At 42.5% G+C, this 286,417-nt stretch overlaps 14 protein-coding genes, 1 long non-coding RNA gene and 1 pseudogene across 25 annotated transcripts; 8 read left to right on the forward strand and 8 right to left on the reverse strand.

Annotated features, from left to right (window-relative positions):
* Positions 1–16,405: 16,405 nt before the first annotated feature.
* LOC309713860 lies at positions 16,406–16,804 on the forward strand. The gene is made up of 2 exons (XR_014278717.1): positions 16,406–16,437; positions 16,535–16,804. It is a non-coding gene; the product is annotated as an uncharacterized lncRNA (long non-coding RNA).
* A 32,026-nt stretch (positions 16,805–48,830) lies between these two features.
* On the reverse strand, positions 48,831–88,161 carry LOC309714513 (receptor activity-modifying protein 3). 2 transcript variants are annotated; one of them, XM_082547029.1, is made up of 5 exons: positions 88,001–88,161; positions 63,224–63,388; positions 61,919–61,948; positions 61,485–61,644; positions 48,831–50,638 (listed from the first exon to the last, which is right to left on the reverse strand). In XM_082547029.1, exons 3-5 carry the CDS (start codon positions 61,935–61,937, stop codon positions 50,383–50,385), a joined length of 435 nt encoding a protein of 144 aa, XP_082403155.1. In that variant the 5' UTR covers positions 61,938–61,948; positions 63,224–63,388; positions 88,001–88,161; the 3' UTR covers positions 48,831–50,382. The 2 variants fall into 2 exon arrangements, with proteins under 2 accessions (XP_082403155.1, XP_082403154.1); XM_082547028.1 differs by lacking the exons at positions 63,224–63,388; positions 88,001–88,161 and adding an exon at positions 84,233–84,874 and having other exon boundaries at positions 48,832–50,638.
* LOC309714512 (uncharacterized protein) lies at positions 87,969–102,489 on the forward strand. Its single transcript, XM_082547027.1, has 6 exons — positions 87,969–88,036; positions 88,158–88,271; positions 92,812–92,930; positions 93,049–93,178; positions 95,788–95,833; positions 96,568–102,489. Exons 2-6 carry the CDS (start codon positions 88,159–88,161, stop codon positions 101,701–101,703), a joined length of 5,544 nt encoding a protein of 1,847 aa, XP_082403153.1. The 5' UTR covers positions 87,969–88,036; position 88,158; the 3' UTR covers positions 101,704–102,489.
* An 848-nt stretch (positions 102,490–103,337) lies between these two features.
* LOC309714592 (myosin-6-like) lies at positions 103,338–115,522 on the reverse strand (annotated as a pseudogene). The gene is made up of 37 exons (XR_014280686.1): positions 114,903–115,522; positions 114,642–114,785; positions 114,385–114,541; positions 114,266–114,293; positions 114,059–114,164; positions 113,888–113,980; positions 113,614–113,677; positions 113,317–113,415; positions 112,781–113,116; positions 112,575–112,693; positions 112,325–112,474; positions 112,058–112,228; positions 111,671–111,980; positions 111,506–111,582; positions 111,216–111,421; positions 110,747–110,870; positions 110,520–110,656; positions 110,178–110,433; positions 109,849–110,091; positions 109,308–109,484; positions 109,076–109,221; positions 108,894–108,984; positions 108,413–108,802; positions 107,646–107,772; positions 107,423–107,541; positions 107,144–107,340; positions 106,864–107,047; positions 106,614–106,779; positions 106,400–106,524; positions 105,980–106,288; positions 105,678–105,881; positions 105,307–105,603; positions 105,111–105,215; positions 104,925–105,020; positions 104,705–104,839; positions 103,390–103,449; positions 103,338–103,346 (listed from the first exon to the last, which is right to left on the reverse strand). The product of XR_014280686.1 is annotated as a myosin-6-like (transcript).
* Positions 115,523–124,449: 8,927 nt separating this feature from the next.
* slc22a17 (solute carrier family 22 member 17) lies at positions 124,450–142,897 on the reverse strand. Of its 2 annotated transcripts, none has more exons than XM_082546418.1 (10): positions 142,339–142,897; positions 140,298–140,858; positions 135,714–135,817; positions 133,801–133,955; positions 133,262–133,427; positions 132,691–132,815; positions 129,000–129,105; positions 128,554–128,777; positions 127,774–127,885; positions 124,450–126,272 (listed from the first exon to the last, which is right to left on the reverse strand). In XM_082546418.1, exons 2-10 carry the CDS (start codon positions 140,769–140,771, stop codon positions 125,996–125,998), a joined length of 1,743 nt encoding a protein of 580 aa, XP_082402544.1. In that variant the 5' UTR covers positions 140,772–140,858; positions 142,339–142,897; the 3' UTR covers positions 124,450–125,995. The 2 variants fall into 2 exon arrangements, with proteins under 2 accessions (XP_082402544.1, XP_082402545.1); XM_082546419.1 differs by lacking the exon at positions 142,339–142,897 and adding an exon at positions 141,894–142,056.
* Positions 142,898–145,430: 2,533 nt separating this feature from the next.
* Positions 145,431–148,783, reverse strand: cebp1 (CCAAT/enhancer binding protein (C/EBP) 1). The gene is made up of 3 exons (XM_082547476.1): positions 148,656–148,783; positions 147,626–147,925; positions 145,431–147,522 (listed from the first exon to the last, which is right to left on the reverse strand). The coding sequence occupies exons 1-3, from the start codon at positions 148,656–148,658 to the stop codon at positions 147,217–147,219; spliced, it is 609 nt and encodes a 202-aa protein (XP_082403602.1). The 5' UTR covers positions 148,659–148,783; the 3' UTR covers positions 145,431–147,216.
* Positions 148,784–151,446: 2,663 nt separating this feature from the next.
* Positions 151,447–155,093, forward strand: ngdn (neuroguidin, EIF4E binding protein). Its single transcript, XM_082547033.1, has 11 exons — positions 151,447–151,611; positions 151,875–151,934; positions 152,042–152,113; positions 152,350–152,487; positions 152,578–152,662; positions 152,811–152,863; positions 152,995–153,109; positions 153,291–153,465; positions 154,075–154,228; positions 154,808–154,871; positions 154,978–155,093. Exons 1-11 carry the CDS (start codon positions 151,591–151,593, stop codon positions 154,995–154,997), a joined length of 957 nt encoding a protein of 318 aa, XP_082403159.1. The 5' UTR covers positions 151,447–151,590; the 3' UTR covers positions 154,998–155,093.
* Positions 155,094–156,243: 1,150 nt separating this feature from the next.
* On the reverse strand, positions 156,244–171,468 carry pabpn1 (poly(A) binding protein, nuclear 1). 3 transcript variants are annotated; one of them, XM_082547034.1, is made up of 7 exons: positions 170,985–171,468; positions 167,347–167,455; positions 165,539–165,606; positions 163,461–163,567; positions 163,077–163,164; positions 162,298–162,449; positions 156,244–156,989 (listed from the first exon to the last, which is right to left on the reverse strand). In XM_082547034.1, exons 1-7 carry the CDS (start codon positions 171,117–171,119, stop codon positions 156,794–156,796), a joined length of 855 nt encoding a protein of 284 aa, XP_082403160.1. In that variant the 5' UTR covers positions 171,120–171,468; the 3' UTR covers positions 156,244–156,793. The 3 variants fall into 3 exon arrangements, with proteins under 3 accessions (XP_082403160.1, XP_082403162.1, XP_082403161.1); XM_082547036.1 differs by lacking the exon at positions 170,985–171,468 and adding an exon at positions 170,547–170,708; XM_082547035.1 differs by lacking the exon at positions 156,244–156,989 and adding an exon at positions 157,569–158,195 and having other exon boundaries at positions 170,985–171,467.
* Positions 171,469–171,855: 387 nt separating this feature from the next.
* Positions 171,856–185,861, reverse strand: zfhx2 (zinc finger homeobox 2). Of its 3 annotated transcripts, none has more exons than XM_082547031.1 (5): positions 185,451–185,859; positions 183,146–183,304; positions 180,565–180,622; positions 176,059–180,236; positions 171,856–175,467 (listed from the first exon to the last, which is right to left on the reverse strand). In XM_082547031.1, exons 1-5 carry the CDS (start codon positions 185,454–185,456, stop codon positions 175,063–175,065), a joined length of 4,806 nt encoding a protein of 1,601 aa, XP_082403157.1. In that variant the 5' UTR covers positions 185,457–185,859; the 3' UTR covers positions 171,856–175,062. The 3 variants fall into 3 exon arrangements, with proteins under 3 accessions (XP_082403157.1, XP_082403156.1, XP_082403158.1); XM_082547030.1 differs by lacking the exon at positions 185,451–185,859 and adding an exon at positions 184,867–185,073; XM_082547032.1 differs by lacking the exon at positions 183,146–183,304 and having other exon boundaries at positions 185,451–185,861.
* Positions 185,862–186,084: 223 nt separating this feature from the next.
* On the forward strand, positions 186,085–190,672 carry thtpa (thiamine triphosphatase). Of its 3 annotated transcripts, XR_014278846.1 has the most exons (5): positions 186,085–186,341; positions 188,022–188,091; positions 188,360–188,839; positions 188,940–189,100; positions 190,647–190,672. XR_014278846.1 is itself a non-coding variant. In XM_082546422.1 (4 exons), exons 2-4 carry the CDS (start codon positions 188,022–188,024, stop codon positions 189,038–189,040), a joined length of 648 nt encoding a protein of 215 aa, XP_082402548.1. In that variant the 5' UTR covers positions 186,085–186,341; the 3' UTR covers positions 189,041–189,138. The 3 variants fall into 3 exon arrangements, 2 of the variants coding, with proteins under 2 accessions (XP_082402548.1, XP_082402547.1); XM_082546422.1 differs by lacking the exon at positions 190,647–190,672 and having other exon boundaries at positions 188,363–188,839; positions 188,940–189,138; XM_082546421.1 differs by lacking the exon at positions 190,647–190,672 and having other exon boundaries at positions 186,086–186,341; positions 188,940–189,138.
* A 2,236-nt stretch (positions 190,673–192,908) lies between these two features.
* On the forward strand, positions 192,909–206,629 carry dcaf11 (ddb1 and cul4 associated factor 11). The gene is made up of 15 exons (XM_082546420.1): positions 192,909–193,162; positions 193,449–193,650; positions 194,728–194,855; positions 195,437–195,555; positions 195,673–195,737; positions 195,932–196,032; positions 196,619–196,765; positions 200,966–201,020; positions 201,400–201,468; positions 201,672–201,729; positions 202,874–203,059; positions 203,237–203,390; positions 204,034–204,186; positions 204,346–204,452; positions 205,452–206,629. The coding sequence occupies exons 2-15, from the start codon at positions 193,463–193,465 to the stop codon at positions 205,560–205,562; spliced, it is 1,641 nt and encodes a 546-aa protein (XP_082402546.1). The 5' UTR covers positions 192,909–193,162; positions 193,449–193,462; the 3' UTR covers positions 205,563–206,629.
* Positions 206,630–207,715: 1,086 nt separating this feature from the next.
* fitm1 (fat storage inducing transmembrane protein 1) lies at positions 207,716–210,000 on the forward strand. The gene is given in 3 exon segments (XM_082547499.1): positions 207,716–208,120; positions 209,269–209,380; positions 209,384–210,000. Coding segments are annotated over 3 exon segments (954 nt in total). The 5' UTR covers positions 207,716–207,833; the 3' UTR covers positions 209,939–210,000.
* Positions 210,001–210,128: 128 nt separating this feature from the next.
* psme1 (proteasome activator subunit 1) lies at positions 210,129–213,959 on the reverse strand. The gene is made up of 11 exons (XM_082547500.1): positions 213,705–213,959; positions 213,444–213,476; positions 213,293–213,355; positions 213,116–213,214; positions 212,358–212,415; positions 211,948–212,045; positions 211,756–211,824; positions 211,605–211,672; positions 211,124–211,178; positions 210,839–210,925; positions 210,129–210,364 (listed from the first exon to the last, which is right to left on the reverse strand). Exons 1-11 carry the CDS (start codon positions 213,741–213,743, stop codon positions 210,284–210,286), a joined length of 750 nt encoding a protein of 249 aa, XP_082403626.1. The 5' UTR covers positions 213,744–213,959; the 3' UTR covers positions 210,129–210,283.
* A 10,717-nt stretch (positions 213,960–224,676) lies between these two features.
* pck2 (phosphoenolpyruvate carboxykinase 2 (mitochondrial)) lies at positions 224,677–236,556 on the forward strand. The gene is made up of 11 exons (XM_082547330.1): positions 224,677–225,148; positions 230,610–230,822; positions 230,924–231,108; positions 231,649–231,719; positions 231,912–232,047; positions 232,157–232,344; positions 232,505–232,667; positions 232,745–232,960; positions 234,041–234,178; positions 234,833–234,928; positions 235,051–236,556. The coding sequence occupies exons 1-11, from the start codon at positions 225,117–225,119 to the stop codon at positions 235,518–235,520; spliced, it is 1,908 nt and encodes a 635-aa protein (XP_082403456.1). The 5' UTR covers positions 224,677–225,116; the 3' UTR covers positions 235,521–236,556.
* Positions 236,557–236,696: 140 nt separating this feature from the next.
* LOC309714705 (myelin-associated glycoprotein-like) lies at positions 236,697–240,396 on the reverse strand. 2 transcript variants are annotated; one of them, XM_082547342.1, is made up of 8 exons: positions 240,334–240,396; positions 240,003–240,078; positions 239,441–239,824; positions 238,790–239,095; positions 238,470–238,721; positions 238,281–238,371; positions 238,036–238,075; positions 236,697–237,892 (listed from the first exon to the last, which is right to left on the reverse strand). In XM_082547342.1, exons 2-8 carry the CDS (start codon positions 240,073–240,075, stop codon positions 237,653–237,655), a joined length of 1,386 nt encoding a protein of 461 aa, XP_082403468.1. In that variant the 5' UTR covers positions 240,076–240,078; positions 240,334–240,396; the 3' UTR covers positions 236,697–237,652. The 2 variants fall into 2 exon arrangements, with proteins under 2 accessions (XP_082403468.1, XP_082403467.1); XM_082547341.1 differs by having other exon boundaries at positions 240,229–240,364.
* A 4,275-nt stretch (positions 240,397–244,671) lies between these two features.
* Positions 244,672–246,729, forward strand: LOC309714593 (uncharacterized protein; the record flags this gene model as incomplete). The annotated part of the gene is made up of 2 exons (XM_082547142.1): positions 244,672–244,828; positions 244,998–246,729. The coding sequence occupies exon 2, from the start codon at positions 245,743–245,745 to the stop codon at positions 246,727–246,729; it is 987 nt and encodes a 328-aa protein (XP_082403268.1). The 5' UTR covers positions 244,672–244,828; positions 244,998–245,742.
* Between the last annotated feature and the right edge of the window lie 39,688 nt (positions 246,730–286,417).

A 286,417-nucleotide genomic window follows, 5' to 3' on the forward strand; every position in this document is an offset into this window, starting at 1 on the left:
TTACACTTTTGACACTCACCTGTTTCCAGGACGTCTCCCAACCCGGGGTCAGTTCATCTAGAGCAGCATCTGGAGGAATTCGATGATGGAGTGTGATGAGCCATGAGAGCGACCTTGAAGTTAGCGGTAGGTTTATTAACTCAAATTTTAATAACCTTTTGGATCCAAATCAAAATCCAAATGAAAGAAATTTCATATTTCATAGAGTTGGAATCTGCAACCACTGCTGGAACTGATTAGATCATTGATTAGTTATTGATATGAGCAACTAAAGCAAGGTTTTGCTGTTTGTCATCTGCATGCATAACCACTTTCTGAGAGGGTAAACCTTTTTTTAATCTTTCATTTTTTCCACTTACAAGTACTAACTAGCTCGTATGAGGTTAGCCTGTCTTTTTGTCCATGTCTGTTGAATGAAACATCATCTCTTTCAGTACTTTCATCATCTTTTCTAAAAATCTGTGCTCCTTGTCAGACAAACAGATAAAATACAGGTTAAAAATGAAAAGAAAGACAAAAAAGATGAGATCACTGATTTTTAGCTTTTAGACTCATCAGTCTTATCGGGCGCAGCTCTAACTGTATATGTAAGATCCCTTTTAATATACTAGAGCTTGAAGCATCAAAGGCAGCTAATCTGTGTTAGCTCATTAGACACAACACAGAAGGCACACAAAGTGACGTTCATATGAAACAAAGTTTGCGATAAACCTTTCTCTCCCTCTCTCTTTTGTGCTCTGAGGTAAAAAGTAAAGATGTGTTTGTGAAGGGCATGAATCACAACTTCTACCAAATTTACCCAACATTACCAAGAAGCAGCAGCCTGCTCCACTAATAACAACTCCATAAAGTCCTTATGCAAGTTATCCACACTGAAATAATTTGCAAGCTGATGGAAACCTGTGCAGATTATGGTAATGTTCACCATAAACTGCCCATCTAGATGACAGTACCATATTAATGTGGCCTCCACTCTACAACCATGCAGGCAGAAAGCTTTGATAATTTATGATCAGTTCCTGGTGTGTACAGGGTGTGATATATGAGGCATTTTGGTGCAGTGTTCTGTATGAAACACATTTTTGGACAATTTTTAAATAGCCAATCTCAGTGTACTGTACTGTAGACATCATTGTGCCAAAAAGATTACTAGAAAATCAGTATTATATAGCAATCTATGTATTGCTGAGGCATCTAATGCTTGCAGAAACCTTTTAGTTTATCTTCTAAACTCTTCTTTCCTGGGGCCTCCGTGCATCATTTTTATGGGTAGATTTTCTGGGCGTAGCCAAAGACCACAGGGATCAATGATCTAAGGATATCATCCTGCTTTTTCAAGATGATTTGATTCTGCTGGCCTCATCAAGCGATGACCTACAGGGCAGTTTGTAGCCAAATGTGAAACAGCTGGAATGAGAATGAACATGTCCGAGCCTGAGGCCATGGTTCTCAGCCCAGCTGGGAATGACTTCAAGTTCAAGTATCTCAGGGTGTCGTTCATGAGTAAGGGGAGAAGGGAGAAGATAGGATTGGTGTGACATCTGCAGTGATGCAGATGTTGAACTGTTCTGTTCTATTCACACAGCGGTCTACAAGTAGATTTGCATTCCCACACTAACCCATAGATGCAGACCACTTCTGCTTAGATCTGCAATCTAAGAATGGATGGATGTGGTGGGAGCTGGGAGATTACAAGGTCACATTAAAACTGATATAGGAAAGTCTATATTATATTCCTTTAGTTTTCTCCTCAGGCCAATTTCTTTCATATTCTTTCTCATTGCAGGCCCAGGATGGGGTATACCTAGAATTATAAGCAATGTAATAATGATGAATATCTAGAATCCCTATTCCTCCTTTTCTTTGTAGCTTTATTACATTTGTAACCAATCCTGCGTTTTTTTAATCTCTCTACAGAAAGGCAGAAAAAAATGTATTTATTTCCTTAAACCACAAGGATGTAAACTTAAGGGGTATCAGTGACATAATAAAGGATAACCTGGTAACATATTAATGATTTCAGCTGGTGTGTAAATGGGTAAATGTTAGGCTGTACACCGTTTGCTGTCTTCCCCTATAGGCTTATTTTGTTTCACATATATTTCTTACCTCTGGCTTTCACTTAAAAGGGGCAGTGAAAAGTGAAAGGTGAGGTGATTAAGTTGAATAGGTTTAATGATACATTTTCTCCTGTGCAAACAGCTATACTTCAAGTGTGCTGAAGCACTCAGACCAGAAGTTCATCTATCTCATCAATCGAAGTGTTGCTCTTAGAACTCACTGTTCCTCTGGAAGTTTAAAGAAGCCCACAAATGAAAGACAGCAAAATATCAAGAGCTGGTTGAGGTCTGCATTCAACACATTCAGGTGCACTGCAGATGACTCAGTGGGGCAGTCTGTGCACCACACACATGGGCTTCTTGGCACCAGAGAAAAGGAAAACCATCAAAACATCACAGAGGTTGCAGAGAGACAGCTGCAGGTCAAGAGAGGGGAACCATGGTGTAGCATGGTGCTTGGTCACAAGCTGGGGTCTGATCACCCCTGGCTGAGTCAACCAGGTGAGGGGTCTGACAATCAAATACCCAGAACACCCGATGACCCTGCGTTCTCACTTTTCACTAATGATGTGTCCAAGCTGCCTGTCCGAGCTGATGGTGTTTCTTAAACTTAAACAACACAGAGTTTTATGGGTGTATACCAGCCTCAGTTATTAGGATAAACCATCGTCTCTGTCACATTCCCATATAGTCCCAAATCCTTAATCTTCCAAGTGGCAGTTCTCATTTATCTTTCACGGTTTAAACTTACAACATACTGTTGACCTTTTATGCATCTTTGCTTCTTTATAAGAGCCATAAGTCAGCAAGCAGAGCAGCACAGACAACAAATGGATGATAAATGTTACATGCTAATGGTAGGGAATCATGAATACAGCCAATGCTGCTCATAGATCAGCTTCCCTGTCAGGACGGCATGTGATTAACAGATAACTTGAACAAATATTTGCGTACCAGAAAGAGAATTTTAGTAAAGGGTGAGAAGTGCAGAAGACTCAAACTGAGAGAGGACAATTTCCGTCTCTGCATTCAGACTCAACTCTTACTCCTGTTAAATCACATTTTACCAAGGTGAGTTATTGACGTCGTTCTTGGATCCAGTCCTGAACTGGGCTAATGAATTAATCCAGTATCTCATATCTTTTCCCGTAACATCAAAACCAGTACAGGAGCGCCCCCTTTTTGCAGGTCAGACTCCTTTTCCGGTCATGGGGGCGAAGACTTTAGAACATTCAAATGTCACTAATCAGTTATCGGAAACGATAAAAACCCCATCACATACACAACCTCCTATGTTTAATGTGGTGAACCCCATAAACCTTTAGTGTAAACAGAGATGCCGTGATCATGTTTGCCTAATTAGTTCCAGTCTATCACCTTGCTCAGATAGTATTTGAGCAAGTCCTCTCATCCAATTCAACAGACCCACTAAACTGGCAAAATGGGAACGTGAATACAAGTAGGACACCCTACAGGAGGCAGCCAATCAGAAGCTTGCTACCACACATTCCTGACCCCCTTGTTGCATGTGTAAATGAAATGCTCTTATGTTTGTTTCTAATTTCTCCTGTTGTGGGACAAAAAAGGACACATGTTCCAGTGCAATTGTTCCCATCATCATCGGGGAATCAGTGACAGAAAGGCCTTGTCACAAACCTAACGAATGCTCCTGCCTCGCCATCTTGAATGACGTTTCAGTTAAATGGCATAGATGCATCCTTGTATACAGCTGTCTGATTTATAAATGTGCCACTTAATAGTCAGAGTGCTTACTTTGCTGTGTATTTGGTTAATGAGAGGACATAACACGGTTAAGTGGATGCATTGTAATGCCGCACCACCTTGTGCATGACAAATCAAAAATTAAATGATTATACAACAATAGCAGAGTGTTGTGTGTTACACAAAGCCATAGCTTGTAACTCATTTATGTCCGACGCAGCAATGTGTCGGCACTGATGCATGTGAATAAATAAGAACTCGTGAAAAACACGAACAAACATGGATCTGAAAATTCTTCCTGGTGATTTTTCTTTGTACCTTTACCTCTCTATGCCTGTGTAGCTTCTGTCTGGGTATCTCCTTCCTTCCACATCCAGAGACATGCACAGTAAGTTAATTGGTGATTCGAAATTGGCCGGAGGTGTGGATGTGAGACAGGTAAAGTGGCTTAACTGCATATAATTAAGCACTCTGTGACTGTATCCCTGAATCCCTGAATGTGGCTTGAGTGATCAGCTGACCTAGAAAAGTGCTACATAAATGCCAGTGCATTTCCATAATGAAAAGCACCCAGAGCTTCTACTTCTGCCACCGCTCTCTCTCCTTTTTCCTCCTCCTGTCTTTTGTCTTCCCATCTTGCATCAGTTTGATTGCAGAAGCGGAGGCAGGTGTGTGGGAGGTCATCCACCAGGTGCTCATCATCTCATCTGTTCTTCCACAAATACCCAGTTCCAACCCTGGCGCCTCGCCCCATCCTCGACTCTATCTCGCAGTCAACTGTGTCCCAGCTAATTTTGTATTTTTAGCCTTTTTGCTTCACTGCCTAGTTACTACTCACCATTTCCTTTTGCTCACAGACTCCCCTCAGGCTGAGTCCTTCCTCTGTCTCATCCTGCTGTTCTCGTATCTCTGGAATCTCACTCAGCAACTTGTCCCTCCCACGCACCCAGTGAAACCCCGGCGAAGCTCCATCGAAGCCCCAGCTAGTGTGGCTCCGCTTCCTGTTTCACACCTTCACTCTGGTATTTATCACAAAGATTTACTGTATTTGTAATCAAAGATTCCCTGGCAACAACACTGAACACAAACACTTAAAGTGCATAATAAACGAGCTCTGCTACTGTATGTGACACATTATTTAGCATCATGTTAGTATTTGGACAGTCAAGTCTCGAATGTGTTTTCAAAGCGTGACTTGGAAACATTAGGTCGAATAATGATTTCATTTTCAGTGAATTTCTCTGAAGAGCCAAACAGAAGATGTTTCATAAACGCGTAAGCTCTTGTCTAGCCCACATTACTGGAGTGAGATGATATCACATAATATTTTCAGGCTACACTGCCTGCATTTGATCGTTTGGTTAATTACATCCACAGTGCTGGCAAATGTTTGTAGATAGTAGTTCACTGATGGCCCGCAGCTAAGGGTCAACAGCTTTTGTTATGGGCACAACATGAAGTGTGCAACAGTGAATTAGAATTGAAATGTTGATGTTTCCCATTCATCTCTCTCAGTAGTTCTGAGTAGTCTCCCACTCTCTGGAACAAAGGTGTTTCTTGTGTGTGAAGCTTTAATTAAGCATGTTGCTATGATGGGTCATGAGCGCAGAACCTCGCTCCCTTTGTCTTCCCGGGGTTACGCCGCAGTCAGTTTGAATAGCTTTGAGGCTTTAATGCGGTAGCACTCTTCAAGCGAGAAGCTGCTATGGTGGAGATTTCCTCAAAACATTGCTTAACAGGTTTGTTGGCAGAGGGTGGGATCAATGAGGAGCAGATTTATAGATTAAATTCTGTATCCAACAGTGACTTCTTCACATTGTGCTGGATATGATTTGTGTATGTTCATATATATGGACACACTGCTGCCCAGGGTACGATCGGAGTTGTGTTTCTGGTGAGCTAATTTGAGAAACTATAGGGTCAGCTTGGTTTTACTGGAGCACATGGACTAAATATGTTGCATATTTTGGTGTTATTTTAATGTTTGACTGAGCTGTAAAGAAGTTTGCACTTTTTATAATTAATTTTGTATTATGGGTCTTTTTTTCCTCCTGTTGAAAATGGTTATTTTTTTACTTGACATGTGTGCATATTTTTTTTTACATCTCTGGCTTTGCTGGTTGTAGTGGTGACATAACATAAAGGTGAGATGAAACCTTTATTATATTAGCTCCATCTACAAATAGTACTTCATTTAAATTCACTTTATATGTCTATGTCTATAGCGGGCAGTGTTTTGCATCTGATGGGGTTTAGTGTGTGATAAATGAATAAACAGCTGAAGAAGGGACTAAAAGAACTATTTAGTGGGTCAGAGATCACGAGTGCATGCACTGGGATGCATTTTTTTCTCTTTGCATTTAAGCTGCAGAGTCCGCTGTATTCTTTGGAGCAGCAACACAAGTGCTAGTTTGTGAAGAAAGGGTCCTCAAATTTGAACAAAAAGTTGAACAAAGGAAAGCAGCGTGTTTTTTTGTTTGTTTTGTTTTTTACTTACAGCTGATAGAGTATTATTGTGGACACTAAAGTTTGTGAATGTGATAACTCAAGAACGAAGTGACGTAGGAGTTTCAAATGCCACAGGTGCATAATCTCGGATGACTCTGACAACTGATGGTCTCAGTGACCCGGAGATGGTCTGAGGTCGGGTTTTCTGAAAATCTTGTGAATGCAATTATTTGAGAACGAGGTGGCTTAGGATTTTCCAACTGATACCATACCACTCGGAACCACCAGTATTTTTAGTTATTGTAAGATAGTCCCAAGGCCCCTGCAAGAGGAAGGATGGATGACATGAACATACTGCAAGATAACTCATGAGAACAAACTTTTCTTACTTTTGAATTTCTTCTGTATCTTTAGCTCCTGTTAAGATCCCGAAAACTCCCGAATAAAGCCTGATAAATTTCATTAATAATCAAATAACCTCTATGGAACCCAGTATATAAAATAGATGTTCTGGTCCACCGTGTCTCTTTGGACACGTATGCAGGAGTTGCCAGCAATCTCGGAGTTGTGTATATAGAATTGGTAATGTTAGAATTTTGTAAACTCACCTGAGAGTGAATAATGGTTTAGTCCATAATGGGTGAGACTATTTAAGGCTGCCATTTGTCATTAGACAAGAGAGTGATTGCTGTTGCTGTCAGAAGGCTTGTGCTCCCATTAATTGTCGTGGCGTTAGATATATGTGGGCAAATAAACCCTTCTTGCTTTCACCATACTTTGTCTCAATCTGTATCGTCTCTGTAAATCCAACCACAAAAGGCCGTCTTGTCACAGGGAGATAATATATTTGAAGCCACAAAGTCGGTAGTGAGCAAAAAAACATGCGAAGTACATCCCAGGGTTGCTGAAAACGATTAAACTAGCTGGCTAGTATTTATATATGTGTAAATGTGTTAATAATGTCTGTTTAAACACTTTCCCGTGATTATTTTCATGTTGGCTTAAAATAAAATATCAGTGTTGCCTCTTTAACAGTAGCACCAATGTATGTAGTTAGTATCACTGTAATAACTAAAAAGCACGAACACCTTCAGTTAAGCTTTCATCAGGTTTCATATAGCAGTTAATATTCAAACAATTATTTTTTCACAGACAGAGATTTATCAGAGGGCATTCAGCATACTATGACATGCTTTTGCTGTTGTTTGCACACTTCCCCTACAGTCAGCTGACTTCAGTTCATAAACATCTGTAAAGACAACATGCTAACACAAAGCTGGCAGCAAAGTGGCCTGGACTCAGAATGATGTTCAAGCCTTATGTCCTCAGCCCGTCTGTCACATCATGATGAAAAAGCAGTGATGAGTCTGGCTGGCAGCATTGTAACATTGTGTCCTTCACTCCTACTCATACATATTTCTACAGTGGAAACATTTTCCTATTTTACCAACAAGCTGTTACTCTGAAAAACTAAAAGCCTTACCTCTTTGTTGTGATTTGTGTCAGTCTGTGGCCATGTAGGTTCTTTTTTTAATGTCAACTGTAATTCTGTGAAAGTGTATCTCGGGTCATGCTGATGAGTAACACTAAAGTGATGTAACAAGCGCTGCTTCAGTGAGCAGATGAGTGATGTCATGCATAAAGCTTTAATAAAAGAAATAAAGTGTCATACAGAAAGTTTTCGGGTAATGACAAAACACTGCTGACACAAAACAATCTGGATCTGCTCCCCCTTAACTTCAGGGCGAGGATGATTGTTGCGCTTACACTGTTTCTTTCTTCAAGTTCAGTCTCTGATCCAAGCTGAGGACATATCAACAGCACGTTGTGCTCTCAGCTAACCACAGAAACCACAGCAAACAAACCATGCCCAGGGCATTTAATGGCTTGTTTTCAGTCACTGCCAACACATCATTTCATTTATTTACCACATAAGTCTGAAACAAAAGTTGGCCAAAAACAAAAAACTGATTTTATTCCAAGCACTCGAGCTCAGCCTGTACTAGCAACCGATCAGAAACAGAGAAGCGTCTGTTTGTACCACCAGCTAACTTTCTAATTACTGACCAATTTGGCTCTGGCTAACAAACATGATGTGAAAAACAGTGAGAGAACAGTTTAATTTTGCTTACTTTCCTCAGTTGCTTGTGGAAAGTAAACATCACATCTACAGTGATGCAGAATCTAGACATGGGTAGAAAATCCTGCCTGAGGAAGCAGCTACGTTAGTGGCACCACTGCTGCCACATGTCCCTGAAAAGTTTAACGTCTGTGAAGAATTGAATAAAATTTCTCCACATCTTGTTACATTGACCTCAAAGGTTAGAGACTGTAATCACAATTTCAGTGATCTTTGTTCCGTTTCCAAAAATGTGTACCCTAAGTCTCCCGTCCATTCGTCCTTCTGGATCATTTTTGTATTCAAAGTGTTTGTTCTATAAAAGGTAAGATCTCCCGATTAGCCTTTAAGTTGAATCTACACTGATACTTCATTCAGACACACAGTCCTTACAGTCTCTGTGCGCACAAGGAGCTGGAGAAAAAGTTTAATATTTGTGCAAGCTTTGTTTTCCAATTAAAAGATAACATTTTTTCCTTTTGTTCTCCTTAATTCAGAGCGGTGTATGAAATTTCTTATCGTCTGCTTTCAGTCCCTCTCAGTCTCTTCCAGTTATTTCCTTCTGAGCGCGAGGAAAATCCTGACCATGAATCAAACCCAGTGGGACGCCGGGTTCTTTCAACAATACATCTGGCTCATATCCCAATGTCGACTGACTGTATCACAATGACAACATGATGCATTATTGATATTGGAAGGTGCAAAACCTCCAGAAAATCTCCATTATATTGTAAATAATGTGAGGGAAATGCCTCAAGAGTTTGAAGATCCGAGCTGCGCTCCACTCGCGTTCCACTGATAAAAGCGATTTGAATCCATGATCTAATATGCTGCCTGCGGGACAGATTGAATGTATGCATAAACAAAGTACAATAAACTAAACTGAGTGAGCTTCTCATCGTTTTAAATCATCTCAGTTTGCTTTTCGGTTTTCCTTTTTGTGGCAACAGGACAAAACTTTCTGAAAGCTAAACAAAGTCTCCTATAATTGGTCCTCCATCTGCCTGTCCTAATTTAATCAACCTAGGTTAATAAACACACACACAGGGAACAGAATATGGCTGTTTAATATTGACCAGCCATGTGGGAATCTGTGCTACATGATTATTATTTGTCACACAGCTCCCAGTAGCTGTGCGTGTGAGCATGGGCTGAACATCTCAGTTTAATACCAGTATGCATGAGCTCTTTGATTGAAATTATATTTTCAATGCTGAAATATGATTGTTGTTGTTATCCATTAATTTTCATATTTACAGTTTTAAAAAAACAAGAATAAAATGCAATAAAACACACAATTATTCTTGGATTAAGAAGCCGAATGTAATTACATTTATCAGCCAAAAGAAATGAATAAATTAGTTGAAGTGTTTAAATGTCATGCTGGGTTAATTGCTCACTCAGAGAAGTCTCCGTCCCAAATTTGAGTAAAAAAAAACGTATAATTTGTTTATCTTTAAAAAAGCTTTTGACAGATTTCTGGAATATTTGGACGTTTTCGTGACTGGTGGTCCTATAAACTTGTTGTTACGCTGTACACTGTTTTAGCTTTTGGAATTTTGCATTTAAAGCCCGGCAGCATCCACTTGGACACCCTTGGACACCTGTCATACAGCTGTTATGCAAATATTTGTTTGGAAAATCTTATATAAAATGCTTTATAGGCTGCATGTCACGGCGAGTGAGATGAGCCGTGTGGAAATAATAAAGGAGGATCCAATTGCAGGCAGTAGTGAAGGTGTGAAGGTGGTTTATTGAACACAAAATAAAAATAGACAAACGGCAAATGGAGAATGAACTAAAATATACTGGGAACAACGAACTACTGAACACGAACCTGAACATGAAGGAAGATAGACGATGGTATATGATGGTGACAGCAGGGAGAACACACGAATGGCACATGGTAGATATGCAGACAGACCAGCGACTACTACAGAAGAAGACACGACTTAAATACACTCAGAGAAACACAGGGAGATTACACACAGGTGGGAGTAATTAACGAGACGAGACAAGGGAGGTAAAGTGAACACACCCACATGAGACGCAGACCTTCACAATAAAACAGGAACAAGACATCACCACACAAAGACGCAGACCAGACACAGAACTAAACCCACACAAAACATTAGAACACAAACCCTGTGAACAAAACCCTAAACCAGAACCACAGTAATATAATCTATCGTAAATAATCAAAACACCAGAGAACCCCAAAACACTCCACAATGCAAAAATAAACCCAAAACATAATAAACTTAAAATGCTGGGTCAAACCGACCCAGAACCGTGACACTGCAGGAATCTGGGTTTTTGTTTTTTGTTTTTTTAAAAAGAAAATAAAAAACCAAAATAAATACATAAATAAAAATCGTGAGCACAGCTGTGTCTGTCTACACAGCCTACTGATTTTGATAAAGAGAGTTAAATGAAAATAAAGAGCTAATCTCCTCATGAATGACCAGAATGTAATATACTGGACATCAGTGCGTTTCTGTGAGCTTTGAGATTGGCGCATGTCTCATTATCACACCAGCTCAATCTCTCCTTCAAAGAGCCGTATTCATTTTGATTGCTTTGTATCGCTGGCTGTTGCTGCTCGTGCTGGAACAACATGCAGACTGCATGTTCATCTGCATTTATAGAGCAGTCAGTAGGTATGTCTTCTCTCCGCAAAGACCTGCAGTTTCCTGTCATTTTCTAAAGCCAGAAAACAGAGCCAAGAAGACGTGTGGAAGCCTGGTTTCCTCTCAGACTGCTGTAAGAATAATTTGCTGAAAGATTATTTTGGACATTTTGCCCACTGATGCTAAAACTACATCACTAATGGAGAATCTTTGTAATGAACAAACAGCAAAATAAATGCAGATTTTTTGACGTATGGGGACACATTAGCATAAAAACTGTTTGGCTGAACTGGCCCAGACATTTTATAAAGTGACAGTGTGTAAAATCTCCAGTAGCGTTCTCACAGAACCTCAGTGCTGTTAGCAAAATGCTAAACTGTGCTGAGGGTGATGGCAGACTTCTGTTGTCACAAAGCAGCATCAGACAGATTGCTCTGCTCTCCAGCCATCTAATCTAACCTCCACACAGCTGATAGCATGAGTGTGTTTCTGGGGTTATCTGGTGGTCCCCATCACTAATGCTCACTTGACATGTCAAAAACACTTGACAGTTATCTTATCGAATGAGACTCTGCTCTCTTTGCCAAATATGTGAAGCTCACCACAGATAGAGGCTGAGCGGATAGCTTACATGAGAACCGGGGGTTCGAGCTCCTGCTGAGTGTTGACCAGAATCTAAATCCTGTATTTGTGAAACAGCAGATGTTTCATCTCCACGGCAGACGAAATGTCTCATTTGTAAAATTAACTTCATGAGTGTCTGCGACCTCCTAATGTGTACAGATAGTAACAAATGCTAAAATGGCTACATGTTACAAACGACCTTAAACTAAAGCATTAATCCTTATTTGATACAGGAGTTTTTGAGACCTCTCCATCATCAGCGTCATTTTAATATTTCCAAAAAACCTGATGCATGCAGTCAGGCACACGCAGTGCTACTGTGAGCAATAAATTGCGCAAAAATGCTGGACATGGAAAAATTGATGCAAATTAAAACTTATATATGCACATTTATACTCAATTTCTTAGTTTTTAAAGTCCGCTTTCAAAAAAATGTGAATTTTCCAGCACTTATTTCATGGTTCAGCCTTTTACAGTGTTAAAGCTAAAGGAGCGTGAGCTATGTTAGGATTTTCAGACAGTGTCCCAGGAGAAAACGCTCTGAGAATGTTCGATTTTTTTAAGTATCTCGAATAGCCAACAAATGTAGTGGGTTTAGTGTATAAAGCTCCCGAACCTGAGCAGCTATTAAACTTCAGCTTAACCCTCCTGCCATCCTTTAAAAAACTCACACCCATCACCCTAGGGACCATTCTCAGCCACGCCATAAAAAGACCATATATCCATATTTTATTCCACTTTAAATTAGCCAACCTTGTAAAACTACTTCTCCCTGAAATATTCATGTAAAGTTTTAATTATATTTTCGTTGTTTTAACCCTTCAAATCCCAGTGTTATTACATGAGCGCCCTGTGTTATAAGCCCCAAAAACCAAAAAACGAAACTAAATATTTCCACAAAAAACCAGTTGAAGTAATATGTGATTGTCATTATAAGTAGGCCTTTAGATGGACCAAAGATTGGCACCAACATACATTTTGACCTGCCATTATTTTTTTTGCATTTTTTTTGCAATTTAAAAATTAAAACTTCAAGGCCCTGAGTCTTCATTGACATCCAAGAAAAGAAGAAAAAATAAAATCATATGATGATAATTTGGGGTTGAAAAATAGTGTTTATAATGGAAGTCAATGGGCAGAAAATGGTCCCCAGGGTGATGGGTGTGGGGATTTTAGGCTGATTTAAGGAATTCACACTGGAATATTAACATTGACAGGTAAAAACTATCCTGTGGCAAGTTTGGTTATATTCCACTGAACACAGTGGAAATGGCAGCCATTTAACACATAGCAGTGGCACAAAAAGGTCCCAAGAAGGCAGGAGGGTTAAACTCTGATAGAACAGCAAAGCACCTAAAGACAACGCCTCGTGCCAAGACCGAGCACGACTGATCATCCTCCACATTGTGCCTAATGTTCTGGCCTATAAAATGCTCAAGTTTGTGTTTTTGCCTTTGAATAATCCTGTTGTTTTATCCCTCTTGTTTTTTATTGTTGAAAGGTACGTGTGAACTCTTCCATCTCTCTCTATAGTTCTATCTTCCACAAACATTGGTGCTAAAAAACACCCTCAACTTACACATTTGTCTGTTGTTTAACCTTAACACGAGACATTTTCAGCAAAAAATGTGTTTAGTCTATTGACTTAACCCCTTAAAGCCTGAAATATGATTTTTTATTTTTAATGGAAAGTTTGTTGAACCTTCTGACAAATGTGTTTAAAAAAATTGTTTCATTTTAATTTACATATATGAGTTTTAACTTGTATCGTATATGCTACATCTCTTTTTTTAACTGCCCAAAAATGTATTGTTCAATTTATTTGCAGGGAGAAAAAAATTGTAGAAGTTTATAAAAACTTGTAAAAACCTGCATGTGTCAAATATGATACACAGGGGTTAAAGGGTTCAACTCTGTGGGGGGATTTCACTGTAACATTAAAAATGATACAGTATAAATTATAATTATACTGCTATGGTATTGTGATGAGTTGAATACCACTGTTGTTGATGTTTCAGTAAAATGACTTGAATTTGTTGCGCTGTTTTTCTTGCTCTTATTTTTAAAACACTTGTTTTTTTGGTGTGTCTTGCTGCTGGGAAGCCAACTAAACCATCACCCTCTGTTCTCCTTGTATATTCAGCATCGCTCTAATAGGCCTGCTACTCGCTGTGTTCACACGCCTGCAACAATCAATGGCTGGCAGAGTGATTTGATCAATCAAATGCATCACCGATTATGGCTAATTTTAGTCCCGTATCTCCCAAGTCTCTGTGTCCCATTAACGTGATTATGGTGCTTATTAACAGAGTTAATAAGCTCATAAAAATCTCTACAGTACATTTGTAGCTACACTGAGGCATCCTACTATTACTGATAAGACCACTTCACTGTAGCACGCGTTAGTGCCAGGACTGTTGGCAGCGACAGCTCGAAAATAGCACAACACAAACACAAACACACACAATCCCTCTCACCCACTGCATGCTGGGATTGTGTCCAGCTTCCTCTGACCCTGAGCAGGATACGCAGATGTAGAAAATGTAAGTTTAGATGAAGAGAATGTACACACAGCACCTGCTCTGACATAGCGCAGTGCGGTTTTAGTGCACAATCACAAATGTCTTACATTTATTCCTCCAGCTGCTGAAATGACAGTCTTTCTGCATTCATTTGATCCTTTCTGTGCACATTTCATGTCCTGTGGGTGTCTTCAGTTCTTTATCTTCCTCCACACAAGTGCTTCATATGTGCCAACATTTCTAAGGAAGCTTTTTTAAATGTTTTGGGAATTGTGCAAGCTTAGATTAAAGATAATTAACTGCAATGATTGAAGAAGTATATACATATAAAAATATGTGCACTGAAATGAATGCATTTATTTTCCTTTTGCACTTGGCCTCCCATGTTATGAATTTCAACGCAGTGGGAAGCTGAGGGGATTCAATAATAATTCTCACCCACAAAAGAAGAGCTAGTCCCTTGATATGTTCCTTCTTGTGTATCCAGATGGAGGTTATTCTTAATAGATGCTATGAGTGCCATTGCACAGCATATTGTAATTGTGTGGTGCTTACATTATTATGTGTATCCACCATAAAGTTTAGCATGCTTTAATCTAAAGTAAACACAAGCAGGGGTTAAAGGGGGCAGAACGATTTGTAACAGGTTTCTGGCACCTTCATGTCATAAGTGCTTAAATCTGATTGGCTGGTTAGTGCATGTTACTGTTGACAGAGTTCATTTTTTGTGTGCTGCTGTCTGGCATTGCTGCCAGTATTGACATGGAGATATTTCACATCCTCAGGTCTGTTTACACCTTCAGTACATGCCTTTTTTCTTCTTATCCCCGTGATGGGTTCATGTTGTAGATGCAAAAAAGGTTGTGGCCTCCATCCTCAGTGTGTAGCGAGCCCTACAGAAGAGAAGTGAGCATAAATGGAACAAACATTATAGAGTGAAGCATGTTCTTACATCTTGTTTAATTCAGCTGGCTAAAGCAAAGCACAGTGAATATCACAGTGGCAGCAAAGGGCAGCTGATCACAGTTTGTACACAAATAAAAATCTACTGGAACTCGGATTATTCTGACTTATTTCTAATTAGAAAGTAAGTGATTGTTTTGCAGCACAGCTGTAATCCATAGTAGTTTTGCTCTTATAATAATCCCGTGCCTCCTGTGTTTCCTTTGTATCCTTGTTCTGCACACAGGTGACTGCTTTATGTTGAACATTAGATCCTCATGTGGTTTTATGTCCCTTGCTGCCCTCATGGTTGTCTTGACTGAGTTGCCTTGTACGTTATTATCCCACTCTGTGGTTTGTTTTTTATGTGCTCTTTTTCACTCTTTGTTTCTTTGTTGGTTTCTCCGGATTTCTCTCTGGGGGTTTTTTTGTTTTTGTTTTTGTTTTTTGCAGTAACCTGTCAAACTTATAAACTTTATTGCCAGCATGACAAATTCTGCAAAAGCTTTTCTTACATTGCCTTGGTTACCATGGTTATGTATCCTTGGTTACCACAGTTAGCTGTGGTCATATTCCTTCTTTTCTGAAAACTTTAGAGACTCCTGTTGAACTCCATTAGACAATAAAAATGTGCTAACAGGTTACCCAGTGTGTTATAGTGTGATGCCTGACAAAACATCAGTACAGCGAACATCAAACATACTGCAGCATGCGAGAACACGAATGTCGGACACAGTCTGAGCAGATACAACCCGGCAGTTTTTAACCTACCTGTTTCCTTGTACAAAAATCTGTGTGATGTGATTTTACCCGAGCAGAACTTAAATCAAATGCATCTCCTGAAGTGAGAATGCATCTGAATCAGACTGTCACCTGTGGTGTACCTCGTTGGAGAAAGGGCAACTTCTGACAATCTCCCTACTTAATTCAGCTGACATTTCTCCGAGTTCATGTGGCAAAGCAGATTACGTGATGACGTGGAAGAGAACAGGCTGTGAAATACTGAGTAAAGGACACTGGAAGCAGGAGGCCAAGAGGCCACTCACTCCCCTTCTTTGAGCCCCTGTTCCACAATTGCAGTGAGATATCTTTATCTTGGACATATGTAGCCGGGTGGAAGTTCGATATTATGGGACATGCCACTGGATGGCACTGTTTTTCTTTTGGGGTACCTCTGAGAGCGGAAGGGATCATGGGGATCTATGGAGACATGCACGAGTGCTAGCTTGCATTGGTGTTATGTGGGTGTGCAATGCCTTTTTTCGCTGCGTGATCTGTTTTGAACGCAAAGTGTGCAACAGTTAAGGCACCAGGAGTAGCTGCCACCAACTTCGGGATCCATATTCCGTTTTCTGCTGGATTAATGCACTGTATGTATTTGAGTTCACACTTGTATTATACTATCTCTGTGGGTAAGAGGGAAATGTACCGTGTTAACTGTTTAATCTTGGCTCTGTATCTATGCAGGAGAAGCCACTACAGTTATTTTTGCACTGCTAAGTTTTGTTTTATTTATGTTTGGGTTTATATCAGACACGAAATGACGCTAGATGTCCTTGAGTTCCAGATGCTGATAAAGTTGGGGAAATAACCTGCAGTAGCAGTGGGTTACCAGAGCACAAAGCTGTTACTGGATAGGAGCTGTCTGTAACAATTTTATTTCTTTATTTTTACAACCTTGTTATTTTCTTCTGAGCACTTACTTTATCATTCAGATTAAAAGAACCCCAAAGATAATCTGTGTTCTGGGCTGGTTAATTTAGCCAGGCTACACATAGAATGTATTTTCCAAGTTAAATACGACCTTATATCTCATTGGCTTTTTACTGAAATATCGCCAATCATAAGATGGTTTTGTAGTTTCTGTGATAAAAATAATTTGACAAATAAATAATCTTCACCCAAATCACTGTTTCCAAAAGCCTAAGAACTTTAAACTCAAGTGATACCCAAATTGTTCGGACTGGGCATTGCCACACCATACAACAGGAAGACTAACCTGCACCTTTGAAAATAGCATGCTCTACATCTCTCAGGCTCTCAGGCTCTTTCTCCGTCTGTCAGTATTTCTCATCCTGGAGACATTATAAAAGATCGCCTGCAGAACTTTTCAGTGAGCCCGAGAAACTTTTAGCTTGAAAAACTACAACTCCCACCACTTTTCTATTCAGGGGAGAATACATGCCCCGTGCAGACTAAGGAGAGCGTTAAACCAAACACTCCCAAATAATCTTTCGGCCCTGCTTCCCAGTATGAGCTCCCCTTTGAAGTGACTTTGAGTATACCTTGTTGCTTTGAGAAGTTCCCATTAGCAATTGAGAACAAAACCAATTTCCAACTGGTAATCACCTCTGAGGTTTTCACTCTGGTAGCACTCGCCTGCACACACACACACCCAGGTCTCATTACTCACACACAACACATAACACACCCCTGAGTTCTCATTCAGACCAACAGAATTAAAGGCTTCATAGATCACTGCCACCTGGATAATGAAGGGTAAAGACAAAGCATTTGAAAATCACAGCAATAAGAAACCAAATATTGGAGGAGGAAGGCAGTAGACATGGTGAAACTCACAAAAGTTTGCAAGATTCTGTAGCAAAGCCAGAGCTGCTCAGCTCGCTCAAGCCACAAAATTCACTTCCTTAGATAGATGAGAAGAAGATAGCATACATACAAATTATGTATTATGTTTTTATTTTAATAGAAGTAAATGTATAATTGTGTTTTCTGCTCTGAGAATCAATCAAAAAGATTCTTCCTCATTTAAAGGTCCATTGATGCTCCTCGTGGCTTCGTTCAGTCACTGACTCGTTTTTAAAGACGTCACTGGAACATTTAGCAAAAGTAAAACTGCAAAGCAAAGTGAACGAGGTACAACTCAATATACATGAAAGCTGTGTGCCTCCTTCAGCTACAGGTGTGTGTCTTTTGTGCTCTTTGGTGTTTATTGACCAGTGCTGGGGCTGAAATACAAGAGTCTGGTGTCCAGTCTAGTGTGCAGGAAAAGGTCAGTTTAAAATAAGGCTTCATATTATTTGGTGTGACAGAGACTGAAGCAAGTGTCTCACACAAAAAGCCTGTGGAGTTAGTAAGCCACTTTTTTCCATCATGACATTTTCAGAAACAATCTTTTACTGAGCTGAGCAACTCACGACGATACAGATCAGGTCTTATGTAATGTTTTATGTCCATTAGTGCAGTGGTCCCCAACCTTTTTTGCGCCACGGACCAGTTTATGCCCGACAATATTTTCATGGACCGGCATTTAAGGTGTCGCGGATAAATACAACAAAATAAAACTAGTACTGAAAAAAATAAAATTTATTCATAACACACGTGAAAAGACCCAGTAAAACCGAGTAAACGCTAAAAATAATAATAAAATAACGCTGAAAACCGATAAAAACCCTGAAAACTATACATTTCACACCTGAGCCTCAACTCTCGCGGCCCGGTACCAAACAACTCACGGACCGGTACCGGTCCGAGGCCCGGGGGTTGGGGACCGCTGCATTAGTCCATGAACTCATGTGTATATGCTCCTAGGTCTCTATAAGAAAATAGTTGTGACTGTAACAGATGTACGACACTCATTCAGTGCTCAGGTCGCGTCACATTAACCAAAAGGATTTCATGTGTGAGAGGCGCTTTTTTTATTACTGTATAAGTGCTTTTACATTTTCTGTGTTCAGGATATTCTTTCAGAAACATAGGTTGCCTTTGCTGAACCAAAAGCTTATTGCCTTACAAGTCACAATGTATATTACGTCTGATAAATGATTTAAAACTGTGGATTAATCCACGTTGCCTGGTGGGTGCAATGGACGGCTCAGTCATGACGTTTTGGAAAAATGAGTGCCAAGAATTGACCTTTGGAGGCTTCCTCTGGTCTAAAATATGTTGCGTGTTTAGTTATTTCCATGCACTCTGTGCTTCCATCTCTGTGTGAACAACATGAAGTGAAGGCTCAAGGGGCCGGAGCATTAAGCCAAGGGAAGTCTGCTGCTAACGTGTGTCCACGCTGATCGCTTGCTGTCATTTCAGTAACTACTCATTTTCCTTTTCTTTGTCCTCTTCCTACACCACCTCATCAGTCTGCCAGCAGCACATTTAGAAGTGACACTCATTAGAAATCACAGTCAGAGAAGTGGCATTGCTTCAAATGTTTTGAAAGAATAAAGATGCCTTAGTAGAAAAGAGCAATTTGGATGTACAGTTACTGTCACGAACTGCCGGGGCAGACCATGTGTAGTGAGGAGAGGACCCAAGAGCAGACAGAGGCAGGGAGACAAAACTGGACCTAACAAAAGGCGAGCCTGTATTTAGGGCTGAAAACTCACGGGAAAAAAACAAGTAACTGAGGGAAAACTATGACTTATTAGGACTTGACTGGGAAACCGTGACAAGGGGTAGGGGAGATAACAAAGACAACACAACACTGAACACAGCAAGACTGAGGACTAAATACACACATGAGGTGATCAGGGAAAGTGGAGACACATGAGGACACGGCTGACTAGAATGAAACATAATGACGTCTTGATGCATTCTCAATCATCCAGGAAAGTAAATCTCCAAAAGTTGATTCTGTTCATCTGGACGTAGCTTTTTGTGGGAGAAATGTTTCTGTAAATGTACTGTTTATAAGATTTGGGAAACCTGCAGTCAGCTGAGACTGAAGAAGTCACTCGGATGAGTGACGAAACGTTTCTCCCACAAAATGCTTCGTCCAGATGAACAGAATCAACCTTTGGAGAAACATAATGACAACATAGGGGAGAGTAAAACTAAATTGGGGCAACCGTGGCTCAGGGGGTTGGGAATTGCATCTGTAACCGGAAGGTCGCCGGTTCGATCCCTGGGCTCTCTGTCCTAGTCGTTGTGTCCTTGGGCAAGACACTTTACCCTACTGGTGTTGGCCAGAGGGGCCGATGGCGCGATATGGCAGCCTCGCTTCTGTCAGTCTGCCCCAGGTAGCTTGCTTCCACCAGTGTATGAATGTGAGAGTGAATGAATAGTGGTATTGTAAAGCGCTTTGGGTGCCTTGAAAAGCGCTATATAAATCCAATCCATTATTATTATTAAATGCAGTGAACAAAGAACACCAGACTCTTTCAAAATAAAACAGGAAACACAGAGACATATACATGAAACGAACTTGACAACAAGAGCCACACAGACATGACACATGACAGGTAGGCGCACGAACCAGGGAGACTGAGTACAGGGGGAGATGACAAAAGGAATTTAAGAAACAAAGGACTAAACAGCAACCTGGAAATTAACTAGATGAGCCAAACTGAAACTAGAGCACCAATGAATACAAAATGATCCATTAAAAACCCACATACTGGGTCACACGACCCAGTACCATGACAGTTTTAGCACATTTGAAGGCTTAAAGATTGTAAAAGGATTTTTTAAATGAAAATACTACAAAAAAATCTAAAACAATGAAATGCACATGCATAAACCCATTAAAAGAGTTAAAGGTCAGGGAATGACGGGGGAGGGGAGATGATTTGGGAGCTCTGAGGACGATCGATGGCAGTGCATTGTTTTCCTCTGTTTCAGTCAGCGTCAGGCAGGATGCAGGCGAGTGGTCAACCCAAACAGCATTATCTGTGTGTATACACAACAAATCTGTGCAGGACCTTTAGCCCAAACACTAGATAAATCCAAACATCCTTCCCAAGAACTTCAATGCAGTTGAAAGAGCGAGAGGAGGGGAGTATAGTGTAAGTGCTACTGCAGACTAATTTTTTTATCAGGACATTTGAAATGTGGCTGTGCACACAGCAGTTAATCACAGGCATAAGGTAAGGGTGTGCAATTGCACTGAAGAGGTGGACTTGGAGAAGATGGAAATTAAAGACCAGTGAGGTCACTTGAGATTTCACACATCTGAAGTAAAGAAGGCAAGATGTCCTAGCCTCCTATAAGCACCCTTCATTTCAGTCTGCAGGAGCAGAGAATGAGTATCCAAGCAGAAGATATTTTACAGAAATATACAGTTATATGTAATATTCATTGGTCTCAGTGTTTTCGAACGTATACAGATGAGTTTTCATCCATTATCCTCCTCATATCCCAGCTCCCATAAGGCGAAGGGCGCCAAGTCACCAATCTATCGCAGAGCAAAGTGTGAGACACACAATCACTTATGCAAACATTCATACTTTTGCATTTTAGAACACCAATTAACCTAACCCCATTTTCATTATTCCGGACCGTAAAAGGAAGCTAGAGCACCCAGAGAGACTCAAGGAGAACAGGCAAACACCACACACACTGGGTTTGAACCCAGGACCTTCTGTGGGGCGACAGTGGGACCAACTGACCACTGTACCACCACACAGATGATAGGCTTGGCTTCTGTCTTGTTTTTGAAGCTCCTCCAGCAGTATGCACTCCAACTACTCAGACAACCGCTTCCTGGCAATCGTGTTGTATTTTATTGAGCGTTAAGACTACAAGCTGAAAAAGGCTGATTCATAAAATCATGTGGAAATAGAAAAGCATCTCTTCTGTTCTGCTCATCTGTACGTTAAGCACATTCACATTCCAAAAAACGCACAAAAAATGGCCAAGAGTACAACACTGACCATGCTACTTTAAGATGCATTTAAGGCCTTTATCTTTAAGTAGAATCACGCATTATTTGAAAGAGCAAACATGTTTCCCTTAGAACAAAATAACCCAGACACCACATTCAAAGATGCTCTCCATGTCATTTCTAAAAGTGACTTATCCAGCTACATGGTTTAGCAGACGTCCAAGACATCAGCAGCTCTTTCATTTATCTCTCCGCACACACGAATGTAATGAAGCAGTCATAACACTCTTGCAGGCTTTTTGAATTTAAGAGTCGATATTCTCTTAAACTTTTAATGTGGTTTGTGAGACTCAGAGAAAAGCATCAACGGTAAACCATCACTGTTAGCAAGATTTAAGCAACTGACAGTAGCTTTTTATGGATTTAAATGATGTATGCTGTAGACCAGCGGTCCCCAATCCCCGGGCCACAGACCAGTGCCGGTCCATGATTCGTTTGGTACCGGGCCACGAGAGTTGAGGCTCGAGTCTGAAATTTATGGTTTTTATCATCAACTCGGTTTCCCTGGGTCTTTTCCCATGTGTTATAAATAATACTTCTTTTTGGTGCTACCGGTGCTGGTTTTATTTTGTTGGACATAAACCAGTCCGTGGCGCTAAAAAGGTTGGGGACCGCTGCTGTAGACAGTTATAAGCAGAAGAGGTTAAAAATAGAGAGGTATTTTAACTGATAGGCACTATTCTCCAACAAGTTAATTATAGTTAGGATTTCATCAACAACCCTGTTGGTTAAGATGAGATAAGATAAGATACCTTTATTAGTCCCACAAGGGGAAATTTCATGGATAGCTACTCTCTAATAGAGCTTCTAAAAGTGAAAAGGAAGACACATTTGTTTTAGATAAATGACTTACAAAGCAACAGGCTGGGTAGCAGAAAAAGACAGCTTTGCATCAAATGCCAAAGTTTCAAGTAAAGCATTTTATGAACCAGAATATTTCCAGGTTCAACTCAGAGGAAAGGACATTTAAAGATGGCGCCAGCACGAGTGAGAAGACGGTCCAAGCTTGTTGAGCGTTAAAATTTAAAAAGAACATTAAAATGAAGATAAAAGATAAACACGTGTGTCGCCAGCATGAGGTCGTCGACATTCGACCCTGAGACTGGAGAATCTGCGTCATGCCTCCAGACACCATCGCTCGTTTGGCAGGAGAGCAACACTCAGCCTCACAAACAGAAACTTGTTTATCTTGTCGTTTACTGTTGGCCATCAGCTGTATGTTTCCACTCCTGCTTCCTGTTCCCAACAACTAGATAAAAGGGATTTAAGGCTGAACCGTGTCCCAAAACAGCCTGCAGCTACTGAAATCTTTTATGATGTGAAGGCAACACCAGGGCAAGAAATATCTCTCCATCTGTTTTCATGATGCTTTGTCAGAGCTGTGAGTTGAAACTGTGGTGACTTTTTTTAAAATGAACGTTTTAGCATAGTGCAGCTGCTTTTGTTAGCTCACATAAACCAATCTGACTTAGTAAAAGCACATTTTTGATCATGCTGGGTGACGGGTTTGCACTCACCTAAATGTTGAAGTTTCAGTGTGTGTGGTCTCGTGAAGGCTCGCGGGCTGTGTTTCACTGTGTATTGTTTATCTTCACATTAAAATCTGAAGAGCTTTGAGAAGAGCTAAAAACTGCTGCACAACAGGAAACCAGACTCTTCTGAAGGCCTAATAAATCGTTCAGTTGGCATCGGAAAGTGGATTCTCCAAAGCGTGCAGTTCCTAAATCCCAGGACTGTCAGAATTGCAGCTGTTTAGAAGCAGCAGGATGATGAAGCCATAAAAATGCGCTAACAAAATCACAGCGACGCTGCAGAAAAAATCTACCTTATTATAAGACAAGAGGATGGCGTTATATGCTTTTGTGACACATCTGTATTTGTCGCAGCCACAAAAAATGCATCAGATGCTGAGACTGCTAAACTGTTACCAGCAGAAATATACAGAAATCCATAATGTATAAAACTTACTTCTTATCCCATTGTTTACAGAAAAGTAACTCAAAATCAGCATAAACTGATTTGATTCCTTTAGCCTGACTTTGATGCCTGTGATCGAAGTCGATTAAAAGAACATTTCTGTTTATGAGCCATGAAAAACAAAAGCTGAAAATATAAGCCCCAATGTGGAAGTTCTCTCACCCCGATAAAATGAAAACAAGTGTTATCACTGAAACATTAGACAACTTTTTCTCACTGAAACCAACTTTTTGTCCGCTTAAAATAAAAAAGATAAGATGAGCTGGTAACACCAGAACTCTCTCAGTTTGAAACCTTTGAGTCTGCATCAGGTCTCTGTGTTAAAAAGAGCTGCAAGAGGAACTGACTTCACAAAGCTGGAAAAGGATGCAGGAACACTGGTGACCATCTAAATATAGGCTGAACATAGGAGGTATAGAGTGAGCCAACAATCAGGTGTAGCAGTGTCTGTCCTTCAGTGCACAAACTAGCTGTGAAAACAGGCAGACAGGAGCTCGGCACAAGAGTTAAGACGATAATGAAGGACATCCATGGATGGCGTCCAAGCAGATAACCTTTGACACTACGTGGTTCAGTTTTCCTAAAGAAAACAAAAAGAAGGCTGCAAACGATGGTGGAGGAAACTTTTTTTTCCACCAGAGGAGATCAGGATACATTCGTGTGCTTCGTGTTGCTGTGGACCAGAGAATGATCCATCTGGAACAAAGGCTCTATGTACTCCAACAGACCAAGATATTATTGACTAAATTAAACATTTGTTGTTTAATTTGAATTTTTTTCTTTATTTATTAAATGTGACTCTTGAATCACCACCATCGTAATCCTCACATACTTACACATCTTTTTTTTTTTTTTTTTTTTTTTTTTTTTGGCCTGTCCCGTTTGGCTCTTTTGCCATCAGAATTGTTGTCTAAAGGCAAAGAAAGATGCCCAACGGATTTACTTTACCAAACTGACCATCCCAGCCTTGCCGTAATGGTCCATTTGATTCACCTTTTATTGTTTATTTTATTTTCACTTACTGAATACGGGACAGACTTGACTGGGGGAAAGAAGGGGAGAAAGAAAGAGGGAAAGAGAAACAGCTGAGAAGAGGGACGGGGGAGAAGGGCAAAAACCAAAAACCAACAGAACGGGCAGAGAAAAAAAATACATATATCAATCACCTGGATCACCTGCTGAGAAAGAAAAAAGAAAGCAAGCAGAAGAGAACAAGAGTAATAGAATAAACAGCATCACAATGATATATGGGAATATGACAGTAAATACTAAATGTTAAACATTATTGTGCAGCACATAAGATCAACAGAACACAGTGTGCTTTGAGGTAGGAGCCAAAAAGGGTGTAGTTCGTGGGTGTGATCACCCGTGTGTACACCTGTGAGCATGGACGCGCTTGTTTTTTGTTTTTTTTAAAAGGTTCCTTCATGTAATAATCTGCTAGAGGGTGTGGGGGGGCCACAGCCCCGTCCTCCAGGGCGTGAAGCAGGTGTGGAGGAGATCAAAACTCCAGACATCCAGAGGCCCCCAGAACACAAGAGACCAAGGAAGACCAACAGAGGGGCAGCCGCGCCACTGTCCCAGTAAGAGCTGAGGAGAGTCCCAGATGAGGGCTCACTCAGCAGCCGCGGAGCAGAAGCCAGGGGGAGTTGCAGTGACGCGCCCGTGAGCTCCGCCGGCAGCCAGCTGCGCCTGAGTGACCGAGCCCCAGGCCGAGAGGCCGGGGGCACCCCACCTCCGAAGTGGCCCGAGCGAGCCCCAGGCTCCAGGCCTCGATAAGCGGCCGCCAAGGAGTGAGCCGGTGTGTACCTGGACGCCCATCCCCGGACACAAAGAACCACCAACACACCGATGTCTGAGGGCATCTGCCACTGGCAGGGGAAGTGGTGGTAGGGGGAGATAGGCCTCCAAACCTTGGAGGGCCTGAGATGTCCCCAGAGAGGTGGTGTCTGATACCCAACCTGACATATAGACACAGACATACAGGCACACACAGATACAAACATCCATTCCCACCCTCATGCTCTCATATGCACTTACTCCACACTCAACCAACGTGGAGACAGACATAAAGAGACGCTGTACACACGATCACACTCCCCAAGCGTACTCTACAAACCGGGTCTAGGTGCCCCCGCCCCTGGAGGGGGGAACTGCACCCAGACCCAGGTGGTGTTTCCCTTTTCCCTGCGGTGGGGGGAGGCAGACCGCCCCGACTCCGCAGCAGCAGGAAGGCTCCACACTCCAGACCGCAGTCGGACAGCCAACTCCTCCTCCTAGTCCTAGCCCCCCTGCTCCAGCAGGTCGCAGAGAACGGGGGTGAGAGAAGACTCCAAACCTCCCTCCACCCGCTCATTGTAGTGTTGATGCATGTGTGTTCTAAGGTGCATTTAAAACCCAGGAGGGCTTGGAGCTACCTGCCAGAGAGCAGCAGGTAAGCGCATGGTCCCTCCTGCTAGCCCTCAATGTCTACGTGTATTTAACATTGAGAGGTGGGCAACGATGCCAGGGGTGGGGTGTACACCCTGATGGTACTTTGGACTCCGTGTATCGTGCCCACCCCCAAGATCCTATATGTATGTGTAATGAGAGTGTGAGTAATGTGAATGTCTAAGTTGTGGAATAAAATTGAGGCAGAGGCAGCCAGAAGGGGACAGAGGGGGGGGGGGGGGGGGGGGGGGTAGCCTCCTCTGCACCCTGGTGACATACCCCTACTCCAAGGCCCTGCATGTGTGGGTGGTTGTGGTGGAGCGGGAAGAGGGAGGCAGCTGGAGATGGGGAGGGAAGGAAGGGAGGGGCAAGTGACCCCTCCCTGGGGCCAGCTCCCCCGCTGACCCCAGTAGGCACCCCCATACTCCGCGACCCGCCAGGGAAAGGGGGCCCAGGCCCATCCAGACCGGGCCCAGTGCAGCAGCGCCGCCCGGCCCCACAGAGCCCGGGACAGTCCACCCAACCCCACCACAGAGAAAACTGCACCCACCCCACCATCCACTCATCTTCCAGACTACATAAGACAATAAACACCCAGGCTGAGATCTTCCTCCACCTCTCCTGTATCTCCCCCTCCTGCAGAGGGAGCTCCTGAGGAGAGGAAAGCTCCTGCAAGATGTGACAATCTCCCCCACCAGTTGAAGAGCCCCCCAGGTGGCTCGATGCACCGGCGGCACCCTGCTCCAGGACTGGGCCCCCATGCACCCACCCGCCCACAACCCCGGCAACACACCAACCAGGACCCAAGCCTCCGAGGCCCGGCCCGGGCCCCAGCCCAGAGACGGAGCGCCCCCAGAACCTCACGCCCATCCCGGACCCACCCAGGGGCAGCCAGGCTACCAGGTCAGTAACCCACGTCCGTCAGCACAGACCCTCCCCTAGCCCCGCTGCACGCAGCCGCGAGGAAACAGTCACCGGAGAGCCAACAGAGCCCCTAACCGGACATGACCGCTACCCCGGGTTGAGCCCCCCAAGGAAGATGCCTCCGGGGAACCCCCCGACGCCCTAAGCCTGTCCCTACCCCCACACCAATCACAACAGTGAAGGCGGGACCAAACTATGACCCCCCACCCCCACTAGGTGATGGAGCTGATCAAAGGAGCCCAGAGCAATTGATCTGATGTGGTGGCAGAGGCTGTATCAAGACTAATGTAATCTAATAGATAATTTCTATATTGGTTAGAATTAAGATTATTTTTATTTTTCCAGTTCATGAGGACTGTTTTCTTGGCTATGCATAGGGCAGTGAAAACCATATGGGCTATATTCTTATCTGTAATGACATTATCTAAGCTGCCCAACAAACACACTAAATGGGACGTTGGTATGTTACATTTCAGACACTTCGATAAGTCTTCACATATCTCGCGCCAAAACTTCTGAACTGGTGGACAGAACCAAAGAGCGTGGATATAATTGTCCGGTGAATTGGTTTGGCAGTGTGAGCAGTTGTTGGTAGACGTAAAGCCCATCTTGAACATCCGATGACCTGTATAGTGCACTCTATGTAATATTTTGTATTGAATTAATTGAAGACTGGGATTTCTAATTAGATTAAAGGTTTTTAAGCAAATCTGAGACCAGAAGTTTAGGTCTAAGTTAACTGATAAATCCGCTTCCCATTTTGCAATAGGAAGTGATATTGATTCATCTGTTTTAGAAAGCATTCAGTATATTTTGGATAGTAATTTGGGGGGGTTAAGAGTAAGAAATGGAACCACACTTGGTGGTGTTTGTAGTTCAACTTGACCCGGTTTAAATTTCTTTTTTACTATGGATTTAATTTGTTGATATTCTAAAAATCTTTTCTTGTTGATCCCATATTGTGTAACTAGTCCGTCAAATGAAATAAATTCTGTTCCTTCTAGTATATGTTCTAAATATTTGATTCCTTTATCACTCCAATCTGAAAAGTTTATCATATTATTGTTTTGTAATATGTCAGGGTTGTTCCAGATAGGTGTACGTTTGCATGGGATTAATGAAGACGCCGTCAATTTTAGAAACTCCCACCATGCTGTCAGAGAAGAGCTGATGTTGATGCTTTTAAAGCATTCATGTCGTTGGATGTTTGAGCTGATAAATGGTAGGTCTGAGATCTCTAGATTATTGCAGAGTGCTTGTTCTACATCTAGCCAAGGTTCATCTAAGAGGGTGTGTTTTAGCCATCCTGAGATAAACTGAAGCCTGTTGGCTAAGAAGTAGTGCTGAAAGTTAGGCAGTTCTAGTCCTCCTTTATCCTTGGTCTTTTGTAGTGTTTTTAAGCTTATACGTGGGGGTTTATTTTTCCAAAGGAATTTGGACATACATGAATCTAGAGATCTGAACCAATCTTGTGGCGGTTTAGTTGGGATCATTGAGAATAAATAATTTATTTTTGGTAAGACCATCATTTTTATAGCGGCAACCCTTCCCATGAGTGATATGGGTAGACATTTCCATCTAGCCAGATCATCTTCTACCTTCTTTAAAAGTGGGATATGGTTTAATTTAGTTAGATCTGCAAGCTTGGGAGAAACATTAATACCTAAATATTTTATATTTCCCGATTGCAGTGGTGTAGAAGAGGAATTATGGAAGGAGCAATTAATCGGTAGGACTGTAGATTTTGACCAGTTAATTGAGTAATCTGATATTCTTGCAAAAGAGTTTATCAATTCAATCACCCCATCAATTCAATCACCCCATCAATTCAATCACCCCATACTTACACATCTAAACACTCACACAGTTCTGACAAAGGAGGAAAAATGGGAAAAGTCTTGTCTTATCTTTGCTTCAGTGTTATTTCTTATCTGTTCTCACCCTATCACAGCCCTGAATTGGATGGATGGATAGATGCTCATCTGTGTCTGTTGTTTCATAATTTAAAAAAGAAACAAAAATGAAAAAGTTGTGCTGAATAAGATAGAGACTGTGAGAGCGGATCACCACATATTGAAGGTGCCCTCATCACACTGGGAGAGCTTATGTTTTATCACAGGCATCCAGGAACAACAGCTGCTTCCAGGTCACTAAAGGGCGTAGGGTCGCCATCTATATAGAAGTACTTTGGTTGGTGTCCACATATTGCTATGAAGAGACCCATCCACCCACACATACGCACATATATAATAAGTCGATATTTATAAAAATGACAGCTGCAGATGTGGCTGAGAAGAAATGTCCATGTCACTACTGTGTCTTTGTTACCAGCACCAGACCTAAGCGAATCTGGACCGGCAGCAAGCGGCTCACAGGCTAGAGAGCACTGCGTAGCCAAGTATGAACACACTGTGGATTAATAGAGAGGAAACCGAAGTTAGCATCTTGCTCAGGCCGGAGCTCATTTATTTCTACAACATATACACAAATACAAGGCAGCACGGTGGCACTTCCTCCCACTGTCCAAAGACATGCAGCTTGTGGGGATAGGTTAATTGGATAATCCAAATTACCACTAGGTGTGAATGTGAGTGTGAATGGTTGTCTGTCCCTGTGTGTTGGCCTGCGACAGACTGGCAAAACAGTTGTTTAATTTAGGAGCCAATGCAGTCCACAATAAAATCATGCAGTTGGAAATGAGTGTAATAGAAGTGTAATAGATTCATTTTCAATTACAGGCATGTACTCATTTGTTATTAAATAAATAAATAAATCCAGATAGCATTAATTTTGAAAAAGGCCGTTGTGTTTTTCTGCACATAGTGCGCTGCCACACTTTTTTTTCCCACACAGGGACTAATCTTCTTTGAAGGTCCCGTTTTAGTGAAATATTAAAAACATTTAATTATTAATCCTGCAACCTGTCATCCTCTCTTTAGTTCAAAAGACATTCAAATAAATCCCGTTCCTAATAGACAATGCCAGATATGAAACTGACACATAGCTTTTGTAGCTTCCTTTGCACTGTAAATCATCAGTGACAGGTTAATGAATGCCCCAGTGTCTCTCCACGTGCAGTCACACTGATTGAACTTCAACACGTACACAAAAGTTGTAGAAATGCCCTGAATTTTCTTTGCTGCAGTTTCATTTGAGATAGCTTGGAGGGACAGATTCACCTTCCACTGCTTCGCCCTGCGTGACACCCGATTGTATTTCGTCTTTCTGGTGCTGATGGCGGAGACACGGCAGAGACTTGGCAGCTATGCAGACTGATTCCCTGATGGGTGAAGGAGGGACATATGGCCAGTCAGTATTCCTGAAGGTCTTTTCTTTCATTCCCGACAGGCTGAACGTGCCTACCTGATCTCCTGTTGTTGTCATCACCTGTGTGTGTGTGTGTGTGTGTGTGTGTGTGTGTGTGTGTGTGTGTGTGTGTGTGTGTGTGTGTGTGTGTGTGTGTGTGTGTACTAATGTGAGCATCCCAAACTGTTTTGTGTGTTTAACACATAGCATGCATAGCTGACTGTCAAGGCATGCAGCCCTTACAACCTTTATAAGGGTACTAAATGATAAACTCACAGGAAGCTGCTGCTGCTGTCATGTTGATAATAACTGACAGTGACACCGATACACACACACAAAGAATTTTAAAGGGCTGTGAGCACTGGTGCATTTCTGAGAAGCAATGCCAAACCTACAACATCAATCAGCAAGGCTCAATGTGCTGTTTTATTTAAAACCAGCACCACTGTCTACTGCTACAAATTAGCCTTTTGTATTTATACCCATTGTTTTATTATGAATCCAGACCTAATCCCTGACTTCCATGGATGAAGACAGCATGGTGCGCTCTTACTCTATACGCACCTGAGAGATAAAAGCCTTCCAGTACAGGGAGATGGTTTTACTTTTGCAGCTGAGACTGCTTTATGCTGTAAAATGTGCAAAATGTAAAAGATGAACTGATGCTGCGTTCGGTTTGCCATTATTTCTAACAGGCTACTACACAAATGCTCTCCAACCCCACCCACTGTTTCAGTGAAGCGTTATTAGGGCACTTTCACGCACTCAAAAAGGGATTAAGCATCATAAAAGGACCGTTTCACTTTATAATAGCTTCGGTTGCCTGGTAACACCTGTCTTTATTAGGCTTTTATTGGTGGATAATAGGCAGCACATGAAATAGCAGTTTGGTGTGTATTTTCTCCTCCACCGTATACAGAGGGTGGCCCGAAGCAACAACTCGGTCCAAGGTTTTTGACTCTGTGCAAGACCACTTGGTTCATGCAAAGCAGCTGAAGTCTGTTCATGAAACAGGAACCAGACTCTCAACTGTGTTTAACTGGGAGGACATATACCCTGATTCCAAAATACAAAAACATGTGAATCACTGAAGCAGCGTGTACACTTTCGTTAATTGCAAAAACACACATTCAGTGAACCCATTTATTACCCATATCTCCTTTAGAAAATCCTTAAATAGTCTGCACGTATTTTAGTCTTTAAACACATTCTTGATGACTTTAAACTTTATGACTGGTACTTTAGTTAACTTGAGTATAATGAATGAATTTTGTCAAAACAGCATTAAACTCCCTCATTTCTTTATGTTTTCCTGGAAAAATGGGAAAGAGTTGCTGTAATTTATTAAAACATGCAAAATACATGGAAACAGAAGGCAAAAACAGTTTGAACGTCAGCTTTATGGGAATAAAAAAATCTCATTTTGTTTAATCACAGCATGAAAACGGATTATAAATCCAGTTCTTGTGTAATCTGGCAAACCTCTGCCTTTTCTCCCTGTTTCCCCGACCTTAAGATTAAGATCTTTTTTTTATCTAATGTCTAATTTTTGATATTGTTCATAGATTGAACTAAAGAAATGGGAACAAATTATTTGTTTCTGTTACAGGGTGAAGAAAGAAAGTGCCCAAAAACCTGATGCTTTGCCAAGTTGTCTATTATGTGTAGACACAACTGGTTCATCCCACGATTCAATTCTGCTATGATGGGTCATCTGAGTTTAATCACCAGACAGCTTCATTAAATTCTGAATGAACTGGTTTGTATTTACTGTGCTTTCCATTAAACTCTATTTCTTGGACTTTGATTTGCTTAACACATCTGAACCACTGGCTTGGTGTTATTTCCTTGCCACAGCTCAGTGCTCTGTATTCCACTCCCTCCACATAGAGACTGGTCACATATGGATTATTGGTCCCTTTTTGCAGAGGTGTGGACTCGAGTCACATGACTTGGACTCGAGTCAGACTTGAGTCATTAATTTTATGACTTTAGACTTGACTTGAAAAAATCTTCTAAGACTTGTGACTTGACTTGGACTTTTACACCAATGACCTGGGACTTGAATTGGACTTGAACCGGTTTACTTGAAAAGACTTGATATTTCACCCCAAATCTAAAATTTAACATACATATTATATAGAAAGTGTGCACCATTAATTCAATTCATTGATTCATTTATTCAAACCACACTCCGTACGTATGTGTGTGTGAGCTGTAGCACAGCCAATCAAATTAACCAGATTTAAAAAAAAAAAAAAAAAACGCTCGAAAATGCTGCAAGGAGTTATTTTTTTCAGGTACATAAACTATGAAGTAGTCAACAAAAAACCGAAATGCAATATGCAAAACATGCAAGAAGAGAATCACAGACAGAGATGGAACAACTTCCAACTTTCTCCGACAGTTGAAGTTGCATAAAGAACGGTCGGTGGTGCTTCTCTTTTGCAACGATGAGATCATGGCTTCATCTAACAAGCAAATGTTGTCCAGGCTACGTTGGTGATACAGTTTTTTTTAATGTGTATGATATTTTTGTCATGCGATTTTAAAGCCGGTCCTACAAGCACATCCAAGAATAACATGCAGCTTATCTCAGAATTGTCGGTGAAAATTATCCTTGGAGCTAGGTTTAATTGAGCTGCATTTTATAGAGGTGCAATTTCACAATTTGTGTATATTTTCTAAGTTCACTATTTTGTCATGTGTTGAGAAAAACACAGATTTTAAAATTACATGGTCTAATATTTACATTTAGCATAACTGCAACATGCTTTTTTCGTTTTTTTGTTTTTTTTTAAAGACTCGAAAGGACTTGAAATTCTAAATTTCAGACTTGTGACTTTACTCGGACTTTTACACCAATGACTTGAGACTCGACTCTGACTTGCCTGACATTACTTGAGACTTGACTTGAGACTTGCAAAACAATGACTTGGTCCCACCTCTGCCTTTTGATGGTATAGCTGGTAATAAAATGGTCAGGCGTATTTACAATGATGAGTCATGACTCGATCATGATTCATCGAGTCATGATGAGTATGAGTGTACATCCCTGTACCTCTGGTGGCAGGCTGCTGATGTAATTGTCTCTGCTTAGAGATGTCTTTTCCTTCATAGTAAAAGTTTAAAGGTGATACATTTGCACTAGAAAGTGCTGCTAAGCCTGATTCTTGGGGTCATCTGTTTCTGCTTTTGTTGTTCCTAATATCACATATATCCCTAACTGCTCAATTATTATAGGATAGTAACATTGCATGTCACAATTACACTAGCACATGTAATTATCTCACATCATGTAGACTGGTTATCAGATAAAATAAGACCTCTCGCAACACCTCTGTGTCTTTGAGCATACTCTTGTGGCAATACAATAAAAAAAGCCAAGACACCATTCATGTGGTAAAAAGAAAGTCACCAGTGAACGCTGTTAAAAGTATCCATCAGGGTTTTTTCATCCTTTGGCTCTTTCTGCTTTTTATCCCACCTGCTCAGATGTTACATAACAAAGACCAAGGCAATAGCGCTGAGTTCTCTCCTCACGAAAACAACTCCTTTCAGCTTGAGACAACAGCTTTATGTGGTGTGATGGGATTATTTTCTTAGGTTCAGCGTGACTCATCGCAATCTTTGTCCTCTCTGACACACTTTTTTCAGTCACAGTTTCTTCTAGTCCAGTCTTCACAATGTCGTGATAAAAGTAATTCAAATTTCTTAGTGACAAGCTAATAGTACTACCACAGTAAGCTTGCCATTATTCTTTGCTTAGATTTGAACATATATGTGGTTAAAAGAACAAACAAAAACACTCCAGGAGATATATAATGTCATGGTCCTGGGCCGTGTTGGCCCAGTATTCTTAGTTCTCTTGTATTTTTGTATTCAGTTCCCTGTTTAGGTTCTGTTTCCTGAGTTGCCCTGTTATGTGGTTCCCTGTGTGCTTTCCCTTTGTGACTCTCACCCCCTGTGTGCCCCTCTATGTATTCATGAGCCCTTGTCCCCTTTCGTGTTTTATTCCATGTTTTCCCCAGCCTGTTATGTCTGTGTTCTCCCCGTGCTCTCGCCTCCTGTCTGAACCTCTGTACTTCCTGTTTTACTTTGACAGTCTCTCGTCAGTATGCGTCATGTTGTGTTCACTCCTGCCCTGTCTCGTTATGATTATCTGTGTCAGCTGTGTTCCCCGTGTGCTCCCACTTCCCTCGTTAACCCTCTGTGTATTTATGTCTGCGTCTCCCTCAGTTCTGTGTCGTAGTCTCCCTCATAGCTGCGTGGATTTCCCTGTGTCTCTCTGCAAGTATTAGTTATTGTTCCCGGTTTAAGTTTTGTATTTCTTGTGATCTGCCTTCCAGCATTAAAGCTGTGATTTTGAGTTTATCCCCTGAGTCCGTGAGTTTGCATTTTGGGTCCTCATCCTGCCTGCCACACAGCTATCATGACATATAAGCTGATGATGTAACAGGAAATCCTGCTGGGAGACAGTTCAGCAGGTTGCCTGGCACACTATGGGAGGACAACAAAAGCTGTGATATGAATATGAAACATGAAATACTTGTAAAATAAAATGCTGTGTGTGCATGTGAGGGTTATACATGCGTGAGTGCGTGATATGTATTTCAGTCATAGAGAGACTGTGTGTATTGCTTCACATGAGTAACTGTGTGTGCGTGTGTGTAAGTGCGAGAATGGGTGTAAACAGGAAGACAAAACTGGAGGGATCTCTGCTTTCAGAAAAAAGCTCCTTTGAATCCACTTTTGTACTCACAGCAGCAGGATGCAACACCCATAATACAACAAGGCACAAACGCGTCACCGGAAAAGTGAAACTCACTTCTGAGGCTACAAATACCTCAGAGATGCACTTAAACCGCTCTATAAATACATAAAACACTTCCTACTAACCAATTTCATGTCATACATAATTCTCTTAGTGGTCTCTTAGTTTCTTAGTTTCTAGGCCTCTGCACATGTGACAGGATTTCTATGAGGGAGGGAGGATGAACTGATTTTTTTTTCTTTTTTTTTGTGGTCAAAGGTCACATTAAACTAAACTTGTTCCTGCCTATAACTCAGTAACTGATACACACGATAAAACTGAGTTATGTTGACACAGACACAAAAATTCACTGTGACATCATGATGCTTTCTTAAAACATAAAAAACGACTTTTTGAAGATTATTCAACATCATAATTCTGGGGTCAAAAGGAAATATTGTGAAATGTAAACAAAGGCCATGTTTAAAATGTGGTGACTGTAAAGTCTCAAACCAGATCTGAACACCAAAGATGAAAGTTTAATAGGTTTATTGGGGATTTTGCAGATAATGGTCAATAGTTCAGGTGTAGTGAATTTTCTTTGGTATTTTTCAGAGTCGGGTGAACGATGTGGAGCAGGAGGGTCATTCCAAATTTTCAGTAAGCAGTCTACAAGAGAGGAGAGGAGGATAAATTATTTTCAAAAAAGAAAAGAAAGGGAGTAACAAAAACAAGAGCAGTAATCAGGAACACGTACAAATATCTGGTGCTGACTGAGTGGGACCTCCAGCTTTAAAATGACAGTATGTGAAATCTCACCACTAGTTGTCAGTAAATTTCATTTAGCTGAGTTCTGTTTTCTTAAAGTCAATGTATGACAAACAACTCTGGCCGCCATGAGTGGCTGTTAATATGCTGTTTCCTCGGCTGTTGTCCATGTCAGTTTATTCAGGAAGAGTCTGTGAAACTTTGTGAAAGGAGTCCGATATGAGTTGATGAGTCAGGAAAGTTCTCTTCTGTCCGATGACAACAATGCAGAGGGGAGTTGTTGACAATATCTTGAACTTTTTTCTTAATGCTAGCCTCCGTTAGCCTTCGTTAGTGAAAAAGGGATCAAACATAGCTGGACTCAGACATTTAGTGAATAGACTCTCATACAATGTGAGAATGTAATCAAATGTTTATCAGAGAGAAAGTGTGATTTTCATAGACTCTCACTACCTGATATAACATTATGTCTAATCTGCTGAAAATAAGTAATTGCAAAAATATCGGAAATAAAAAAGCACATTTATGCATGTTTGTGTAAAAGAGCCAAGACTTCAGTTTAGGAGATGAGGCTTAAGGTGAGGAGGAAGACTTTGATATTTTATTAAAATGCCAGACATGAAGACATGAAATGCAATTAGGCTGAATGGCTATGATCAATATGGCGGCTTCCACATACTGGAATCCACCTCTTTTGTATTTTAATAGATTAATTCTGTTCATGAGAATGCAGTTTTTGATCAGTTTTTTTAAAAGAAAAGCAAAATTAAAAAACTGATGAGAATAAAGCTCGCTGAATCAAACCAAATGGTTGCTCAAAAGTAAAAATATTCAACTTGGAAACTAATTTATTGTTTGACTGCTTCAACTACTGTGATACAAACAGTTGCAAATAGTGTGTAGTCAGTTGGTAAAAAGCCTAGCAAGGACATCCTGATGATTATATTCAAGAAGTACATCCAGCCAATGGTGAACTTATGTCAGCACAACTTTCATATTAGAAGCATTTTGCAAAAATAGACTTTAAGAAAAGATGGTTAGCCGTCAAAGATTAACATTCAATCTTTGCTACGTAACCATTAATGCAAGTGTCCGTCAGCTGTGTTGTAATCATGACCCACTGTACATACGTGATGCTGGAGCTACAATTTGCATCAGCATTCAAACAGATATGCCACATCATTAGCTGCAAATGTTCCATCATCCCTTTTTTCACTGTATAAATACACTTCAATCATACGTGTAAGCTATATAGTTTTTCTTCAGCCTTCAGAAATGTGTTCATCTTAAAGTCTTCCTGTAGCCTGCACTAAGAGGTTGTGGCTAATAATCCTAATTTCTCTTAAGTGACTTTCAAAGTGAAAATAATTTCCTTCAAGTAGATCAGAAATCCACATCTTCACTCAAGTGCTGAAGACAACAGGTGTTCTATACAGTGTCTAGATTTAAATGATCCCTGGGCTTAGCTGCTGTACTTGCACCTGAATGAGTCTGCTTATGTTAAACTCATCCCAACCCTCTTCTATAGTTCAGCAGGATAACTGCAAAGTGATACCATTCTCAAGTCCAAATTACCAGTATGACCCACCACACAAACTGAGACTTTCAAATTAAAATGGATTGTTAAGAAGCATTGAATGCATCTTAAGGCAGATCTCTCCGGGTTTAATGAGTATGCCAAGCAGCTCATTTAAACATATATCAGCGTTGTGTCTATGGCCAAAAATGCAAAAGCTCCTCTTAATGAATGGACTTTATGTGATTCATATTGAATTTCTATGTCATCTGTGTCTGAGCCCTTAAAGTGGCATTTCTCTGAAGTCCTCCTGCTCACAATCTTTACCACTGTGGTCATGGCAAGTGGTCTGCAGACTGGACCTTTTATTCCATATGTATCTTCTTCTTTCTGTTGTACATTTTCCTCCCATGGCTCATTATTCCTTTTTCACTCCAGAAAAGCACTCCCCACTCTTTCAAAGTAATTTTTTTGTAACATTGGTCTAAAAATCCAGCTTAAAGGATAAAAAATATTATTGTCGTTCAGTCTAATGTCAAAAGTTAGGCTGTTTAGGGTGGTTAGGTTGTTTTCCACCAATCCACAGCCATACAGACCAGTTTAAATTTACTTAGGTTCCAAAGTTCAAGATCTCCTCTTTAAATAAGAATTTAAGCCTGTTTTGTCAATCTTGGACATACTGAGTTTCAAGTTAGAGGATTATTTATGATATTCTGTGCTGTATGACTGATGATCAGTAATGAGCAAACATGAACCCAAAAAATACAAAATCATACAAATACCATCAAAGAATTAAGAAACAAGCTTTTTTGCACTGTGTGGAAGATTGTGATGAATGAAATCAATGTAATGATGTTATTTCACACTCTAAATAAGTGGCCAGCTTCTATATCGTTGATTCATTTGTTTCATTTTGATTTTATGTTTTTTCTTATAGGACTTTTGTGAAAATCAGGCGATGTTTCAGGTTAGATTTCTTCAGAAGTATAGAAAGTTTGAGAGGGTTCATAACACAGTTTTCTGTACGGTATGGTGTATATGGTATAAATGAAGTGAATGTAAAAACTTACAAGCTGCCAATGGAGGGATACCAAACTGTGTTTCATTGTTCTGGTAACGGTGACAATAAAGAGCTATCTTAAATTTGGGTTTAGCTAAAAACCTAAATTTAGATTAGATCTGTTTCCCATCAGACATGATATACTGCAGGTTCTGATCAACCTTTGCATCCAATTCCTTACATTTGCATTAGTGTAGTTTTCTCACCAGTTAATTGATAAATCAGAACCAGAGAAGTAAAGTGTATTAAAACGAGTTTCTTACATGTCAGTGGGCTGAATCCCTGCACGAAGATTTGACACAAAGATGCTTGTCTGCCAGTAAATCCAATAGTGACTGGTTATGATGCATGCTGGTGCCCCTGCTATGTAAATACAGAGTCATGTGATGAGCCACTCATGCATATTTGCACTCAGAGGATACTGAAGGACTGCCCTGCAGCATGAATAAAAGCTTCCACCAGCAGGAAATGTATATGTGTCAGCTTAATGTTTGCTGTGAAGAAGTAAGGAGATGGATGCTTTTAAATCTGTCAGGGGAGAACTCAAGAAGATTTCTCTAAACTGGCAGGCAGTCAGCATAAGCCTGGATCCGTATCCCTTTTTGTTCAGTCTTATGTTTCTCATATTCTTAAAGAATCGATGCCCCAGTTTTTTTGTGCATTTTTGTACCAGGAATCATTCAAATTTCATCTCGCCTCTTTTCTCACCTGATTGTCTGCAGTCCTATAGATTTAGCTCCCCGCATCTAGTTTTGCTTCTAGTCCTAACAGGATGTTGGTTTTGCTCATGTGTATTGTAAAACATGGTAAAGAGCAGACATTCAAACCAAATCTTTTCCATCTGCACACGAGATCTGATCTGAAACAGAATAAATCCATTTTCTCCGGGTTACTGCAGAGCAGAGAGAGTCACAATATCAAAATGACTATTATGACTGCTTCTGCAGCATCTCGTCAGAGACAATATTGAAAAAATAACAGTGGAGCGGCAGGGAAATTAACAATAAAAGCTGTCATGCACACAGAAGCAGTTGAAGCCTCACAGGCTGGAGAGAAATGTTGCAAAGAGAGAGAAAAAAAACTCAGAAACAAGTAGAAATAAAACTTTGGAATGAGTCCCTAGACCGTCTTAATGGTGTTTTTGGAGAGATGATGCAAGATGTTGCAAAGGTTTCACTATGTTCCAAGAGTCGCCCCAGCCTGCGCATCTGGACACGCACACTGTTGCAGAAAGGGCTTATCGCACAAGGCACCAGTTTATTTAGTAATACCATTTCAGATTGAGCCGTCTGTTCTAGCTAAGTATGTGCCTGTGTGTGTGTGTGTGTGTGTGTGTGTGTGTGTGTGTGTGTGTGTGTGTGTGTGTGAGAGAGAGAGAGAGAGAGAGAGAGAGAGACAGAGACAGAGACAGAATCCAGCTGCGTGAAGATCTAGCGAGCAATAGGGGAGTCAAACAGAGAAAGGCAAAGGGTCACTGTGGAATAGGAGAGGGGAGGAGGAAAAATAGAAGAAAGGTGAAAGCAGGAAACAGGTTAATAAAGGGGTAGGAAAATGGGATGAAGAATGAGCACAGATGGTGAAATAAGAAGAAAAAAAAGGAACAGCAACAAAGAGGTTACGGGGAGACTCCAGCTGTCCTTTCCTTAATGCCTGGTGTCAGATCACGTTGTTCACAGTCAGGGGTTTGAGATGTTGTAAACATGACAAAGCAAAAGGGGAATGATGTTGTGGATGTAGCTGTGTGGGACTGTTAAAAGAGCAAGACAGGTTAAGTTTGTGAAAAAGTGGTGCAATTAGTTTTGAGTACATGGCCACAGATTGTCTCCCTTTTTCAGACTGTTGACCTGATGGAAACCATTTGGTAACACCAAGCATGATTTTTAACCGAGCATTTTTGTTTCTCCACCGCATTTTATTCATGTTTTAGTCTGAACTCTCTTACAACTGTAGCCCTAACAACCATTTGACAAGATTTTACCCTTGTTTTAATTTCTAAAGCCTGGTCTCCTATAGCCTATCAATGTGCTTATAACAAGATATATTCACTCTTTCTGCATTTAAGATGCCAGCTACAGATATAACTAGAGTTGAACTACTGTCCAGATAAGTTGTTTGAACTTAATGTTTAGCACATTTTACAACAAATGACTGCTAGAGGTCTGCGTTGCTTTCTGTTTATTCCTCGTTACAGTGGATAATGACTGCTTACTCAGCATGGGATTGATTACAGCTGATAACAGTCATTCAATGGGCTGATCGTTTCCTAAACAAGTGGCTAAGGCAGGGATTGTAGTCTGCTGCAGACATGGATGCAGTGACACAAAGTGTGCAGACATCCACAGAGAGCCTCGTGCTCGCCATTCAATTATGAAATTCATGTCATTCGTGTCCACGTGTCCAGTAAACCTGCCATACCTGCAGATGCAGAAACAATAACACATATTTCTGAACATAATGAAGCTTTAATACTGAAGGCAACAAAATGTACAGGGCTTCTCATAGGAAGCAGGAATACATTTGAGTTAAATGAACAAATGATACTGCATCGACTCCTGACAAATCCTTCAGAAAAAATTTTGGTTTGAATTCAGCAAATAATCTTATCTTTTCCTTAAAGCATTACATAATCAAGTCACCACGTTCTTTGTTTTGAAACGTGACTTCTTATCTGTCAGTTGTAGGCTGCTGTCAAGGAAGGACAGAGAGGTCAACATGTATATGAAAACCTCAGTATTCAGGGCTGTCGGGTGTGTAGCTAGTTATCACATCTACATTACAAAATGCCAGAAAAGGCTCAAGTACGCTTTTTAATAGCTAGTGTAACAGGTTAAAATAACTCACATAAAGAAAAACTGAGTAGAAATGTGTTGGCATGGTAGTGGAGTAATGGAGGGGAGAGTGGGAAAAGACTGGAAGGATGTCCTGTTTAGGTCATGTGCCTCCGAGCTTTTTACTGTGGGAAAGTGTGTTTGCTGTGTGTGTGCGTGTGTGTGTGTGTGTATATATATTTATGTGTGTGGCCTGGTTTGGCTGTGAGAACTTACTTCTGATGGCCCACAGCTCTTTCAAGGATATTTTGGATGTCATGTTGCTAAGGAAGGGTTTATTTAACACAGAGTAGCTGTGTTAAATAAATATGAGACTATGCAGTGCCTTTGTAGATGCACAGCAGCACGTTTTCTGCATGTGTGCACAGTATCTGTGTTTTGTGAGGGTGAAGCAGAACCTCCCTCATGGGCCCCACACAGACATGCACAAGACCTTTATCATTAATTATAAAACCAAAACATATCACATGACCTCTGCAGTGATCAGTCACACTGTCTATGTTAGATGAAAAATAGAACTATTTTGTAAACATGACATGTGCGCTCTGGGACAGGACAACAGACAACAGAGAAAAAAACAGGAAAACAGTGGGAGCTGCTAAACACATGGAAATTTGTTTTCTCCATGCAGTATATTTCACACTTCTGGAACTGTGCACAAAAGCACAGTTATATAGTGATAGTGATTATTAAAAGCCAACATAAAATTCATAAATAACAAATAAGCAAATAGGGAAAAAAAATACACATTGTTGTTTATAGTCACCCGATTCTTTCATGCAAATACTCTGAGTTAGGATATCAAGAGTTGTGCAAAATCATAAAAGAAGGGCAACACGGGTTAGTTCATTTAAAGAAAGCGAGAGAAAGAACCTCAAACGAATAAAAATGATGACAAAACCAATAAGTTAACATGGTATTTACAGTTCGAGACGCCTCATCTCACCACACTTTACAAACTTTTTAGCATTATCTCAGCTATTCAGTGAAGCTGCAGAGATTACTGTGAGTGTGTAATGAAGTTTCATCAGCTCCTTTCTGAAAAGTCCTACAATTATATGGCACCTCTTGATAATCCATAGAAATCAGCATTGTAAACCTGGGTAATCAAAATCTCAAACATCTCATAGGTTCATAAACTGCGGTTCTCTCCCTTGGGTCGAGAAAAAGTTTGACTTTGCCACTAACATTTTTTGTAATGAATTGGAAATGTGCACATTGGTTTAAACATCTCCAGGTTGACATTTAATGTCATTGATGTGATGATATTTGGACGAATCAGTTATTCTAGAGCATTATAGGCAAACTCTTACACTCTTATTTTCATGTATTCAGCTAACTAGCAACAAATTTTCTCAAGATACCATTTATATTTGGGATTTTGCTTCCCTGGTTCATCACTTTAGTTAGGTGCCTTTTTGTGCTTCAGTCATTCAAGCATAAAAAAGGTGGCTTAACAAACAAAAAGCACGTTTCTCTGAAATTGGTCAGGTTCAATGACAGAAATGAAAATGAGTGAAAAAGCAGCTGATGTCCAAAGGAAAGCTTTAAAAGACTTCAGAAACTTCCTATCCTAACTTCCTAAACAAGTTAGGAATTGATGCTTTTGTTAAACCTCTGAGTTTAAAGCTGAAAGTCTGCACTTCAGTCAATTGTTTATTCACTGTGGTGGTGTACAGACGCAAAACTGTGTCACTGTCTAACCTACAGTAAATCTTTTCCTTCTTTGGTAACCCCCAATGCAATGGACACCTGGCGAATGTCCATAGGTGGGAATGACAAAGTCACACCTGACTCATTCCTGCAGTTTGTAATATTGTTGCTGAAGTAAAGTCATCAGGTCAAAACATCCCTCAGGCCACCAGGACCAGGACATGTAGATCCATGATGACGCTTTAATGATGTGTTGCACATTCACCCTAGAAAGACGCAGCGTTGGTTGTGTGGTTGGTTGCCAACTCATATACTTGTGACGTGAGCAGCGTGCCCCGAGCAACACACTGACATAATAATTAGCCACTAACTGAGCGATATCTCCTCTGTTAAACACGTTTTTATGGATATCATTTGCAGTGTTGTCAATTTCTTTGGTAACATCAGTCAGAAACACACTCAATAGCACTTCTTTGGGGGTTATTTTTAGTCAAGAGTAGTTGATAGAAAAAAAAAATTGCCATAACACAATGCTAGAAATTGACATCAACCTTGAAAAGCCACAGTTGCTTTGTGCAATGCCAGCATTTCACCCATCACAACAGCGCACGTCTGCTTGGAAGCACGGCCCTCTCACACTTCCTACATTGCTTTTGGTCAAAATCACAGGGTCAACCCACTTCCCAGTATTCTTCTGTCAACTCTGGGAAAAAGCTTTAATATCCTTCCTGCCTCCAAGACGTTGGCTGTCGAGGCCCTGTGAAAAGGCAGTCTTAAGGGCAACAGCACCGCGTCGCATCCCTTCACCGCGGAGTGAACCATTGTCTCCTCTGTCTGTAAACTCTGATGTTTTCAGAGAACAAGAAACAAGAAATTGTTGCTTCATTTCCTGGACAGTTTCAGATGGAGTAAATATTGACAAATATATTGGAATTTGCTTGCCTCGGGTGGAGTCAACAACGATACCATGATTGTTTTGTGGCCATTCTGTTAGTCGCAGCTAGTTTTCTGCATCACAGCCCTGCAAATAAAAGATTAGACTGAGTGTCGACAGCAATGTCAACATCACTGACCATTGCCCGGTGACAGCGATGACTGCATTGTTTGACTCTGAATTTATTTACATGATGCAGTGATAAGATTTGAAACCGCACGCCGGCTTTTCTTTGTATTGTTTCAGACGTTCGCTCATAGCAGACTGTCATGGATTCAGCTGTCTGGCTTTCTTCAATCAGTTGAGATAATATTGTTGTCTTAATAAAAGAATAATGGGTCATTTTTGATGCACGTACACTCTGCTTCAGTAAAATTTCTTTGGGAACAAAATCAATGCCATGGATGGAAGAAGAAAATCTCTCTGGAAAAATAACACAATTGTTTTTCTGCTCTAAATTTGTGGCATTACGCTGTAGATGCTCTGAAGGCCCCACTTGTACACTGAATACAAGAAAATTATTGTAAAGAGTAAGACATCCATGTTTATACTGCTTAAGGCTTGTTGGTGTCATGATTACTCACAGGGATGGTTAGAGGACAGCTAGCTTCTACCCTGCTACAAGGAGGCCACTTATAGTAACGTGAAAATGAAATTTCTCACAGGCCTCTATCCAGTCCCGAGAAAATCGAAGTACACCTTTATTGCTTCCACTGAAATTAAGTGCTGAACTTACTGTTTGATGATCAGCAAGTGTGAGCACCTCTACGAGCATTCAGGTGTGTGTTAACACTTCTTCCCAGGAGTGGACAACCACAACATTTCTGGAGAGTAAAGTGGAAATATTTGACCACTTTAGCAAAAACCAAACACAGTATGTCAACACAAGCACCTACCACATGCCAACTCACGGCCAAGCACAGTGGTGTAGGGATGATGATTTGGGCACTTTGCAGTCATTGTGTCAACCATGAACTCTACAGTATACCAAAGTATTCTAGAGTCAAATATAAGGCTGTCTGTCTGGCAACTAAAGCTTGGCTCATGCAACAGGATAATGATCCCAACAGTGGCGGTCCTAGCCTGTTTGGCGCCCCGGGCGAACACTCCCTCTGGTGGAGTTTAGTCTGTTACTGTTACTGTTTTTACCATTTCTCTTTGGAGCAACTGTAACCCACATTATTTCCTTAGGGATTAATGAAGTATTCTGATTCTGATTCTGATTGTTTCAGGATGACCTGCCATTATCCAATGACACATCTGCTTACCTGTATCTTTTGCTCGTTTCTCCTCCTCTTCTTTTCTCTTTTTTCTAAACTGAGGACCTGATGGCTTTGAACTTTTCTTGTCCATCTTCCATTGGTTTTAATTTTGCACTGCAGTATGAACACAAATCCCCCAACTCGAGGATCACCACAACATAACCTAATAGACCTACACCTTAGTTCACAGATTCACTTTGTCTAAGGTTTATTTCTGGGATTTCACACAACCCAGGATTCAGATCATGAATACATAATGGGCTTGGATTTACAATATTATGAATGAAATGTGCTCTATCATCAAAGACCCCAGTCACCCATCACATGGACTCTTCACCCTCCTGCCCTCTGGGAGGCGCTACAGGAGCCTCCGGACTAAGACCACCAGGTACCGGAACAGCTTCTTCCCCACAGCTGTCAGACTCCTGAACTCTGCCTCCTGACATCTGACCCACGTTAACTCATGGACTGAACATACACACACACACACACACACACACAATGGACAACTGTACCCTCAAACACACAATAATAACATGGAGTGAACCACCACTCACAACCACTAGCACTTTATATATCCTCTGTAGAAATTATCCACACCCTCACTTACCTTAACTGCACTACTGTATAGCCCTGTGTAAACAATCTTTCTGTACATACGATAATCTTTAATCCTACAACTGTTTACAACTTGCATAGTTCCCATTTCTGTATAGCTGTATATCTCAGATTCCTGTAAAGTTATTTATTTCATATTCTGTATAGTTTTTCATATTTATATCCTGTTCATATCCTGTACATAGCTTGTACTCACTACAGCCTGTACATACTTATAGTTATAGAATATTCACAACATACTTCATACCGTGTACATTATAACATAATAGACCCATTTCTGTAATATACTTACATATCTATATTATTGCTAATATATATTGTAATATATCTATATCACTAAGCACTTCTGGATGGATGCAAACTGCATTTCGTTGCCCTGTACCTGTGCATGTGCAATGACAATAAAGTTGAATTCTATTCTATTCTATTCTATTCTATTCTATCTGGAAGCAGCAGGTCTCTCCTCCCCTTTCGACGGGTTGTGTGTGAGATCATCAAACTGTAAATTATAAATTTTAAATTGTTATTGATCCCTTTACTCCTGGTCCTAAAGTGTATGTTTATTTTCTTACTCTTCTTATATATATTGTTTGTTTACTTGCACTGCTGTAACTGGAGCCTCGTCGTCTCGTCTCTCTACATACTGGACTGTATATAGCAGAGATGACAATAAAGTTTACTTTGACTTCAGCAGCGAGCAGGCGCACCGAGGGCTCTCGCGCTCACTTTTCGCATATAGAATTTCAAAAAAACATCGGTGCAAATTATAAGTCTGTATCATAATGTCTCGTGTTTTCGTGTTTGTTGTTTTGTTTTTATTGTTTTATTTTGCGAGTTGGTTATTAGATGCTGCTCCAGCCAGCCAGAGAATCCCCCGCCGCCCCGCCCTCTCCTCCCTGTGCCGCAAGCAGCAGGCGCACCTCGCAAACGGAGGGCGTCCTTACTCCCAGCAAATGAGCGATAGCAAACCGATCGGTGCCTATGACATTCCCAATATGCGCTGGCTGATGTCGGGGCAGCATGAGTATGAGAATTTTTTTTTTTTTTGCAGATGCCCATGAATCCAGCCCCCACCACGATGCCGCCCCGGGCAAATGCCCGTGTCGCCCGTATCAAAAACCGCTACTGGATCCCAAGCACAACGGCTGCAAAAGGATAAGAAGGTGTGACCGAGTCAAAGTTAAGTCAAGCTGACTGAAATGCTGTGGCGAGACCTTGAGAGAGCTGTGCATAAAAGAATGCACAGAAACCTCAATGAAGTGAAGCACAGTTGCAAAGAAGAGTGGGCCAAAATCCCTCTGCAACAATGTGTGAGACTGATAAAGTCAGAGAGAAAGTGATTACGTCATGTTATTGCTGTTAAAGATGGTTCTACAAAACACTGAATCACCGGGCAAACTTAGTTTTTAACAGGGCTGCATGAATTCAGAAATGCATGTTAAATTATCACCTTAATGGTAAGAAAATTTTAGTGTCATCTGGCTCTTCTGGTATGTGCATTACTTGCTGTGCGCAGTATGAAACAATATACATAATACGGTGCACTAATGGAAAGACGAGACGCATCATTGATGTATCATACAAACCAACAGTAGTGGAAAAATTAAGTCAATGCAGAAAACTTACATTCTATCTGAAGGCCATCAGATAGCAATAATTGTGGCTACTGAAATATTTACATTTCTATAGAAGTGTGTTGAAGAGCCAATGAGCATGAAGCAGAGCTTATCACGTTTTTTGTTTTGTTTTTTGCAACCAAAATGGTGACATAGGAAACGCTCATCTCAAGGCTTCAAAACAGATCTTCATTAACCAGTGGGTGGCCTCACAGCAGCTACACCCATACCCACCCTAAAAGACAGATGGATGGATGGTGTGGTTCATGTGTTTCGTCCATATGTTGTCATTTCAATCAGACAAAATTATATCACTTTTATTTTAAAAGTGTATTTGTTTTGCCAGTTGTAAATCTAAAATGTTTACAGTGGTAAAGCCGCTGCACACTGAAGTTAAGTGTGCGGCTTAATAAACTTGGCAAAAAACTTAATTTCATGCCTCTATGGTTTAGTGCACTTTGGATAGATCAGAGATTGGATGTGTCAGCAGCTTAGGGAATTCATGTCAGTTTTTCTGTGGTCTGTACTCCAGCTCGCTGCATACTAAAACACCAGTGTGTTCAAAATTAGGAACATCAAACTGGGACAGCATCCAAAGTTCCTACTTTTACTGGAGTTTGTATTTTTGACCTTGAAGTGTTCCTTTTATCCTAATTTCCAGCTCAATAATTTGATTCTTGGACTCTAATGAAATTGCATGATTCGCAGTTCAAAATTCTCCTTATTTTTCTTATGGCGTGCCTTGGTGCAGCCTCTCAGTTCATCCTCCAGTCATTTAAAGTCAATTTTCTTCTGATTGGCTGCTTCTCAGAGAGCGTAGATATAATCAGCAGGCAGTTGTCTTCTTATAGCTACACTATTTTTTCACTTAGATTATTTGTCTCTGTCACCCTACAGAGCAGAGAGTAGAAAGAATTGCCAGAAGCTGTGTCAGAAAGTCTGAAACCTGAGCTTTGGACTCACAGCCATTACTTGTACATATGCTGAGCTCATTATTTGAAACTGCATACACACATTCAGACACCTTTCAGATCATAGATGACACAAATATATATTTAAAAAAGATGCATTAAATAACGAAGGCAGGTTTTATTTGGAATCTGGCGCCACACAGACGAGCGGAGCAGCCTCTGCTCAGACTGATGCAACTAAAGATGGATTTATTTCACAGGAGAAAATGTATGTGGACCATGGGATCATTGACAGTGAGAGCGTGTGAAGGTAAAGGGATAAAGATTGTTAAAACAGTCAATTAAAAGAAACATTTAGAGGCAAACTAAAGAGGGAAGATTTAGTCGTGAGGCTGAGGCTTCTTAGAAATCGACTTAAATGTTTGCACTGGGTTTTGTTGTGTTAAAATCATTAATTATGCCTACACTTTGCACATCATATATTTAGGAAATAAAGACTTCAAAGACGGGCTTTTTTAGCAGTCAATAAACCGAAAGCAACATAAGTTCACCTGTTCCATCACAAATGTTTTTTAAAACGATCACACAATAAATGATGAACCAGTTTTTTCAAGAGAAATTTGAAATTTAATGAAGGGAAGTTCTTGTTTCCACAGACAACAGCTTCAGTGAGACACAGTGTGTAGGTGCTGGCAAAGAGATGCCACTTTAAAGACAAATAAAACAAGCAGCGTTTTGCTCGGTTTGACTCGAGGCTGGTGAGGACTGTCCAAAAATAGGCAGATGAAGCAGGTACATTAAATTAAACCCCTATCGAAAAGAATTCAGTTCGACGCATCGGGGTGTATGTTCACCAGAGTTGAGCAACGATGGAGAGGAGATGCACATACAGTAGAGAGCACAGGCAGAGAGCATGACTATACAATAAGAGGTCTCAGCGTCAGTCCATAGCTTGAGAACCCCTGTTTGTGAATAACAGCTGTATTTTAGTCAACAGTATCTGATAAGTTACACTGTTTTAAAACAGTCTTTTGGGGCTCAGCTACACACACAAGAAATTCAAGTCCCACAGTGTCGCCTTCTCTTTGGGCAGTGTATCCTTTCCAGTGGTTAAAGTCCATTCAGATAGTCATCAACAAGCATAAACTTTGTATCTCTTGAAATGACAGTCTGGCCTTTTTCCTTTTTACCTCTTCCAACAAATCACACAGTATCATGTTAATATATTTAACAGCAATGTCCTTGGGGAGTCGTACATCCCACCAGTTCAGAGGTCAATCACTGACTTTGATGCTTGTTGAGTGCTTTGGCCTTCAAAAGTGATACAGTGCTGTAACAAGATCAAAAGTCTGTATCCATGAGGTTTAAGAATGCATCCAAGATTTGGTCATTTTTCCGCTGGTCAAATTACCCCATGACAAATAAACAAACAAAATCCTCTGCATCTCAGAGGAACAGTTCAACCTTTTTGGGAAATGCTTATTTACGTTCTTGTCAAGAATCAGATGTGTTGTCTTAGAATAAAAAAGTTACAGCCATCTACTGGTTAGCTTAGCATAAATACAGGAAACACTCCACACGGATCCGCACAAGAACTCTACGTACAAGGCCATGCATCACTCACTACCTCACACACTTCCTTAATCCAGGCAAACTCCAGTGTCAAAGTTGTGGTTTTATTAGGTTTAACTGAATGATATGGTGTTATGTATTAATCACTGGATTTTGTTTTCATCCATGTTTGAGCTACACTAAGGTAACCAGCATCCACCTGTACTCACCACGCAGACATGAGAGCGGTATTATCGTTCTCTGGAAGAAAGCAATAAAACGCATCCCCTTCAGCTTCTACTCGATATGGACACATTCAACATTGAACAGTTGAATAATAGACGATCCAAAATGTGGGAAAAGTACATATAATATACAAAAATATTAAAGAAAACACTACTTTGCTCTACCATTGGTTCCTTCATTTCTACAACAAGTTGAGGTGGTTTGCAGTGCCACTTACAGGATAATTTGGCCAACAGAAACAGTCCTCTGTGCGCTCCTGCGTTGTGTACAGTATTTACTTAGTGAAGAGACTGGGACGTTAAATTCAGTCCATTACTCCCATCTCTTCCATAGTCGTGACCTAAGCCAGGATGTCACTCCGCTTGCTGCACCAGACCACCAGGCCAATCATGGCCAAGGTGAGGAAAACGGGGATGAGGATGAGGATGGTGAGGGTGTCGTCCGGGGGATCCAACCACACCGGCTGGTCTATGGTGCAGTTGGAAAAAAAGTGCTTGTGTATGTGGATGATGTAGCGCTCCACCAGCGGATTGGGCCAGTAGCAGTCGACGATCTGGGACTTTGTCTCTGTGCAGAGGGTGAAGAGGTGGTACTCACTGAGGAGAAAGACAGGAGAAGGAAATGTAAAAGAGGAGGAGAAAGTCATGACTCTTAGTTATAAGCATGAAAATATTAAAATACATAACACAGATGGCCTCCCTCCTTCCTATCATAGCTCAGAAGTACATTACTTATTCTACTGCTGTTACTCTTAGGAGCGCACCGGCATTTAAACCCTTCTGTGGTTTAGCTAGTAATAACCTTAGCATCAGCAATTTGGTATGTAATCCATCATAGTGATTGGGTACACGCTGCTTTTTCTGGCCCACTACCTTCTCTATTTCACCAGGAGCTTTTTAAAAACTCAGAGCTCTGCTTTGACGAATACATTGAGCCATTTCTAATCCCTCGTTCTCCGTCCTGCATTCTCTATCAAAGAGGTCCAGCTTCTTTTCTCATGACACACTGAGAGCTGCTCCTATCCTCAGCAGGTGAACATTAAACCGAGCGACAGTATTCCCACGCTCCCTGCTGATCCGAAACTGATTTGTCATGTTTCGATGATGTGGATCTGACACTCTATGTTATTAAAACTTACAGACTGGCTGGTAAAAAAGACTGTGCAATGGTTCATGAACCAAGCACTATTGTTGCAGTCGCTTCTCAAAATACTATACTAGCAACTGTGAGCTGTCATGTCATTAGCTACAGCAGTACTGCGAACAGTTTCATATTTTTGCTTCCTAATTGATGTCACTTTTATAATTATTTTCCAAAAAACTTTGTTCTGTCGTTTTGGCACCACTTCTGCTTTGTTCAGATTTATTTTTAAACTGTATAATGCACTAATTATGGCATCTTATGCAATATTAGCGTGGGACTTATATAGCCTGGGGAATCATTTGAAATAACTGCACAGGTCATCAGCGATCCTAATGACGAAACTGCACTGCCAGTTACCCACTATATTAAGCTCGTGCTTAATTGTGGTTTTAATATAGAATCAGAATCTTGATGATTTGAGGACAAGTTTTTGTTTTTCATCTGATTTTCTGAGGCCACCAAAGTGAATATATACTCTACACTGCATGTATGTTTAAAGTTGCGAGGCAGCTGAGCTTTCTTTTTCTTGATGTGCAGTCTTGTGAAAAACTCATCGCAGCCATGACAAAGTAGTTTGTAGAGCCACCTTTAGCAGAAAGAAAATGAAGTAAGAGTTCTCCACCGTGCTGACAGTCGGTATGAGGTGTTTGTGCTAATGTGTCTTCAGCTTGGTGTTCACCGACTGTGATGTTGGGCATTATAGTCAAACATCTCCACTTTGGTTTTGTCTGTCCAAAGAACATTCTTCCAGAAGTCTTGTAGTTTGTTCAAATACAGCTTTGCAAACCTAAGCTGTGCTGCCATGGTCTCTTTAGAGGGACTCCTGGCACCCTTTACAAATAAGCCATACTTTGTTCAGTCTTTTTCTGGTTGTGCTGTCATGAACTTTAACATTTAATATGCAGAGGACTGCAGTCTGAATTGTAGCTCTTGGGTTTTTTGCAATATCTCTGAACATTGCACAGTCTGACCTTTGGGTGAATTTGTTGAAACACTCAGTCCTGGGAAGATTGCACCATTGCCAAAACATCTGCTCTCATAGAGGTGCTCACACTTGCTAATGATCACCGAATCAAGTGTATTTGATTAGCACCGACTGGCTGCTGCTTACCCTCATAGTTCCTGTGGAATCATGTAGTCACGTAGTGTCCAATGAATGCTTAGTAGTGCATGTGCGTGTGTGAGTGCGAGTGCATGTGATTTGAGAACATTGAAAGTCCACTGACAAAAACCGAAACACATGAACATTAGTGCTGACAGTAAATCTCTGAAATACAAGGTAACATCAGCAACATTATGTCAAACTGCTACACAGATTTACCAGCCTGCCACAGGACAACAGCCAAGAGCAGGAACAAGGGCTCATTAATGTGCTATCTAACATTTAGACCGCTTCACCCTGCTGCCCTGTTTATAGCACATATAAGTTCGGTTCTGACGTCAAGCTGCAGCCATTGTTTTCTGAATGCCCTTTGCTTAAGTGCCACAAATCAAATAAGCCCTGCTGCCTGTGTGTTTACACTGTGTATAGATGCATATAGTGCGCTGCAAGCAGGGCAAGAAGGCACCACATGTCAGATAAGACGAGTGCCCTGTCAAATCTGAACTCAGCAGCAGTATATTATTGGAGGGCCATAAGCTCATATGTTATGTTTGAAAGTTACTAACTCTTTAGAAATATCTGCAGATGCAGTTATTGTGATTAGATTGATTGTGGTAAGATACTGGGAGTCATTAAGGCTTACGAAACTGATGCTTTTAAAATAAAATGTGTTTTACGCCACTGGCAGAAGAACCTGAGAACGTGATGGCAGAGAAAAGGCTTTGATGATTGGAGAAAACACAAAGGCAGAGAGTACAAGAGCTATTAGACAGAAGTGATCAAAATGCAGACTGAAACCGTAGGGAACAGCAGACTTTTGAAACTGTTCCCAGATGTAACGCACAGCAACATGTTTTTAAACTCTCATCCACATGGGATCATCGGTTACGAGGGTAGAAAAAAATAGTTTGATCTGATTCACAGCTGATGTCCCAATGATTGCATAACCATGGAGATGACTACACACAAATGTGAATACACAATATAACCAAACACACTCACGTGTGACGATACAGATAGTTGTATACCCACATGACAGTTTTGAGACTGCAGACAGATACTGAAAATTGCTGGTAGTTGGTACCAGTTGGAGTATTTTAATGCCGAGACATAAAGCTTCACTAACTGTGTTATTCTAATTCTTTCCCTGAGATATTGTTAAGCCCCGAGAAAAATCCAGGCCCATAAATCAATTTGAACGTTTAGCTCTGAAAGGCAATAGCTTGTAATTTGTTAAATAGTAAGGAGACTCCACATATTCACATTTCTAAATGTTGTTACAGGGTTTTTTTAATATATTTAATAGTGTGTATTATTACACTCAAGACAAGGAAAGTGGGGGAAAATAGCTTCCAGTAAGTTTTAAACCATTGTAAGTTTTAAGATTTCCTGCTAACTACTTCCTCTTACTTTTTAAAACATCAGGTAGTCTCCCCAAAGCTACACAGGCTGCCAGTTGTTTGACAAAATAAAAGGTATCTCTTACATATTAATGCAATAATTATTGTAGCTTCTAAATGTCCAAAGTGAGCAAGAAGTGCGGCAGAGTACCTGCAAACTCTTCAATAAACATAGTTTGAGTCACACAGCTTTCCAGTTACTGGGCTTATACAGTTGCTTAGATTTCTGTCACACTTACATGTTTCAGATCATCAAATACATTTTAATATTAGTCAAAGAAAACCTGAGTAAATAGAAAAAAGCAATCCAAAAGCACCTGTCCCTGTGTGATCAACGGTGTGTGATTTTTTTGGGAAAGGTGAGTTCAACTGTCACGCAGGCCTGATTACTGTCAGACCTGCTGAATCAAGAAATCACTTGAAAATAACCTGTGTGACAAACTGAAGCAGGCTAAAAGCTCTTCAAAACTAAAAAAAAATCTCACAAGACATCCAAAGAAACAGCTGGGAAACAAAGTCTATCAGTCTGGAAAAGGTTACAAAGCCAATTTTAAGGTTTTGGGACTTTAGTGAGCCACAGTGAGAGAAATTATCCACCAATGGAGAATACCCGGAACGATGGTGAACCTACTAACCTAATAAAATTACTTCAACTCATCCAGGAGGGCACAAAAAACCCAGAACAACATCGAAAGAACTGCAAGCCTCACTTTCCTCAGAGTCAGAATTATACAACAGTAAGGAAGAGACTGGGCACAAATGGCATCAAGGAGAAAAAACACTGCTCACCAAAAAGAACCCAAACGCTCGTCTCACATTTGAAAAAAACATCTTGATGATTCCTCAAGATGTTGGGGGAAATATTGTGTGGACTGATGAGACTTAAGTTCAACTTTTTGGAAGTTTTGACTCCAGTTAAATCTGGAGTAAAACTAAAAGCATTTCAGAAAAGGAACATCATAATAACAGTCGAACACGGTGGCAGTAGCGTGATGGTCTGAGGCTTCTGTGCTGCTTCAGGACCTGGTTGACTTACTGTAATTGATGGAACCGTGAATTCTGCTCTCTGCCTGAAGGAGAATGTCCGACTATTAGTTTGTGCCATGAAGCTCAAGCACACTTGGCTTATGCAGCAGGATAATGATAAAAAACACACCAGCAAGTTATCAAAGGACTCTAATTAACAGATTTCAATCAACTATAAAATAATAAAGTCCACCTCAGAGTGATTAAAAAAAAACAAATCAACCAGGCTTTAGAGTGGTCCAGTGAAAGTCTGTACTTAAATCAAACTGAGATACTTTGACATCACCTTAAAGAGGCTGTTCAGTGTGGCTAAATTAAAAGAAATCTCCAGTGAAGATTTGGCCAAAATTCCTCCACAGTGATGTGAAAGATTCAGGTGTTTTGACACAGCATCATGTAGGTTTGGGTAGTTTTTTGTTGTGTTTTTTCCTTAAATGAAATCATCATTTAAAAACAGCGCCTTGCATTTACTCAGGTTATCTATGACGGACAGTAAAAGTTATTTGATTATCTGAAACATTTAAATGTGACAAACATGAACAAAAGTAAGAAATTGTTTTTTTGTACTTTTTACCTCGCTGCACTTCACACACATATTTGGAGCATAAGAAAACTCTTAAAATATTGCCGTTAACTATTTGTGTAATAACTTTTTTTTCTTCCAAAGACTGGGATTTTATAATGAGGCATTTCCTTTTTCCAAAGAAAACCCCTAATATGAATTCTTTATTCCTCTGGCTCCATGAAGGATGACTCCTCTGATTAACAATAGCTCACCAGACAAAGAAAGTTGACCTTCACCATTTATATGGTCAAATACATGTAATATATGGAAAGGACATCTTTAGGAAATTAATGTTTGATTTTTTTTTCCAGAGCCATTTTGATAATATGAAAGGTCTTATTATAACCTTCTGGCCAATGTCTTGAAGAATACTTTTCTATCAAACCAAGAGGTAGTTGAAGCATTTACTTTCAATAGAGTTAATAATACACAGCTACAACGACCGCAATTAAAACTTAATCAAGAACCTATTTTGTTATTTATGCACTGCGAAGGATCCAAAGACTGTTATTAAAGACAGGTGACTGATCCATACTTGGACATTGTGTTGTGCAAACATCTAATGCAATGCTGTTTCAACATTTGTAAAAAAAAAAATTACATTTTTACTGCTGAGTGGTGAATAGTTGTAGTTCTTTGGTGATTTCACAAGAGTGACAAGGTAGCTATTAAATTAAGCAAGAACTTAAAGTCTCAGTGAAACGACAGGCTTGTTCATTTTCTTCATTCAGATGTTTTTAAATCAGGAGAAAAGAGGGGGGAAAGGCAAATCATAGAAATATGACAGTTACATTATTCATGTTTGAACGAAAAGAAGTGTACTCCACCACCTACACATAAAAACACCCTTTTCAGCTTAACAAGGTGCAGGAAAGGCTGTTGCTCTTTGTCCACGCTGCCTTACCACAGAGAGGTGGAGATGAGCTACTACTACCTCCACCCCCACCAAAACCTTAATAAAGAGTCAACAAAGAGCTGCCTTTGAAGTGCACAGCTGACACTTTTCCACCTGTCAAATTCATGGCAGATGTTAGAAAATGTGTTTTGTTTCTGTCTTAACACAACTTGACATTTGACTTAGACTTACATTTTGCAACTTGAGAGCTCCTTTGGTCAAAGGGGAGAAACGATGTAACAATATTTAAACAGCTTCACCTTTTCATGGACTTCAAATGAGTTTAACCGTTCCCAGTCCTCTCTCTTCACTCTCCAGAAGGCTCACAGCTGTTGGTATCAGTGGTGTGTTATGACAATATAACCCACTTAGAATAAGGTTTCCTCATCTAAACGGTCTATCGCTTATCATTAGTAGCAGCCCGGAAAAAAAGAAAACCTCTGATGACTTTAGAGCAGCATCTGTTCCACACAAAGACCAAACACAACGGTGAATTCATTATTAGAGGTCCAGACCATCACCGCTGTTCCTGTGTGCACAACATTAAGTCTTACAGTACGGATTCTCCCGGAGCCGTAAACTGCTCGGGGCAGAAAATTAATATGTTATTAGAAGTAAATGATTGAAGTGCATAAATGCACGCACAGTACACACAGCCTCTCAGTGGTCTATCCATGCCCTTCTCTGTGACCTGACAAGCTTGTACTGTCTCATTTCAAACAATAACAGTTGTGCTGGCTGAGTGAGTGGCCAGCAGCAATCACTGCAGAGAGGCACGGCTCATTTGTCAAATGGAGGAAGCTCTGCAGGGGTCACCGCTTGTTTAAACATGAGGCCGCTCGCTCTCCGAGCTCGATCCCTCTCACCACTTTCTGGCTCCGCTCGTGTCGTCCCTCTCTCCCTCTCTCGCTTTCTCTCTCATTCTTATCGCCTACTTCCAGGCTCCAAAGTACACTGCTGCTGAGAAAGTCATTTTATCCTTCACTGTCATGTAAATGAACTGCCGTACACAAATGAATCGTCTCGTAAAATATGGACTCACACAGGAAAAGATTATGGAAAGGCAAAATAAGGCAAAGTGGTTTCATCTCTCTATCACTCTTATATGTCAGACATCACTGGCAGATCAGATTTAGGATTAAAGTGACTTCGACTCTTAAAAAAATCAATTTCTACATCCTTCAGTTTAAGTGAGCACGACTGGAACAGCAACGGGTGAGCAAAATAAGAAGAAACCAGACATTACGCCACCCATCCTGCACTTCAGATTTAAAATAGCACTTGAAAGGATCTGCTAAAAAAACACTATTTAAGCTTTTTTTATTCAGAGACAACTTCCCTGATCAAAACACACAAGCTAATTATAGCCTTTAAATAATGAATTTGGCTCGTTTCCAGCCTGTGTCGTATTGTGTCTGGTTTACAGTCAGGAGTTTTCATTGTGAAACCGGTCAGAGGGTTTTGACACTGAGCCAGGGGAGCTGTTAGCTTGACTCACCATTATAACTTTAATTTAATGGATTTAGATGCAAATGATTATTTTGATTCATCCATTTCCTGCCATTTATGTGGGTTCGGGGTCGGGGGTCGGCAGCCTAAGCAGAGACCCCTAGACTCCCTATTCCCAGCCACTTTCTCCAGCTCATCCAGGGAGACACCAAATCAAGCAGCTTTGTTGTCCTGGGTATGCACTAGGACTCCTGCCAGTACGACATGGTAGAAACATCTTATCTAGGAGCCATCCTGGACAGATGCCCGAAGCACCTCAGCTGGCTCTTCATTGTGTGGAGGAGTAGCAGCATGAATGATCAAGCTCCTCCCCATGTCTCTAAGGACGAGCCCATCACAGGAATCTAATTTCAGCTGCTTGTATCCACAGTCTCCTTCTTTTGGTCACCACCCACAGCTTGTGACTGTGAGTGAGGGTAGGGTGTAGATCAACCTTCTCTTCACAACAACAGACACAACATGCACATTACTGCAGAGGCTTTACTATTCCTATTATCTCCCTTATTCACTCACTTGTAAACAAAACCTCGAGATACTTAAACTCCTCTACCTGGTGCAGCAACTCATTCCCAACACCAAGTGAGCAACAAACCACCTCATTGTAAAAAAGAAGAGAACAGATCCTCAACGCCTCAGCTGCACCTAGAAATTCTGTCCATAAAAGTTGAACAAAATGACAAAGGGCAGCCTGATAGAGTCCAACACCCATCAAAAAATAGTGACTGAGAGTTATAGCTGGGATTTCAAACCAAGTTCTTGCTACAGTTTAAAAAGAACTAGATCATCTGCAACACACAAAACAGAACTGGTCCAGTGTTTGGGTCTCCCTGAAGTTACAACACACTCTACATATTATCTTCTAGAACCACCACCCAAGTCTACCAGTCCAGAGGCACCACCCACAACTTCTGTAAGATGGTGCGACCAAGTCAGCCCCACGACATCCAGAGCCTTAAGAAACTCAGGAAGAGTCTCATAAACCCCCGGGGTTCGTTCAGGAGTTGTTTAACTGGGCCTAGACTCTGTTTTCTCTACAGAGGCTGTATCAGTGGGAATGAGGAGATCATTGAAGTCACCGCCTGGCTATGTCCTCAGGTTATGTCAGCAGCACTCTATCCCCACTGTGAGCAAATTATTAATTTAAAATGTTTCTCTTGTTAAACCAGTAAATCCACAGTTTCTAAGTTCTAAATAAAATTAAATTAAATACAGCGTTGGTTTGTTGGTTTTGGTTCTTTAGCTACTAATGGCCACATTTGTATTAAGAACATCAGCAGTCATGTTTTGTCAGTCTGTTAACTGGTGCTGAGCAGTTCATGAGAGCCGCAGTAGTGAAGCTGAACAATAATGTGAAGGAAATCCAAAAGAAAAAGCCAAAACTGTCTGACTGAGGGACTGAAGAATCCAGTTATAAGTCTTTGTGGGAGGCTTCTTTCACAACTGTCTACAAGCTACTTGTACAGCCAATTTGAATTTAAGTTAAGTTGCTTTTTAAATTAATTTCTATGTCCAATCTTCAACATGAAAAAAGAAAAAGTCTTCAACGGAGCACAATTTGACAAAGCCATCCTGATTTGTTAATCAGGACTCTGCAGCCAACAGCACAAATATATTTTGCTTCAGGAAAATCACCATGAAGCTCTGACAAGTCTTCCAAGAAAAACAGAGAGAAAACGATTTAAAATGGAAAACACAGGATATGACCAGTTGGTGAAGGTGGTGGCCCTTATTCCCAGAAATCTTGCCTCATATCAGTGACTCAGACCATTATTTAGACTCCGGTGTGTGTGTGTTATTATGCAAGATACCGGTCTTATAGCTGACTCCTGCGCCTTCAGCCTCTGCAGTTGTTGTAAAGGGAGGGGGGCAAAGACTGCAAGAGGTCAAAGGTCAGAGAAAGGAATGAGATGGAAAAGCTGGATAAAGACAGATGCAGACGGGTGGTCAGGACTTTTTCTTTTTTTTTAAAAAAACACCAAAAAAAACCCAGCTCCAGCTTTGGAGGCATGCCTCCAACGGCTCTCCAACCCACAGACATTCAACCAGCTGCAGAAGGCCGAGATGGATTACAGTCTATCTGTCTGAGTGTTTTGGGGGGTTTTTTGGAAATTTGCATCAATGCACAGCTAACAGCTCACCAACTGAAATTACAAGTATACAGCACTCTGACAGGAAGAGAACAATAGTGGAGAAAAAGAGGAATGATAAAGATAAAAGCTTTAAAATGTGGGTGGCTTTTTGGTGTCCAGATGTATTTTATCATTAGCAGCTGCTTTGTGCAAAATGACAAATATCCTCTGGCATACCTTGTAAAAGCAGCTTCCAGTGCGCTTTCCGGAGCGCACATGTGCTATTTTGTCATTGTCAAATTAAGGTTGCGCTAATGTAAGGCGACACTTTCATTTACTCCAAAGATGTGCGTCCGTAGCAGAGAGTGTCCACTATTCTCAAGATCACCACTTCGTTTTAGGCGAGCGGGAAGAATTTATGACCTCAGTCTTTAAAAAGAGGAAATCTTTCCTCTGTTAAGAGAAATGATAATTAACAAACAAATCTATAATAAAAAGCACAAATTTATAGAGAGGCAATCAATTATATAAGAGGCAGGCAAACAGGTGCAGGGCTGAATCTCCTTGGGAACATATGGGAGGAGAACAAGTGCTTAGGATGAGCCATTTGGGGATTCTACAAAAACAGATCCAGCTGCGATAAATTCCTTAACCTGCGATTAAAACTGAACTTGTGTGTGTCAAACACACACAAATACTGTGTGTGTCAAAATTAATGCCTGAGATACTTGATGCACATAAGTGCACGACTATGCAGAATGCTGAAGAAATACTGGCAGACATTAAACGTGCACAGATACCCAGCATTACCACCATCAACTCACTGATTACAGGTTGATTGATATAGTTTGACACAAATATTGCAGCTCCCTCTCACTTGCTTGCAGGTCTTCAAGCAAAAGGGTCCATAATTCCTTCTTTTATATCCTCCAGTCTTTGCAGGCTCTGATCGTTTTTTTCCTGTAACCACACTAAACTGTAGGTCATTACTAGCTGGACGGATGCTGCACAGACGTTTCTTTACCTCAGCGATGACGGCTGCAGCCCGTCTAGCTTATGTTACATAAATAAAACAACAGTAGAGCTTTTTAGATCCCTTGCAGATGGTTTTTGATGTACTTTATACACTTGTGACCCTTTACTTTTTTCTTTGCTTGTTTCTACAATTTAATGGCAGTTTTGTATTAAATCAGCTTAACATCATCCAATGCTCCTCGCACAGCATATACACAACTTTGTTTTCGTTGCCAGCCTCAGATTTTATTCCCGCTAGGCTTATCAGTAGTTTCCCTTTTTCGACAGGAGTCCTTCATTGTGTCACAGCATAGGCATGTTTTTAATGGCCAGCAGGGGGCAACTTGTGCTACTGGAAAAATAAAAGAAGTCGAGCTGTAAAGAAATCTACGAGAAAATAATGCTTCTGCTCACTTGATTTATGACTTCAGTAAACATTTTCCTGATGAGTTTGGGTTTTGTGATTAAATAAAACATTATGATCTTTTTTATAAATTCTGACCCCTTACTGTGTGGTCCAACTGTAAGTATAAAGTTTCTATATTTGAAGACTTTAAATGTGTTAAAGTTAATTTATTTAGTCTTAATCTACTTTTATAAAGAATAAAATTGGGGCTACAGATATCTCTGTTCCATTTGTTTGTTGCTCTCACTGTGAACTGACTTCGCCTGCAACCTGCTAACAGCCTATCAGCGTCAGTCTTCAAATGCGGTGGTACCTGATGAAGTGTGTGAGGTTACACCAGTTCTGTGGATCTATGTGAGTCATGTCCTCCTTGAATCCCTCTCCACAGACCTCCACCTCCCACTGCAGACGGGACTCGTTGCAGACTTTCCTCACCCGCGGGGGAGTGGGCTCTGTGCTGAAACTGTCGGAAGCTGAGAGGAAAGACAGCAGAAGACAAAAGTCCTGTTTTGTGTGCGTGACTTTGGAAAAACTGAACAATAACTGAGATGAAGCATGGTAAAGATGGACGCTCATGCTTGTTTGGTTTGTGTTCATGTATCGTTTATGAGCTGTCTCATGTTCTGTCATCAGCTGAACCATCACATTCAATATGTCTCATTTGAACTGTTTTTGCTGACCCAACTGTTACTGTCCTTCTTACTGATGCATGAATAGATGCTCGGATAAATGGATGGATATTCTCACCTGACAGTCCTCTCATCATCCCGACATTGACTGTAAAGAAAACCAAACAAGAACACGATTAGAATAAATTCATTTCTACACTCTCCCTGTTGTTTCTTAACTATGACCTTTGACCTTCCCCGCTTGTTATTCCATCTTCCGCGTATGGTCACATATGTCATTGTTTTTGCTACAGAGCATGTGACCCATGTCTGGACTCTATAAGGTCATCATAGCGCTTGTTAATATTCAGCGAAAGTGAACTGTGGCGCTTTTTAAGTACACAAAGGTGAATTACATTTTTACCGTTGAGCACTCTTTTTTCTTTTTTACTTTATTTCTTGAACGTTTTTGAGCACTTTTGAACCAGTGTCTTAACAGTTATCAGTCTCACCTTTTCAAAGTTTTGAAGGAAACATATTGAATGTCAGGACCAACTTATTTGAAGACGTTGTTGTACGAAGGGCTTGACTTTAACATCACACTCCTATAAGTGGCTATGTCCAAGGCAGAGGTCAGAGGTCAGCAGCTTTTACTATGAATAGAATTATTTTTAACCAAAGTTCTGTATTCATATATGAGGTATATCGCACCATCGGCCCCTCTGGCCATCACCAGTAGGCGGTAGGTGAAGTGTCTTGCCCAAGGAGCTGGGGATCAAACCGGCAACCTTTCGGTTACGAGATGAGCTTCCCAACCCTTGGACCACGGTCGCCCGTTACAATAACAGTAACAGTAACATTACAATAACACAATGTTTTCTTGCATTTATGGTAAAAAGTAAGAAAACTTCTCTTAGTTGCTTAGGCGATCGATTTCACACAAGAAATCCGCCGGATTTCACACAAGACTGATGTAAGTCTCTCAGTTCATGTTTCCTCACAGTCTTGGGAGTCTTTTGTGTGTTGCACAAATATTTTAATCACTATGCTACGGAGGTGCTAGGATGACAGGCAGAGAAACAGGGGAATTAAATCTAATATGATGTGTAAGCCCGCTCTGAAACATGGTGGCTGTAAAGCTGTGCAGGTCGTTGTGAGTAGCTGTACTTGTGCAAATGACTCATATTAAACTGAGCACATTTTAGTATTACATAGAAGTTCAGGCCTGTAAACACAGAGATATCTCGCTGTTCTTGGAACATCTTTCCACATTTACTGCACATCAAGCATAACAGTAAGCCAGCAGTGTCGGCAGTGAAAGCAAACAAATCTTCACACGTGCTCTTATTTTCTTAATTCTCCTCCACAATGTATTGTTTTCATATTTGTGCTTCAATGACTTTTCCTTAATTAAAGAAACCTATTATCATTTTCTAATATTTACCTAATGATCTTATACTCAACACACGTGGATATTATTTCGCTTTATTAGCAATGTTCCCTCTATCTTGGCATTTCCTTTAAAATCTATTTCATGTTTCACTTTGGTTTTCTTTTTGGTGTTCTTCATATTTATTGTTTCTCAGTCTTTCAGTGAATTTCCAGAAGTCTGAAAGACAAAAGACAAAAGACAAAAATAAGCAGAGACAAATGCAAACTAACATCTGAAGCCAGGTATCTCAGTGACACCCTGCAGTACAATAGTGCACAAGGGATAAACTTCTATTTCCCTTCCTTCTTTTTTTCATCCTGTGACTTTCCGATTCAGAATCCTGCACAGGGCTGCCCATTTTTACTCCAGCAGCATGAGGAATGACCAAAGCTAAACATGCTGCTGCGCAGGAAGGCACAGCTCCCTTTGAAGTCTCCTGCTTACAAAGCAGTGGATCAGTTTAAGAGACACCCCGGAGGGAAAAGATTGTTACCAAGTTAGCATGCTAAATATAGAAACTGCTATGTTTGAGCATGTAAGGATATTCAGATTTGTGGGATTGTCAGGGTTTTTTTTCCTAGTGTGTGTGTTCTTTTTAAATACTGTGGTTAGTACCTGTAAATGGATACAGCTGCAGGGTCCAGTTAGCAGAATATTTAATGAAAATGTTTCTGCAGGTAGTTCTGAGCACACAGCAGTGTTTTATGGCAAATTCTCACGTTACCGACACCTACAGGTTAAAGTTGAGCTGCACTGTGATGACACTTTTATGGCCGTATGAGGTGCACCCAACAGCAAGACTGGATTTTTTTTAAACTGACTTATCAGTGCAGATTCGTTAGAGTAATACTTTTTTCTTTTCTTTTTTTATAATCCATCAAAAATTGTTTAACATGTATGACCTTCACTGCCAGGGTAATATTTTTCTTAACATTCTTCTCTGCTCCACTCCAGAGATTTCCCCAAAAACCTTGAAAAGGTTTCAACACAAATGTTCAAAAAACAAAACTCTGCCTCCTTTGGTGATGTTTCATTAACATAATAAGAGTAAAAGATGCAATAAAGACATTCAAGTCAAGATTTGTGTGTGTGTGTGTGTGTGTGTGTGTGTGTGTGTGTGTGTGTGTGTGTGTGTGTGTGTGTGTGTGTGTGTGTGTGTGTGTGTGTTGGGGGGGAGCTCTATATCGTAACAGCTCACTGGACTGTCACTCCCAGATTTCTCAGACTGGATCCAAAGACAGTCACAGACTCTGGCCAACAATCCCCCAGCTAATGCCGGTCAAGTCCATCACTGTTATAAGAAAATCAGAGAAGTGTGAAGTTGCAAATAGAGACAGAAAATCATTTTTCATCATCCTCCAAGCCATCAGCTCACCAAGCAACTCCTTTATGTCTGCAGATCAATACATCAAATCAAATAATATGTACAGAGCACAATAAAAAACTCTTTGAAACTTCCCCTCTCTGATTTCAAAGCTTGGCTTTCAGCCCTCATGTTCCCACAGGTCTCCTCTTGCATTTCATTATTCCCACCATGCCGGCATATCCTAAAAATAACATTCTCTGTATAACACTCAACATAAATACATAGAGTACATAATCTGCTGTGCAGCAAACTCAATCCCTCGTAACACATATGAGCTCTGTGTTCGATTCACACTTAAAACCACTCGGAAAGTTACATTTTCCAAAATGCACAATAACATACACGTTATTGTGAAGCCTCAACCCGCTGAACTCAAACTTAATCAAGTTGCTTGGTGAATAAATCCAACCAGCGAGAGACAATGAAAGTGAAAACCAAGCAAAAACAGAACAAATAAGCGAAGACACAGAGCTCCAACACGGGGAGCGGAACTGCAAACAAACTGACTTACTCCTCCACTAACCCTCCGATCCCCATATCCAATATCGACAATTACCCCATATTGTCACGGCTGCTGCTTCGAAGCCTGCCGTGCCTGCAGTGTGACAGAAGGGTAGTATTTGATTCTCTGGGATGAGAACACTTTGGAAACCAGTGCACTTCTGCATTAATCAATCTGCTTCAAATCCTCATACCTCATACCTTTAGCCACCTAAAGGAACTTTACTGTGCTGTAAGATAAAGACCCCACAATATAAAAGTGAAAATGAGACAGAAACCTGGCTCAGGGAGGGGCAGCCATGTGAGCTGCTGGGGATGAGGTGAAAGAGAAGGAAAAAAAGGAGACAGGACCAAATACACACTACAGGAGGCATCTGCTTCATTTAAGACTGCTTCAGTAGCTGGTATCAGTTTACACACATGCAGGTGTTCTTCTCATTTCCATAATATCATTTGTACATGCCGCTGTCAAATAAGCCAAAGGGAAGTCCAGAATAACTTCTGAGTTATTAAGGAATTCAAGCTGGATGGAGGATCTGACGAACCTGCAGCCAACAAGCTAACAGCAGGTCTCCCTCCAGTAAGCGCTCAGGGTAACAGCAGGAGAAGGTCTGAGAGTAAATCCCCTGTATCAGCTTTATGAACTGGAAACACAAGAGAATTGGCATCATGACTACATGTGTGCATGAGAGATTTGGATGTTATGTAATGATTCGTGATTATGAATTATAGCAGCTTAGTGAATTTCTCGTCCTGGCATTTGACAGATAAACAAACTCAGTATTAGATTTAAAAGGCAGATGAAATACTGCCAGAGTGGCTTTGAACAACCCCCCCCAAGATTTTTATTACTTGTTTGGGAACAACTTATTTGCAGCAAAACAGACCACAGAGCAACATTAGCTGCATTTGGAGCCAGCTCATGAGTTTTAAAAAGTTCCTATCACATTTTGGGAAATAGGAATCAAGACTGCTGTCAGCTTTTTAGTTTAAGTAGAGCATAAACTAATAAGCTTCTTCTCATCTAAACCTAATATTTCTTCTTTTAGCAGCTTAATGCCCCATTTTATTCACCTGCTTGATGCGGGGCAGGCAGGTTGATGAGAGCGTTTTTAGTGAACACAATTAGCTAACAGATGCTAAACTGAGCTGTAAAGCAGTGACTCATTTTACCGCTAATTATCTAAGCCAACAACAGTGAATTTTTAAAGTTTGAATCCAGATGACTCTGTGGAGCAGTTGGGCACACGTGTAGAAAAGTGCAGACTTTGAAAAACAAATTGGAAGTGAAGCATACCAACGGGTTCTTCTCCACTTCTGCAAAGGGGATGAATAGAAGCAATGCAAAATACAAAATACTGTACTGGCTGTGAGATGTAGAGCGTGTGAAGTGTACACATGCCGAGATGAATTTCTTTTATGTGCAGACTTACTAAAGATTACTCTGACTCTGTAACTGTGTGAAACTGAAGGAGCTGAGCTGTGAACCTCGTATGTCTGACAGCCTGTGTTCATCATACATGCAAATGGAACATTTCAGCAGAAATCTATTTATCATTAATTCTTTTATTCACAGCCTCTCATTACAGACAATCGAATCGTTAAATGTCTCATCAGTCACACATGCAATGATAGTAATGCATTCATTCACTCAACCAGCCGCTTGCCTGTTTTCACCCCATTCATCAACCCTTCAGGTTGCACTTCACAGAGGTTCACCGGGGCTACGACTGCTGCTGATGAGAGCCAGCTTGTCAGGACAAGTGGCACACACACACTTGTATGCTAATGAGGCCTTTCCTGGTTGCTGTGGATGGAGCTGGTCAAACATCAGACACAGATCATCACAATATAATCAAATCAATGCGGTTATGAACAAAGTCAAAGAATCACAGAGTATAAAGCATTTGTCACAGTTGCAACTAAAATAGGCAGTTACATCCTTAAAGGTACAGTAAGTCATTTTAAAGTTTCACTTCTACATCTTCCTACAAACTGATGCATTCTCATAAACTTCGAATGCGTGCATTAAAAATACATAGGAGCAGGCGCCAGCTTGTGGACGCTGTATTCCCAAAGCCGCCATCTTGAATACAGAGCCCGAGGTGGACATCGCTGTTCTGTCTAATTGTGTTTTATCTATGTATCTAGTGTACGGCCACACGTGTAGTGTCTTTATAAATCATGTTTTCATTTAAAGATCAAAGTATGACCATTTAACATTTATTCACGTATATTTTCATCATCTCTTTCTTATTATGGCTTTCTCCTCCTCCTCTTCATCTGCCCCTTCCTTCAACACTGCTGTTGTTCCTCCCTGATTTCCACCTCATCCTCTTCCTCCTCTTCTATCTCAAGCTTCATCTCCTGAACTGAAATCACAGCTTCACTGACTCGCAAGCTCGTATCGAACCCCTTTCACAAAGTTTTACAGCCTCCTCCAGAGTAAATAGATGTGCACACACATTGAGAGAGATGTAAACAACAGTGGACCAGAAGTCTACATTCACCACCGAACGGCAGCCACAGTTGTTTGTCCTATAGCGGCCACCATAGATAAGATTATTCAGAAAACAGAATTCATTTGATTGCAACCTATTGACATCTACTGCTAAGATTTTACACACTGTGCCTTTAAAATCAATGAACACGTGAAGTGATAGATTATTTTTTTTCACCTATTAACTTGGGGAAGCAAAGCAGACGTACATTAGTGGTATTCTTCCAGGATAAACTGTTTACTAAGTGCAATACAGCTACAGAGCCATCTGACAGCATTGTCTGCAGAGCACCTCGGCTAAACTGCTAAATGCTATCAAGCTAACAGTAAACCATGTGGAAAGCAACAAATTCATTCAACATTCAAGTAGTATACCTTCGTAGTATACCATCTTTGAGTGTTTCAACAGATTCAGCAACTCACACAATTCACTTCACCTGAATATTTTTTACATTTGCTCCTCACCTCATTTGCTTCATGTTTCTATTACCGTGACATGAATATGCTTTAAGCAATTAGCTTCATATCAGCAATTAATATCGGTCATGCATTTCTGTTGTTCACTACTTGAAAATAAATCTCTCCCCTCACTCATTACAGTGAGTCACTTCTTCACCTCTGGCATGTCTCTTCAAAGTCTTGGCCACGGTAGGCCTCAGACCCAGTTAGCTTCCAGCCAATCCACCCCAGCAGGTCACTGCATGCTTTATTCTTACTGGCTACAGTCAAGAGATGCTTTTAAGTCACAAGTGGACTAACAAACTAATGTGAAAATAAAGGAGTGGACACAGTTTCATTTACTGCCCCTTTAATTTGGAAATGCAGCAAAGCTGTTATTTATAGCTAATAATAACCAACTAGCTGAAAAGACACAGGCACCAAACATAAATGTAATAAAACTGGGATAATTAAGTCTGAGCATGTTCCTTGTTGTACAGCCAAAGGAATTAGCCATAAGGCAGAATATTCATTAAATTCTCCGCATGTGGGGGTTTAAATTAGCAAAATGCTAACAGGGTGCAATTATTAGCTTTCCTTTCTTTAACTTAATGTTATAAGCAATGATCATTAAATACTTGTTTTGCCATCACAGTTTCAACTGCTTTTTATCCTTTTTTTACCTCCTGCTCTCAAACCAAAAGGCAACTACATAAAAACAGCATTAAGAGAGTAAATTATGCAGGCAAAGCTGAGTTATTTTGAAGTGTGAGAGTAATAAATGGAAGTGTTAGCAGGTGGTGGTTGACAGCTGAGCATTGGTTGGCTCTGTCTGTGCTGTCATCTACTATCTGTTAGATTAGATAAATATAGGTGAGAAGAAATAGAAGATGAAATAAAGTAGATGAGCTGCCAAAACTGTCCAGAAAGATTTAAACCATAGCCGGAAGTGATAGGGATTAAATAAAAATCAGTCTTATTTTAGTTCCTCCTCATCATTATCACTGGGACAGAAAGGTAATGAGTTTTTTTTAAGAGATAATTAGGTTAATTTCACGACATGACAAAAAACCTTCTGTTAGTTTGAACACAGGGAAAGATTATATAATGCATCCTAAACAGGAAATTAGGGAAACCTTGTCTGACTCTGTATCTATGCCTGCAGCTATATTGTGTCCTGTTTTTTGTTTTGTTTTTTTTTTGTTTTTTTTATCTCATCAGAGAAATTTAAAAGGGAAACAAATCAAGTGTCCTCTTTGTCATGCTCTCTATCTACTGCAAGATGCCTCGCCTTTCTTTCCATGCAGCAGATAAATGGTTCGAGATGCTGAGGTTTGTAAAGATAGATGTAGAGGAAGAGGGAAAAGACAGGACAAAGGGTGACTAAGAGCGATGAAAAGACAAGTGAAATGCGCCCTGGCCAACCAACGATGGGGATTTGTGCACAATTAACTTGGGGTAAACAAGATTGGACAGGAGTGTGCCGGTTTAGGTCAGTGGGATGAGCAGACAACTATATGCCGAATGACTGAGAGCAACCGGCCCGGGTTGGAGTTTGACTCCCAGTCCTTTGCTGCATGTCTTCCTTCACTTTTCTGTCAGTTTTCACTGTACCTGTCCAAAAGAGAAGAAGCCCCAAAATCTTTTTTTAAAATAAGATTGGACAGAAGCACACAGCTGGAAGCATACTTGAAAGATTATATATGTATATGCTAATTATAATGGGCCTACAATAGAACCCTGAGGTACGCCCTTGAACAATAAACTAGATGTATTGATTTGCTGGCTAATCAATTCCCAACCTCCCTGCTTTAAACCAACCCAGCAAAAGATTTCAGACAAATTCACACCCGAACTCGTACAGTATTAAGTTGTTCAATTTAAAAGCTGCTTCTGGTGCTGAGTGCTGTAAAAACACAGTGAAAACCCGTTCAGTGTTTCTGTGGAAAAAAAACACTAAAGGCAGATGAGGTGAACCAAGTAAAATTTGCGTGTCTGAATAATTTTGAGTCTTATTCTTATCTGCAAACACCATTTAGTATGCATGACTGAATGATGTTTGCACCCTCTCTACTCTTTGAAGAGACTTTGAAGATCTCTCACTTTTTGGCTTTTCAAGGCATGCCGCCCCCCTGTGTTCACCAGCTGCAGGAAAAACAACTAATGCAAGCTAGATCAATGAGCACATAACACTCAGAAGGAAAATGTCTGTTTAGTTTGCTGTGACTTCTAAGGAAGAAGCAAGAGGTTAGTGGATTTTTTTTTTTAATTTTAAGATCAGAGATCTGTGAAAACAGTTATTTTCTGATTTTTCTTTAAATTATAATCAGTGTAGAAACAAATTTGGCAAAATCAAAAGTTAGTTGGGGTTGGGGGAGGGGGTAAAGCAGTAGCCCAACAGATGGTCCAAAATTAAAGCCACCTGTTTTTGGGAAATACTTCTTCCCTGTTTGGTCTTCCTTCTGTGCTAAGATCCAGGAGAGCAGCTCCTCAAACAGTGACTGAGGTTATCGTGCCAAGGTCACCAAGACAGCTGTGGAGGTGATAGCTTTTCCTTCACTTAAATAGAAAGCTTTTTAACTACAGCAGAAGCAATCTTAAAGTGAAGGCCAGAAATGGAGCTGAGATTTGAGCAAACACTGAGGAAATGGATGGAACGGGGATTTCTGTCAAATGCTTTAAGTAACATTTGCTCCCATTATTGTTGAATGAATTCTGAGACCTTTGGATCCTTCCTATAGTCAAACAAAACTTGGGGAACAAACAGATTGAGATGATTAGTAGCCTCAAATGCAGTGCTAGCACAAGTGTTTGTGCCAAGAGGATGTTGCTACTTATCTCCAACCCTCTTTCCTGATTTAGTTTATTTTCTCTTTGACTCAGAAGGTTACCCACACATTGGTTGTTTCCCTTTGGTTTCCAGAAAGCTTCCCCCAACTACTGGCAGCGCTTTTTGACTGTGATAAAAAAATTTTAAGATACTAAAGCCAATGTGCCAGAAGTACTTCTCCTTCTTCCTGAAATTAATGCTGACCTGTTCTCAGAGCAGAAACCAGAATTTGTAATCCATTAACACTGATTTCCCTAGCCCTTTCCAGCAGTAATAACTGTGACACACAGACAGACACGCTGTCAATCATTCTTATTATCGCTGGAGCTGTGTGACCTTCTAACAGGCAGCTGGAGTGCAGTGGCAATTGTGGGGTACTGATCCAACAAAAAGGCAATGGGAGGATGTTGTTGTAATAGAAAGGCTGACCTGTTTGGGTCATGTGAAGTCACACCACAAAAAACTCCAAAAGAAAAGCTGTCCTGGTGAGTTTCTTTTGGCGCTCCATTGTGTGATCCCTGGGATAAACTGTGAGACAGTAAATCCTGTATCGATTTTGCTCAGTGCGTGCTGTGTCTGAGAAACTGGCCTTTTATAGAGTTTATGCTCCCTACACTGTTTTTTTCATATTTCATTAATAAGTTCAGAGTACATATTTACTTGAAGTGAAAGTGCGGATTCAATTCTGTGCCAAGGTCCTTTTTTATTTGTCACTCACTCATTATACACTGCAGATTTTTCAATATTTCATTGTTAGCCTCCAAAATGCATTTTACTCTCGCCGCTGGAAATTTCACAGACGGCGTTCTGCACCGGTGGTGACCTTCGCACTAAAAGTTGACCTCGACTGGCTGATATTTTAAGTATTTCCACATTCATTTTCTGTTTAAAATTGTCCCATATGAAAACAGGGGACTGTTTTCAAACAGGTTTATTCAAGGATTTCTAATTAATTGCCTCAAGGCAACGGTCGTAGTGATTTGGTGTTATATAAATAATAAAATTGATAAAACTGAAAAAGCTGAAGCTTGCTGGCCAAACATCCATAGAGTTGACAGTGATAATTGTCTGTTGGTCTGTTAATATGACATTATACACAGTTTGAGCCACATGACCTGTTTGAGCTCTAAACGTTGTAATTACATGTTCTCTTAAAGGGAACTCAGAGGTTGCCAGTATAAACTCCTAACTCAAAAAATCAGCAGATGAGACTACCTGCCATATGTCTCTTACCTTTTTCCGCTTTATGCTTCCGCTCTTCCTCGTTAATTAATAACTTGAGCAATAACTTTGTTGCAGCTAGTTTGAAAATTCTTGTTTGCAATTATGAACTCATATCCATCAAATATTGGTCGCCATATTTGGAGACATCGCTCAAAGCACAACGTGGCATCTGTCAATGACAGGAGGGTTCCTGCTAAAGTAAAATAAATCTGGATTTCTCAGCAGTCAACCATTGAAGCCAGCTGCTGCTGCTGCTGCTGTTGCAGAAGGCTCAGAATTGATGAAAAGCGTCAGATGTTTATTGCAGATCTGAAAATGCCCTGGCAGACACACATGTGACTTTTTTATGGATTCAGCTTTCTTTGGAAAGCCTTTTCTTTCCCAGTCAAAGGAAATCATTTTACACCGAGAAGTGAAATTGCAAAAAATGGTGATCAGTTTCTATTCTCACTCGGCCCCCATTGGAACAAGCCTTAGGGATCTATAGTGAGGCACAGCCAGAGTGACAGACTGCTGAGTGATTATTATGCACCTACCAGCTGAAGTGCCAGGTGAGGCAAACAGAAATTAATTCAGTGACTCTGTCAAGGAGACTAAACAATAGAGATGTTGGCAGAAAAAACCACTGGGGAGTTTGAAAAGGAACAAATGAGGTAAATTTGAAGGGAGGTGATTGTTCAAATGTTGGCACCATTTCTTTCTGGATCCCAAACTGGTTTTTCATGGCTAAAATTAAACAAGAGCAAAGATTAGAAAGTAATACTGTTAGAGCCCGACCCATTTGGCTGATTTTATCGGCCAATAGCAGCTTTGCTGGTTCGGCATTTATAACAGACGTTAAATGAAAATTTAAAAATCAAAGAAGAGAATGACTGTAAAAACAAAAATATGTAAAAACACCTTTTACCACCAGAGTGCACTGAGCAACCTGTTGGAAACACATATTTGGCACAAACAGGATAACCAGCTGATCCGAGCAGATTCTGGCGAAGCGCAAACCAGTGAATAAAAACATTATAAATGTTGAGAAAATCTGTTTATGTTTATTGTATATGACAAAAACGAAAATATTGGTCAATATCTTGTAATATTAGATTTTTAAATCAACAAATATGGATATCAGTCTTAAAAATCACCTCTCTATAACTGCTTCTTCACTTCAGTACAGATTAAACCCAGGGGGGGTTTCCACTCTCCTAACGGGTCTGAACTGTTTCCCCTAACTGATGGAAACTGATGGAGTTATGGAAACTCCCATCCAAATATCCATCCATCATTTTTTTAACTTTCCGAAACTGACCCGTGATTCCCACCCACTTCAAGCCATGCCTGGACAGCACTACATGGGTGAGAAAACAAGCTAAAATGCTTCCACTCCTGGTGAGACTGTTTACAGAAGGTATAAATAATTGGTCTGACAACACAAGCTGTTTCTCTGCTCCCACCATAACCCCGTCTAGGCTTGAGAAGGAGTGTCCAGGCTGTTTCTATCAAGAGTGGAGTCTTCCCTCTGAGGGGATCTGAGGGTCAAGCAGGAGGGAGAGGAAGACGAGACTGGAGAATGAGACAGATGTGCAAGACACAGAGGAACTCTGGGTACTTGGCAAACAAAAGCAGGAAGATGAGGAGGAGAAGAGGGGGACTACTGGATGGCCAGGACGGAGACAGACAGAAATAAAATACCAGTGATGGAGAAGGGAGAAACCATGACAAGGGATTTTCCGCAGATAAATGCTCTTCTTACCCTTCCCATTATACTGTTTGTATAAATGTAGGGCACCAGCAGTTGAGGTGGTGGAGCAGCATGTTGTGGGTGAATGTGAGACACTGCAATGGGCTTCTGGGGTAACGGCTCTATATAAATGCAGTCCATTTACCATGTGGAGAGGAAAATTACAGCCAGGCTTCAACAGAAAACGGGCCCCTATGGGGGCAATCTGTCGATGAGCTATCACGGCTTGTTTGTGGGAGCGCCGAGCATTCGACATTTCTGTCTGTCGGGGAATATCTAAATGAAGCGCTTTCATTTAAAGTGGACCCACTGTGCTTTTCCTCATTTTCTGCCATATATACAGTGTGACAATTGTGGATGCTTACATTAAACAAAGTTTCAAATAGTGAGGTCAGTGATGTACGATAAATCCACTGAGCCGAACACTGAAGCTTCAGATGGATCCAAACACGCCACCGATCGACAGGTTATCCTCCTCTTTGATATCTGTGATGTCATTTATGATGAAGATATTCTTAATAGCTTGGACAGTCTCGGTCGTTGTGTCCTTGGGCAAGACACTTCACCCGTTGCCTACTGGTGGTGGTCAGAGGGCCCGGTGGCGCCAGTGTCCGGCAGCCTCGCCTCTGTCAGTGCGCCCCAGGGTGGCTGTGGCTACAATGTAGCTTGCCATCACCAGTGTGTGAATGTGTGTGTGAATGGGTGGATGACTGGATATGTAAAGCGCTTTGGGGTCCTTAGGGACTAGTAAAGCGCTATATAAATACAGGCCATTTACCATTTACCATTAATATGGTTGTCACACAGATCTGGAGTTTTTCCTTCACTCTGTCACTAAGTGCTTGCTCAGAGAGTGTCATTTGAATGTCAGAGGATTTCTCTGTATTATTAAAACTGAACTCAATGAACTGTAAATCATACAAAGTTACTGTAACAGAGTCCAAGACTAAAATAAAAGTTATGCCCAAAGTGCTGAGTTTAGCTGTTTGATTACATAAAACGTGTCCATTTAATTTTCGTACATAAGTAAAATGTTACATTTTATGGAATCTAGTCAAATGAAATGTAATCGGTTAGTAATAAACTGAGTTTATATCAAGTGCGTTTTCCTTAATGATTTTATTTTTGAGTTTATATAGTTCAGCTGCATTTTACTCAGAAGTATTGCTCCACGTGTGTTGAGGGTGAAGGATATTTTTGAGTGCAGATCTACTTCAAATGCTTTATTTTCAGCTTACATGAGCATTAAGAGTTGTGCCCTTACACAGATCATCAGTGCAAGCTGCTGGTTATGGATGGATGCTGACGGGAAGATGGATGTGATGATTAAAAAAATCTGGGAACACGCAGAAACAGCACAACTGCTCTTCTTCAATTGTAAAACCCACACTAGAATTCAGACTTCCATCTGTTTTTCCTCACTCTACAACCTCAGACAAGCATTTAATTTCAAAACTACAAAGATTCAAACAGCCTGAAGCCACTTTGTGTCTTCTTATTTGAAGAAAGACAAAACCAGCGTCACACCATCGGGACACATCAGCCACTTTCTGTCGGGTTTGAAACAAACGTCAAATGGCATGGAGACGGAAAACAGTTGCATAGATACAAAGAACAAGACAAAGCTGTAAATCCAGAGGTCTGCTGAAAAAAACCCCACCTCTACTTCCCAAATAAAAGTCCAAAATTGGCTCAGTGACAAATCTGAGATCTCTGGCCCCATGATGAGATTCAAACAGGTACTCATGCTCGAGCTAACTGAGTGTTTTAAATTCAATTTTCTCTCCCCTTCAGTCAGAATGGGAAAAAAAGTTGCACTTTTTCTCAAATGTCCAAAGTTGTTGAAGGACTGCAGCAGTAAACACACACACACACAGCAGAGATCTGTGGTAAACATGTCAACTTGTCCTGGCCATTAATTAGAGCCCTTTGGCACCGTCTTTGCAGTAAGAAGCCAGCACACAGCAGAGGACTGCATTACCACGGTGACTGTGGCCAAAATCTCATCCTGGATGTGATGGATATACAGCTGGACAGATAAATAGACATATGACGTGAAGAAATTATGTGTACATCCAGACAAATCCCTTTATTAAATTCCTCCATCAATCCTTGTAATTTAGAAAATGCTGTGACACGGTGGTGAGCTATGTCAGCATCCAATCAGTGATTTACACAGTGCTGAAGAAAGCCAGATTAACATTTAGCCTCGTTCCCTACAGATTATATTAAAGGGCTGCAGCTGTAAAAAGCTCTCTTTCTGTCAGCTGGTTGTCCAGGACTGTGAGAGACCTCTGCCACGGACAGTGCCAAAAAAAATGCTCATCTGTCTGCCTGAGAGACAGGAGGGTGTAAGAGAAAGGACAGCAGAAGAGGCACAGAGGGGAAAACACAGGCAGAGAGAAAGTTTGTCATGTGAAACCCAGAGTCACTCTATCACAACTTTAAATTGAGAGGCTTAGTCAGAGGCTCGGCACAGACCGGAGTGCTCTGAGGGTATTAATGAATCCAAGACCTTTAATGATCATCTTTCTTAGTGCCCGGTACCTCAGAGAGCGATGGCACGAGTGCAGGAGTCCTTCTGCAAAAGTGTTCAATTAAAAGTTAGCCGAATCAAATTCTGAATGCAAATACGGCTGGCCACTTAGCTTATAATAACCAATTATGTATTATGAATGAATATTAATGCAGTGGACTGCTGGGTGCTGAAAACACAGGAACGTTAAGCTGACTGTTGTGAAAAATTATTCATTATATTTCCCATTTAATGTTACTTTACAAAAGAAAGCCTGACTGTTGCATGTGCTAAAGCCCCAGTGCCCACACATTACACCTGTATATGTTAGCTTTAGAAACACAACATTTAGACACATTTAGGCTCCAGCCATGCCATCTTTTCAGTGAAGCCTACCAGTGTGTGGGTTAGTGAGCAGACTATTCAGGAGTCCTCTTGTTAGCTAAAAAACAAATATTTATTAATATGTAGGAAATAGAAGGAAATTCTAGAATTTAAAATTTACTAATGCCAACTGATGCCTGAAAAGATGAATCCCATCATTGTAGAGCATGACTAAAGCAAACTGACATGAGGAGCTGAACAAGGACAGTGCAGAACTTCTACTTGAACTTTGCAATTAGATCAGTGAAATAATCTGCGTACTTCAATACCTCAGTTAAGAAACTTTAAAAAGTCTTTAGATATACTGGGAGCACACGTAAGTTTTACTGGGGATGTACAGGTCAGTGGGAAATCTGCACTGTAACTTTGTCATATCCGCAAACCCATCTGAAACCCTTAACCATAACCTACAGCCTGGCCTTGACATGCACCTCTCAAGAAATGTGACTACACATTAATTACACATAATCTCGCGTGAAAATGCCGACATTAAACGTCCTCGCTGAACTTGTGGGTTCAGAATGGGATTCAACAAATCATTACAGTGGTTACTTCCAGAGGTGGGACCAAGTCATTGTTTTGCAAGTCTCAAGTAAGTCTCAAGTCTTTATCCTCAAGTCTCAAGTCAAGTCTCAAGTAATGTCAGGCAAGTCAGAGTCGAGTCTCAAGTCACTGGTGTAAAAGTCTGAGTCAAGTCACAAGTCTGAAACTTTGAATTTCAAGTCCTTTCGAGTCTTTAAAAAAAAAAACAACGAAAAAATAATGTTGCAGTTATGCTAAATGTAAATATTAGACCATGTAATTTTAAAATCTGTGTTTTTCTCAACACATGACAAAATAGTGAACTTAGAAAATATACACAAATTGTGAAATTGCACCTCTTTAAAATGCAGCTCAATTAAACCTAGCTCCAAGAATAATTTTCACCGACAGTTCTGAGATACGCTGCATGTTATTCTTGGATGCGGTTGTAGGACCAGCTTTAAAATCGCATGACAAAAATATCATACACATTAAAAAAAAACTGTATCACCAACATAGCCTGGACAACATTTGCTAGTTAGATGAAGTCAGCTATCTCATCGTAGCATATTTATATGCACATTTATAATCATACGGTTCTTGGAGTGAGTGCATACACTCATGAAGTTTAGTAACTTCAGGTCACTGCAACAAGCCCAGGTACAGTTTACCGACGGATGGGTGCAGGACCTTGAAATGCACCGTGTAGAACGAAAGACCATCGTACGTATCATAAGTTTACCAGTCTCACAAATTGTCAAATACACATTCCTTAACCGTTTATTAATAGGACCTTTGAGCTCAACGGTAATTAATTAGTAGTGGAAATAATTTCTGGTAGCATCACAGAAATGTAGCAGTGACAATAATATTGTATGCTGTAATCGTACTGGGCAATTAGTGATACAAAAAACCTGTTTTATCCTGTGAATAAAAGTATGTGTTTTTGTCAATGTACCATAATAACAGAAGCGAAACGCAATATTGTGTCAGGACAATTCACTATTTATGCACAATAAACAAAGGAGCATAGCGCGACAATTTCTGTTCAGCGCCAGACTTGCTTGTAACCTATATCACCAATTATGTTATGAAAATGACGTATTAACTACTAAAAAACACTGACCTTCGTGTAAATGCTTGGAGCAGACTAACCTGTGAGCTGGAGGGTTCTGGGACGTTATAATTGGTCTTTGAATGGCTGCAATCCAGGCCATCCGTTGCATCTTTGTTACTTCGGAAACATGGCTCGAACAATTTCTCTTCAACGACGTAATCCGATAACAACCGATCTCTTTACCCGTCGGCTTCCCGTGGCTGTCATGCGACCGGCTATTGCAGTTAATAATACAACAGCTTCTTGACATTTTTGTGTTTCTTTTTATCGCTGTGTGACTGATTTCAATTGAAAGCCTGCGTGCGCTAGTACCGCTTGCCACGAGTTCCCAGAATCCTTTGCGGTTCTACCCGTGAATGACGTCACATTTTCAATCTCTATATAATATGCATGTTAAATTTTATATTTGGGGTAAAATATCAAGTCTTTTCAAGTAAACCGGTTCAAGTCCAATTCAAGTCCCAAGTCATTGGTGTAAAAGTCCAAGTCAAGTCACAAGTCTTAGAACATTTTTTCAAGTCAAGTCTAAAGTCATAAAATTAATGACTCGAGTCTGACTCGAGTCCAAGTCATGTGACTCGAGTCCACACCTCTGGTTACTTCTATCATTTATATACAGTCTACGACACAAATTTGTATCAAATAATTAAGGCAAATTAAACATAAAGCATGAGCTTTTCCTTCATTTTGTGTGCCAGGTTTCTATTGGCCAATCGCATCCTCATCACCGCCCGAGCGGCACAAACCATCGGGAATAACTTCAGAGGTCGTTGTCACATCCTGTCTGAAAGCCCTTTAAGGGACCGGACAGACATTAAGCAGGTCTGAACATTAAAAGCAAAGCCCTCCCCAGCATTATTAATATTAATAAACTCCTCTTTACTACAAGAAAAACTCAGCTGTGGACTCCAGTAACTCTACAAGACTCCAAATGGAAAGGTCAGAATAGGGTTTTAAAATATGTCGAACAGAATCAGAGAAATCATCATTTTCATTTCACAATCTTCTTCCTTGTCAGAAGCTGACAGATAACCCCACACACACACACACACACACCGCTGCAAATAAGCCACGGGGGGCTCTGTTGCAGACTTGTGTTACGCAAGCCGGGGATAATTTATTCTCCAGGTTTTGCTTCAAGTAGAAATGAAATGAGGAGGGAGATGAAGAGTTCTTGTGAGGTTTCTTGGCTCTGCGTCCACAACCACAGATTTCTTCTCCTTTTTTTGGCCATTTTGAAACTCATTCTGATTCAAGTGGCAGCACTCGAGGGGTTTCATCAGACTTCTTTCACGTGTCCAGTTCTCACTGCACAACTGAAGCTGACTTTGATTACTTTGACTGAACTCTTTCCCTGTACATAGTTTAATGGCAGTAGCCAAAATCATCACAAATACAACAAAACTACTATAAGACAAAGTTTGATTGACCATAAAACTTTACCCAATCCCTGTTCAAGGCCCTCTTCCTCTATAACATTTCTAAACTGTCTCTTCCCTTTCTAATGTCTTAGATCTGCACGATACAACAGTTTGTGATATCATCAGCATCGCAGATCTTGCAGGCCTTGTGAATGATCCCTTCTCACAGCTGCTGCAAACCCCTTTCTGTGCTGAAGAAACCTAAACAAACAGCTTCGACACAAGCAAACAGCCATGCTTCCTTTCAGGCTCTGGTGAACTGTCCTAAAGATGTACAGTTATGGTTGGAGATAAGCTTCCTCAATCTGAACAAAACCAACAGAGAAATTATTTACTTCCAGCAATCCAGCCTGTTAGATGGGTATGACAGCTAAGACAGGCCTCTCAACGTGTTACTGCCACATGTCACTGGTGTGATTTTTCACTGTGCTTTAAAATCCGATGAACAGATTAGATCTGTTGTTAAGACAAGTGTATTTCAAAGGCTCTTCTGTAAGGTGAGGTACGCCTCCAAGCAACATGACTTTGAGAGAGTAATTCATGCTTTTATTACCTCTTGATTAGACTATTGTAATCCTTTAGATGTTGGCTCAGTTATGACTTTGTCAACTGCATTATATAAAGAGCACTAAGGTCTACAACTAGCTGGTCTAAAATATTCCTAGATCCAAGTTTAAAAGCAGAAGCGACAGAGGCTTTTCTTGTGTCACATAAGAGCTGCTCAGTCTCTCAATCACTTTAAAACACTGTTAAAAACCAGTTTACCGGTTCTAGTTCAGCAGTCTTGTTTTATTTGATTTTTACTCTATATTTCTTGTCGGTTTAGTGACTGTAATGCGTAGTGAAAGTTTTGTACAACTTGTACAGAACAATGTGCTATAGAAATAAACTGTATGTATTTTTACTAAGTGACTGGGCGACTGAAAATATTTTGTCCTCTGTGGATAAAATGGCACATTGTCATTAAGCCTGGCTTCAGTAACTGGTGTCGGTCTATCATTACACATTCAGCTTACTTCCCATTTCCAGTCGAGCTCATTAGAGCCGGATCTGCAGGCGAGAAACCTTCCCTCTGTCCGGTCTCCAGGTAACTCTGCCCTCTTGCTGTGTAGCTGTGAAACAAGCAGCAATGACGGCTGCTGTAAATATTAGCTAATGAGCTGCTGGTTTGCAGTCCTCATATTATTTGACCTGCAGGAGCTTTTGTGCCTCAAAGAGCACATCGAGCTTTTCTTCATCTCCATTAAGCTTCAGTCCTCAATCGTGCAGTTTTTCCTGTGGGGCTGCATCATTTAGATCGGTGAGAAGGAAAACATTTCAGCATTTTTACTACATGATAACCTTTATGTTTACTTGTTTCATCTATGAATCACTAATGCCCATGTAAATAGGTTTTTTGAGTGAAAAACCTTAAAGAGACAGACATGACTAATGGGTCCATCACCAACACTGCACAGTAGCCCGGACTCAGGAAGACCTCGGCATTAGACTTTGATATGAGCAGGATGAGCGGGGAGACAAAGTTCAAGCCCCTCATGGTGCATGAAACTTTAACAGGCATCTGAAAGATTAACAACACTCTGAACACGCTGTCACCGCTGTTACAGCTGAGCAGTAACAGCGACTCGTTCACGAGCAAAACTGAAAGCTTTCTCACACCATCGGTTTTCACTCAAACGTGCCCTTTCCTGAGTATAATGACGCCAGATTAACCCGGCAGAGGACTGCAGCGTCGGACAGTCTTATGACACTTCACCTGTGGGAACAGCTGGTGTGTCTCACCATTGTAACCGATATTTTTCTTAACAAATCTCATAAAAAGATGAAAACTAGCAGCGTGTTACTGTCAAGCTTGAGGCCATTCATCTCTGCTAAGGACACGGGATTATTTTTAAATTGGCTGGATCTTGTGAAAAGCATATATTTCAAAACATGTTTTTTTTTTTCACAACCTTGTTTTAAGGTTGTGATATCAAATAAGCCAGTGAGCTTTTAATAGCCACACTTAGCTTCAGAAATAAGAGGTTGGGGTTTTTTTGGTAAACGGACTGGTTCTTATATAGTGCTTTTCTACTCTGTATGTAACATGGCTCATTCATGAAAGCACATAGAGTACTTTTCTAAGTGTAAGAGCTCTCTGCCTTAAAGCCATGCACATCAAATGTTTCAGTATCTTCCCCATGTAGACTACAGAGCCAGGGATCTAACTACCAAACTTCCAACTTGCTTACCCCATTCATACTTTCTCACTGCGAAGGAAAACACCTCAGAGCTCTCCTTCTCCTGAACCACCCACAGTCTTGCAGCACCTGGTATCCCCAGGCTGTCTCCCATCCTAGTACTAACCAGGCGCAACACTGCTTAGCTTCTGGGACCAGCTTCACCATGGTGAAGCGGCTTTAATCAGAGCACATCATTTTCAAAATCAGTCAAGTCAACTCAAATCCAACAGCTGGCTTTGGCTTTTTGTGGAATATGTTGACAAGAAAACAAAAACAAGCTTAATTTTTTTTTATTCACCCCAGGGATGAAACAAATATTTCAGCCTAAGCCTGGTCTAAGCTGAGTTTGGCTTTGCTGACTGCTCCCACCCTTGATGACACTGACCAGTGGCAGTGGCATTTATTTGTTCTGTCACGTCAGTTTTGCACTAGTAAAATGTTCGAAGATAGTGTGAGCTAGAGCTGAGGGAGCCTGTAAAAACATGGTTATTGTTGGTTCCCTGTCAGTGAATGGTGAGAAAATACTGTAATGAAAATATGCTTCCTCTTTTTTTGCCTTAAGTTGCATTTTCCTTTATTCCTTATTTGCTTCAGCAGTCAGCATTAATAAAAATGACTTCTCTTGATTCCTAAACAGCAGTGAATGTCTGCCTCGTCTAGATGATAAGACAGCAGCCGCATGCATTAAAAAAAGAGCTCCATGCTATAATCTCCCAGCAGGTCTATGAATAGCATTTTAAAAGAGCTTTAAAACACATCTTCACAGCATTTTTTTCTTCGTTTCTTCTTCTTCACATGGTGCTGAAACAGAGGGGCCCCGGGGCTTTTTCCCCTCACTGTCAGAAAGTATGAATAACTGTTTACTGGGCTTAGCAGATGCCTCACAGTCAGGGGGAATCACTCTCTTTCTGCAGCACAGATGGGGACCCTCTCCTCTACTTTCGGCTGCACCCAATACGCCAGACCTCCACTAAAAGAAAACAATTGGTGGCAACTCAGTGCAGTGTGTTCGGGTTTTCTTTGAACGCACGGCATCTGCTTTCTCTCCCTAATAGGGAGCTTGATGGGAAAATCTTTTGGTGCAGACAAGAGCTGTCACAGGAAACCGCTGCTGTGCGTCCTTACATCATGGGAATATAACTTGTTGTAGCAGCATCTGCGGCTATTCCGCCATCTCTCCAGTCTGAGTGCATGCATAATAATATTTATTTTTCTTTGGCTTTTTATTGCAGCAGACTGGGAATTTTGGAAGGATGATCTTGTCAGAAAATGTCCATCTAAGTTTTTCTTGGCCTTACAGCCCTGACAGCTGTTACATGGCAGAGGTCCAGGGGACTGTGGGCTGAAGGTCCTGGCAAGACACTGACCACATCCTTCAGCATACAGCAAGCTTAACTGGCATTAAAATGTCATTAAAAAGAACTTTCTGCAGTGTGTTAGACACAGCTTTTTTCTTTTATCCACCTCAGGTGTACAGAGGTAGCTACTAGAAAAGAAGTCCTTAAAAATCAAAACCTGGGTATTTTCAGTGAGTGTCAAGATGGTGCCAAAACAATATAACAGCTCAATAGATTGTGGAAAGAGTCTCTGCAACTGAACTCCTCTTCATCACCGAGTCATTATGTGGATTATACCTCCCTGATTTTGATTGTTATAGGTTATAGGCTGTCAAAAGGGCTCCGTCACAACAGCAGGTTATTGAGGTTCACATTATAACTGATGGCAGCCACCACTGAGCACTCTGTCAGTACAGAGCAAAACGCAACCCATCCATCAGAACATCTACATTTGGCACCCCACGGAAACCTGATTTCATACATGATTTTATTGTACCAGAAAAAGAAATAAAAAAAACACTGGCCCTGATATATAGGTCAGGTCTGTCCACTGGGGCATGATGCCGTGATGCAACACTGCTTATCCTCCCTTCAGTGCATGAGTTATGAGATATGATAGATGTTCCTGACACTTCCTAGAGAAGAGACTGTGTACGCTCTGCAGCTGGGCAGTGCAGAGGAGCGCATTAATATAACAGACCAACGCAGGGGTATTTGCATTTGCAGGTGTAAATGTGCAGCACGGAATCAGAGAATAGCATCCTGCTCCAGTGCGCATATATGAAGATACATGGAAAACAACTCTGGCTGCAAAGAGCTGTTTTTATGTGAAGCAATTTCTGTTACAGCTCAGACAGGATGAGGAGGAGATTTCAATGATAGTTAAATAAAAACAGTCAATCAAATACTCACTTAAAACCCCAACAACAAAAAGTTTCAGCACCGCGAACTCATTTATATCCATCACGCTGCGAGAATCCAGTCAGCCTTGAACGAAAGCTCAGCTGCAGCTCCGCGGAAATGTACATTTGAAGCGATCCATACTTGAAATTATCCCAAAAGAGCGAGTTCCTTCATGCTGTCAGAGAAGAAGGGTGTTTTTTAAGGGGGGAAGAAAAGGCGCAAGAAAAAAAAAAGAAGAAAAAGAAAGAAATTAAAAGAAAGAAATCAGATGCCAGAGCGCGATTATGGACTGTCCTCGTGATGATCGCGGAGCTTCTCTGTGCCGTCAGGAGTCAGAACTCAGGACCGTAAACCCGTCCTGCATCCTCGGGAGGGAGGGGAGGGGCGCAGTCACACCGGATCACACAGTGGTTACCAATTAATTCTCAGCAGGCGACTGGAGACATTTAAAAGTGAGACGCGGAATTGTAGTTGATATGTAAATGACATAAGGATTCATCAGGAGCAAATAAAAGCAGGTCACCTCCCCACCACCATCTCTCCAATAATAGGCCTATTCTGTATTTGAACGCATGCTCACATAATGCGGCTTAAAAGAGCTTTCATAGTCTTTTCAAATGAAATGAAATAGTCATATTTGTACGTTTTAATTATCGTGTAGCTCCGATGGTCTAAATGTTGCTCCACTTTAGGTCACAACGACCCAAACTTTCTTTCGATGAAGCAATACTGACCTCGTATGGTTTCTTTTCACACTGCACTATCAATCAGTCTGCCTGGATTAAAAACAGAAAATGATTAAAGCCTTGTGTAACATTAAGATTACGCAACAGCCGAGCGCACTCAAATTCAAATTAAACATGTCCTGGTTGTGTTTGGATTTAAAGGATTTTGACGGAAAGCCCTTTTGCCTCCCCCCCCATTTAGTCTATTTAACAAAGTGGATCAGCCAGTTTAATTAGAATAGAGTATTGGCATTGCTCTGTAGTTAACTGTTAAGGTCTAACAGTAGCTCTGTTTTGCAAGCTTAAGGTGCAGTAAATTATTTTTTAGACTATAAAAAATAGTTATTGCACTCATAAATATAACCTGATTACTGTCTTCTAAAAAACTGATGGATTGTCTCTAAATCTATCTCTAAAATTAGAAATATCCTGTCTCAGAGTGACGACTCACCGACCGGTACCGGTCCGAGGCCCGGGGGTTGAGGACCGCTGTATTAATAGAGCTCTCTGCATTGAATCATATCTGTTATTAACCTCTGTCTCTCTTCCACAGCATGTATTTGTCCTGTTTTTCTTCTCTCGCCCCAACCGGTCGCAGCAGATGGCCGCCCCTCCCTGAGCCTGGTTCTGCCGGAGGTTTCTTCCTGTTAAAAGGGAGTTTTTCCTTCCCACTGTCGCCAAAGTGCTTGCTCATAGCGGGTCATATGATTGTTGGGTTTTTCTCTGTATCTATGAAGCGCCTTGAGGCGACTTTTGTTGTGATTTGGCGCTATATAAATTGAATTGAATTGAATTGAATTGTCATAAGCTTATTATTAATCCATTGAAAATACATAGGAGTAGGCACGGTTTGTAGATGCCATGTTAAATATAGTGGTCAAAATGGATATCTGCTTACTTATGTTTTATGTATTCGGCTAGAGACTGGCGACCAATATCCTCGTTATTGTGTCATTTATAAATACACATATGTTTATCCATCTATTACTGTTACACCGTGAGCAGCTATCACTGCTGCTGCGTCACTGAGAGCAACAATCATAGTCAGAATTTTGGTATTTATGAAGGAAGATTAATGCTATAACAATGATGAATTAAGTACTTGTTAATGCCTTATTAATACCCTAGTAAAGCTGAATAGTGTGACATTATTATAAACGCCTACCCAGTTTGATTTAATTCTCACATCAAATGAGAGTTTATTTGCTACGTGCCCAACAACGGTAGCTCTATTTCAAATAAAATTTGTGCTGGATAAAAGCATCTAGCAGAGGCTAACAGCTGCAAAAATATCAGTTTTGACCTACAGGAAAATGTAGGATATCCTCAACAGCTCACCTCACCGCTGCTGTCATTGGATAGAAGTGAGCTTCACTGACTCATCAACTGGGACTCCTTTCACAAAGGTTTACAGCCTCCTCCAGAGTAAATAGACGTGGGCAAATACTGCGAGCTGAGGTAAACAGCAGACTGACAACCGAACTCACTACAGATGAATGGCAGCCAGTTATTTGTCCTACAGCAACTACTGTAGATAGGATTATGCACTTGGCAGGGGTAAGAAAAAAGAACTTAGCTGACAGTGAACTACTAACATCTAGTGGTGAGATTTTTCACATTGCACCTTTAATTTATAGTGAAACTGGTTCTACTCTGTTGAGGTTTTAGCCCACTAACCAGACCTTTTGCAGCTTATTTTCATATTTTGCTTTTGGTTTTACGTTGATTGACACCAGTAAATTTACATTTTTACTTTGATCCTTGTACAAACAACAACCTCCTGCATTCCTTCTCACATGGGCAACAAAATGTTGCAACAATAGTGTGGCAGAGCAGGAAGATGGTGCTGTTATCCATGCAGAAACTGTTTCTGGCAGTTGGTGTGAAAGCTGTGAGCCTGAAAGGACGAACAATGAATCAACAAAAAACCAGAAAAGCCACATGTGAAATGATTTTGCAAAGAAATAGAAAGAGAAAACTGTTGAGTGAGAGAACAAATAACCCAGAACACCTCTTTGGAAAAACCCAAGGACTGACTGCAACAGGAAAATGACTGCAATACTATTTTTCAAAGAAATTGAAAGAATAAACCTAAGTGTGTGTTTTTGTATCATAAATAACCTCAAATGGAGAGTTAGGCATTGTTTGGCACTGATCCGATATCAAGTGAATACAAGGCCAGAATTCTCAGAGATACCAAATCCTTTACCCTATAAAGCCTGCTCATATAGGGGAGAGCAATGTGTCAGGATTTGTGAGATGAATCATCATCAGTTTGCAAATTTCTGAACACATTTTACCGACCACAAAATCACTGTTGCTTTTACTTCTCACAACAATTAGTTAACCACACCTTTTAGCTTTTCATGCATTTTGAAACTTGTTAATTAAATGTGCTATAGGCTATAAATACAATAGACGTGACATCACACAATAGTGTCTGTTTGAAGTATATTTTCTTCATTTCCAAAAAAAACCTATTTAATGTAACACAGTTCAGTGGGCTACATACTGGGTTTAGAAACAATGAATCAATCCTATCTGATACCAATACCAGGTTAGTAACAATGCTGTCATATCTGGATCAATCTGCTCCACCTCTACCACATAGCACAAGGTCTGCAGAATGCAGTTTGGGCATGGGGGGCTCCACCTTAGATTAGTTTGAAGACATTTTTATGGACATTTGTAATGTTAGGCCAATTAAGCAGGATTATGACTTTCAAGTAAAAATTAAATTTTGCCAACTGTACTGTAATCCAATTTTTCTACTGTACACTCTTTTTCTGATCAGCTATTCAGATTTCTCTTTCTTCTTTGTACTGTCACCCCATTACAAAATAATCCTGCAAACGCCCCTGACAGAGGGCCTTGTAAAAGTACTTTCCTTCTTTGTTCAAAGGTGTGCCTCCAGGGCATGCTGCCAGGAAGCATTAATGGCAGTTTTTTCCTCAAAGTGACCAGAGAAGGAAATGATCCAAGTGGGTGACGTTTCTAGATAAGAGCCTCAGCAGCAGGTCTGTTTGCCCGGGCTCATTTGCCCGCCGCTCACCTGTTCGTCACGGGAAGAGTTGACCTTTAACCAGCAGTGAGTGGTTCTCCCGGTCACGGGTACCTGGGCTGTTCTCATGGGAAATTTGGACTAAATTTTTAAGATGTTCTCTAAATCTAGTCTGAATGCTGAAGGCTTACTTAACCGGTTAAAATAGGATGTCAACAAGTGACGCAGGAGAGCTCAGAGTTGTAGGAGGAGAGACAGCTACGCCTCTGTACGGGACACCACCAGCGGCAGCAGCAACAAGGACACGGGCTACAACTGCAAGGTAGGTGGAAAGCTCCCGAAAGTCAACTTTACCAACCACCCTGTGTTTATCTAGTATTTATGAGGCTTTTAAAACGACATGTTAGCCGCTCCTGTATGCCGTGTTAGCCTCGTTTTGCCTTTTTAACTGCGAAGCGAGAGGAAAGAGAAGCCTCCGTGCCAAACCGCGTTTAAAAAACATCTATTTTTACAGAAGCAGCGGTGTGCTTGAAACGCACAAACACCTCACAGCCGAGAGAAACGTTGTGAACATTTATCACATTATTGCATCGTATTCGGCACTGAGATATTTCACTCGTTTCGCCATTTATACGTGGTTTACAGCTGCTTCGCGCCCACCTGCTGCTTTAAACAGAGTAAAGAGGCGGGTGGAACTTTTTGAAGAGAAGTAATATCAGTGATTATTGTGTGTTATGTGCTGTTCTGTATAAATGACGACTTCATATTGATGTAACGACCGTGTAAAGCTCCGTTGGGGTGGTTGGATGCAGGGCGTTAGAGTTTTGAACAGGATTTGGTTGGTGACACGCTCTTTTTCTTACTCATGAAACGTCACGACTGGGCTCAAGCATATTTCTAGAGTGCAGAATGTAATGAAAGGAGCTTTTGAGCATAGGATTTATGCTTCTTCCTTTTTTACTGAATGCACTTGTGAATTCACTGCGCTATCAAGCTGAGCTGCCTTTTATATCGTGTGTGGGTGCATGCCTTTGTCATTGACTAAACTAAACCACACACTGTGGCATCATCAGTGTTGTACTTCTGTGCAGCTCAGCTTCTCAGTCTTAACAGGCGAGCTCATACATGCACACCCAGGCCCAGAGTTCACTCTGAGGCACACACACTCCTGCTGCCTGTGCATGTCCACGGCTCTGCCTCTGTTTATCTCCACATCCTCCTGCTAATTCCTCCTAAGTCTATCCACTCTGTTCCTACCTATGGGCTGAAAAATAAACAACACCACTGGAAATCTGACAGGGACTCGAGGCGTGGCAGCAAAAGAACAAGTCTCACTTTGTCTCGGCCAACTTTGCATGCAGGCAAAGTGATTAAGTTGTCTTTAGGTGAACCTGAAATAAAAGTTTGAGGTGTAAATCATTTGCCGGAGTTGGAGCATCACATGTGATTGTCAGTGCTGAGTTCACACCCACACTTGGATCCTTGCGGTTATGTAAGTGTTAGTTGGCAGATATGGACACACACCCACAGCAAAGCTGACCTAAAGTGAAGGGAACACACCAACATAATTTTACGAGCGTCTCTGTGCACAACACTGTGGCTCAAAGAGTCTCTCACGGATTACAATTGCATTACTCATCAGCTCGCAAAGCCATCAAAACAAACAGAGTCCCAATTCACAGCACGGGGTAGCACAAGCATTGTGCATCTGCAGACAGGGGATCAGAGGTCGCTGATGCCTACACATGAGGTTATAGATTTATTATTTCATGCATTTACACGGTCATCCTGGACAGTTTATAACAACTCAGCTAAACTGAAAAAGAAATTGCTAATTTGTCTTCTTGTTAGCAAAAAAAAATACACCATCTGTAAGTTGAATAAGCAATTTGAATAATTGCAATTGAAAATAACTTCAGTTATTCAACATGGATTCAAATCCATCTGGTTTTTAACCAGAGCATGCTACCAAGATTTAGTTCAGTAAAGACGTTTTCAAGTCATATTTTCAAAAGTACCAATACTAAGCATTTGGCATTTCTTCCATCTTGAGTTGTTCACATTTGGAGCGTTTCGTGGCTGAACAAAACTACCCAGTGACAGCTGGGGATGTGTGAAGACTTGCCACAGTTTTTTTTTAATTATTCAAAGACAATAACGTAGGAATGCACAAATTGTGAAATTCTGAGGCAGTACGTGTTTTTTGTAGGACAGCCAATATCTGACGCCAATAGCAATAATTTTTCCAGTCATTTAATTTTGTGAAAAACGAAGAAATAAATTGTAAAAAAATAAAATAAAATTCACAGCTGAAATACAAGTCGAGATGATTGGGATTTCTGAATAGGACGCCTCAGGGATGCCTCGTAGGTGAGGTATTTCAGCATGTCTTAACACATATTCTTGTATCAATCAGCAGCCGGACCGATTTTAGCCAGAACTGATATCCAGGACGCGCTCAATTAACAGAGGAAATAACTACCTTAGTATTGAGCTATTACATGTCAGCAATTCCATCTACTGAAAGGGAACAGTGAAAATTTAGCCCGTGACAACGCCATGTCTAACCCTACTGTATCCCTGGCTAATCAAATTATGCAGTTTATGTTTTTGTTGAATTTATTGAATTGTTCTCCTAAGTCAGGGGTGTCAAACACAAGGCCCAGGGACCAAGCAATGACTCCAATTTGTCCCACAGAAAAGCTTTAAAAACATTTCTGTTATTTATTTATTTACATTGGGTTAAAAAAAACATTTTCAGTGATTCACAAACATTTTCTTTAATAATTATATATATTTTATTATAATTATAATTGCAATTTTATACATTTGTTTACGATTTAAGCACCAAAGATGCTGACAGATTTCTTTCATTTATTGCATCACCATTTCTCAAAATTGTATTTATTTTTCCTATATTATCTTGTGTTTTCTATTTTAATATAAAGGACCTTGGTGTAACTGTTGCTGTGAATAATTTGTGAATAAGTCCGACCCATTTAAGATCAATGTAGGGTGTATGTGATGATGAGTTTGATGTCCTTGTCCTAACTCTTGGCCATCAGGGAACAAACAAAATATCCATTCAAAGTGGCACCAAAGTCCACGTACATCATTTTTCAGTTTGTTTCAGTTAATGGAGCTACGTGGTGGTAGCGGTCTGGAGGCACCGCAGTGCTCAATCGATTTCATGATTACTTCAGCAGTTTGTGTGACTGCAGCCGTCAGGCTGTACCTTCGTCCTCAGGTGGACAAATCAGCACATGTTTATGTAACCACGGAGCTAGTGATGCAGATAATGATTAAAAGAAAAGCCATATACCTTTCACTAGTCACATAAATTAAAAATATACTTTCTGAATTGGGTCTTGTGCTTGTGATCACTAATCACAGACCTGTCACTTATCAACCAGGGCTCTTACAGGTTGATAAGCACTGACAGAGCCGTGATGTGGGAAGAGTTCTGCAGCTGGTTGGGGTTCACTGAAGGTGTGTTATCTTTGGCTCTGAAATGCTGTAGAAGAGCGCGAAGATCTCCTTCCCTGCCTTCCTCTTTTCTCTCCGCTCCTCTCTCATGTCATGTCGTGGCAGGCTTTTATAATCGCCTCCCAGCACTCTAATGAGGCCAATGAGTGGCCCCTGAAGGCAAGGTGGATAGTGAGAGCTACAGCTTTCTATGATGTGCCATGTTATTACAAAAAAAAAAATCAAAGGGCTTCATTTTGTGATCACAAAAAGCACCACAGGTTAGATAAAGACTCCTAAGCAACAATTTCCATCCACTTCCAAACTGCTGAATGCAATAAAAATAGAGAAAGTGATCCCAGAATGTCCTGTAAGAGATAATTGTTGCCATTTCGTTTGTTCTGTTTACCGAACAAAGGTTGCAGCGACACGTACATTTCTGTTTCAGTAACCGCCTCATCTTTGTTCTGGTGTCATCATCGTGATCGGTAGTTGGCACGCCAGCGTGGGTTCAGCGTTGGGTTGCGGCAGTAAATGTGCATATGCATGTTTGAGTGAGTGGGTGTGTTAGCTCTGTACCCTGGTTGTAACAGAAAGTGTGGAACGAGATGCCGAATAGTTATATAACCACTGCTTATCGGTCCAGCACTGCCGGAATGATGAGATGAGAGAAGCACGGCTGCTTGAATTTCCTTCAGTTCTCAGTTTGATTTCATGCTGCGGAAACTAGATTACAGCGGACCAAACAATAATAATAATACGGCTCTTTTTCAGTTTTAGACTTTTGAGTGGACAGGAAAAGATGTTGTAGATGGAACTACACACCGACAGTGACGATCTCTTTTTGCGTAAAAAAAATAAAGGACATAATTTGCATTTGGAAATAGGTGATAAATCATCATTGGAATGCTAAGCAAATCGCAAATTGTTAAAAAAATTGCAGTAATATCATAAAGTTGGTAAAAATATTGCAGTATTACTGTGTCTGGTGATGCTGCTTTTAGTCATCATCATACTAAAGGGGGGAATCACATCGCTTCTTTATTTTTGAGTATGTACGTAGTTTTAGGGTTTTGTGTGAAATCCAGTTTAGGATAAATTCTTCTTAACTTCCTGTGACTGCTGGTGGGTAGATATGAAACCACTGATGGAGCTGTTGAAAAAAAGTACGTAGTTATCTTTATCTTTTTTTGAAGGAGAACAAGGAAGGCTGTGTTTCTGCAGAGCCCGTTCTCGGTGTGACAGAGATGAACAGACATTATTACTAAAAAATGTTTCAAAGTGTTGAGTTTGCGCAGAGAGAAAATGCTCAACGCAAAAATTGAATAATCGAGTTCAAGTTTAGTTATTTTGCATCAAGTTTTTATTTGTTCATTTACTTATTTATTTATTTTTAGAGAACAACAAGATGAAACATTTGGTGAAACATTCAAGCAGGAGGAACGCCATGGTGACAAACGCCCAGCTGAGCAGTTCTCTCACCAATCAGCAATCACACAGAAGGAAACACACAAAGGTGAAACGTGCATCTGACATTTAAGCTATAGCTCTTAAAAAGTTGAGTCAAGAATCTCTTCTGTTTTGGGTTTCAGCTGTAAACACCTCATAATCACTGAATTCTGAATGTGTTGCAGCACTAAGAAAGGACCAAACTTCTTCCTGTGGTGATGCAGATATCCAGTTCCAGCAGTCCAGCTTCACCTCCTGCCACGTCCTCAGACTCTCCACTAATCCAGGCATAAAACACAGCAAGAGTTTATACAGGTAAGCAAGGGAAGGGATACATTTACTGACTGGCCTTGATTACTGATTCATTTAGACACTTTGTTTCTGGAGCACACGTCAGTGAACAGTCTGTTCTGCTCTGGCATTCAGGACAGCATCCCATAATCATGTTACTCCCCATCTGTCTGTATGATAGGGCTGCAACAATTTGTCACTATAATTGATGACGTCGGTTATAAAAATTAATCTGGACAAAATCTTATTGTCGACACATCATACACAAATACCTTCTAAATGTGTTTTTGTAACGAGCTCCCTGGAGCTATGACATCAACTATGAATGGTTCAGCTTTAGAGAGCTAATTTAGTGTGTCGCATTTATACCTTGTTTATGTAAATGATTGTACAGTAGTGTTTATGTTAGCCTACCTGTCAGAAACTTCCCATGGATGATGCTTGCCACGTGAACACAGTTTTTCAGTTTTGTTAGCTAATGAGTGAAATGTGATAGTAAAGCATTAAACAGGATTAGCTACTCTGCCTCCTAGTTTGTTTGTTTGTTTTCTCAAATTAAAATGAGCATTTATTCTGGATAGTAAACCTTTTCCATCTAACATTAGGTTGCTAATCTGTGGGTTGGACCGTATCAGTAATTAATTATACATATAATCAGTAAAGAGTATAAATGGCTTCGAATACTACACAATCTGAGACACTATGCTATCTAACCAAATTATTAGTTATTATTAATTAGTGATTTCTAATTCTGTATTGTTCTGTTTTACTAGTATTAAGCAAAGGTGTATAGATGAGTTTGTCCTGTAAAGCGGCTCACTGCACCTCTGGCTGAAGTCTTGACAGAGAGCATCTTTAGCATGATTAGCATGGGACGAGACAACAGGGTGACCTCACAGGTGGACAGACTTGAGCAGGTGAGGTACTAGAACCTAGAACAGGAGGTTTGTCAACATGAAGGGGAGAAAAGAGTTATTGAAATAATCATTGACTAATCAAAGAAAAATTAGCAGATTAGTTGACTACCAAAATAATCTTTAGTTGCAGCCCCTACTGTATGACATTAACAAGTGTGGAAAACTAGTGTAGAAACCACAATCTTCAAGCTCATACACAGCCCTGCATCCTATTGTAGATTTATTATGTGAAAAGTGCAGCTGCACAAGAATTTAAACAGTATTGTGATGGATAGTTGCTTTGCAACGTGGAAACATTTTTTTTACTTAAGTAAAAGCTATATAACTTGATCTATAATGCAATATTACACAAATTACACAAATATAGATTTCCTGTAAATACTTAAATGAAGCAAAAGTTTTTAAGGGAGGGACGAGTGCCACCCTATTTTAGACACACCCATGGGCGGAGCCTTCAGAGTTTGAAATGACTGAGACATATCAGAGAACCCTGGGATTTGATTCCTTGTGTGTTTTGAGGTGTACTGAACTGATCTTCCCTACATTTTTTTCCAAGTGTGTCTCCTAATAAGCGGTAAATCTACATCTCACAAACTGTTTCTGAGGTCTGCAAAGAGGAACGCCGGCCACTGATCACATTTTAATCACTCGATTTACAACATCCTGTCAATCAGTAAACGAGCTGTGTCTGCATTCTTTAGTCTGAGACAAAGGACCTGGAAGAGTCAAGTGTTTGCATAAACGCGGACGTACGCTTAATAAAGTGTGTTAGCTTATGTCTCAGTAGTACGAATGCATTGTTTTTCTTGTTTTAAAATATTTTAAACAGTGTTTCCTCTGGAATTCGGAAGAAGAGAAGATGTGTAGCTCTTGCAATCCTATGTGTGGAAGTCTGTATTTACATTCTCAAAGTCAATGTGACATGTTTTATTAATCATCTACCTGTGGTTTCATTTGTTATACAGAGAAACTTCCTTAAATCAGTCATGCAGGAGAATCTGAGGTTATTTTAGGTGAAACTTGTTGCCTTGGTTTTGCCTCAGGAAAATATTTACCTTTTCTATAGTTTAATCTAACATTATATAATAACTGCTTATAACATTGTGTCAGAGGTTTTTATTAGAATAAGATAAGCCTGTCAGCAGAGGTCTCAGATCAAACACGCTTTATTGGTTATGTCAAAGCCACACCTGCGTTCATGTCAGTCCAACATGGCCTTATATAGACAACTTGTGTGTGAACTGTACTTGTACAACGTGTTCCACATCAATTTAAAAAAGTAAGTAAGTGTTTGCATGATTGCTTAGTAGGTGTGACTTTAGTTTACATCTGCCGGTGAGAAAGTTGTGTTTAGAGACGGTGATTGATGTGAGGAATGCGAACGTTCCCGTCGATCGGCATTGCTGTGGCAAATTCTAGATTTAATCCCTCTAATGTTTCATTCAAAACAGTTGGACCATCTGACATTCAGAAATGAGACTTGTAGCAGAAATTAAGAAAAATTAAGTTTACACTGCACATTCACCACTAACAAAATCAAAGATTGCCCCAGTTGTGTGTGTCTTTGTATGCAACAAAATTTGCACTGCAACACTAAAAAAGTGCATTATTTTAGAAAGTTGTGACAATGTCTCAGTTTCCTTTTTCACAGAACTGTCGCAGCTGCAGCATGCACCCAGAAATCTAATACACTGTGTCTTCTCTTTGTATCAACAGATTGATTGAACCACAGCGATTTGAGATCAAGGACAGCAGTTTTCAGGTAAAGACTACAGTCTAATAGAATCAAGCACATTACACACACGCACAGTGTAAACCTGATATAGACCAAATGTGAAATTGCAAACTTTGCTCCCACTGATCCAGAATCCAGAATCTAATCAAAAGTACAGATCAGAAGTTTAAAGTGTTTAAAAATCTTTGAAAAGTCACATAAAGCAATGGTGACACCATGTTAAAAATATGGTTTTAGATTCATTGTTATTTTAACAGTTATAAGTGACAGGGTGTGTTTGTGTTCCTTGTGAGTGTGTTTCCCTGCTAATCTTTCATGTCTTTCAAGATAACCTGTTTGTCAAGGATCTCTTAAATAACTACTGCATGGGAACAGACACTCAAGAAAAGCTTGGGCCTCAGTGCAGGCAATTTAAAATTCTGAAAAGCCGCTACCATTGATCACTAGCTGTCAAAGTTAGAAAGCTTTTTACATTCCTGTGCACAGAATTTGCATTGGTATAATATGATAAGCCCAAATTTAATGTGAATATGAAAATCATTGGACTTTAATGATACAGCTAGGCAAATGCAAATATATGTTATTGAATATTCTAGTATGGGTCATAGGAATTGTTTTGTAGAACTTTTTTTATTTATATTATAAATATTATAAAGTTTAAAGTATTAAGATTTTAATTGTTGGTGATGGCAGGTGTTCAGAAAATTGTAATTTAGTATGCAAAAAGTGGGTCCTGTCAGTAAAAGTTTTTATTTTAACAGATTAATGGAAGAACGTCTGCATCACAAACCTCTATAGAGGCACCCAGCATCTATCGATTGTCAGAGGTAATACCATTTCCAGCCAAGGAGAAAGACAAGGTCATCACTGCTGATTGCAATGAACTGGAGATTACCAGGGACTTGAGCAGAACTCAGGCTTGTTCAAATAGTGACTTTGGGACACATAAGCTTAATGCCTTGCACAGACTTCCATTTGGATCACAACCAAGGACTTACACTGGATCTCTAACTCGAGCTGAGTCAGAGGGAAATATACAGGACCGTACAAAAGGCCTTGCAGACCGTCTTCAGGAATTATCTGACCCGCCCAGAACTATGTTGTCTTCCTCCATGGTCACGGTTCTCGCTCCTCACTGGAGTGGCCGACTGCGACGTTCCAAAAGATTTGATGGAACCGGCAGCTCTGAAGCCCAGGGAAATACGCAAGATGTGACAGGTGCTGCAGCAAACCGTGGTTTTCAGCAGACTCGAAGCCAACATGGTGTGGAGAGGGGGTTTACAGGTGGACTGGGAACCCAACTGAGGCCCCCATTTTCAGATCTCAGGAGGAACACAGTGGACTGGTCAACTAAAAGTGATCCTTTGAGCTTGGAATCTAAAAGGGAAATGATTAAAACTGTTTCTTTGGACGTGAACTCTGGAAGGATGGACAATAGAAAAATAGACAGAGGTTCTTTAAGCGCTTTAGCTACCAGTGCCTCTGTATCGCAGAGCCAAAATGAACAAAGGCAAAATCCACAAACTGTCCATCAAGGCGGACACTCATCTTCAAGCTCCAAACCAACAACCAGCAACGTACTTCTTTCTTTAAGGAGAGGCAACATCGGTGGCAAGAATCTCTCACAGAGCTTTCTCAATAATAATGAACAAGAGAGGCCAAAGCCGCTCCTCTCTCCATCATCTATTTCTTACAGGACAACTGAAACTAGCCCTGTCCTTTCCCCATCACCCTCCAGCCTGAGAGAGCAGAGCACCTCTGACAGGTTCATCTTTGCACCTTTACCAGTGGACAAAAATGCAGACGGCAAACCCTTTGTCCAACAGTCTCAGACAATAAATAGGATTCAGTCCAGTCTCACATCCTCACAGACATTTTTAGGTAAAGGACCATCAGAAAGTCAACAGAACTACAGGGACAGAAGTAAAACTCTATTTTCAGAGACCCCAGTCTCCTTGTCCAGACAGCCCCCATTTGACTCTTCTGCCCAAGTGAAAACCCAGTCCTTTCCTAAAAGGACCACGCTGAAACAAACTTCCTGGTGGAAGCAAGTTACCCAGGAAAGCAGTTTCCCTTTCACCCCAAAAGACACAACCAACAACAAAGACAAGCCAAACACAACCTTAATTCCACCCTCCAATAATAATAGTGACATGACATCTCCAAGTCAGCCTGATAACAAAAGCAGGGGTAGTCCGGTCAACAACAACAGAGACAACAATAACACAGCAGAGTCAGTTTGCACAGGTAATATGAACCTTTTTATGAGGGCACAGGGAGGAACTCACCATCTCGGACAAAGAAATGCTGGGAATTCACCTGACTGTGATTTGCACAGGTCTGTCAAGGACCAGTATAGCTCAAATGTAAACAACAGAGAATACCCAAAGCCGCACAGTGTGCCAGATGTTTTGTCTAGTTCTAAAATTAGCAGAGCTACAGCACAAACAACACTGTGTCAACCTAAAGATCCAGGCAAATATGATTTAACCGATAGTTCATATACAGCAAATATGTCTGAGTTACCATCTGCTTTGCAAAATCCCAGGAGCTCAGATACACCCACAGAGAGCAGCAGCAAGTACAAAAATAATTATTTCCCACCAAAACCCAACAACACCCCCATGCCTCCTCACAGCATAGACTCACACAGGTTTATCAGCACACCGCTCTCTCTTGATATCACCAGTACTGTCAATGGTAAAGTTCATACATGTCAAAATGCCTCTGGTCCCCAAACCTCAAAAATGAAAAGTAGTCCTTCCTACCATTCTCAGTCTGTTCCTTCTCAGACCAATATTCATACCTCGGCATATGCAACCTCCACTGGCTCTTTGTCCCAGAAAACAAAATTTACCAACATTTCCTCTGCCACACCTCTTGGATTTGAAAGAAGTTATGCTTCCATTCCTAAACCTTTCCACCCTAAAAGTATGTCCAGTCTGATTTCCACAGTCGGTTCTGTCTCCAAAAAAGACTATAGCGCCACTGCTTCCAACTCTTCTTCCTCTGCCACTGGCAGCCACCCTGTAGCCACCACTGCCTCAAGTTCTTCCCCTCTCAGTCCTGCTGTCACCTCTGCCGTTACCTCTCCTACCTCTGCCACTGTCTCCACTCTCCTAACGCCTCCTGCAACCCCAGTTATTACCAACTCCACTTCAGAAACTTCAAGCCCTAAAAAAGAGGGGAAATATTCCAGCAGCTTAGAGAAAGAGCCAAAGAAACTTGAGAAAAAGAAAGTGAGAAGAGTGACATGGGATGACTCAGTGGATCTGCAACAGTCAGAGTCCATCGCTGTGGAGAAGCCAGAGTCGTCAGAAGTCCAAGCGACCCCTCAAGCTACATCTAAGCACATGCGAAATGCTCCATCCATCTTCTCCTTTCTGAGATTGAGCAGTTCAACAAGTTCTTCTGTTTGTCCCCCTAAACCCAAGACCTCCAGCATTGAGGTGGAAAAACCAGGAAAGTATAGATCCTTATCATCTGACTCGGCTGATTTAGCATTCAGGGAGTTTGAGCGAAGCAAGCAAAGAGCTGGTGATACTATGATTTTTTACCAGGGAAGACAGGACTTGCCCACACCAAGGCATGAAAGGACACTATCAGTGGAATCTGGCACAGTTCAGTGCCGTACTTCAGCTCCTCTCTCCCTCCCTCCTGACTTTTCAAGTGGCTATAAGGTTCGTTATAGCTCTCCTCCTTACTCCACGCTCATGTCCGCAAGGATGACACAAGGGGAGACAAAGACGAGAACGACCAGACCAACCCTCTTCTCACAACCCTCCCAGTCAAATTACACCCCACATCTCTCTGTAAATACTGACCCAGTTTCAGTCATGACCTTATCCACATCCAAACCTCCTATGTCACCTCCTAGACCCTCCCTTTCCTTGTCCTTACCCTTCCAAAAGAAACCTCCCAAACAAGAAAGTCCAAATGTTGAGGTTTCAGAAGCTGATCGAGCAAGCAACAATAACAGCGGAGATAAAGGCCAAGAGCGAAAGCTATTACTTGTAGACAACAGAATTCACATCAGACCTCCTTCCCTGCAAGGTGATAAGGCAGACGGCTCCACATATGTAACTGAGACACTGGTTTACAGCCTTAAATCCAAAGTAGATGCATCAACAGCCGCAAAAAACACCACACCTAATGCTTTACAGCATACCAATAACACGCCGGTTTCCATGGAGACCAAATTTAGTCAACAGTCCCTGACAGGGCAGAGTATAGGAGCAGCAGGTGAACCATGTCGTCATTCAGGTCAGAGCTCCAACAGCAGCAGCTCAACAGAGAGTCAGTCCCGGGAGACAGAAGACTCCAGCAAAAGCATGAAGGAGACTATAATGGGGAAAAGCAGGTTTTTCTCAGTGGACGTTAATAATGAACAAAACACAAAGAGAAGCCGATTTGCACTGAAGAAGAGCGTCAGTACACCAAACTCCAGTTTGACAAGGTCAGAGTCAGACAGGGCCAAGAGTAACAACAAAGTAGACCAAGTCTTTAGCAAACTAAAGCAAAAATTAAGCACAAGATGGTCAACCTCACAAGCACCTTCTGTTAGCGGATCGAGCGATGTGAGTGTTGAGAGTAGCAAAATTCCAGAGGAAACAGTGCCAGAGAAAGTAATGGTGCTGAACGACAATCAGGAAACAGAGGCTTCGAACAGGTGGACGCAAGATAGATACATTCTGATACCGTCCTCGGCTGCTGGAAACACAAAAGTTGGAAATCAGCATTCCAGCTGGACCGAAAAATCATCTCTAGAAACAGACCGTGACATGCAAAATGCTTGTGCAGAACAAATTTCTGAAAAGAAAGGCCCAGTTTATCTGACGGTCCACGGTCCAACAGTTGACCAGTTAGACCTTGAACAAGACCAAGTAGATTATAAAGCAACAAGCCTCTCTTCCAGAGATCCAAGTCCCAGTAGAAGTCCAGCTTTTCCAGCTTCATTCAGGAGATCCACACCTAGTCCCAGGAGTCCATTCTCTCCCTTCTCCTCTCTTTCACCAATGTCCCCATTTTCCTCGTCTGATGTAACAGACGACAGCGTCTTCTACAGCCCAAAGCTGCATCGCCGCAGAGAATGCTCCTCTCCGTGCGAGCACGGAGAAGGGATCAGCTTGGGAGTTCCGAGAAAAAGCCGGGCATCCGTAGGTCCTCCATGTGTGAGCCCAGGACATGACAAGGAAAACTTGGCATCCTCTTATGCAGACTTAAAGTATGGCATTGAGCCTGGGAAGTCCTTTTCTGTGAGTTCTGTTCTCTCCAGTCGACCCTCTGGACCGGGACGTATTTCCACAGGATCCAGATTCATGAGTGTGGGTGACCTCTCTCAGTCTGCCTTTTCTTGTGGAGGTAATAGTGGAGATTTGGATCAGTGGTCTGTCAAATCCGATTGGAGCACAGTGTATGACTTTCAGGCTTCTGAAGATGGTCGAAAATCATATTTCCCAAGTGATCCTGGTAAAATGCGATCAAGATCTTTGCCTCGATCGCTGACCAGGTGCTTGGCAAACTGGAGCTCTGGAGACTCTCCTCAACATGTAAATGCTACAGCTTCCAAGCCTGCTCACCTCCGGAGTCCAAACATGAACATTTGCCAGTTTGTGTGGGATGCAGAGGCCCCACCCACTCCTCCTCCAACACCTCCTCTGTCACCAGTGTCCAGGCGCATGTCCAAAGCACCCAGCCTTTCCTCTCCGACCTTTCCTAGCTCGCCAGGAGTACTACATCCAGGGGACAGCCAGTCCAGGGGGCATTTGCCCTCCAGAGGTTATGTATCCAGCCTCAGCACCTTTGATGAGTCATCAGACAGCAGCTCGGACACAACAACTGATGACGAATACTACTTAGAAACAGATGATGAGGGAGAAAAAGAGACAGAACTGTAAAAGAACAAGTGCTTTAAAAATGCAAGTTTCTGAAACATCCATGAGGGAGGGGATAAAGGAGGTGCTGTAATCTTTTGGTGTGTAATGACATCTGCATCTCTCCTGCTTTTGTTTTTTTGTTTTGTGTTTTTTCACTCTGTTGAGACCTGAGCTCAGTCGGGACACCAGGTATCCTGCATGATTTGGTTTTCGGAAGTGGTTGTTGTGGTCAGGGTAAAAATATACACAATACAAGTAAGCATGGATTATCAGCATAAGTTTAAATACGTTTTAAGTATGTACCATATGTTGTATTTGAATGCAGACCTGTAATTCCTGGATAACAAATAGACATTTATAGTTTGAGTGTCGCATGGCATTAGTGGGGTATATGCTGTATCTTTGTAGTTGTTTCAAAGAACAAACTACTCTGTAAGCTTAGGCTTTTTGCACAAGTCTTTAGGTTTGCATTTCATCCTAGTAGGTAGCAATAAGTACTGAGGTAACGTGGATAAATGTGCTGTCATATGATATTCCATCATCTCTGTTCTGCTATGTTTAAGAAATGAAATTAGTTTTTGGTAAATGTTCTAATCGTAAAGCTGATATTTTCTTAGCACTTGTTTTGTTTTTCAAAACAGGAAGAGTTTTGATTTTTTTTGTACTTAGGGATGAAATATAATCTTGATATGATTAACATTTGTTTTCACCCTTATAAAGTGCTCTATACGGTGCCTGCTCTTATTTGCACAGTGATAAATTCTTAATATATCTATTTTATAAATAAATGTAATATTTCTAACAAGACCTGATGTTTTGGGGATTTCTCATCACCTTGGTTACACTTTTGTTGTTATGTCAGATTATATAACCATCATCGGCATGATTTGTCCTTGAGTCATTAGTTTTGTCCATTGCAGTGCTCGCATGCTTTAAGTGAAAAGGTATGTTGATAATTGGTATGACAAAAGATTTGGTTGTGAATTCCAGTCTGTAGGGAACGTCAGTGATCAAATCAATCACAGCGCTTTGGTGGATGCTAATTTCTTAAAATAATGTGTGCTCTAGGTGGGGCTGTTCAACGGTCGCACATTGTTCAAGCGGGTGTTTCCTTTTGTTGTCAACACACTGTGTGTTGATCATTAGATAAAACATCCATTAGAGTTCTTGCTGGCAGTGTACTTGTATCCCAGACTTCCTCTCCCATGCATGTCGAATTTTTCCCGGAGAGACTCTCACTAAGATGCCACAATCTGCTTTGTGTTATTAGCCATGACATCACCAGGGAAGGGCATGGCTGCTTCACGTCGTGTGTCATACTCTTCAGAGCAGTTGAATGTGGTTTTCCATCTTATGTCTTAAAAGGGGAAAGTGTAAAAAGGAGGTGAAACAACAGCCTCGCCCAGAGCAAAGTCAGGCCTAGAACTCTCTGATAAAGACACAGATAGGAGTCTAACTGATAAAGTTTAAATTAGTATTAAAGTGCTGAATCAGGCTGTTGCACATGGGAGTGTACCGGAGGAAGTGTAATTGTACACCAAAGGTGTAAAGGGTCAGTATCTACAGCAATCAATGTTTTCGTTTTTTTAGATGTTCAGTACAGGGGGCTGTATTTATATTGGACTTCCTTAGCCTCACAGACCACACAAAGACTTTTAGACTGACTATGGAAAGAGAGCACCCCAAGGAAGCCCACACAGAGCTCACCACTGCACCACCATTATGAAGTTTACGCCCCCAATGTAGGCCCGCATGAAAGTCTGGGATCTGCAATGGAAAAATGGAGATCTGAGTCACTCAGAGTGCCTGCCGGCTGTTTGGTATGAGAGCTGCAGATCACACGTGAGAGCAGTATTAGGTTGCACCTGACAATAAACAAACATGTTTTGGTCTCTTTAATATGAAGCTCCAGCATGGACGCAGCCATGTTGGCATCAAACAGGAGAATGTTTTGTTACTGCAGGTGCAGCTATTCAGCAGAGGTTAACAAACGAGAAGGACTGCTTTGGAAACGGTTTCAGTTACAATAATGTTTTTTCTTCTATTGTTTTCTTTATGAGATTATGTTGTAAGGTAGGTAACCTTTATATCATGTAATTAATACATTTACTTTGACCCTATTATATCATCAATATTGTAACCCTCATGACAAGCAGTCTGTTTTTGAAGTATTTCCACTCATTGTTTTTTCTGTTTTACTTGGATTCAGGTAGAATTTAAGATTTATTCACAAATTCACCCTAAACTTTGTAGTTTAGAAAATTTAGAGAGGAAAAAAAATGTTTTACTTCATTTCCTCCTTCAGTATCATGGAGAAATGAGTCCATGTTATTTGGCTATCCAGTGGTGATTATGTGCTCTTCATTTCATGCACTGCTTTATGTGCGAGACTGCAGCGCCCTCTGGGGGAGTCATCTGTTACTGTTAGAAAGAAATGCCATGAAGTCGTAAGATAAGCATGGCCGTTATCGTGCTATAGTTGGATCACAGGTGAGCAAAGACACGCTTTAGTTTATGAGCAGAATAAACTTGAGGTTCAAAGTTCAAGTTCATCCAGAGACTTAATATTTAAATCTTCACTGCCGATGCATAACTAAAAAGAAGTTTATTCGATTTCTTTTTATTGGTCGTGTCTGACTAGCTGTGCTGTTTTTACAAGTCTGCACTCTTATTTTCTTATATTTCAGAAACATCCAAAGGTTTGTGGAGGCTCGAAGACTAACTCAGTTGTCGTTTCACGGTTGTGTTACTGTGGTGGAGGTTTTGCATGCTTTTAACTGTATTATACAAATACACAGCAGAGAATAGTGGTGCATTCAGAACTCGTTTATTCTTTATTGCACTCAGGCTACATGGACAATAAGAGCTACAGCACTACATTTTAACTGCAGCCATGGTGGGTTTATTCTTCTCCTTTCTGTAAAGACAGAAACGATGATCACATTTTAAAGTGTTTTCTGTTTGTTTTCAAAAGAATTACAGCTTTTTAAATAAAATGTTGGACCTATTTTGCATGACTGACCTTAGCTCCGGAGTCACGGCTCTTCGCTCTCAGCTTGTTGACCTGAGACTCTGCTATGTCGGCCCGCTCCCCTGCTTCCTCCAGCTCGTGCTGCAACTTGCGCAGCTTGCTAAGGTTTGCATTGGACTGCTCCTCCTGAAAATGAAGACAGGAGTATGTAACTCCAGTGGAGGCTCATCCATGAATATTCCATAAATAAAGCTTCTATAATTTTGCTTACAGCCTCCTCTGCAGCCCTCTTGTAGGATTTCACTTTCAGCTGCAGTTTATCCACCAGGTCCTGCAGGCGGTTCAGATTCTTCTTGTCCTCCTCAGTCTGTTAAATCATTACACAGGACGTGCTGCTCATTATACCAGAACCTTTATTTATTTTTTGCATCACAGAGGAACAGAGCCTGGAGTTTACCTGGTAGGTCAACTCTTTGATGCGCCGCTCATACTTCCGGATGCCCTTCACAGAGTCGCTGCTTTTCCTTTGCTCAATTTCCAACTCATTTTCCAGCTCTCTCACCTGGAAAAGAAGCCATCAATTTATCCTTTGTAAGACTGTTAAAGTCACCAACTCCTCTATTTTACAGCACTCCAAGTTCTGAAACATTTACCCTGGACTCCAGCTTCTGGACCTGCTTCTTTCCACCTTTCATAGCTATCTGCTCGGCCTCATCCAGGCGGTGCTGCAGATCTTTGATGGTTTGCTCCATGTTTTTCTTCATACGCTCCAGGTGGGCACTGGTGTCTTGCTCCTTCTTCAGCTCCTCCGCCATCATGGCAGCATCAGTAACGGCCTTCTTTGCCTTCTCCTCAGCATTTCTGCATTCCTGCACAGCCTCCTCCACCTCATTCTGAAGCTGAGCTGTGTCACTCTCCAGCTTCTTCTTTTGGTTCAAGAGGCTGGTGTTCTGCCGGGAGAATCAGGCAGCTTTAGCACGCAATATTATCTTGCAGGATAGCGTTTGCAGTGTTGCAGACATACCTGCGAGTGCAGCAGCTGAACTCGCTCGCTGACATCCAGCAGCTCCTGCTCGGCCAGCTTCCGACCCCGTTCGGTCTGCTCCACCAAAGCCCTCAGCTCATCGAGCTCAGCCTGCATCAGGTTGTTACGTCTCTCCACGATGGCAATGTTCTCCTTCAGGTCATCATTGGCACGGAGAGCTTCATCCAGCTGCAGCTGTGAGTCCTGTCGTGATAGAATTTAAAATGATAACATTTTCCAAAAATGTATCTCAGGCTTTATCTTGTTTCTCGGTTTAAAAATGCAAGTAACTGAAGCATCACCTTCAGGTGAGCGTGGACTCCCTTGAGCTGCTTCTGAGCCTCTGCTGCCTGCCTGTTAGCCTGGCTCAGTTGGATCTCCATCTCATTTAGATCCCCCTCCATCTTCTTCTTTAGTCTAAGAGCCTCGTTTCTGCTGCGAATCTCAGCCTCCAGCGAGCTCTGCAGAGTGTCCGTCACCCTCTGATGGTTTCGCTTGGCCTGCTCCATCTCCTCGTCCTTCTCCGTCAGCTTGCGCTCCATGTCAGCTTTCATTTGATTGAACTCCAGCTGAGCTCGAAGGATCTTACCCTCTTCATGCTCAAGGGTACCCTGTCGGAAATAGTAGATGATGGTCTCTCTCTCATAGCATTCGGAGTGAGAAAATTTAAGAAAGGCAATAAAGCTCATCCATAAAGTCATATTTAAAAAAGAAAAAATCACCTCAGCTTCCTCCAGAGCAGTGTGTATCTCTGCCTTCTCTTGCTCCAGCTGTTTGCGGATCTTCTCCAGCTCATGGATGTTTTTTCCTCCCTCACCAAGTTGCTCAGTCAGGTCAGAAATTTCCTCTGTAGAGCAAAGATTCATTTAGTGGTACCATTTACTCTGTCCACTGCCACGTGAAAGGATAAATCGTGTTCAAATGATATCTTCCAACCTTGGAGATTCTTGTTTTCTCGTTTCATGGTCTCCAGATGTTCCAGAGCCTCTTCATAGGAGTTCTTCAATTTGAAGAGTTCAGTGCTGAGAGAACGAGCATCCTTCTGGGCACCTTCCAGCTCAGCTTGAGACTCCTCATACTTCTGCTTCCACTCAGCAAGGACCTGAGTGAATACCACAAAAAGTAGTTCATTTTATATGTTCAATTTTTAGTGGCATGCTAGTTTTTCTTTCTCGTGTGATGTTACCTTGTCAAAGTTTCTTTGCTTCTTGTCCAGAGCAGCAGCAGCAGCATTAGATCTCTCCACATCCACCATCAGATCCTCGATTTCACCCTGAAGCCTGTGTTTGGTTTTCTCCAGGGAGGAGCATTTTGCATTAGCAGCTTCCACAGCTTCCTCAGCATCCTGTAACCGTTGAGCTAGCTTTTTCCTAATAACAAACATACAACAGAAGTTTCAGATCATCACAGATAAGATGGATAAGATACTAATAAGATATCACAGGGAATTCATACTGAGTCCTTACTTTGCTTCTTCCAGCTCCTCTGTCCTTTGGATGGCATCAGTTTCATACTTGGTTCTCCACTGAGCCACCTCAGAGTTGGCCTTGGACATGCTGCGTTGGAGCTCAGCTTTGGCTTCCTGCTCTTCCTCAAACTGCTCCCTCAGCAAATCACAGTCATGGCGAGCAGACTGCACTGCATGGGCAAGTGCATTCTTGGCCTAGGATCAAGCAGTAGTAAGTCAAGTCATTTTGCCAGTAGATATTTAGTTTTGTATTTAAAAAGAAACAGTTCTTGAATACCTTGACTTCCTCCTCCAGCTGCCTCTTGAGGTCTTCAATCTGCTGGGTATATGAGAGCTTCGCTCTGGTCAGCTGGGACACCAAAGAGTTCTTCTCCTCCAGCTGCCTGGTGAGCTCACCTGCAAAATGAGGGTTTATTTTAGTTTTTTTCTCTCACTCCTATCCCCATTGTTCCGAATGTAATGGTGCTCTAGCAACTTGGACCTCTTTAGGATCACGTTACCATTTTCAGTTTGAAACTTTGCTTTTTGCATTGTGAAGTCATTGATGGAACGTTGGGCCTCCTCTGATTTTGTCTTGTATTCGCTCACTTGATCCTCCAGAGTGCGACACATTTTCTCCAGGTTGCTCTGAGTGAAAGGATTTCCATATTAGAATGTAAGCTGTTATATCAACATGTACCATTATACCACGAATCACATTAGGAAAGCTATTGTTTCCTTATTTACACCAGTAAGATTGTCAGCAAGTTAGAGCTAAACCCAAGACAGTTAGCCTAGCTTAGCATTAAAACTGTAAGCTGGTAAACTTAGCATAACAATGTGCTGAATTACACACTGATCACAGAAGGCTAATGGGCCTGTAATGACAATGTAAGCATGCTAACTTGTTAAGAAAAAAGTTTTACTATATAAGTTTGGTTTGTCACCGCAATAATCACAACTGAAGAAAAAATACAGAGGCTAAGGGAACTGGTGTCAGTTTTGGAGGGAGACTGTTTAAACACCATCTTAAACAGCCATCATAAACCAAAGTACTGAACATGTCAATATGGGTTGACCTGCTTATGCTTATGCAATCAGTGTATAAACACTCTTATGTAACTTAAGTCACTAATATTAAAATTGAAAATGCTCATCACACTGATATAAGAGTGATTTTGATCTTTAGGGGTTACATTTAGTAAGACAAATTAAATTTTTACAAAAAAAGACAGCAAAAAATGTAAAACATTGTCAAAAAACCATTTGTTTGCTTTGGACATCTTACTTTAGCTTTGGCAAGCTGCTCCATGTTGGAGACGACGTCATCCAGCTCCAGTTTGAGCTCGCTCTTCTCTTTCTCCAGCTTCTGCTTGACTCTTTGCAAGTTGTCGATCTGCTCACCCAGATCAGCCACGCTGTCGGCATTCTTCTTTCTCAGTGCGGCAGCAGTGGCTTCATGGTGCAGAGTGGCCTCCTCAAGGTCCCTGCGCATCTTCTGGAACTCGGCCTCCCTCTTCTTGTTCACCTCGATCTGGGCAGCGGTGGCTCCTCCAGCCTCCTCCAGCCTTTCGCTGATCTCCTCCAGCTCCCTGGCCAAGTCAGCCCTCTGTTTCTCCACCTTGGCCCGGGCAGCTCGCTCTGCCTCCAGTTCTTCCTCTAGCTCCTCAATGCGGGCCTTGATTGAATTTACCAGATTCATTAAAAAAATTAATATAGGACTCACAAAATAAAGACAAAATAAGACATAAATAAAAACCCGCTGTTACCTGTAACTCCTTCAGTTTCTTCTGGAGCTGAGCACTCATTGCCTGCTCATCCTCAATTTTACTGAGATGCTGACTAATTTCAAAATCCTTCCTACATTCAATGACAGTGTTTTAGAATTAGTAAGCAGCTTTTTTTTGTCAAACAGTGGGTTATTTCTGTGATTTTTAAAGTGTAGTGTTACTTTTTGAGTTTTTCCTCTAGCTGCTGCTTGTCATTCTCCAGATCCATTATGTTTTCTTGGGTTAGCTTCAGGTCCCCTTCCAGTTTTCTCTTGGCTCTTTCTAAATCCATCCTCACCTTCTTCTCTTGTTCCAATGATCCTTCAAGCTGAAGGGCAAAAGAGTTACTCCATAATCTCATTGCAAGAATTTGACAGCTTATCTCAGTGAAATATCTGCGTTTAATAGGCTTACGTCATCGACTTGCTGCTCCAGCTTGACTTTGGCCTTGGTCAGAGAGTTGACTTTGTCTTCCTCACTCTGCAAGTCATCCAGCGTTTGCTGGTGGGCCTCCTGAAGAGCTTTCTTCTCTTTGGTCAGCTTAGCAATGATTTCATCCAAAGCTGCCATTTCTTCAGTCAGATTTTTCACCTTAGAATAAGATCACAGAAAGAGTATTTACTCTGGTACATGGAGACGTTTTTCACCACATAAAAACTCTTTTAAACGCCAATGAATGATTTGTAGTCCATCCATGATAACAATAATCTGTGGACATTGACGTGACAATTCCACCTCATAGCTGAAGACAATCAGTATCAGCATTCATTCAAATATGTGTTTATGGCAACCGGATCAAAGTCCAGTGATACTCGCTATCAAATCCAAACTATTTTAGTTTTAGAATAAAGAACAGTTAGTCTGAGACTCTATAACACTGAGCTAAAGGGTGGTAAAATACTCATCATTATAAGTCGTTTTATATTTTGTGAACATGATTGGATGTGTTTCATACCTTGTTCTCAGTGGCATGCTTTTCCTTTTCCACTTTAGACAGAGTCAGCTCTAAATCATCAATGTCCTTCTTAAGCTCTGAACACTCATCCTCCAGCTTCCTTTTCTTAGCAGTTAGCTCTGCATTCATCTCCTCTTCATCCTCGAGTCTCTCTGTCAGCTCTTTGACTTTAGCCTCAAGCTGAATCTTGCTCTTAATCAGACCCTCACAGCGCTCCTCAGCATCTGAAAGATTGTCTTGCTCCTAAATGCAAGAAATTAAACAGTATTGTTATTTATTACAGTTATGTATCACGTCCACGTACGTTTTAGATGACTAATGTATCTTACAGATTGGACTTGGAGCTGTAAGTCATTCTTCTCTTGGAGAAGGGTGACCATTTTTTCCTCCAGCTCCTTCTTGCGGGCTTCAGATTTGGCATATGCCTCTTTGAGCTTTGTAAACTCCTCTTTCATGTTTGCCATCTCCTTCTCAGTCTCAGCTGATTTCAGCAGAGGTTTAATCTTAAAGAACATCTTCATCCAGGGCCAATTTTTGACGCCCATGAAGGCACGAATGTTCCACTGGATCACGAGTAAGGCATCCCTGTGGGATGTATCAGACAGTTCAAGTTCATTTTTATCTTAATGTAATGTTATCTTCATGTTAAATATGAAGACTTTGGCACCAACCTGCGCTCAACAATTTTCTGGAACTCAATCCTGGCGAGCAGTCCTCTGGATCTTGCTTGAATTCCAGTAATGATGAGAGCGAGGCGATCATCTCTCATCTCTTCAAGAACACCAAGCAGACCAGCTTTGAAGAACACCTGATAGTGACAGAGTGGTTTTCATTGTTTTTTTACTGCACAGAAAAAAAGTTCAGCCTTTTCTTTGTTAATATAGCTGGCGAAACAAACCTTCGTGTGCCCCAGCTTGTACTGCTCGTGATCAATATCCAATGACCCCAGAAGTTTTTCTGAGGCTTTTTTGTTGTCAATGAACTGCCCTTCAGGAATAGCACTGGGGTTCAAGATGCGATATCTGAAACGATACAGCCATAGCATTATTACAATAACTGAATGAAGTGGAAAAAAAATAAAGAAGAATAACAATAGGAAGGCAAACAACCCAAAGTGTGGGGTTACAATGTGTTTCCCAGCATTTGCCAGCAGCGCCAGAGAACAGGATTTCTGAAAGTTAGTGTTTTTGTCTAAAAGCCCCTTGAGAAGGGAAACTACAATGTTGCAAACAATTGCTAAAAGCAACCAATAGGGAAAACGTGTCAACCTTAAGCTGCCAGGGGAAAAACGTTTAAGGACTAGAAATATATGAAAACCTTCTATCGCTGCTATTGTACGAAAGAACAACAGATGATGTTTTTCTTGCCTTTGTTTGAAGTCTCCATACTGAATCCTGTTGGGAAATCCCTTCCTGCAGATCCTGATCCCTTCCAGCACACCGTTACAGCGTAGCTGGTGCATGACCAGAGGATTCTCCATCGCCCCAGGAGTCTTGGTCTCATTGGGGATGATGCAGCGCACAAAATGAGGGTGAGTTGACCTGAGGTTGGTCATGAGTTTATTCAGATTCTCCTGTAAAAGTAAGAAGGAAATCATCAGTAGGTCCGCACTGTAGGCTAAACCTACAAAACCTTCCCAACTTTAGGCATTTTTTACCCTGTGCAGCGCAGACACAGTCTGGAAGGAAGAACCTTTCTTCTTTCCTCCCTTTCCCTTGCCTCCTCCATCTTGGGCTGCATGGAGTTACAAGTTATATAAATATCACTGTGATTTTCTTAAATAATGGAAAATTTACAGAGCAAAAAACCCAAAAGTGCTTACTGGACTCTGCACCCGCATACCCCATGAACAGCATTGAGAGTAACTTCAGAGTGGACTTCTGATAGAGTCCAACCACGGTCTCATTGAGCGGGTCCTTGTTCTTCTCCAGCCAGTTAGTGATGTTGTAGTCAACAGTACCAGCATAGTGGATGAGAGAGAAATGAGCCTCTGCTTTTCCTTTAATAACTCTGGGCTTCTGGAAGTTGGGACTTTTACCCAGATGGTTGTCATACAACTTGGCTTTGAATGTCGAATCTGAAGCTTTGGGGAACATGCACTCCTCTTCAAGGATGGACATGATGCCCATGGGCTTTAATAAAGGATGGATAAGATGTTAGACTATTATACACAAAAGCTGTCAAAATGACCAAGTTTGAACACACCAACCTTTTCAATGAGTTCAATGCAGGCTGCCAAGTCCATGCCAAAGTCAATGAACTCCCAAACGATGCCCTCTTTCTTGTACTCTTCTTGCTCCAGTACAAACATGTGATGGTTGAAGAACTGCTGCAGCTTCTCATTGGTGTAGTTGATGCAAAGCTGCTCGAAGGTGTTGAACTAAAAAAGTGAGAGTCAGATTTCATATACATTATACAGGAAGGACATTTTTCCATAAATATTGTGTAAGATGTCCTTAAACCCTTTAACACTCACATCAAAGATCTCAAATCCAGCAATATCAAGCACACCAATGAAGTACTGACGAGGTTGTTTGGTATCCAGAGATTGATTGATTCTCACCACCATCCACAAGAACATTTTCTCGTACACTGACTTGGCCAGAGCACCGATAGAGTAGTACACCTTAAAAAAAGAAAACATGAAAGCAATGAAATCAAAGTTTAAATTTGTTGTATTCTTTAAGTACTCACAGAACTGTGAGGTTCCTTTTATTTCATCTCACCTGCTGCACACTTTGACCTTTGGTGACCCACTCGTTGCCTACTTTAACTCTTGGGTGGCACAGCCCCTTGATGAGGTCAGCAGAGTTTAGGCCCATAAGATATGCCGCTTTGTCGACATCTGTAAACGGATGTTGTATTAAAGCATTATTTTCTGTAGTTATACTGTTATATAGTTACACTGCTGAGGTTTTATTTCTGTTCTGACCCTCAGTGCCATCAGGCTCCGCTTGTTCTTCTCGCTGCTTCTGTTTGAATTTCATGTTTCCATAATGCATGATGGCACCGGTCAGCTTGTAAATGCCATTCTTCTCCTCTTGGGTGAAGCCCAGGACATCAAAAGCTTCCTAAAACAAGAAAATTGCATTTCCGTTTGTTATTGCTGAATATGTATATAGATTTGAGGATTTGTATTTTCCACTATGCTCTGTTTCACTCACATCAGTAGCCATCAGCTCTTCAGAATCATTGATAGAAGCTACGGTTGTTTCTCCTTGGGAGATGTAGGCGTAGTCATAGGGGTTGTTGGTGATCAACAGCATTTCTGCCAGAGAAAAGAAAGATTGCAATCTATGTGACTACGTTCTGCTTTATTCTGGTATGGACAGTGGATAAAAAGACAGGAATTACACATAGAATACACGGGTAGTTTGCAGTGGGAAAATACAGCCATGCTATTGGATCTGATCCCGACCACTTGGATTTTGGATCACCCTTCTACCCAGCCTATTATTCAGCACTCACCCAGCAGCTCTGGTTTCTGCTGGGACAGAATCTGGTAGAAGATGTGATAGTCCCGCTCAGCCTTGAGCTGATAGGTGACACGAGACTTCTCCAGCAAATCTATAAAAGAAAAAAAATGTAAAGGTAGAACAGTAATTGAATGCCACTTTGTTGAAACCTACAGGAAATCTCATCAAAATAGGAAACTAGAAAACAAAGTTAATGTAATTAAGTAGAACACATAGTGTGCTCTAAACACAGCACCATGCAAATCTTGAAAAAATTATTTGGATTATGATGATGTCACAGCATACTCACATGTCTCAATGTCAGCAGAAGACAATTTTCCACTGACTCCGAAGTGGATTCGAATAAATTTACCCTGTGAGGATATGTAGGATTGAACCCAGTGAGGACAGTGAAGAATGAAGAGGATATCCAGGATTTTGTAAAGCCTGCCTGAAATGTTCACTTAACTCACTGTTGGTGTTTTGTACTCTGTACTTAAATGTGTTGACATTTGTTAGCATAAAGAATGAAAGTGGAGCTGGCATGAACTGTAGAGCAGTTCCCTCAAAACAAGTGAACTCACAAATCTGGAGGAGTTGTCATTCCTGATGGTCTTGGCATTTCCAAACGCCTCCAGAGCAGGATTGGCCTGGATGATCTGATCCTCCAGGGTGCCCTGCAGATGTAAAGCATAGAAAGTTTTAGTCATCTAAACTGTATTTATAACGCTTTCAAAATATCACATCACACCGACCTTTTTCTCCTGTTTTTCATCCTTCTTGCCAGAAACCGCTGCAATGCTGGCAAAGTACTGGATGACTCTCTTGGTGTTCACAGTCTTTCCTGCACCAGATTCTCCACTGGGGATAAAAACCAGTGAGCTTGTGAGACATCTCTGTAACAGCTTAAACACAGTCTTGATAATAAAAAAAAAAAGATCTGGTTATCGGGACTGACTTACGTGATAAGGATTGACTGGTTTTCTCTGTCTGCAAGATTTATGAGAATAAATGTTAGAAGTTATCTTTTTAAATGTCTCAGAGAGACCGTTACAAAGTCCTGTATACAAGGTGAACATACCAGCAAGCATATACTGGTAGGCATTGTCAGAGATGGAGTAGATGTGAGGAGGAGCTTCACTCCTCTTCTTTCCTCTGTAGGCAGCGACCACCGACTTATCGTACACTGGCAGCCACTTGTAGGGGTTGACAGTTACACAGAACAGTCCTGAGTAGGTCTGTGGAAGAAGATTTACGCAAGTTTTATTTGGTTTCTTTTAGATTAAGCTACAGATTCCATGCTATGCAGATATCGCCGGGCTTGTGGTTACTACTCACGTAGATCATCCACGCTGCGTAACGCTCTTTGAGGTTAAACAGCACAGCAGGTTCATGGAGGAAGGTGAACATCGCCATGTCCTCAATCTTATCGAACTTTGGCGGGTTCTGAGGATGGATATCTGCCTCCTTATGGGTGACGGTCTAAAAGGGTTTAACAAAAAGCTTAAATCAAACTGTAAAACCCGTCAGGGGTGTAAGTTCATAATCTCAACTAATGTTTCAGTTTTTATTCAGCTGGTGTAAATATGACACACTAACCTTTCCAAACTCAGTTTCAACGGTAACTTTGTCACCGTCCCTGCTCATGACTGAGGCTTTGACGTACTCCACCTCGGGGTCGGGTACAAAACAAAACTTTTTCATGTCGAAAGGTCTGGTCTGAGCTTCCAAACGCTCCTTCTCCGACTTTCTCAGGAAGGAAGCTGCCGACCCAAACTCCGCCATGATGGCGTCACTTGACATCCTGAAAGCTGCGAGGCAAGAGTGTGGGTTTAAAAGCGTGTTGGTTACATCTTTCTTGGATGGTATTGGGAGAATTTGTAAGCTGATTTAATTGTAATGTATTTCTGCAAATAGTTTAAAGGTAATAATTAGTAATTATATCATAAAAATGTTGTTAACTAAGAACTACGACCACAAGCTACAGTAGTACAGACATAAATGTCATTCTGAGTCTAGTATAACTTTGTTTTGAAACAGGAAAAGCATGGAGCTGTTTACCTGTTTTCTCTTCCTTTCCCTTGATGAAAGTTTACTGGGTCTCTAGAAAGACAAGACGACAAAAGGAAATGCATTTTCAGTACATGTCCTTATAGTTATGTTATTATAAAATGTGTGTATGCTTACCTGTAGATGGTGTGATTCTGTCCATTCTCCCGTCTCTCTGACCTCCTCTTTTTATACATCCAGGAGGCAGTGCCTCAGCACACAGCCGCCCTAAAAGGCATGATGCCAGAACACAAAGGGATCAAAAAAGAAACACCTGTATTTGGAGATAAAGGTGTGGACAAATATAGCCATCGGCTATTGTAGCCGAAGCTTAATTAGCTTGTCCTCTATCAGCATCTGTTTTAGTTCTGTCCTTCAATTGTGAGAAAAGCAAGAAAATCACTTAAAAAAAACATTAAAAATAGCTCTGACTCTTATATGAATCATTTATGTTATTTTCATTATATTAAACCCATTTCCACACATTTTATTGTCTTAAATGAGAATCATTGACTCATGTTTTTTTGTTATTAAAGTCTAAATTCTGTTATTAGTTTCTTACGTGCCTCGTCACTGCTACTGTAAGCACTGTCTGCGTGTCTTGTGACTGTGGTATTGTCTTCTATTGTCCTGGAGGACAAAGATAAACCCTGTGAATTTTTGACTTGGATTCCTTCTGGTAGTCCTTTGCCTCCCAGTGGGCCTCAGATGACCCTCCTCCATCTATAGTAAAAGGTCGGGAGTGACAGCTGCTTGCTTTCAACGGTCTAAGTGGCCATGCTGTAAGGAAATACATTTAGCACACAAAGGACACTTACTACCTCCCCCATATAGGCGTTACTAATGACACCGCAGCCAGTGCTGTAAATAAGTGTCACATTAGCAAGAGAAGATCCTTAAATCACACGTTTATTGAATGGACCACCTGAAGCCCTCCTCAAGAAGCACAAAACCTTTCGACATTAACAACTTCACACTTTGAGGTTCACCGTGACCTTGTGGGTCTTGACAGTTGGCTGTCTGCACCCAGCGCACCACTCCTCGGCACATCGAGGAGTGGTGCGCTTTTTGTACCAAAAAGGAAAAACAGAAGAAATTTTCATGAAAATTCAAGGAACACAACAAAGAGCTGTAGGCCCACACTCCCCAGATCCCAGTCCAATCAGGCATAGAGATGCACTCTGCAGCCCACAGCACCCAGCAGGCTCGATGCCAACAAACTGGTGCTAGACACCACATGACAGGTACATTGTTCATCAGTCAGAATAATATTACACATGTTCTTGCTCCTCTTGTTCTGCAGATTAAAGGCCTCTAATCAGAATTTCAGGTGTCTATGAAGCATGCATTTTTTAAGATAGTGAAAGTGCTGGTAAGCATTTTACATAAATTCATCATGAATGTCATGATAACTTTGGTAACTTTATACAAACACTCACTTAAATCTTTTAATTAAGGGTGCTGAACGTTGCACATTGCCTGTTAACTTTATCTTAGTGATCATGATCGACTACAACTCGTAGTGTTTCTTTAAAAAAAAGGATTGGTTGGCAGCACTCATTGGATTGACCAACACTCAGAAACATGCAAAAGTCCAATGAAACCAGTGAAGATCTAAGAGGGAGAATTGTAGATGCACAAAAGTTTGGATGGTCTCTATGTGCCATTTCTTCTTCACTGAAGAAGAAGCTCCTGCTTCAAGCTCGACTGAAATTTGCGACTGCCCACATGGACGAGGCAAATGGCTCGTGGAGAAAAGATTTATGGTCAGACCAGACAAAGGTTAAGCTATTTGGCCATAATGGCAAGAGGTATGTTTGGAGAAGTAAAGGTGATGTTTTCAGTCCTAAATACACTGTACCAACTGTCAAGCATGGTGGTGGTCCTGTTTTGCTGCCACTGGTACATTGCACATTGCAAGTGGATGGAATAATAAAAACAGGAATACCACCAAATTCTTGAGCTTCAACACCTCAAATCAAACGCTAAATAGTTTAACCACAACTAATGTTGGGTATTCCAAGAGGACAACGATCTCAAACTCAAACCAAAACTGTTTTAGGATGGATAAAACAGGCTAACATTAAGCTTCTCTAATGGCCTTCCCAAAGCCCCGACCTCAACCCCTTTGAAAATGTGTCAACTGCAATCATTCCACCCTATGACATTCCTGCCCACGACACTTCTCCAGTCCATCTTTAATAACCTGAAAAGTTGGTTGATTCCCACCTGACTCCAGTCTTTAAACTCTGTTATTTTTATTTTGCTTTACTGTCAAGGAATATACAGTGCCAGCATACTACAAGTGGAATACAATAAATATACATCAGGTTTACTATTAGTTGCTGCTTCCCCAGCACAATAATCTTGAAAACAAAGTGGGCAAGTGTTTATAGCCTGTTGTTTTCTTCCTTTTGTCCTTGAGCTCTGAGATGGCAGCATGACGTTCATAAAGCCTCTACAAATGTCACTGGCACCGAAACTGACAGCCAAGGCATAGTGGCACACGATGTCAGACTTACTTAGATCCTCACACTCACTGGCTTTGTGCCATTTCTCTCCACTTTGCATAACAATCTAGCTAAAAGAGGAGTCGATGAGATACAAAAAAGAATCTGTTTTATATTCAAGTCGAGCTTTTGTTCATTTTTCTGCATGTTCACACTCTAAATCCAATCCAAATTTGAGTGTGAGCATTATCGTGTTTGCAGCTGTTGTTCGGCAAGGCCAGGTCACCACCCTATATACTGGTACCATAACTGCTACTTCGTTCTGTCACCCCCACGCTTCATCTTGTTGGCCTGACATTGTTTCCTTCCATTTACCCTTGAGGACAAAGATAAACCTGTGAAATTGTTTTGGGATTCCTTCTGCCGAGCTTAAGTCAAAGCAGGCACTCCATACGGCCACAGCCCCTCTCAACAGTGACGCAAACCATCGTGTGTGTGAGCGCGTGAGTCCTTTTCAGTAATCATCACAGCCTCTTGAGTAAAAGATCAGTTTCTGTCATTGTAAAGATAAATACCTGATATGATCATGGTGGAGAAATCGTTTGAATTCACAAGTGTCTGCTGCTGTCACCAGGATCACAAGAAGTATTTCTTCACCGTGCAAAGTGTGAGACTGTCTACACAGTGATAATTTCTCTTAGACTTAGAGAAGGAATCTTCTCTTCCAAGACCCCTGCACTGTATAACAAGACTCTTTCAACACTTGAATGCTCCACATTCAAGGGCCTCACCTCAAGTAGTCTTATTAGCCCTTACATAATGTTCCCTGTCAGTTCCACACTCAGCTCTCAGCTGTCCTGTACTGTTTGAAGGGTCAGCTAACATGCTCTGATGTTCTCCTTACATCAGCTACCTTGGCTGTCTGCTTTATGTACAGCAGCTTCAACTTCACCTTGTAATGCACCTGAGTGATGATACAGTATACAGTTGTTTGGAGATAATACAGGATGTCAGAACAGGGACTAGGAGTGAAGGTTGTCAGGTCTCCAGTTTTCCAGTGGAATTTAGCTGCTTTAGGCATATTAAATATTTCCTTTTTGGGATGTATTTCATTTACATATCTATTATTTTCTTAAACACCAATGACATTAGATACTTTATGTAACCTTTTGTTGTCTAAGTCTTCAAGAATGAAAACCCCAACTGGAACACTAGGTGATCAGAATATATTATTTTTGTTTATCAATATTCTTACCAAGTCTTAGCAATTAGGGAACTAAGAGCACATCAAAAACTTGCTGTTTTTTGAAAGTCCTTATTTTGCCATCCTCCAGATTACAGGGTTATGATCTATGATGAAGTTTGGAGGCTTAAACCCTAACAAACTTTGCACAAACACAAACACCTGCATGACATTTATACTGGCAATATCTAACTCACAATACCAACTCTGAGTATCCATTCAGTTATTTTTCTTTAACTGTTATTGATTAAGAACAGCAGGTGCATGAGATCCCAGCTTTACTGGGTGAAAGGCAAAATCTGGATGGATCACCAGTCCACCACAACGCTAACACAAAGTAGTCCAACTGCAAGTGGTGTTATCAATCTGATCCCAAGTAAATACAGGGCGAGTGTTGCCAATAACAATACAGATAGCATTATTATTGACTACTAAAGGCAGCTTGTGTAGGGCAGAGCCATGTGAAGGACTTATGAGAAGAATTATCAATTTGTATGCCACTGTCATTTTTACTTTTCACAATATTTGCCAAATATTCAACAAATAAACTTTTTCATCTTTTGCCAGATAAAAAATCTGCTATAGTACATCCTACAGAAATGCACTGCAATTGTTTGTCCATTTGGAAGAACTAAGTAGTGAAAAGAAGTGAGCAGTGGGAATGTGCAGTCACTTTATGAGGTGATAACGTGGTCCTGCGCAGGTGGAGAGAGGATGACAACCCGTGTTCCCCATCTTGCCCTGAGTTCTTCATAAGACAGCGTTAACAGTGTATGTTTAGAGCAGCACTCTAACCTTGAGGGCATTGTTGCACTACAAGGGTGGAACATACCAATCTTTGTTAAGATCCTCAACCTCAGCTGTCATCATAGGCCTCTGGTGCCGGAGATGTCTGTCTGCAGAGACAGACTGAGCCAGGTGACGTGCTCAGAGACGACTGCCTTTCTGCGGCTGCACTGAGATGCATGTGAACTGAGGTTGGGTATGACAGAGTATTAGGGCCACATTAGTTAGAAAACTATATTGCTGATCATTTCGAGACTAAAGTCGAAAATGTATTTTGAGAAAAAAGTTGAAATGTGGAGATTACCTTTGTTGATTCAAGAAAAAATTGCACACTTGCTGTACACTCTACAAAATGCCTTGTTTAGGTGATTTAGTGAAACAAATCGATCCTCTTTATTGGGTGTAACCATCGACAACCTTTCATCTGTCCATTATAATCCATTCCAGCTTTTATGGTTTTAAAAGCAGGTCTGTTCACAAACCAGAACCTGATCAACAGCACTGCATCCCATCATATTCACACAGTTTCTAAAGTTGTATTTTGCCATTTTGATACTATAATGAAAGCCATAAAGGCTGATGCTCCACACACTCAATAAACTACATTTATTGCTCTTTTTTTAAATTCAGCATGACAGCTGTTGTAGCTGTGCTAAAGTGATTGGAAAGATATTTTTCTACTGATCAAGTCAGATTAGGAAGCAGTGTTTCTTTTAAAACCCAAGTGTTTTTGTTCTGAGAAATGAAGCCTGTTCCACTCAGCAAGCTGCTCTGCTGCACAGCTCAGCCAGATGACAAATGCATTTAAGACCGCAGTCAAGCCGACAAGGGCTGAGGCTCCATCCAGCCAAATGCATTGCTTTTTTAATCAGCACAGGTATCAATTAGCCATGATGAACTTTGAGAGGCAACACAAACACTGTCTCTGTCTCTTTGGTCGACATTCCACAAAAAAATCATTCACGTGTCATTTGAAACATTTATGATCAGTTTCAGAATTAAAATGTGTTTTTCTGTTAGTACACAAGACCGTTTCTAATGGGTCATAACAAAAATCTTTTGATTTGATTTTCCTGTTACTAACATTAAATACTTCAATGTAAAATGTGTTTGTGCTTTCAGAATAAATTATGATTTTAAAAAATGCTGTAACTGATAAGAGTGGCTCACTCTTGGAACATCTCCATCTTGTGGTCACAGATTGCATTTGTGCTGATCTGAGGAGGAGCTTTCTGACAGATTTGTTGATGAAATAAGTGGAATATTTGGTCCCATGCACATCATAGGTCTACAATAACAAACAGTTCAAATTAAAATAGCCAGTTTGCAGCTTTAAAAATCAGTGTTTTATAGTAAAAATGAGAGTTTAAAAAGACTTAAACTGATCCATCACCCTGTCCAGACACCTTAAAGGACCCAGAGGATTAACAAGTTGTTGAGAGGCTAGATGACGATAGCTGTCACTGTCCAAGGAAACAACTTACAATGTGCTAATTGTGAATAATGTAAAGGGATTTCTTAGCAGGATCATGTTGTATCACTTGAGAAAGTCTTTCAATGCCACAAATTCACACCTCGGGTTTAGCTTTGACCTGGCCTCCCAACAATGTCTCAGCTGTCTGCATGCTTCTTTGTAGCCTTATACATGAAAACACTGCATTGTGGTATACTGAAGAGAGGGCTGTGTTTGACTTGGGATTTTAACAGATGTTGAGGGTTTTTTTATTTATATATATTTTTTCATTTTATATGTTTAAATTTTCATCAGGCTAAACACACTAATAGGAAGAATATCATATCCCCAGGCAAAACGAAGCCCTGAACCTGCATTCTCGCTTTAAGCCACCAGATGGCGATAGCCGTGGTTGCAAAAAGACTTGGTCCTGTAGACGTCTAAAGGGGAGAATAGCTTTTCTCTCTTGACCTCTGTAAACATTTTCCTGCTGAGCTGACCATTCTTCCAGAAGCACATGTGTGAGCTCAGACTCTGACACTTGATGAGAAGGCCTGGCTCGCACTCTCCGCTCTAATTCATCCTAAAGGTGTTCTGTCAGGTTGAGGTCAGGACTCTGTGCAGGCCAGTCAAGTTCTTCCACATCAAACTTGCCTTAATGGACCTTGCTTTGTGCACTGGTGTGCAGTCGTGTTGGAACAGGAAGGGGCCGTCCTCAAACTGTTCCCACGAAGTTGGGAGTATAAATTGTCTAAAATGTCTTGGTATGATGAAGTAGCAAGAGTTCTTTTCACTGGAGCTGAGGGATTAGTCCAGCTCCTGAAAAATATTATTATTATTGATGCAGGAATAAATAACAAGTTACCGTTTCAACGAATTTTAGGGTGTCTTCCTCTCTCTTACATGCACATTTATTAAAATTATTACAAACATTATTACAAACCGGGGGGAGCAGCACATTTTTTGGGGGGGTGGGCATATTTAGAAGTGAGGAAGTTGCACCTGGACAGGTTTGGATGGGTGAGTGAGAGCTGCTGCTACCAGATGTGTCTTAGGGCTGCAGGAGCAAAAACTGCTATTCAGAAGAGAAAGAATGTGTCATTTCACTGAAAATTACATTTTACACTAATAATTTAATTTCTCTGTATTACATTTTAAATGCAAGTACTTCCAGTTGAGTTTGCACTCTTCGCACTCTTTGCAGTGTCAGATGGTTTACAGAAAGACATGACAGTAAGTGACCCAGCCCAACTTCTGTAAAGAAGAGCAAAGCTAAGACCTTAAACATTAAAAAAGCCTTTTGATAAATTCTTTAATGGTTCATCGCTGAGGAAATGCCTCTTACGTTTTTGTAATTCTCTTTCACACCTTCACACGTAAAATAATAAAAACAAACCTGAGAGATTTTTATTATCAACTTAGAATGTTAGTTGTGTCCGATGCTTTATGAGCTTTTGGACCGTAGTTCTGACACGTCTGACTTTCAGCAGCTCTTATTCACTGAATGAGCTGTTGCCATTCTTCCTTTCACTGAAGCGTAACTCGAGCTGGCTTTTTGACGATCTCCTTGCTATTGTCCTCGATGACAGATAACTCACAGAGTCTCAGTGATGCCTGTCAGAGATGCCCATCTAGCAGTTATGAATAAAACTTAAAGTCTATTCACAGCTTTTATCTAAAAATTGTACCATGTATACCAGTGCGTACATTTTAAAGTTTTTTTCATAGTAGAAGTGAATGAATAAATACAGAAAATGTAGATGATAAAATCGACATTGAATAGCTTCTGATTCCATTTTATTTGCTTTCCTTTTCAGATTTTTGTAGGAATTTTGGCTTCTTCTAATATTCTGTTATCATTTTTAGTTTGCATGTCCTGCCTCTAACTAAAGAAGACCAACTATATACTGCATAGACTCATAAAGACCAAACCCTTACACTATAAAGTATATTGTGTCTCATGCTATCATCTTATGTGCCCTTGCTACTCGTTCTTTCTCATCATAGATGGGTGGTCAGCCTCCTGGAGAGCGTCGCTTCTAAGCCAGCTGGCAGATCAGATTTTCAGAGACGGCGAGAGGTCTTTCCAAAACAGATCAGAGAGATTAAACAGCAATTCACACTGAGATATGATCAGGCCACCGCTTTATGTGCCGTCACCCTTCGCAAAATATAGACCCAGCAGAAATAGTCATGTAGACTGATGAGTTTACATTAATGGAAAAATGTTTTATACCTATAATCACATCATTCAGTTAAACATCAAATTTAAGACTGTGTGTGTATTTCATTGTTTTTCTATGTACCGAGAATGAAAATCGCACCAAATGTCAGAACAGTAAGGCTGAAATAATCACTCAGTTTTCACTAAAGACCATCGCTTTATTTTCACGACTTGATTACTCAGCCACTTATTTAATTTGCTTAGTCAAGCAGCACAAAGAGACAACATCTGTTATACAACCCTGCGTATAATGGGGATTACAACGATTCATTCATATTTTAATCAAACTTTGTTTGCTTAGGTTAGCTGATAATCCTTTCTATCCGCATTTCAAGAAAATCAGTTTTCCACACATCCATTTTACAAATATGCCTCCAAAATGTGTACAGAATAGGAAACGTGGATCATTGGGGTATTGATTTGGATATAGATAAACCCAAAAAGCCTTGTTAGCAACTGTGACGGGGAATATGTGAATAATATGACTTTAAAATCACCAAGAAACCTCTAGGCCAACTAAACCCAGAGTTACATGACCTCTAAAACATCATGGAGCACAGGACGAGGACAACATGCATGAAAAAGGAGATGCTGAAATTCCTGCAGAACAAAGAAGAACGGACAGGAAGAAACTTTCAAAGTGATTCTTCAAATGAAGTGTATACATCAAGGTTGCCCGAGTCAAAACTGCTCACATCATACGTTTTTTAATCAGTTTTATTTGACATGAAATCAGGCTATAGTTAATTGCATCACACTCATCATTGAACACATCATCAATGTTGTCAGACATAACATTATTCGACCCAAGTTAATCATAGTGATAATAATTATCAGTGTATAAGTGTTAGGATTTGAGTGCAACGTACACAGGAAAAGAAAAAAGATGTACCAAAGGCTGACGGGGAAAGAGACCATCAGCTGAGGTGATACGGCGTGATACGGCTTCAGCCAGCATACTAGAGACTGAAAACCTCGCAGGAGCGTGCTTGAGGAGGAGGAGGAGTCGGGGGTTAATTTGGAGCTCCGGGGCCCTCTGCAACTCCCATTCAAATCCAACGGAGTGTAATCATCAGGTCCTTTCTCCAGCATGAATAAACATTCATTTAAAAATAACAGACGACCTCCATCATAACTCCACGTTCAGCTTCAGAAAAAATAAAGTAAGTGTGCCGTTTAAAGCACGTTTAAAAACTTCTACTAGAGTTTGTGGTACCCGTCTGTTCTCTTACAGCTGAGACTGGTCATCTAGAGACGTATTGACTATTAGCTTCTGAGGACATACATAAAAAAAGCCCTTCAGTGATTTCAGACATGCAGATAGGAATGTTGTGACGGTCAACAGCTTGACTGTTATTGAATAATGACACCAGAGAATGGAAGGTTCATTCCATGTCAACCCAGTTTAGCTTAATGCTTCTGGATAATTTACTAATTAAGCTTAAGAACAACATAAATATAAACAGACATATAAACACCGCTGGCTCCAGGCCAGAGTCAGTGAGTGGATTTCCACCATTTGTTCTCTGCTCAGAGAAGTTTTAGCCTTTGTTCCAAATATTTATAATAGCTGACTTGTTATTCCCTTGATTTTGAAGACTTCAATCAAATGATTCAACATTATTTAAAAAAAAAAAAAAAAAAAGGAAGAGAGAAAAAAGATTCAAAGTGCTTTTCCTCACTGCATAGCAAACTGTACTGTAAGGATCCAGCCACAGGGTCTGCTTTAACACAACTCAGATGCCCCAGGAAGTTAAAGAAACTAACTCTAGAGTATTTACAAGGCGTTTAACCCCAACAATCCTGTCAAGTGTTACATCACACGTCTGAGAACTGTGGTTCCTCCTCCGCTCGGAGAGCTAGACGGTTTTACGACAAAGGTCACAGAAAATGGTACAAAACTGACTTTTGTACAGCTCTGAGGACATGTTGTGTCGTCATACGCAGCAAACACACGCAAAAAAAAGAAAACAAACACATGATTCCAGGTTAAAACAAATGCTAGGAATAACCGATGACCACTCTTCAAGTCAAATGTGCTAAGCAGCTAGCATCTCTGTGATGGACACACTCAGGATGGAGGATGGCGTGCAGCAGTGGGTGCTGGTGTGTTTCACGCGGCGGGGGCGGGAGCCGCCGTCCGGCCAGAAAGAGATGGAGATGCGTGTGAAGATTGTGTGTCTTCACAAGGACATTAACACACATCTGAACGGCGGGAAAAAGAGAAACACGAAGATGACGGCAGCTCCACCCAATCGCTAACGTCTGTAGCGATGATATGTTAAAAAGCTGAAAGTCTGATCGCTGTCATCAGTGTCGTGGATGCTGATCGGTGATGATCTGTTGCAGCCCTTTTCTCTCCGTCGCTCTGGGTTACCTATTAGGTTTTTATATTGCTTTGTCTGTCCTCTACATGAACATGATTGATGAAAAATGTCCTGGCTGTAAAAGTGAGTGGTGTTAACAGAGTCCGCCCCTCTGTGTATTTTAGGTCTCTGGGTTGGGGGTCGCCAGCAGCGGCACATTGTCCCGTCTCCTCCTGCCCAGCGGGGGGCGTCTGTACTGCTCACCGTCGGCCAGCGTCTGGGGCAGTGGCTTCCTCTTGCTCTCGGGCAGCAGCAGGATGGACAGCACGGCCAGCAGAGCCAGAGAGGAGTAGACGACGTGGTGCAGGAAGTAGCCGTAGTGGTTTCGCAGGTCCATGAGAGGGGAGCTGAGACGGCCCACGCAGCCCAGAGCGAGCACGGCTCCTACACCGCTCCCTCTGCACACACACACACACACACACACACAGTTAACTGGCAAGATTTACTTACACTTAATACAATTTCTGCTTATCTTTTCATCAATTATCATTTTTAATAATAATAATAATAATAATAATGGATTGCATTTATATAGCGCTTTTCTAGGCACCCAAAGCGCTTTACAATTCCACTATTCATTCACACACTGGTGCAGGCAAACCACAGTTGTAGCCACAGCTGCCCTGGAGCAGACTGACAGAAGCGAGGCTGCCATATCGCGCTATCGGCCCCTCTGAGGAACACCAGTAGGCGGTAGGTGAAGTGTCTTGCCCAAGGACACAACGACCAGGACAGAGAGAGCTGGGGGATCAAACCGGCAACCTTCCGGTTACAGATGAGCTTCCCAAAACCCCTGAACCACAGTCGTCCCATTTTTCCAGTTTTCTTTAATGGTAAACATGGTGACTCAGTTAAGCCTTTTGTTGATGACTCTATAACTAGGTTCAGCTGTTGTGTTAGCCCAAGCTTATTGTAGTTAATTACAACTAAACTAAATGTGAAAAAAACATTTTAAGTCAAAAATAAAATAAAAAATTTTGAAAAAGAATCTAAAATTAAAATTTTGTGAACTTAAAAACTTCTTAGTTTTAGTATCTGTTAGTTTGGCCAAATTTATTATCCCACTTTGCCTCATGAGGCTGCCACGCTCGCGATTATTGAGATTTTCAAACAGTGTGTTTTTTGTTATGCCTGTACTGATGTTCCTAAATCTTGCCTCTGGTATGACACATTAATACTTGATAAATAAATAAACAAATAAATAAGCAAAAAATAAATAAAACTAAAGGCTAAACTGAAATGACTAAAGCTGCTCTGGAAACCAATTAAATTTAAGTGAATTAAAACAAAAAGTCAAAAACGAAAGAAAAAATATTTACAAAATGCAAAACGCACAGCTATAATAACTATAAAGATTTGATGAACCCAAACTCATTAAAAGTCTCAGCTTATTACATCTGTTACAAATAATGATTTTTTTTAAGGGGGGACCGATGCGTCCTTTTCAGGCCTCGGGGAGGTTTTCGGAGCAGGTCGTCCTTCCCGTCGTCTGTTGGGCGCTGATTGTTTTGCCCTCACACAGAGTTAGAAACGATGCTTGTTTGTAGATCTCACTGTACTTCAAAGTATTCTCATCTCTCTTCTCCACAAAGTCAATTATTTTCTTAGATAACAGATCGATTTTTTTATACTAAATCTGGAAAAATACTTCCATTGTTTTTGAAACTCCTCCTACTTAGAAAGACAGCTGTTGTTGTGGTATCAAATTGTTTAATTTCCTCTCTTTAATATTTGCTGCATTTCACATGTTGTGATTCATTCTGGCAGCCCGCACACGCTCTTACTGACAGAAAAACATCAACGCCTTCTACGCTGGCATTTCTTTTTCACCTACACTACAAGAAGGACAACATCGTAGTAAAAGAGCTGCAGAGTGACTGTAGAGTGCTGCTGTGTTACCTGATGATGGTAGGCATGACCTCTGCAGTGAAGAGGATGCAGAGGGAGGCGGTGGCTTGGGAAGAGAAGAGACCCAGCACTGAGAAAATCGTGATGGCCGTCTCACTGAGATCTAACAGGGGGGAGGAGAGCAGGGATAACCTTTGAGGTGTAGCATTTCTACCATGCATCTATTATGACATTAGTTTTTCTAATTTATGAATCAAACTGCAACATCTTGCTTCCATGAGCCTTTGCAGATCATAGGGACCAATAAACATCCACTGAGAGGATCCACAACACTCACCACTGTCCTCTCAGGCTTTGATGCATGATTAAAGCTCAGGGCCGGACACAGCTTTGACTTTGCTGTCACTGCAGTGTCCTACATAAACTGAAAGCCATACTCGGTTTCAGCCACAAGGGGGAGACCAAGATTTGGGCAACAGCAGATTTTCCATAGACAATGTTGTCGAGGGGGAGCAAAAATTAAAAAACACAGGTCGGGTTTTTCCATTAACAGGGCTGAGTGGTTTGCTCCTAATACACTTCATAATGCCTGAAGTGAGAGCAGTAGGATGTGTGAGAGGGATGGATCCAACATGGCCCCAGAATCAGCATCAACTTAAATTCCAGTCAGGATTTGAACAAACAAAGATTTTAATCCGAACATAATGGCTCTCTAACAACAGGGTACTGAAGTGAAACTGTGCCCACCTTGACTTTTATTAATAGCCTTCCTTACTTGACTCTAGATTTACTTGGAGAAAACTATTCTGCTACCAAGTAAAGCCGGCTTACACTCCATGAGTCCCAGGAGGATCAAAGAGGCCAGCCCCGTCATCGTCATGGAGAGAAGCAGGATGCCGCGGCGACCGCACCTGTCTACGGTCATCCAAAGCAACAGCCAGGCCCCACCGCCTGCACACACAGAGAGCAGGTACGTCCAATAGAAGCTGGGGGCGGTGCCCCTGACGTCACCTCGGAAAGAGCTGTAACAGTGACTAATGCCGTGAGAGATGAATCTGAGGGAGGAAGGGCAGAGAAACAAAAGAGTAAGCACTCGTGTTTCCAAACAGGTTTTAAATAGAAAAGATGAGCGAGCAAAGGTGAGTCTCGCAGCACTTTAAGCATGAAATATGAGGCAGCGGCAGCCAGAGCTGTAAATGAGACACTGCGCAAACACAAAGGAGTGACTCCAAACTGCTGCGTTGCTGAAATAATGTCAGGAGTGTGAGATGACTTACGAGGTGAAGCCGAGCACGCACATGTTCTTCCAGATGTTCCTGCTGTGGAAGAGCTCAGGGAAGGACAGGTGGGGCTTTGAGGAGGGGGCTGGCTCTGAATCCAGCTCTGCAGAGGAGAAAAGAAAAATGGCAGTCGGGTAACACAGACAAGGACGGCCTGACCTGGTTGCTCGCTGATCAATCGCTCGCTGTCAGCTTATTACTAGGGGGAAAAGAGACGTGCAGGAGGACACGCGTGGAGTCTCAATCTGGCCATAAGGAGGCCATTTAATAAACCGTACAATTACAGTAGGAACCACAGTGATGTGTTCATTACATTAGCATTTGTAAGCTGTGCAGAAATGTTTAATAAAGGATCCAGAACATGAGACAATTTAACTGTAAGTCAACAGCCAGCTGTGAGGTTTAAGAGGAAAGTCTAAGAGAAAATGTCTCGTTGATGTCAGAGATCAGAGGAGTTCAGCCAGACTGCTCTGAGTTGATATGAAGGAAACTGAAGCTCAAATAACCGCTCATTACAACCAAGGTACGCAGAAGAGCATCTGAATACAGCTAAGAGCAGCAAACTGAGATTACAATTGACAAAGCTCAGCAAAACTGCCTGCTCTCATGGGACGGGATTTCTGCCGTCACATACAGAGGGACGTGTCCAAATTTGATGTAAACATATACACATCGATCCGTCCTGCCTTGTGGTGATGATGTAATGGTGTAAAGGATATTTTCTTGGCACACTTTGGACCCCTTAGTAGCAAGTGAGCATGCCTGAGTATTGCTGCTGACCCCGTCTATTCCAGAGTGTCTGACGGCTACTGATGGCTGCTTATCGCAGGACCACGTCACAAAGCTGAGAACATCTGAGAACGTCTCAGACTGGCTTCCTGAACATGAAACATGAGTTCACTGTCGTTAAATGGCCTGCACAGTCACTGCAGTCTAACAGACAAACATGCACGTTTGGCTTGTGGTAGAACTGGAAATTCGCATCATGGTTGTGCAGCCGACAAATATGCAGTTATCAGCCAATCAGGAACACTGAGTGTGTAAAAGCATAGGACTAAGTGGAGAGAGAAATTCAAGGCCTTTAATGGATCATATGAAACAAATGAAACATGATGTTCTTCATCACCTCATACTGCTACACTTTTTCCGACTGCAGCGAGACCTCACTACAGAACTGTGTCCTTGATCTGTGTCTGCCGCTCACAGACGTCAGCTATAAAAACATACAGGGAGTGCAGAATTATTAGGCAAATGAGTATTTTGTCCACATCATCCTCTTCATGCATGTTGTCTTACTCCAAGCTGTATAGGCTCGAAAGCCTACTACCAATTAAGCATATTAGGTGATGTGCATCTCTGTAATGAGAAGGGGTGTGGTCTAATGACATCAACACCCTATATCAGATATGCATACTTATTAGGCAACTTCCTTTCCTTTGGCAAAATGGGTCAAAAGAAGGACTTGACAGGCTCAGAAAAGTCAAAAATAGTGAGCTATCTTGCAGAGGGATGCAGCAGTCTCAAAATTGCAAAGCTTCTGAAGCGTGATCATCGAACAATCAAGCGTTTCATTCAAAATAGTCAACAGGGTCGCAAGAAGCGTGTGGAAAAACCAAGGTGCAAAATAACTGCCCATGAACTGAGAAAAGTCAAGCGTGCAGCTGCCAAGATGCCACTTGCCACCAGTTTGGCCATATTTCAGAGCTGCAACATCACTGGAGTGCCCAAAAGCACAAGGTGTGCAATACTCAGAGACATGGCCAAGGTAAGAAAGGCTGAAAGACGACCACCACTGAACAAGACACACAAGCTGAAACGTCAAGACTGGGCCAAGAAATATCTCAAGACTGGTTTTTCTAAGGTTTTATGGACTGATGAAATGAGAGTGAGTCTTGATGGGCCAGATGGATGGGCCCGTGGCTGGATTGGTAAAGGGCAGAGAGCTCCAGTCCGACTCAGATGCCAGCAAGGTGGAGGTGGAGTACTGGTTTGGGCTGGTATCATCAAAGATGAGCTTGTGGGGCCTTTTCGGATGGAGGATGGAGTCAAGCTCAACTCCCAGTCCTACTGCCAGTTTCTGGAAGACACCTTCTTCAAGCAGTGGTACAGGAAGAAGTCTGCATCCTTCAAGAAAAACATGATTTTCATGCAGGACAATGCTCCATCACACGCGTCCAAGTACTCCACAGCGTGGCTGGCAAGAAAGGGTATAAAAGAAGAAAAACTAATGACATGGCCACCTTGTTCACCTGATCTGAACCCCATTGAGAACCTGTGGTCCATCATCAAATGTGAGATTTACAAGGAGGGAAAACAGTACACCTCTCTGAACAGTGTCTGGGAGGCTGTGGTTGCTGCTGCACGCAATGTTGATGGTGAACAGATCAAAACACTGACAGAATCCATGGATGGCAGGCTTTTGAGTGTCCTTGCAATGAAAGGTGGCTATATTGGTCGCTGATTTGTTTTTGTTTTGTTTTTGAATGTCAGAAATGTATATTTGTGAATGTGGAGATGTTATATTGGTTTCACTGGTAAAAATAAATAATTGAAATGGGTATATATGTGTTTTTTGTTAAGTTGCCTGATAATTATGCACAGTAATAGTCACCTGCACACACAGATATCCCCCTAAAATAGCTAAAACTAAAAACAAACTAAAAACTACTTCCAAAAACATTCAGCTTTGATATTAATGAGTTTTTTGGGTTCATTGAGAACATGGTTGTTGTTCAATAATAAAATTATTCCTCAAAAATACAATTTGCCTAATAATTCTGCACTCCCTGTAGTTCAGTCTTATTGTTAACTTTGATATGCCAATCATGTGTAGGTGGTGCCGTGAAGGATTATTTTATAGCATGTCCTTACAGCACATCTTTATCATCTTGTTGTGATAAATATAGGTCAGAGTTATGTAAGCCTCATCTAGCCTCAGGTGCTGAGATACTTCTCCAGGAGAGAAACACGGCCAGCAAATACATTCACACCATTTCTCTTTAAGACTTGTTGCTACATGAAACATTTCCGCACGTCATCAGTATTCCTGAGTGTCCTTCCTGCTAGCGTGACAGCATTACAGTAACCACCCAAATAAATCCCCATTTTAATTTGATCTGAACTGTAATCACAACAAAAGGGGATGTTCTTTGATCACTTTATCTGTGAATGAGAGCTCGACATAAAAGAATATGGACAAATTTAGGTTAAAAGCTTTGTGGGGGGGTTTAATACACTCAGAATGGAAACATAAAATGTAGATTTTGCAACTATTAACAACTATCAACCTCAGTACAGCTAATGCTAGCAGAACACAGAGGTCACTGAACAGTGCAAAGTTGACACTACGTAGCTGGAAACATTTGACATGTAAACAGTGGCAGAGCTCAGTGGTCGCCTGGCCTTAGGCCATCTTTTAACAGCAAGTCATTACGTCCCATTATGTTTCCATTTTAATGCAGGAACCATCCGCTCTTAATAAATCATGAATAGTAATTGAGCATCATTACCGCTCTTGGAAGTGGTGCGTGAGAGGGTCATATACATTGAAACACACGGCCACAGTTATTCCATGAATAATGCAGGCTTCGTAAGCCGAGCGCCTGGCGCTGAACCCTGCAGTGAGGTAAAGTGGGAATTTGTTCTCCGTTTACAGAACGAGGATCTAACGTCAGTGCTGCAAACACACCTGTGAAGCTCTCGTCGTCCCTCACGTCTCTGTTGGAGTTTCTTCTCTCGCTGAATGCATTCATGTCTGAAGATCGCTCCGACAGAAGGAGCCAGCGAGGAGATTCTGGAAACACCCCAGGAACTCTGCAGGAGGAGGAGGAATATACTTTAACTCTTTGATCTCAGGTGACCTTTACTCAGCACTAAAACTATTTAGAAGCTTTAAGGTTTTGTTGCTTTCACCTGAATTTGCTGCTTCAGTATAAAAACTAACCAGCACGGGTCACAAAGAAGCAAAGTTCTATAATCCTCTCTTATTAAAACCTGCAATTCGCTGCCAGTAATCTTTTTATAATCTCTGATAATGCGGTATGTTACCCAGATCTGAGAGGGACTGCGGACCTTAAACAAAGGAGCTCTAATATGTTCTGACACCAGCTCAGTGTGAAAAGGGGATTGGAATCAATACCATCTAACAAAGCTTTTAATAAGTCAGCTGGCATCAAGGCACTACGCAAAACCACTCCCAGGTTCCTTCATGATTCAGAAAGTAAAAGCCTGAGTAAAAATAACAAGAGACACATTCCTACCCGTAGCTGAGAAAGAGTGTTAGTGGGGCGGACCCAGCTCCCAGCAGGCCCCTCCAAGATTGGCACCCGAGGGCCACGGCCAGCAGCAGCAGCTCCCCGGCTACAGTCGTCAGGCCAGCCAGCGTGGTGGCCATCAGCCTGAGAGACGGCTCACACAGCTCCAGACCTGAACAAACAACACAATGTCAAAGCTAACTAATCTTTTATTTACACTTTTCAGATTCTGAAAGGTTAAACATTAAAAAAAACAAGAGAATATAAATATCATGTGCCCCAAAACTTGGTTCCATTGAAATATAATGCAAGCTAGAAGAAGTAGATTTGATCACTAGGCCTCATTAGCGGCACAAGGAAAAGGAGAGAGGAATTACTGAATTGAGACTCTCTGAGATTTCAGGTGAAGTTCAGGTAGGTGACTGTACTGTGGAGGAAACCATCTGTGCATGACTGTTTGCATATTACAGTGTTTGTTCCTGTGTGATGATCCGTGGGTTCTGATGAAACAAATGACGCCCATCCTTCAAGGCTGAAACACTCACGGGTGATATACAGAGTAAGATAGACTCCCGCGCTGGCCGCCGCCAGACAGAAACGCATGACGATGAAGACAGAAGGATACGGGGAGACACACACGAGCACCCCGAACACCACCGAGAGGGTCAGAGAGGTCAGAAGGGTCTTGGACCTGCCCAGCCTGCAGGGAAGCACAGAGATACAGACACACGATTAAAACTCAGCAAAGTAAGCAAACACAGATTCAAATTAACAGGGATAAATTAAAACACATGTACAGGAGCAGATGCACAACAACAAATCACACTGTACATGCTGATAATGCAGCAGCTGCTCGTGTGCTTAAATATTAACACGGAGAGGGAATAGAACAGAAAATAGGACAGGAGTCTACTGACAGGGAGCCACCCTTTGAAGTCTACACTTTTACAGCATCATTAAGCATTAATGCTGCCATTATACTTCCAGTTTCATGTAGTTTACCAGACAAACAAATTAATCAGAACAATTTAGAGCTCGCGAAGAGTTTAGAATAAAAAAATAAATAAAAGAAAGAGCCTAAGAAATGCTGCAATCACAGAGGCTTAGGGAAGCTGCGTTTCCAAAAACAGCTCAAGTGGAAAGCACGACTGTTCACTAATGAACGATTAGCCAGTTTTTGTTTGCTTGTTTAGTTTCTAACATGCAGCTTAGCAATGCTCCCTTTTCTTCTTCATGTGCCCCCAAGGAGGCACCATTAATTCACCGGTCTAAACAAACAAATGCTATGCTCAATTGGTCAGCAAATTAATGAGAGCTGTTAGCTGTGGCATCATCTCCCTCGCAGTTGCCCCCAAAAACTAGAGCTTCCCCTTCAAACGACACACACTGGTTCACTTATGTGACTCATCCGAGGCCACTGAGCAAAATAAAGCATGCAAATTTAGCATAAATGTATTTGCCATTAATTGCTTGTGGGAGGTAAATTGTTTGTAATACAGCCATGAGATTTTCTTGAGTAAACAGCAGTATTTTTCCTCCATCACAAATTATATCTTACTGTGATAAATAAAAAGAGTTTATGAAATGGCATTTGGGCTGTTTGATAATAAATTTCTCTTTTGGCCTGAGGCCACAACTTGCTGTTGGATAGAGGAAGCACTGGCAGGCCACAGTAAATCTATAGAAAATTTCATTCTGCAAACCGTGCTACTTTTTCTGAGTGTGTCTCTGTGTGCTGCATGACGACTGTGAGGTAATGAAACTGCAAAGTAAGAAGAGGACAGAGAATAATGAGGAACAAAATGATCTGACAGCACAGATGTCTGCACACAGACGGGCTGGCTTTTATTGGAACATGTTCCCAGGAAGCATGCCCATGTGGGCCCACGGAGGGTAACTGTGGGTGAACTGTGGGGCTGTGCACAGAGCATGCTCACATTTATTGTGCACAGATGCCACAGCGGTGTTGTCCTTCAGGCTAGTTCATGGAGGTCACGGTTCAGTTTTGTCCTTTTGGGTCCCCACTATGGACACCCCACAGAAATGGGCCCCTTGTAGGTTAGCCCATAGCAGTTTGGGGTCCCTGTAAAGGGTTTTCTGTGAGAAACCCATAGTGGGCCTACAATGGGCCCCATTGGATGCTCCTCTCTGCTAAATGTGAGCAGCCCACAGTCAGCCCGCACTATGGGCTGCTTCACGGTGTCCAGATGTGCCCTACTAATCACCCCAGTACTCAGCCCACAATGGGCTGCCATTGTGTGCCGTGTGGGTCTGTCCACAGTGACCAAACAAGAAAGGCACAAACAGTCTCTCCAAACTGCCTCAGTAACTTATTAACTCACTTTTTGGCTGTATGTGTTCTCCTTCCGGCTGCTGAGTGTTCATTCCTGATGTTTGCTTGCCATGAAAAACAGACCTGCAGGAAACCCTGATGGGGGTGTGTGTGAGCATACATTACCTGTCAGCGGCGTAGCCCAAGCAGAGACAGCCAGTCAGGACGCCCAGGATGAAACACACCTCCTCCACTGGGACCAGCCAGTACTGACCACACACCAGATCCCACTGTGAAGGGAGAGAGGTCTTTCAGTTAATATCCAATCAAGTTAGCAACAAGCAGTTTCATTTTCTTTGTAGATGGTTGGTCTTCCATCATTTCCAACAAAATCTGCAAAGCTTGTGACTGTTTGGTAACTTGTAACATTTCCTAATGGGCGTGACAGTAGACAGCCTAGCCTCCACTGAACTGCAATAAGCCTTCTCTGCTTTCTTCACATGCATTGGGTAAAAGGCCAACTTTAAACAACATCCTGCAGAACTACTCAAAATGTGGGACAGGGAGACAAGAAATAAAAATGGTGACATCTGGTCAGCCTGGGCAGAGGTGCAGAATCGCCATGTAAAATTACTGAAATAAACTGTTAGAAACAATGATCCCATTATTGTCCATTTTGAACCCAACTCCAAAGCAATATATTTATACACCTCACAAGTTCAGGGGACTGGTTGAATGCATCAGTTGTCAAAGATTGCTTCACTGCTGATATTTTGGGGGCATTTAGCAACAAGACACCTTGTTAATTATACTTTGCCCACTTAGTGCTTTGTCGCTTTTACAGTTTCATTTGGTAAATAATTGGCGTATTCAGCAAAACTGCTGAATGGCAGCACAAGACAGTACCTCCTTTTTTTCCTCCTGTCCAGTTGAGCTAAAGATGAATTAGGTTTGATTAATGGTTAGTACTGTACAACATGGCACCGGTGTGGAAGTCTCAGATTTATAAGCTGAAAAGCAAAAAAGATTTTTGCTTGTATAAAAGTCTCTTTCAGTGTAGTTTAGAGAAATCAGCCTTTGGCTCCTTCAACTCTAACATCACTAAACACTTTCGTAATTATTTGATGGGCTCACTCACTAGTTTCAGGTCATTAGAGGGAAAAATGCTCAGCTCAGGGATTAATAATTAACCTCACTAACCAATGGATGACATCGAGGTGACTGCCACCATCTTGTTTGTGATCTGTGTTTTTCTTTAACCCCCTGATCATTTAACAGCATGTTATCCCCACATTTGTTCATTTAGAGGCTGCATAGTGTCTGCCATCTACTGCAGTGTAAGTATAAAAATAAAGAACATCAGCCAAAGTAATTAAATCTAAATTGTTCACATCCCTCGGTAATAACCACCACACAGCAGTGGAGTTAAAAGTGGCTACACCACCCTCAAAAGACAGCTCAGTAGCACAGTCTAATAAAGGGAGCCAGTACGCTTGACTTACTAATTAATAAATGTGTTATTTGACTAATTAAATTAACAAAGTCAGAGATTTTAGTTTACAAAAAAAAACAAAGTTTTTTTCTCTGACATTAGTTCTGGCCCATTTATGCATTTATGCAAAAATGATATATACACTCCCTGGTGTAAACACAGCTGTCTTACAATAGGGATGAAAAGCCCATTAGACAAATACTAGAAACACAGGAAGATGTAACGACATTACACACATGCATGTGTGTGGTCACGATACATATAGTGGGTGTATTGCTATAATCACTCGTTAGCACCGCAACAATAAAATGGTACGAGGTTCACTGAGTGGATTAGAAAACAAATGCCCGTGTGACTGCATGAGTTAGCCACACAGAAAGTCAGCACATCTGTTAAAAAGGAAATAAAAAAATAAAGATCTCTGCTGTCAGATCCGAGTTTAATCACATTAAGCCGACCCACTGATTTGCATTTACAGCTGAGTCCTGCTAACGTCGCTTCCTGTTGGCTGCTGAAAGCAAAATGGTTTTAATGATCTAGAGGGAGACTGAGCAGAGGGCCGTGATTTTTTTTGTTATTTAAGCGGCCTTACATAATTGGAACCCGTGCACAGAAACATAACATCAGCTGTCCCGTTGCTGAGACGCGCAGTCACAACAGTGAACACCATGCAACTCGTACGCGTGGAAAGCTGTGGAAGACGAGGATGAGGCGAAAATGCGCACAAACAAGTCCTGAAAGCTACCAGGCTGGTTTAGAGAGAGAGAGAGAGAACCAGAAAGCAGCAGGTTTGTGCCTCCAGTAATAAACAAAACCTGCAAGCATGTCCTCATAATATCAACATGAACAACCGCTCTAACAAACTCGCAGCTCACACGTCACAAATTCATAGTTTTACATTAAACCAAAGACAAAGGATGTTAAATATCACTGTTTTATATTTCAACAGGCATGGCAGTTTGTGTGCATTAGTTTACAGATCTACAGCATAGAGGTGGTAAGTAAAGTTTGCCTGTATTAAAGTGATGGTCTTTATTGACCCGTGGAAGCGATGAGGCTGATCAGAGGCGGTCCTGCTTCCTGCTTGCCAGACTGCCAGCAAAGCAAAGCAGCTCTGGAGGAACGCTCAATCACCCTCCAGCTAGCTGATGAAATATGTTAGCCTGACTCTAAAAGCTCAGGGACAGAGAAGACTACAGGCAAACACTTCTGCTAAAGTCTTCCAGTGTCTTCAGCTTGCTGCAGTGGTATGGGGTGGTTTACAAGCAAGCTGCCCTTACACCATAAATTAGAGCTGGGTGTGGTTCCCCACATGTGGGCACAAAAAAAGAAACAGGCCAAATAGTGATCAGCCTGGTGAGAAAGGTTAGCTGCCATCAAGGACTGGGCTGACAGTCTTTGAAACAGAGGTCTGGGTGAAAACGCACATCAGCGTATGTCAGAACATCACACACAGAGTGCCTGATATCAACAAAAACAACCGAGACAGGTAGAAAACAGCAGTGGTGCCGATGACTGGCTTCATTGTTGTGAACAAAACGAGCGACATCAGTGAGAAACAAACCTCCACTAGCATAATGAGCCACAGTTCTTTTTAAAGGACAAATATTATCATATTCCACTGAAGATAATCTTTCAGCCTGCCTGCTGGCTGTGTACACACAGATTACATGAGACACAAACTGCAGTGTAAAGACTGGAAGTTGTTCTCACAGCAGTGAAACAAATGATCAAGGCTACTCAGTTTTAACATCATAAACACTTAGAAAATGCACTCCTGTGCTTGTGCACGGCTTGTTCCGTCAACTTAACACTGGATTATAATGTTACAGCATACAATACGCTGTAATAGCCTTAGTTTCCAATCATTTTCTTCTCCTTCTGTGGCAGAGTTAATGTGATTGTAAGCAGGGTCTGTTCTCCTTTAGCAAGGTGTTGATCTCTGACATTCTAGGCATGGTTCTCTGAAGAAACATGTCTTACAACATGCCAATATGACGTGGGTTAACACACATTTCTGAATGAGTCACCGGATTGTCGAAACTCACTTTGCAACCATCATGTCAAGCAAATTGTAAAAACCAAAAACATCAAGGTGCTCTTCTCCTCATGGCCAAACTGGTCAAATGAAAGAGGAATAAGCACTGGGTGCTTAAAGATCCACAAAATGGGCTTTGATGTGTGAAATTAGCACCTTTGAGGTCTGACCTCTGACAATTCAGACAACACATCCCTGAAAGCCCTCTCTCTCTCTCTCTCTCTCTCTCTCTACCTTGATGGCATCGATTGAACTCACATTTGTCAAAGACTCCGTGTCTATTACCCATCTTGGCTCAACAATCCTCCACACGGCCAGAGCTGAATGAAAGTCTGATGATGCTGTGACATCATAGCAGTGGCCAAAACTCATCCCTAGCAGAGCTGCGAGGGCTTCGAAATGATACCAAACTACTCAGCTTTACCAGTGATTCAACCAGAGAAGGATAAAGACCCAGAGAGTGAAAGTGCTGTACTTGAACACGAAAGAATCGGTTAAGCAGTATTGCATAAGGAGCAAGAGCAGACTGGGATATGCTGTACACAGGTTATGGTTACAGTTATGACCAATCAACAAGCTCTGATTTCTTCACACACATGCATGAAGAAAACCTGTGGTGAGAATAAAGCAGACCTCTGAAGGGTCAAAGTTTCTGCTCCGGGCTCTACAACCTTCTGTTTGGCATTTTTTCAGAACTAAGCTGGTTCAAAGGGAGCGGTGCTAAAAGTGTTTGTTCTAGATAGAAGATAAACTGCACTGAGGCCAAGTATAAGATACGGAAGGCTTCTTTTTTAACATAAACCATGCAAAGCTACTTGAGGAGGCCCGGTAAAAAAAATCCTCCGAGCATAACCGATCCATTTAAGTGTGCAATGCTGTCAACATCATGCTTTGAAAAACGGTGAAGGTAAGAAAACAGAGGTGCCATTTAAAGTTAACAAGACGACACATTTTAAAAAAAAAAGTGATCCTTCAGAGGAGCTGGCAGGAGACTTTTTGTCCAAGTCGTTAGTATATGTGCAGCTGTATCATAGTTCTGCAGGGCATTGCAAAACAGTGAGCATTCATGATCTGCAAGGCTATGGTGAAACAATATAGTATGAAAAAGGTTTTTTTATGATTTTAAGGCTCTTAAGCTACACCTGAAAAGAAGTTCATCTTCCCTTCACCAAGCTAAAACAATCATCCAGGCCAAGACCATAATTAGAGAGCTTCAAAGGATCCCACAGTAAAGCTTTACCTCAGTGACGATGTTGTTCTTCAGCCCCTCTGTGACATTGTAGTCCCATCCATTCTCGCAGTCCACCACAGCAGACTGACTGCTATTGGTATACTGCTTACACTGGGACGGGCCCCCGCTGTCCCCGGGCCGTCGCCCTTTCTCCCAAGGTACTGAGGCGTTCAGCACTTCAGGCGATGGCAAGGGGCCTGGCAGGTGGCAGTGGTGGTGAGGGGGGAGGGTGATGAGAGGGTCCGAAGAGAGCAGGAAGGCCAGGAAGAGGTTGGGCAGGATGGAAAGCGCAATCAGCACTCTCTGCTTCTTCCGGCCCAGAGCCAGCACCATCACTTCACCGGTGGGGGGCAGCGAGGGCGGCGCGGGGATCGAGGAGGAGGATGGCGCTGGGGAAGAGGGCACAGGGGAGGAGGGGAGGGATGGAGGGGGAGCTGGGCAAGGAGATGGGGAAACTATCGGCGGGGAGTCCGGGGATGTCATTGCCGCTGGAGTACTGAAGGCAGAGGACCAGGATGGAGGACGGTGAGCAAGCTGGTCCCCGGGCAGAAGAGTAGAGCTTCGGTAAAACTGTGTGAGCAGAAGGTTACTCGTCATTATTACAGATCAAGCACCAATATGGGACACAGATATGACGCTCTGACATGTCAACACCACACAGTCCACTTAGCTGCTTCAGTTTCAAAGCTAAGCCCATCTTAATAGAACAAACGCATCCACTGTTTATAGATAATAGATAGAGATAATGTTATCTGCCAGTGCTGCTGTGATATCGGAAGAGACTTCCTTTCCTGTGTTACAGATCCTCTCAGAGCTCTCTGCATCACGCAGCAGAGTAGCCACCACTTTGATATCATTAATATGTAATATTCACCCAATTTTTCAATATCCTGCCCTAAACATTAGCATCAGCTCAAGAAATCCAGCACTACTCAGGCTCTACCAGGAATTCTTCATCAATTCAATTTCCAACAACACGAAAGAGATCCTACATTTCCCATGATGCAACTCGTAGCTGCTCTCATCGCACCTCCAACTTTCTGTTTCTGTCTTTGAACACAGGCCCAATTCATGACAACCCCTGAAGGTATCACTGCATGCTAGTTTTGAAGTGATCACAATGTGTCTGAGTGAAACAGCAGCTCTGGTGGACTGCACGCTGCATAAGCTTTGCAAAGTTTTACGATGACAGGTCAGTGAGGCAGTGCACTTACTCCAGCCACTGCATTCGTATTTATGTGACATCGTCAAACAAAACCTAAACGCTCCGTTTAACCTGATACAATCAGAGCTGTGGGTGTGTGTGTGTGTGTGTGTGTGCAAACACCTGTACAGGAAAAGAACGAGATTCTTTCAAAACAAAGCCTGATTATCACGAAGCCAAGTATGTCTCAGTGTGGGATTTTTAGACAAAACCACCAATTTTAATAGCATCACATTGAGCTTTAAGGAAGTATAATATATATACTCATTACTATTATAATCCATAGCATAAGAAATGTCAACATAAGCCTCTAATTAGTGTGTAGAAACTGTCAGCTACTGGCTATAACACATTTCACAGGCTTTGTGATGCCAGTCACAGCCTGACATGTTGTTGTTTACCCTGAGCTAAATGGAAAAGCGGTGGGTGTTCTCAGGGACCCCACTAGCAGCCCTGAGTGCTCCCCCTCAGCAGCAGTCTCCTCTGCAGGTGCACATGGTGCCCCTCCGTGGGTCAACGTCATCGTGTTTTCCTCGCACAGGGCCAGGAAGTGTTGCTAAGAAAAAAAGGAATCCCACAGGGTTATATAAGAGCTTTCGCGCGAGGAGGGGAAAGGACACGGGGGGGAGGGGGGTGAACAAAGAGGGAGGGGGCTGGCTGGGCTGTACGCCGGACAGAAGAGCAACGAAGCAACGAGGGAGAGAACAGCAGCGTGATGTAGGGGCGTTAGAGCAGCTGGGCCGGGCGGACTGAGCAGACACCTGCCCCGGCACTCTGGACCAGCACACACAGCCAGTGTTACACACCCCTGTGCGGCCTCAAAACAAAGCGCACACTGTTACTCACCCTTTAAAGCGACGCTAACTGTGAGCCAAAATCCTGCCACCCGTCGTCTCTCTGAAACATCCCAAACATCGCGGGCTTAAGAGAGGAGGACAGCGGATGAGTTTCACCGCGTTCACACCGTCTCCTCCGCTCTGTCTGCCACACAAACAGACATGTCTGTCCCGGAGAAGTACCGCAAGGCTCGGATGAACACAATCGTTTGCCTTTGACACAGGCAAGGACACCGGACTCTCCGTTAGTCCCTAAACACAGCCAACGTCCCTCCGCCGCGTGAGCATATGATGATGCCGCCGGAGGAGGGGTTGATGCTCCGCTTGCTCCTTCACTCCCACCGTCGGTTGCTGTGTAACGGTGTTGTTTAGTCCAAGTTTATCCCTGCCGACATGACACAGAATAATTCAACAATAACGCACAACTGTGCCCGGCATCACCTTAAAGGGGCAGGCGTCGGCAGGAAGTGGAGCGAAGGACAAAGACCGGGTGGAAAACTGCGGAGAGCCGTGTCTGTTTAAAGGGCAGTAGCTCCGCCAGCGGCGAGTCTCACTTCGAGAAGAATCGGCAAACATCGCCAGAGCGACAGCCCCCCTCCCTCCGCCCGCGCCACTCAATCGAAGATCGTGTACAAGGAATGAGGCGATGACTCAGCAACAGATTTAGCCACATTGGAGAAGGATTAGTTTTATTAACAAATGATTTTTTTTAAGCAAAAGCATGAAATTATTAGAATCAGTAGTTGTTTTAAACACTTCTGTTAGGAATTCATTTATTACAGGGTTAATTAATGAATCACTCGGATAAAAGTCTTACCGGGAGGAAACTTGTTGCTCAGTAAAAGTAGCATACAAAATCAGCAGCGGAGTGAGATATCTGTTTATGAGTGCTCTCTCTCTGTCTCCTGCAGAATGCCTGCATGGAGCTGCCTGCCGCATGGTGGAGCCATAAATCATAGAGAAGAGGCAGGTGTGAGACAGCGGCACGGCTACAGAGCTGCTTTCAGGTGAAAAAAAAACGAGAGACAGTCCATCATAACTTATTTATGATATAATTTAAATGTGCACTCACTCTAATGGTTGATAGTCCAGAAGAAATCAGTGATCCACCATATTATCTTATCCTATTATCTTATCACAACAGATTTCATTAGTGCATCCACATGTTTCATCATTACTCCTGATAGTTTTAATCTGCAATAGAGGACAAAATATCCATTGGCACACAGAGATAACAGCACTTTGTGCTGTGTCAGCCGGTAATGACTGAAAGGCTACACATGATGGCACCATCACGGTTTGTTCCTCTGGTGATGCAGCAGCAGCAGCAGCCCGCCATTAGTGCAAGAAGTGTGACTTCAGTAAATGTCACTTGATGCTACTGTAAATGTAAAGAAGTCTGTGGCGATGCTTTAAACAGCAGGGGTTCCGCTTTATTCCAAGTCACTTATTCATGCCATGCATTTGAGCTGCGAGTCCTCATTAGGTTGTGTTTGTTTTAACCAAAAATGGCGACAGCTTCCACTTTCCCTTGAAGTGTTGCATGTGAGCTTTTCAACAGTTAGAGGGCCTCTGTTGGAAGCTGTGAATGATATCAAATAAAAACAAATGGTATAAAGTAGAAAAATTAGCCTTCGCGTCATAAAAGCACCTTCTCTTATTGATTGTCTTAGTGAGACCAGTAAAACAATAGATCTCAGCCCTTAGAGTCTTTCTAAAGCTAAGAAACAGCATCTCTGACTGCAGCGCATCGCAGCGAGCGGAAGTACTGCAACAAGTGGTGAAACACTCATCCTGGCCATATTTGGACTACAGATCATACTGCTTTGTGTGTGCGCGCGTGTTGTTGATCTCTGGAGACAAAAGTCCAGCCAAGCCATCCAGAAAGCACACACACACCTTTGATCAGCAGCAGCTTTGAGATTGGAGCTACTTCAGTGGGGCTGTGCGGTTCGTATGGTCTGCAGCTGTTGAGTAACGCGATAGGGATTAGGTGAAATACGGTCTTTCTTCACTCTGTGGAGATGTTGCAGTCCTGGGACCACAGATTGCCCCACACAACGCTGTGGGACATTTCAACAGACATGGTCACACAAGAAATCTTCATATGCCTCTGAGGACGCAGCAGGCTTCATGAAGCCCCCATCACACTTTCACTGTCCTTTCTGATTAAAATCCAAATACATGAAGATAGTTCTACACATCTCCCCCCCTCCCAGGGGGCATATATTTACACAACTGCTCTTTTGAAATCGTTTTAGTGGGAAACAAGCAAAATCAGGGTACCAAAGTTGGGTTACTTGTATAATCTGTGTCCACGAGATACGATCTTAAAATGATGCCGATATAATTTTTCTGCTGCCCTTATGTGTCTAATAAAGCCTTCAAGTGCTGAACTGAGGTCAGCCTCTACGAGGAGGTTATTGACACATGTCCTATTGTGTAAAAATCTTTTCCCATACCACTTCATTCGGTCCCACTTATCAGTCGTGTTTTGCAAGTTTTGAATATGTGTAAAACATAAAAATACATCTGAATTTCTTCAGGGGGAAAAAGCAAATGGTTTGTTTTTACTATTGAAATGTTATACAGGACCATGAAAAAAATTAATACATTTTTTTAAGGGTCTGGCTCGTCACCCCACCCCCTCCTCCTCTCTGGCTCCTATCTCTGTGTCCCTTCACTACCATCACAGCCACAGGAAGGCCCTGGCAGCCCAAAACACTGATACTATCTCTGCGCTCCTCATCTCCGTCCTCCGCTGTGTCGAAATCTTTGCCCATCCCACAAAGGGAAACCGCTGGTGCACAACGGTCCATGGCAATGACGTCCGTTTCTGTGGGTAGACAACTTATGGTAAATAATGTGACAGGCGTACGCCGTGTCCCCGGGTGAAGGATGCCCCGGAGGACCAATGAGACGCATCATTTACACAACTCTGTGTTAGATAAGGCAGAAGAGGGTGAGGAGTGGCTCTGCAACTATTGCACAGAGTATCTGAGGAACCCCTCAACCTACAACCCGTGTGTGTGTGTGTGTGTGTGTGTGTGTGTGTGTGTGTGTATTCAGATAACATGACACATAGAGGACAATGACTTCATATAGGCACAAGCAATCATTTATTTATTTAAAAAAAACATTTGGCAGCACTGCAACTTTTCACTTTAACAGTGTATTACTCGCTACACATTTGAAAACATTTCAAGTAGTCACACATGTATTTAGTCACAGCTATTCTATTTACTGGTGATTGATGCTGTATTTTAGAAGAGAGAGGCTCTTTTCTCTGTTTCATCGAATCCTCTTCAAACCACAGGTTGTTGTGCAACTCCGTTGGGCAACAACACTTACAATCAGCTCTGACGAAGACGGTAAAAGTCAGGTAGATGATTAGGCAATGTTTATTAAATCAAATCATATCCTGCCGGTCCAACGCACATAGCGGGACTCTTTCCCCCCCCCGTTGTTTAAAGGGGTCCACGAGTTATACCCATATGTGAACAGGAACCACCATTTCCAATCTGGAGATAAACAAATGACCAGGTTGTGTCCTTCAGCGCACTGTTTTACCTTTTATTATATCTACACCTGCATTTTAGTTTAAACTCAAGTCCTCCATCACATGACTAAAATTCGCTATTGACTCTGTCTCTTTTTTTTTCTTTTTTTGCTGTGTGCCTCAAGTTCCTGCATTAGAAAATAAATAGCCTCTACATTCAGACCAAAGAGTAACAGTACCTAAAAACGCTGCTGTGCAGCTACTGAGGCTATTTACTAGCCAAACTTTTATTATTCCAATTGATTTCATTTTTCTACTGATCTAATTTCCAACAAAACATGCTGTTTTCCTACACTAAACTACACTCACTGACTTTGATTGTCCAATCACAGGAGGTGTATCAGTAGCCAGTGTATCTACATGTTCTATATTCAATAAAAATGGAGGATGGTATAATATTATTTCTGTGAAGGTTCTCAGTCATCCAGGTCATCGTAGTCAAAGGAGCTTGGAAAGAAAAGCGTCTGGACTTCTTTAAGTTGCTTGAAGACGTTTCACCTCTCATCCGAGAGGTGAAACTGAAGAAGCTTCTCGGATGAGAGGTGAAACGTCTTCAAGCAACTTAAAGAAGTCCAGACGCTTTTCTTTCCAAGCTCCTTTGACTATAATATTATTGTTGTTATTATTATTATCATTATTAGCCTTTACAACCCCATAAACTCTCATTTTAAAGCAAAGGTTTGGTAAGGTTTAGCTAACTAACGCTTAGCTTAGCTACCAAAAGTACAACAGGATGCACTTTAACAGTAGCATCAGGTTAGCAGGTTAGCATTAGTTACATACAAATCATAAAGCCCACCTCCTGCAGCAGTCATTATAATTCACTTCAGTTCATTTTATTTATATATCACAAAACGAGTTGTCTGAAGGCGTTAGTCTACTTCAGCAGATAATCTTGGGTGCTTGTCATGAGAAGCTACATTTAGTGCTCCTTTTGTGTGACCCTGAATGTGTCAGAGTGTATCAAAGCTCTCAGCAGATTGGAAGTGTTCATGTTGCCATTTTGAATCTTTTACGCTCAACATGTGAGGTGCAGAAATGTAAAGTTTGGGGGTAAGAGAACAATTAAAAATGTGGACATCAGTGTACTAAATAGTAGCTACAACACTGCCAGTAAGCTATGGTTTCCTTTACAATATAAAACTACAGTTAACCACTTTTATACCCAGCATTACCTCCTCTAAGTGACTTTGTCATGATCACAAATGTTTGTTGGTGAAAATGCTCGAACAGGTGCTTCACTGTGACTCTCGCAGGCCTTACTGAGGCACACTGTGAAGCCTGTAATCAGACGTTAACATCAGGTACAAACGAGGCTTCGGGCTGTGCTCAGATGCTGGACTGCCCGGCTGCTCCCTCCTCGGCTGCCTGCAGGTGCCGCTGTGACAGGATGTGTTTCAGAGTGTCCAGCTCCTGTGTCAGCTGTGCTATCCTCATCTGCAGCTTCTGGTTTTCCTCCTGCAGCTGGCCGGCCCTCTGCTGGGTCATCAGGATCCTCCTGCGGGCTTTGTCCCTGCTCTTCCTCACCGCGATGTTGTTTCTCTCACGCCTCAGGCGGTACTCTGCGCTATCCTTGCTGATGCTCCTCTTGGTCACCGGGGCCCGCAGAGTGGGCAGGAGGAAGGGGGAGAAGTCCTGGAGTGAGCAGCACACATGCGTTAAAGCCGTGGGAGAGTGGGGTGGGTGAGTGTGGTTTGTATGAAACACTTCGTGACCTGCTGTTAAATGCTTCTCTCACCTGCTGAGTACTGGCGTGGCTCTGGTGGTGGTTTGTGCTCACCGGGCTGGCGGCGCTGCCAAGGCAGGACGGCGGGTACGGCAGGTACGATAGTCCCATCATCTGCTCGGCCCCTCTGTCATCGCCACCCCCCCTTATCATCCCCTGAGACTGGCCGTACGAGATCATGTCCATCTGCGTCATCTGATTGGTGGAAGCAGCCGAGTTGGAAGCAACAGAATTGAGGGTCTGGCTGTGCACCTGACCTGGGAAGGAGCTCACCCACTCCTGGATGACCGAGGACACCCTGGAATCAGACATCTGTAGAAGAAGACAGAGGAAGATTCGGTTTACTTCCAACACTCATTTAATACTTTAAGCATTAAAAATTACATATACTGCTTGAATGTTGCTGTCAATTAACTACAATATATAAAACAAACTTTCAGCAACACAAAACATTGACTTGCTTAATTACGCGGTCACACATTCTGTCCTGATGCTACACGTTGAACATGCTCGTTCGTTCAACCTTACACTGCCTGCTTGCTTTTTTTTGAGTGATGTAAGACGGATAAAGAAGTTATTTAGGTGTGGCATCTTCAGAAAGAAGATTTCAGTGTTTCTTCCACCGCTGATGGTAAATGGGGATGTTTCTGCCACAGTACACACGTTCTTCTATTTTAAAGGTTACTACACTCAGATACACCCTAACACAAAATCAAACAGCATCATAATAAATTAAACTACAAATAAACCGTGGAAACACTCTGACAGCACTGCTGTGAGCCTTAGTTTGTAAGCTGCTATTGCCATCTTCTCTTTACCCTCCCTCTTCTCTTTTAAACGTACAGTCTTTGCATCATAGACTACAAACTATATTGAAAGAGTAAATTATTTCATGCCACTGTCGAGCTCTTCTTCCTCATGATTTCAAAGAAACGTCGAATCTCTTGTGCGCTTCGTCTTCCCTGACGCTTCGGTAAGGTTGCATTTCTCACCGATTTGCTCAAATTTCTCCACAAATTCACAAAGTTACAGTTTCACTTACCATGACCGATTGCTCCACAAACTCTCAGGATACTCTTTAGGTCCTCCTCAGGCTGTGTGGCTGACAGTGCTCTGAAAGACAGGAGATAGACAGGTGGCCCTCAATTATCACAATCACTTCCCCTCTCTCTCTCTCTCTCTCTCTCTCTCTCTCTCCCCCTCTGTCACACACACAAACACACACACACACACTTAAATTAACAAAAAGAAACAAAGAAGTGTTCCCATTTCTTTTACATTTACACCATCTCCTCTGCACAGATACGTAAGTGATCCCATAAGGTTAAATTATTGTGTTACAGCAGCTGGATAAAGAATAAAATACTAGTGCAAAGATTTCACACATATATACACATACATAGTACATAGTATGACTGTGATTGTGCAAGAGAGTAGTGCAAATTGGATTAAGAAATAATGTAAACACTCTAAATCTAAGAAAGAGCTGAATGAAGCTGTAATGCAGAAGTTTGTGTGTGGATTCTTGTGCCGGACAGGTGAGTTCATCCGTCACAGAAACAAGAGTTATTGCAGAGTTTTATGGAGAACAGCAGGAATAATTTTCTGAAGCCTTCTTCACAGCAATAGACAAGCTTCTCTGAAGTAACTTCATCAAAACCATCAACATTTAAGGCTTTGAGGCTGGTGTTGTTTAACTCCTTCTTATAAGCCTGTTTTTGTTTTAAAGTGCTTTATAAATAAAGGCGATGATGATGATGATGATGATGAAGCCTTGATGCAGTTGCAGATCATATCTGATGGGTTTCCATCAGGAATTCTAGGTCACCATAACACGGACACAGCACACTGGACCTCAGCACAATGTCAAACCACTGGTCACAACACAATGAGAGCACAGAGAGTGGAACGTCACTGGGATTAAAGAAAATGTGTGGCACTTGTTTGAATAGATTCTAAATTGTTTATAAAGACGATGAGCCTTCTTTACACCTTAAAGTTACTCATGGTGGTTCTCAGGGTCCTGTGCTGGGCCCGGTGCTTTTCATGGTATACATACAGCCCTTAGCCACTCCAACACTGCATACTAGGGATGGGTACCGGTGGTCGGTGCCATGATGGCACCGGTTCTGACATAAACGGTAGTAACCAGACCGAAAAGCAGCGCACATTTCGGTGCTTTATTTCGGTGCTTTTTTTTTCCTGAGCTGTGATACACTTCTAGCCAATCATTTTACGTTTCCCAGGATAGTAGGCGGGGCCAGGTACGTACGTTCAGTTAGAGCAGAGCTACAGATTAAAAATGTCCAAGGCGAAGCGGTCAAAAGTCTGGTTGTACTTCACAGCAAAATATGCAAACTCAGCAGCAACAAGTGCTTTAAGCTGATACTGTGATACTGTCAAAGGAGGTAACACCTCGAATCCGATGAAACACCTGGCGACGCATAGCGTTTTTTTTTAAAAGCCGAGAAATGCGCCGTATTTGATAGCTTGCTGCGAGACCTCACACTGTGCACGTTGGGTGGGTTGCCAATTATCGGACCCGGAGCAACATCCCCCCAAAACCCGAAGAATAGAGTCCTGGCCCCTAGCCCTGCCAGTGTAGCAGAAATGATGAGGATATTGATGCAGCAGCAGCTGTTCTTCTCTGCATGAGTCGCTTAATGTTGTTCGAGTGTAATTTACGTTGAGTAGGCTAACCACGTTATTACATTAATGCATGTAAGGTGAACTAGCAAACATCATCATAGCTACATGCGGCTGTCTTCTTGTTTGATGGCAGATACTCCCTTCACCCTGGCCAAAAAGGCTAAAATGACCAAAGAAAAAGTGGGAAACAGCTGAACATGAGAGGTTTTTGGACAAAGTTTGTGTTTTTTTTTCCATTGTTTAAGCACTGCTTCCAGCCAAGAGTCATACCATATATGCCCCATAGCTGCAGAAAAGGCTAACATTGTTATCTTTTTACAAAAAACAAAACAAAAAACAGCTGAACATGAGAGGTTTTTGGACAAAGTTTGTGTTCTCCATTCTTTAAGCACCGGTTCGAGCACCGTTTAAGCACCGGCACCGTTTCAAAAGTACCGATTTGGCACCGGTATCGGATAAAACCTAAACGATACCCATCCCTACTGCATACAGATGACACCCAGTTATATTTATCTCCACGGCCGGAGAGAAACCCAAATCACTAACATCCAGTTAAAACCATGAAATCCTGGATGACTGCTGGATTGCTTTTATTCCATATTATGTTGTTCTAATGGCTCTCTGAAAAGCCTTCAGCGGATCTGAAATGCCACAGGGAGAGTATTAACTGGGACTAGAGCGATAGATCATACTGGTCCCCTATCTTAATTCAGTTCTGTGAAAATCCTCACATATGCTCGTAAATAACCAATCTCCATCATATCACGATTACCTAATCATATCCTATTTTCAGTCAGAGCATTTTATTTGAACTTAGCGGGCTTCCTTGTGATGCCATTTTGGAATCAGCTCTCGTGTGGGGTTGAGGAGACAGACACTTTCTCCACTTTTAAGATTTAATTCAATTTTCTGATTGTGATCAAACTTGTGATGGGCTGAATCAGAGAACCCTGAACTATTGCTTGGTTATGCTTCCCCCAAGGATGCTCTGCAGACTCACAGGGCACAGCAAATCTAACAAGTTCAAATTTCAGCAGCTGTTTATGTACAGACACCAAACTTTGCACCTTTACCCGATCTCCTCAAAACAAATACAATCAGGTGTGCTTTAAAAATGATTACATCAATTTGCCACTGCTGACGGGCCCTGTTGAACACCCAGGCCCGTTCAGTATGTAAAACACTACACGATGGATAGATGTAATATAGAAGTGATTTAAGCTACTGGTGTCCCATTCTTTTGCCTCACTCAGTAGTAACATCTGTAACCGTTTTAGAGCTATCGCTGCTGTCCCGCTGCGGCTTCCGTAGGGTACAGTGGCGTTAAAATGGCTGCTCCTGTTGACAACGTGAGTGAAATTGAGTTACCTCCTTGTTATATATTAAGCCGTTATATCGTGTTTACATACAGAACATTATACTTTAGTATGTACAAATATACGAAAACGCTTCTCGGTGCTTTAAAGAGGACCACAGCGGTTTGTTAGCTCGTCAGGCTAGCCCGTCAGGCTAGCCTGACAAACCTTTATGTCGAACAGCTGGTATTTCAGTACGGACACTGTTTACAAATTCGGATACTGTATCTCTTACATGTAATTTAACTGCTTTCTAGGATTTGATTGAAAGCGATTTGCCCAAAGCTGTAGAGCTGCTGAATAATCTCACTGAACAGGTAAGAACTTCAAAACAAAAAGAATAATCCCGTAATGTTTAGTTTAACTCAGAAATAATGTGTGTTTGTGGCCGTAATAAAGAGATAAATCTAAGTTTTGTTTTTAGGTGGCCTCGGTGACGGGTCTTGTCCGTGAGCTGCTGACTAAAGTCAAAGATGGGGCATTGGAAACGTCGAAGGTGCGTAACGACTATTTGAAATGCTAGTTCTCCTCAGGTCCAGTCTTTACGGTAATCTGACCAAAGTGCAGTTTGGTTTGAAAGGACCAGGCAAGACTGATGCATCCTCTTTAATGAGGCTGTGTTAAATAAAAGTATTGACACACTTCCTGCAGGATTTCTCATTTCTCTAGGTCAGGGAAAGAAGTGCAGTCTGTAGGCCTTTCTGACCATCTGTCCGCCTTCTCCTCCTGCAGGGTTTGTCTTTTTTGGACCTTCGGTACCACCTGCTGCTCTTCTATCTCCAGGACCTCACTCACCTGATCAGCATCAAGACGGAAGGAGGCAAAATAAAAGACAGTGATGCCTTAGACCGAGTGGTCACAATCAGAACGGTAAGAGGCTGTAAAAGTGACGCTGTTCGATTTCTCTGCAGTCAACATGTGTTATTTTAATCTTGATTTGTTGTTGTTGTTTATTTGAAGATCCTGGAGAAGATGCGACCTCTAGACCACAAACTGAAGTATCAGATTGATAAACTCGTGCGCACGGCTGTTACCGGCAGTTTAGGTAAGACCGAAGTGATCAGATTTTCAGAACTGTGCAGTCTAAGAAAGCTTTGACTGAAAGGATGCGTATCAGATTCAATGCACAGCAAGATTTGCATTTATCCACTTATGGTAGGCGTAACCGTGTCTGATGCTTTTGTTGATTTCAGCTGAAAATGACCCACTGCAGCTGCGTCCCAATCCAGAGAATCTCGTCAGCAAAGTAAGACCAGAGTAACACGACGGCTCCGGTTCCTTCTTTTACTGTCACATTATCAAACTGTAAACACATGCATCCAAACATCAGCTTCCTGTATTAGTAGGAAAGATAAATGCTTGTTTGTTTTTTTGCAGCTCAGTGAATCTGAGTCTGAAGACGAAACAGAGAACGAGGCAGCTTCAGAAAAGAAAGCAGCCCACTCTAGTGGCAAGAAATATATACCACCAAAGATTGCCCCAGTGCATTATGGTAATGTTACCGGTCTGCTTTATAAAGTACTTCAATACTGCTTTGGGGTTTTTTGTTAGGTTCTTTTTTGTTGTTGTTGGGGTTTTTTGGGTGGGGGGTGGGATTGTTATAGCAAGCTTATAAAAATTTTTTTCTTTCTCCTGCTTGTTTGTTAACCAAAAAATAAACCCGTTACATCCAGATGGTGACATGACAGAGGCAGACAAGAAGAAGGCCAAGCTGGAGCGTCATCGACAAGCAGCACTCCGGAGTTCTGTGATCCAGGAGCTGAGGCAGCAGTACAGCGACGCCCCAGAGGAGATCAGAGACAAACGGGACTTCCAGAGCGAGCGGGAGAGCCGCGAGGAGCTCCACAGGTTCCTGCTCATTTACTTTACACACAGATGGGTGTTAGGTGGTCATAATGTCTGCTACTTGATTTAGATGGGAAGTGTTGTGAGATAAACTTCTAATTGAATTCAGTTTTATTTATACAGCAGAATATCCCACCAGTCACTTCAGGGTACTTCATATTGTGATTTAAAGACCCTACAATAATCCAGAAAAAAACCCGGTAGTCAGAGAAGGCCTTGTGAACAAGCATTTGGCAACAGTGGGAAGGAAAAAATCCCTTAAAAAGGAAGAACTCTCCAGAAGAACCAGGCTCAGAGTGAAGGGAGAAAGACAAGTCAAAATACATTAGAGATTAATAACAACTAATAATTAAATGCATAGAGGTGGATAATCACATAAAATCTAGACTGGGAGCTGGTTTCACAGAAGAGGAGCCTGAAAGCTGAATGCTCTGCCTCCCATTATACTTTTAAATGTCCTGGGAAGTGCAAGTAAACCAGCAGTCTCAGAGTAAAGAGCTCTACTGGGGTGATACGGTGCTGAGGGGTCTTTCAGCAAGACCTTGCAGCATCATCTTTCTTTTTTCTTTGCTTGGTGGTTTGTGTAAATGGTATGTGTTTACCTCAACACAGGAAGAACTACGAGGAGTCGATGATGGTGCGTCTCAATGTGCCGAAGCATCAGAGGAACACCAAGAAGAGGGGCATGATGGCCATGTCCAACCAGCTGAGCAGTATAACACACTTTGGTGACATCACAGCTCTGACCGGTGGTGAGGCGATGCAGGTGTGTTTGCGTTATTGTATTTTGATTTTGAGCTTCTGCCTTGTTTATTGGTTAATCTCTAAACCGAACTGAGACTTCATCATTTATACTGACTGGGATTAAACCTGAGCTGCTACCAGCACACAATCGGACAGAAGGCTCCAGTTGGATATTTTCAAGAGGTTTGGAATGTTTACCTTAAAATGCTGAGTGCTGTGGTGACTCAGTTGTCTGGTGCAGTACTGCTGGCAACAGCTACACTTCGTGCCTACATAGGTTTGGCATGCTGTGGCTCTGTTCTGTTTCCTGTCTTAACTGTCTGCTGTCATAAAAAGCACTAATAAGTCAGAGTAATGGCCGCTCAGCCTCTTGCCGATAGTCTTCTCTCCTGCCTGCAGATGTGGAAAAACCCCTGTGTGTATTTAGGAAGTCTTGGAAAATCGATGTGCTATGTTTAGATTTTGTCCTGGGCACCATGAGTAGCTACAAAGTGTTGCTAACAGGCCCATCTTTGTACAGTATGAATGGTAGCTTTGTGGCTCAGTTTTATTTAGATTACAGTCTTAATGTGGTTTTGATGCATTTTCTGTGTACGTGCAGGATGGGGATAACCCACGACCCAAGAAAAAGAAGAAAATCATGAAGAAGAAAACCAAAAGAAAAGGTAAGGACTTTGAAATACCACGAGACCAAATTAACCTGTGAACTAGTATTATTAAAAATTTCTCTTTATTCAAATAAAATGCAGCAGTCCTTTTTTTTCTCCTCAGCTTTCAAGAAACGCAACTAGACCTGAGGACAGCATGTCAGAGGATGTTACCAGCAGCTAATTGTTATAAAGTCTCTGTAAACATTGTAATAAAGAAACCATTCCTCATGACCTGTATCCTACAGTGAATGCATTGTAAGACCTTTTTTCCTCATGTCAGCAGTAGAGGGCAGTCATGTTGCCCACTCAAAATAAACTGGCCCTTGTAATGTTAATTGGAACAAAAATATGACGTTATTCTTGTGCCACTATTCTGAGCGCACGTAAAAAAAAAAAATTGCAGTTGCGACTGTTGCATTTTGAGGAGAAATTTATTTTGAGCGAAGAAAAGCTAAATTTGAGTGAACAAACTTCATTGCTGCGTGCAAAAAATGTATTTCAGTGTTTGCTATTATCCACACACACGCAGCCCCTCTCGCTCAGTTTTTGCATTTGCGCTCGCTCCAATGTGTTGCTTGCGCTCTCAACATTTCTGCCCGTGCGCGCTCAACCCTTTCTGTACACAGTTATATTTGTGCCACAAAACCAGTCAATCACAGACTTGGATGCAAAAAAAACGTGTTTGGCTGTTTTGGTCTCCAATCAGCTCGACGTGACGAAATGCAATATCCCAGAATCCATTTCGTCCAAAACTCAAACGAGGCAGTGGCGCAGGAGCACAGAGTGGCAGAGTTTGAAATATTACCCTTTCTGGGTCACAAAATAAACTTTTAAGATATTTTCATGCGAGAATGGTGCTGTGTAAACTTTAAATATCTGCTCGATTCATCAAGACATCACATATTTGCACAAGTGCTCTAAACGTTTTCAAAATAAATTTCTCCTCAAAATGCAATACTTGCAACTGCAAATTTTTTTCATTTTTTTTAACGTGCGCTCAGAATAGTGGCACAAAAATAACGCCATACAAAAACAGTGGAACTTTTGTAGTAAACCCCTACTGAGGGACCTGTGATGACATGGGGGAAGTAGTATGCAGTCAACTTGGGTCTAACAGAAAGCCCAGTCAGCCTGGACAAAGCTGCACAACTGCTGGACATTATATATACACAGTATATTATACACCCAAGTAACGTCACACCTCATAACCTCAAGAGCTGTTGGTATTTTAATGACTGACTAGAATGAAATGATTCATTCTGAAAATAAAGCCACACCTCCCATTACTTCCTGGAAGTACCACCTAAATGATGCATGCTGAATACTGTTAATTACATTTAAATACCTTGAATTGGTGTAAAATTCAAATAAACGCACACATGCACACTTACTTTTTACACAATTTTTTTATTTTTTTTTTTCTAATTACAGACTCATGGGTTAAAAATAAAAATAAAAAAGAAGCAAAACATTTGTTCAAACCCCCTTCCCCTTTTCAAAAAGAAAAGGAAAAAAAAAAAAGTCTCCACACAAACCCCACCCCTGACTTCCCCCATTCTAAAATAACAACTCCAGCCCACTCCTTTCATTTAATTAATAATCGATGCTGTTAGCTCGTCGGCCTTCCTCAGACAAGCCGTGACTGCACTGCGCGTAGTCAGAGAAAGGGGGCGCCCCAAAAAACACCCTCGTCTCTGGTCCTGCCTTCCTCGCTCTCAAGCAAACCTGCCTGCCACTCAGCTATGTTGGCTTCAGCTCTCTGTATATAAATCATGTGTTGGGTTGGCTGCCTGTTAAGTGCCATCTGTACTGCCGTGTGCTGCGGTGCATGTTGAACAGGTGTGTGTGTGTGTGTGTGTGTGTGTGTGTGTGTGTGTGTGTGTGTGTGTGTGTGTGTGTGAGAGACATTTGAAGTGTGAAAAGGACTAAAAGCGTCATCAGCGTTTGCTGTTGTAGTAAATGCCCCCCGCGGTGGGCCTGTGGTCGCCCTGTCCCCCTCCCCCGCCCCCCCACACTGACAGGATGGGGTGAGTGTGCATAGCGGGAGCAGAGAGAGAGAGAGATGCTGCAGAGACAGTGGGAGGGGCCGGCGCCACCTGGGGAGGGGTTGTCAGCCTCCACTGGTCCTGAAACCTGAAACGACAAGAAGTGGTCTAATATACAGAGAGAGGAGGGGGGAGGGGACAAGGTGCACAAAGGGAAGGAGGGGAAGAACAAAGGGGCGGGAGGGGGAGGGATTGCACGAAAATAAAGAGTAAAAACAGTAGATGCCTGTCAAAAGAATTTACAAAAAACAACAAAAAAAAGGAAAGAAAAAAAAAAGAAAGAGCTGTAGCCATGCCTGAGTTGAAGGTGACAAGGATGGACGAGCGGCAAGGATGTGGCAGCACAACCAATAACCCCCCACAAAAAAAACACCCCAAAACAAAAAGAAATACAACTCCACTGAACACTGAAGGTCCATCACTGTCCACAGATCAAGCTGACAGCACACAACATAATCCATGTTGTGATGAAAGGAAGAGAGGTTGGAGGGAAGGAAACGTTAGAAAAAAATAAAATAAATCAAGGGTGGGGGGAGGAGGGTTAAGAGGGGGCAGAGAATGGGAGACACACAAGGGGTCGGAGAGGGTGCGAGCAGGTAATGACAAACTCCAAACCACAAACGTAACACAAATATTTGATAGCTAAAGTAAGTTTCACATATCTATGTTACATTAAAAAAAAAGAAAAAAAGAGAACAATGTGTATTCTTGTGTATGTTTTTTTTTTTCTCTCTTCCCCCCCCTGCTGTGGAGGCGGTGGTGAGTGGGTGGGCTGTGTTGATGATGGTGTGAAAGCAGGAGGTCACAGCCAGACCAAAGGAGACACATCTGCAGCCTGAGATTGAGATACCATCATCCCCCCCAGATACCTCATCCCCACCTTTCCTCCCTCTTCCAAAAACAAAAAACAAAACAAACAAACACTGCCATAGTAATCCTCCCCTCCCTCCCCCAAGAGGCCAATGTATACCTTACCAGGGGTGACCGCATCAACCTCTGCACAAGCACGCTCACACACAATCTCACACTGCGGCCAGCCAGTCTCTCTGTCCAGGAGAAGTGTGTTTTTGTTTTTTTTTGTTTTTTTTTTTCCTTTTTTGTCTTTTTTTCTCTCTTCTGGGGTTCTCTTCTTTTATTGTTGGGGAAAGGGAAAGGACTTTTTCATTGTGTGTGTTTGTATTTTTTTAATATGGGAACAGAAATAGGGGGAGAGGTTTGATAGTAAGGAAGTATTTGGGATGGGGGGGAGGGTGTTTAGTAAGGGGAATACCACGATGTTGTTCGCCCTCGGCCCCTGGAAAAGAGAGAGAAAAAGAGGGTGAGTTTTTTCTGTTTGGCTTAAGAAGACGGACACCAATTTCCTGGTGCGATGTAGTAAATAAATATGTGCATGTGTGCGACTGTGGGCAGAGGAAGGGTCTGAATTTCAGTCCTGGAAGTAAAGTGAACGGGGAATGAATATATTGACCTACGTCAAAAATAAAAGAAAATAAAGAAAAACAGTGTGTTTAGGACAGTGTTCACAAATCACTAAATAGACATCTTTAAAAAAAAAAAAAATGTGCCTTTGATCTTAGAAACAAATCAGTGTGGAAGAATAGTGGTGAAAGAAGCTGAAAGCAGCTTTGTCAAGAGAGGAAAAGTGTTTAATTTCCAGATAAAATGATTAGTGTGTGGGTGTGAGGGGACAGCAAAGGCACTCTCTCGCCCTCTTTCTCTCTCTCTGTGTGTCTCTCTGTACGAGAGCCGCCTCTGGGGTCACTGTGGGGGAAGACCTTGAGGACAAACAGCACCACACATATACCCCCAGCAACACAGTGCACACAAACATTCACAGTTAAAAAGCGACATAAACTGCACTATTATTCTGCACGCATCACCACCCGATACACAGCCAGGCGACCGACACACACACACACACACACACACACACACACACACACACACACACACACACACACACACACACACACACACACACACACACACAAAGAGGTCACACTGGGACTCAAAAGTCCAGCGGTTGATGGGCTAAATGCTGAAGTCAGGCTGCAGTAATGAACCTTCGTTTCTGGGAGTGAACGCTGGAAGGCTGAAACTGAGCTGGAAGGTGTGTGCCATGTCTGAGGAGGAGGTGGTTAAGGAGGAGAGGGGGAGGTGGGGGGTCATGTACATGCAAGGACATCCACAACAAAAGGCACAAACAACAGGTTCTTCCACATCATCTACTCAGTACGTGCGTCTTCTGGCTCACATCAAGATCTTGGCTTTTCACCACAGCAGCTTGGGAAGATGAGGATGATGTTAATGGAGGCAATATCAGAGAAAAGACTTTGTGCAGCCAGAGGTCAATTAAGTGCACGTTAGCATGATTGATCATCTTTGTGCTCTGGCTTTCTGTCGGGGTTTCAGGTGCAGATTAGGAACAGAACACAAAGCGGGGCTTTGATAAAATCTCTGCTTCTTCTAAAACAAAGCCAATCGAAACACGCGTGACTTACAGACGTCACACGGGCTGTGAAATCTTCCCAAGCTTACAACAGGTCAATGCAAAGACTTTTAGCTACGCGTTTGTTCACCATGGACCTTTCCCACAGCAATACAAGGCACCAGTGAAACTTGGTAGGATGACTATGAACTGCAGGCTAGTGATGAATTCACAATGTAGCAAACGCACAGCTCTTCAGCTCGCCTCTGCTATCGAGGCCAGTTCAGCTGCTCTGTGGCTGATTGTTACACGTGAACCAAGGCTGTAAGATAATAAGATGATACACTGTAGTATTACCAGTAATACCCAAGAGGGGGGTTTCTATCACTCTGAGTCTATTAATTACATCAAATCACAGATGGAAACCACAGAAATATTTATACATAGTTAATGTGAGTCAAAATGAGCAGCATATTTAAAACCTCAGATAACGTGACTGGAACGACTGGAGGCCCAAGCTCACTTAAAGCTTTTAAAGTCAAATAACGTTTACAGGCTCCTTTCACTTTTTTCAGCTTGCAAACACTTCATTATGAGTGCTTTCAACTTCAGGAGACTTCATCTAACATACAATCCTCTCAGTTTCTGCCCAAGTCTTTGTGTGCCTTGTCGTGCAACGCAGGCCAAATCCCAGTGAGTAAACTATCAGGGTTAGGGTTTCTTGGTATGTGTGGGAGTGGCTCGAGTGAGTACACAGACTGATTAGAGAGATTCTGACCTTGAGGTTCAGACACTTTCTCACACACAGGAACAAATCGAGATGGAATCCTTTCCTGCGGTTATTTAAAAGCAGCCTTGCTGAAATGGGGAATCATTTCACAAATATCCCAGTTAAGTCCAAGGGCAAAAATGAAACAATAGAAAAATCACATGATAAAATAGGCTAAATAGGGCCTGTCAGAAGAACTTGGCAAATGGATTCATTGTTACAGCAGCTTTCTACTGGAACATGTTGTTTGTTAAACATCTAGTATTAAGAAAGAGCCTAGGCCCTCAAGGTTCCAGATGATTTGCAGAGGCAATCAAATCAGAATCTCTCAGTCTTAAATCTGAGTGGATGTGAAGAAGTTGGCATGCTGATCAGCGCGTTTGGCACCACACCTCCTTTCTCAGTCTCAACAGAAAAGAAAAAAAAATACAAGATGGCTCCACAGACTGAGCTCTACTCTACTCCGAGAAGCTTCTTCAGTTCAGTTCAGAACTGAAGAAGCTTCTTGGATGAGAGGTGAAATGTCTTCAAGCAACTCAAAGAAGTCCAGACGCTTCTCTTTCCAAGCTCCTTAGACAACACTCAGAATGAACTCATTACTTTTGCAACACTAGATCTTAAAGACTTTCGCCCCAGGTGGAAAATGGTAACTACAAAATGCTGCAAACTTGCACTGTGACCAAGTCTGCAGAGACTACCTCCATGTGCAGCACAAGATGCACAACAACCCACTGACAGGACCCCAAAGCAGAACTCTGAAGTGGAGCTCATCAAAATCATGATGTTGTGTGCAACTGTGAAAATACTGCATGTAGAGAGCCACCAGAATCCCAGTGCACAACACACTGATCAACACCAGGCTTTTTCTCTCATTCTTTACAGAGCCACATAACAGTAAACTGACTTTGCTGGATTTTCCAGACAACACAATCATCAGTGTGTTCACTACACCACTGCTGATAAATGCTGTGTTTAAGTAAACCAGTGCTACAGGTGAGCGAATCAACCATCACAAAGCCCAAACATCAATTATTAAAAATGGTTTGCATGCTGCTGCACAATTAGTGGCCCAAAGAAGTTAAAAACCTCACCAGTGCAAGTAATGCAGCTTTGCACCAGTAACTTTCCACTACAGTCAAGTTTGCAGAAACTTCATTGGCAGCGGCCCAAACAGATCCAATTTATGCAGAGTGCATGTGCAGCCTGGGAGGAAGAAGGTGGTGTGCAGCGAGTCCGTAAGCCTGTCTTGAAATGGTCGTAATGTGATGCAGCATGCAATGAATCCCACAACCAGTTAGCCCTGCTACATGTTGTGTTTTTGCCTTTATTATTACAGAATACATCAATGTGTGACCGTCATTCATTTATTCTATGAATGTAACCAAATAAAATAAAGAGGAAAGGGGGGGGGGGGGGTATAGCAACTGATATACAAGTAATAATATCATGATGAGTGTTTCTAATTCTATGCCACAGCTCGCACAGTTTTTACTTCTGTATCAGATAGGGGTGGGCAATCTGATCAAACTTTGTTACTGCATTGTGCGGACTTAATCCCACATGATCGATCACATGACTAGCTGTTCATATGGTTGCCAGGATACACAGCGTATATGTACAATGCAGTTGTCAGCTCTGGTACTGAGAAAAGCTGTAATCGTGAGGGGAAACGATAGTTAATGATGTCATCTTCACTAAATTAGATTTGTACATGATAATCTTTTCAAATTGGCCACCTCTGTGTACAAGGGGCTTTTTGCCCTTTCTGTACTTACCTTCTCTATACTAATCAATTTTAATCTTAAAGACTTAAACACTGGACAAGCACATGCTCAGATTAAGAGGGACGTGACAAGTGTCACCCACCAGCCCTCTGTCCAGTCAATCATTATTTTCTGATTTGCAAACTGAAAATCTGCCCCAAATTAATTAGGCAAGTTGTCTATTTACTTTATTAAAATCCCTGTCCTCTGCCAGACTACCGGTGCCTTCTCTAACGGGGCCTCCTCAGGGACTCTAAATTCCAAACATTACAAGAAGCTGTAATCCATCTTTAACAGTAGTGTCAACTCTGGCTCATCATGACTGTCTGCCTTGCTTTTCCTGTGCTCCCTTTCAGTGCAAACAGTGAGTGGGATGCATGCAGGTGATGTGCTCTCCCCTGGTGTCAGACATGACGATGTCTCTGTGTCAGCTCACCTGAAGGCCCGTCCTCTGCCTCTAGGTGGTGTGTAGCCACTGTAGTAGCGTGCACGCAAGGAGAAATTTCCTCCCCGTGATCGGAACCGAGCCCGTGGAAAGCCACGGTCTGTGGTGCTGATGCCTGGTCTGTTTGTTCTCTTAGCGCCCACCTAAAGAAAAAGGGGACCTTGCATAAACCACAACATCCAAACAGTCTTCTGTGCTTTCACACTGAAAGAAATTTGTTTCCTCTTAATTCGTAGTAAAAACTCAACAACCTTGCCTTTTAGCTTCAATTTTGTGTTTTTGTATTTTTAAAATCAGTGCTTTTAATCATCTGCCACAGCAAGAAAAACAGAGAACCTTCTAGTTTAGACTGGCCAGTCTCAATATTGGGGAAACTCTGACCAGAAAAGAGCCAATAAATTGAAGGTCAGACACTAAAGCCACATTTCTACAAAACAAAAAAAAACAACAAACACATTAAAATCTTCTTGTAGACATGCAACCAATCAGGACAATCCTATCCATGACAGGCAGAATGGCCAGTGACTATTATGACCACATCAGCTAAATGTAGTCAACCGTACTCCTGTTACTGCACTGGTGAGGTAGCTGCTAATGTTGCTCCCATTAAGTTCATGGTGCAACTGCGAAGTGTTTTGAGATGGACGATCATCATGTTTCTGTGAGAAAGTCTCAGGTTTAAACTGACACTTCTCAGATCCACACACTGTAAAAAAACCACTACCACCTCATTCAAGGAGCTGAGATATTTAACCTCAAAAATGTCTCACCTTTATCTGCCTTCCTCTGAAAAGTGACTCATCCAAAGCCATGGCTGTCCTAACAGACTCTTTGTCTGCAAACTCAATATAGGCAAACCTGCAGGGGGGGAAATAAAATCAATCACTTGGCTACAGTAAAACTAATCTATAAACAAAGAAAGCACTACAAAAAAACCCTTTTGTAATTACTAAAGAAAAACATATTTTTCCAAGGATAAAACTGATTTGCAGGTGATTTATATGAAATGAATAAAAGGAATCATAATCAACTTTCCAGCTCTAGAGAAGCTTTTAAAATGTGCTCATACTCATAATTGTACTGTGCTCATAATTGACTGATCCAGCTACCAATATGCAATAATATCATTTCACTGTAGAATTTCTGATCATTACCCCTTGGGATGCCCTGTGTATTTGTCACATAGGATGGTGACTCTGTTTACTGAACCGCAGCCATGAAAGTGAGCTTCGAGCTCTTCTGCTGTAGCACCGTAGTCCACCTGCAGACAGAAAAATATATTAAAAAAAGTGTTAGCATCAAGACAGCTGCATCACCAGCGCTGTATTATACATTAAAAACACAACAACAACAAAAATATTAAAGCACAAAAGTAAAAACTAACTCTGAATGTATTTACAATGTGACACAAAACCAGGTCAAAAGTAAAAAGCTGCCTTAAAATTGTCTGAGATACCAGTGAGGCATACGCCCAAAGGATTCCCACAAACCACCAGACTTGGGCTACGTTCACACTGCAGGTCTCAATGCTCAGTTCCGATTTTTTGATCAAATCCGATTTTTTTGTCTGCTTGTTCACACTACAAATAAAATGTGACAGCAAAGGCGCTTTAGTGTGAACGCTCAAAGCGGCCCGCAAGTGCAAAAGAAGACTTCACACACAACGCGCTCTGTTTAGACCCAGACCAAAGTTGCAGATTTCTGTCAGAATCTGCAGATTATACAGTACAAATAAAATGTTCATGTTTCTCCAACGTTGTCTTCCCAACAGTTTCACTAACATCTACACTGGATGGCCAGGAAGCATTCACAATGTCTTCTCCAGCACTGATAATTGGCATCTGTTTTATGTCAGTGATGTAAAAGACTGATTTAATGCGACGTGACCATTCAAAAAGCAGTCGCTTTCTAAAACATCAGATATGTATCGGATTCAGGACCACATACGAAAGTGACCCAGATCGGATTTGTGCTGTTCACACGGTCATACCATGATCGGATATGGGTCAAAAAAGTCGGATTTGATGCGCTTTCGCCTGCAGTGTGAATGTAGCCTTATTGTCCGAGATTGGAAACAGAAGGTGTTCCCTAAACCCTGAAGAAGAAGTAGCAGCTCTGTCCCAGAATTCATAGCGCAGCCCAGCTCAGTTTCCAACAATCGCAGCAGCCAGTTAGTTTTAATATTATTCTTATTATTCTTTCTGGGTCACAAAATAAACATTTAACATATGTTCAGGCGAGAATGTAGCTGTGTAAACTTCAAATATCTGCTCGGTTTATCAAGACACCACATATTTTCAAAGGCGCTCCAACGTTTTCGGAGACGTCTGTTACCCACTAGCTCGATAGCTAGCCGGGGGCAAGGCTCACTAGAGCCCGTAAGAACACCGGACACCCGGCAAACAGTTTTCAAACCCACCGCGGTCTTTCGCTACTCGGGTTAAACATGATATATAAGTCGCTTAGATAACTTAAAAATGTTATTGTTTGGCTTTTTTTTGTATTTTATTTGTTCCTGAGTAAATCGATTTGGCTGAGATTAAAGTTATAGTTTTTACACAGCTGAATAAACGTCAAGCAGACAACTGATTATCAGAAGTGTGAGATGCTGGAGAATAAACTCCGGTGTCCTGTTATATTTTAGATAGCAAGGAGTTTATTAAACTCCACCGAAACAATCTGCAAATTTCATTAAAATTTAATAAACTATCATCTTGTCTTTATTATTAGTTTGCACAGATCTTAAACACTAGCTGTAAGCTAATGATAGTTATATAAGAGCAGATGCATGCTGGTGCAATAAGCTGTACATCCAATGGATGCATGATCTGATTAGTCGACTAATCGCAAAAATAATCGGTGACTAGTCGACGATCAAAATAATAGTTTGTGGCAGCCCTAGTTTAAAGACTCTTCAGAGTATCACGAATGCTTAAATACTTAGTAAGAGTCCAAAGTGATAACACCTTGAATAAAGTTTGTACTGGTTGCAGGATTGATCAAAGGCACAAAGTGATTTCTATGCACAGACTCTAAAAAAAAAAAAAAAAAAAAAAAAAAAATAGGAAACCCACGGGAGCGTGATTTTAATAGGGCCAGTACTTATGATTCAGTGTCACAACTGGTTTTCCCCCCGTCATATTATTTCCATAATGTTATGTCAGACACGACAACAAGAATCAAGACACAATGTGGCCAAAATAGAATCTGCATGACACAAAGAGTTACTCACATTTCCGACATAAATAGATCTGCCATCTGCCTCCATCTTTTCCTCGATGGACATGATGACAGGGCCAACTGCACAGAGGAGAGAGTACAGAATAAATCTACATAGGAAACAACATTGAAATGAAACACATATTAGGACAAATTACTGCTTTTAACTCCAAATGTGAGATGTAGCGCACCTACAATCGAAAAGTCCATGAAAAGATGAGATCAAATGGATGGTATAAAGTAGGGCTCGGCGATATGACCCAAAATTCATATCTCGATATTTTTTTTAGCTGGGTGGCGATATAAGATATATATCTCGATATTTTTTTAAAGCCATAAGTTAAGAACAAAAAGAGAGTTCTTAGTCAAAGCTGTGTCCCAGATGTCACACAGGCATTTTTATTTACATACAGCATAGATTTACATGAAGAAATTACTCAAAAATAAATTATCAGCATTTATTAAATAATAATGCTCCATAAATAAAAGAAAACAATGTTTTTGTGCATAACAAAAAGCTCACAATTGTGCCGTCAAAATGTAAACTAACAGACGCTGAGCATAATAACAAAGACAGATTTCACAGCTGCTCTGTTCCCAACTTCTACTGCGTGACTGACAGCCTTGAGTTTGAAATCCACTTCGTAACCATGTCTCTTATGGTCCTTATACACATAATATTACGTCGAAGCACAGTACGTATCACTCCGCGAGGCTCCAGACTACGGTAGCCGTAATGCTCCGCCAATTCATCAAGCGCTGCAGCTCCGTAGCTTACCAAAGTCGTAAAACATTTTTTTGACAGATTGCTGAGCGCTGTGTACCACCTAAAATCGGTTCGCGGTCAGTAAGCACAACCAGAATTCATACATAAGGCGCGCTGTCAACTTTTGAGAAAATGAAAGGATTTTAGTCCGTGCAGCCCCTGTGGGCTGCATGTCGTTAGCGTGGTTAGCTCGTTAGCTCGCTAACACGTTGACGCCGTCCACCCCCACAACTCGCTAACGGAGATTTGCCGTGTCCATCTGCTCGCTGCCTGCAGGTGAAGCTATGGGGGAGGAGGAGTTGTATTCAGTGAAGGAGAGGCGAGGCCGAGTAACGTTGCGTAGAGACAAAAGTGGACGAAAGAGAGGCAAACTTGTGGCTCCACAAGTATAATTATAACGTAACATAGACTATATCGATATAAACGATATTGTCACATCTTATATCTCGTATGAAAATATATCGATATTTTTTAAAAACTCGATATATCGCCCAGCCCTAGTATAAAGGCAAAAATGGAGTTGACAATTGATTCACGAGTTTTGTCATTACACAAGAATGACAAAATCATAGTTTCTTCTTCACATGGGGCAATTAAGCAACATAAATATACTGACACAGACACGCATTCAGATTCGTGCATTATATAAAGTTCTGATGGATGTAAACTATTTTATCATTTATTTAGATTTAACCTTATAAAATTGGACATAAGAGCATTGCAAACTGGGACTGAACATAAGTTTTTTTGTTTGCATTTAAAAAAAAAAAATCATCTCTGAGGGTTAAAAACATGGAATTGAATATTAAAATAATGTACTTTAACCAAGCATTAAAGTGAACCCATATTTTAATGCACATCCTAAACTGGTATGGGGTTACTGCTTGAAAATGAGTGTAGCATTTACATTTACTAAGTGAGATTATTTCTAAGCGAGCACACAACAGACAATAAGACAAATGATTATGGGGCAGAACGAGACGAGAAGGCAAATGTGGACAGATGGGGGGAAAATGAAGGCGTCTGCCTTGGAAGGGGAAAAAAAGAAGACGCACCTGGTGGGGGGCTCAGATTCATCTGTTTCTCCACCTCGTTCTGTAGCTCCTTCAGCTTCTCTGCCTCTTCCTCCATCTCTCTCACTCGGGCTTTGATTGCCTCCAGCTCCTGCAGCACAGACACAGATTCCATCAGAGCCGTCAGTCCATCATGTGCACAGCTCAACACAATATCACAATGCCAGTTACTGCTGGATCCATCTTCACCAACTTCCAAATCCAAAATGATTTAATGAATAAATCAGAAAGGGATCTAGTGTGTGCACACCCTGGAAATATTTTTAGGCACCCATTTGGCAAAATAGCAAAAGAAATGGTGCCGTGACCGTGACATGACCTCAGTATAAAGAGAGACTTTATATCAGCTACAAGTCGTAAAATCCATATGTGCAAGATTTAGGCAGAACCACAAAAAGTCTTAGGGAAAGAATGCAAGTAGCTCCGAGGACGCTGTAAGCCAAACAAATGTAAAGAGAGGACTTGGAGTAAAAGTAAAAACGTTAGCAGCATGAAGTGCTTCCCCACATGTCAAAAAGGAATGTCAGTGTTTCCAGGTTCAGTGGGAGGATGAAGTAGATACTGCAGTGCATCACTGTCCAGCTTGTCTTGATAACCCAGGTATACATGAGGCTACATTTAAAAACGCCAAAAGGGCAACTTCGTTTATAAACTACAACTGGGAGAAGATGTGTGGGAGGTTGTGTGTGTGTGTTTGTGATAACAAACCTGCACTTTCTGAATAGCAACATAATACTGTTTGGACAGCAATACATATCAGGCAACAGAATCAAATCTCAGTGTGTATTTAGTTCCTGCCTATTGCAGGAACTAAATACACACAAAGTTGGTATTCACCCATTCTATAGACAATCATCATATGAAACAAGCTGAAACATGGTGGGAAATTAGCCTCAAAATAGTCACCAATCCATATGACCAGGTTAACCATCTCTGTGTTAATAAACTCTGGTTGTGATGCAATTGCAAAATACTGCTTTACATAGCTTCAAATTAATTGGTCTCTCTGTGTGGATTGCTGCATTTTTAAACACCTACATCATAATTCCCCTCTATAAAGCACTGTAGCTGGAACTGTGTAATAATTCACATTTAAAATGGCTCACAAGTTTCTGGCTCCATGGAGGTCAGGACCAGCTCTGGGTCAAACTAATATTAACATGTGTGACCGACAAGAATTACCAGCTTTAAAATAAATAAATAAATAAAAATCCAAATATGGTAACAACAACAGTCAAAAAACATGATCCAGACTTTGAATAAGACCAACATTCCAACCCCAGATCCCAGACAGGATCTAAGCCCCTTAGATAATCTCAGGGAAAACCCTGTACTGGGACTTCTTCCACCTTTAAGTGCACCCTCAATCTAGTCCTGCACTGCTGCATGCGCACTATAGTTATTCTCATGCCCCACATTTTGCAGTATACCCTGCCATCCTGCCTAAATTTAATAGTAGGTACCTCCCCCAAGTCAAAAGCAGACTTTAAAGCCACTACAAAGAGGACCGCCAGGCCAAGATATGCGTGAGCAGAAATAAAAAAAAAAATAAAAAAAAAAATATATATATATATATATATATATATATATATATATATATATATATATATATATATATATATATATATATATATACACATATACATATACACATACACACACACACACACACACAAAACGAAAAGGTTACCAACCAAGGTTAAGTATCCAGCCCGAAAGCAGTGTTGGCAAACAGCACTTCAAATGTCCACATGATTAAAAACATCATGTCCAAACTTGGTAACATTCACTGTTTAAGTGCTTACAACGCAAAAATATATTTATAACAAAAATGCCACCTTAGCCTAAAAATGAACTTCTGTTATCAGTTTATGTTGGAACAGCATACATCACTACATGGTCATATGCATATTAATTTCCAAGAAAATGTGTTTATTTTTGCTGGAGAGCCATTTTGGAAAGATGAAGCAGCGAGATGATGAAGAGATCTGCGGTCAATCCCGCTAAACTAAATAATGCCAATAAACTTATATTATTATTATTAGATAAACAGTGAGCTGGCTGTGCCCTCATGTGGAAGTGGACCCTCCTGTCTGACAGTGGTGCACTGCAGCACAGTGGGAGTCACTCCAGCTCGATCCAGAACTACTGACAGGATTGTAATGAAAAAGCTCTTTGTGAAACTGGGTGCAGCGACACAGACGGACTGTAATAAATTCAGATCTTCTCACCGCAGCGGGCTATAAAACTGCACAGCGACTCGCTGCACACGCTAATAAAGACATAATCATTTCTCGGTCGGCGTGTATTCACGCGACTGATGCTCTGACACATATCACCAACACTGAGATGATGGATGGATGGGAAGTGATCAACATTCAAAGCAGGACCGCTGGGATGAGCCATCCACCGCTGGCACGTTGCGACTCCAATTTTTCTCTCTCTGTCCCTTTTTTTGTCTCGTCTTGTCGCATATTCAGTGCAAGCTCTTTCACTCCCCTCCCTTCTCTTGCTCTCCTTGCTCTAGCCAAACACTGAAGGATGCAAACCCAGCCCCTCAAATACCGCAGCCCCTTTCTTCTGCGTTGTACGCCACGCTTTCACTGGCCGACATCCTCAAAACCCTCACCTGGTCACTCAAGACAATCCCAGCCATTGTGCACTCGTGTGTTAGCTGCACGAGGGAAAAATAATAATAATAATAATATATATATGCATGTTTAAAAAAAACCAACTAACTGGGCTGATTAATGCAAATTTTACATTTTCAACAATTACACAGGGTGTGCACCAACAAGCAGCGATTCACGACTCTACCCCCATTGTCGGCTGAAAAATAGGCGACAAAGATGGTCAGGTGCACGTCTGCCACTGCCACACCAGCTTTGTTAAAATCCGCTAGCATGTTAGCCCGTTATCACATGCTTAATATTCACGGCTACTAAGCCAGCTGCTGTTAGGCCCAGCAGCTTGAGGTGCAAATGCCGCATTTCATCTCGTGACTGCTGATTACGGCTGACAGGTCCGCTGGTCATTTTATCCGCAGCCTTTAATGGTCGGGCTTGCTAAGCTAACGATAACCTGCGGCCGCTCGCTCGCGTGTGCGCAAACCGGCGCTTGAAATGCAGCAGCCACAGCCGGTTAAATGATAAAGGTAAAAGGGAATAAAAAGAGGTCATTACCGTTAGCAGGTCGCCTTCTTAAGGAGGTAGACTCGCACAGCGGCGGCGGCTAATGGCGGCGGCCTGTCCTACCCTCGCCCCTTACTGTCTCCTGCATCTCCGTCTCGCATTTTTTCGCGACAAGGACCCCCCACCCCCCACAAACGGCTCGAGCTGCTCTCTGGCGCAGAGAAACTGGCGTCGCTGTTGCGCCAAGATGGCTGCCGACACCACGCATGTCACCACCCATTTCTACTGCACTGCGTGAACCACAATGGCGGTTAACACAGACCTGGCGATAGCAGTAACGCACACGGCATGTGACCCAAGATTCGTGTGGAGGATGAAAAAAAAAATCAACAAATTGTTCACCTGCTTTTACTAGCTGCTCCGCCACGACCACAAAGTGTCTCGGTATTCATGTGGGTTTCCACTTTAGAAACAATGCCCTTCACTTACCGGATCTTCAATTGCGGCCTCTCCCTCTTCTAATCCCGGCTCTTCGTCACCGACACCCGGGTCTTCCAGCTCGGGATGTCCGGGGTCTGAATCTAGCAGAGATTCCTCCGCCAGTCCGTTACCGAACTCCGCCATCGCCCTGTTCCAACTGTACCGACGCGCCTCGTGGCCAAACCAACGTTGCAGGCCCCTACTCACACACAAGGGGGTAGAGTGAGCGGGGCGGCGAAAAGAAAAAAAAACGGCGGAAAACGCCGCTTAGTAAAGTTAAAATGGGGAATAAAATGCTAGCTTCACTTCTAGCTACTACTCAAACAGCATACCACGATGAACGGGGACTACTGATTTACGCTACCTTTAGGAAATGGTCCTAACTTACGACAGATAACCTAGTTTATTTACTTAAATGTGTGTATAAAAAAAGGCGAGGGCTATACGCGAGAGCGGCGGCGTCCCTTCAGTTCAGAAATGGAAGCTAGGGGTGGAGCCATGGATCACTGCAGGCGTAAGAATCTCCCTCCCATTCGCTAACCGAGGATTCTAGACCAACCTCTTCGGTCTTAGCCGCATTCCTATTGGTTAATGAAACAGGACGTTCCGGTTCCGAAATCGCATGTGTGCCTCTAATTGGATTACGCTTCTGCCCATTATATCGAATCAATCACAAGTAAACTGGCAAAGGTAGTTGAGCAAATTAATTCCAATCACATCTGAGTGTGTCACATAGATTGTCTCCCCCAGAGTGACCTTTGTTTTAAATATGCCACTCAAGCAAAGCTTCTTAGATGAAGTAATTCTTCCGTTAGGAGAATTAAACCTTAGTGACACACAAATAAATGCTTCAGCTGCACTTCAATCATTCGAGATATGCTTTGTTCTTCAATGATTTTATTTTCTGTATATCAAAGAAAGCATAATGGAGACCAAACACAAAAGGCAGGTACAAGTGAGGAGGAAAAATAAGCTTAATCAAAAATCTAACAATTCAGAACAACACTGCCACTATTATTGTTCAATATTCATAGGAATACCAGACTCTTTCTGAGCAGAGTGGTGGCATTTAAAACCATTATGAATCAATAATCAAAAACAGTGATGAGTAGTAATAATAAATCGTATAAGTAGTAGTACAGTTATAACAATAGTGATAATCAAAGTGACAATGAAACATAAGAGAATAAAAAGCAGATCTCCATAAAAACGTATCTAGTTTGGACAGTGCAACACCATGTCTATGTGTGTGCGCGTGTGTAATCCCAGTCTTGAGGATCAAGCACTCCAGTCCCTGCTTTACACACAAGATACAGTTTCCAACAGGAGTAAGAAATTATTAGTTGTCAAAGGACAGCATTACCCTCCTTGTTTCAAAAAAACCACACCGAGTGACTCTTAAATGTTGTGGTGATGGCTGTGTTCATTTGAAATGCCTGTAGCTTGTGCAAAAATTGTGGACTAGTGCAAGTGTCAAGCCGTGGGACGTCCTTTACAGTTTGCATTTGCGAACACCTCTCCTGCTCTCTGTCAACCTAAAGATTGCTTTTTGGTTTTTGAATGACAGAAAGCAAAGGGAGGATTACTTTGGAATATCAGGTTTTTTTTTTTTAATATATTTCTTTACAAAAAAAAAGTTCATGTTTAGTTTTGCATTTTGTTAAAACTATCAATAGTAACATTAATATACAACTTAAATTGAAGGAAAACATCTTTAGTATGTTAAGTGTCCTTCAACACAGCACCATCTTATTAGCTCTCACTCCACACACTTTTTTTTTTTCTTTTAGGTTTCCTAATTTGCTTCCTAGATTTGAATATCTGTTTGTCCCTTAAGGATGCTTGTAATACCCAGCTGTCTCCCTTGTTGTGGTTTCAGATATTAGCTCTCGTTTCACAGCACAAACATTACAAGAATCACCCACTCTGCTTCAAAACTGAGGGGGGAGGAGAAGAAAAAAAACAAAAACCCAAGAGGAAAACAAGTATGGGGAGGAGGGGGACAAACCATTTCAAACCCTGCTGTCTCAGTCTAGAGTTTTGGCTTTTGACCTAAAAAAATCTTTTAAAAAAAATTAAAAAAAAAATTAAAAAAAAAAAAAAAAAAAAAAGAATAAAGATCTGTTATGCCAGATTTGAATTGCTTTTTGTATCATTTGTATAAATATTGAAATGATTACAGAAATTCATAACTTTGCTGTCTAAAGCCCCTTTCAGTGGTGACGGCATCCGTCGGCTCCTTGTCCGAATCGACATGCAGGTCACCTGTGTGTAAAAGGTAGTGCGCCAGCCTGGTTAACACTCAGGTATCACTTTGAGCGCACACACACACACACACACACACACACACACACACACGCACACACGCGCACACACACAGAGCATGCTGTTGGCAAGTTTTCTACACAGTTTGTAATCTGCTATACATTGAAAATATTCTTCTATGGTGCATTTTCATTAATCCCAAGTCAGAAGGGATGTGTTTCGGAGCCTGTGTAGGAGGGATGGGGAATCATCAGTCTTAGCAGCACCATGCAGCACACAAAAGTGACCTACAAAATGGGGGGTTAGCCATCCTTTTTTAAAGAGACTAGTGAAGCCAGGAATTTTAAGTCTGAAAAGGGCTTTATACATAGTATTCGCAAAAAAACCAAAAAACAAACAAACAAAAAAAAAAAACCCAACACACACACACACGGTGAGGAAATCAGCCCAATTTGTCAAATTCAGACTGAATTCTCCAACAGGAATCTCCCGGACTTGGACGTGTATCCCACAGTAGCCGTTTAATAAAAAAATTTAAAAAAAAAAGTAATCTTCACCCACCAGTCTGAAGAGCTAAATTCCAAAATGAGACGCACACATTTGGGTAGGAAGTGAAATTTACAGCAAACGTGTGAAAGCATGATAGTTTGTAATTCTACACCTTGGCCAAGAGATTGCTGACAACTTTATAAACATGTGACATTCACAAATATTCTCCCAAAAACAAAAAAACGTTAATGTAAAAGCATTTTGGAATAAAGCTCTTCTTCAATACGCCCAAGTATTATACTCACACCTAAAGCATGTTTCATTTGATTAGGGAAAAAAAAACAAAAATCAAAAAAAAAAAAAACAACAAAAAAAAAACTATTTCACTTTATATTAAGGCATCCAACATGCATCAGCGTATCCTTCCATAAAAGACACCTGCATTCGAATGCTTAAAAACATTTCAAAACAATGTAAAATGTGTCAAAGTGCGGTATGCCAAAGATTCTACTTCCCTCAGCCTCTTTTTGCGCTGCCTATTTGGATTGTCGTGAAACTATGAACATGAATATGGGAACAATTCAACAGCCCTATTCTCTCCAAAGTACCTCCTTTTATATCCCAAAGTAGTGAGTAGACAAAACTCTTCATTTCACCCTTCTGTGGCAATTAAAAAGGGTGGCGGTTAAGACCAGTTCTTTCTCTCCCAATGATTTAGTCCAGTCGTATTTTATCCAAGCAATCTTTGCCCTAAAAGTGAAAGTAGGCGTGAGAAAAACAATTCCACAGGAGCAAAGTGGGAGTTATACATGTCAGCATTTCCATGTTATCCCAAAAAGTGTTTCCCAAAAATCCCCCCATGGCCTCTGCCAAAAAAAGAAAGAAAAAAGAAAAAGGAAACACTTGCATCAGTTTTTAGGGTACAACAGCTCAAGCGTGGCAAGCTGAGTGCCTTTACAAATTATAGGAAGGTCATAGAAGTAAGGTAATACATAACCACAGGGTTAGGACCAAAAATGTCTGGATAAAATGAGGATTAAGGGAACTCTGAGGAGGGTGGGGGTGTTATCACTTATCAGACAGCAACTGATTAAGTGACAAGCAGCAAGAAAAGAGTCTGCTGTTGTATTTGATACCAGGTGAGCTCTACAGATAACGGATATCAAGTCAGTGTAGGTTGAGCAAAGGATAGCGGGTGCAAGGGGGGAGCAAACATCAAAAACTAAAGAATATTAGTTTTTGAGGATTAGTGCTCAAATCTGTTTATTAAAATCTGAGGAGCCCAAATGGGTCCAACAATAGTCAGTGTGCAGACCAATCCTGATCTGAGTCTTTAACTGTTGCTGGTGGCCATCGCTGGAGGCAACTCGATTATTATCTCCCCTTCAGAACCACCGCCAGAGCTGGTTACAGTAGTGGAAAGAGCAGCACTGCTGGTTCCGCTCTTGTTGACGAGCGCCGTCGGCTGGCCAAAGTTAGTGGTTCTCAGGGTTGCCAGGTGACGCGGAGAGAAGACGTGGGCCCTTGCTGCAGCCCGGGATTCAAATGAGACGTTGCAAGCATCACAGCGCCCCGTCAGGGTCTCCTTTGGCACCGGCTGACCGGGCACTGGGGAAGCTGGAGGTTCGGTAACCATTAGCTGAACAGGCTTGGGCAGGATGGGTCGATTGGCCTTGAGAGCGCTGTACTGCAGGTAGCTTCCTGAGCTCATGTCTACCTTCCCGCCTGAAAGAGGAGACTGAGAATCCCACATTGGAGTGTGGAGATGCAAACAGAGAAGGAAAGGAGGTATGTTTAATGTTCAGAGTTTTAAAATGAACAAAGCAAAATTTAGGCTGTCTGGATATTTGCTGAGGACAAGTTATCAAGTTTCCTTAAATTTGAGCAATATTACCGAACTCAACCATATCAGCAACCATATGTGTATAAAGTGGTAATCCCAAAAGACAAGAGTCAAGCAAGCTTGTCATTAAAGTAGTGAAAGCTAGTGAGGGAATTTGGAGCTTTTATTTGTCAGATATTTTTAAGTAGGATTACTGAAATACATGCCCATTGCTTTACTTTATCCATTTATGTCTCAACTGATTTTCCAGGGTAGAAATGGTTGAATGTAATACTCCAACACCACCTCTAAAACCGCACAGCAGACCGAAATAAAACTCTGATTCAACATATTTTTAAAGAAAAGCATGTGTTCCTACTCTCTGCATTACATTTGCAAATATAAACAGTAAGTTTGTATTTTTAACGATGTATCAATAAAAAAAAAGAGGGAAAAAAGTTGTTTGTTTTTTTAATGTCATTCTCATAGAAAAACTTGTCAGCTTACCATTTTCTCCTGCTGCAGCCTCCAGCGCTTCTCCTTCGCTCTTGTGTTTTGGAACCAAATCTGCACCACCTTGAGCGGCAGGTTGAGCTCAGTGCCAATTGCCTCGCACTCCATGGCGTTGGGATGGGCACAGGTCTCGTAACATGACTGCAGAATGGACAGTTGTAGGCAGGACAAATGAGTGCGTGGTCTACGGCTGGATGAGTGGGGCAGAAAGCTGCTTTCTGTTGGGCTTGATTTAGCTACACATGGGGTGGAAGGGCTGGCCACTTTGGCAGAACTAGGGGTGTTAGGGCTGACTGGTGCAATGCTGGGGGTGGGAGGAGGGGGGATGGTACGAGGAGCTGTGTGCGTAGGAAGAGCCAGTTGTTCTCTTGATAGAGTGTTGATCTTAATGGGGACTTTGGAAGTCCAGTAGTTCAGCCCATTCTGTTTTTGTGGCACCACTGCTGTGGCTGAAGGCCTGTTGTTGATGGGAGTTGTGGGGAGCTTCGGCACCATGCGGTTAGTGGTTCCTGGTCCAAGACCAATCTCATTTTCGTTATCCCGCTCCTCATCGGTCTTTTCTTCCTCACTCTCATCTTCTAGCTTTCGTTTCAGGGCTGGTCGTGGGGCAATTGGAATCAAATCCTTGGGTGGCACCAAGAGGACAGGGGTATTTGCTTTGGGTGCAACTTTAACCATGGTGATGTTGCTGGTGGTTTCGAGCGTGGTCTTTGGCACTGCGGAAGCACTGCTGCTCACAGGAGATGCTGTGGTGGAAGAAACGATCTCCTTCGGCTTTATAGGAACGGGGGATATTTTTTTCATCACAACTGGCGCTTGTTTGGCCAGTTCATTTACAGGCTCCCTCTCTGTCTTGATGAGGGTGCGAACAATCGGAGTAGTTGTAATTCCCCCAGTATTGTTTGTAGCAGGCTTGTTAGTGAATATGGGTTTGGAAAGAGGCCAAGTAAATTTGATGAGAGGTTTGCCAACTGCCGCCAAGGTCCCGTCGCCGATGAATCTGACCTCGCCTTTTCTTTCCCTTGCCCTCATGTTCTGGAACCAAATCTGAACCACCTTCTTTGGAAGGTGAACCCACTCTGAGATCTGTTCAAACTCATGTTTCCCAGGATTTGGGTCTTTGAAATAGCAGCCATACAGAATATCAAGTTGTTCTGCTTGTATGATGGTCCTTGAACGACGCATATCCCGGTACCTTTTTCCTTTGGACTTCCTCTGCTCCTGTTCTTGCTCCCTCTCCTTTTCTCGGTCCCTTTCCAATAGTGTGGTGTTCATTTTTTCTCCAGGCCTCATATAAATGCTAGACTTGGTCACATTACTGCAGTTGACCATGTTTGTAACATTGTTAGAAGAGGGCATGGCAGTAAGAGATTCCGGCTTAACCTGGACGACTACCAGACCTTTGGATGTGGGCCTCAGGCCAAGTCCGTCCAGCAACTGTCCCTTCTGTGCTGCAATTGTATCAGCCAGAGATGAGGACAGAGCAGACTTTGAGCTGTTTTTGCCCATGCTGAGATCAAGAGCTGACTCACAGTCGTCACCATTGGACAGGTAGTGGGAAGTTTGGTTTTGTGAGAAGAGAGATTGCGAGAGAAGAGAGTTGGAGAAGCGTGTGATGGTTGGTGGGTTGGGAAAGATGGGGACTTTGCTTCCATCCCCAACCACCGAAGGAGTAAGGGAGAGAACATAGGGGCTAAGAAATGGAGTAGAAAAGGGAGTGAATGACAAGGGAAGTGAGTGGAGAGCACCAGTTGGGATTTCAGAGGGATCTGCTGCATTGGACTGTGAGCTTGGAGGATCACCTTGGGCCTCCAACTCTAGATCTACATCTGGGTCTTGCCTTTCCTTTTTTAGCTCCAGATCATGTTCAAACTTCTCTCTCTGTTTTTTTCTCTTGGCCCCTTGACTACCTCCGCCATCCTCATCTTCGTATTCATCCTCTGCATCGGAAAGAAACACAGTCGTGGAGCGCAATACCTTTCCTCCAACTGAACCCTTATCGCCGTGGACCTCCCGCTGTGCTTCGTCTTTAGCAGGGCTTTCAGGATCATCTCTTAAAGACCCATTCTGACTTTCCTCATCTGAAACAATGACAGAAGTGTAGACCTCATTCTCTGAATCCGATGTGAGACAGGAATCTCCCTGACCCTCCCTTCCCAACTCCCTGTGTTTGCGTTTCCCTCTTGTACTAGACAAATCCATGGCCTGATTACTAAATGGTTCAGCATCATCCTCACCTTCTGCTATTATGAGTGAGCTTTCCTCATCATCATAGTCATTATCAGAACTCTGACAATTTCTTGTAACACCGGTCAGCTGTTCCAACTCTGTCGCCCTCTGTCTTTGTTTTGTGTGTCTAGCTTGGGTCAGCCACCTTCGAACCTCTTCTTCAGAAAGACCCACCTCTCGGCCCAGCGCTTCACAGTCCTCATGGGGAGGACTTGCAGCATCAGCCTCACTACGTGACTCAAAGAAGGCCCAGAGAACCTCTGACTGGAACTCTGAAAGCACTGGAAGGTCTGGATAAATGGAATCCACTGTATTACAATGAAGACGATTTTGGCTGTTAGTTAAGGCATTGGTACTTGAGCTGGATTTTGGAGTGCCAAGAGAGCCACATGGGCTTGTGCCTGATTGGGATTTTTGAGGAGTAGAATCAGGACTAAGGGTAAGGTTTAAATTTACAGGACTGAGGCTCGAGTTGCTGGGCACAGATGCAGAAGGGGAGAGGTTGTTATTGCGGAGGCTCTTCTCTGTGCCCGCTGGGGAGAGATTCAGGCTAGCTGCTTTATCACCTTCCAGGTCCAACTGATTTGTTGAGCAGTCTCCATCTGTTGTGCTGTCTTCATGTGCCTTCCCATTGTTTTCATTATTCTCAACCTTTATGTTACTTTCTATATCAGAACACTGTGAAACGTCTGTACTGTTCTCCTCCTTATGTTTCTGGGCAGTACGGTTATGCTCATCTTTGACCTGATCAGAGATCTTTTCTTCAACAGTCTCATTTCTAGCCTCACTTTTTTGTTCTCTCTCACTCTTTAAAGTCTGTTTTTGCTCTTCCCCACAGAGCTGTATGTTTGTTGGAACTCCTGCAGAGGGCCACTGGTTCTGTAAGCTGTTAAGTCTTTGGGTTAGAAGGGCTTGCTGGGCTGTGCTGAGACCTACGAGTGGCACGCACTGGGTAAGGAGCTGGCCCTGCTGGTTCTCTTGGTGCTGCTGGGTTTGGGCTTGGAGCCCATTTAAGATCAAGGGCATGACCATTTGAGGCTGAGGCACAAGCTGAGGTGCAGCGGCACCAGGAGCAGCACTAGCTGCAAACAGGGAGGGGAGGAGGGAGTGTGACAGCGTGTTGGGACTGGAAGTGAGGAGGGTGAGAAAGGCCGAGACCGCCTGAGCTGAGGCCACAGGGGAAGTGAGGAGGGAGGGAGCCACTTGTGAAGTTGGAATCTGCTCGCCTTCTTTCGCAGCAGTCACCATCAACGTCCCAGGAGCAGCACAGTTGGTGGAGGTAGCTGACTGACTGCTTCCACTTTCCGACGTGGTAACTACTGGGTTGGCAGCGCTGCCTCTCAAACCAGCAGCAGCCACTGCGCTGTTTGCAGCATGTGCAGCAATTCCAGCATTTCTGCTGCGGGTCTGGTGCAAGACAGATTTCATATGGCTCTCAAGGGTGATGGCATGATTGTAGGAGACTCGACATACAGAACACTGGTAGGGTTTGTTTGATATATATGGCCGAGACAGGATTGGAACTGAAGGAGTTTGGGGACTACTTTCTGCACCTTGTTTTCCAGAGCCTGTTGTCATTCTCTGAATGTGGGATGCAGAGTTGTAATGAACACTCAAGGCAGTTCTGCTGGGAAAACTTTCCAAGCAGGCATTACATTTGAATGAACGGGTGTTATTTTCAGCTGGCACACAGTTTTTACCAACTGACTTTTCACTAGCGTCTGGGATTTCTGTGTTTTCAGTTGCATTTTGCTGTTTGGCTCCTGTAAGTGGATTTCCCTCCTCTTCTGGCTCGGCTTCAGCTTCACCTCCCTCCTGTTCCATTATTCTCTCTTCCTCCATCTCTTTGTCTCCAAGCGTCTGGGTAGCGTCTGAACTCTTGATAGATTTGCAGGGGTCTGAAGTGATGTCTTCAGCAGGCTTCAGTTGTGAAGACTCAGCATCTGATAAGATAAATACACAATCAACAATCAAAATCAAATCAGTGGTGTAGTAAACAATAAATGTACATTTACATACGGCATGTAATTTGTATAAGTGAGAGGATTTTCCACTCCAAAAGCATGCTCTAACCTTACTCTTCGAGCCTCCTTTTGTCTTTACATAGTTTTAAAATAGATTATCACCATCAATCAGTAAAGGTCAACCAAGTTAAAGTTGTTGAGATATCCAATTAGTGCGGTTACGACAACAACGGGCATGTGTTATTATCCTTTCAATTTTATAGTTTACTTCTCATGTGTTAATTACAAAAACAAGCATCACTCTCACCTGAGGACTTGTGAGCGCCTTTGTCCTCGTCTACACGGGCAGCCCGTTTTAGAACAGCCTGATAACAGAAAAGGAGAGAGTCAGCAAAATTTCCATAGCAAACTTGACTGCGGAATGGCTCTTTCGAGATGAGCTGAATGCTATAATGTAGCTTCTGTGAAGCACAACATTTGGGTGTGACTCATTGATGTGTGGTTATATTACACATAGCGAGCCTGCCTTTAATTTGCAAATTACCCTTCAGGCATAAATTAAGTAGTCTTTGATCAATTGAGCCACCAGTAAAATTCCCTTCATTTCTTAACATTATACACAACTAAACCATCGTGGTTCTTTACAGACTGTTCACAGAGATGCTTACTTTTTCAAATGTGATGGCTACTTAAATACTTTCAAAGTGACATACTCGGTAACAGGCTAAGCCAAACAATGAGATGTTCAAACTATTTAAACAACGATCACAGTCCTGACTACACAAAGGGGATATGCACAAACAAGTCATGAAAACAGAAATTACTTCAATCACATTTTAAACTACTATTAATTACAGTAGTGTGCAAAAGTCTTGCGCTAACACAGATGAAAATATCAGTTTAAAGCAAGTTTACACAATTCTAAAAAGTTTTCAAATCAATATTTGGTATGACCACTTTTAACCAGTAACACAGCCTGAACCCTTATCATTGCTTTAAGTAGTATTAAGAAATAGTTCTCCAGGCATCTCGAAAGACATTCAAAGCATTTCTTTGGATGTTGTCTGACTTTTTTTTCCTGTTATCTACCAAGATGATCCCACACAGCTTCAATAATGTTGAGGTCCGGGCTCTGGGGAGGCCAGTCCATGACTGAATGTTTCTTTGTGTTCTTCTATCCAAATATTACTTCACCGGCAGTGTGTTTGGGATTACTGTCATGCAGCAAAAATTAACCGCTTCTTAAAATATATTGCATGGTAGCTCAAAAATCTGACATTGCTTTTCATAATTCATCATTTTCACAAGATCCCCAACACCAATGACTGAAATGCAGCTCCAAACAATGACAGGGCCTCCACTGTGTTTTAAGGATGATCACTGTTGTACTGTCCTAGCCTCCTCTATAAAATACTGATAATAATTTCAGTGAAAAAAAAAAAAAAAAAAAAAGTGGATTCTTCATTCCTTAAGATCTGTTGACACAGATTTACAGTCTATTTGTGTACTTTGTCATACCTCAGCTTTTTCTCTCAGTTTCCTTTACTCAATGATTTTTTTTGACAGACACCCTTCCACTGAGACCATTTCAGATGAGGCTTCAGTGATGGATCAACTGAAGGGCCAGATGCACCTCTCAGGTTCTGTGTCAGGTCTTTACTAGATTGTCCCGCCAATTTCCTAAGGACATGACTTTCAGATGCTATTCATCATAGTTTTAGAAGGCTACCACTTCTTTTGTCCTCCACTTGTCCAGTTTACTCAATTTTTTAAGGGCACACTGCACACCATGCCATGAAGGGCTCACCCTATCGGTGAAAAATAAATAAATAAAGCTGGTTCCTGTTATCTTTGATCTTGGACATTTTTAAATAGTCACCTAAAGAAATGAGAACAAGTGTGTTTTTGTGACAAGCTGCTAGTAACAAAGTGTCTAAAAATACATTTTAAAAATGGTTCTTAGTCAAGTTCTCTGTTGTGTAGACAACATTCAACACAGTTTCATCCCTTCAGTTAGGTGCTATAACAAACAAACAAAATATTTGTTTGTCCATGTACTGACCATTTCCTCTGAAAATGGTCAGTACATGGACTAAAGAAAAGGCGAGTAAAAAAAAAATTAGCCAATGCTCAAAGAAAACCTTTCAAAGACCTTCAGAAAGTCATATATATATATATATAAAATATAAAATGACACATACACAGAGAGGAGTGACTCAATACTTTGCACGGTACTGCATATACTACTGAGATCTATGTATCACCAATGGTTGTATAGAAATACATTTTTCCTCTTGATTTTAAGTAAACGGTATTACAAATTAAGAATTTAACTGGCTTAGTTGTGTTTTCCATTGCTTAACAATGCCAATTTTCTAATGCATTTCATACTATGCCAGCTACAACAGAGAGGAAACTACAATACCTCAGCACTAAACACTGGCGCACTGGTTTTATTTTAACAGTAGATTACAGTCTATCTCTGACCACTGTTCCTCTTTGACAATGTATTTTTCCTGTTTTGCATTCATCACCATGACTTCTGATACTTCTGTGCTTGCCTCGTCACTTAATTAATCATGCATTTGTTACCCCAGCATTTATAGCATCGACACTAAGGCTTGTGTAACTTTCCTGCCTCAAAAGCAACTATTAAGTTGGATAAGCATCACAGGAAAAATTTTTTTAAGAAGTTGTGAATTTGATTTAAGTTATTATGTCTAATCCCTGTATAACAGCCAGGAAGAAGTGAGATCATTAAACATTATGCACGTAACTGATATATTACCCAATATAATCAGGCTGTATAACAAGAGGAAGGAGGGGGGAAAAACATGAACTCAGCCATAATTTGACATACTTTGGCCATAATGCCATGCCACACTTACAATATCCAGCAACCTGTCGACACACGATGAAAGCACGCTGTGTTGTTGGGTGAGATGTAGAGATAGGGAAGATCTGTCTGATTGCCCTTTTTGGCACAGGGGGCACAACCACTCTGCCACCCCATTCCTTTCACTGCACACCGCCTCTCCAGACTCCTCCTAACAAACACAAATAGACGTTTGAGAATCCTGCCCTTCAGGAGTGGTTTCTTTGCGAAAAAGAAAAACAAAGCAAAACAAAACAAAAATAAATGATGCATAAAGTATTTCATAGAAAAAGAAAGAAATTAAGATGTGATGCAATAACTGCAGTTTATGAAAGGGACTGACCAAGCTCAAGGAGGGAGTTAGATACAGACCAAGACAAACTGTTACTGGATGAATATCCACGTCAATAAATCTAATCACAAATAAGTACCTCAGTGTCACAAGAGTTGCACTTCTAACTTTCTAAAGAGATTGTTATTATTTGTCCACAACGACCAATTACACATCAACTCAAACTGTTTAAGTGGCAGCTTTGTAATGTAAATGAGTACACCTCACACTCGTAGATGAATTTACAAGGCACTGATGCGAACTCAAAGTTGCTCCTGGATACAAGATCGACTTAATAAACATATCTTTGTTGCCATTCTGACAATAAATCCGTACATACAATACCGAAATAAATGCAGAATAACCAGAGGAGCACACTCGATGCAAATCATAACATGCACTGCCCGAATTTACAAGTACACTGTCTCTCAGATCACAAATATCCCCACTGGTTTTGACTAATACGAGGAACATGTGCCCAGCATACTGCATATATTCTGATACCACACTGTACTCGCTCACCGTGCAGGATTAAAAAAAATAAATGAAATACTCGGGCTCCCATACAGTCTTAAGGAAACCAAACAAACCGCTGGTAGTGTGAATATTACCACAGAGCTTTCATGTATACTTCGGCTAAAATTCACAATCAAAGGTGCAGCGGAAAAACACGGGAATTCGTGCCCATGAGGAGAAATACCAACACAGCTCCCATCCTCACTTCCTCGTCATGCCAATTAGCAAGCTAGCAGGGTTATATGACCAGATAATATTTCGACGAGTCTACATCTGCAGAGTGTATCGCGTTTAATAGCTCCTAGTCACGAGTTTAATCATCAAAAGCAGAAGACCTACCTAAACTGGCATCTTCTTGGCCGTAGTTGGCTAATTAACGAGCAGCCTAATTAGCTATGCCGAGCAGAGACGAATCAATTAGCTAGCAAGCTAGGCGCTGTGAAGCCCCCCCTGTAACGTCGCATTACAGTGGTGTTTCTGGAAACGCTGGCTGCCAGTTAGTTTACTGAAAATAAAAACCTGCAGTCACAGCCACACTTCTCCGAAACTGTACAAGACAAGGCAGGCGTCCGCGTAATCTCGCTCCTGGCTCTCTCGGTTAAGGCTGAGCGATGATTAAATTAATAAACAAAAAGGAGGGGGTGGGGGGCTGTGCTATTAACAGTCGTGTCACTTTGCTAGCTAGCCTGTTAGCAGGCAGAGATAATTAACCGCTCCTCAAACTGTCTCCCAACTGGCCGCTCTACACTCCCTACAAAACTCTGCCTCGGCCAGGTGGGGAAACTGCAGCTTCAATAACCGAGCGAGTTTACCCAGGATAGACGATAGACTCATAGGCTTCATATTAAAATAAAAAACAAAACCTCGGCCTCGAGTTATTTCCTTACCCCTCTGATTATAGGCTGCCAGTCGGGCATCTAGTGTTGCACTGCCCGCCGCCTGCTGCTCAACAGCGCAAATTGAGGCCTAGCCGGACTAAAGCCATTTAATTAATGAACGTGGGCTCCGCTTACAGATGTGTTAGAAGCACTCGCACCCCCTCCTCCCTCGCCGCCCAGCAAGACCCCCTTTTTGGACGCGTCCTAGCGCTCAAATCCATACCTTAAACACTCACGGTGCAACACATGGCCATTTAAACTAGCGTTTTAAGAGCTTCGAGCCGTAATTGGCGAAAGAATTAGACACCGAAAAGCGAGTTAAAAAAGCAGAGTACGTGCGCGGCGGTCGCTTCGACGATGGGGGTGGTGTAGGGAGAGCCAGGCAAAAGAGAGAGACGAGAGGCGAGAGAAAAAAGTTTGGGATTTAATGTTGGATTTCTATGAGGGATCGGATTAGTATGGGGCACGATCCGTCGTTTGCTCGATCCTGTAGCAGTCGCAGGCCACTCTCCCCGCTCAAATCGGCACAATTAACCGATCGCGAATGGCGTTTAATTAAGTTCGGAGCAATTAGCTAATGCGTTTTTTTTTACCTGCATGGTCGCCGCTCCAGCACACGCACGCACACACACACGCTTCCTCTGTGGCTCCTCAGAAGTGAAAAGTTTTCTTGCCTGCCCTCCCTCCCTCTCTCTCTTTCTCTCTCTCTCTCTCTCTCCTGTTCTCCCCCTCCCTTCATTCGCCCTATCCCTCTCTCCTTCCCCTCTTCCCTCTAGTAAACAGACCACAGCTCCCCCCGAGGCTGATTGCTGACATTCAGAGGGGACAGACACGGCAATCAAATCCCTTATGTAACCCCGCAGATATTACAGATAATTAATGTATGTTGAAACACTGATCGCTTATTATTGGGTAATAGAATTAATTAAGACAAAGAGAAAAAGGGGGAAATGGAGGATGAATGATATATTCATTTAGAGAGGTGGTGGGGGGAGAAAGAAATATCTTAATGCTCAAATTACACGGAATGCCCCTTAAATGCGAGAGCTCTTCCTCATTTTCACATTAAAAGGTGAATAATAAATGAGTCCCCATTCTGCCAACTTAGATTGTCACAAAGAGTGTGACGACTTAATTAAAGCTGAATAATGGAGATGTGACCGCGGAGCTTCCCTTCGCCGGCCTCCTCACACCCTCCTCCGCACGAATTCTGACATGTTTTCACTCAAACTATAGGTGTGGCGCACATCAACAGCCGACTATGTGGGATAAATATTTATGAAGCGGAGCGGATTAAAACTGCACCATCTGTATGTCCCCTGCGTTTCTGGGACAGGAAGTGATTTTCCTGAATATACCAATAGGTGTCCTTAATTGCGCCTGTGCGAAATCAAACGTTGCTGACGTGTAGAGGTCGCACGGATTGAGCTTTTTCTCTGATTTCAAAGCCGAATTGTTTGGAGTGAAGGAGCTGATGCGTGAAGGTGTGTGACGGTACACTTGGTGTTTTTTTTTGGAGACTCTGTGGTTCATATTGTTGATTTTGACATGTAGCTCCCGCACGATTCCACAGCAGCTGCACCGCCTGGGCTGAACGGCTCGAGTGTGATAATTAGACCGGTGTAACTTACTAATGGAGATACGTTTTTTGTTATTTTGTAACATACATAGGTTACATTATAACATTTAAGGACAGTCAATAGTAACTGGGGTGGCTGTTTAAGTGGAAGAAAGTTAGCATATCATTAGCAATAGCACAATGTAAACAACCTTTTACGAGGAAAGACATTTATGTATATAACCTAATTTTAGTCAAAATATAGAAAACTAAAGGTTATATAATTTTCTTAATATTATTATATTAGTATAACTGTATTATTACTGATGCTTGTACTGTATTTCAGTGTAGAGCAGGTTAAATTACAGGCTGAATTTTGGCAGTACTTGCCAGCCACTTAGGTATACCTTGCTAGTACTGGATTGGATTTTTTACATTTAGAGCTGCCTTAATTCTTCATGGCATACATTCAATAAGCTGTGGAAACATTCCTAAGAGATTTTGCTCCACATAGACATGAAAGCATCACACAGTTACTGCCGTTTTGTCCAGCTGCACTTGCGTTCCCCCACATCCCAAAGGTGCTCTGCTGTATTGAGATCTGGTGAGGGCATTTGAGTACAGTAAACTCACTTTTATTAAGAAAAACAAAAAATAACACTTGCTAGCTCGTTGTTCACGCTAAATTCTGACCCCACCATCGAGCAATGGAGGGCCATCAAATTAGTTAACATTTTTCCCGTAGTACTCAGGTAGGCTGTGGTGTTTAAGCCATGTTCAGTTGCTACTAAGAGGTTCAAAATGTGGCAACAAAATGTTCCCTTCACCATTACACTGCCAGCAGCAGCCTGAACTGTTAATATAAAGCAGGATGGATCCATGCTTTCTTGTTTACACTAGTTTCTGACCCTACCATCATGATGTCACAGCAAAAATCGAGGCTCATCAGACAAGGCAATGTTTTTCTAGTCCTGTTCTTAGCTTGCTGTAGCCTGTCTGCTTCAAGGTTTGACTTGTTGTGCATTCAGAGATGCTCTTGTGCATACCTTGGTTGTAGCAAGTAGTTCTTTGACTTTTTCCTTCCTATTAGCTCAAAGCAGTCTAGCGATTCTCCTCTGACCTCTGGCATCACCAAGGTGTTTTCACCCAGTGAACTACTTCCCTCTGGATGTTTTCTCTTTCTCAGAAGGTTTTTTTTTGGAAACCCTAGAGATGGTTTTGTGTGAAAATCCCAGCAGATCATCACTTTCTGAAATACTCAAAGCAGCCTGTTGGCTAATTAACAATCTTGTCACATTCAAATTCACTTTAGTCACCTTCCTTCCCGTCTGTTGCTCTGTTTGAACCCCCAACAGGTCATCTTCACCACCACTCATCAGCAGTGGTGTTACAGCAACATAACAAAACATTTCCCATAACACAGTCAGTCTGTGCTTTCTGCCCATCAATGAGAGCATTAACTCATCATATACAACATACACCATTCTATTTATATCACTCCTACAGTGACTTTAAAGTAGACGTGGGCGTATTTGCAGTGCATTACACTATCACTTTGGATCTCACCATGTTTTCTTTCTTGTTTTTCTTGTTTGTTTTCTTTTAGATGAGTGTTGAAGTGGAAAGGAAATTTTTATGCAATGCCGACACCCTGAAAAAACTGGAGGAGATCGGGGGTATGTGTTTAATTTGTCCGCCACACATTTACACATGAATCCAGTCAGATCGGAGGCATTTATCTGACGCTCTGATCCACGACGAATTATAAACGGCCACTGAAAGGCTTTTCCAGCATTTAATGGCACTAATTCCTGTGGTTGTTGTCTAACTGTAGTGACACTGGCCATCTGTCTTTGGTTAATGATGAAGTTTAATTATCTGTATCAGCCTTTTTACATTTTATTTATTAAATTATCTATTTTAAAAAATCCCTTTTTCCATCAGCAGTTTGCGTTGGCCAACAGCAGATTCACGACCAGTATTTCGATACTCCTGAGTTTCACCTGACTTTGAGGGACATGTGGCTGCGTAAACGTAAAGGATGCTGGGAGCTCAAGTGCCCGACAGCAGAAGCGCAGAGCGGGAAGCAGGGTGAAGCAGCAGCATCGCTGTGCACCCGTTACAAGGAGATAACCAGCCTGCCTGAAATTCACCTGAGAGTCAAAGAGGTCATAAAACAGGACAGAGAGTCAGAGGCGGGCTTCTCACAGGAAGATGAGTCGTGGCTGAGCAAACTGGACCTGGTGTGCTTTGCAGAGTTTACAACAGCACGGTGCTCGTTTACTTTAAAGGAGGAGGGCGTGCAGATCGATCTGGACCAGGCTGACTTTGGCTATCATGTGGGGGAGATAGAAGTCCTCATATCAGAGGGAGGAGATGAGCAGGCTGCACTGGAGAAGATCAGAAAAACGGCAGAAAAGCTGGGTATACGCTCTCAAACATTTAACACATCCACTGCCTTATACTGTGTATTATTAAGCGTACCTGTGAAGTAGTGAAGACTTTTTTCTCTTCTTTTTCACAGGGCTTACTGGAGATCAGCGAGTTAAAGGAAAAATGGATGTTTACCTCAAAAGAAATCACCCTGAGCACTATGCAAAACTGCTTAGTGAACACATCCTGTAAGAGATCATACTGCATCTGTACAAATATGGGAACAAAAAAAGGTCTTATTTACTATAAAAGGTAATATTCTGTAATAAAGTATAGATTTATAAACTCAATTGCTACGTGAACTTTTTGTATGTGAGGTTATGTTTTAGGGGGTTTGGGGATGGGTTTGGGCATTCGATCAGAGTTTATATTAATTTATCGCTAATGATGACAATGTTTTCTTACCGAGAGTAAAGATGTGTACTCACAAAGAGGAGGAACTGGTTTGTGACATGTGGCAGAGGATCTTCTGATTGCTCGGCACACATTTATAGAGTGATGAAACCGTCCCATTGTCTTTTCAAAGAAACTTTCTTCACAGTATTTAAATCTGAATGTCTCACTAAAAACATTTGCACTTGAATGTTCTAGCGTTCAGAATTTGACTTGTTATATGTAGATACATATCTTTTGACGTATGCCATGCTTTGCAAGCAGTCACCTTTACGAGAGACTGTTTTTGGAGGCACTAATTAGTTTGTCATGTCCACGTCGTTATTAAGTAACTATTAAGTAATTACACAATGATAAATGAATACCTACAGTTGGTTGTGTGTATGTGGGCGGAGGGTGCAGCTATGTTTGTATTCCTGTCTGTATGAGAGCATTTAGTGACATTAATCCATTGTCCATCCTCTTAATCCTAAAATAAACCATCAGGTGCCAAACCCTACCCAAATCCTAGTTTTAACCCTTAAAACCCAAATTATAACCCCAACAAAACAAAAGCCTCCTGTGCACAGCCACATCTCAAACAGGCACAATCACACACATTTAGTGAGTGTATCCTTGTAGCTGCACTCCTTCCAAAACAGTAACTTCCCTGCATGTTGCACGTTCAGGTCACACCTGTAAGTTGGAGCTATGGATAAATAGGGTCCAAATAGCCTGTTTTAGATCCAATTTAAGACCCAGGAAGCACAGAACAGGTTGCAAAGAACAGAGTGAGGACTGCAACCTTTCAACTAAACAAAAACATGTTCTGCTACTTAAGTCAAAATAGCTATTGCGCAGCATCTTGATTGTCCCAGAAATATTTCCTCCTTCAACCTATTGTTTACATTTACAGTTACATGCATTGTTAGAGTTATTATCATCTTAAATCTGATCATGAGAAAATGTTTGCCTGCTTCAGAGACACACAAGGGGCTGCACTGAGCGTGTTGTTCACGGTGAGAAAAAAAAGTGCTCCAGTGATGTCATTAAAAAGCTTCCCGCCTCATGACTATCTGTTTGTTTTCTTCAAAAAGATTTCTTTGTTATGATGTGTACCAGAGATTAGATAGAAATCAGTCAGTTCAGTGATGGTTACAGAAAAAGGAGGGGAAACACACAGTTAGAGGACAAACTGACTTTAAGTTTGGCTCTTTAAGCTCCATCACTTCTGTCTGTTAACGACAACATTTCTAATAGTCCTGTGCAATATCTACTTAATGGTGATATATTCATTAGCAAGAGGAAAACACTGTATATTTTAAGCTACAAAGAAAAATTCATGTTCTTGCACGTCAGCTTGTATCAATGATAAATTACCAGAGTCATCCATGGATAATCCTCTTTCGTTTTGGGTCATGTCCAGTCAGGTGGATGCAATGGAGGAGGATTCTCAGAGGTGTAGACTGGTTCTCCTGCACCTGTTGTAGGCAGATCCACCTGGACACCTGGAATTCACACCACACACACCATGGCTTCTGCTGTGCACAGACAGCTGGTCTTGTTCACAGGAAGACTGCACAGGAGGCCAACTTCATGCAGGAGTTGTTACACAGGCAGTCCTGTGTCATGCAGAATGTAGATGATCCCTTAATTTAAAAAGAAAACAACCCATCATCATCTACCAATCAGACATGCAGTGGATCGATTCCCAGCTAAAAAAGTATCCTTGAGCAAGTACTAGCCCTTTGAGTTTCCCCTGATTCATCCATCAGAGTGTGAGTGTGTGAAAATGTTAGCTAAAGGTGTGTAGGTATAGATGAAAGCACTGCATGACGCTGTATGTGACTGGGTGAATTAGATTTATTATACAAAGCACTTTGAGTGCTCAAACTGAGTAGAAAGTTGCTGTATAAGCACCAGTCCTGTTATCAGGGGCGGATCTAGGGGGAGGGGCTTTGTTTTCTTAGAAGAGATAACGATATAATAATTAGTTATTATACCTCTGTACCATTTACAGAGGTATGTGCTACCCTGTGTAGATCTCTTGCTCCTCCTTTGTTCTCACATGTAAAATTTTCTAGATCAGTCACTGCCTGTTACCACTTACAGTTTCCATGTACAGTGATCACAACAGAAGTCTGAATGTTTCAAACTGCAACAACACTTATTTAATGGACACCACGGCCCATAAGTCAGGAGGTCATACTTGTAGCAAAGGAAACACAGAGTAAACCTAAGGCAGTCTGCATACGCTTACAATGTGATAGATGTTGGAGCAGAAATTTATTAGCCATACATCAAAACCAAGAGTAAATTCTGCTGAGGTTGTTTGCATTTTATATCTGGTGAAAAAATATGAGTGGTTCACTCCTATAGGCAGTTTAGAGTCACCAATCATCATTTAAAACAATAACTCTTAAAGCAGTGATTATTAAATAATGGATGATTCCTAACAATATTATAGCCTGTATCTGAGGCTGTTTTGTGCCTATAAATGTCCCTCCTCAGATATAACTTGCATGATATCCACTGGTGTTTGGTAAATAATAAAATAAATGTACTGTAAAACATGTAACACATGAAATGAGTCCGTTTTCAGCCCATGGCCCATCTGTAAGTGAGAGGCCCTGGATTAGTGGTTCAGCTGTTGGTATGTTGTTTGAATCTTCCTGTACGCTGTCAGCAAATTGTTTAGCGATAAAGAGCTTGCAGACATGTCATGAATTCAGAAGTCACATGTTGTGGGCTTTGATGACTCAGACCTTCTTCTCTTCATATTCACACATTATTTGTTGTGACACCCTCTGGAACACATTCCAAAATGTAGATTTTAGAGGCTAAGGTAGTTCGGTTAGTTGAGCCCCACGTCCACACAGTGGCCCTGGCAGCCAAATCCTGGGGGACTGGTAGACTGTTTTGTAGGACCTAAATAACGCAGGTGTCAAAAAATAGACGGGTTATTAAATTATAGGACCCCCGCCCTTCGGGAATAGATGACAAACACCTTCTTTACCATGAGCAACCTCAGACTTGATTCATTACGTTGAGGTGACACAGGAATGAGCAGTACAGTCGTTCACAATAAATAAAATAGATTGCTTAGTGGCACTTTAAGTTGCTTAGCTTGACATGTTATCATTTTTAGTTTCCTTCCACTTTACTCTGTGTGCTGTTTTCATTTTAGTTTGAAGAGAAGAAGGTCCCCCCCCCCCCCCCCCCACCAGACACACACACCCAAAAAATAAATACATAATAATATGAAAAACTAAATTTACTAGCCAGAAGAGTCCAAGTCCATTCATTACGAGCGCCTTCAGTGTACGACTACAGTCTAATGTTTATCGTTATGTTAAAGTTATGTGAAGCCTATATGGGCTGTAGGCTACATGCTCTGGACATATAAATATACGACATACATTACGAAATATTCTAATTATATATTATATATATTCTAATTATATTATATAATCCATATAGATTATATTTATTATATTTCTTTCACAAAATAAAATAATAAAATTATAAAATAATATATTTGAGTAAAAATTCCTGTAGATGGCCAAAAAAAAGCCCCCCAAAAAACATCTGGTTTATCTTCTACTCTAAACTTTATTTAAACCTGTCAATAAATATTTTTATTTTTTTAATAGCTTCACGGTAAACTGTTGCTGGCAGCTGGTCACGTGACGTTGAAAGGGCAAGCGGGGGGGCACGCGCAGGGTTTTTTCATACTTTTGTAAACAACATGGCGATTCACGGACCTGCTCTGCTAGCAGACTGATCAAACACCGTGTTCTCAGACCTCCGGCTCTCTAGCTTTGTGAGGGGTTTCTGTTAGACGGTGCGGAAGTTGCACACCGAGCACACGGTCCAGTACGCGGAGAAACGACAAAGAGGTGGACCGACGAGCTGTCAAGAAGATCGTTTGACAGTCCAACGGTAGCCAAATGTTATCGTTAGCATTATCAGCTAGCTCGAACTAAATCTTCCCCAAGCATTTTAAACACGACGAGCTAATGTGCAATACACGGGTGGTTAGTTTGTATTGAAGGAGTGGAGAGGTTTGCGCCAGTAACTTTAGCTGTTATAGGGCTTACGCCGTATCCAGGAAACATTATTTCCTAGCTGCTGTGCTTCTCGTCCCTCTCCAAGGTGTCTGGGATCACGTGACGTTGTCAGGTAACCCTGAAATTGATGTTACACGTCTCGTTATTCTCTCTGGTAGGCCATCTTCAGTCTATGGGCTCACAGTCCAGTTCTGGGATGTCTGGTGGAAGGGGCTCTTCCAGTGGCAACCCAGGAGAGCAGTCTGAAGCGACAGAATCAAACCAGGGCGGCAGCAGCAGCCGAGGCCGCAGGACGGACAGGCAGTCTTCATCAGAGGAGGACGTTGACTTAGCAGAAGTGCTGGCTTACTTACTGAGAAGGTGAATTTCACAGTTAAAAACGCTCAAACTGATACCACGGAGGGCCTAGGTTTGTAGCAGAGGTACTATGGAGTTGTTTTGGTGAAAGTGGGCCATAACTAGCAGAAGTAAAAATGAGCAATTAATACATAAAAACACAAGTGCAATAAAGTCAAAGTCCTTCTAGTAGCAAGTCATACCATCGATCCACCACTTGTCTGAGTCATGGAGGCAGCAGTCTTAAGCAAGCGCTCCTCTTTCTAGCCGAGAGACGTAATCGTTATTAAAGACGATGACACTCAAAGCATTCCACAATTAAATCTGTGGGAGAGTTCTGCAACAGCCAAAATGTTGATAGAAGAAAAACTTGTTGGGGGCGAGGGAAGAAAGCTTTTTATTAACACGTGGCTGGTGATTCTGTGTGTGCAGTTTATACGTCCTGCTGACAACTGAAATTAAATTGGATAATTCTTCAAAATTACTGCCCAGAGGCATTTCGTGGTGAGGACTACATGTTTTTGGACTGCCCCGGGGACTTGTAGCATTAGTTCATTACTTTCTAATTTCTTGAACTCAGAACTAGGACAGAAGTCTTTGTCACATATGTGTGTAGTTGCTGCAGAGAAAATGACTTGTGTGTGGTGAGCGTATCGGGCACTTATTAAATGACATTTAGAGGCAAATAGAAGTAATGCATGCAGTATTCTATCTCGCTGCCAAAGAGCAAATAATTGAAACGTCACATCACATTCCAGCGCTGCAAAGCTAAGTGGGGGTTAAGGTTTTCCCATTTCAGTTTGGATAAGCTTGGAATTTTTTTGTATATCCCTCTGTAATAGTTTCTTTAGTGAACCGTGACATTGGCAGGGCCTGCTCTCGTGACCAGAGGGAACCGAGATCTGCAAGAAAAAACATTTGACATTTCTCACTTCTTTAGCGTTTAAATGTTGTCATTGCTACATGTTGTACAGCTGGACCATTTAGCTTTGGTTTCCACCTGTCAAGTCTTTTTTATTTTCTAGGTACATCTTTGCACTAGGGCAATAGATAATTGGATTAATCATAACTGATTAATTGACTGGTTGCTTGCATGTGCAGGGGTCAGGTAAGACTGGTCCATGGCAGTGGAGCCACAGGGCTGCAGCTGGTCCAGTCATATTCTGACTCTGATGAAGACAGCGATGGAGCCTGGGATGGACGGCTGGGTGACCGCTATAATCCACCAGGTAACCTCCCACTGACACAGGGCAGGAAAATAAGCAGTTTTTTTACTTTGTTGGTTTACTCTTCATTTATACCCTTAAATACATCGTTACAATGATCACATAATATGGAAAGCTAACAGATCTATTTAGAGTGCAGCCACTGCAGTGCAGAAATACACGTAATTACGTTAGGATGATGTCTTCTCTTTCCAAGTAGTGAAGCAGTGAATGAATGTCAGTAAGGTTTCATTTAGAGACATAATCGTGTTACAGTAATGTTATTGTCTTGTTTTCACTGCCATCCCAAAAATGTTATTTATGGAAACCTCAATTCAGTTTTTTTGTTTTCTAGAACTAGTGAGGCCTAAATACTGTTTCTTCTTCCTTTTGTGTGTTTCATCTTTTGCTCTCGTTGCATGTCTGTTCATCGTCTGTCAATCAGTGATGGATCAAACATAAAACAATGTTTCAGCTGTCAAATATTTCCATGGATTGTTCTCTCAAATATGTAGGACGGCTAATCAGAGCATGCCTGAAGTTCTGAGAGCTTGTTGTTGAATGTGAGCTCCTACTGAGGCTTGTTCTTTGTGTTCTGTCTTTAGTGGACACCCAACCTGACACACACGAAGTGGACCGGAGTGAGATCCGCACTCAGATCCTGCTGGCCACCGCCTCCTCTTCCTTGAAAGGCTATCGCAGTTTCACCCACATGCTAGCAGAGGTCAGACCCCAGAAATAAAATCTAAATGGAAAATAATTGCGGCAGTGCAGTCGTATTAGTTTTGTTTATAGAGTTCAATGAAGTTATGAAACTGCAAATAAATGTTTTTGTGTGCAGAGAGAAAAAGGCAGATGTAGAGGCTCCAGTTTTTCCCACGGAGAGTGCAGTCGTATCCGTACGCAGTAAGTAACTTTGGAGTATTTAAAATCTAAATTAGAATTAAATAGCAATTAGTTTAGCGTGATTAAAGCCTTGATTGGACCATTGTGCTCTGTTGGAGCAGAGGGATAGCTGCACAATTGCTGTGAAAATATACAATGCATTGGACATGAAGAAGACGAAATATTAAAATTGTGACCCCAGTGTTCTTCTGCAGTTTCCTGCCAAACTATGTGTCCCACAAGGATACATACCAGCAGAAAGCCTTCTGTGGAGTGTACAGCGAGGATGGCAACATGTTCCTCTCCGCCTGCCAAGGTAAATAGCACGATGTCCAACTTGAGGATCGAGAGGGGCTGAATCAGGTCTGATTTTTATTCTGAGTGTTTGTTTAAAGCTGCTGCGTGGATCACCAAATCATGCTGTGTTGTGTACAGACTGTGTTCAGGCGGAGGGGAGTATTATTGGACTTTTCTCATGTTCTAAAAAACAAATATCAAGCGCATCATCAGTTCCTATTTCCTGATTTAATGATTAATGAATGAAGTTACTGTTTTGTAAGCAAACTAAACAAGCGGAGGACAACATGTCTCACCACGTCTCACCTACGCTTGCCTAACTGTCACGACTATTCTTCTTGTATTATGTCTGTGTTAGTGATCAGCAGCAAGCCCTGAACAACAAACCAGAGGCTGGTGACATACACGTGTAAATGAGTCCTTATGTTAGTTCAAACTGATTAGTCTTACAGACAAAATGGAGAAAGTGAAATAAATCACTCTGTTTGTACCCAAGGAATAAATTAAAAAACAAACAACCTCTGAGGGACCTGTAAAAAAACCCCAAACAAAAACAAATGCGAGTCTTTGTATTTTGTTTAGTTTTGTTTTTTTTCTTGCTACAGACCAGAACATCCGCTTGTACGACACCAGTAGGGGGCGTTTTCACCTGTGGCGAACGGTGAAGGCCCGTGACGTGGGCTGGAGCGTGCTGGATGTCTGCTTCACCCCCGATGCACACCACGTGCTCTACTCTAGTTGGTCTGACTACAGTAAGGCTATGGGACTAGTAAAATTTTACGTGATGAAATGAGGAAAACAGTTTGCCATCATTAGAAAAACTAATTCTGTAAAGATTCAGAAAACCTATAAATCTTCAAGATTGGCTCTTTTCTTTTTTTTTTTTTTTAGTTGGGATTATAAATCCACTTTTCCTAAAAAAAAAAAAAAAAAAAAATCTGGGACTGTTCGTGAACTGTAAATCAAACACATAAAAGGATATTTGTACCATTAGACAGAGCAGACACAAAAAATCTGAATATTAGGCTGGGACAGGTGCAGGTTTTTGTTTCTTTCTTATTTTTTAAACAACAGAGGGAACTTTTTAGAACTATAAAGCTATTCATTTTGAAAAAGTATTGTTTTATATTCTTGTTCAGTACAGAACTGTCATATTTTTCCCTTCCTAATGCGGCAGATGTTTATATTATATTATAGAACTGTGCAGAATGTGGTTTAATATTGATTCGCTGAAATCAGCAAGGTCTTTGCTGAAAAGCCCATGGCTACATAGCAGCATATATTTTTCCAAACCCTTACTGTTAAGCATTAATGGTGCCTTCACAGATGTGTAAGTTATCCAGTATTACCATCAAAGATGTTGCTTTTTGAACTGCCAAGGCAGATGATCCCTCTCCTTTGTGTCGTTGATATCCAGAAAGACTTTCAGAATCTGATTTGTTAGACCACAGGTTGTTTTTGTGGCTTTAAAGAAGAAATTATATTACATTTATTTTTAAAAATGTTCAGAAAAGAAAGTATTTTAAGGTACTAAATAAGAGTAAATAACACTTAGCTTTGCTGTATACACAGCTGCTTATTGTATTGGTGTGTCAAAATACATTCACCCACCACTTCATAAGCTATGCCTGTTCAGCTGCTCATTAACGCAAATGTCTAACCAGCCAATGACATGGCAGCAACTTGGTTCATTCAGGCATGTAGACATGGTCAGGGTGACCTGTTGAAGTTCAAACTGAGCATCGGAATGGGGAAGAAAGATAATTTCAGTGAGTGAACGTGGCATAGTTGTTGGTGTCACGCAGGCTTGTCTGAGTGTTTCAGAAACGGCTGATCAGCTGGGATTTTCCCACACAGGGTTTACAGAACATGGTCTGAGAAACTGAAAATGAGCAGCGGTTCTCTGGGTGAAGATACCTTGTTGATCTCAGAGAAGAGTGACCAGACCGTGATTCAAATAACCACTCATTACAAACAAGGTGTGCAGAAGATCATCGCTGAATGCACAACATGTTAAACCTTGAAGCAGATGGGCTACAACAGCAGAAGACCCTACTGCGTCAGTGCTGTCAGCTAAGAACAGGAAACACAGACTTACCAAATTTGGACAGTACAAGATTGGAAAATGTCTTAATGAGGAGTTTCACTTTCTGCCATCACATTTGTACGGCAGGGTTAGTATCATTGGTTCAAGCTGCTGGTGCTGCTGTAATGGTGTGTGGAATATTGTCTTGCTACACTTTGGTCTTCTTCCAGCAGGATAACGTGCCACGTCACGAAGATTCAATAATGTCAAACTGGTTTCTTTAACATCACAATGAGTTCATTGTGTTCAAAATGGCCTCTACAGTTACCAGATCTCAATATGATGAAGCACCTTTGGGATTTGTGACAAATCCGCAGCAACTGTGTGATGCTGTCATATCGAGATAGACCAAAGCTTCTGAGGAATGTTTCCAGTATCTTGTTGAGTGTATGCCACAAAGAATTGAGTCATTTTTGAAGGAAAGATGGGATCCAACCCAGTTCTAGTAAGGTATATCTAATAGGGCTGCCACAAACGATTATTTTGATAGTCGACTAGTCACCAATTATTTTTGCGTTTAATCGACTAATCAGATCATGCATTCATTGGATGTACAGCTTATTGCACCAGCATGCATCTGCTCTTATATAACTATCATTAGCTTACAGCTAGTGTTTAAGGTCTGTGCAAACTAATAATAAAGACAAGATGATAATTTATTAAATTTTAATGAAATTTGCAGATTGTTTCGGTGAATTTTAATAAACTCCTTGCTATCTAAACTATAACAGGACACCGGAGTTTATTCTCCAGCATCTCACACTTCTGATAATCAGTTGTCTGCTTGACGTTTATTCAGCTGTGTAAAAACTATAACTTTAATCTCAGCCAAACCGATTTACTCAGGAACAAATAAAATACAAAAAAAGCCAAACAATAACATTTTTAAGTTATCTAAGTGACTTATATATCATGTTTAACCTGAGTAGCAAAAGACCCCGGTGGATTTGAAAACGATTTGGTGTTCTCACGGGCTCTAGTGAGCCTTGCCCTCGGCTAGCTATCGAGCTAGTGGGTAACAGACGTTTTTGAAAATGTGGTGTCCTGATAAACTGAGCCGATATTTGAGGTTTACACAGCTACATTCTCACCTGAAAATATGTTAAACGTTTATTTTGTGACCCAGAAAGAATAACAAGAGTAATATTTAAACTAACTAGCTGCCGCCATTGTTGGAAACTGAGCTGGGCTGTGCTATGAATTCTGGGATACAGCTACTTCTTCTTCTTCTTCGGGGTTTAACGGCAGCTGGCATCCTTGTACATGCAGTGCTGCCATCTTCTGTTTCAGTCCGTTATTACACTCTTAAATCCTGCTACTTATTCCTGCGTCTTTTGTGATCTTACAAAGCTTCAAACGACGCGTTGACTACTAAATCAGTCGTCGATGATTTTGATAGTCGATATCAAAATCGTCGACGATAGTCGACGTAATCGTGACTAGTCGACTAATCGTGGCAGCCCTAATGCAACTACAATTAGGGGTGGGTTTTAATAATCGATTCATCGATTAAAATTGATTCTGGCTTGGACAACGTGATATCGATTCATTAAAATCCTGAATCGATTTTTTTAATATAAATGTATTTTGCCCAAAATTCCAGAATCTCAGGTGAGACATCACAAAATTTTGACAACCACCAAACATTTAAAAGAGTAAATGAGAGCAGGAACACGGCTTCTGCACAAAGACGTAAACACAAAGCACAGACCCACGGATCAGAATCAGTGAGATGTCGCCTTTCTCACCCGACGGCAGGGACACAGCCGGGGCTGAAAGCCGACAGCTCGCTGATTCTGATGTTTCGGCGGGTCCGCGCTTTGTTTTTACGCCCATTTTGCGCCGATTCTAAAGCTGTTAGTTTCATCTCTCTCCAAACAATATTGACCAAACCAGCAGCAAAAGAATATCCAAACTACGCTTCACATAAACATCGTCATGGACTCCCTCTTACTTTCACTGTTTTGCTTCTACCACAATAAAATCACACTTCATGCACAGCTCTCTCTCTCTCTCTCTCTCTCTTTCTCAGTGTTCAAGAACAGTTTCCCGTCTATCCCTGAAATCTGTTTTCTGCATTATTTGCTTGCTTGTTACGCACAAGACTACCGTTGTTTACAGCGCTGTCGGCCGATGTTTTTTTTCTCCTTTTACTTCCGAAAAGAAAACCTAATTTCTGCCGTTCAATAGGCTTCTGAACAAATTTTTAAACTTTTTAAAATTATACAAAATGCAAAACGCTTAGCCGTGTCTCTAATAAAACCGCTGTAACTTCAGAGGTAATGTTCATATGTTGATTAATGGTTTTCTTTAGTTTTTGATGTACTGCAGAATATTTTTATAAAATCCCAGGCCAGGAAAAATCACCTTCATGTTTTTCTGTTTTATCTTCAGCTCCTTTGACACAAAGGCATCTGCTGTGATGCTCACACCTTTGATAAAGTCTGGAAAGTGTCAGCTTCCTTTTTATAGATACAAAAATATGTAAATGTCCTGATCTGAATTATAATATTTCTGACTGTCTGAGGCAAAATTTCCCAGATTCAAATCGATTTGAATTGAATTGAATCGAATCGTGGATCGACTCGATTCTAGAAATCCGTGACGATATTCAGCCCTAACTACAATGTAGTGTCTAAACATTTCTACAATAGAACAATGAAAGTAGAGCCTTTAACAGCATCACTTGTGAGAAATGCGAAGAAGTGAATAAATGAATCAGGAAGTGATTTCTTTCATATTGAAAGTGCTTTTACATTGGCCACAGCTTCCAGGAGTTTTTGTTTTGTTTTTAAGCAGCATATCAAACACGTTTTTAGCTGCGATGTTTTAGTCATACGTGTCTCTCTCTGTTCCTCCCCCACAGTTCATATGTGCAGTATAGATGGAGACAGTGAAAACCACACCGCCCTGGACCTCAAGTTAGTGTTTCCCCTCATAGTAACTTATAACATTACGGAGCAGGTAATCTATCATTCCTTACCAGCAGGCCCTCCTCTCCCTTCATTACCACCTGGATGAATGATGCTGTCAGAACTTGTCACCCCAACATCCATCCTCTCGCTCTGTGTGCGCTCCTTTTGTTAAAAATAGATCATTAATTCAACAAAGCACTGCCATTAAACTCACAGCTCTCCTAACAAAAACATTGTTTAAAAGGTGATGCTTGGTTTCATAAAGCCTTTATGTTATCCCACACCAAAAAAATAAATAAAGTAGATAGAGTGTGGTTGTAAATCAGCAATTGTGCTCTTACTGCAGTGTCCAACCTGTGTGTGTGTGCGCTGTTGTGCTTTGTAGTCCAGATGAGAGGAGGTTCTGTGTGTTCTCGCTGGCTGCGTCCACAGATGGCAAAGAGATCCTGGGAGGGTGAGTACAATTTGCTTTTATGTTTCAAGGCAGTGACTGACAGGGTTGAAATGAGTACTGAAGGCTCTTTATGAAATTTGAATTCAAGCACAACTCTGCTTTTCTTCCATTTGTTGGCGGTATATTCGAAATATGTTTATTAGAGCCTCAATTTAGGGGAGTTGTTTTATTCTTTTCTCAGCCTCTCTTCTCTCTCATTTCAGAGCAAACGACGGCTGCCTTTACGTTTTTGATCTTGAGCAGAATAAACGAATGTTGAAGGTTAGTGTGTCTTTGTGTGCATTTATGTCTTTTTGCTCGCGCGTCGCCTTGGCCGTGCCCGTTTCAGCGTCACGTCTGTCTGATTTGCGCTTCATCCTTCGGTCAAGGTTAGCCAGATGCAGCGGAGCAGAAACTACATAAAGTTTTACACCATCCTGTAGTCTAATATAGCAGCGAAGAGTCCAGCTCCGCCACACAGTGGGACGGTGGGGGTTAAACCTACCGCCCTCCCTCCTCCCATAACCGCCCGGTGCGCAGAAGTCAGCATTCGACCTCGACCATCTGCTTCGTCTCTGTCGTCCGCCGTTTCTCTGTCTGTCCCTCCTAATTACCTCAGTGTTGTGGTGTGTTTCTGTGCTTTTATCTCTCAACTTTTTATTAGTTGTTTGTACTTTCACTGTCACTTCCTCATGTGCAGCACTAGACTTTCCACGATTCAGTGCAGTGATGGGAAACTGAAGTCGGGGCATTTTGCTGCTGTGGTTCCGGTTAGTGTTTTTCCCCATTGGAGGGAAGGATTTCTGCAAATCAATAGAAAGCTGTTGAGGCTGATCTGTGTCTCACAATGAGACTGAATGGGTTTAGTGATTATAAAATGATGTGAATCACACGCTGTGGCCTTCATAGTAACCTGTTAGAGATGGCCTCCACATCATTAAAACGGTAAATAATGAAATGTCTTATGAAAGAAAGCAGTTCAGTTGTTCTGCTAGAACCGCTCATCACCATGCTTCATGTTGAGTTATCCTTTCATTTGTGACACATCCTTTTATCTAGCGATTTATTTCGTCTTCTTGCACATATAAAGGACAAAACTAACAAACACTTGTACTGCTGTAATTACTAACAGCTACATCTTTGCATTTGGAGACTCACAACCATGCCGTGTGTATAAAGCCTGTTTGTAGCACAGCCTTTGAGGCTTATGTACTGAAAAGTCTGAGTTTCAGTGCGCAGCAGCCTTGAAGAAAAATGCTCCTTTCATTACTTCTGCATAGGCACAGACATGCATAAGTGCGCACACACACACACTTTTCACAACAACATGTAAATAGCCCACTTGTAAATAGCACATTCTTGCACACATGTGCACACGCTCCATACAGTAAACACTGACTCTTTCTTTTGCTGCCATCCTCATCAGATTGATGCCCACGAGGACGACGTGAACGCGGTGGCGTTCGCCGACAGCTCGTCCCAGCTGCTGTTCTCTGGCAGCGATGACGCACTGTGCAAGGTGTGGGACAGACGGACGCTGCGGGAGGACAGACCGCAGCCTGTTGGACAGCTGGCCGGCCACCGAGACGGCATCACCTTCATCCACAGCAAGGTGGGTGCGAGTGTGTGTGTGTCTGTGAGGGGGGGTCTCTCAGTAAAAAGTTTTCCAGTTACTTGGAAATGGTTTAAATGAGAACATTAATCGTACAGGATGTTTATTCAATCACATGTATTGTTCTAACTCTCAGATCTCGGTCTCTTTTTTTTTTCCATTTTGTCACGGTGCCAGGGTGACGCTCGCTACCTGATCAGCAACTCGAAGGACCAGTCCATCAAGCTGTGGGATGTCAGGAAGTTCTCGCCCAAAGAGGGGCTGGCAGCTTCCCGTCTGGCTGTCACCCAGCAAAACTGGGACTACCGCTGGCAGCAGGTTCCCCAGAGAGGTGAGGAGGGGAGGGGCCGAAGAAGGGCGAAAGGGAGGTACTCGTGGTAAATGAGTCAGAGGGGAAGTTGGAGGACGAGAGGAGGAGAGGTCACACAGAGGAGGAGATAAAGATGAAATGATGATATTAAAAAAAGAGAGAGGAGGCAGTAACAGGGAAGGGGTGTGTGTGTGTGTGTGTGTGTGTGTGTGTGTGTGTGTGTGTGTGTGTGTGTGTGTGTGTGTGTGTGTGTGTGTGTGTGTGTGTGTGTGTGTGTGTGTGTGTGTGTGTGTGTGTGTGTGTGTGTGTGTGTGTGTGTGTGTCGTGAGGATAAAAAGACTCTAAAGCCACACGTAGGGAGAGTGATTACCATTACAAGCCAAAGAGGAGGGAAGGAGTGGAGGAGAGGTGAAGGATAGGAGTTTGGATAATGAGATAGAGGAGACGACGAGGCGGTAAAAAACTAAACAAAATGAAACGATCTAGTTCAGGGTGCAGTTTCTTCTAAGCTTGATATAAATCTACATGGTCTTTTGGATTAAAGTTGAGGACAAGTGTGAGGAAAGAGCATAAACAGTAAAAAAAAACATTTATAAAATGGAGAAATCCTTGTGCATCTTTTTGTTATTTAGCAGTTTTGTGTTTGTTTACTTGCTCCTCGCAGCCCTTAAGAGACACAAGCTGACAGGCGACACCTCAGTAATGACCTACCGAGGTCATGGCGTCCTCCACACCCTGATACGCTGCCGTTTCTCACCAGAGTTCAGCACTGGGCAGAGATTCATCTACTCCGGCTGTTCCACGGGCAAAATCGTCAGTAAGTGACTGTGTGTGTCTGTCAGTGTGTAAACGGCGACAAAGTCTGCGTGAGCTGATGCACAAAGTAATATTTGAAGAATCGAAAATCAGTTGAACCCTGTGTGTGTGTGTGTGTGTGTGTGTGTGTGTGTGTGTGTGTGTGTGTGTGTGTGTCCAGTCTACGATGTGCTGACCGGCACGGTGGTAACCAGACTGGTGGGCCACGACGCGTGCGTGAGAGATGTCAGTTGGCACCCGTACGAGGACAACATCATCAGCAGCTCTGTGAGTGCGGTTAATGCAGAAAGTGTCCTGCTGGAATCAGCGTGTGAAAGCTCGTCATCATAAATATCACATTAAACCCAAAAGAAAGCCCTTTCCAGAAGTTGTAAAACGGTTTAATAGAGTGGCGTTAATCCCAGACACTGTTTCCTCTACTAATGGAATAAGGCATAATTTAGAAAAGTCTGAGACAATTTGATACGTTTTCTGGTAATTACAGGGGAAAAATGACCATTTGCAGAAATAAACCACTGTTTTTCCCCCTCACATATTCCATTAAATTAGACTTTTTAGCAATTTGACTACTACCACTACTTGATAAAATGGAAAACAACATTAAAGCAGTGCAAATGAACTGAGCTGTTTCGACTAGAAGAAGGAAGCAGACATGAGATGCAGAGTACTTTATGTTTATACTTTACACCGCTGAGGCCTGGACCTAATCACACACAAGCAAAGCTGGATTTATGGTCGTGCAGTGCTGCTTCCAAGCGTAGCTCTTTGGGTGTGCAGAGAGGAGGATTGTGGGAGTTCAACCAGCAGAGAGGCTACAGCAAGGGTGCAGTCCTGCAGAAAGTAAACACAGCTTTGCCCCCGAGCAATGCGTCAGAGGAAAAAGTGAATTAAAAATCCCAAAAAGCAAAATAAGAAGCGCAGAAATTGGAGGTTTTCCTACATATTTTGACTCGGCCACTAAGTAGGTCTGCAGAACTCTGTGTAGCACATATGCGCTATTGATGTAGTAGCATATCAAGACCATAAATTAGCTCTTTGCTTGGCTAATAAAAATGCTGCTTCTTTTCCATTTGTGGTTAAAAGCTGCCGCTTGTTTTGTTGGCATAAAGCATGAATCACGTCACCGTTATTTAACAGAGCAGACAGGCTCAGCAGCTGTTTTAAAAGTGATAACAAGAGTCCATCCAGCTTAAGAACATTAAACTACGGGGCTTAGATGGCACAGTTATTATTTTTTAACCTCTGATCTCCATCCTTTCTCTACAGTGGGACGGAGCGGTTCGAATGTGGGAGCACAGACAAACCCATCCCCTAGACGAGGAGCGAGACACGGCAAGGGGAGGAGGAGGAGAGGAAGGGAGCTGTTGGAGGAAGTGATGTTAGCACAGAGGAAGGCAGTGAGCTCAGAAGGCCTGGGAGAGACTTGAGTATCTGCTAACGTTAGTGCGGGATATTAGTGATTCAAATGAAAGCGTGGCTGAGAAAAGTTCACTGGGAAGGCGCCTGAGCCTCGTGCTGTCCAGTGCCGATCAGAACACGGCGGGACGGCTGTTGCCACCTGCAGCTGTTTTTTTTCCCCCCTGTTTTTTTGTTTATTGCCTCATGTCTTGCACAGAATAAGGAGGCCAGAGCTTTTTCAATCCAGCCTGGGACATTTTACTCAAAATGCGCTGAAGCTGCACTTAACGAGCTGTTGGAATGAAACAATAAGTTAGTGATTATATATATATATATATATATATATATATATATATATATATGGAAAAAACAACAACTTTGGATGTTGCAGGGGAACGTAATGATGATAATTTTGTAAAAATGTATAGAATTTTAATTTGTTTGTGTGTGTGTGTGTGCGCGCGTGTGTGTTCCGGGAGTGTATTTAGATTGTCGTCAGTGTCCTGAGTCTGTTTGGACTCTGCTGTTATGAATAACACAACACAGGCTGTGTCCTATTTTAGGGAACATCTACCTTTACAGACTCAACATATAATCATAAACATTTTTTTTCCAGTTGGCAAACTCATGAAGCTGATAATTGCGTTAGCTTTCCTGAGTTTATTCAAAACTCGACAGGCTCAAGGAAGTTTCAGTCATTATTCGACCTGGTCTGCCTCATCAGAAAGAGTTTGAAAGTTTTCGCTGTTATTCTGAATCCTCTGTAGGCTTCCTCAAGGCTAATGTTAACTCCCTGTCCCTCAGACACAGCAATATTCTCGTTCCAGGGTCAGCACTCAGTGTAATTTTTGGCTAAATGTAAGCCTGTGATTTGATTCAAAGATTTGATTGTGTGTGATTAATGTGTTCAAGTCAGCACTTTGGGGAAGGGGAACACGCACATGGTTTCAAAATGATCTGTATATGCAATTTTCAGGTGTTTATATCAAAGCTCATATTTCACTCTCAGACTTTGCAGTTATAATAAAAACCTTTCTTCAAACGTATCACGAAGGGGCTGTTGGTCATTGATCAGATGTTTCAGGCTTTAAAAGTGTGGGAGCTGCAGGAGAAACTAGAACGACACTTCAAACAACACACATGACTCACGGGATGGGATTTTTAAACATTTGTCATTGAGCTTCTCTGTGTGTTTTATAGAGCTAACTGCAGCTGCCAGATATGCACACAGTTGACAATTAGCTGCTACAGGAGCCATAGCAAAGTTGTCTGAAGGTCATTGTAATGTCAGCAGTGCACTTACCGGCCTAAAATTAGACCTAACATACTTTGGCGTGCCTGGTTTCATTTACACCTACTGTTCTGACTTCTTACAAAAGACTCCAAAGCTCTGCTGGAAAAGTGCATCATCACAGTGAATTTCAAAAGTTTGCACTCATCATTTTTATTATTTACTACACTGGAAAGCTTTCTCTGAATAACTTTGAAGACTAACGAGAGAAACCAAAAATCCACCACCTCATGGAAGTTAGCAGTCCGTCTGCCATTAGTCTGCACTGGCTTGTGAAAACAGCATCAGTGTGCTTTATGTGAGCATGAGTACCACGGAAAGACTAAATGCAGTCCATTTGGCTCAGACGGTTGAAGGGTGGCTTTAAGAAGCTCCAGCCTGAGTACTGAGCCTGGAAATAAAGCAGACTGAACGTGCTGTGAGAAATGCAGCTGTCCATGGCGCCAAATGCAAGCTGGCAACCGCTTATAACTTAAATTAGTTTTGGCTCCAACAGCTCATTCTTAGACTGGAGAGTCCTGAAGGAGAGAACCGGAAAAGGAGCTAAATGATCCAAGGTCAGAATGAGACTACTATTATTATTACTTTTCCCAATGCAGGAAATGCAAATATAAGTGAGCAGCATCACGAGAGCTATTTTAAAAGAACTGGGATTTTTGTCATGAACTAAAGATTCATTTTGTTTACTTTTGAATTGTGTTTGAGCATTGCTGTGAAAATAATGGGGTCAATTACAGCAGCAAGCATTACTGCATCTCCTCTTTCTGCCTACGGGGGAGGGGTTTTGAGGGTAAAGGGGACATGGAGGGGGGGTTGTATTTTTGTAAACCATGTGTTCTCTCGCGTGCCTGACAGTGATAGAATAGAAAGGTCCTGGAGTGGGACGGGTGTCCTTTTCCCAGACAAAAGCAAGCGAGGCAGACTCCACAGAGAGGGAGGACGAACGCGGGTCGAACAACATGAATCTAAAGACAGGAAACTCCTCAAATGGCTTCACACCAGAGATCAGTTTGGATAAACTACACCGGATGGCTGCAGAGCTGATACTGCCTGGACGATCCATCTTGAGGCTCCTGAACACTGTTCTGGAGTTTGTTACAAACTTTCTGGCCCGAGTTTTAGGAAGCAGCCTGATCAGAAGACACTTCCACCTGCTGCTGTCTGGATTGGTCCTCTTTGGGCCTGTGCTCAGCTTCTGGGTATCAAAGTATAGCATCTTTGCAAACCGCAACCACTACCTGTACAGGTGAGGACTCCGGGAGACAATGAATTACTGCTTATAGTGCTTTGCGTACACCAGGGGTGTCAAACATAAAGCACAGGGGCCAGAATTGGCTATTAGGTGGAGGACCTGTTTGTGGAGAGTTTAGCAATGATTTATCATGATTTAATTGGATGGAAATAATTGACTGAAATAGCTGTAGTAACTGCTGTCATTGCTAAAGGAAACTGTATATCTTTGATAAAGACACTGCTCCTTTAATAAACTCTTGACTCGGTAATAAAACCCAGCGCACCCTTGCTCACTGTAGTGCTCGCTGAGCTTTTACTGCTTCAGCCCTACTTAATCTGTTTTGATGGCAAACTTTCACTGAGTCTTTATTCTGAGTCAGCTTGTGGAACAATACAGTTCAGCATTTACAATCATCATAATGTCATTTGGCCCACTGTTTTAGGTTCATATAATCCATCACATATTTTTAAAATCCAGTTATGATATTAAATTATTCCTCATTTATTTTTGTGGATGCTTTGCTGCCACTCATTTGTCACATACACTGAGTAAACCCCCACCCAAAAACCAATACAATATTAATATACCACTTTTGAAAAACAAAAGCAGCACATAAATATTGTATGATAATGTCATTCTGAGGTATGATAACTATGAGGCAGTAGCAGAATTAAAGTCTTCCTCAGACTGTTCAGTGCACTTACATGGAACTAATTAAGTGAAACCACCGGCTCATCAACTTTGATACCTCAAAGCAAGTTTGAGTGAACTGAAAAAGTTAAAAAGACTCAGCTTTGCTGTAAAGCTTGAATTTTTATGCATATCAAAAATAGATTTACTTTCTGAGCACTGTGTTAGCAAGAAGCTCCTGGATCTGACCTGCTGGCTGCCTGAAGTCTTTGTGTGTTCTGTGTGGAGTCTGGATGTTCTTTCTCTGGCTTTCTCCGCCAATTCAAAGACATAAATGTCAGGGTAACTGGCGAATCTAAACTGCCCCAAATTGTGAATATGAGCATGAACGACTGACTTTCAACCTCCCCAGGATCCTCCTGTTGCTGTGACTGTGAGGAAAAAGTAATTCTACACATATTTCATTACTGCGTGTGTTTTGCTCATATATATGGTGTGTACTGATATCCTTATTCATCACGCTCTCACAGGAAGTTCCTGAGGTCCACTTGGGGTTGGACCTGCATCTTTACGAGCGCTTTCATCATCCTTCTCTCCCTCTCAGTCCGTCACTCCACCTCTCTTTCCCTCCGCCACCTCTCTTGAGTAGGCCTCACGGGTTTGCTCTGGTGGAGCTGTCAGCGCCTCCTGACCCTGCTGGAGGATGCAGCGGGGACCTGTTACGAGCCCATGACCCCAGGCCAGGACGGCCAGAGCCCGGCCTCCCCAGTACAGCCTCTGCTGCTCCTGCATGAAGACCAGAACAAGGCCTCCTGCCTGAAAGCCCACATGCTGTGGCGAGGCTACGAAGTCTCCCAGGACGTCCTCATCCTCTGCTTCTGCTGTCTGCTGCTTGTTGAGGAAATGTGTGTCTTTGGTCATCACTTGGAGCGACAAAAGCCTCTGCAGAGGTCACCCGGGACCCCGCTGAGAGTCGTCTTCCTCCTGTGTGTTCTTCTCCTCCTTGTTTGGATGTTTCTGCTGCTGTGTTTGCTTGCATACTTCCCAAAGTTTCCCTCCCAGCAGCTGGGTGGAGCTCTGGGCTACCTGGGGTGGAGAGGACTCTATCACGGATTGTATAGACTCGGATCGAGATGGGGTTGTCCTGGTTTGCCCAGAGAGGGACTTTCTACCACGGTGCACACCAACAAACAGCCTTAGTAGTGTGGCACCCTTAATGAAAATGGTTAGATTTTGGCACTGAAATGTCCTTCAAAGCTCAGGAACAAACTTCCAAACCCTCTTTTAAGACTGCATGCTGTAAATGTGACATCACGTTAATAGTTTGCTTTCTTTAGAGGTCAAAATTAGTCCAAAAAGAAGCTTAGAAATCTCATTCAGACAAAGTAAGTGAGAAAAACTGCTGCTTTATTGTGTAATCTGAACCAAAATGCAGGCACAGTTAGAAAAAGATTTCTGGGAGCAGGTGTATCATTACTTGATGAAGAGTGTCATTCTACACTGGTTGTTGCTTATTAAAAAAAAAAAACGAGCCTGGAGTCTGCCTCAGTAGATGAGCGCTTTCCCATCTCCTCTGGGTCTCTTAATCTTGTCAAAGTTCTTGTTAATGATGTCAAACAACACAGCCTGGAGAGAGAAATAAAGACACAGAGTGTGATGCAGAAGCAGGATGATATAGGGAAGACAGACAGTTTACAGGGAGTCATAAAAGAGAGGGACGTCCAGATATGGAGCTGTAATCACGTCAAACAGCTCCTTTCATCATCGCCCGCAACGCCTTGTTCATTAGCGGCATCAAACACGGGAGGACAATGGCCGAAGGAAAGAGACGAGCTGATTAATGGACGGGAGACGGAGCGCCAATCAATTTAACACAAGCACTGCAATTAGTTTAATTACCCTCCTATTAAGAAGGAATGGATTCCATTTAAGCTGCCGCTCCCGCCGGTGGACACGACAGGCATATTTTACACCCAAGCCGCTCAATTTAAAATACAGAGCATGAAAACAGCAGATGGTACACGGAGTGTGGATCATGAGATTCAGGATACACGCAGTCAGAGAGGGCCAACTGTAAGCAAGAGGCAGTGGGTGTCTTACGTATGTATTGCGGATGTCCAAGACCACAAGGCGGAGCTCGCAGTATTGATATTGGTCCAGCTCGTGGACCAGCTGTCTGTAGTCTCCCTGCAGCAGAAAACCCACACCACAAACAGCGAGCGTATTAGCAAAACAATGTGTAGTATGATAAGCACATGACACAACAGCAACTAATTTATGCGGGAGAGAATGTCCTCATAAGTTTTTTTTTTCAGCGCACCGGCACACATTTTTCTCATTCACACATTAATATGCTTATTAGGATGCACAGCGGGAGACACTGACCACGTGGGGCGACTTGGAGGCTTTGGCCACAGCGTCACCCCTCTCGTTGTAATACCTGCCAAAACAAGGAGAAGAGAGGAGTTACAGCACCACCCACCTGTTTTAAAATAGCCCCCAGCGTTTCGCTAAATGTCACATCCAATGCCATATTCAACACATCAGTCTGGTTTTTAATAAAAAGACAAAGCAGAAGACTGCCTCTCATTATCTCTGTTAAGATTTTCTCACTTTTAAATGTGGAATTGAAGCCTTTCTGATTCTGCTTATATCTATATGACTTTTTTTCTGTTTGACTTCACTAAATAAAGATGGATGAGACCCTCTGAAAGCCTGAATTGCTGTTTATATGTATAGATTTCTCAGTAATTGTGGATATTCTTATGGTACTGAGCGCAGCAGGTTTTGTGGTTTTCTCTGCCAAATACTTTTGATGGAGTAATGTCAGGTCTGTTTTCCTGGCTACGTCAGTGCAGGCTCTTACTTTGAAATCTGAGTCTGGAATCCTTCGATCTTGGTGCGTGTGTTGGTCAGCAGCTCAAACACTTTCTCCTGGTGGACACGAAGGAAGATTTAAAATGCAGCTGGATAAATTTCACCCTAAAGATAGACTCCACATGCGATTGTTTACTAACCTGGACAGCCACTCCGAAATTGTTCCCATCCTCAATTTTAGGAATCTGGAGTTGCACCCACATTGACACCTTCCAGGAAAATAAAAGTAAAAAAAACCCCACTAGTACAATATACAAGACTTTTTATCACATTAATATTTTCTGCACATAAAACCCGACAAATTTTTCTCCACATAAAGTTCTGAGACTGACCGTGTTGAGCTTCTCCTTCAGTGTCTGGATCTCAGTTTTGACCTTCGGCAGGAGGCTCTCCACCTTCTCATTGGTGCAGATGGGACCACATGGAGGGCCTGGAGGACAGAGGATAGCACTCCTTCACTTAGTGAGCTGCAGATTTGCTTTTCTAATATAGAAAAAGTTCCTTATGCCCTTGCTTTCTTCCAGTTAGCTAATCCGTGTGTAAACGGTGTTTAAACTTTGTATCATCAGCTCATGAGCCACAGTAGACTCATCAGTTTGTTACAAAGGAGCCAGAAAAGCAGTGATGTGTTTCATACATGGGTTTGGAGCCTTTCTTCCTGCAGTATTTATTGTCCTTATTTACAGGAATACGGTTACTGCTAAACGAATGCATCTTTCTTTCTATTTTCCCCCCCATTTACCTGCGTCTTCATCCTCTTTATCACTGTCCTTGTCTTTCTTCCCCTCCTTAGCCTCCTTCTGTAAAATAAGAATAGAAGGCATCGGGTCAGAGTTTTTGCTGATGATTAATCTCCAAGACAGCTAGGCTGCACGCCTTTTTCTCTTCTGGCTTTTCAACCTTGGGATCTCTGTTGGATTCTTTTTCTTTGCTTAAGACATGTAACCCAGTTGCAGCAATCTGTGCCCCTTGATATTCTAAGGAGACTCCAGCAGCTCCCGAAAGTTGTGCAACCACCCCAAATATTCTCCTAACCCTCGTTAAAAAAACCCAGTGGCATTAGCTACACGGCTCTCTGCCCTCCTCTAAATCCCTGCATGAGTATTAGTTCAAGACACACAGCCTTTGTACGGTTTATAAAAATCTGAAATTCACAGCCGACTGAAGTAACATAAAAGACCCGCTCGCTGCCAGTTTGTAAAACAGCCCTTGGAAATTGCACTGTGATTGGTTGTCATGGTAACTGGGGACTCAGCATTGTGTCTTTATATAATGAAACACTAAATATAAACCCTGAGCCGAGGACCCCAGTTGAGAGGAGGCTCTATGAAGAAATTCAAAGGTTAGACAAATAAAACACAGATGTGAGGCTCCTCGATATGAAAGCCATTACATCTGGGTAATGGAAAAACAGCCGTCCTTCATAAATCACCCCGAATGCTCCTTTATTGGATTTATATCACAGTTTTAAAGAACAGTCTTCTGGGATGGAGTCCCCACCTGCTCTTTTTTCTTGCGCTTGGCCTCCTCTTTCGCCGGATCGGGTATCGGGATGTCGAGTGGAGCCTTCAAAGAAGGCAGATCGTTGCATCTGAAAGACTGACGCACAAACACAAGTCACCCAATGTGAGAATCAAGAGCCCAGTGGTATGTGCCCACAGTCACACAGGTGGATACCTTCAGCAGCTCCTGCAGCTCTTCAAGCTTCTGTGGGAAATATGTTGACACCAGCACCTCCGCCTGTTAAAACCAAGTAACAAAATCCACATTAACAATTCAAACTTGTGAAGCAGAGCTGGGAAAGATTTCTGATTTTCGTTTGAGTTACCTCCTTGGTGAGCTTTTGGCAGAAGTCGTCCACCTAGAATAAAGTCACAGATTTTAGGCTTGCTTATAAATGACCGTTTTATTTAGCCCCTGCTGCTGCTCACCTCCCGTGACCCCTGCTGTCCGTAGACAAACCCCATGAAAACAAACACTTATGTGGACACTAGCTCGCCTGCTAGCATCACTGACACACTAACCATGTAAGTGAAGGGAAAGGAGAGTTAGCTTGCTGCTACATAACACTTTGTGCTAGCGGACTCACCTGTTTCTTCGACTTGAGGCGAATATCCACAGCAGCCATGTCGTCTTTGGAGAGCAGAAGTTGTTTATTAGAGTTTAGTAAAGGCTTTGACTTCACAGGAGGCGGTTAGAAATAAGAATATGCTCTCTTTCTGTGTAATTCAATTCCGTGCACGACACGGACAAATACTCACAGTTACTCAGCATAAAAAGCGAAAATGAAAGTAAAGAGTGTTTTAGACAGTTCCGTACTTTCCTGCAATAATAGCGAATGGACGTGTTGCATTGTGGGCCGTGTAGTTTTATTTGACTTTATTTTATAAGGAGCAGTCGACTTCTCATTTCCCAGAAAATGGGGCTGTGATGGGAACAGAGTGGGGAAGTCTACAAGCAAAAAAAAAAAAAAAAAAAAAAAACCCTCAGAGAAATGCGTTTCTGTGTGGCAGTAGTTATTTCTTTGTCTTCGAAGGGCTAACCCTCATCCAAGAATAAAAAAAAAGTCACCTAACTCAAGGGATGAACCAATGTTGAGTCTAAACATTCACAATTTAGCCTCAAAAACCAATTCTTAAGGCACTTTAGTACGAGCAGCCTATCACAAAAACATATTTCGCCCCCTCATCGTTAAATCTGCAAAAATACCAAATATAACTCAATTTGACAGGCATAAAATTATATTTTTGGACTAACAAGTTGATTCCTAAAAAGCTATTAGTTGAAAACCTGACATTTATCTGAGAATTTTGCAGTATGTCCTTAAAGAATTGAGGAACCTATCCTCAAAAACAGGATGATAAACCTAAAAATAGATAGACCTAAAAACTGTCTACAGCAGAAGAACAGTATCTGAAAGTCATGTCCTTAGAAGCAGGAAAAACAATACATCAAAAACCTGACACAGGACCTGAGAGACGCATCTGACCTTTTATTCATCTATTGCCTGTCCCGTTTGGTTCTTTTGCCATCAGAATTATTGTCTAAAGGCGAGGAAAGATGCCCAACGGATTTACTTTACCAAATGGACCATCCCAGCCTTGCCGTAATGGTCTATTTGATTCACCTTTTATTGTTTATTTTATTTTTTTATTTTCACTTGCAAGATACGGGACAGACTTGAATGAGGAAAAGAAAGGGGAGAAAGGAAGAGGGGGAAAAACAGCGGAGAAGAGGGACGGGGATAAAGGGCAAAAAACAAAAACCAACTAAATAAGCAGACAAAAAAAATACATATCAATCACCTGGATCACCTGTTGAAAAAGAAAAAAGAAAACAAGCAGAAGAATACGAGAGCAATACAATAAACAACATCATGATGATTTATGGGAATATAACAGTAAATACTAAATATTAAACATTATTGTGCAGCACGTAATATCGACAGCGCACAGTGTGCTTTGAGGAAGGAGCCAAAAAGGGTGTAGTTTGTGTGTGTGAGTCCCCGTGTGTACACCTGTGAGCATGAACGCGCTTGTATTTAAAAGGTTCCTTCATGTAATGATCTGCTAGAGGGTGTGAGGAGCCACAGCCCCGTCCTCCAGGGCGTGAAGCAGGTATGGAGGAGATCAAAACTCCAGACATCCAGAGGCCCCCAGAACACAAGAGACCAAGGAAGACCAACAGAGGGGCAGCTGCGCCACTGTCCCAGAAAGAGCTGAGGAGAGTCCCAGATGAGGGCTCACTCAGCAGCCGCGGAGCAGAAGCCAGGGGGAGTTGCAGTGACGTGCCCGTGAGCTCCGCCGGCAGCCAGCTGTGCCTGAGTGACCGAGCCCCAGGCCGAGAGGCCGGGGGCACCCCACCCCCGAAGGGGCCCGAGCGAGCCCCAGGCTCCAGGCCCCGATAAGCGGCCACCAAGGAGTGAGCCGGTGTGTACCTGGACGCCCATCCCCGGGCGCACCAACGCACTGATGTCTGAGGGCGTCTGCCACCGGCAGGGGGAGTGATGGGGGGAGATAGCCCTCCATACCTTGGAGGGCCTGAGATGTCCCCAGAGAGGTGGCGTCTGACACCCAACCTGACATATAGACACAGACATACAGGCACACACAGATACAAACATCCATTCCCACCCTCATGCTCTCGTATGCACTTACTCAACACTCAACCAACGTGGAGACAGACATAAAGAGACGCTGTACACACGATCACACTCCCCAAGCGTACTCTAGGAACCGGGTCTAGGTACCCTTGCCCCTGGAGGGGGGAACTGCACCCAGACCCAGGTGGTGTTACCCTTTTCCCTGCGGTGGGGAGAAGCAGACCGCCCCGACTCCGCAGCAGCAGGGAGGCCCCACACTCCAGACCCCAGTTGGACGGCCAACTCCTCCTCCTAGCCCCCCCGCTCCAGCAGGTCGCAGAGAACCGGGGGGTGAGAAGACTCCAAACCTCCCTCCGCCCACTCATATGTAGTGTTGATGCATGTGTGTTCTATGGTGCATTTAAAACTCAGTGTCTACGTGTATTTAGAATTGAGAGGTGGGCAACAACGCCAGGGGTGAGGTGTACACCCTGATGGTCTTTTGGAGTCCGTGTATCGTGCCCACCCCCAAGATGCTATATGTATGTGTTATGAGAGTGTGAGTAATGTAAATGTCTAAGCTGTGAGATAAAATTGAGGCACAAGAAGCCAGAAGGGGACAGAGGGGGATGCCTCCCCTGCACCCTGGTGACACACCTTTACCCCAAGGCCCTGCATGTGTGATTGTGGTGGAGCGGGAAGAGGGAGGCAGCTGGAGATGGGGAGGGAAGGAAGGGAGGGGCAAGTGACCCCTCCCTGGGGCCAGCTTCCCCGCTGACCCCAGTAGGAACCCCCATACTCCGCAACCTGCCAGGGAAAGGGGGCCCAGGCTCATCCGGACCGGGGCCCAGAACAGCAACATCAGTAAGCCTTTCTTAAAGAAGGGGGAAGAACGAGGAAAAGCTGAGATTACACAAAAATTTAATCACAGTGATGTCCTTCAAAGCACCTGGACAACTATTCCTGAAGACTACAGAAGAAAGCTGTCAAATAGAATTCAATCAATCAAACTTTATTTATAAAGCACTTTTCATACCAAAAAAAAAAAAAGTAGCACAAAGTTCTTTACATGGTTAAAAGCAGCCCACCCCACCCCAATTCAGGCTGTGTGGATCTTACAAATGCTGACTAAAGCTCGTTAGATTGCACAAACTCTGTTTTTGTCTCATATTCTGATATATTCTGTATTTATGAAGAAACATATGAAGAAATGGCTCAAGACTTTTGCATAGTACTATATATCAATTTTTTGTCCATAACTATTATATATATTGTAATATTTAATACTCGGTTTATTTTATTTTATCTTCTTTTTTCCTCTTCTTTATGTTTTTGTAAAAGCAAAAATCTTTGCATGTCACGGCTGGCGGAGTGAGCCGTGTGGAGTGGAGGAAAAGGAGGACCCAAAATGCAGCAAACTGATGATACGAGTGAAGTTTATTTACACGGTGGCAGTGGCAAAAACAGGCAATGAAGCATGAGTAATGACAAACCTAAACTGGGAGAAACTAAAGAGCAAACCTGAACTCTTACAAAACGGCGAGCGCAGCAGAGAGACGCAGACCAAGGACCAGGATACCAAGAAACACAGATGAGCCGACAACGAACACAGACCGACACCCACTATATATACACACACACAAGGTAATCGGGTAATCGCACACAGGAGGGAAGAACAGCTGATCTGAATACACATGATGACTGGAGGACACAAGCTGAACACAATGACAACAGACAGACTTTCAGAACAAAACAGGAAATCTAGAACCCGAACCGGACACAAGGGGGGAGGACACAGAATAACTAGAACAGAGGGAAATAATCACAAAACACAAAACGCTGGGTCAACGACCCAGGACCATGACATTGCACCCATTAACCTAACCTAAAAATCAGAGCAATATCTGAAAAATAATTTATAAAAAAATCAATCTTAAATCAAGTTTAATGCTCAGATTGACCCTAAGACATATTCCCGTCCTCTCAGTTATGTGTGTTAGATGTTAGATGTGTGAACAAATTCTGTATCAGTCTGTGAGTTATGGGTGCTTCCACTGGTGGGTGCTGTTGTTCAGTGTGGAGTAAAGAAAAAGGATTATGAAGACAAACGACAGCTTTATGTTCCTCTAACCGTTGGAAATTGTGTAAAGTGTCTAAACTACAGTCTTGTCTATATGCAATTAGGGACTGGTTATTGGATAATTTCCTGCTCCTTAATACTGATAAGCCAGAGTTAATGGTCATTGGACCACAAAAATTTCAGTACTTATCCCAAAATTTCAACTTGAAATTGCAGGGACAAGGTTGAAAACTTGGGCGTGTGGTTTGACAGGGTGCTCTCCTCGAGTCTCATGTAAAAGAGACAACAAAGACCGCCTTTTATCATTTAAAGACGTTTTGTCAAGCGACACTGCAGAGGTTCTTGTCCATGCATTTGTGTCTTCATGTATCGATTATTGTAACGCTCTTCTTTCTGGGCTACCAAAGAAAAGTTTTAGAGGTTTACAGATGGTGCAAAATGCAGCTGCTCGCATTTTAATGAAAACTGGGGAAATTTGAGCACATTACCCCTGTACTGAGACCTCTTCATATGCTACCTTGTCAGGTTCAACAGATTTTAAGGTCCTGCTGCTCACCTACAAGGTCTTAAATGGATTGGCACCTTCATAACTCTCTGACCTTTTGCACCTTTATGTTCCACCCCGTGCTCTCTGATCTCAGGATTCTGGCCTTCTAAAAGTTCCTAGAGCCATGAAAAATCTACATCAAATCATTAAATAAAGCTCAAATGAACCTGAAAGATGCTTCTAAGATTTGATTTTATGTTTTAAATCTTTGCTGGATTAAACTACAGGAATAAAAGGAAAAGTGACAAACTTTTGAAAAGAAAGAAAGAAAAAGAGCACTACTCATTATTGATAGGTGAGCGTCCCTGCTGCTACACCAATATTCAGCTGTTACAATAGCTCTTTCATCAGGAGCTGTGTGGACAGAGGCATGGGCTGCTGTAAAGAGTAAAGCAAATAAAGATACCTGAGTGAAGTGACGACACGTCAGAGCCTCCCACTGTAAACAGGATACCGTCCAACTACAGGTCATCCTGTGCCAGCACAGTCTGAGTTGGGACATTATCAGGTAAACCTATCACGTCTAATGACAAAAAGACAGTAAAAACACCACACAGCTTTAACTACTTTGTTAAATCCTTCTCTTATTTCCTGCCCACTGTTGTAGTGTTGGAGCGTACATAACTATGTAGTTGTTTTCTTTTCACCTGTAGTATATGGCACCATAAAATGTAACACTAGAAAAACAATCACTCAGCAGACACGAGGTGACAGTTCAGAGCAAAGGGCGGCTGCACTCGACTGAACTCCATTAGCTATTGCAGCTTTGATTTTGACTGGGTGAGCGATTAAAGGTCTGCACTGTGTTATTCAGTTTGGGGAGGACGTTGAGAAATGATCCAGACAAAGTTCATGCGACTGAACAGGAGTGTAGAAAGAGAGAGGTGGCTTCATGAGTGGCTGGCGTGATGTAAACGACTTTATTTACAGACCTGTCATATTAACACTAATGGTGTATGTGTGTCAGAAAGAAAGCATGCAGCGCTGAGCCTTTGAAGTTCTTGCAAACCATTATTTATGCAGACTGAGAAGAGTAAAGGATTATGGTTTCAGAGATTTCAAATAAATCATTGTAATTTTCTTAATTTACTTTGCCATCCCCTCACAACCCTAAAAAAGAAACCACGCCATCATCCCAGCCTGTCCTTGTTTTTTTGGACTTTGAGTTTACTGGTGAGGCTTTTGGGCCACAACAACATGATGAAAACACCTTAGCAGGACAAAATGTGCCTGACAGAAGTTACAACACACTCGTGTACACATATAATTGATGCTGCAGCTCTGAGATGCCGTGCTTCTAGCATGTTACAGATGTCACAACTTGAAATGGTTTTGTGTTTGCATGGGGAGAGCATACCTGTAATCCACAGGAAAGGTGTGTGTGTGTTATATCAGTTGTCTGCTGACTCTGCAAGCCCTATCAGACAACATGAGACATGAAGGGTGAAGTTTAACCAGATATATTGGATTGCTGTGTCTCTCTTTATCTCCCAGTGTCCAACCCCACCCTTTTACTTGCCCCTGTCTCACAGTTTCATTTGTGTGTGTGTAAGTTCCCAGAGAGAGGGAAACGTAACAGGATAACATCTACAGCTGTGCCGTGTCTTATAAATATGATCGGTGTAGTGAAAAGTGATAATTACAGCCATATTCCATTAAACATTATAAATAAAACCTAAAAACTTAGCAGCTTTGAATTTGTCGCACCACTCAAATAACATTTATTATAAAGTCATATCTGCAAATCTTTCATTTACATTTCTTTCAGAGATAAATGATGTGATGATTTTCACTTCTTGGTTTGAATGAAATCCAATTTTGTGCCCTGTTTCAGGGTGTTGAATCTCAAACCTGCTAACTGCTCTTTGTATTCACCAATGCTGACAGAAAGTTAATTACCGAGTGTCAGGTTTTCAGCCTGAAAGGTTATGGCTTTTCTTTATTTCCTACAATGGTTCTTTACTTTAACATGGACCATTGTGGGAGGTCTTTATCCTTCAAAAAAAGGCTTCTACCAGAGGCCTGGGAGCTTGAGGGTGCTGCCCAGTATCTGTTTCCTAGGACTGTGCTCTTCTGGACGGAAATCTTGGATGTTCCAGGGATCTGTTGGAGCCACTTGGCCAGTTCTGGGGGGTCATTACACCACCATACTACTGGAACCACTGTTGCCTTCACCCTCCACATCTTCTTGAGCTCTCCTCTGAGCCCTTGGTGTTTCTCAAGCTTCTTATGTTTCTTCTTCCTGATGTTGCTGTCTTTTCGTATTGCTACATTTCTAACCCTATCACTACAGCCGTCTTCCTCTGCTTGTCCACCACTAATATGTCCGGTTGGTTAGCCATCATTATTTTGTCCATCTGTATCTGGAAGTCCCACAGGATCTTAGCTCAGTTATTCAAAATCACCAAAAGTCAAAAGGTCTCCCATTTTGACCTCGGGACTTCCAGGCCACACTCAGTACAGATGTTCCTGCATATTATGACTTGGTTATGGTCCTGCCTGCTAGCATCTTGCACCCTGCTGTTATTTGCTGGATTGTCTAGGAAGAATCTTTAACGTCTATCAATCTTGTGCTTATACCTTGTTCCTGTGCTGGCATGGTTAGTGCCTTTGTGTTGTTTTTCAGTCCAGCTCAGTGTGGTTCACTGGAGTCCCAGAGCCTTAGAAATGGCTTTGTAACCCTTTCCAGACTGGCAGATGCCAGTGACTTTGCTTATTGGCTGTTTCTTTAGATCCTGGTGTGATGTGTTGCGTTTTGAGATCTTTTAGCCTACTTCACCTTTCTAGTTTTTTTTTTATTTTTATCTTGATTCAACCAGCCTGGCAGTAATTAGGCCTGGGTGTGGCTCATGAAGCTGAACTCATGTTTCCAAAAATGTGATTAGAATAAAATAGAATAGCCCTTTATTGTCATTGTACATGTACAACGAGTGTGAGTGGCCTGAGTTATGGGGTTTCTCTAACCATGGCTCTGATTAGTCAGGTGAGTGGCCGTTGGTGTTGTGGGTCCAAGTGAGATCAGCGGAGATATGGGTGCCCAGACACCCAAGAGGTGGAGAAGATTCCACCCATTCTCCATTTATAATCGATCGAGCGGACCCGTGGAAAGCCTTATACAGTGGGGCAAAAAAGTATTTAGTCAGCCACCGATTGTGCAAGTTCCCCCACCTAAAATGATGACAGAGGTCAGTAATTTGCACCAGAGGTACACTTCAACTGTGAGAGACAGAATGTGAAAAAAAAATCCATGAATCCACATGGTAGGATTTGTAAAGAATTTATTCGTAAATCAGGGTGGAAAATAAGTATTTGGTCAATAACAAAAATACAACTCAATACTTTGTAACATAACCTTTGTTGGCAATAACAGAGGTCAAACGTTTACTATAGGTCTTTACCAGGTTTGCACACACAGTAGCTGGTATTTTGGCCCATTCCTCCATGCAGATCTTCTCGAGAGCAGTGATGTTTTGGGGCTGTCGCCGGACTTTCAACTCCCGCCACAGATTTTCTATGGGGTTGAGGTCTGGAGACTGGCTAGGCCACTCCAGGACTTTCAAATGCTTCTTACGGAGCCACTCCTTTGTTGCCCGGGCGGTGTGTTTTGGATCATTGTCATGTTGGAAGACCCAGCCTCGTTTCATCTTCAAAGTTCTCACTGATGGAAGGAGGTTTTGGCTCAAAATCTCACGATACATGGCCCCATTCATTCTGTTCTTAACACGGATCAGTCGTCCTGTCCCCTTGGCAGAAAAACAGCCCCATAGCATGATGTTTCCACCCCCATGCTTCACAGTAGGTATGGTGTTCTTGGGATGCAACTCAGTATTCTTCTTCCTCCAAACACGACGAGTTGAGTTTATACCAAAAAGTTCTACTTTGGTTTCATCTGACCACATGACATTCTCCCAATCCTCTGCTGTATCATCCATGTGCTCTCTGGCAAACTTCAGACGGGCCTGGACATGCACTGGCTTCAGCAGCGGAACACGTCTGGCACTGCGGGATTTGATTCCCTGCCGTTGTAGTGTGTTACTGATGGTGACCTTTGTTACTTTGGTCCCAGCTCTCTGCAGGTCATTCACCAGGTCCCCCCGTGTGGTTCTGGGATCTTTGCTCACCGTTCTCATGATCATTTTGACCCCACGGGATGAGATCTTGCGTGGAGCCCCAGATCGAGGGAGATTATCAGTGGTCTTGTATGTCTTCCATTTTCTGATGATTGCTCCCACAGTTGATTTTTTCACACCAAGCTGCTTGCCTATTGTAGATTCACTCTTCCCAGTCTGGTGCAGGTCTACAATACTTTTCCTGGTGTCCTTCCAAAGCTCTTTGGTCTTGGCCGTGGCGGAGTTTGGAGTCTGACTGTTTGAGGCTGTGGACAGGTGTCTTTTATACAGATGATGAGTTCAAACAGGTGCCATTCATACAGGTAACGAGTGGGGGACAGAAAAGCTTCTTACAGAAGACGTTACAGGTCTGTGAGAGCCAGAGATTTTCCTTGTTTGAGGTGACCAAATACTTATTTTCCACCCTAATTTATGAATAAATTCTTTACAAATCCTACCATGTGAATTCATGGATTTTTTTTTCACATTCTGTCTCTCACAGTTGAAGTGTACCTCTGGTGCAAATTACTGACCTCTGTCATCATTTTAAGTGGGGGAACTTGCACAATCGGTGGCTGACTAAATACTTTTTTGCCCCACTGTATATGTAGGAAAACTAAAGGTGCCTGGCCTCGTGAGAAATGAGCTGTCACTTGAAACCTATTTCCAGCATCAGCAGTTTACCTTTAGGGCGTTCTGCAGTTGTTTTTCTTTATGTTGTTTTCATTCTCAGTTTTGTGTAGGCTACTTCCACAGGTTTACACCAGGAATGTGAAACTCATTTTACATGGTGGGCCACATACAGCTCATGCTGATCTTATGTTCTGTCAGTGTACAGAAATTTGGATACAAACCAAATCAATTACGTTAATATAACAAGAAGAAGCACAATTTCAATAGTACATCTCAGTTTATCTACGTGATAGATAGAGGTGCAGAGAAGTACACACCCCCATCACCATCAACGGCGCTGCTGTGGAGAGAGTGAGCAGCTTCCGGTTCCTTGGCGTACATCTGGCTGAGGATCTTACGTGGTCAGTACACACAAACAAAACAGTGAAGAAGGCGCAGCAGCGCCTCTTCTTTCTCAGGAGACTGAAAAGATTCGGCATGAGCCCCCGCATCCTCAGGACCTTCTATCACTGTGCCATTGAGAGCATCCTCACTGGATGCATCACCACCTGGTATGGCAACAGCACCGCCTACAACTGCAAAGCTCTCCAGCGAGTAGTGCGGTGCTCTGAACGGATAATTGGAGGTGAGCTTCCCTCCCTCCAAGACATCTACAGGAAGCGGTGCCTGAGGAAAGCGGGGAGGATCATCAAGGACTCCAGTCACCCCAGCCATAAACTGTTCAGACTGCTTCCATCAGGAAGGAGGTTCTGCAGCATCCGGTCCCGTACCAGCAGACTGAGAGACAGCTTCTTCCATCAGGCCATCAGACTGCTGAACACTTCATAGACACCTCAGCTTCACTACTGGAACTTCAACATTATGCACTACATACCGTACAGTAATGCCACTGTTTTGCACATATTCAACTCTGTATATTTTTATATATTTTATTTTATTATTGTTTACTATTTAATTTGTAAAAATGTGTATACACACACACACACACACACACACACACACACACACACACACACACACACACGTAGAAAAACATTTAGTATACACATCCAGAAATGCATACACTATTATATATTGTACATATATTTATTAGTTTCAGGTTGGCCATTCTTGTATTTTGCTCGTTTGTGTTGTTGTGTTTTGCACATCTCTGTTGCTTGTGGGGCTCGCACACAAGAATTTCACTTGCATGTGCTGTGCCAGTGTGCCTGCACATGTGATGTGACAATAAAAAGTGATTTGATTTGATTTGTGATAAACAAATACTGCTTTATTAAATGAATGAAATATGCCAGCATCACTCTTTGTGAAATAAATATGTAATAAATCTATTAGTAATTACTTTTGTAGTATGAATGGACATGGTGGAGGTATTTATCAGTGGGGAAAACTGTTAAACTTGTGAAAATACAGTTAAAATTCAAAAATGTATGTTCTGCATCAAATTTTCCAAACTCCTCCAATTGGCCGGATTGGAGTCTTGACCGGGCCGATTCTGGCTCGCGGTCCGTATGTTTGCCACCCGTGGTTTACATCCTTTCCATAAGTCTTGCGCTCCCATCTAAACGAAGTGAGAATCGGTGAGAATGTATTTCCGCGCCCTCGCTCGAACTTCCGGTTACTCCCCTCCACGCTGGTACTCCGTGCCTGTTTGTACTCAAGCACTGTGAAAACTTGCATCATCCAGGAGGGGGGACAAAACAGCAGCCGAACATAAATGGGCACGACAGAAGTAACCTATAGGATATTTAATTGTTCCAGAGGAAGCGCCTCCCCCAGATGTGAGTCGGCCGGTCACAGTTGAGTGTACAAAGCGGCAGACGGGCGGAGGACTCGCGGGGACATCCAGTTTGCCGGTGTGGAGGTGTCTCCGTGTAAATGTACACGTTGAGCAAAGTGCAAGGTCCCCTCAGTGCACGTACAGATATGAGCTCTGACCGACTCTAGCGACTGCTGCTCCTCGTGTCTCCCTCTCAGCTAGCTTTTATGTGCCTTTTTACACTGTGATTATTTTTTTTTAAATATAAGCTAGTTTAACTTTTAAACCAAAGATGTCGTGCCTTTTACTGGGAGTCATACGAAGGTGGGTTATCGCGGCTTTCTAGTGTTTCTGCGATTTAAATGTGTGTCTGCTTTATTCTAACTTCTTTTGTTTTAAAAGTGTTTTGCTTGCTGTTTAGGTTACGATAAACGCGCGGGCAACAGTCACCCCTTCACTGTATTTTCGATGCTTTTATTTTGAAAAGAAAATGACACTAAGCATGAAAACTGAATTCGTTAAGACCATTTTTTGTATGAAAACTAAAAAAGAGACCATTTTGAAGTAAGAGTTTAGACACTGTAGCAGTCTTCATTTATTGTAACAGATTTACATATTCCCAAACTATTCTACTATTCTAAGGAGTTCCTGGAAACAGTTTCACCTTACTGTGACTCTTCCTGTTTGACAGCTGTTCTGTTACCTGCTGAAAAATGTCGTTTGACCTGATAGTTGATACTGGATAATGAAGTTATTTGCTGGCACTCATGACACAAATATAATTTCATGTCTTTATGACTGAAGGAACACATCAGGATAATTTGCCATCTAAACTTTGCTGCTTTTACCCCTCCAGGATTTGTGATAAGCCAACATCACACAAGACTGAAAGTGAGCACTCGATGACATTGTGTGTGTGTTTGCGCATTTATTTTGCTATCATGGATGCATGTTAGAGAGTGGGTGAATTAGTGACTCAGTGACCTGTGGATTTTGTTTGTATTTCCACTTGAGAGATTGCTCATGCCCGGAGGCATGTCCCAGAGTATTTTACTGTGTATTCACCACAGTAGGAGGAGTACTAATGCATGCAGCATGTGTGCATGCTCCTTGAAGTGATGTGCTGGCTTGTCTTTGCTTGACGATTAGACTCCTCCTTAAAGAGGCCTTTGACCAGGATCTGTCAGGGCTTTGAAGGTGGACTGTAGGCGTGTCGGCCTGTGGTGTGTGAGGATTGGCTTACTCACTTGGAGGTGTGTTAGGGGAACAAGTTGTTTATCTAGGATAATCAATAACAGAGCTTAGTGATGAGTTCTTTGAAAGTGTTTGGTCGGAAAAATATTAATCCTTAAACATTAGACCAGGTCCTGCTGAATAGTTGTTCCCTTGATGGCTTATGTCTGGATAAATCTATGCAACAATATACCAAGCAGGAGGCAAAGACGTGGCATAATCAGATGGTTGACTGCAGGGAAAGTTGGATGAGTCATCAAAGTCTTTACAGGATTTCTAAAAAAATGTAAAAATATCACAGTTTCTCTGTTGCAGACAAAGAAAAGCAAAGCTGCTAATCTCTTCTCCCAGCTCCCATGAGTTCCTTAGCAAGAAAATGAACAGTTAAAACATTTGCTCGTGTTTAATTCACTTCAAATTCAATCCAGCTCATCCTAATCTCAGTCACACTGGAGATAATATTCAGCACCACCCTTGTTAATTATCATCAGCAGTGTGACAATGATGATGTTTTGGAGCATAGGTAATTGATTTACTGTGGAGGGGGTAAAGGGTCTAAAAGTCTGCAGAGCTGACCAAAGGGACCGGTTTATCGGAAGTCACAGATAAGCCTAAACAAAGTGTCGTCATTTTTGGGTCAAAGGTCAAATAATAGTTGTCTGTTACCGTTGCTGTAGAGCCACAGCCTTGTTGCCCAATAGAACGACAGCCAATCAGTCAAAAGCTGCAGACACAGTGTTGTTTGTAGATGATTATCTCGTCAAGAAACGGGTTTAGTGTCTTTCTCAAATACACCAAATGAGCTGCAGCTGCTCCAAACTGTGGGTACAGTTTACTGGTAAGAAAATGTAAATTCAGTTGAAAAGTCAGCTACAGACCTAACGCACTGTGTCTGAAAGCTGCTTTAAAGTTGGCCTTGAGTGTGACAGTAGTTCTTACTCCTCAGCTCTGTGCCTTCACACTGCTGGGTCATGTGATGCCTTGCTCATCTTGAACTTCTTGTTGTGCCTGCTGCTCACACCCTTTGTACATTCAGACCAGACTAATGTGTATGTGTGCATGCATCAGTGAAAGCGAGCACATGTGTGCGTGCGTGTGTGTGTGTACAGGATGTATGTATAATGAACCACCGACTGCTGCCAATTGGAGCCACGTGCCTGCAGCTGACTTCATGTATTGATCTTTGAAACAAAGTGAATGTGTGTGATTTGTTTTGGCAGTTATTAGCTGCTCCTTTTAAAAAAACGGGCCTCTCATGCGACCATAAAGAACACGAATTTCACTTTTTTCTAAAGAGGTCATGGGGTTCAGCCATAGTGTCCACAGACACAAAGCACATGCATTGTGTGTTCTATTGTCAGAGACAGGCAAGGGACACGCATGCAGACACCCATAGGCTTGTGTTGTAACTGCATACATGATGACTCTCAGTGGCTTATGTTTGTGAATATCAAGCTGCTAACAAACAGAGGGCCCTGCACCCACCCACAGACCTCTCAGCATATGTGGAAAGGTCAGCTTGAGGCTTTTAGGTTTCTCTAATAACAACAACAAAGACACCTCATTATCACTGCTGCCGCAAAGTGATACTTTGAGGCTTTAAAAGGTGTTTTAGCTTGTCTGTGGCACTCTAAGTACAATAAGGTGGATTAAACTTTGACACTTTTTAACTTGCTTTTTTTCAAGTGTCATATTTGAAACCATCCTGTGTCCTTTAAAGGTTACATCTTGGAAAAATGTCATACATGAAGATACTAAAGGTTATACATAAAAATAAAAACACAAAAACAAGTTGTTTCTGAGGGGGCCGTACGGAGTGACTGAAGACCAGAAACAACAACAAATATTTAAAAATGCTGCCAACAGACAAAGAGCACCACACACTTCAGTATTACTGTCAAACATCAAACAACAAGGACACCTGTCTGTACATTTACAATGCACTGCAGCATTTGGTACATTTAGACTGGGAGGGCACTGTGGTATTGTGGCACAATTGCGTCATAGCAAGAAGGCCCTGGCAAAAAATCCAGGCTTTTGCATGTTCTCCCCACATCTCAGTCCAAAGACACGAGTTTGGGTTAACTGTTCATTCTACATTGGCCATTGGTGTGAATGTGAACGTGAACGGTTGTTTGTCTCTTTGTGTTAGCCCTGTGATAAATGGTGTACACCCTGGACACGTCATCTATCTTACTCCCTGTAACATCTGGAATACAGCGGCCCCTCATTTATGGCGGGAGTTATTTTGAAAGTTTAACCAAAAGGCATTTCAAGTAGAAATGGGCTGACATATCCTGAGTATAACCATGTATAATATCCACTGAAGTTAAAAAGAGGTGCTTTGCAACATTATACTGCGGTGTGTCAAATAAAAAAGTCAAATATGTAATTTTCGGACCATAAGGTGCACGGGATCATAAGGCACGTTAAGCGAAACAAAGCACTCAGATAAATCAAACTTTATTCAACTCATTCTTCTTGCTTCCTCCACTTCTGTACCATTGATTCATTAATGCTGTATTCTATAACAGCTGCTCTATTCCCATGTTGTTGCAGTATATTAATGACTAACCTCGTATTGTGGATGGATTATCTCAGTTATTCTCCTGACTGAAGTTTGGTCCGTTTACAGCATCCTGCCATGCGATTGCATTTGTCTCTAACCATCAGGAACCTTAACGTTAACTTTTATCAAGTGGAAAAGTGTTAGTGTTCATCCTCCAGCTTCACTGTTTATGTTATGCTAACATAGCTGTGTCGCTAGCGATCACGTAGCACATCATTATATACCAGCTAGCCCAACTTCAGTAACACAACAAACGTCACTGCTGTTTAGTTTCCTGTCTTCATTTATGTTGGAAGTGATAGCAGAGCTTTATGTTTGAATTTTTTCAGAAATCTTAGTTAGAACATGCTATGTCATGCTTAGGTAACTAGCGAAACTAGCGAGCTAACTTCCTGCTTGCTTCTAACTCCGTTAAGTGTAATAAATTCTGTTTTCATGGATGCCTGGATGTTAAACTTCATAGTTACATCTGGTAAAGCAGCAAAGCGGAACGTTTTATTAAAGATGAAAGAATCTAGACAGTTTTTCTCTCAGTGATGCTGCAGTGTTCGTTTGACTTTGGGACATGAAACGGACAGAGTTTAGGACCCAGATTACTCCCAGATTTACAAGCACCTTAGTCCAACAAATACGGTGTTCTGGGAATCCATCCTACCTGACAAACCATCCTACCCATTGTTTCTGCGCGGAAACTGACGGACAAACACCAAACTAGTTCCGCATCACTGCAGTGGCACCATTTTTACAAACTAATTCTGGTTCATCCATTTCACTCAACGATCCGCTTTCTCCCTTCTCATTCTCCGTTGCCGCCATGCTTTTTCGGCCATGTGCATATGAAAACAAAGGCACTGCGCATGCGCGTTTTACCCATATTCTATCGTGACATTTCATTTTCTTATCGCTGCCTGACATTGTACCGGTATTACCGTAAACGGTATAATATGGCCCAGCCCTATCCAGTATTATAGAATGAAACCAAAGATCAAAAATTGTTTTCTGGTCCAGAACATGGGAATAGAGCAGCTGTGAGAGAATTCAGCATTAATGAATCAATAGTACGGAATCAGAATCAGAATACTTTATTGATCCTTAAGGGAAATTAAGTAGAGAAAGGAAGAAGAATGAGTTGAGTAAAGTTTGAAATGTCTGACTGTTTTGTTTCGCTTAATGCGCCTCATAATCTGGTACGCTAACTTCTACCTTCCTTTAGCATGTCCAGAAGTCCAACTTTTTGTGGGATGGTTAGCATCTTCCTCTGCCTTTTTGGGTGCTACTGCAGGCGCCTTTGACGGTGCAAAATGTTTTGTTGACATTGTTGTGTTTGTTTGGGAGAAAACATACAACCATACAGTACAGCACTTCAAAGTCACACTACTAGCCATAGAAGATTTATGTAAATTTGACAAGCTGAACGTATTCTGTACTGTACAGGAGACACAGACATGGAGATTAATTGACAATGGTCTACAGCCAATCAGGACGCAGAACACAATGCACTGTTACAAAAAAAAGCATGCAAAATTGCACACACAAAAAAACCCGCAAAACAGGGAGGCTGTGAAAGGTTAACCGGGATATAGCGAGGGACCACTGTAGTTCGCCCCCATCCCCTGGATCATTAATTGGGTAAGCGGAAGAAAATGGATGAATAGCTAGATTACATGAGGAGACTCGCCTTGTATTAGTCTCTTGTGGCAGGTTTTTGCAGGAATTTACTCTAAAGAATGAAAGAAGGAAGACGTTTGATTGCTTTATAGATATGTCTCTCAGCTGTCCCCTGGCAAATTCACTGCTCTAAGCTTGGTCAGTTATTTATTTTATGCGTTGTATGGCAAAAGAAAAAACATTGGATTTCAGTCCAACAAATACTATTGTTAAAGAAGTTCTGATCTCTTCAGGTTGGAGTTGTGTTTAGTCTGTTTTGTTGGATTTTTCTTCTAGTCGCCAGTAGAGTGATTTTAAATTGTCCTTCTCTTTCAGGAAGGGTGGTTTCGGGGCGAGCGTCGGGGTTCGATCTCTGGCCTCAATCCCGTCGCTGCCACCCGCGGTGGCCGACTTTGTGAAGGGGGCTGTGGAGGAGTGTAAGCCTACCAATGTACACGTGGTGACTGGGACGCCGGAAGAGACGGCCAACATCCTGGCAGGTCTGGAGAGGGATGGCATGGTCAAGAAGCTTCCCAAATATGAGAACTGGTAAAGATAATGGAACAGCATACAAAACAAAGCAATCACCTAAAGTAGTTATTTGGAAACATGCTGTGAGAGCTTTCAATAATAAACGTTTTATTTGGCAGTTGGTTGGCACGTACAGACCCAAAAGATGTGGCCCGAGTGGAGAGCAAGACTGTGATAGTGACCAAGAAGAAGAGAGACACGATCCCCATCCCTGCAGCAGGGGTGAAAAGCCAGCTGGGTAGCTGGATGAGTGAGTCTGACTGGCAGAAAGCCAGAGAGGAGCGTTTCCCTGGCAGCATGGCCGGTACGTAATTGGACGGAAGTCAAATGTTTGTTCATTGTTGCCAGGAGACCGAGCATTTTCACCTTTCCTCTGTTTTAATTGACTGTCACGTTCACCTCGTTAAAGGATTCTATTTAAAAAGGGATATTTTCATTTTAATGCTAATAAAATGTTTTAAGAATAGTTTGAAAAATGGTTTTAAAAAACAGGAAGGATTTCCCATAAGTATTTATAAGGGGAGGGGCTACTTTAAACACCTGCAGGTCACTAAAAACATGTTGTACTCTTTCAGCTAGTGTGTGCTTGGATTCTTGGCCAGTGTAACAACTTTTCTTTGTGGTATAGAAAAGTGTACCTTATTGATCATATTAGACATGCAGTCTGCATAGCTCCCAATTATTATCACAAAGATCTCAAGGAAAATGTGTTTACAACCTTTAACTATATCGGTGCTGTTGCTTGATCTACTTGACCTTCAGCTTTTAGATTTGAACCTTGTTTTCTACATCAGCTAAAGTAACTGCATCAATGTGTTGTTTTTAATCTGTGTCCTCACTGTAGGCCGGACTATGTATGTGATCCCCTTCAGCATGGGTCCCGTAGGCTCAGCTCTGACCAAATATGGTGTCCAGGTAAAAGCTATTGTTCTCTCACTAGTTCATACTCAGCAAAAACCTGCAGTAAACACGTGAGCCTGCTGTGCTGCTTTCTTCCAGTGAATTGCTGTAATTTATTTTGTGTGTACTTTTTATTTTTATTTTTTTTAATCACTGGGCTTCCTAAGTTATAGGTCAGCGTAATAATCAGTTTATTTTTTCTTCCAGGTGACGGACTCCCCGTATGTTGTGGCCAGTATGGGTATCATGACGCGTATGGGCACTCCTGTTCTCAATAAACTGGCTGAGGGAGTGGAGTTTGTCCGCTGTCAGCACTCCGTGGGGCGACCTTTACCTCTCAAAGGTGCAGATTTCAAGAGCCTGAATCGAGTTTTATTTGTAATTTCTATCCGTTTTTGCAACATTTTATACATTTTCCTGCCTTTTATTTGTTCCCTCCTTTTTACTACTAGCTCCTCTGGTGAACTCGTGGCCCTGCAACCCAGAAAAGGTGCTGATATCCCACCTGCCCGACACCAGGCAGATCCTCTCCTTCGGCAGTGGCTATGGAGGGAACTCTCTCCTTGGGAAAAAGTGCTTTGCCCTGCGCATCGCCTCCCGCATCGCCAAAGATGAAGGCTGGCTGGCTGAGCACATGCTGGTTAGAATGCTATGTAATGATTATGACCTGAGTCTGAATTAAAGAGGGTTTATTTTAATTAAAAACATTAACACTACAAGCCTACACCTTCTACATTTATTAAAAACGTGGAGTTATATTCTTGCTAATATTAATATTTCCCTCTTTCTTCTCTCTTCAGATCCTAGGAATCACCAGTCCTCAGGGTGTGAAGCGATACATTGCAGCTGCCTTCCCCAGCGCTTGTGGTAAAACCAACCTGGCCATGATGAAACCAGCTCTACCAGGCTGGAAGGTTGAGTGTGTAGGCGACGACATTGCCTGGATGAAGTTTGACAGCCAAGGTGAGTGAAGCACTCACTTCATTTTAGTAATCCAAAAATAATCTGTAGTTACAAAAAGCCCTCTAATCTTTCTGTAGGTAAACTGAGGGCCATCAACCCAGAAAACGGGTTCTTTGGCGTGGCCCCGGGCACCTCCAACAAGACCAACCCCTACGCCATGGCTACTATTGTTAAAAATACTGTGTTCACCAATGTTGGTGAAACCAGCGATGGGGGGGTGTGGTGGGAAGGACTCGACCCCCCTCCTGCTGACATGGCGCTCACAGATTGGCATGGCAAAACCTGGAAACAAGGTGACATCAGTTGTTGTGTATCAGTATACTTAACAGTCAAAGTGTATACAGCACCATCTGCTGGTGAACCAAAGCAAAGTCACAAATTTAGAACTGGGTGGAAGTAGTGATTCCCGGGCCCCCTGGTGGTCTGCAAAGGTACTGCAGGTGGGCCGCAGTATTAACTGACATTCAGATTCAAAATACTTTAATAAGATTATTATGTGGGTTACAGTTACTCCAAGAAAGTAACAGCAACAGACTAAACTAATTAAATAATACAATTTACTACAATGTTTACAAATTTAAGAAATAGCACAATGTATATATGTATACAAACTGCTCAATTATAAATATCAAGAATATTACAGAGGTTAAATTTATATGATTGATATTTAACTCTAATCTGTGAAACGTCGTAATTTGTTATTTTACCGTAGAGCACGTGCAAAAGGGTGTAAGTATTGGAGTTGTACGGGGAGATTTCCTGTGTCATTCAGTGGTGTATTTGAGTAATCTCGGTCTGTCACTGAATGTGCTTCTGTGATTAGCCAGCAAGCCATGGAGTGGGTGGGAGGTTTTATCCAGCATTGTCCTTATCTTGGACAACATCAGCCTCTCAGAAATTCAGTTTGAAATTACTCACAAATCTGTAGAGTGACACATTTATAAAAAAAATGTGAATTCAAACTGGTAATAGGAGACGGCTAGTTTGTGGGTCCTTAGGGACTAGAAAAGCGCTATACAAATACAGGCCATTTACCATTTTTTACCATTACTCAGTTGCAGGTGGATCGCATATTGGTGTTATACTACTTTGCATATGACTGTGCAGCAACACGTGTTCTGTTTAGGTTTTTAATGCAGTTTTCAAGGAAATGCATGGCTCTCTTTGTTTGAGAGTGAAGATTTATAATTGGGTGTCCCCATGAGATTTTCAGTTTTTTTTCCAGGGGTTGCAGTACTCTTGACTTTGGTAGGTCAAGAGTACTGCGAGAGTCAAGAGTAGACGCAGTTAACCATTAACCATGACATTAAAAACACGAGCTGTTAACAAACAAACAAACAAACAAACAAGCAGTTTGTCTTCTTTGTACACAGGAAGCTCAACACTCTGCGCCCACCCCAACTCCCGTTTCTGTGCACCAGCGGCTCAGTGTCCCATCATTGACCCCCAGTGGGAGAGTGAGGAGGGTGTCCCCATTGATGCCATCATCTTTGGTGGGAGGAGGCCAGAAGGTTGGTGCCAAGTTTAAACACACTTTGTACCCCGGTGGATTCATATTATCACATTTTGGCTGTTCATCCACACAAAAACACCCACAACACATTTAAAATGAAACGGTGCAGTCTTGATGTTCATGGGCAACATGAACAAATATACAACATATACAATATACAGCATATACAAATACAGGCCATTTACCATTCATCAATAACATTTTCAGCTTTAGTGAAATGAAATGGTTTTTTTTTTTTGAGAAATTATAGATGTATTATATATTACACTCCTGTCTGTTTTGTTGGATCAGTCGGGGTACATACTGACTCAAGATGCCATATGTAAATTAAGAGAATATGGTGGCTCTGTATTTTACTGGTTTACACTTATTGGTAAATAAAAGCGGGTACATGGGTCTGGCCTGTGTGGGTACATTGACTTAAAAGGTTGGGAGTCACTGTTTTAATAGAGACACAAGATAGGACTCGCAGTGCTTGAAATAGTCAAGCATTGATTGCAGTTTATGGTTCATGAAGTACGATGTATTTTCTCTTTTGAGTGTATTACAACAGCATGAAGTTTTTAAAAAAATAAATAATTGGAGCGCAGTATAACTTGTAGCAGAAAGTAGGCTTGCACCAAATCTGATCACATGATGTTGATGTTGTCAGGAGTCCCATTGGTCTACGAGTCTTTGAACTGGCAGCACGGAGTATTTATTGGAGCTGCAATGAGGTCTGAGGCCACAGCAGCTGCTGAGCATAAAGGTACGGATCCTCACATGTTTCTGAGATGCAGTTCTGTGAAACTCTCCGGAGCGGTCTCTTTACTTTTGCTGTTTTTCACATAATGAAATAATGAGGAAGTTGCTTTTCCATTTTCCCTCCAGGCAAGGTGATCATGCACGACCCCTTCGCCATGCGGCCGTTCTTCGGCTACAACTTTGGAGACTACCTCGCTCACTGGCTGAGCATGCAGAGCCGTAAGGCCCCCACTCAGCTGCCCAAGATCTTCCACGTCAACTGGTTCAGAAAGGACCCGGCAACCGGCGCCTTCCTGTGGCCTGGCTTCGGTGAGAACGCCCGCGTGCTAGAGTGGATCTTTAAACGCTGCGGCAGAGAGAGAGAGGACGAGGCAGCCAAAAAGAGCATCATCGGCTGGGTGCCACAAGATGGTGCCATCGACACTAAAGGTCTGGGCAGCAAGGTAGATATGGGCGCACTGTTTGACGTGCCCAAGCCTTTCTGGCAGAAGGAGACCCAGGAATTGAAAGCCTACTTTACTCAGCAGGTTGGCACTGACCTGCCAGCGCAGGTGGAGGCTGAGCTCAAGGCACTGGAGGATAGAGTACACAATTAAAAAGCCTCCTGACAGGAAGTAAACAAAGAAGCAGGGAGGGAGGTACTCAGGAAGCAGAATTCACATCATGAAGGTGTAATCAGAACTAGTGACCCGAGTTTACATACACAAAAATTTATAAATGAATAAATAAACAAAAAATGGGTAGAATGAATCTTATGTTGAGGATTCAGTCATAAAACCAGCAATAATGTGAATATCAAACTTTCCCTGTGTATGAAAACGCATTCAGTGACTCCTGCCTGTCCCTTTGCAAAGAGAATTGAGATGTGAGATTATCAGTACAACACCTTCTGTTTTTGGACATCATTTTACACTGTTGCTATAACATTTGAGGCTGCTGCTGGGTTGGTAGGTGGAACATCATACTGAAGTGCAACCAATGGTGCCTTTTAAGCGTTTTAACAATAATGAGTTCAGGCTGCAAATGTTTACAGGCTGAAGCCCAAAGATTTTTTTTTTTTTTTTAGAAAGAAGATGCAGTCAGAACATTTTTAATTCATTAAAATAACATTTTAAAGGATTATTTTTATCACCACTTTTTAACACTTAACATCCCTTCCAGGACTGACTCATGAATCACTAATCATTCAAGACATCCCATAATAGTTTTGTTATAAAAACATGTCTATATATATATATATATGAATATATATGTATACACGTGTACACATCAGAAGAAAGGATTTTGTTTTATACATGATTTGAAACACTGACTGCTCGGTTATTTAATCATTGGCGGGGATGGTGTTAAATACACTAAATGCACATACATTATCCAGCTCTCATGAAATGTCATTTTAATGTTAAAATGAAAGAAAAAAAACCTTAAAAATGCATTAGCTGTTCAAAAGTGAAAAGTTTAGCGGGTTTTCACTGAGGCCAAAGATCACTATGCATTATTCATCTCGCCAATCGCATGATTTGATTTCAAGCGACGTTTACTTGCAGTACGTGAAACGTTGGACCAATTCAAGTCACTGAGATTATAAGGTATTTGTAGAAGTTGTACGCTGAGGATTTTATTACAGTGCAATGAATAAACCTCTTTTAAGGCAGACACAATGGCTGGTGTATTTTTTCCCCCACAGTACACAAGTCTAACACTTAAAAAAATGTTGACAAATATTACATGCAGAGTATTTCACACTCACAATGTCAACACAGATACATTAGTGTGATAACGTAAGTGACAAAACCACATGAGAAGTAGAAAGTTTGGTCACTGAACTGTGAACAGCATGAATAACGCTGGATGCATACACTTCAGACGTGATAAAAGTACTTACCACAAAAGGTAACATCATCTTTTCAACAGGACTGAACTGAATGCGAAATAGCAAAGAACTCTTTACAACTGACAGTTCAGTTACACACCGAAGAGCTAAAAATAACAGGCAAAATATTCAAACGTAGAAAGTAGTATCAGAACTAGGATTCAGCTATGAAAACACCATGTTACTAGTAACAAGTCTTTATATTTGCTGTTTTTCATATATTTTATTTAGAGTCGGGCCCTTTAGGCTCCAGCCTTGTCAGGTCTGAGGTACGTACTTTTAGCACTTCAAAGCTCCTCGCTTTAGAAGCCGTCTCCATCTGTAAACACATCTGATGCAGATTACACCTCTGATAATACTGTGTCATTGCAATGTAATAAGAGGAACATTGTCCATTCCTGTAAGATACCCTAAAGGTTATTTTTACTAAATAATATTTTTCTTCCCTTATAACCTCCTGTTACTTCCCTTGCTCTACTGTATCTACCGGGAAGTACTTTTAGTTGGTAAAAAAGTACACGTGAAATTCAGTAAATGTCGGGAGGCAATAAAACGGGTTAGGTAATAAGGTACGGGCTGTATTATGAAGTCCTACAACAAACACATACAATATGAGGAGGTTTTGAGTTTCTCCTTTTCAGAAATACTCGTGTGGCCCAGTCAACTAGTTCCTTGACTGGTGCAGCTTCTGCTCATGGATTTAATGTGAACACAGGAAATCCTCTGCAAACGGCTGCCTGAACATGGTACAGAAGCATGGACATAAAACAGACTGCACAGAGTAATTGGTTCTATTTCAGTGAACTCGTTGCTCCACGTTTCTTTCTTTGTTCAGAGGTTGTTAACTGATACTTCTCATTTTTTCTTCACTTTAGCATAAAGTTCCTCTTGGCCATGAGCACTCTGTGTTAAGCTGTTTTCTGGCTTGTTGACTTTCACCTGTGCGTACACCGTATCCTGCTGCTGTCCTCTGTCCTGCATTGAGCCAGAGGGCACTTCATATCCCAGTGTGGAGAAGTTGATCTCTCCATAGTGGATGTTTTCTTCCTCTTCTTCTGTTTTACCTGTGGACTCTTCGACAACCAGCTCTTCAGTCTGTAAAACGAATCAAATAAAAAGTTCTGTGACATATAAATCTGGTAAGCAGACTGCACGGATGCAGGTACTACTGTAAATAATCACCTGAACAGTCAGGTAATCTACAATTAGTTTTTTTTTTTTAATTTTTATTTTCTTACCTGAGTCTGTTGTTGAGTTTCATGTTTTGACTTTAAGCACCTGGAAGACATGAGTGACATTTAAATATTAGATAACTTTAGGTTAAATACTGTATGTATGTATACATATATATATATGTATATATATGTATATATATATGTATGTATATATATATATATGTATATATATATGTGTGTATATGTGAGTAAAGTTGAGCTTGATGGGAAAGCAGATCATGTTTCTTGCTTTGATGTGTGATATTTACCAAGCCAAGATAACCAAACAGATCAGTAAGATGAACCCAAGGATGCCTCCAAGAAGTGGACCCAGTGGTAAAGAACCATTATTCTGTTGTCCTGATAGAAAAAAAAAAGAATGATATTAAACAGTAATCAAAGATATGATTTAATGTGTGTTGTGTGTGTAAAACGTTGGTGATGTGGTTTGTCTTTACCAGCACGAATCTCTGCTGATGTCTGATTACCCAGATCATTAGTGGCCACACAGTAATAAACTCCTCCATCTGTTACATTGAAGCTGTAAATCTCTCCTTCAGATACTTTCACAGCTCCATCTCTGCTCTTCTTGAACCAGGTGAAGCTGCTGACTGGAGGTTTGGCTCTGCTGGAGCAGGTCAGGTTCACCCAGCTGCCTGCTGACACCAAACCTGATGGACTGATGGATGCTGAGGTGTCTTTAGGAGCATCTGGAGAGAAAAACATAAATATGTTGTCCGATGGGATTCAGTTCAACAATAAACTCTGATTGTCTTACATGAAACACTGAGAGTCTCTTCTGTCTCTGCTGTCTTGGTGTCGTTTCCTTGGTTCACAGGATATCTGGCAGAGCAGCTGATCTTCTTTCCATCATGTGTGTCTGACAGAGTGATGTTCTGCTGGATTTTAGTTGTAAAGCTTCCATCTGTGTTTTCCTCTATTTTGTTGTGAGAGTCTTGTGTGAGATTCCAGGTGAGTTGAGGAGGGGAGTGTGGACAGGGAGTGAGAGCTGAGCAGGTTATAGTGACAGACTCCTTCTCCTTCAGATCACCTTGGATTGTAATATTGGGCCTCCAAGGAGAATCTGTGGTTTAACATCACAGACACAGTTTGCACACTGATAATACAGGAAATACAGTAGAAAAAAAAATCATAATTTTTTACTCTGTTAGAAAAGAAAAAATGGATCATTAATGTTGTTTGATGTTTTTTAAACGGTCAAACATCAAACAAGATGTAGTATTTGATTCTCTCTGTGATATCATTACGGTAGTACAGACATTCTGGGATAATAATAAATACAGAATAATCAGACTGAATTCTGTAATAATTGACCTTTTAGTTCTTTCTGTTGATTAACCCAAAGCTGCATCTGATTACTCATTTTAGTTTTCAGAAAACCTGGACAATAAAAAGAAAACTTTCTCACCTTTAATTTTTATTTTAAGAGGATCACAAACAGCTGTTGCTCTGAACGGCCAGTTCATAATTCTGAAGTAGTATGTGTTTGAATAAGTTGTGGTTAAGTTGGAAAACAGAGTGGTGCAGTTTTTCTCCTTCAGGTTTCCTGTAATCTTCATTGGATAGATGTTAACTGTCCTACTGCTGTTGAAGATCACGTTTTCTGGATAAAGTTTAAAATTAGTATGACTTTTAATCCACACTGCAAACACAGGTTGTGTGCTGTCAAACTTTACTGGTCCAGTTTCACTAAAGTTACATGGGATTTGTAAACAAGATCCACTCAGAGCTTCCATCTCTGTTGGTGCAGTGATGAACAGGTGTGTGTTTGGAGGACAAGCAGCCAAAGTACCTGGAAAAAAAGATAAATACACAAATACACATGAGCAAAAACATAATTATGATAAACTAAGTTTAGCAGATGTGTTTCTTTTTTCTCAACAGCTTTAGTATAAACTGTGTGACTTTGTAAAGTTTCTCTATCTGCACTGATCTGTCAGACTGTAAATGCCTGAAATGAGACGGCTCACTTGGAATAAAGAGGAGACTCAGTAACATGATGTCTGTCATGATGTTCACAGACTGAACTGTCACAAAACTCATCACCTGGAAAAAAAATATAACATCACTTAAAGGTTTGATCAAATCAGGAACTTGCATTGTTTTATAGAGCAATACAAAATTTACATGTATTTGAAATCAGATTAAAAGTGTGTGATATAAAAATTTAGTAAAATATAAAAAATGTTTTCTTACCAAATGATCACACAGCTACAGAGAGAGACAATGTGTGATTTCAACAGAAACACAGTGAGTGAAACACTTCTGTGTTTAGATGTTTTAATGTCAAAGCAAACAGACCTGCGGTGCTTTTGGTTTTCTGCCTTTCTGTATTCAGTCGGTCAGTCTGCTTTTTATGTTCCCCTTGTGCACTCTGCTCTCACTTCAGATGCTGCCAGTCCCACCCGCCTGCCTCTAGATTCACCTGACCTGAGCCTCCACTCACACACTAACCTGTTCTTCATTCTCTCATTAACATTTTTGCACATAGAGCAGCTCGTTTCCCCCAGAGACTGTGTCTCAGCTTTCCACAGTTTTTTTCTCCTGCCTGTTTTGATCTGGATTTTTGTACTTTACTCACAAAAATGTCTTCTTTGCATTTTTATATAACTCCTGGTTTTCGCTCTCGGTTTTCAGACTTGCACTCTCAATACTGTAAAAATACACAAAGTTGTCTGGATGCATGCTCAGTCATCTAGATAAATAAATCCAAAAAGGTTAATTCTGTTCTGTCCAGATAAATAGAATCAACCTTTTGGAACAGACAAACCTTCCTGTGAATAAGAAAGTCAGCTCAGTCTCATCACGGTGCAAATAAATTAATTAAACTAATGATTACATTTTCAATTTCACATTTTCATCCAGGCCTTCAGGTTTGATCCTATTTGCCTGTTATATGTATCAGTATTTTAACTTTACAAATATATAGTACAATTCATTTTTTTAAATTTATAAGCACAAATCTAAAGCAAGATGCAGCCTTACATCATGCAGAAAGGTTTTCTGTTCAGCACACAACAGTAACACTGAAGTCACAGCTACAGTGAAGTAAATAACACTGATCATCTTGTTACAGTGTGATGTTCTGCCGGCCCCTGACATCCATATTGATGTTACTCCTGTAACATCAATATGGTTAGGTAAGGAGTGACATCAATGTGACATTTAGTTATCATTTCAAACCAAACAGACACAACAGCAAATATGACTGATGCAAATATTATAAGAGGTACTAACAAAAAGAATGCCAGACCACATGACTGAGTAATTTTATTACAGAAAGCTGTCTGTACTCACACAGGTTGTGGAAACTGTGTCCGCAGCTTCCTGTTGACCAGCTTCCTCAATTTGTTTAAACACTTCTTGTTTTATTTAATGACTCATTTATCAGTTGAGCCACTTGGCCAAAAGCAGACATCTAAATATATTTCTCTTTCATCATATCTGGAGTTTTCCCTCTGAAAAAAAGTATCAAAAGTAATCATGTATCATGAGAAACTTCAGAGTAACACCACAATAAGCACAGTTAGGTTGTTGGGCAGGAACAACCTAACTCTGCTATGTTATCTGCTATCAGGAAACTTTAAGTCACATCACAGATTCCAATGTTAGTCAACTTAAAAAGTAAATATTATGCATGTTTCATGGCTATTTCTTATTTTATCATCAATATTTGAAAATCATACAACCATACAACACCAAAGTGTTCCCAGGCCAGGTAAAAGAAATAATCACTCTGTCATGCCCTGAGCCTACCCCGGAGATGACTGAAACATCTCACAGAGGCTACGTTCACACCAATGTGTTTTTGTTTGAAAATGCATTGTTTTCTCTCTGTTTGGGCCTCCCGTTCACACTGAGATGGTGTTTTCGCTGATGGAAAATGCAGCATTTTGAAAATGCTCTGAAATACGCATACATTTCCAAACGGTGCTTTCGCGTCGCAGTGTGGACAGCGAAAACGGAAACTTTCTAAAACAATGACGCATGTTAGTCATATGATGCAGTCATGTGGCCAATTAAACTAAGATAGCAGAGGGCATTAAACAGCAGTTGCTTTGTTTGCTCGCAATTTTGACAGCCCTATTAAAGATTAATATCAGGTTGTACATGCTCCAGATAGCTTTTCTTCAAATTCTTTAAATCTCACTCGCTTTTGCAACTTTGTACTTTTCTGTTATTCGCAGCAACAACTCCACCTCATTGTTAATCTTGAAGATTTGAAAACAGCGTTGTCGTCTGAAAACGCTACATGTCCACACTAGCATTTTCAGTCACTTTCACAGAGTTGCGTGTCCAGGGAGCAAAATTCATTTTTCAAATCTGGGTGCATGATCTTATGAGTGTCCTGTGATTGAAATCAGGCATCAGAAGGCTGAGGACTTGGAGGCAGAGGGACCTCACATGCAGGCTCCCTTTCATTGTCTAAAACAGAGCTTCCCAAAGCGTGGGGCCCGCGGTATGAAAAGGGGGGAAATAAAAGAAAGAATGCTTGGACACTGCTAGCATAATGGACAGGTTTTTGACGGGACTCCCACACAAACGCAAAGCAGGAGATGAAGCATAGCTGAATATGTTTCCAAACCAACTTCATTCTAAGCCAAAGATTAGAAAATATGTTGAAGCATATCTTCCCTTTGGCTTCACCTGCACAAGTGCCAAGGTAGGTCTCCCCTGCAGAATTGGTTTTCCCTGCGTCAGGAGCAGCGCTGGGCTCTCCAAATCAGGGGCAAACAGTATCCCACAATCTTGATTTTTATTTCACAAACACTTGTCGTAATGACTAACTACTCCTGACATTTTGGAGATGTTACTTCTTTATATAGTAAAGTTACAGCGGGATACAAATAACATCAGGCCGTTCTGCCACGATTTGTTCCAAACAGTACAAAACAGTATCCCACAGCTGTTTATGGTTTTGAACCCATTTTGCACAAAGAGGCATTTTTTGAAAAATGTTTTGATAGCAATGTCAAATATTATTACACAGGAAAAAACAACTACACGTAAAATAATTACACCGTGACGCATCTGCCTTTCTAAATGGAGGGACAGTAACTGTGTGTGTATATGTAAGCGTGTAAAAATTGCAGATACTCAGATTAACAATTCATCTCATGTAAACAATAACGTGAGCACAGCGTGACGTGAAAAAAGGCACATAGCTTTGACGTTGCATGACGAACTCTGTATTCCTTGTCCACATGTAAACGCAAAAAAGGAGTTTTAAAAAATCTTAGTTTTCGGGAATTCGAAATGCTGTTTACGTGTGGACGAAACAGCTGCTTTTTCAAAAGTACCCGTGTAGGTGCGGACGTAGCATAAAAGAGTTAGTAGTTTATTAAGATGTGATTGTACGGGGACGTTGGGAGGTGCGCCTGAAGGGGCCTAGCAAAAAAAGTTTGGGAACCACTGGTCTAAAAAACAATGAAAGGGGGAACTTGATCATCCAAAGCAGAAAAGTCTTAATTTTATGAGTCTGTTTCTGTTAAGGAGGTCGATTCATTCCTTTTTCGTTTTCTACACTTTGCTTCCTACAACCTGCAATACAATACCCAGCTCGTTTTGAATCACTGGAGAAGAGAAGAATGCAGATTAAATTTTATGTAAGAAGGTATATGTATGAGGTGATAAAACATAAAACCCTTTCATATAACAGAACTATAATGATTTACAGAGAGAGCAGAGTTTTACTGGTTTTGTGTAAACCCGCATGATTAACTCATTCGTAAACAGCACTGCGAGTGGCAACTGCGATGGCCGGGAATTGAACCCGGGTCAACTGCTTGGAAGGCAGCTATGCTCGCCACTATACCACCATTGCTGTGAAAGACTGCAACATCACTGATTCATTGTCCGGCTTATACAGATTTTCAGGACAATTAACAAGGTGGGCATTGTGATTACTCGCTTGTCAGGTTCTAACCTGGTCAAAAGGTAGATCACTAAAAAGACTAGTGCTTTCATGCAACTGCACATTTAATCTCATCAGCAAAGCTTCTTTGCTACTCAAGTGTGGCCTCTCACGCATTTAAACTCTTGCGTGACTTTTAGCACCTTGAGAGTCGCAATGGTCACGCGAGTTCTTCAGGTCACAGCAGACAAGGTGAGAATAGGTGTGAATCTGTCTTGGGACGAATCTGGGACGAGGACGTCTTTGGCTCCTCTTTCAAGTTATTGGACTTTGGCAAAAAGGTTTTACGCTTAATTCAAAAATGAGAGCAAGTGTCTGTGTCCCAAATACAAAGTGGGAGCTGGTTCCACAGAGAGGGGCCTGAAAAGTGATGGCTCTGCCTTCCATTGCACTTTAAAATCCCCTCGGAAGCCAGCAGTCTGAGAGCAAAGCACTCTGTTGGGATGATATGGCACTGTGAGATCTTGTAGACAAAATTGGTGGTGATTATTCAAGACCTTGTGTGTGAGGGCAAGTATTTGGATTTTTATTTGGGATTTAATTGGGAGCCAATGAAGAGAGAAGTCCATATGGGGGAAATCTACTCTGTCCTTCCAGTCCCTGACTGTGCTCTGGATGCAGCGTTTTGGAAAACAGTGTAAAGGCTTTTCAGGAAGCTTTTAGGACACTGTGAAAATACTGAATTTGAATAGTGGAGGCTAGAAGTAGTGAATGTATCTGTAAGGTAGTGACTGGAATAAGTCACAAGGTGTCGCTGTTGAGCTGCATATATGGTGTAAATGTTAGCAATTTTGGCCATTCGTCCTCTGCAGGACACCGTACTTTAGATTTCTTGTTCGCGCGGGCGCCATCTTGGGTCAGTGTTTGCTGTGATTTGCGAAGGTAAGCACTGCCAGTGGCGAACTGCATCAGTTTTGTGTTGTATTCATCGCCGAGACCGTGGAATGTTGTAGAAGGCACGGTTATTGTTACTTAATGTGTATTCTGTGTATATGTGTTGTTGTATTTTGCAATGTTGATAGTCACGGAGTGTTTGCTGTGATTTGCGAAGGGCCAGCAGCAGAGTTGGAGTGGTGTTTGCCCCTGCTTCCGAATAAACGGCGCGGTCCGAGCCACAAATTGAACACCTGTGTCCGACTGGTCTCTCTGCGGTGCACCCCAATCCAACACAATTTAACACAACGCAGAGTCCGGGGTGTAGGGAGGCCCCTGCACTGGTTGGGTTACATCTTTGGTGCCGTGACCCCGGATTCGTGGCACTTCGAGACCGAAGAGAAAGCAATGCCGACACCCCCCAGCTACGCAGCCATAGTAAGAGGTGTCGCCATCTGATGGGGTGCTGAACTAAGTATATAACTGCCTGTGCAGCTGTATTACTGGGACTTTCATCTCCCCAGGCATATCCTTTGAAAGTGAAATCTTGGGGTGGTTTCATTTGAGGGTTTCTGTCCCTGAAAAAAAAAAAAAAAAGACTCAGAGACTTGAATTGTAGAAAGAATGCTAAATGATGTTCCCTGTCTATAATGATAATCATTGAATACGGTTAAGTAATTGCTGCTGATTTGTGTCATTCACAACCTCTGTGCTGAAGATAGTTGTTTAACTACGCTCTGAGTTTAATGCTGTTTTTTTGTGAATTCTTTTTTTTCTCTGCGTTATAGAATGATAGTTGTCATACATCTGTGTTGTGTTCTATTTTACTAGAAATATATTGTACTTACTCACAGTTAAGCATACTACAAGTAGCCCACACACATTTTCTGGTGCAGCTAAATTAGAGATACAGGACAGTGAAAATGTTGAGAGACGTTGCAGACACTCCAAAGAGGGCACAGCCTCACCTTTTGAATGAAGGGGCTACAGCTAGCGCCAGTACAGTGGACCAACAGTCATCAGTGAAGTCGAAGCTGGTCACCCAGTTCCCCAGCTTCACTGGCCAGCGGTTACAGTATCACACCCCAATCAGGGACCTCACCGACTCTGGGCTGGGCACACAACAGACCCCACCACCAACCATGCTTTCACCCCAGACTGATCTTGGCGTGGCTCCAGCTCATGCCCCACCACTGCCACCCTATGGAGGCCAAATGCAGGTGCCCTCACACCTATCTGAAATTCGCCCAAGGTCAGTGCCAACCAACCAGACAAGCCAGTCCAACCACAGCCCTCTAACTACAGCCCCTCCAGTGTTTCGGCCAGATATACAGATAACTATGCCCCCTGCTTTTTCCCCTCAGGCCAGTGTCCATGGGCCCACTGCTACACCGGCACCCCATGTTGCCTCATATCCCAACTACCCAGCGGTGCACAGTACCCAGCATCCCACCCTGAACCAATCACTTAACACTCCTTACCCAACGATGACCGTTCCATTCAGCCCCCAAGCATACACCAGCCATCTGTATTCCACACCTGCCCCCCAAGCCGCCATGCCAAGCCCCCTAACAGTGCAGGGAGTGGGCATAATGAATAATCCCTCTGCAGCCGAGCAGACCCTTGAAAGTTCAAAGCATGGGCTGACGCCCCGTTTGCCCCACATGCCACTAGCTGCTGTCCACGACTCTCGAGCCCCCCTCCACTCATCTGCTATAAGCCCCAACACTGTCATGCCCCCTATCGTGAATATGACCCATGGAGGTTCTATAGCCCCACCCGGCACCCATGCCTCAATGCACGTACCAACCTCTGCTTTAGACCCCCAAGTTAGTGGACACCCTGGCATACCCCCCCCAGCAGGTGCATACATCTTTAAGCGCTCCGGGCCGGGCTGCAGCAAACGCTAACCCCCCATTTGCTGCCTACGGTGGTTTTATACAGACTCATCAAGTGAAAAATGTCCAAGTCTTCACTGGCAGTGCTGACAGCAAGGTGCTTGTAGAGGACTGGATTCGTGACATGCAGTATCTTCTTGAGGCAATAGAGCTCCCCATTCACCTCCGCTTTTCCACGGTGGTGCGTCACCTAACTGGTGAAGCCCGAAAGCTGGTCCTGAATCTACCTCTCCATGACCAAACACCTGAAAGGGCATTCGAAGAACTGAGAGCAGAGTACGGCGACACACAGAGCTCCTCAGATCTACTAGCGGACTTCTATGAGCGTGTTCAGAGGTCTGGGGAGTCTGCCTGTTCATATGCTATAGCACTGGAGGCAACACTGCGAGCTGTGGAAGAAAACCAAAGAGGAGGCAAGCCTTTTCCTGACCGTGACAGTAAACTCACCCGGCAGTTCATACGGGGGATTAATGATGAGGATGTGTATGCGAGGATCTCGCCAATGAAGCCCCGGCTTTTGAGTTTCCGTGAGCTGCAGGCTGAGCTCCGAAATCTAGCAAAAGAAACAAAGAGATTCCAGCCTCAAAACAAATCAAAGAAAACTTATGCCCAGGTACAAGTGGCATCAGAGTGTAGTGTGAATGTGAAGGCAGAAAAGGCTAAACATCCCTCAGAGTGGTCAGAGCTAGCAGAGATGGTCAAGAAATTAGCACTGAGCCAGGAGGAGCAGATGGCCAAGTTGACCCACCTTGAATCGAGAATTTATGCTCCATCCTCTGCCACTCCACTGAGAGTCCGACCACCCCGTGGGGCTACAACCCCAATGTCAGTGGTCACATGCTACCGGTGTGGGAAGCAAGGACACATAGCCCGGGTTTGCAGAGCAGTGCTCCCGGGGCCTGAACAGACGTGGGCACACGATCCTCAGCCTGTGACCCCCATGGAGGGAAACACTTACTCAGCTCAGCCTTTAAACAGATAAAGCCCATGGTCGCCGGGGCAACCATGGGCGAGCAGCAAGTCCCCACACTGCAGGTGAACAAAGGTGACGGAGGGGAGAGCACTCCCCTAGTTGGTCCCAGGAACGAGGGGGAGGTGGAAGTCAACGGAATGAAGTGCAGGGCACTCATCAACTCTGGCTCCCAGATAACCAGTATTATGCACCAGTACTGGCGCAGCCACCCCACCCTCCATAAATAAAAACTGCAGCCTTCTAAGATACCCATAGAAGGTGCAGGGGGCCAGAGTGTCACCTACCATGGTGTGCTACGCATCAACCTAAAATTGTTGGGGAGAGAGTTTAAGGGTGTGCCTGCTTTTGTTGTCACTAACACAGAGTACCGCTCCTCTGTTCCTCTGCTTGTGGGAACTAATGTCCTCCGTGCCTCCAGAAGTCACCTCCAGGCAACCTACGGCCAGCAGTTCCTCCTCCAGGTCAAGGAGACTCATCCGGAGTGGCACGCCTCCCTGCTAGAGATTGAGAGCACTGACCAGTGTGATATGGATGACACAGTGGGCCCTGTTGTTTATACTGGTCGCAAGGTGCACATTCAAGCAGGGAAAGAGATGGATTTAATGTGCAAAATAAAAGCTGGACCACAAAGAAAGACTTATACAGCCCTAATTGAAGGCCACCCCTCCCTGCGGCTCAGCCAAGACATCCTGGTCGCCAGAGTTCTTGCTGATGTAAAGAAAGGATGTGCCCCGGTAAGAGTGATGAACCTCTCCCAGCATGCTATCACTATCAAGCCTCACACGCATCTGGCCAAGGCATCTCTGGTGGAAAGTATTGTGGACTTTTCAGACAGGGTGCGGGGCAGTCATCACATTAGCGGAGGCAGAGAAGCATGCCTGGGTATGGACCACGTTGTGGCAAGCCAGGAAGTGGATTTAAGTGGAGCAGATGTTGAAAACGAGCACCAGCGCTCCCTTCTTAAAGAGCTTGTGGAAAGGAACATGGGTGTGTTCTCACAGCACCCCCTGGATTATGGCCATACAAAGACTGTGCAACATGAAATCCCTCTGGTCGACCCTAAGCCATTTCGACTGCCTTACCGTAAGATCCCCCCATCACAGTGGCAGGACGTGAGAAGGTTACTGACAGAAATGGAGGCAACAGGAGTTATCAGGCCCAGCAAAAGTCCATATGCTTCACCTGTCGTGATCGTAACCAAGAAAGATGGATCACTAAGGCTGTGTATTGACTACAGGAAACTGAACTCCTGTAGCACGAGAGATGCTTTCCCTCTCCCCAGAATAGAAGAAGCCCTGGAGGCTCTAGGGCAGGCAAGATACTTCTCCACCCTTGACCTCACCTCTGGTTATTGGCAGGTGGAGGTGGCGGAGCAAGACAAACACAAGACGGCATTCAGCACCCCTATGGGGCTGTTTGAAGCAAATCGTATGCCCTTTGGACTGCAGAATGCTCCCTCCACCTTTCAGAGACTCATGACCTGCTGCTTTGGCGACTTGAACTTCACCCACCTCCTAATCTATCTTGATGATCTCATCATATTCTCCAAAACCTTTGATGAGCATCTGGAAAGACTGCAGCTGGTGTTCGATCGGCTTCGGGAGCATGGCTTGAAGTTAAAGCCTTCTAAATGCCACCTAGTGAGAAAGGAGGTTCAGTATTTGGGTCACTTAGTGTCTGCTGAGGGGATCCGGACAGACCCAGAGAAGATCAGCAAGGTGAAAAACTGGGTGAGGCCCACAAATCGCAAAGAAGTGTTGCAATTCCTGGGATTCGCTGGATACTATAGGCGGTATGTAAGTGGGTACTCTACCCTAGCTGCTCCCCTGTACCGCCTAACTGCTGGTGACCCCAGAAAGAAAAGGAGAGGGGGAAAGAAAAGTCTGGCTACCGACCCACCCTTTTTGTGGACAGATGAATGCGAGAAGGCATTTAAGACCCTAAAAGAAAGGCTGACAAGCGCTCCAGTGCTGGGATATCCTGACTATAGCTTGCCCTTCGTTCTGCAGACGGACGCCTCAGGGGAGGGTCTGGGCGCCGTTCTAGCTCAGATCCAAGGTGGAGCTGAGAGGGTCATAGCCTTCACCAGTAGAGGTTTGAGCCCAGCAGAGACAAGGTATCCTGCACACAAACTCGAGTTCCTTGCTCTTAAATGGGCGGTCACCGACAAATTCTACGACCACCTCTATGGGCGTAGATTCTCTGTCCAGACAGACAACAACCCTCTCAAGTATGTTATGTCATCAGCGAAGCTGGATGCCACAGGCCAGCGGTGGGTGTCTAGGCTGGCTGCTTTCGATTTCGATGTCCAGTATCGGAGGGGACAGAGCAACACAAACGCTGACGCCCTCTCTCGCATGTCTAACCAGGAGGTCATGCACATCCTACAGACATGCCCTCAGTGGGTGGGTGTCGACGAACAGGGGCATGGTGCGACACAGGCTACCCAGGATACTCAAAGCCTCACTGGCCATGGCACGCCTACAGGGGAGGAACTGGAACTCGGGCCACCTACATCCACTGAGCCTTACAGGGATGTGGGGATGGAATCCCTGCCCACCATGACCAAACAGGAGATCCGTGCAGGGCAGAAAAAAGACCTCGTTATTGGCCCTGTCTTGCACTATAAGAGTATGAACCAGAAGCCGAGCCGCAGTGAGCGAATGAGTGCCGAAGGACACGTGCGCCTTCTCTTAAAGGAGTGGAGAAGGTTAGCGGTAAGGGATGGCATCCTGTACCGCTGCGTCCAAGACAGCCAAAGGGGAGTAGTTGAGCAATTGGTGCTACCAGAGGATTTGCGTATATCAGTGAAGACTGCTCTCCACGATGACTCAGGCCACCTTGGTTTTGAGAGGACATTGCACATGATAAGGGAGAGGTTTTATTGGCCACGGATGTTCCAGGAAATCAAGGCTTGGTGCGAACAATGTGAGAGGTGCTGCCTTAGGAAAACTCCAACCGCAGGGGTCAGGGCCCCCCTGGTCAGTATCCACAGCAGTGCCCCCTTGGAGCTAGTTTGTGTGGATTTTTTGACTCTTGAGAAATCAAAAGGTGGTATCGAAAATGTCCTCGTGGTCACTGACCATTTCTCACGCTATGCGCAAGCATACCCCACTAAAGACCAAAAAGCCAGCACAGTGGCTAGGGTGCTGTATAGAAACTTTTTCTGTCGGTTTGGCTTCCCAGCAAAACTGCATGCAGACCAAGGGCGCAATTTTGAAAGTGCTGTGGTGAAGGAGCTGTGTAAATGCACCGGCATCACTAAGACCCACACCACGCCCTATCACCCACAGGGCAACGGGACAACTGAACGGTTTAACCGCACCCTCATGAACATGCTGGGGACGCTAGAACCTCACCTGAAACCCCGGTGGCACGAATATGTGGATGCAATGACACACGCCTACAACTGCACCCGCCATGATTCGACAGGGTACACACCATACTACCTGATGTTTGGCAGGCATCCACGGCTCCCTGTCGACTTGGTCTTTGGGCTGTCAACCACTAATGGGTCGGGGGGATATAGCGATTATGTCCAGACCCTGCATGACTGCTTGTCACAGGCTTACGCACAGGCTAATCAGGCCTCTCGCCAGGCTAAGGGTCACCAGAAAAGATACTATGACCGACAAGCAAAGAGTCAAAGCTTCAGCCCGGGTGACAGAGTCCTGGTTAAAGTGTGTCATGTGGAGGGGCGAAGCAAACTAGGAGACAAGTGGGAGTCACGTCCATACATTGTGGTGAAGAAACAGCCAGACATGCCGGTGTATGTGGTGCGATCGGAAAATGGTGATACAGAGAGAGTGGTCCACCGCAACCTACTCACGCAGTGTATGTTTCTTCCCGTGGAGCAGGTGGGAGAGGAGGCAAGAGAGGAAATGGAGCTTGACGTGGAGGAGGTTCATGGAGGAGGGATTGAGGACAGTGGAGAGCAGGCTGGTGAAGTAATCAGACAGGATGAAGAGTCGGACATGATCGAGGACGGGGAGACTGATAGCCTGGAAGGAGGTGTGGAGGGAATTTCACCTGAAGCAGCAAATGGATCACTTGCCCCCACAGGACCGGAGGAAAGGGACCCAGGGGCAGCACAAGAGAGTGAAGATTGGAGGGGGAATGAGACTGCCAGGGTCACCCACTCACCTCCCAGACCAAGAGAACCAAGGAGGAACTTGCCGAGGAGTTGGCATCCCCCAAAGATACTGACTTATGGGTTGAGAGTTAACGAACCAGGGGAGGATCAGGAGAAGATAGAAAGGGGATGGAAGCTGTGGCAGAGGGCCAAAGCAAGAAGGGCTGCAGGAAATACATAGGATACACACATAGACATTTTCACATTACACTGCACATCTTCCACCACCATTATTCTTGTGTACATCGTGAGACTGTTCTGTTTTATTTTGTTTTGTTTGATGACTGGGACGCCATCACTTAAAGGAGAGGCGGATGTAAGGTAGTGACTGGAATAAGTCACAAGGTGTCGCTGTTGAGCTGCATATATGGTGTAAATGTTAGCAATTTTGGCCATTCGTCCTCTGCAGGACACCGTACTTTAGATTTCTTGTTCGCGCGGGCGCCATCTTGGGTCAGTGTTTGCTGTGATTTGCGAAGGTAAGCACTGCCAGTGGCGAACTGCATCAGTTTTGTGTTGTATTCATCACCGAGACCGTGGAATGTTGTAGAAGGCACGGTTATTGTTACTTAATGTGTATTCTGTGTATATGTGTTGTTGTATTTTGCAATGTTGATAGTCACGGAGTGTTTGCTGTGATTTGCGAAGGGCCAGCAGCAGAGTTGGAGCGGTGTTTGCCCCTGCTTCCGAATAAACGGCGCGGTCCGAGCCACAAATTGAACACCTGTGTCCGACTGGTCTCTCTGCGGTGCACCCCAATCCAACACAATTTAACACAACGCAGAGTCCGGGGTGTAGGGAGGCCCCTGCACTGGTTGGGTTACATATCCTTCCTCTCTATCATTAGATGGAGAGAGTGTACAAAGGCCGGCATAGTGGGTCTGTGGCCACTCTTGCTTGCGCTTTTGCGTGTCTGTCAGCCAGCTGTGGAGAAGAGCAAAGTTTTTACATGCAAAGAGCTGTAGTGAAAAGCAGTGTTCCAAACAATGAAATGTGTCCACTCCTTGTGCTTTTCATGCAGTAATGTTTGAAGCTATTTCTGCTGTTGTCCCATTCCCGGTGAAATCCGCTGTGCCTCCAATCCCGATCCTCTTGCAAAGCAATCAGCATTTGTCAGACGCATGAGTCATTGGTTGTACTCAGACTGGATCCTGGACGACTACACGGGGGAACGTGTGGGGTGGCTAAGAGACCAATTGAAGGATGCCATGTTTACTGAATATGTGCCTAATTTTGTCAGGGCATAGCTGGGTCCATTGCTTCTACGTGCTCTATTTTCACAAGCAAAGGCCTGGCTCTTTCTCCTGGCACCTTCTCAGGTGATCTCCATGACTTCTTCTCAAATCAACGTCTGGACTGCCGCAAAACAGCTGACCATTGTCGACAGGATTCGAACCTGTGCGGGGAGACCCCAATGGATTTCTAGTCCATCGCCTTGACCGCTCGGCCACAACAACCACATTGGGCTGTGGAACTACATACTCGAAAGACATACGTCTTCCAAGTCCTACGCCACACATCTTTCAAGTAGGATGTGCACAACAACGGCCACGCTGGATTGTAAATGCGGTAGCTGCATGACTTTGGTGCGAAAGCTTGTGGTTTTGCAGTTCCGTGAGATTGGTGCAGCACAGCTGCGGTTGAAGCTAGCTGGCTGACATTAGCTTGCTTGTTTGCATGAACAGTAACACACACAGCTGATGATTTTGCCACCGCAAAGAGCTGATCAGTACATGGTTAGTAAAATGTTATCTTCATTCCAAACATTGAGCACAATATTTAAAGTGGGACTGGGTGTCTTTATGAAGAAGTAACGTGTCCAATCCCAGTTTCATGTAAGAAGGTATAGGTATGAAGTGATGAGAAGTCAAAGCCTGTTTGAACAGTGTCTTTACACAGCAAACAGTAGCAGCGAGGCCGATGAAGAATGCACCTGGCCTGACATTGTAAGCATTTGCAGAAAGAGCGGAGAACGTTTTTAGTGTAAAACAGTACGCAGCCCACATGCTTGAACAGCACTGCGAGTGGCAACTGCGATGGCTGGGAATCGAACACAGGTCAACTGCTTGGAAGGCAGCTATGCTCGCCACTATACCACCATCGCTGTGAAAGACTACAACATCACTGATTCATTGTGCGGCTTATACAGATTTTCAGGACAATTAACAAGGTGGGCATTGTGATTACTCGCTTGTCAGGTTCTAAACTGGTCAAAAGGTAGATCACTAAAAAGACTAGTGCTTTCATGCAACTGCACATTTAATCTCATCAGCAAAGCTTCTTTGCTACTCAAGTGTGGCCTCTCACGCATTTAAACTCTTGCGTGATTTTTAGCACCTTGAGAGTCGCAATGGTCACGCGAGTTCTTCAGGTCACAGCAGACAAGGTGAGAATAGGTGTGAATCTGTCTTGGGACGAATCTGGGACGAGGACGTCTTTGGCTCCTCTTTCAAGTTATTGGACTTTGGCAAAAAGGTTTTACGCTTAATTCAAAAATGAGAGCAAGTGTCTGTGTCCCGAATACAAAGTGGGAGCTGGTTCCACAGAGAGGGGCCTGAAAAGTGATGGCTCTGCCTTCCATTGCACTTTAAAATCCCCTCGGAAGCCAGCAGTCTGAGAGCAAAGCACTCTGTTGGGATGATATGGCACTGTGAGATCTTGTAGACAAAATTGGTGGTGATTATTCAAGACCTTGTGTGTGAGGGCAAGTATTTGGATTTTTATTTGGGATTTAATTGGGAGCCAATGAAGAGAGAAGTCCATATGGGGGAAATCTACTCTGTCCTTCCAGTCCCTGACTGTGCTCTGGATGCAGCGTTTTGGAAAACAGTGTAAAGGCTTTTCAGGAAGCTTTTAGGACACTGTGAAAATACTGAATTTGAATAGTGGAGGCTAGAAGTAGTGAATGTATCCTTCCTCTCTATCATTAGATGGAGAGAGTGTACAAAGGCCGGCATAGTGGGTCTGTGGCCACTCTTGCTTGCGCTTTTGCATGTCTGTCAGCCAGCTGTGGAGAAGAGCAAAGTTTTTACATGCAAAGAGCTGTAGTGAAAAGCAGTGTTCGAAACAATGAAATGTTTCCACTCCTTGTGCTTTTCATGCAGTAATGTTTGAAGCTATTTCTGCTGTTGTCCCATTCCCGGTGAAATCCGCTGTGCCTCCAATCCCGATCCCAGTCCTCTTGCAAAGCAATCAGCATTTGTCAGACGCATGAGTCATTGGCGGTACTCAGACTGGATCCTGGACGACTACACGGGGGCACGTGTGGGGTGGCTAAGAGACCAATTGAAGGATGCCATGTTTACTGAATATGTGCCTAATTTTGTCAGGACATAGCTGGGTCCATTGCTTCTGCGTGCTCTATTTTCACAAGCAAAGGCCTGGCTCTTTCTCCTGGCACCCTCTCAGGTGATCTCCATGACTTCTTCTCAAATCAACAACTGGACTGGCGCAAAACAGCTGACCGTTGTCGACAGGATTCGAACCTGTGCGGGGAGACCCCAATGGATTTCTAGTCCATCGCCTTGACCGCTCGGCCACAACAACCTCATTGGGCTGTGGAACTACATACTTGAAAGACATACGTCTTCCAAGTCCTACGCCACACATCTTTCAAGTAGGATGTGCACAACAACGGCCACGCTGGATTGTAAATGCGGTAGCTGCATGACTTTGGTGCGAAAGCTTGTGGTTTTGCAGTTCCGTGAGATTGGTGCAGCACAGCTGCGGTTGAAGCTAGCTGGCTGACATTAGCTTGCTTGTTTGCATGAACAGTAACACACACAGCTGATGATTTTGCCACCGCAAAGAGCTGATCAGTACATGGTTAGTAAAATGTTATCTTCATTCCAAACATTGAGCACAATATTTAAAGTGGGACTGGGTGTCTTTATGAAGAAGTAGCGTGTCCAATCCCAGTTTCATGTAAGAAGGTATAGGTATGAAGTGATGAGAACTCAAAGCCTGTTTGAACAGTGTCTTTACACAGCAAACGGTAGCAGCGAGGCCGATGAAGAATGCACCTGGCCTGACATTGTAAGCATTTGCAGAAAGAGCGGAGAACGTTTTTAGTGTAAAACAGTACGCAGCCCACATGCTTGAACAGCACTGCGAGTGGCAACTGCGATGGCCGGGAATCGAACCCAGGTCAACTGCTTGGAAGGCAGCTATGCTCGCCACTATACCACCATCGCTGTGAAATACTACAACATCACTGATTCATTTTCCGGCTTATACAGATTTTCAGGACAATTAACAAGGTGGGCATTGTGATTACTCTCTTGTCAGGTTCTAACCTGGTCAAAAGGTAGATCACTAAAAAGACTAGTGCTTTCATGCAACTGCACATTTAATCTCATCAGCAAAGCTTCTTTGCTACTCAAGTGTGGCCTCTCACGCATTTAAACTCTTGCGTGATTTTTAGCACCTTGAGAGTCGCAATGGTCACGCGAGTTCTTCAGGTCACAGCAGACAAGGTGAGAATAGGTGTGAATCTGTCTTGGGACGAATCTGGGACGAGGACGTCTTTGGCTCCTCTTTCAAGTTATTGGACTTTGGCAAAAAGGTTTTACGCTTAATTCAAAAATGAGAGCAAGTGTCTGTGTCCCGAATACAAAGTGGGAGCTGGTTCCACAGAGAGGGGCCTGAAAAGTGATGGCTCTGCCTTCCATTGCACTTTAAAATCCCCTCGGAAGCCAGCAGTCTGAGAGCAAAGCACTCTGTTGGGATGATATGGCACTGTGAGATCTTGTAGACAAAATTGGTGGTGATTATTCAAGACCTTGTGTGTGAGGGCAAGTATTTGGATTTTTATTTGGGATTTAATTGGGAGCCAATGAAGAGAGAAGTCCATATGGGGGAAATCTACTCTGTCCTTCCAGTCCCTGACTGTGCTCTGGATGCAGCGTTTTGGAAAACAGTGTAAAGGCTTTTCAGGAAGCTTTTAGGACACTGTGAAAATACTGAATTTGAATAGTGGAGGCTAGAAGTAGTGAATGTATCCTTCCTCTCTATCATTAGATGGAGAGAGTGTACAAAGGCCGGCATAGTGGGTCTGTGGCCACTCTTGCTTGCGCTTTTGCGTGTCTGTCAGCCAGCTGTGGAGAAGAGCAAAGTTTTTACATGCAAAGAGCTGTAGTGAAAAGCAGTGTTCCAAACAATGAAATGTGTCCACTCCTTGTGCTTTTCATGCAGTAATGTTTGAAGCTATTTCTGCTGTTGTCCCATTCCCGGTGAAATCCGCTGTGCCTCCAATCCCGATCCCAGTCCTCTTGCAAAGCAATCAGCATTTGTCAGACGCATGAGTCATTGGCGGTACTCAGACTGGATCCTGGACAACTACACGGGGGAACGTGTGGGGTGGCTAAGAGACCAATTGAAGGTTGCCATGTTTACTGAATATGTGCCTAATTTTGTCAGGACATAGCTGGGTCCATTGCTTCTGCGTGCTCTATTTTCACAAGCAAAGGCCTGGCTCTTTCTCCTGGCACCCTCTCAGGTGATCTCCATGCCTTCTTCTCAAATCAACGTCTGGACTGCCGCAAAACAGCTGACCGTTGTCGACAGGATTCGAACCTGTGCGGGGAGACCCCAATGGATTTCTAGTCCATCGCCTTGACCGCTCGGCCACAACAACCACATTGGGCTGTGGAACTACATACTTGAAAGACATACGTCTTCCAAGTCCTACGCCACACATCTTTCAAGTAGGATGTGCACAACAACAGCCACGCTGGATTGTAAATGCGGTAGCTGCATGACTTTGGTGCGAAAGCTTGTGGTTTTGCAGTTCCGTGAGATTGGTGCAGCACAGCTGCGGTTGAAGCTAGCTGGCTGACATTAGCTTGCTTGTTTGCATGAACAGTAACACACACAGCTGATGATTTTGCCACCGCAAAGAGCTGATCAGTACATGGTTAGTAAAATGTTATCTTCATTCCAAACATTCAGCACAATATTTAAAGTGGGACTGGGTGTCTTTATGAAGAAGTAACGTGTCCAATCCCAGTTTCATGTAAGAAGGTATAGGTATGTAGTGATGAGAAGTCAAAGCCTGTTTGAACAGTGTCTTTCCACAGCAAACGGTAGCAGCGAGGCCGATGAAGAATGCACCTGGCCTGACATTGTAAGCATTTGCAGAAAGAGCGGAGAACGTTTTTAGTGTAAAAAAGTAGGCAGGCCACATGCTTGAACAGCAGTGCGAGTGGCAACTGCGATGGCCGGGAATCGAACCCAGGTCAACTGCTTGGAAGGCAGCTATGCTCGCCACTATACCACCATCGCTGTGAAAGACTACAACATCACTGATTCATTGTCCGGCTTATACAGATTTTCAGGACAATTAACAAGGTGGGCATTGTGATTACTCGCTTGTCAGGTTCTAAACTGGTCAAAAGGTAGATCACTAAAAAGACTAGTGCTTTCATGTAACTGCACATTTAATCTCATCAGCAAAGCTTCTTTGCTACTCAAGTGTGGCCTCTCACGCATTTAAACTCTTGCGTGATTTTTAGCACCTTGAGAGTCGCAATGGTCACGCGAGTTCTTCAGGTCACAGCAGACAAGGTGAGAATAGGTGTGAATCTGTCTTGGGACGAATCTGGGACGAGGACGTCTTTGGCTCCTCTTTCAAGTTATTGGACTTTGGCAAAAAGGTTTTACGCTTAATTCAAAAATGAGAGCAAGTGTCTGTGTCCCGAATACAAAGTGGGAGCTGGTTCCACAGAGAGGGGCCTGAAAAGTGATGGCTCTGCCTTCCATTGCACTTTAAAATCCCCTCGGAAGCCAGCAGTCTGAGAGCAAAGCACTCTGTTGGGATGATATGGCACTGTGAGATCTTGTAGACAAAATTGGTGGTGATTATTCAAGACCTTGTGTGTGAGGGCAAGTATTTGGATTTTTATTTGGGATTTAATTGGGAGCCAATGAAGAGAGAAGTCCATATGGGGGAAATCTACTCTGTCCTTCCAGTCCCTGACTGTGCTCTGGATGCAGCGTTTTGGAAAACAGTGTAAAGGCTTTTCAGGAAGCTTTTAGGACACTGTGAAAATACTGAATTTGAATAGTGGAGGCTAGAAGTAGTGAATGTATCCTTCCTCTCTATCATTAGATGGAGAGAGTGTACAAAGGCCGGCATAGTGGGTCTGTGGCCACTCTTGCTTGCGCTTTTGCGTGTCTGTCAGCCAGCTGTGGAGAAGAGCAAAGTTTTTACATGCAAAGAGCTGTAGTGAAAAGCAGTGTTCCAAACAATGAAATGTGTCCACTCCTTGTGCTTTTCATGCAGTAATGTTTGAAGCTATTTCTGCTGTTGTCCCATTCCCGGTGAAATCCGCTGTGCCTCCAATCCCGATCCCAGTCCTCTTGCAAAGCAATCAGCATTTGTCAGACGCATGAGTCATTGGCGGTACTCAGACTGGATCCTGGACGACTACACGGGGGAACGTGTGGGGTGGCTAAGAGACCAATTGAAGGTTGCCATGTTTACTGAATATGTGCCTAATTTTGTCAGGACATAGCTGGGTCCATTGCTTCTGCGTGCTCTATTTTCACAAGCAAAGGCCTGGCTCTTTCTCCTGGCACCTTCTCAGGTGATCTCCATGCCTTCTTCTCAAATCAACGTCAGGACTGCCGCAAAACAGCTGACCGTTGTCGACAGGATTCGAACCTGTGCGGGGAGACCCCAATGGATTTCTAGTCCATCGCCTTGACCGCTCGGCCACAACAACCACATTGGGCTGTGGAACTACATACTTGAAAGACATACGTCTTCCAAGTCCTACGCCACACATCTTTCAAGTAGGATGTGCACAACAACGGCCACGCTGGATTGTAAATGCGGTAGCTGCATGACTTTGGTGCGAAAGCTTGTGGTTTTGCAGTTCCGTGAGATTGGTGCAGCACAGCTGCGGTTGAAGCTAGCTGGCTGACATTAGCTTGCTTGTTTGCATGAACAGTAACACACACAGCTGATGATTTTGCCACCGCAAAGAGCTGATCAGTACATGGTTAGTAAAATGTTATCTTCATTCCAAACATTGAGCACAATATTTAAAGTGGGACTGGGTGTCTTTATGAAGAAGTAGCGTGTCCAATCCCAGTTTCATGTAAGAAGGTATAGGTATGAAGTGATGAGAAGTCAAAGCCTGTTTGAACAGTGTCTTTCCACTGCAAACAGTAGCAGCGAGGCCAATGAAGAATGCACCTGGCCTGACATTGTAAGCATTTGCAGAAAGAGCGGAGAACGTTTTTAGTGTAAAAAAGTACGCAGCCCACATGCTTGAACAGCAGTGCGAGTGGCAAGTGCGATGGCCGGGAATCGAACCCGGGTCAACTGCTTGGAAGGCAGCTATGCTTGCCACTATACCACCATCGCTGTGAAAGACTACAACATCACTGATTCATTGTCCGGCTTATACAGATTTTCAGGACAATTAACAAGGTGGGCATTGTGATTACTCGCTTGTCAGGTTCTAAACTGGTCAAAAGGTAGATCACTAAAAAGACTAGTGCTTTCATGCAACTGCACATTTAATCTCATCAGCAAAGCTTCTTTGCTACTCAAGTGTGGCCTCTCACGCATTTAAACTCTTGCGTGATTTTTAGCACCTTGAGAGTCGCAATGGTCACGCGAGTTCTTCAGGTCACAGCAGACAAGGTGAGAATAGGTGTGAATCTGTCTTGGGACGAATCTGGGACGAGGACGTCTTTGGCTCCTCTTTCAAGTTATTGGACTTTGGCAAAAAGGTTTTACGCTTAATTCAAAAATGAGAGCAAGTGTCTGTGTCCCGAATACAAAGTGGGAGCTGGTTCCACAGAGAGGGGCCTGAAAAGTGATGGCTCTGCCTTCCATTGCACTTTAAAATCCCCTCGGAAGCCAGCAGTCTGAGAGCAAAGCACTCTGTTGGGATGATATGGCACTGTGAGATCTTGTAGACAAAATTGGTGGTGATTATTCAAGACCTTGTGTGTGAGGGCAAGTATTTGGATTTTTATTTGGGATTTAATTGGGAGCCAATGAAGAGAGAAGTCCATATGGGGGAAATCTACTCTGTCCTTCCAGTCCCTGACTGTGCTCTGGATGCAGCGTTTTGGAAAACAGTGTAAAGGCTTTTCAGGAAGCTTTTAGGACACTGTGAAAATACTGAATTTGAATAGTGGAGGCTAGAAGTAGTGAATATATCCTTCCTCTCTATCATTAGATGGAGAGAGTGTACAAAGGCCGGCATAGTGGGTCTGTGGCCACTCTTGCTTGCGCTTTTGCGTGTCTGTCAGCCAGCTGTGGAGAAGAGCAAAGTTTTTACATGCAAAGAGCTGTAGTGAAAAGCAGTGTTCCAAACAATGAAATGTGTCCACTCCTTGTGCTTTTCATGCAGTAATGTTTGAAGCTATTTCTGCTGTTGTCCCATTCCCGGTGAAATCCGCTGTGCCTCCAATCCCGATCCCAGTCCTCTTGCAAAGCAATCAGCATTTGTCAGACGCATGAGTCATTGGCGGTACTCAGACTGGATCCTGGACGACTACACGGGGGAACGTGTGGGGTGGCTAAGAGACCAATTGAAGGATGCCATGTTTACTGAATATGTGCCTAATTTTGTCAGGACATAGCTGGGTCCATTGCTTCTGCGTGCTCTATTTTCACAAGCAAAGGCCTGGCTCTTTCTCCTGGCACCTTCTCAGGTGATCTCCATGCCTTCTTCTCAAATCAACGTCTGGACTGCCGCAAAACAGCTGACCGTTGTCGACAGGATTCGAACCTGTGCGGGGAGACCCCAATGGATTTCTAGTCCATCGCCTTGACCGCTCGGCCACAACAACCACATTGGGCTGTGGAACTACATACTTGAAAGACATACGTCTTCCAAGTCCTACGCCACACATCTTTCAAGTAGGATGTGCACAACAACAGCCACGCTGGATTGTAAATGCGGTAGCTGCATGACTTTGGTGCGAAAGCTTGTGGTTTTGCAGTTCCGTGAGATTGGTGCAGCACAGCTGCGGTTGAAGCTAGCTGGCTGACATTAGCTTGCTTGTTTGCATGAACAGTAACACACACAGCTGATGATTTTGCCACCGCAAAGAGCTGATCAGTACATGGTTAGTAAAATGTTATCTTCATTCCAAACATTCAGCACAATATTTAAAGTGGGACTGGGTGTCTTTATGAAGAAGTAACGTGTCCAATCCCAGTTTCATGTAAGAAGGTATAGGTATGTAGTGATGAGAAGTCAAAGCCTGTTTGAACAGTGTCTTTCCACAGCAAACGGTAGCAGCGAGGCCGATGAAGAATGCACCTGGCCTGACATTGTAAGCATTTGCAGAAAGAGCGGAGAACGTTTTTAGTGTAAAAAAGTAGGCAGCCCACATGCTTGAACAGCAGTGCGAGTGGCAACTGCGATGGCCGGGAATCGAACCCAGGTCAACTGCTTGGAAGGCAGCTATGCTCGCCACTATACCACCATCGCTGTGAAAGACTACAACATCACTGATTCATTGTCCGGCTTATACAGATTTTCAGGACAATTAACAAGGTGGGCATTGTGATTACTCGCTTGTCAGGTTCTAAACTGGTCAAAAGGTAGATCACTAAAAAGACTAGTGCTTTCATGTAACTGCACATTTAATCTCATCAGCAAAGCTTCTTTGCTACTCAAGTGTGGCCTCTCACGCATTTAAACTCTTGCGTGATTTTTAGCACCTTGAGAGTTGCAATGGTCACGCGAGTTCTTCAGGTCACAGCAGACAAGGTGAGAATAGGTGTGAATCTGTCTTGGGACGAATCTGGGACGAGGACGTCTTTGGCTCCTCTTTCAAGTTATTGGACTTTGGCAAAAAGGTTTTACGCTTAATTCAAAAATGAGAGCAAGTGTCTGTGTCCCGAATACAAAGTGGGAGCTGGTTCCACAGAGAGGGGCCTGAAAAGTGATGGCTCTGCCTTCCATTGCACTTTAAAATCCCCTCAGAAGCCAGCAGTCTGAGAGCAAAGCAGTCTGTTGGGATGATATGGCACTGTGAGATCTTGTAGACAAAATTGGTGGTGATTATTCAAGACCTTGTGTGTGAGGGCAAGTATTTGGATTTTTATTTGGGATTTAATTGGGAGCCAATGAAGAGAGAAGTCCATATGGGGGAAATCTACTCTGTCCTTCCAGTCCCTGACTGTGCTCTGGGTGCAGCGTTTTGGAAAACAGTGTAAAGGCTTTTCAGGAAGCTTTTAGGACACTGTGAAAATACTGAATTTGAATAGTGGAGGCTAGAAGTAGTGAATGTATCCTTCCTCTCTATCATTAGATGGAGAGAGTGTACAAAGGCCGGCATAGTGGGTCTGTGGCCACTCTTGCTTGCGCTTTTGCGTGTCTGTCAGCCAGCTGTGGAGAAGAGCAAAGTTTTTACATGCAAAGAGCTGTAGTGAAAAGCAGTGTTCCAAACAATGAAATGTGTCCACTCCTTGTGCTTTTCATGCAGTAATGTTTGAAGCTATTTCTGCTGTTGTCCCATTCCCGGTGAAATCCGCTGTGCCTCCAATCCCGATCCCAGTCCTCTTGCAAAGCAATCAGCATTTGTCAGACGCATGAGTCATTGGCGGTACTCAGACTGGATCCTGGACGACTACACGGGGGCACGTGTGGGGTGGCTAAGAGACCAATTGAAGGATGCCATGTTTACTGAATATGTGCCTAATTTTGTCAGGACATAGCTGGGTCCATTGCTTCTGCGTGCTCTATTTTCACAAGCAAAGGCCTGGCTCTTTCTCCTGGCACCTTCTCAGGTGATCTCCATGACTTCTTCTCAAATCAACGTCAGGACTGCCGCAAAACAGCCGACCGTTGTCGACAGGATTCGAACCTGTGCGGGGAGACCCCAATGGATTTCTAGTCCATCGCCTTGACCGCTCGGCCACAACAACCACATTGGGCTGTGCAACTACATACTTGAAAGACATACGTCTTCCAAGTCCTACGCCACACATCTTTCAAGTAGGATGTGCACAACAACGGCCACGCTGGATTCTAAATGCGGTAGCTGCATGACTTTGGTGCGAAAGCTTGTGGTTTTGCAGTTCCGTGAGATTGGTGCAGCACAGCTGCGGTTGAAGCTAACTGGCTGACATTAGCTTGCTTGTTTGCATGAACAGTAACACACACAGCTGATGATTTTGCCACCGCAAAGAGCTGATCAGTACATGGTTAGTAAAATGTTATCTTCATTCCAAACATTCAGCACAATATTTAAAGTGGGACTGGGTGTCTTTATGAAGAAGTAGCGTGTCCAATCCCAGTTTCATGTAAGAAGGTATAGGTATGAAGTGATGAGAACTCAAAGCCTGTGTGAACAGTGTCTTTCCACAGCAAATGGTAGCAGCGAGGCCGATGAAGAATGCACCTGGCCTGACATTGTAAGCATTTGCAGAAAGAGCGGAGAACGTTTTTAGTGTAAAACAGTACGCAGCCCACATGCTTCAAAAGCACTGCGAGTGGCAACTGCGATGGCCGGGAATCGAACCCGGGTCAACTGCTTGGAAGGCAGCTATGCTCGCCACTATACCACCATCGCTATGAAAGGCTACAACATCACTGATTCATTGTCCGGCTTATACAGATTTTCAGGACAATTAACAAGGTGGGCATTGTGATTACTCGCTTGTCAGGTTCTAAACTGGTCAAAAGGTAGATCACTAAAAAGACTAGTGCTTTCATGCAACTGCACATTTAATCTCATCAGCAAAGCTTCTTTGCTACTCAAGTGTGGCCTCTCACGCATTTAAACTCTTGCGTGATTTTTAGCACCTTGAGAGTCGCAATGGTCACGCGAGTTCTTCAGGTCACAGCAGACAAGGTGAGAATAGGTGTGAATCTGTCTTGGGACGAATCTGGGACGAGGACGTCTTTGGCTCCTCTTTCAAGTTATTGGACTTTGGCAAAAAGGTTTTACGCTTAATTCAAAAATGAGAGCAAGTGTCTGTGTCCCGAATACAAAGTGGGAGCTGGTTCCACAGAGAGGGGCCTGAAAAGTGATGGCTCTGCCTTCCATTGCACTTTAAAATCCCCTCGGAAGCCAGCAGTCTGAGAGCAAAGCACTCTGTTGGGATGATATGGCACTGTGAGATCTTGTAGACAAAATTGGTGGTGATTATTCAAGACCTTGTGTGTGAGGGCAAGTATTTGGATTTTTATTTGGGATTTAATTGGGAGCCAATGAAGAGAGAAGTCCATATGGGGGAAATCTACTCTGTCCTTCCAGTCCCTGACTGTGCTCTGGATGCAGCGTTTTGTAAAACAGTGTAAAGGCTTTTCAGGAAGCTTTTAGGACACTGTGAAAATACTGAATTTGAATAGTGGAGGCTAGAAGTAGTGAATATATCCTTCCTCTCTATCATTAGATGGAGAGAGTGTACAAAGGCCGGCATAGTGGGTCTGTGGCCACTCTTGCTTGCGCTTTTGCGTGTCTGTCAGCCAGCTGTGGAGAAGAGCAAAGTTTTTACATGCAAAGAGCTGTAGTGAAAAGCAGTGTTCCAAACAATGAAATGTGTCCACTCCTTGTGCTTTTCATGCAGTAATGTTTGAAGCTATTTCTGCTGTTGTCCCATTCCCGGTGAAATCTGCTGTGCCTCCAATCCCGATCCTCTTGCAAAGCAATCAGCATTTGTCAGACGCATGAGTCATTGGCGGTACTCAGACTGGATCCTGGACGACTACACGGGGGCACGTGTGGGGTGGCTAAGAGACCAATTGAAGGATGCCATGTTTACTGAATATGTGCCTAATTTTGTCAGGACATAGCTGGGTCCATTGCTTCTGCGTGCTCTATTTTCACAAGCAAAGGCCTGGCTCTTTCTCCTGGCACCTTCTCAGGTGATCTCCATGACTTCTTCTCAAATCAACGTCAGGACTGCCGCAAAACAGCCGACCGTTGTCGACAGGATTCGAACCTGTGCGGGGAGACCCCAATGGATTTCTAGTCCATCGCCTTGACCGCTCGGCCACAACAACCACATTGGGCTGTGCAACTACATACTTGAAAGACATACGTCTTCCAAGTCCTACGCCACACATCTTTCAAGTAGGATGTGCACAACAACGGCCACGCTGGATTCTAAATGCGGTAGCTGCATGACTTTGGTGCGAAAGCTTGTGGTTTTGCAGTTCCGTGAGATTGGTGCAGCACAGCTGCGGTTGAAGCTAACTGGCTGACATTAGCTTGCTTGTTTGCATGAACAGTAACACACACAGCTGATGATTTTGCCACCGCAAAGAGCTGATCAGTACATGGTTAGTAAAATGTTATCTTCATTCCAAACATTCAGCACAATATTTAAAGTGGGACTGGGTGTCTTTATGAAGAAGTAGCGTGTCCAATCCCAGTTTCATGTAAGAAGGTATAGGTATGAAGTGATGAGAACTCAAAGCCTGTGTGAACAGTGTCTTTCCACAGCAAATGGTAGCAGCGAGGCCGATGAAGAATGCACCTGGCCTGACATTGTAAGCATTTGCAGAAAGAGCGGAGAACGTTTTTAGTGTAAAACAGTACGCAGCCCACATGCTTCAAAAGCACTGCGAGTGGCAACTGCGATGGCCGGGAATCGAACCCGGGTCAACTGCTTGGAAGGCAGCTATGCTCGCCACTATACCACCATCGCTATGAAAGGCTACAACATCACTGATTCATTGTCCGGCTTATACAGATTTTCAGGACAATTAACAAGGTGGGCATTGTGATTACTCGCTTGTCAGGTTCTAAACTGGTCAAAAGGTAGATCACTAAAAAGACTAGTGCTTTCATGCAACTGCACATTTAATCTCATCAGCAAAGCTTCTTTGCTACTCAAGTGTGGCCTCTCACGCATTTAAACTCTTGCGTGATTTTTAGCACCTTGAGAGTCGCAATGGTCACGCGAGTTCTTCAGGTCACAGCAGACAAGGTGAGAATAGGTGTGAATCTGTCTTGGGACGAATCTGGGACGAGGACGTCTTTGGCTCCTCTTTCAAGTTATTGGACTTTGGCAAAAAGGTTTTACGCTTAATTCAAAAATGAGAGCAAGTGTCTGTGTCCCGAATACAAAGTGGGAGCTGGTTCCACAGAGAGGGGCCTGAAAAGTGATGGCTCTGCCTTCCATTGCACTTTAAAATCCCCTCGGAAGCCAGCAGTCTGAGAGCAAAGCACTCTGTTGGGATGATATGGCACTGTGAGATCTTGTAGACAAAATTGGTGGTGATTATTCAAGACCTTGTGTGTGAGGGCAAGTATTTGGATTTTTATTTGGGATTTAATTGGGAGCCAATGAAGAGAGAAGTCCATATGGGGGAAATCTACTCTGTCCTTCCAGTCCCTGACTGTGCTCTGGATGCAGCGTTTTGTAAAACAGTGTAAAGGCTTTTCAGGAAGCTTTTAGGACACTGTGAAAATACTGAATTTGAATAGTGGAGGCTAGAAGTAGTGAATATATCCTTCCTCTCTATCATTAGATGGAGAGAGTGTACAAAGGCCGGCATAGTGGGTCTGTGGCCACTCTTGCTTGCGCTTTTGCGTGTCTGTCAGCCAGCTGTGGAGAAGAGCAAAGTTTTTACATGCAAAGAGCTGTAGTGAAAAGCAGTGTTCCAAACAATGAAATGTGTCCACTCCTTGTGCTTTTCATGCAGTAATGTTTGAAGCTATTTCTGCTGTTGTCCCATTCCCGGTGAAATCTGCTGTGCCTCCAATCCCGATCCTCTTGCAAAGCAATCAGCATTTGTCAGACGCATGAGTCATTGGCGGTACTCAGACTGGATCCTGGACGACTACACGGGGGCACGTGTGGGGTGGCTAAGAGACCAATTGAAGGATGCCATGTTTACTGAATATGTGCCTAATTTTGTCAGGACATAGCTGGGTCCATTGCTTCTGCGTGCTCTATTTTCACAAGCAAAGGCCTGGCTCTTTCTCCTGGCACCTTCTCAGGTGATCTCCATGACTTCTTCTCAAATCAACGTCAGGACTGCCGCAAAACAGCTGACCGTTGTCGACAGGATTCGAACCTGTGCGGGGAGACCCCAATGGATTTCTAGTCCATCGCCTTGACCGCTCGGCCACAACAACCACATTGGGCTGTGTAACTACATACTTGAAAGACATACGTCTTCCAAGTCCTACGCCACACATCTTTCAAGTAGGATGTGCACAACAACGGCCACGCTGGATTGTAAATGCGGTAGCTGCATGACTTTGGTGCGAAAGCTTGTGGTTTTGCAGTTCCGTGAGATTGGTGCAGCACAGCTGCGGTTGAAGCTAGCTGGCTGACATTAGCTTGCTTGTTTGCATGAACAGTAACACACACAGCTGATGATTTTGCCACCGCAAAGAGCTGATCAGTACATGGTTAGTAAAATGTTATCTTCATTCCAAACATTCAGCACAATATTTAAAGTGGGACTGGGTGTCTTTATGAAGAAGTAGCGTGTCCAATCCCAGTTTCATGTAAGAAGGTATAGGTATGAAGTGATGAGAACTCAAAGCCTGTGTGAACAGTGTCTTTCCACAGCAAACGGTAGCAGCGAGGCCGATGAAGAATGCACCTGGCCTGACATTGTAAGCATTTGCAGAAAGAGCGGAGAACGTTTTTAGTGTAAAACAACACGCAGCCCACATGCTTGAGCAGCACTGCGAGTGGCAACTGCGATGGCCGGGAATCGAACCCGGGTCAACTGCTTGGAAGGCAGTTATGCTTGCCACTATACCACCATCGCTGTGAAAGACTGCAACATCACTGATTCATTGTCCGGCTTATACAGATTTTCAGGACAATTAACAAGGTGGGCATTGTGATTACTCGCTTGTCAGGTTCTAAACTGGTCAAAAGGTAGATCACTAAAAAGACTAGTGCTTTCATGCAACTGCACATTAACAGAGACTGTTTAATTGGTCGTAAAAAAGTTATCTTTCTTCGGTGAGACCCGTTATGGTAAAATTTTCCAAAATCGGTTAGGTTAAAATTATTATAGGACGGCAGCCCAGAACTCTGCTAAGAAGCACATAGCCCGGGGGTTACGCCCCCTCCTGGTCGTGGACGCGCGGTCTTGACCTGTCGGCGAACAGGGTTAGTTCAGTTTGGCTTAATCTGTGGGGTACAGGGCATCCTGAAATAAGCTAGGAGTTACCGAGTCTCCTCATCGTTTAAAACGGTGTCATGTGCTTGTTTGGACAAAGTTAAATTGAGTTAGGGATTTAGAAGTTAGGTCAGAAACTGTTCCCAGAAGTAACAGATACTGTTTGATTGATTACAAAAAAGTGAGACTTTCTTCGGTGAGACCCGTTATTTTAAATTTGTCGAAATTTGTTAGGTGCTGAATCTGTCAGGCCTGTCAGTGATTGTAAATATAAGACGTCTTTTGTAATATAAAATAATAGAATTCTATCTGAGCTTTGTGTGACCCTGTGTGTGATGAGAGCGCAGCTGCAGCGCTGAGAGCTATTTTTAGACGGTGTGAACATGCAAATGAGCGTGTGGCTGGGAGGAGAATGGAGCTTTTCACTTCCTGCCCAGAGTGTGTGTGAGCCTTATAAGCAGAAGGCTTTTTATTGCTGAAAGTTTGTAAATATGCTGCTGGTTTTGATGTTATAATAATATAAATGGTTTCTAATTGAAAAAGAGTGGTTTTAATAATTTTCAGACATACCTTGTATGTAATGTAAAAAGCATTTAAGACTGACTAACTTCAGTTTTTGAGGAGGATAAGAGAGTGTTCCTAGATCAGAGTAAGCTGCTGTAAGTCAATTGAAAACAATTTAATTAAATCTTAAATATTTTATACTGATAACACAACTGATTTTAAGTCATACCTTTAAATAAGTAAAGTTCATGAAGTTTTCTGAGCTGCCATGACACAGAGAAAGTGGAGTGTTTCACCCTGAAAGGATGAAATGATGCTCTGCCTTTGTTGTCAAGTTCAAACATAGGCCGTAAATAAATATGAGCCACTAATAAGCGTGACATAATTAATAATTTCAAACGATAAAGCACATTGGGTGAGTGACCCAGATAACAATAATTTATGAGCACGCAATAAAGTGGACCTGTTAGAACCCCTTTGACATTTGTCCCTTCAACAATAAATGATTATATTGTGTCCCATGCACTAAACAGTCCCATTTAATACTGTTAAATCGTTGTTTAAATAGAACAAGCAAACATGCCTGCGCTCTATTTTGCAACCTGTAACATACAAATTGCAGAGGAAGAGGGTCGGCTGGAGGTGACCTGTAAATGTCACATAGTGACTGAGGAAGGTGTTTCACCTTATGAGATGACAGTGTGGTCCGAGATTGAGCTGTATGAGCTAAATGCCTATATACAACGTTGCCTATTTCTATTTCAAGGCTTAAAGGAGATAACTGAGCATGAAAATGATCCAAATTGGGAGCCCACAGAGGCCGCCCACTTTGCTCAGGCTATGGTAGAGTCGGTACTAGACGGTTTTGATTTTGATATGCTTGCTTGGGAAATAATGTAATTATCTGTGGAGATGTCTCCAAGCGATTAGTAGATTTAAAGGAGACAAATGTGTGCTTGAAAGTGCGTGGTTGAAATTGTGTGTGTGGGTGTGCGTTTGAAAGGCTTTGAAACATAGGTTTGATTTGAATAAAGCTAATCATAGTACTATGGTTTGGCATTGAAGTAGAGCGAGCTATACAGTTAATTGGTGAGGAGTTTGGATTTAATTGGTCCATTGCTCCCTCGCTCGGTAAATAACACGGTGAATTTGTTAGTTTGTGAGCAAACATGATATTGCTTTGGAGCAATTTTCTGTGAAAAATTTAAGGCTGTGTGAATGCATTCGAGCTGTGTTATTGTTTTGTGCCCCAAAGTTAACATGCAGTGTGTATGAGTTTATAACATTTATGTTACAGAGTAAAAAGTAGTCATTAAAAGTGAATATTGAAAGAGGCTTGGTTAAGTTTTGACACACTGCGTTGGCTGTGTGTCTTACCAAGCAGATCATAAGGAGACAGTGACCCTTGGAGGAGCGAAAGTAATTCTGAAAGCTAACAGGCAGACATTGCGGAGTGATCCAGAAGGAGGAGCCGTATAACGTCACAAAAAAGGGAGGTAAGCTTGTGTTCTAGGATAATGGCTGACGGCCCGAGCACGACACCTACTGGGCACAGAGGCTATAAGCCTCTGAAGGACCAGCTGGAACAGCTAAAAAGAGCTATTCGCTTAGCTTCCCCTGGATCATCAAAGTTAGCTGAGAAGGAATGCAAAGCAATGGAAGCTGAGCTAAACAAGCTTATTGATTCCCAACAGAGAGGGCTGGATGACAAAATAGCCCTAAGTCTTGTGCTCAAAATAGAAGGAGAGAGATGTGAGCAGCAACTGGAACAACTGCAAATCGAGGCAGAGAAAAGTTCAATTAACTGGAGAATTAACCAACAGATCAAGAAACTACAGCAAACTCATGCAAAGTGTTGCAAGTGGATGTTCTTGTGGAACGGAGCATCTTCCTGGATGGAGGAGGATGACACAGCTGAAACAGAAGATATGGAAAGCATAATGGAGGCTTTGAAACAACTGAAAGAGCAAAATAAGAAGCTGGAAGACCAAATGAAGAACTGGATTCCAAAACCAGGAGATGCTAACAAGTATCACACAGCAGAGATTCTTCCTTGGACCACATTAACATCTAATGCCGTAGGACGACAACATATCATGCCTGTAATGACCCTCAGAGGAGGACAAGTTCAGGGCCCAGATGGACAGACGGCAGTGGTTGTAGGAGGAGTAGCTGATGTTGAATACACCAGAGCGCCACGGGTGTTTCATAATGAAGGGCCTATGACAGTTAAATGTCAGTCCCTGAGTGGGGAAGGGAAAGAGATAATATCAGCCGCAGAGGAAGGCTTGCCTTTGCCTTCTTGTTCACATGAGGGAGGAGACAGGCCAAAAGCCGAAGCATCAAGAGAGAGCCTGCCAGACCAGACTGGAGAAGCGGATTGGACCGCAACAAACGAGGAAATGATTTCACCGGTGGAAAGGATGGCACAACCGGCTTTCATCGGGCTGCCAACACCAGCAAGAGAAGAGCAGGCCCAAACCAGGTCAAAACATTCCAAAGCAATGGCCAAGTCAGACACATGGGCAGGAGAAGTATTCGGACGAATGCTTGAAGCCCCGCAAGGGCTATTGGAAGTATTAAATACGCTGAAGACCGTAAAGGACAAAATGACCAAAAGCATGGCAGAAGAGGAGAGCGACAATGATTCATCTACCACAGAGGAGGAAGAAGAGGATGAAGATAACGACAGAGGAGGAGTCGTGTCAGAACCAAGTATAGCCAGGAATCTTAGGTCAAGACAGGTGAAAAAAGAGCAGGGACAGAGGAGGCCTATTTTTAAGAGTTCAAAAGGCAAGGGAAAATTGGGACAGTGTAAAACTGTGACCAAAGCAGAAAAAGCTGCGGGCACTCATTATAATTTGCCTTTAGTGGCTGGTGCAAAAAATGAACCAGTGTACCGCGCATACAAAGTAAGAGATTTGGAGGCATTGGTTAAACAGCTTCCACCTATAACTGGGGGCGGAGCAAGGTGGTTGCGTGAATTAGGCAGACTAACAGAAGGAGAGGAGCTTGCGATTGGCGATTTTCGCGCCATTTCTGCGCGGTGTATGCTCGGTGGTGGGCTAGCAGATGTAGAAGTCATAGCTCGCACAACTCGCCATGCAAATGATTTGCCTTATCATGAAGTGCAATGTGCTTTGTCTGACGCAGTCCGTGAAAAGTACCCAACCCCTAATACAGGAGCCATACCTAAGATAATTTGGGACCCCCAAAACACACCTAGAGAGTTTTTAGAAAAAGCCAGAGATCAGTGGTTGTTAGAAACAGGTACCCATCCGGGTAGAGAAGGTGAGCATCGGGCGTGGTTTCGCTCAGCGGTGCTGGCAGGGCTGCCAAACCAGGTCACAGAAGATCTACAGAAAAACCCAGATTTTGCCGTAGCAGATTCGGTGCAGTGGGAAAGACACGTCTCACATCGTTTGCAGCTGGAGCAGGACAGGGCGAACAAGCAGAAAAAAAGAGTTGGAGGAGGCACAAGCGTCTCTACTCAAACTACAGTTGGTGGAGGCCAGAAACAAAGCCTGTGAAAAGAAAAAAGAGGAAAAAGAAAAAACAGAAAAAATTATGATAGTTGCGACCCAGCCTGGTCCTGGGCCTGAATGGCCAGATAGTGGCCCGGGTCCCTGCACTAATGACGGATGGCCCGCCAATGCACCAAGGCAGAACCAACCCACAGGGAATTGGGGAACCGGTGGATCGTACAGAGGGCGTGGTGGCTCAGCGGGGGGAGTACAAAGAGCTCGTGACACGGGGAATCTCAGCAGTGTGCCTTGGAATGTCTGTTGGAGGTGTGGAGCAGAGGGTCATTGGAACAGAAATTGCCCAGAACGTCGTCAGAACTATCAAAGAAGAGGCTACCAATCCCAGGCACGTGGAGCTCCGAGAGCAAGAGATGGCTCTAGGGGAGCATATCAGGCCCCAAACCCGAGTGCAGCACCAGCCGCGCAGTATCCAGTGGCTGACTGGAGGGAGGACCAGTACTGAAGGGACCCGGAGGGACCAAACAGCATGGGGATGGCAGATCCCATGCTGTCAATGACTGTAGAAGGGACAGAATTGCCCTTCTTAGTAGACACTGGAGCAACATATTCAACTTTGAGAGCAGCACCAGACAGTGCAACGTTGTCCTGCCACACAGTGAACGTGGTGGGTTTTTCCGGGATCCCGACAACTCTGCCAGTGACTGACCCAGCTTTGACAAAGCTGGGCAAGCAGACTTTGAAACACAACTATGTGGTGTCATCGCAAGCGCCAGTAAATCTTATGGGCAGGGACCTGCTCGTGAAGTTGGGCGCCACAATCACATGTTCAGCAGATGGATTATCTGTGACTCTGCCAGGGGGCCAGCATTTTCCGTGCCTGGGAACAAGTTCAAAGACTCAATATCTGCTTCAAGACTGTGAAAGAGCAAAAGTCAATATCTACTGGGGGAGACTAGTGAAAGAGGATGTTCTGAGGCAATTTCAGCTGTGGAGACCCTGGATAATGAGCTTGGCAGTTTACTCCCCTCCGCGCGACCCTTACCACGTTACCTTGTTTTATGATAAAGAGAATGACGACACCTATCGTGAATTATTTCAATCTGATCTTGAGGGTCAGACGTGGAATGTGCAAACACATGACATCTACATTGGACCAGAAGGTGTAGCCGCGGCTGTGAAATTAACTGATGAACAACTGCCTTGGTACAATGTGGAAGAAAATTCAACCCCTCACATTACATTGGCGGTCCACCAAGGTCATGGTGCAGGTGATCTAGGTCCAATGGTCAGGCAAGCACTGGACGACACAGGGTGGCAAAGAACCCAAATTCCTAACTTATCTTATGCTCCAAATTGTAAAACCTATCGCATAACTTGTGCCTGTGAGGATACAGTGATCTTGGAACATAAAGAAATTTCAAAAACACATGGTGAGGAGTGTGTAGATCATCCTCACGCAGTTGCTGGACTGTCGAATCTGCCTGACAGTCTATGGTCAAAAGGGCCCACGGATGTTGGCCTAGCTAAGTGTCCTCCTGTCTTGTTCCAGCTCAAGTCACACACACCAATCAATAGACCACAGTATAAACACAAACCTGAAGCAGAGGCAGGAATTACAGAAACAATAGAAGGCCTGTTAAGGGCCGGGGTGTTAGAGCCCTCTCACTCACTGTGGAATACACCAATTCTACCAGTGGAGAAACATGGAACAGGAAAATACCGTATGGCACATGATTTGAGAGCCATTAATGAAATATTGCTCTCTACTACTGCACCGGTACCAAATCCGTACACAGCTTTATCAGCTATCACATGTGACCAAAAGTGGTTCACGTGCATTGACCTGGCAAATGCATTCTTTTGTCTTCCTCTGCATGAGTCACTCAGAGACATTTTTTCATTCACATACAGAGGCCAACAACTCAGATACACACGTTTGCCACAAGGCTTTGCACTTTCTCCAGGCATTTTCAATCAGGTGCTTAAAGAAGCCCTGTCGTCATGTAATTTGCCTAATGATTGTACATTAATACAATATGTTGATGATCTTCTCATTGCAGCCCCGTCAGCAGCGGATTGTACAGCGGCATCGTTCGTTGTGTTGAATAGGTTGGCGGAATGTGGCTTTAAAGTAAGTAAAGACAAGCTGCAGTTAGTTCGCCCTGAAGTGACCTTTTTGGGCCGGGTAATCGCACACAAATCAGTGGGTTTGATGAACACACACAGAGACCAAATTTTGACACACCCAAAACCGCGAACTGTGAGAGAAATGCTTTCTTTTCTTGGTTTAACAGGTTACAGCAGGCAGTTCATTCCGGATTATGCAGGCAAAACTGCCCCTTTAAGGGGCCTAATGAAGCAAGTTGGTGTTTGAAACTTTAAGGCTGAGTTGCCTTGGACGCCTGAAGCTGAAGCCGCATTTATTAGGGTAAAACAGGATTTGTCAAGGGCCTCAGATTTAGCCACACCCAATTATGATGAGCCATTCTATTTAGATGTTTCTGAAACAAACTCAATTGTAAATGGAGTGTTGTTTCAGAAAAAAGGGGGGGGTAGAGAAGTGCTCATGTATGTTAGTGTAAAACTACATCCAACAGAAGCAAAGCATCCTACATGCACACAACATGCAGCAGGGGTCGCTAGAATTATCCAAAAAACAGCACATGTAGTGAGAGAACACCCACTAAAAATACTCACTACACATAGCATAGTGGCATACGTGAATTCACAAGCATTTTGTATGTCACCACGGGCACAACAGAGACTGAGCAAAGTCTTAGAGGCCCCAAATTTGACATTCACACATGAAGGAATTAACATGGCAGATTTAATGGGTGTAGGGGAACCACATGACTGCGCCAAAAGAGCACAGATTGAGGAAAAGATTAGAGAGGACCTGAAGGCCGAACCCATACCGGGAGCTGAGGAGAGGTCCCGGACGCGAAAACAGTGTGGCTGAGAGTCATCAAACGAAAGTGGAAGGAGCCCCGCTGGATTGGTCCATATGAGGTATCGGCTCGGACGGCGACAGCGGTCCAACTGAAGGGGAAAGGCGACACCTGATATCACTGGACGCAGTGCGCGGCCGCGCACGAGGGCTTGGTGGGGAAGGATCAATCTCAACCCAACGCAGGTGAAATTGAGCGGCAGAATAATCCCTCACACCTGTGCAACGGGCCGACCGGTGGTCTACCCGGAAGGTCGAAGAAAGAAGAGCAGCCAAGGAGGAGATCGCCGCGCCAACGAAAAGGAGCGGTACCACACTGAACACCTAAAACAAGAGAGAGGCTCTGATAAAGGGCTTTGAACTTTTTACTACACCATAACATTCACATACCACCATGCCATCACAACAATTAGACACTGGTGATGAAAGAAGAGTTTCAAAAGCCATCACAATGTTCAAAATTATTATGAGTTTGATGTTAACTATGTTGCTAATCATGGCTATTTGTTTTTTGATTTGTTTGTTGCAGACCGACCCGGGAAACCAGTCTGAGCACGGAGGCCATGCCAGTCCGGCGTTGTTTGATACACCAAGTACATCACGCGTGGTCCATAGTGATTTAAGGTTGCGGGCAAGAGTGAAGCGCGAGGTCTCTGGTAAAAAGGATGAGTGTCTCAGCACATATGGTGGTTTAGAATTAGATTATGTTATTGGCTCCACAACTTCCTTTACGTTTGATCTGTGTGATGTTGTTAATTGCAGGGACGTCGGCAGTGCTTGGAGGGGATACAATGTGTGGGTCTGTTGGGATTATTCAGTGAGTACGCACTGCGAGAAGGGAAATCGTCCTTATGACAGCTGGTGCCGTAATTGGGACCAGGTAAGGGGTTACACTGGGCAAAATTGGGAACTGTTAGAATCAGGATCAGAAAACGGGCTTAAACTACAGAGGGATTTTAGCCCCTCTGGAAACGCGTTAACTTTATCATTGGGGAATTGGCATCGCAAACAATCTATGTATTTAATTTTAGGGGTGGAAATAGCGGGGGTTGATCCAAAAGGGTTAATTAAAGTTAATTTCCTAGAGAAAACTAATCGCGTACCGTCAGGTAGAGAAGACATGACAACTCGTGTGATTGCCAGCCCCACCAGCTCTGTTGCATCTTTTACAGGGCAGGAGGGGAGCGGGTCGTCGGAAGCTACACCAGAGGAGCACGAACCAAGGGAGAGGCGAGTAGTGTCGGTGGACTACACCACCCTGAAACCTCAGGATTTGATTGAACGCGCTACCGGGTTCAGTGACAGTAACATCTGGCTGGACTGGATAGCCCAAAATGCTAGAGAACAAAAAGTGGCTAATTGTGTAGCCTGCGCTTCGGCAAGGCCGCGTTTATTTATAGAGCCTGCACCTCTGCATCCAGAGGATCAGTGGGGCTCTAATTGTATGTTGCAAATAACTAGAGGAGCTGTGAATACGGGGAACTGCACTGTGTTGTCCAGTCTATTTCCCCCTATTGGCAAGCTCACGCAAGTAGGGCCGTTTATGCCCCGGAAAGATAATTATACGTGCTTTAAGTTTACCACAGATAAAGTTAAATATCGGTTGGGGGAAATTGACCCCAGTTGGTGTTCGGTCACCCAGATTGGGAGGACCACCAACAATGTGAGTGATGCAGCCACCCTAATTGGGACTTGGGCTAGGAGCGGGCTGTATTACTATTGCGGGCACAGGACTCTACTGGTACGTGTTCCTCTTGGGAGCGTGGGGACGTGCGCGATGGTGAGACTAGGAGCGCCACTTATGCTAATCGGAAATAAGGTAAAATCAATTCCCTCACACAATACGCGCACTTTGGCAGCCAGGCGCAAAAGACACATTTTGAGGAAGAGAGGAATACAAGACACAAATGTTTATGACCCTAGAATGAATTCCCCCACCTGGATCGACTCCATTGGAGTGCCCAGGGGGGTTCCAAATGAATTTAAACTTGTTGACCAAATAGCAGCCGGGTTTGAAAATATTCCAATAATTTCTGCTTTCTTTCCAGTGACCCCAAACAAGAATGTAGATAGGATTAATTATGTTCATTACAATGTACTGAGGCTCTCTAACCTGACCAGAGACGGCATGGAGGGGTTAGCGGAGCAGGTGGGTCCGACCTCGTTAATGGGAGTGCAGAATAGAATGGCCCTTGACATGTTGTTAGCGGAAAAGGGGGGCGTATGTTCTATGTTTGCCGACCAGTGTTGCACCTTTATTCCAAACAATACTGCTCCAGATGGGTCGGTAACCAAGGCTCTGGAGGGCCTAAAGAGCCTTTCTGAAACTATGCATGATCACTCCGGTGTTGGTAATCCGTTAGAAGGCTGGCTGACCTCAGTGTTCGGACGGTGGAAGGGGGTCATCGCTTCGGTCATGTTTTCTTTGTCTATTGTGGTGGGTATTATGGTTATTTGTTGTTGTCTCATCCCTTGTGCCAGAAGAATGTTCAAAAGTATGTCTGTGAGGGCAGTGGACCCTGGAGTCATTACTCCAATGTCCATGATGCCAATGATGCATGTGGAACTGAATGTGTAAGCCAAGGAGGGACACAACTGTTTGTGACCTCTGGATTCTCCAGAGGTCAACAGAGGGAATTGTAGAATAAGGAGGGGATGTTTTTCTCATTATCATTTAATATTTTAATATGGCATTATTAGTTCATTAGAAGTATATAACCAGCTTTGCATTAAGCATAAATTGAAGTTTTTTGATCTTACATTATTCTTTGCATTACAGTGATGGTGATAACTTTAGTTTGATCTTTTTTACAGGTACCAGAATAATAACATGATTTTTCATTGCAGATGTAACCATGATCATTCCATACACATTGCAGTTTGTTGCTTATTCTAGAGTTGTGCTCAAGGTAATTAAAGGTTAAAAGCTACAGCCAGCGCGAGTCTGGCTGATCTATGGAGGGCAAAGGCTTTGAGCTTGGAAGGCCGCACGCGCTTACACAGCACTTATAAGATGTTATTCTTGGTGATTTTGTGCTTAGTCATGTTTTAATATGTTTTAAGTAGAAGTAGCTGATCCAGCAATATTCATTTAATATTATATACTTGATTTAGAGCAATACACACTGATGGTCTTAACAAATGAAAGAGTCCTTGTAGCTGCCATGTTGTGTCTTAGCAGGGTACAGACGGTTCCAGGAGACGGGGGCAGTCAGCGTCTGCCCTCGGGAAGGAGACAATGTTATTCTTTGTGTTAAATAAAATTGTCAACATTGATTGTATTACACCTGTCACTACGCATGAGGGGGCGTTCTAATACCCTGATTTCATAAAACTATGGTGATGTGTTTTTTGAGGTGAGATCTGAGACTGTCTGGATACAGTGTCCATCTCCCACGTGTGTGATCATTAAATCATCGTTTGACTCAACCCGACCGGACCAGTGTTGTTATTGTGGGTTTTTCCTCTGTTGTCCATCCCCAATATTTTTTGAACCTTAACACTACATATAGGGTGATCGTGGCTCAGGAGGTTAGGAATCGCATCTGTAACCGGAAGGTCGCCGGTGCGATCCCTGGGCTCTCTGTCCTGGTCGTTGTGTCCTTGGGCAAGACACTTTACCCTACTTGCCTACTGGTGTTGGCCAGAGGGGCCGATAGCGCGATATGGCAGCCTCGCTTCTGTCAGTCTGCCCCAGGACATGTGTGGCTACAACTGTAGCTGCCTCCACCAGTGTGTGAATGCGAGAGTGAATGAATAGTGGTATTGTAAAGCGCTTTGGGTGCCTTGAAAAGCGCTATATAAATCCAATCCATTATTATTATTATTATTGAAAGACATACGTCTTCCAAGTCCTACGCCACACATCTTTCAAGTAGGATGTGCACAACAACGGCCACGCTGGATTGTAAATGCGGTAGCTGCATGACTTTGGTGCGAAAGCTTGTGGTTTTGCAGTTCCGTGAGATTGGTGCAGCACAGCTGCGGTTGAAGCTAGCTGGCTGACATTAGCTTGCTTGTTTGCATGAACAGTAACACACACAGCTGATGATTTTGCCACCGCAAAGAGCTGATCAGTACATGGTTAGTAAAATGTTATCTTCATTCCAAACATTCAGCACAATATTTAAAGTGGGACTGGGTGTCTTTATGAAGAAGTAGCGTGTCCAATCCCAGTTTCATGTAAGAAGGTATAGGTATGAAGTGATGAGAACTCAAAGCCTGTGTGAACAGTGTCTTTCCACAGCAAACGGTAGCAGCGAGGCCGATGAAGAATGCACCTGGCCTGACATTGTAAGCATTTGCAGAAAGAGCGGAGAACGTTTTTAGTGTAAAACAACACACAGCCCACATGCTTGAGCAGCACTGCGAGTGGCAACTGCGATGGCCGGGAATCGAACCCGGGTCAACTGCTTGGAAGGCAGCTATGCTCGCCACTATACCACCATCGCTGTGAAAGACTGCAACATCACTGATTCATTATCCGGCTTATACAGATTTTCAGGAAAATTAACAAGGTGGGCATTGTGATTACTCGCTTGTCAGGTTCTAAACTGGTCAAAAGGTAGATCACTAAAAAGACTAGTGCTTTCATGCAACTGCACATTTAATCTCATCAGCAAAGCTTCTTTGCTACTCAAGTGTGGCCTCTCACGCATTTAAACTCTTGCGTGATTTTTAGCACCTTGAGAGTCGCAATGGTCACGCGAGTTCTTCAGGTCACAGCAGACAAAGTGAGAATAGGTGTGAATCTGTCTTGGGACGAATCTGGGACGAGGACGTCTTTGGCTCCTCTTTCAAGTTATTGGACTTTGGCAAAAAGGTTTTACGCTTAATTCAAAAATGAGAGCAAGTGTCTGTGTCCCGAATACAAAGTGGGAGCTGGTTCCACAGAGAGGGGCCTGAAAAGTGATGGCTCTGCCTTCCATTGCACTTTAAAATCCCCTCGGAAGCCAGCAGTCTGAGAGCAAAGCACTCTGTTGGGATGATATGGCACTGTGAGATCTTGTAGACAAAATTGGTGGTGATTATTCAAGACCTTGTGTGTGAGGGCAAGTATTTGGATTTTTATTTGGGATTTAATTGGGAGCCAATGAAGAGAGAAGTCCATAAGGGGGAAATCTACTCTGTCCTTCCAGTCCCTGACTGTGCTCTGGATGCAGCGTTTTGTAAAACAGTGTAAAGGCTTTTCAGGAAGCTTTTAGGACACTGTGAAAATACTGAATTTGAATAGTGGAGGCTAGAAGTAGTGAATGTATCCTTCCTCTCTATCATTAGATGGAGAGAGTGTACAAAGGCCGGCATAGTGGGTCTGTGGCCACTCTTGCTTGCGCTTTTGCGTGTCTGTCAGCCAGCTGTGGAGAAGAGCAAAGTTTTTACATGCAAAGAGCTGTAGTGAAAAGCAGTGTTCGAAACAATGAAATGTGTCCACTCCTTGTGCTTTTCATGCAGTAATGTTTGAAGCTATTTCTGCTGTTGTCCCATTCCCGGTGAAATCCGCTGTGCCTCCAATCCCGATCCCAGTCCTCTTGCAAAGCAATCAGCATTTGTCAGACGCATGAGTCATTGGCGGTACTCAGACTGGATCCTGGACGACTACACGGGGGCACGTGTGGGGTGGCTAAGAGACCAATTGAAGGATGCCATGTTTACTGAATATGTGCCTAATTTTGTCAGGACATAGCTGGGTCCATTGCTTCTGCGTGCTCTATTTTCACAAGCAAAGGCCTGGCTCTTTCTCCTGGCACCTTCTCAGGTGATCTCCATGCCTTCTTCTCAAATCAACATCAGGACTGCCGCAAAAAAGCTGACCGTTGTCGACAGGATTCGAACCTGTGCGGGGAGACCCCAATGGATTTCTAGTCCATCGCCTTGACCGCTCGGCCACAACAACCACATTGGGCTGTTGAACTACATACTTGAAAGACATACGTCCTACAAAGTCCTACTCCACACATCTTTCAAGTAGGATGTGCACAACAACGGCCACGCTGGATTCTAAATGCGGTAGCTGCATGACTTTGGTGCGAAAGCTTGTGGTTTTGCAGTTCCGTGAGATTGGTGCAGCACAGCTGCGGTTGAAGCTAGCTGGCTGACATTAGCTTGCTTGTTTGCATGAACAGTAACACACACAGCTGATGATTTTGCCACCGCAAAGAGCTGATCAGTACATGGTTAGTAAAATGTTATCTTCATTCCAAACATTGAGCACAATATTTAAAGTGGGACTGGGTGTCTTTATGAAGAAGTAGCGTGTCCAATCCCAGTTTCATGTAAGAAGGTATAGGTATGAAGTGATGAGAACTCAAAGCCTGTGTGAACAGTGTCTTTCCACAGCAAACGGTAGCAGCGAGGCCGATGAAGAATGCACCTGGCCTGACATTGTAAGCATTTGCAGAAAGAGCGGAGAACATTTTTAGTGTAAAACAATACACAGCCCACATGCTTGAACAGTACTGCGAGTGGCAACTGCGATGGCCGGGAATCGAACCCGGGTCAACTGCTTGGAAGGCAGCTATGCTCGCCACTATACCACCATCGCTGTGAAAGACTACAACATCACTGATTCATTGTCCGGCTTATACAGATTTTCAGGACAACAAGGTGGGCATTGTGATTACTCGCTTGTCAGGTTCTAAACTGGTCAAAAGGTAGATCACTAAAAAGACTAGTGCTTTCATGCAACTGCACATTTAATCTCATCAGCAAAGCTTCTTTGCTACTCAAGTGTGGCCTCTCACGCATTTAAACTCTTGCGTGATTTTTAGCACCTTGAGAGTCGCAATGGTCACGCGAGTTCTTCAGGTCACAGCAGACAAGGTGAGAATAGGTGTGAATCTGTCTTGGGACGAATCTGGGACGAGGACGTCTTTGGCTCCTCTTTCAAGTTATTGGACTTTGGCAAAAAGGTTTTACGCTTAATTCAAAAATGAGAGCAAGTGTCTGTGTCCCGAATACAAAGTGGGAGCTGGTTCCACAGAGAGGGGCCTGAAAAGTGATGGCTCTGCCTTCCATTGCACTTTAAAATCCCCTCAGAAGCCAGCAGTCTGAGAGCAAAGCACTCTGTTGGGATGATATGGCACTGTGAGATCTTGTAGACAAAATTGGTGGTGATTATTCAAGACCTTGTGTGTGAGGGCAAGTATTTGGATTTTTATTTGGGATTTAATTGGGAGCCAATGAAGAGAGAAGTCCATATGGGGGAAATCTACTCTGTCCTTCCAGTCCCTGACTGTGCTCTGGATGCAGCGTTTTGGAAACAGTGTAAAGGCTTTTCAGGAAGCTTTTAGGACACTGTGAAAATACTGAATTTGAATAGTGGAGGCTAGAAGTAGTGAATGTATCCTTCCTCTCTATCATTAGATGGAGAGAGTGTACAAAGGCCGGCATAGTGGGTCTGTGGCCACTCTTGCTTGCGCTTTTGCGTGTCTGTCAGCCAGCTGTGGAGAAGAGCAAAGTTTTTACATGCAAAGAGCTGTAGTGAAAAGCAGTGTTCGAAACAATGAAATGTGTCCACTCCTTGTGCTTTTCATGCAGTAATGTTTGAAGCTATTTCTGCTGTTGTCCCATTCCCGGTGAAATCCGCTGTGCCTCCAATCCCGATCCCAGTCCTCTTGCAAAGCAATCAGCATTTGTCAGACGCATGAGTCATTGGCGGTACTCAGACTGGATCCTGGACGACTACACGGGGGCACGTGTGGGGTGGCTAAGAGACCAATTGAAGGATGCCATGTTTACTGAATATGTGCCTAATTTTGTCAGGACATAGCTGGGTCCATTGCTTCTGCGTGCTCTATTTTCACAAGCAAAGGCCTGGCTCTTTCTCCTGGCACCTTCTCAGGTGATCTCCATGCCTTCTTCTCAAATCAACATCAGGACTGCCGCAAAAAAGCTGACCGTTGTTGACAGGATTCGAACCTGTGCGGGGAGACCCCAATGGATTTCTAGTCCATCGCCTTGACCGCTCGGCCACAACAACCACATTGGGCTGTTGAACTACATACTTGAAAGACATACGTCCTACAAAGTCCTACTCCACACATCTTTCAAGTAGGATGTGCACAACAACGGCCACGCTGGATTCTAAATGCGGTAGCTGCATGACTTTGGTGCGAAAGCTTGTGGTTTTGCAGTTCCGTGAGATTGGTGCAGCACAGCTGCGGTTGAAGCTAGCTGGCTGACATTAGCTTGCTTGTTTGCATGAACAGTAACACACACAGCTGATGATTTTGCCACCGCAAAGAGCTGATCAGTACATGGTTAGTAAAATGTTATCTTCATTCCAAACATTGAGCACAATATTTAAAGTGGGACTGGGTGTCTTTATGAAGAAGTAGCGTGTCCAATCACAGTTTCATGTAAGAAGGTATAGGTATTGGGCTGTGGAGCTACATACTTGAAAGACATACGTCTTCCAAGTCCTACGCCACACATCTTTCAAGTAGGATGTGCACAACAACGGCCACGCTGGATTGTAAATGCGGTAGCTGCATGACTTTGGTGCGAAAGCTTGTGGTTTTGCAGTTCCGTGAGATTGGTGCAGCACAGCTGCGGTTGAAGCTAACTGGCTGACATTAGCTTGCTTGTTTGCATGAACAGTAACACACACAGCTGATGATTTTGCCACCGCAAAGAGCTGATCAGTACATGGTTAGTAAAATGTTATCTTCATTCCAAACATTGAGCACAATATTTAAAGTGGGACTGGGTGTCTTTATGAAGAAGTAGCGTGTCCAATCACAGTTTCATGTAAGAAGGTATAGGTATGAAGTGATGAGAACTCAAAGCCTGTGTGAACAGTGTCTTTCCACAGCAAACGGTAGCAGCGAGGCCGATGAAGAATGCACCTGGCCTGACATTGTAAGCATTGGCAGAAAGAGCGGAGAACATTTTTAGTGTCAAACAATACACAGCCCACATGCTTGAACAGTACTGCGAGTGGCAATTGCGATGGCCGGGAATCGAACCCGGGTCAACTGCTTGGAAGGCAGCTATGCTCGCCACTATACCACCATCGCTGTGAAAGACTACAACATCACTGATTCATTGTCCGGCTTATACAGATTTTCAGGACAACAAGGTGGGCATTGTGATTACTCGCTTGTCAGGTTCTAAACTGGTCAAAAGGTAGATCACTAAAAAGACTAGTGCTTTCATGCAACTGCACATTTAATCTCATCAGCAAAGCTTCTTTGCTACTCAAGTGTGGCCTCTCACGCATTTAAACTCTTGTGTGATTTTTAGCACCTTGAGAGTCGCAATGGTCACGCGAGTTCTTCAGGTCACAGCAGACAAGGTGAGAATAGGTGTGAATCTGTCTTGGGACGAATCTGGGACGAGGACGTCTTTGGCTCCTCTTTCAAGTTATTGGACTTTGGCAAAAAGGTTTTACGCTTAATTCAAAAATGAGAGCAAGTGTCTGTGTCCCGAATACAAAGTGGGAGCTGGTTCCACAGAGAGGGGCCTGAAAAGTGATGGCTCTGCCTTCCATTGCACTTTAAAATCCCCTCAGAAGCCAGCAGTCTGAGAGCAAAGCACTCTGTTGGGATGATATGGCACTGTGAGATCTTGTAGACAAAATTGGTGGTGATTATTCAAGACCTTGTGTGTGAGGGCAAGTATTTGGATTTTTATTTGGGATTTAATTGGGAGCCAATGAAGAGAGAAGTCCATATGGGGGAAATCTACTCTGTCCTTCCAGTCCCTGACTGTGCTCTGGATGCAGCGTTTTGGAAAACAGTGTAAAGGCTTTTCAGGAAGCTTTTAGGACACTGTGAAAATACTGAATTTGAATAGTGGAGGCTAGAAGTAGTGAATGTATCCTTCCTCTCTATCATTAGATGGAGAGAGTGTACAAAGGCCGGCATAGTGGGTCTGTGGCCACTCTTGCTTGCGCTTTTGCGTGTCTGTCAGCCAGCTGTGGAGAAGAGCAAAGTTTTTACATGCAAAGAGCTGTAGTGAAAAGCAGTGTTCGAAACAATGAAATGTGTCCACTCCTTGTGCTTTTCATGCAGTAATGTTTGAAGCTATTTCTGCTGTTGTCCCATTCCCGGTGAAATCCGCTGTGCCTCCAATCCCGATCCCAGTCCTCTTGCAAAGCAATCAGCATTTGTCAGACGCATGAGTCATTGGCGGTACTCAGACTGGATCCTGGACGACTACACGGGGGCACGTGTGGGGTGGCTAAGAGACCAATTGAAGGATGCCATGTTTACTGAATATGTGCCTAATTTTGTCAGGACATAGCTGGGTCCATTGCTTCTGCGTGCTCTATTTTCACAAGCAAAGGCCTGGCTCTTTCTCCTGGCACCTTCTCAGGTGATCTCCATGCCTTCTTCTCAAATCAACATCAGGACTGCCGCAAAAAAGCTGACCGTTGTCGACAGGATTCGAACCTGTGCGGGGAGACCCCAATGGATTTCTAGTCCATCGCCTTGACCGCTCGGCCACAACAACCACATTGGGCTGTTGAACTACATACTTGAAAGACATACGTCCTACAAAGTCCTACTCCACACATCTTTCAAGTAGGATGTGCACAACAACGGCCACGCTGGATTCTAAATGCGGTAGCTGCATGACTTT

This window comes from Aulonocara stuartgranti (genome assembly GCF_965226115.1).
Source record: "Aulonocara stuartgranti genome assembly, chromosome: 9".
Lineage (NCBI taxonomy): Eukaryota > Metazoa > Chordata > Actinopteri > Cichliformes > Cichlidae > Aulonocara > Aulonocara stuartgranti.

Coding starts and splice junctions, on each gene's coding strand:
- LOC309714513 (XM_082547028.1), bottom strand. CDS start 84,284: ATGGATATAAATGAGTTCGCGGTGCTGAAACTTTTTGTTGTTGGGGTT. Junction 61,949..84,232: donor TTTTGTTGTTGGGGTTTTAA/GTGAGTATTTGA, acceptor TTTTCTTTACAG/TCAATGTCGGGATGATGAGA. Junction 61,645..61,918: donor GATGATGAGAGGACTGTCAG/GTGAGAATATCC, acceptor CTTTCCTCTCAG/CTTCCGACAGTTTCAGCACA.
- LOC309714512 (XM_082547027.1), top strand. CDS start 88,159: ATGTCAACAAGTGACGCAGGAGAGCTCAGAGTTGTAGGAGGAGAGACA. Junction 92,931..93,048: donor ACAGAAGGAAACACACAAAG/GTGAAACGTGCA, acceptor AATGTGTTGCAG/CACTAAGAAAGGACCAAACT. Junction 93,179..95,787: donor CACAGCAAGAGTTTATACAG/GTAAGCAAGGGA, acceptor TTGTATCAACAG/ATTGATTGAACCACAGCGAT.
- slc22a17 (XM_082546418.1), bottom strand. CDS start 140,771: ATGACATCCCCGGACTCCCCGCCGATAGTTTCCCCATCTCCTTGCCCA. Junction 133,956..135,713: donor TTGGGCTACGCCGCTGACAG/GTAATGTATGCT, acceptor GCTTCCCTGCAG/GCTGGGCAGGTCCAAGACCC. Junction 132,816..133,261: donor ACACTCTTTCTCAGCTACGG/GTAGGAATGTGT, acceptor CTCCTCCTGCAG/AGTTCCTGGGGTGTTTCCAG.
- cebp1 (XM_082547476.1), bottom strand. Junction 147,523..147,625: donor GCCACGCCAGTACTCAGCAG/GTGAGAGAAGCA, acceptor TGCTCACTCCAG/GACTTCTCCCCCTTCCTCCT.
- ngdn (XM_082547033.1), top strand. CDS start 151,591: ATGGCTGCTCCTGTTGACAAC. Junction 151,612..151,874: donor TGGCTGCTCCTGTTGACAAC/GTGAGTGAAATT, acceptor ACTGCTTTCTAG/GATTTGATTGAAAGCGATTT. Junction 151,935..152,041: donor TGAATAATCTCACTGAACAG/GTAAGAACTTCA, acceptor TTTTGTTTTTAG/GTGGCCTCGGTGACGGGTCT.
- pabpn1 (XM_082547034.1), bottom strand. CDS start 171,119: ATGGCGGAGTTCGGTAACGGACTGGCGGAGGAATCTCTGCTAGATTCA. Junction 167,456..170,984: donor AGGCCGCAATTGAAGATCCG/GTAAGTGAAGGG, acceptor TCTGTGCTGCAG/GAGCTGGAGGCAATCAAAGC. Junction 165,607..167,346: donor GAATCTGAGCCCCCCACCAG/GTGCGTCTTCTT, acceptor TCCTCTGTGCAG/TTGGCCCTGTCATCATGTCC.
- zfhx2 (XM_082547030.1), bottom strand. CDS start 184,896: ATGCCCGACTGGCAGCCTATAATCAGAGGG. Junction 180,623..183,145: donor TCGACAGGTTGCTGGATATT/GTAAGTGTGGCA, acceptor TTCTGTTATCAG/GCTGTTCTAAAACGGGCTGC. Junction 180,237..180,564: donor AGGCGCTCACAAGTCCTCAG/GTGAGAGTGATG, acceptor TTATCTTATCAG/ATGCTGAGTCTTCACAACTG.
- thtpa (XM_082546421.1), top strand. CDS start 188,022: ATGAGTGTTGAAGTGGAAAGGAAATTTTTATGCAATGCCGACACCCTG. Junction 188,092..188,359: donor AAAACTGGAGGAGATCGGGG/GTATGTGTTTAA, acceptor TTTTTCCATCAG/CAGTTTGCGTTGGCCAACAG. Junction 188,840..188,939: donor AAAAACGGCAGAAAAGCTGG/GTATACGCTCTC, acceptor TCTTTTTCACAG/GGCTTACTGGAGATCAGCGA.
- dcaf11 (XM_082546420.1), top strand. CDS start 193,463: ATGGGCTCACAGTCCAGTTCTGGGATGTCTGGTGGAAGGGGCTCTTCC. Junction 203,060..203,236: donor TCACCTTCATCCACAGCAAG/GTGGGTGCGAGT, acceptor TCACGGTGCCAG/GGTGACGCTCGCTACCTGAT. Junction 204,187..204,345: donor TTCCACGGGCAAAATCGTCA/GTAAGTGACTGT, acceptor GTGTGTGTCCAG/TCTACGATGTGCTGACCGGC.
- psme1 (XM_082547500.1), bottom strand. CDS start 213,743: ATGGCTGCTGTGGATATTCGCCTCAAGTCGAAGAAACAG. Junction 212,416..213,115: donor AGCGCAAGAAAAAAGAGCAG/GTGGGGACTCCA, acceptor CTTATTTTACAG/AAGGAGGCTAAGGAGGGGAA. Junction 211,673..211,755: donor ATTTCGGAGTGGCTGTCCAG/GTTAGTAAACAA, acceptor CGTGTCCACCAG/GAGAAAGTGTTTGAGCTGCT.
- pck2 (XM_082547330.1), top strand. CDS start 225,117: ATGTCGTGCCTTTTACTGGGAGTCATACGAAG. Junction 231,720..231,911: donor TGACCAAATATGGTGTCCAG/GTAAAAGCTATT, acceptor TTTTTCTTCCAG/GTGACGGACTCCCCGTATGT. Junction 234,179..234,832: donor TGGTGGGAGGAGGCCAGAAG/GTTGGTGCCAAG, acceptor TGATGTTGTCAG/GAGTCCCATTGGTCTACGAG.
- LOC309714705 (XM_082547342.1), bottom strand. CDS start 240,075: ATGAGTTTTGTGACAGTTCAGTCTGTGAACATCATGACAGACATCATG. Junction 239,825..240,002: donor GAGTCTCCTCTTTATTCCAA/GTGAGCCGTCTC, acceptor CTTTTTTTCCAG/GTACTTTGGCTGCTTGTCCT. Junction 239,096..239,440: donor TCTTAAAATAAAAATTAAAG/GTGAGAAAGTTT, acceptor GTTAAACCACAG/ATTCTCCTTGGAGGCCCAAT.